This window comes from Oreochromis aureus, linkage group 3 (assembly GCF_013358895.1).
Source record: "Oreochromis aureus strain Israel breed Guangdong linkage group 3, ZZ_aureus, whole genome shotgun sequence".
Taxonomy (NCBI): domain Eukaryota; kingdom Metazoa; phylum Chordata; class Actinopteri; order Cichliformes; family Cichlidae; genus Oreochromis; species Oreochromis aureus.
Window position 1 is genome coordinate 119,204,533 of NC_052944.1, and position 288,358 is coordinate 119,492,890.

General features: G+C 42.0%; 5 protein-coding genes, 5 long non-coding RNA genes and 1 pseudogene across 11 annotated transcripts; 7 read left to right on the plus strand and 4 right to left on the minus strand.

Annotated features, from left to right (window-relative positions):
• Nucleotides 1–17,970: 17,970 nt before the first annotated feature.
• On the minus strand, nt 17,971–19,010 carry LOC120437968. Its single transcript, XR_005611544.1, has 3 exons — nt 18,933–19,010; nt 18,782–18,843; nt 17,971–18,707 (listed from the first exon to the last, which is right to left on the minus strand). It is a non-coding gene; the product is annotated as an uncharacterized LOC120437968 (long non-coding RNA).
• A 1,579-nt stretch (nt 19,011–20,589) lies between these two features.
• LOC120437969 lies at nt 20,590–22,178 on the minus strand. The gene is made up of 3 exons (XR_005611545.1): nt 22,058–22,178; nt 21,176–21,256; nt 20,590–20,773 (listed from the first exon to the last, which is right to left on the minus strand). It is a non-coding gene; the product is annotated as an uncharacterized LOC120437969 (long non-coding RNA).
• Nucleotides 22,179–36,127: 13,949 nt separating this feature from the next.
• LOC120437970 (protein asteroid homolog 1-like) lies at nt 36,128–39,764 on the plus strand. Its single transcript, XM_039608465.1, has 4 exons — nt 36,128–37,351; nt 37,453–37,657; nt 37,900–38,062; nt 38,143–39,764. The coding sequence occupies exons 1-4, from the start codon at nt 36,146–36,148 to the stop codon at nt 38,279–38,281; spliced, it is 1,713 nt and encodes a 570-aa protein (XP_039464399.1). The 5' UTR covers nt 36,128–36,145; the 3' UTR covers nt 38,282–39,764.
• Nucleotides 39,765–76,440: 36,676 nt separating this feature from the next.
• Nucleotides 76,441–77,926, minus strand: LOC120439083. Its single transcript, XM_039609766.1, has 3 exons — nt 77,897–77,926; nt 77,421–77,491; nt 76,441–77,293 (listed from the first exon to the last, which is right to left on the minus strand). The coding sequence occupies exons 2-3, from the start codon at nt 77,441–77,443 to the stop codon at nt 76,447–76,449; spliced, it is 870 nt and encodes a 289-aa protein (XP_039465700.1). The 5' UTR covers nt 77,444–77,491; nt 77,897–77,926; the 3' UTR covers nt 76,441–76,446.
• A 23,901-nt stretch (nt 77,927–101,827) lies between these two features.
• LOC120435165 (protein NLRC3-like) lies at nt 101,828–239,207 on the plus strand. The gene is made up of 8 exons (XM_039604196.1): nt 101,828–101,901; nt 106,736–106,814; nt 106,976–107,159; nt 107,311–109,114; nt 115,369–115,542; nt 215,629–215,802; nt 238,480–238,526; nt 238,675–239,207. Exons 1-8 carry the CDS (start codon nt 101,828–101,830, stop codon nt 239,205–239,207), a joined length of 3,069 nt encoding a protein of 1,022 aa, XP_039460130.1.
• Nucleotides 138,198–166,087, plus strand: LOC120437973. 2 transcript variants are annotated; one of them, XR_005611547.1, is made up of 4 exons: nt 138,198–138,259; nt 141,893–142,066; nt 144,651–144,824; nt 166,030–166,087. It is a non-coding gene; the product is annotated as an uncharacterized LOC120437973 (long non-coding RNA). The 2 variants fall into 2 exon arrangements; XR_005611546.1 differs by lacking the exon at nt 166,030–166,087 and having other exon boundaries at nt 144,651–145,063.
• On the plus strand, nt 174,578–175,924 carry LOC120437972 (annotated as a pseudogene).
• Nucleotides 176,799–178,127, minus strand: LOC116329943. Its single transcript, XM_039608467.1, has 2 exons — nt 177,959–178,127; nt 176,799–177,605 (listed from the first exon to the last, which is right to left on the minus strand). Exons 1-2 carry the CDS (start codon nt 178,100–178,102, stop codon nt 177,075–177,077), a joined length of 675 nt encoding a protein of 224 aa, XP_039464401.1. The 5' UTR covers nt 178,103–178,127; the 3' UTR covers nt 176,799–177,074.
• LOC120437975 lies at nt 179,765–182,204 on the plus strand. The gene is made up of 3 exons (XR_005611549.1): nt 179,765–180,302; nt 180,985–181,192; nt 181,299–182,204. It is a non-coding gene; the product is annotated as an uncharacterized LOC120437975 (long non-coding RNA).
• LOC120437971 lies at nt 188,786–191,331 on the plus strand. The gene is made up of 2 exons (XM_039608466.1): nt 188,786–190,219; nt 190,372–191,331. The coding sequence occupies exons 1-2, from the start codon at nt 190,096–190,098 to the stop codon at nt 191,199–191,201; spliced, it is 954 nt and encodes a 317-aa protein (XP_039464400.1). The 5' UTR covers nt 188,786–190,095; the 3' UTR covers nt 191,202–191,331.
• LOC120437974 lies at nt 198,690–201,197 on the plus strand. Its single transcript, XR_005611548.1, has 3 exons — nt 198,690–198,752; nt 198,837–198,977; nt 199,706–201,197. It is a non-coding gene; the product is annotated as an uncharacterized LOC120437974 (long non-coding RNA).
• Nucleotides 239,208–288,358: the final 49,151 nt, after the last annotated feature.

Below are 288,358 nucleotides of genomic sequence, written 5' to 3' on the forward strand. Positions count from 1 at the left end.
GAACCTGTCAGAGGGGCTGAAGGATCAGAGCTCATGTTCTTATTGGCTGGGTCTGGATTGTACTTTGATGAAAGTTACAGACAAAAATGTGTCAGAAATGCTGGAGTGAAACATTAAAACTACCATATATTTACTGAGTGACTGATGATCATTTAATTCACTATTTTGCAGTGTAACTCATCCCGCAGTTTTGAGACAAACTTCATATATGTTATCTCATTTTGTGCATTTGGATCAGGAATGGTGTGCTATGACTTTTGGTGTTTATTACTTCTATAGTTTTTTTTAATATTCATATTTTAATACAAGTTTTTGCCCATTGAAATGAATGGGAAGGTTTTGGAAGGTTTCATTTGTGGTGTGTTGGCTCCATCTTTTGGTCCCATTGAAACAAATTTCAAACTTAATTTGTGGTGTGTTGGCTCCCTCTAGTGGTATGCCGGTAGTGGTACGGCCTGTCTACCCTTATTTGGATTACTGTAATGACGACAATATCAACAGTGTGCACAGCATCGCTGCTTTCAGGAACTATTGGAAGTTTTAAGGTTGCGCGAACCACTGAATACTTGCGGTAAGCGAAAGGGTGTATGCTTGGTGGACAACTCCATATCCCACAATTCATAGCACGCCTCTATAGAGTCAAACAATGGCAGCCACCTCTTCGTTTTTATATTCCTCTTATTAGTGTTTCTAGGTCACAAAATAAACTTTTAAGTTATTTTCAGGCGAGAATGTAGTTGTGTAAACTTCAAATATCTGCTCGTTTTATCAAGACATCCCATATTGGACTTGTTTTTCATTTATATGGGCTGATTATTCATTTATTCATTTTAGTAACGGTATAAACAGTGAAAGGTGGTGGATCTGCCAGATGCTGGTCGATGTGGAAAAATAACTCAGTTGTTTGGTGGTGGCTAACACGGAGCTCAAACCGGTGGATCAGGGAAACCAAAGGCAGGAGAAGCAGACCCAAGGCGGCCGCCGGTCGGAGCGTCAGGTTAACTGAATTTCAGGTAAGAAGTTATGAACTGCACTCTGTCTGGGTTAGATATAAACTGAGTTTAGGTGTAGTTTATTTTCTTTGTGCTGACTTTTTACAATAAGTTACAATAACTCGTACTGTGCGCAAGCTGGCACGACAGAGTTTCTATACAGCTGTGTGCAGTTACTGATGTTGAACTTTATTTTATTCATAAGGGTTAGTTTGTAGAGTTGCCAACCGTTCCGTACAAACGGAATCATCCCGCATTCAGAGGAAATATTACGCGTTTCGTATTGAGCTGAAAAGAAACACAGTTTGTCCCGGACTTCAGCTAGAATGGAAAAAGACACAAAGCTGGATTTATTCTGTCGTTACGCTGCACAGCGGAGTCTTCCCCTGTCATTCTCTCGCCTGTTGCAACTTCAATCATGAAACTGATGAATGATCGGCTTTTCTCTCTTGTTTGTTTATCGCGCTAAACAACAGCAGCATGTTTAAGCTTGATCAGCTGTTGTTAGAATTCATTTGATTTTAATTTCTAGTATCAGCTGATGTGTGCTGTAGCCACAGCTGTAAACGCGGCTGTTTGAAACCAGGAGATGTCCTTACTGAATCATCAGAGCTGAACAGGTGATGGAGAAACAGGTGACATGAATGAGTTGAAGGGAAGTTATGAACTGTTTCTGAGAGACAAATAACACCAGGATCCTTTCCTGTGTAGCTGACAGCTGGTAACTGTGCAGGGGCAGATCTGGCAAAGCTTTTGCCAGGGGGCCAGGTAGGGCATTAACAGGGAAAGGGGGGCACAAAGATATACTTTTCTTTCTTACTGTCATATAAAAAAATTTAGCTTTTGTTAAATAGTTATCTGAATCTTACAACCAAAGTTTGTATAATAATACACAAGATTGGCTGTAGACTAGGGCTGGGCGATATGACCCAAAATTCATATCTCGATATTTTTTTAAAGCCATAAAGTAAGAACAAAAAGAGAGTTCTTAGTCAAAGCTGTGTCCCAGATGTCACACAGGCACTTTTATTAACATACAGCATAGATGTACGTGAAGAAATTACTCAAAAATAAATTATGAGCATTTATTAAATAATAATGCTCCATAAATAAACTAAAACAATGTTGTTTTTGTGCATAACAAAAAACTCACAATTGTGCAGTCAAAATGTAAACTAACAGACGCTGAGCATAATAACAAAGACAGATTTCACAGCTGCTCTGTTCCCAACTTCTACTGGGTGACTGACAGCCTGGAGTTTGAAATCCTCTTTGTAACCGTGTCTCTGAACAGGTGCCATTTGCGGTCCTTATACACACACACACAGTACGGTAATATTACGTTGAAGCAGAGCACGTATCACTCCGCGAGGCTCCTCGGTAGCCGTAATGCTCCGACAATCCATCAAGCGGTGCGACTCCGTAGCTTACCAAAGTCGTACTAAAACATTTTTTGACAGGTTGCTGAGCGTCATGTACCACATAAAATCGGTTCGCGATCATCATCAAGCACAACCCGAATTCATACATAAGGCTCGCTGTCAACTTTTGAGAGAATGAAAGGATTTTAGGCTGTGCAGCCCGTCTGGGCTGCATGGCGTTAGCGTGGTTAGCTCGTTAGCGCGGTTAGCTTGTTAACAGGTTAACGCCGTCCAGCCCCACAGACGGGGCGATGCGTAGTAACTCGTTAACGGAGATTTGCCGTGTCCATCTTGTCGCTGCCTGCAGGTGAAACGATGGGGGAGGAGGGGGAGTTGTGTTCAGTGAAGGAGAGAGGCGAGGTCGAGTAACGTTGCGTAGAGACAAAAGTGGACGAAAGAGAGGCAAACTTGCGGCTCCACAAGTATAATTATAACGTAACATAGACTATATCGATATAAAGGATATTGTCACATCTTATATCTCGTATAAAAATATATTGATATTTTTAAAAGACTCGATATATCGCCCAGCCCTACTGTAGACGATTGTTAATCATTCAGAACAGTGTGTAAAAATAACAAAAAACAAAAAGTGAATGCAAATGTGCATAAATATTTATTTTACGTGTTTGATGTGTGTGGCGGGGCATGGTCTGCAGGGCTGCTGCAGGGGAGGTGGACCCACCTGAGCGGCATCTGCAATCACGCCTCTCGGGCGTAAAGTCTGTGCTCTCTCGGCTGTTTTTTTGGTGTGTCGGGCTGTGAGTTGAAAAGCTATGAAGTCACCTCATCTTTACACAAAACTGTAAGCTGTCATTTGTGAGGCGCGAGCGGTGTTTGTTTTTACCGTAGTTCATGGTGGAGAATTGCTGCTCTGCAGAGTTTTGCTCCCTGTAGCCATATGAATGGCAAACTACACTGATTAGCAGCGGCATAGGCACACTTAAAATTTCTTCTGAAATTTTCGCTTTCTAGTTGATTATAAGATTTTAAGCGATCATTTTTAGCAATGAGTTCATATTTACTTACAGAGCTTTATTGGAGGCTTTGACCACTGGCAGCAGCCTCAGAAGAGCCTCCTCTGAAGCAGAGTATTTTTTCAGGTCAAACACATCCAGATCTTTTTCCGATGACAGTAAGATGAAGACCAGAGCTGACCACTGAGCAGGAGACAGATTAGTGTAGGAGAGACGTCCTGATCTCATGTACCATTGGATCTGCTCCACCAGAGAAAGATCATTCAGTTCATTCAGACAGTGGAACAGATTGATGCTTTTCTCTGCAGACAGATTCTCACTCAGCTTCTTCTTGATGTACTGGACTGTTTCCTTATTGGTCTGTGAGCTACTTCCGGTCTGTGTCAGCAGACCTCGTAGGAGAGTCTGATTGGTCTGCAGTGAAAGACCCAGGAGGAACCGGAGGAACAAGTCCAGGTGTCCATTTGGACTCTGTAAGGCCTTGTTCACAGCACTCTGGCAGAAGTGTGTCTCTGCTGATTCTCTTTTTTCAGACTTCTGGGAGGTTTTTTGTTCTTCCAGCAGATTGAGTCCAGAGTTGATGAAGGTCAGATGGACATGAAGAGCAGCCAGAAACTCCTGAACACTCAGATGGACGAAGCAGAACACCTTGTCCTGGTACAGTCCTCTCTCCTCTTTAAAGATCTGTGTGAACACTCCTGAGTACACTGAGGCTGCTCTGATATCGATGCCACACTCTGTCAGGTCTGATTCATAGAAGATCAGGTTTCCTTTCTGCAGCTGATCAAAAGCCAGTTTTCCCAGAGACTCAATCATCTTCCTGCTCTCTGGACTCCAGTGTGGATCTGTCTCAGCTCCTCCATCATACTTGACCTTCTTCACTTTGGCCTGAACCACCAGGAAGTGGATGTACATCTCAGTCAGGGTCTGGGGCAGCTGTCCTCCCTCTCTGGTTTCCAGCACATCCTCCAGAACTGTAGCAGTGATCCAGCAGAAGACTGGGATGTGGCACATGATGTGGAGGCTTCGTGATGTCTTGATGTGGGAGATGACCCTGCTGGCCTGCTCCTCATCTCTGAATCTCTTCCTGAAGTACTCCTCCTTCTGTGGGTCAGTGAACCCTCTGACCTCTGTCACCATGCCAACACAGACAGGAGGGATCTGATTGGCTGCTGCAGGTCGTGTGGTTATCCAGAGGCGAGCAGAGGGAAGCAGTTTGCCCCTGATGAGGTTTATCAGCAGCACATCCACTGAGGTGGACTTTCTAGGGTCAGTTAGGATTGTAGTTTTGTGGAAGTCCAGAGGAAGTCGACACTCATCCAGACCATCAAAGATGAACACAACCTGGAAGTCTTCAAAGCTGCAGATTCCTGCTTCTTTGGTTTCAGTAAAGAAGTGATGAACAAGTTCCACCAAGCTGAACTTTTCCTCTTTCAGCACATTCAGCTCTCTGAAAGTGAATGGAAATATGAACTGGATGTCCTGGTTGGCTTTGTCTTCAGCCCAGTCCAGGGTGTACTTCTGTGTTAAGACTGTTTTCCCAATGCCAGCCACTCCCTTTGTCAGCACTGTTCTGATTGGTTTATTTCTTCCAGGTGAGGCTTTAAAGATGTCTTCTTGTCTGATTGTTGTGTCTGGTTTCCTGGATGCTGTTTCAATCTGTCTGACCTCATGTTCATCATTGACCTCTGCAGTCCCTCCCTCTGTGATGTAGAGCTCTGTGTAGATCTGATTCAGAAGGGTTGGGTTTCCTGCTTTAGCGATCCCCTCAAACACACACTCAAACTCATTCTTCAAGACAGACTTGAGTTTAAGTTGACACATTTGAAGAGTTTCTGAATTAAAAACAGAGATGATTAGACTACTATGGTCTATACATTGCCAACAACTTATATATCCATTTATTTGCATCTTAATAACTTTTGTTTAAATCTCATTAGATGTTTGTGTAGCATATGAGTTATACTTTTGAATTTCACCAAACCTGCTCTGTTTAATTAAATGTTGTTTCATTAAATGTTGGATTTTTGACAATAATAACAGTGACACCACGAAATCAAGCATGGGGATGGTACTGGCTGTGAAGCATTGCACCTTCAAATACAACCATGTATAGAGGAGTGTTGTTGTTATGGATATTGTTATAGTTAGGGAAGAGTATCCCCAGTTCTTTGTTTATGTATATACCTGTGTCTGTTGTTTTATAGAATGGTTGTATTGAACCATCATTACCATCTGTTGCACAGGTACTAAAGATATTTAATTTAACTTATTTTTTCCGATAAAAAAACCACTGTAAAATTCAAGACTTTGTGTATGTGTATGTGTATATGTATATGACGACCACCCCCCCTCCCTCCCTCAACAGCACTTTTAAATGTATGTCAGCATGACTGGAGATAAGTCACTGGCATGTTGCTCTCAGGTAATGAAAATTTATTAAGACCTTAAGCTGCAATTTGGAGCATAGCTGACTTGCTGCATTTTCGGCTGTTGTTAACGGACTTGTTGGGCATAAGTAGAGGGCGGAGTTTGCTAATTTAAGGGTTTTTTTTAATGTGTTTTAGCCTGAAGATGCAGCTGTAACATTAGCATGCCAAGTTAGCCTGGCTGCTAGTGGCAGGTGAAAGGAATCGCTGTGGTATTCAATTAGAGCGATTAGAACATACTGAAGGTATTACAGGTACTGCACTGCAGTGGTTTGTATCATATCTATCTAATAGACTCCAATTTGTACATGTAAATGGAGAGTCCTTTTCACACACTAAGGTCAATTATGGTGTTCCACAGGGTTCAGTGCTAGGACCAATTCTATTTACATTATACATGCTTCCCTTAGGCAGCATCATTAGAAGACATAGCATAAATTTTCACTGCTATGCAGATGACACCCAGCTCTATCTATCCATGAAGCCAGGTATCACAGACCAATTAGTTAAACTGCAGGAATGTCTTAAAGACATAAAGACCTGGATGGCCGCCAACTTTCTGCTTCTTAATTCAGATAAAACTGAGGTTATTGTACTCGGCCCTGAAAATCTTAGAAATATGGTATCTAACCAGATTCTTGCTCTGGATGGCATTACCTTGGCCTCCAGTAATGCTGTGAGGAACCTTGGAGTCATTTTTGACCAGGACATGTCCTTCAATGCACATATTAAACAAATATGTAAGACTACATTCTTCCATTTATTTAACATCTCTAAAATTAGAAATATCCTGTCTCAGAGTGACGCTGAAAAACTAGTTCATGCATTTATTACTTCCAGGCTGGACTACTGTAATTCTTTATTATCAGGATGTCCTAAAAACTCGCTGAAAAGCCTTCAGCTGATCCAAAATGCTGCAGCAAGAGTACTGACAGGGACTAGAAAGAGAGAACATATTTCTCCTGTTTTGGCTTCCTTCATTGGCTTCCTGTTAAATCCAGAATTGAATTCAAAATCCTGCTCCTCACATACAAGGTCTTAAATAATCAGGCCCCATCTTATCTTAATGACCTTGTAGTACCATATCACCCTATTAGAGCACTTCGCTCTCACACTGCAGGCTTACTTGTTGTTCCTAGAGTATTTAAAAGTAGAATGGGAGGCAGAGCCTTCAGTTTTCAGGCCCCTCTTCTGTGGAACCAGCTTCCAGTTTGGATTCAGGAGACAGACACTATCTCTACTTTCAAGATTAGGCTTAAAACTTTCCTTTTGCTAAAGCATATAGTTAGGGCTGGACCAGGTGACCCTGAATCCTCCCTTAGTTATGCTGCAATAGACGTAGGCTGCCGGGATTCCCATGATGCATTGAGTTTTCCTTTCCAGTCACCTTTCTCACTCACTATGTGTTAATAGACCTCTCTGCATCGAATCATATCTGTTATTAATGTCTGTCTCTCTTCCACAGCATGTCTTTCATCCTGTTTTCCTTCTTTCACCCCAACCGGTCGCAGCAGATGGCCCCGCCCTCCCTGAGCCTGGTTCTGCGGAGGTTTCTTCCTGTTAAAGGGAGTTTTTCCTTCCCACTGTTGCCAAAGTGCTTCCTCATAGGGGGTCATATGATTGTTGGGTTTTTCTCTGTATTTATTATTGTGCGATCTACTGTACAATATAAAGCGCCTTGAGGCGACTTTTGTTGTGATTTGGTGCTATATAAATAAAATTGAATTGAATTGAATTGAAAATTGAATTGAATTAAATTGAGACTTTAGTCATACTGCAGAGCTACAGAGAAACCAGAGCTCTGATTAGTCACATCAGGCTTAATTGTAACGGCCCCATATTCATTTCCTGAGACCAATTAATGAATTCTTACCTTTTGATGAAAGTGATGAAGCTGCATGGGCAGAAGGACTTCCTGTTGGAGGAAAGTTCACCTTAAGTAATAAATTGGTCTTCAAAAAAATGTAACTATGACATTTGTACTCAATCATTTGACAAGGAAAGACGAAATACAAAGTCAGATTAAAACACTTAAATACATTTATAAAATAAGTAATGACAACATCACATCCAAGATGTAACGCACTGCGAATGGATGCCCTGGTACTTCAGTGCGTTACATCTGTCTTGTTTTTGTGCATAATTTGTGTGTCTGGACACTCTGGATATTCTTCAGAGAAGAGCTTCTTAACTACAGGATTAAAACACCTTTGGTTTTCTTCCAGTATTTGTCGCATCTGCAATGGATTTACTACAGATTTTTGGCTGCTTCTAACAGCTTGGATGGGTTTAGGGACACTGTCACCTCCTATATCCACTTCTGCAAGGACAGCATTGTGCCATCACGCACCAGGGTGAGTTATAACAATGGCAAACCCTGGTTTACTCCTAAACTCAAACAGCTGTCGCTAGAAAAGAGAAAGGCGTTCAGATGCAGAGTCAGGGACTGCTACAGAGAGGCCAAGTATAGCTTCAGTAAAGACGTGGGCACTGCTAAACATCAGCACTCTGAGAAGATGCAGCAGCAGATCTCAGAGAACAACTCGGCCTCTGTATGGAAAAGTTTTAGGAATATCACCAACTACAAGCCTAAGACCCTCCAGTCCACTGACGACTTGCTCTTGGTCAACACCCTTAACGACCATCAAGCAGCCTTCACACCTCCAACGGCCCCAACAATAGAGACACTTTGGACACTCATTCCCCCAGCCTTCAGACGTCCACCACGTCATTCAGCAGCATCTGGACTCCCCTGGAAACCTACGCCAGGATCATGTCTGTGGACTTCAGCTCTGCCTTCAACAATATCCTCCCAGACCATCTCCAAGGCGAACTTTCCCAGATGAATGTGCCTGATCCCATCTGTTGGTGAATCACTGACTTCCTGACAGACAGGAAGCAGCATGTGAGGCTGGGGAAGAATGTCTCGGACTCCCGGACCATCAGTACCGGCTCCCCGCAGGGCTGTGTTCTTTCTCCCCTGCTCTTCTCCCTGTACACCAGCTGCTGTACCCTCCACCCACCAGTCTGTCAAGCTAATTGAGTTTGCTGATGACACCACCGTTATCGGACTCATCTAGGAGGGGTATGAGCCTGCCTACAGGATGGAGACTGAACGTCTGATGTCCTGGTGCAGCCACAACAAACCTGGTGCTGAACGCCCAGAAGACAGTGGAGATTATTGTGGACTTCAGGAAGCACACAGACCCCCCCACCCCCCCATAATGCTGACTGACACCCTCATCACCACTGTGGACTCATTCCGCCTCCTGGGTACCACCATCACCAGGATCTCAAGTGGGAGCCCACCATCACCTCTAGGGATAGGAGTTGAGAACCGGTTCCCACTGTTTCAATTCCTTGGAATTGTTTGCCATTTTTGCAAACCATCCCCTTATCGATTCCAGTCGCCTCGAATGACATCACCTCATTGCGTAGCATCTTTTACCCAGTAGGAAACATGGCGCCTAAGCGGCACAAATGCTCAAAAGTTTGGTTACACTTTATGAGAAAGGATGACAACAGGGCAACGTGCAATACTTGCAAAGTAGATATTTCATTTAAGGGGGGACACACCTCGAATATGCAAAAGTATTTGCTCACAAAACATGGGATGGCCTTAAATGAATGTCGTGTTTTTGATCCGCTCCGGACTAGCGAAGCTCAACCCAGCAGCAGCGGTAGGGTTTGCATGTCTTCTCCCGTTAATACTGTAGGTAACTAATCAACTAACATTGCATATTATGTTAGCAGGATTTGTCTTATTACAAAACCTGCTATTACTGTGAATTGCATTTAGGTGACCATGACGAGAGACAGACAGAGTCTGGCTGGCTCAGATGCTGGCAGTTCTCGCTGCAGTCTACAGTTAGCTTCTCCTTTAACAGAGGCAGGGAAAAGTAAAATGACACAGGCCAGGATAGACGAATGTCACCGAGCAGTGACTAAGTTTGTGGTAAAAGGCTTGCACCCATTTGCCACAGCAGATGCCCCCGAGTTTCGGTAAGTGAATGTGTTTAATTGTAGGCTAAGTCAGGGAATGTCAAAGTTGCATGTTCTCCTCTTACCAGATGTTTCATCCGTTTCCATTGCTATATCTTTTAGAGAAATGATAAAGACTCTGATCCCTAAGTACAAAGCCCCAAACAGAGACAGTTTAACCAACCACTTGATCCCTGCTTGGTATGCAGTCAAAATGGCAAATCTGATTTCTCAGTTGAAACATGTGTTGAATGCAGCCATCACTGCAGATGGATGGACAAGTTTTAGTCAAGATCATTACCTCACAGTAACGCTGCATTATGTCAGGAATGGCCAGACTCAAGAAAAAGTCCTCAAAACCAAAGTATGGTATCAAAGACAGGGTTGTGGCAGCCACTGTTGATAATGCGGCCAACATGGATGTAGCTGTCAAAAAGCTACAAATTCTCAAGTTTCCATGCTTTGCATACATCCTGAACCTTGGAGCTCAGAAGCTCTACAACTGTCCTGCCATTTCCATCTGGGCGGCAAGAATTCGCTCTGTGATTGTATGGATGAAGAGGTCCCACATGGTGAAAGTGGTCCTGAAGGAGAAGCAAGAGTTGCTCAGTAAGCATAGTAAATAGCTTTTTTTTAAGATTGTGTATATTATAACCATTAGATCATGATCAAATTAAATTTATAAACTAAGATAAGGAATATTACATTAGCATTTAAGTTGTGAACACGTTACCCCTCAGAGCTGCCCAAGCATATGCTGCTCCTAGATGTAAAGACCAGATGGAACTCTCTGTATCTGATGATGGAGAGATTCTGCGAGCAGTTTCCTGCCATCCAGGCTGCAGCCATCAATCCACGGATAAAAAAAGTCCATGGAAAAGGAAAGGTCAGTAGTATTGAAAAATAATGATAAAATGGCTTAACTTGGACTCAGGTTTTATTTTTGTTTGTTTTATGCAACATATCTGTTGTATTTTTGCTTTGTTGATATTGCAGACTGGCTAAAATGAGCAATGATGACTTAAGAAAAGCAAAGGAGTTTGTGGTACTCATGCGGAAGCACTACACCTCCACGCTAGCAGTCTCCAGTGACAAAAGTCCGACCTGTGGTGAGATTTTGCCCATCCTGCAAAAGCTACAGCAACACTACACCTTACAAGAAGATAACTCTGCCTTCACAAGGAGCATAAAGGAGAACATTTGGAAAGATCTTTCCAAACGATACCAGGTACAATTGATGATTTATTTATCCTAAATAAAATGACAGTTATAAATACTTAAGGCTAGTCATGATGTGACTTTTTCCTCCCTCTTAAAAATTTAAGGACGCTGATATCAAGAACTTCCTGGAGGAGCCCACCATCTTGGACCCCCGATTTAAATCCAAAGTGGATAAGGATGAAGTCCTGCACAGGATCAGGGAAGCAGCAATTGCAGCAAAGACAGAGGCAGGAGCAGATGAGGTATTTCAATATGACGGTGTCTTTCACTGTAGCACATTTCCATTGTGAGAGTGAGACCTTTCATCTATGGATCTGTGGTACTTAGTTTGATTTGTTTGTTTATTTGTCACTTTCTACTGGAGCACCTGGAGCAAGGAGACACACAGTGAGAGTTGTTCGAAGATGACGATGAAGAAGACTATGTAAGTTTAGTTCATTGTGATGATAATTTAAATGTCATGGATTGTTGTTTTTTGCTTAATTTTTTATAATTTCCATTTAATTTCAGGTGCCATCAGTAAAGCAAAAAGAAAAAAAAAAAAGAAAAAACAGCCTTGGGGGAACTCTTTGAAGAGGAGGACAACAAGCTGCAGTCATTCCAACAACGGTTGCCCGTTCTTCCCCTGGCCCAGAGAGTGGATCAGGAGATCCAGCTGTATAGAAGCCTAAACCCCATCCCCTGCAAGGATAACGCCACCCTATGGTGGTGGAGCAAGAGAGAGACTCTGCCCCTGCTGGTAGCACTGGCTGAAAGGTTTCTGTGTGTGAAGGCATCCTCCACCCCGTCTGAGAGGGTGTTCTCCACAGCTCGAGAGACCATAAGTCCAGAAAGATCACATATCCTTCCTGAAAAAGCAGATTTTTAATTCTCCATAGTTGATGGATGCAGAATTGCACAGTGCACAGTTCCATTGCACTTGAGTTGATTGTATTTTTTGCTGGCTGATAGAGTTTTATTTTTGAGTGCCCAGCTCATATATACTTTTAAAAAGGAGAGTGTAAATGTTACTGGACATTCTTGTGTAATTGCCACTGAATAATTTATGTTATACTTTGTTATTGCTACAGAAGAATATTTATTTTATTATTATTTTACATTTACAACTTTTTTTTTCTGGGGACCTCGTGGCACCCCATCGAGGAGCCGTAGGCTGTGGATCTCTTAAGATCTCACTGTTGGGTTTGTAAGGTCATGCTACTCCTACATTTCTGTCTTGTTCAAAGAGAAGATAAAGTCGATTAATCGATAAAGAATCGAATCATTAAACAAAATCGAAAATGGAATCGGAATCATGAAAATCTTATCAATTCCCATCCCTAATCACCTCCGTCATAAAGAAGGCCCAGCAGAGGATGTACTTCCTGAGGCAGCTGAAGAAATTCAGCCTGCCAGCACGGACGATGATGCAATTCTACAGTGCAATCACCTCCTCCATCACCGTGTGGTACGCTGGAGCCACTATCAGGGACAAACAGAGACCGCAGCGTGTTGTGCGCTCTGCTGAGAAGGTGATTGGCTGCAGACTCCCATCTCTGCAGGACCTGTACACCTCCAGGACACTGGGGCGTGCAGCTCGGATCACAGCTGACCCTTCTCACACTGGACACAGTCTGTTTGACCTGCTCCCCTCAGGCAGGAGGTTCCAGTCCATTCGCACCAGAACCTCTCGCCATAAGAACAGCTTCTTCCCCTCTGCTGTTGGACTCATGAACAATAACCATATGACTTTTCGCACCACTAACACATGACCCTACGCTGTGTTCTCTGCATCCGTTCCAATTTTGCACTGACCATCACCTGGGCACATGTATATATCAATCTGCTCAGCACTTTTTATTTTTATGTTTATTTAAGCGTTGTCTGACAGTATGTTTTGCACTAAGTGCTGCAGCAATTTCCTAATGTTGTAAACCTGCTCAACATTTGGCAATAAAACCCTTTCTGATTCTGATTGTGTCAGCAGTGTTTGATGTTTTTTTTCTCTTACTGACCTCCTGTCAGCCTCCCTAAAATTGACCTCGCCACCTCCATCACATGGTCTGAATACACCTGCACCATCACTTGTACTGTTTTCAGTCTGTCTGCGTTCTCCAGCTGGCACTTATAGATTTTAGGGAAGTCAGCTCCAGGTTCATACTGCAGGTAAAAGTGGAAAAGCTTCAGCTCCTCTTCTCCCAATTTCTTCAACATTTCCAGCAGCTGCACAGGTGAAGGCTTCTCCTTCTTTGATCTGTTAAACATGAAATCATGTGAACAGTCAGTCTCATCACATCTACTTTTTACTAATTTAATATATTTCACAGCAGATTACATGTTTGATTATTTAAGATTTACTTAGGATTGATTTTTTTTTTCTGGATGGATTTTTCTGTGATGTGAATAACATCACAAACTGCATGATAAAGAATCAATAATGAGACCTGATGTCTGTGAAGGTTCTCATGAGACCTGATACAATAAGAACTGACCCCAAAACACCAAAGGTTCAATAAAAGAGAATTGTGCAGAACTAAGTGTAAGATGTAACTTTAACTCTAACACTGCTGTTAAAATGTAAATGAAATAAAAACTGATTGAACTGATCAAAGTGTCAACAGAATACAAAGAGAGCTTACAGACTTTAGAAAACTGTTTAAAATCAGCTGAGTGAATAAAAATGTAATATGAATTCAAATAAAGAAAATAAAAGCATACGACTCAAGAAAAAAATGAAGACTCAAATTAGGTCTGTGAATGTTCTCAGTCATCCAGGTCATCGTAGTTTAAGGAGCTTGGAAAGAAAAGCGTCTGGACTTTAAGTTGCTTGAAGACGTTTCACCTCTCATCCAAGAAGCTTCTTCAGTTCAAGGGTCAAATGGTGGAGAGTCCCAGATTTAAACCCAGTGGGAGTTTCCCACTGAGAGGGACAATAGACCCCCTAATGATCCTCTACCTAATCACATGAGCCAAGGGTCTTGATGCATTCTCAATCATCCAGGAAAGTAAATCTCCAAAAGTTGAATCTGTTCATCTGGACGTAGCGTTTTGTGGGAGAAACGTTTCGTCACTCATCCAAGTGACTTCTTCAGTCTCAGCTGACTGCAGGTTTCCCCAAACCTTATAAACAGTACATTTGCATAATGACTGAAACCAGCCCACTGAAGGAACAATGGGCTGTGAGGTCAGTTCCTTAATCATAATTATGCAAATTCCCATGACCATTGATCAAAAATCACCGACCAAAACCCACTGATCAAAGAACACTGATCAATGGCCATGAGTACCATTCACAGAGAGTTGGGGAATGGCTGCAATCACAGCATTGTAAGATGGTGACAAATGTACCCTTAGGCCCCCTCCTCGATTCAGTTCTTTGATCAGTGGGTTTTGGTCAGTGATTTTTGAAATGTGTGTGAAACAGAGTTGAGTTGACATTAAACACGATGGAAGATTTATTCACAAACACCGAGTCACAACAACATTTAGACACATATTACCTCTCTGCAGGAGAACCACCGCCCTTTAACTTGTCACTCTGTAAGGACACAGAGTTGGGTGGAGGTCCAGGTTGGCTCCTGTGAATAATTCATTCATTCATTCATTTATTTATTCATTTCAGGCACAACAAAAATACCTATATTGAACATAAAGTGCACAAAACAATTTTAGAAACCAGGAAACAAGCAGCAAAATCATTTACAGCAGACACCAAACTGACATCAGTTCATGTTACTAACAGCTCACCTCTCTGCAGCAGAGACTTTAAAATCAATGAGGCGACCTGCAGACGCATCACCCTGTAAGGACACAGAGCTGGGTGGAGGTCCAGGTGGGTTCCTGTAAATGATGGAGCAGTCATGTGAGTGCTGAGCTGTGACATGGAGAAGAGTCATGGACAGTTAGAGATGGTCATCTCACCTCTGAGCTTTGGTCTGGCTCTCATGTTCCCCACACAGAGTGCTTTTAGAGGGAGGGACTCCCTCCTCTCTGTCCTCACACTGATCCATGCTGCTCAATTCACATCAGCTCACACACACTTTCTACCTTCACCTGCAGAGGAAACACAAATCATTCATGTGCACATCAACTGAAATCCTCCTTTCCATCATGTGTGCTGTCCAAATATCAGCTGCTTCTTTCCTGCTTCATCTCAGTGTCAGCTGAGAGAATGACAAACCCACTATGTGTCAACATTTGATGGATGATGACACAGAAATGTGAAATGATGTTGACCTAAATCTTTCCTAATGATAATGAGAAGCTTTGATGAGTTGTGACTGTCTGAGGTGTTACTAGGATGTAGAAACACTGGGGCTCAGCCCTGAAATCTTTGCTATTTTCACTTGACCACAGCAGCTGTTTAAAGTTATTGAGTGTGTTTGACAGTAAAGTGAATGTAAATGTGAGACACTGTGTGCTCACAGCTAAAGGCTGCAGTCAGCTGTGTTAGAGCGTCTTTCACACAATGATCCTTTAATAAACACTCAGAGCTCCATGTTGATGAAGCAGTCATGTGTGAGCTTGTGTGCTGACATGTTGACAGTTTGACTTCAGCTTTTACAGGCTTCCTGTTTCATATTACACTTCCTCCTCACAGTCGGCCTGATTTCACAGCTGTAACTAAATTTCCTGAAGAAAATCCACAAACAGCTGAAAGTGAAGCATCACTTCCTGTATGAGGAGCCAACAGTCTTTTTACATGTCATGTCTAAGTTACAGCTGGAATAAATCATATATCAAATAAAACATCTGTTTCCACGTCACCTAAAGCAGCCTCACTCACTCAGAGCTCAGGGCGCGGTCAGCCTCGTTGGTCCAGCTGTGAGCCGTTACCGTGAACTATGGAGCGGCATGTTTGTGCTGAACTAAGCTGCACACAGCTGATGTTAGCCAGGAAAAGATTACACACTGACTTTAATGGAGAGACCGGAAATACAAACACACAGTTTGCTGTGTGAAGAAATCAAACATGAGCTGAACAAACAGTAAAGTTTGTCTTTAGGAACTTTACTGTTTGTTCAGCTCATGTTTAAAGGAGGAAACAAAGCAAACTTACAGTTTCTTCACATACACCAACAAGCTCCACTCCACAGCTGGACACTAAACACAGACACACAGGTGAGCTGCTTCCTGGAAGGAGGCGGGACTCCACCTGAAACTCAGCACAGGTGGGAGGGGCTCAGCTGTGTGTGCTGATGTGTTAACTTTAAAAATATGCCGTCTGACTGCTCAGACTGAGTCAGAGTAAAGTTCACATGCTGACGTGTGGAGACATGAAACCTTGTTGTAGCTGCAGGTGTGAACACACTGATCCCAGATCAGCTCTGCTGAGGGATGCAGTCCTCAGAGGGCTGAAAGTGTTCTCCAACACACCCAGCTGAGGACGGAGGTGGATGGGTGAACTCACTAGAACTCTCAGTGGGTGCTGACAGCTGAGACTGTTCAGTTGAGTTCCCCGGTGAAGCTGCTGGTGCTGGCGTCTTGACCTCTAGGGGTCCAGAGTTGGCTGGTGGCTGACACCCAGCCTCTGGGGAGGCCCTGGAGGGAGTAACTGTCTCTGAGAAGGCGAGCTTTGGAGAACCAGCAGAGGGGCGATCGTGGCTCAAGAGTTGGGAGTTTGCCTTGTAATTGGAAGGTTGCCGGTTCGAGCCCTGGCTCGGACAGTCTCGGTCGTTGTGTCCTTGGGCAAGACACTTCACCTGTTGCCTACTGGTGGTGGTCAGAGGGCCCGGTGGCGCCAGTGTCCGGCAGCCTCGCCTCTGTCAGTGCGCCCCAGGGTGGCTGTGGCTACAACGTAGCTTGCCATCACCAGTGTGTGAATGGGTGCGTGAATGGGTGAATGACTGGATATGTAAAGCGCTTTGGGGTCCTTAGGGACTAGAAAAGCGCTATATAAATACAGGCCATTTTGCTGTATTTGTAACCTGAACATTTCTGCTGCAAAGCTTCAAATGTTCAGCATGTTTCTCTGTTTCCAGTCTATAGATCCAGTCACACTTTCTACCTTCACCTGTGCGGTAAAGACTGAGAGCAGAGCTGAAACCAACCGTCCAATCAGTGAGCAGCATCAACACCTGAGCTTCATTCAGACTCTGTTATTGAAGATGTTGTTGGTACAAAGTTCATCTGCTGCTCACATGAATCCTGTGATGAAAGATTTCACTGAATGTTTCTTCAAAGCTCATTTCAACCTGTTGAAGTCATGAAAGTGCAGACTGAGAGTGGATCACATGATGTTTAAGGTGTGTCATGTGACATGTTCAGCATTGTCACACGTGTCTAGATTGTCCCTGATATCATAGCTGCTCAAACACTGATGATTATATTTGAAGAATTATTACTGATGGCAGCAAAGTTTGAATGGAGCTCTCTGTCTGTGCTGATTTGTCGCCCTCTGGAGGTCAAAGCACAAACTGCATGATGTCACTGTAACCACCACAATGACAGGAAGTGTTTTTAAATGATGAAATATGTCAGTGATGCTGATAGTGTGTTCATCACAGACGCTCAGGCTTCATGTTGACATGAATCAAAGTGAAAGCAGAGAGACTGGAGTGAATCAGGTGTTGTAGAAGATGGAGAAACAGGTTGGAGAGAGGATGCTGCTCCTTCTTTGAGATCAAACATGTCGTGTTGCTCACGTGCTGTCAGCGTGACGCACAGAAACCATGGAAACAACGTGTGAGTGAAATCAGTCCAAAGTAACAGAGTGAAGAGCAGCAGACGAAGCACAGAGGACACAAAAAGGAAGGAAAGAAGGAAACAAGGTCCATCTGTGTCCTTTCAAACAAGCATCAACATCCAGGACTGAAACATGTGTGGCAGCACGAGGTGGAAATAAAGTAAATACTCTTCAGTTTTAAAAAGACAACGCCACCCTGGGAATTTCACCCAGAGAATACTGGAAGTAACACTGAATCACCAAAAAGGCATTTAGGTTCGCTACATTCAGTACAGAGACGAGGTTCAATGATAAACAAATTGACAATTTATTAATAATTATTTAAAACACCATATAAAAGCAAAATCATAAATATTCATGTACAAATATGCTTAAAAAGGTATTCAGAGCTGAGGCTTACCAATGGAGGGGCAGGGATGCCACACACAAACTAAAAAAAAAGAACACACCAAGACACAAGTGCAACACACTATCACACACTCACACTAATAAACTAAACAAGGCAGGTGTGTACACTCAAAGGATCCCACCACCAAGGCACCCTGGTCTCCTCCACGTCGGCGCTCTGCATCTGAATAAAAGAAACAAAGAAAATTTTAATATATCACAACAAACTAATGTGTAGTGCTGGGGGATAACCCAACTGCAGGACCACACTGGTCATCTACAGCTAGAAAAAGGGCCTCCCGCCAGTGGCGTAACAAAAATCCAAACTACAAATCAAACAACAGGAAAACAACATACAATCTGGATAAAACTCTAAAATCTGGAGCAAACGGAATCGCCGTATTGCTCCAACTTGCCGTCTGCACGACTACAAGTTAACGGTCAATCAATATGCACGCCAGCTGACTCCCATAACCGGCATGCATATGGCCGCTGTCCACGCCGACGTCCACTGTAAAAGCTGGCAGCAGCAGGGAAAGAAATCTCGCAACGGGAACAGACGGTAAAAGCACAGCAAAGCAAAGCAGCAGTACTTCAGTTCGCGTAGCTTGGCGTAAAACTAAGGCCCACGCTTCCTGCAAAGTATAATAAATAATTACTATAAAAGAACAATAGAAAGCAGAGAGCGTAACAAAAGTTGATTACGTACCAAGTAAGCCGTGTCATAAAACATGAGCAGAATGGCTCAGAGGAGGCTTCTACAGCTACGACCTACAAACAATAGCCGTTTAACACCAAGTAAGGTAATATACACACACACACACACACACACACACACACTACAATGAGTAAACACCTACCAGCCGCGATGGAGGCTTCAGAAGCGTAACCCGCAAATAATCTCGGCAACACCAAAGGGAAGTCAGGTGACCAAAAAGGAGATCACAGGTAAGCGATCCAGGGACGCTCAAATGCCCACTATTTATACTAGCGCCCCCTAATGCGCCAGGCTGAAAGTGGGTTGGACCGAGGGATAACATTCATCCTGCCACACATGAATCCACATATTTATACACATATTTATTTAATGAGAATAAAGCAAGAATATTTATAATCCATCAGCAATAATCAGGCCTGGGATCCTCCTGGTTACAAACAGGGTCCAGGACTGGGACACTCAGGTGGATCCTGCAGGGTCTGGTTCAGGAAAAGGTGGAGACCAACAGAAACAGTTTTAGTAGAAAGGTATGATTTCATTTATTTAAGAGATCAGAGCGTTATTCTGATTATTAAGCTTCAGTCAAATATACTAATGTGCACGGCTGCCATGATGCATCACATGGGACCATCACACTACCACCACCATATGTGATTGTTGCTATGAGGCTCCTTTTCATTGATGCTGTGTTAGTTTCAGATGTAACAGGACTCGTCAGAAAGCTTTTGTCTCATCAGTCCACAGAGTCTTTCCTAAACGGGATCATCAACATGTTGTTGGACAGTGTGAGACCATCCTTTGTGTTCTTCTTGGTCTGCAGTGGTTTTCTCCTTGGACTCCTCCATGGATTCTCTTTCTTATTGTTCAATGATGACCTTAACTGAGGCCTGCAGGTCTTTCATGTTGTTCTGGGCTCTTTGTGAGCTCCTGGATGTTGATGTGCTCTTGGAGTCATGTTGGTGCCACTGGCTCCTGGGAAGGTTCCCCACTGTCCCACACTTTCAGCATTTGTGTCTAATGGCTCTCAGTGTGGTTCAACAGAGTCCCAAAGCCTTAGAAATGGCTTTGGACCCTGTGCAGACTGACAGCTGTGACTCTGTCAGCTGATTGTGTAGATGGTGGCATCATGTGTTGCTGTTTGACATCTTTCAGCCTGTTCACTTTCTCACACGGGTTCTGTAGAAGTTGATGAGTCTGTTGATCCAAAAGGTCTTCTAGTAATCAGGCTGAGTGTGTTTGTCAAACTCAGCTTTAGAAACAAATGTGCTTCATCACAGTTCATTCATGATTGAAGCAGAGGGGCAGTTATTTTTGCACACAGCTCAGGTAGGTTGGGATCACCTTTGTGCCTTAATCAATGACATCATCATTTATTTACTTGTGTTATCTTTGTCTAACAGGAACATTTGTGTGATAAAAACAGTAAGAAATGACTGAGTGAAAAGACTTTTTCACACCACTGTGTGTGATCGTTGCCCCTGGGAGAGTTCACTTATCTGCAATGAGAGGTGTGATCAACACGAGTGCACGAGTGTCACATGACTCACAGCTGTGCATGCAGTGGCAAAAGGCTGAGTGGCAAAAGGCTGAGTGTGTGCCATCAGTCTGTACTCAGTCCTCACTCTGAGCCTCTTCCTGCTGCTTCATGAGAGCAGAGCTGAACTTCCTGCTGTGGGAGAGACGAGGAGGATCCTGGTGCAAGAAGCACAAATGATGCAGTTTGTTTCCTGTTTACACTCAAACTGACTAAAACCAGATTTATGAAAGTGTCATTTCTCTGAGTCCCACTGATTGAAACATCAGCTTGTATGAACTGTTCAGTCTGATGGATCCTCTGAAGTGTGTCAGTGAGCTGTTGGAGTAAAGCTTAGTCAGACTTGGACCTGGTTGGTAGTCGTCATAGATCTGGACCACGGCTGGCTTCAGGTCGTCCACTGGGAGCTCCTGGATGATCTCTGTGGTTGATGGTGTGTCCTTTGATAACTGGACGAGACAGAAACAATCGCAGACACAGTTTGTACCAAAGATCATCATCTGGTGTCCCACTGTGGACGTCTCTGACCTCCTCTAAGGACACAGAACAGGATCTTCCTCTGGTTCAACACGACTCACCAGGAGGCCACGTTTGAGCTGTGAGGAGATGACATCATCACAGTGGTCACATGACGTGTTGGTAGAGTCTGTCTAGTTACTCACACTGTGGGGAACATCCAGGACCACCATGTTTGTAGTTTTCTCCTTCCCACTGTAGCTGTGTTTGAACAGTGTGTGCACACATGCTCTTCATCACCCACAGTGACTCCACGCTGGTACAGACTCTCCTCTAACCTGTCACATACTTACAGGGATGTATTTCCACAGTCAGTCTGGCTCTGGCAGATCCACCTGTGGGCTCCACCTCTGTGTGGACTTTCACACTGAGAGTGGGGACATCAGCAGGTGTTGGGATGTTGTAGGTGCACAAATCTGGGAAACAACCAGAACCAATCACAGCTCAGTGCAGCCTGCTGTCACTTTTCTACACTGTGACACTTTTATATTTATATCTCTATATTTATCTCTTTATCTTGATATTTATCATCAATATCTGTGTTTCTCATTTTCTATCAGTGCTTGATGTTTGTTGTGTGTTTGCTGCTCCGACAGCTCAGTTTCCCTCTGGGATGAAGAAAGTTTCTCTGATTCTCATGTAGACACAAAGTGACTTTATTGATTTTTAATTTAGTGTCAAACAGAATTGTACTGTGTGCAGTTCTTACTGTCAGCTCTAATGTTGTCTATGAAAACACATTGATTACATGTGAAAATGCTTCTTTAGTGTTTTATAAGTACAAAGAAACAAAGAAAGCCTGTTTGACACCAACCAGGACCTGGTCACATGATGCTGTCACTGAGCTGCACTGAAGCACATGCAGCTTCACCTCCAGCCTGGATTTTCCTGACACGTCCTGCAGCGCCTCCTCCTGGTGGAGCAGTTTGTTGCCCTGATCAAATGTCAGCTGACTGCTGGAGCCTGAACTGTCCCTGTGCTCCAACCTTCAGGACTGAACACCAGAGTGGAGCAGAGAGCCTGAAGAGCCTCCACTGTGTCCTACAGGATGGATTCATGTTGACATGAAGTTCAAACTGCCTGTGTCACTTCAACACACTCTCACAAAGAGTTTCTAACCTTCACTTCCTGGTTAAATAAAGGTTAAACAGGTTAAATATGTTTAACAGAGATGATCTCAGAGAAACAAAGTAGAGAAATCACAGGTAGAAACTTACAGACTGCAGCTGAGCTGTTATTTACAGGCTGTTACGTGTAGTTGGTGCACAGAAGGCTGTTCTGTTAAAACAACACATTTTTAGACCAAAGTCAATTTCATCTTGTAAATAAAGAATAAAAACATCCTGCCTGCTAAAACAAGTCTGCATATCTGAGAGAAAAGCAACAACATGAAAGCTTCAGGATTATTTCTTCTGATTTGGTCCAAGACTGTAGATGAACTCAAAGATGAGCTTCATGCTGTTCGGGTGGTGTCATACCTGGGTGGAGGAGAAGCCTCCGTAATAGTTCTGCTGCCCAGTCAGCCACCTGATAATACCAGAGGCACATCCCAGATCCTCAGCAGTCGGGGAGGCGCTGAGTTTGGCCAACAGCACATAAGAACTGATCTCCACTGACAGGGAGGCTGATGTTTCTGCTGCTGTCTGAGACCAGCAGAGGAAACCTCCTACAAACACAATAACAGTCACAGTGATGCTAATAAAGCCTGAATGATGTCCTGCTAAAGGACGACTCACCTTCCCTCACTGCAACTGTGTTTAAGTGCTGCAGAAGGTGAGCGCGGGTCTCCACGTCTCCTGCAGGTGAACACAGAGGCCAGCAGAGCTGTAGCTGCTGCTCAGCTCACTGAGAGACTCCTGAGACAAGCCAGGCTCTGGATCATCACAGGATCCTTTAAAAGATCACAACAAACAACTTTAATGGACAAACAGAAATATTTCTACTACATAACTTTGCACTTTTGCTGTAACAAAACAAATTTCCCACCTGTGGGACTAATAAAGTAAATAAATAAATAATAAATAAATCAGGAAATAAAGGTCATCTTATTTTATCTTTATCCACAAAGCTCTGAGTGTCACAGAGTGGGCCTGTGCTCAGGTCACTCTGCCCCATTGAATTCTACTTACACAGTTTTACAAGTGTGAGTAAAGTTATATATACAAGTTCGTGGCTGATAAGTTCTTGTAGTGACCCCTGACCCCGTGGTTCTTATTGGTTAATAGTAGCTTAGAGCATCTGCACCAATCATAAAGCACCAAGTTTGGAGCTCGTGGGTCTCTGCAAGTAAGTCCCTGTAATGTTGGCCAAGGCTGATATACTAGAAACATCATTACCAGCAGATGAAGCTGCCCTTAAAGCAGGATCTCACTTTAAACCTGACAAAAGAATTTGCTATTAGCATACTATGGTTATATGTCTCTCTCTGATATGATGTGATGATATGAAGTGCTATTAGTAAATCATCTTCATTCTGAATCAGAAGTTTAATGAATATGTTGAATGAGAATAATTGACATGATTTAAATGTGTAGATGTTGTGTGTGTAGACTCAGCTTTTGAGATTAGTGTGTGTGTGGCTGCAGGAATGTTGGAAGATAAGAAATGTGCCAGAACTCCATCCTGATAAAAGACAGGATATTAAGAGTTAACAATAGAGTCATAATTCATATGTGATTGTGCTGATAGTTAATCCTGCTTAACTGACTGAAACTGTTTAGAATACAATCAGGTAGAAGTTTAACCAAAGCAACGAATAAGAAAATCTGATAATAACTCTGTAGGCCCCACACTGAGAGTCTGTGTGGAAAGGATGGAGGAGCCACTAATCTAACATTAACATGGAAATCAAATCAATTATACTGAATATATTTGTTTCTGGGAAGAAAGTTTTCCTGTGTATTTGAATCAAAAAGACATTATGTGGATGTTGAGGTGAAAATGAGCTGATGGTGAATCTAATTGAAGATGAACTGCATGGGTTGATGCTTCATAAAGTGAAGTATATTCATATGCACCCAAATGTTCATAATGGAATTTTCTATGTTAAGAAGAAAAGAAGAAAATGAAATGAAGCGATTTTGAAGCTAAAAGTCAGACACAGAGACGATGAACGTTTATGGTTAGTTGCTCGAGTTCTTGCGATGAGCAGAGACGTCATCTGAAGACTCGTCCCGTGAGTCCACAGTTTGACAGAAATTCATAGAAATTCTATCAGGATAAGATAGAAGATCTTTATTGTCAGTGTTACCAGAACAATGAGTAGTTTGGCATCTCTCCATTGGCAGCTTGTATCTGTTTACATTCAGATTCTCAGGATAATAGAAGAAGATAAATAAAGATAAGAACAAGTTTCAGAGGTACCTACACAGGGAATGTGTGTAATGCACAATAAATGAAGTATCTAAACAAAAGGATCTGCACAAGTTCTATACAGAAACAGATCTATAGATATATCTGCAGGTACAGTGTAAAGAGGAGGATCAGTTCAGTATAAGGTACTCTGTGATTGGTGGGATTGCACATTGAGTAAGCGTAGGAATGCTGGTTGCTGCTGTAAAAGAATACAGTTCTATAAATAGAGGCAGGAATTCTACTGTAATGAATACTGGTTAGAAATAAATCTAGTGCAAGTGTCCATGAGTGTTAACAGCACAGTTAACCTTCAGTCAGGGTGGAGGTAGAAACTTCTACTGAGTCTGTTTGTCTTTGTTGGACCTGTAGAGTTTACCAGAGGGAAGGTGGGAAAGTGAGTGTCCAGGGTGGAGGGGTCCTTGATGATGATGCTTCCTGCTGAAGGCTGCCAGTATAGATGTCTCTGAGGGGGGTTAGTGAAGTGCCGATTGGCCGCTCTGCTGCCCTCACCACGCGCTGCAGTTTCCTCTTGTCCTCCACAGTGCAGCAGTTGAAGCAGAGGGTGCAGCACGAGGTCAGAAGGCTCTCGATGGTGGAGCAGTAGAAATTAATTAGCAGGCTTTGGGGCTTGACATTGCTTCCTGAGGAAGTGCAGCCTTTTTCCCTACCTGGTGGGAGATGTTTGTGGACCAGGTAAGGTCGGCCGAGATGTGGACTCCGAGGAACTTGAAGCTCTCCACCCTTTCTACCTCCTCCATCAATGTAGAGGGTGGAGTGCTCAGATGGCTTTGTTCTGCTGAAGTCGATTATCATGTCCTTGGTCTTGGCTGTGTTCAGATGCAGGTTGTTGTCGTCACACCATTGCTTCAGATGCTGAACCTCCTCTCTGTAGCTGAATCATCGTTGTTGTCCATCAGTCCTATGATGGTGGTGTCATCAGCACATTTATAATGGTGTTACTGGTGTGGACTGGAGAACAGTCATGGGTGAAAGTGAGTATAAGAGGGGACTGAGGACACATGTTCAGAGTAGAGATGGCACGATACCACTTTTTTATGTCCGATACCGATACCGATATCATAAATTTGGATATCTGCCGATACCGATATGAATCCAATATAGTGTGTTTTTTTAATCAATAAAACTGTTTTTTTAATATCTTGCTGCATTTTGTATAAGTTCATACTCAAGTTTAAATAAACAACAACACTAAAGCTATTCTGTTATACCTGTATGTAAAAAATACACTGCGCCCAAAATATTTCATAGTTCAGCAACACTGATCAATCTAATAAACTTAAACCTACTCCATCCTCCCTATTCTGGTATTTTAAAGAGTACTTAGCAGAAATATTAAGCAACCTAACTAATAGGGTTGCAAATTCCCAGCAAAAGAAAATAGGGAACCACCCCCCACCCTCCACCTCATGATGCTTAATCAATGTAATCAACTTTAATTTGATGCAGTGTGAAAAAAAAATGCACAGAAATAAATTATTTTTCAAGAATAATTAAATAGATTCAACATCTTTCTTCAACAGAATTGCAGACTGCACAGATGGTACCTTCCCAAAGGAAAAGTACTATAGCTTACTGGGGTATATTAGACTTAACAGTTACTATATACAGTAATGGACTTCTATACATTTTACATCAGATTAAAACTTTGGGTGTAAGATTCAGATAATTATTTATTAAAAGCTAGATATTTTAAATGAGAATAAGAAAGAAAAGTATGTCTTTGTGCCCCCTTTTCCCTGTTCATGCCCTATTGGCCCCCCTGGCTAAACTTTGCTAGATCCGCCCCTGCACAGTTACCAGCCGTCAGCTGCATAGAAAAGGATCCTGGTGTAGAAAGAAATATTAAATAAATTCTAACAACAGCTTATCAAGGTTAAACGTGCTGCTGTTGTTCAGCCGCTGGTTTCCTCTTTCTGGTGCAAAGTGGGCCAAAAACAAAGAAGAGAGACGGACTCACGACAAAAAAGCCGATCAGCTGATCGTTAAGCAGTTTCACGATTGAAGTAGCGGCAGGAGAGGGAGGGAGAGAGAGAGGCAGTCGCTATATTGGTTGTTAAGCTTAATGCGGGAATGCTTTACAAACATTCAGAGATGAACTTGCACACTTGCTTTACTTCTCTCTGGGATAACTTCCTCGGAGATTAAATGCTGGTTTGGTAGCAGGCTACAAATACACACAGCCCCTCTATCACATGATGCATACTGCTGCAACGTGCTACGGTTATGAGCCGAGTTACGCCGTGTCGCAAGTTTTGTGAGCTGCTTTTTTGATATTTAATGGATCGGATTACATTTTTTATTTCTCGCAGATATCCGATCCAGTAATTTAGGTCAGTATCGGACCGATACCGATACGTAATATCGGATCGGTCCATCTCTAGTTCAGAGTGAGGGTGGAGGAGGTGTGGCTCCCATTCTGACGTTCTGGGGTGTGTTGCTCAGGAAGTCCAGTATCCAGCTGCACAGTGAGCTGCTGGGTCCTAAGTTGCTGAGTTTATGAACCAGTTTGTGGGCTTGAACTGTGTTGAAGGTAAAGTCCACAAACAGCATTCTCACGTACGTGTTTCCTACTGTCCAGATGTGTGAGGGTTGTGTGAACAGCTGTAATTATGGCGTCCTCTGTCCACCTGTTTGCCTTCTACAGACTGTAGCAGTGAGAGGTTGAAGATGGTGGTGAAAACCTCTGCTAGTTGGTCTGCACATGCTTTAAGCACTCCACCGGCTGCACCGTCAGCACCAGCTGCTTTCCTCACATAGACTCTGTCAGTGTGGCTCTGACCTGATGCTGCTCCAGCTGGATGGGGGCGTCGTCCCTCTCTGTAACGCAGGATAGGTGTTGGTGTCACTGTTTTGTTGGTCAAAGCGGGCAAAGAACTGCTTCATGGTGTCAGGTGATGTGCGGGGAGTTTGTTTGTGTGCGATTGTCCTTGTAGCCAGTGAGTGTCTTGATCCCCTGCCACATGTTTCTGGAGTGGTTTGTGTTAAAGTGTTCCTCGATGCGCTGTTTGAATCTGCGTTTGGATTCTTTGATGCCTTTAGATCAGACGCCTCTTTGTAGGTTTGTTGGTCTCCTGATCTGAAGGTGCTGCTCTCAGTAGAGCTGCACCTCACTGTTGAGCCATGGCTTCTGCTTTGGGAACACTTTGTCTTTGTTGTTGTTACACTCTCAGTGCAGATGTATGAGAGTACAGCAGATGTGGCCCTCCAAGTCTGTTCCTTCTGTGAATACACTCCAGACCATATTGTCCAAACAGTCCTGCAGGGTTGTGGTGGATCCACAGTCTAGTGTAGACTGTGTTACTTCTGGGTCTTAGAGACAAGGTTTGGATTTCTGAGGATGTTTCTGGGGGATCTAGTTTTGGTTAAATTATAGTTCTGCATTCTTCATCATCATTTCACTTATTTCTTGGTGTTCACATCTCATTTATTTCCCTTTCCTTATACAACTGTTAGTTCATGCTGGTTTAAATGAGTCCTAAACTTCATTGTATGTGACATTAAACATCTTAAATGTAACTTTCTGTAGCAAAGAAAGCTGCAGGAGCCCAGGTTTCATCTTCACACACGTCAGGAGCAGCTGCTCCATCACAAACACCACAGAAGAACAACAACACTGGATCAGATTTAATGCAACCGGCTGTTTTTATCTGGATTTATTTGACAGGGACAGAGTTCATGTTCATGGACATCAGGATAAAAACAGAAGATGGAAACCTGCCAGATTTGAGCTGCTCATGTGTCGTCCCTGGGCAGGTCACATGACTCTATCCAACACACAAAGACACACAGACACACAAGAAAAGCCAGAGAAACAAAGACAAATCCAAACAATCCATCATACTGAGTTAATGTTAACCCCATTCTGCTTTGTTGGAGCCTTCAAAGTGTCACATGTGGACTGTTCCTTTATTACTACCACTGAAGGCCACGCCCCTCTGGTCATGTGATCATGTGGTTTGTAGGAACGCTCCTCTTCCTCAGAGGATCCAGCTGGGCTTCCTCTCCTCCACCTGTTACAGTGAGGGAACGTCCTCCATGATGGAGGAGCTGCTGGAAAGTCTCCTCCAGAGTGAGACCTCTGTCACAGTTCAGAGGATCTACGGAGGATCAGGTGGAGGATCTACCTCCTCCACCTGACACTCTGAGAGAACAGCAAACACAGCATGAGGTGTACAGACAGCAGCAGGTTTCAGAGGTGTAGAGAAAGCTGAAGCCGATCAGAGGACGGAGGCCATGTCCACACTGATACGTTTTCCTTCTAAAAGCTTCTTTTTCTCTCCGTTTTGGCCTCCACACTGAGACGGCGTTTTTGGTCAAGGAAAACTGAGCTTTTTGAAAACAATGATGCATTTTAGTCATATGATGCAGTCATGTGACCAATTAAACTAAGTGAGTGGACGGCATTATACAGCAGTTCTTTTGCTTGCTCTCAGTTTTGACAGCCCTGTTAAAGATTAATATCAGTTTCTACATGCTGCAGAGCTCCAGATAAAACTTTTCCTCCACATTTGGCAGCAAAGCTTCAAAGAGCCGGAAAGTAAATAAACAGCACATGGAAATGACTTTCTGTGTGAGGCTTCAGTGTTAGTGGAGCCGCTAAAAGTGGTGGATCTAAATCTGCACCTCAAAGTGCGTTCACATACAAGTAGAAGGGGAGTGAGTGTACCTGCTGTGGAGACTCAGGTCGTTTGGAGTGGAGGGCCCACTCCTGAAGACCTTCTATGACTCTGTGGTGGCCTCAGCCATCTTCTATGGTGTGGTCTGCTGGGGCAGCAGCATCTCTGCTGGGGACAGGAAGAGACTGAACAGGCTGATCCGAAGGGCCAGCTCTGTTCTAGGATGCCCTCTGGACCCAGTGGAGGTGGTGAGTGACAGGAGAATGGTGGCTAAGCTGTCATCACTGTTGGACAACATCTCCCACCCCATGCAGGAGACTCTGACAGCACTGAGCAGCTCCTTCAGTGGGAGACTGCGGCACCCACGGTGTGGGACGGAGAGATTTTGCAGGTCTTTCCTCCCCACTGCTGTCATACTCCACAACAAAGACTTTAACTGATCAAACACACACATCCACACATGTGCAATAAGACTGCTAGAAGTGCAATTCTTTTTTTTTTCTGACAAAGTTGTACTTTTGTATTTTCTTACTCAGTTGTATATAGCATTTGTATTCTATTGTATATAGTATTTTATTTTATTTTATTCTATTCCAGTGTCTTCTAATTTCTGCTACATAACTTTGCACTTTTGCTGTAACGAAACAAATTTCCCACCTGTGGGACTAATAAAGGTCATCTTATCTTATCTTATCTTATCTTATCTTATCTTATCTTATCAATCAACCTGACATAATGATCTCCAGCCTTGTGCTCGTCAACATTCTCACCTGAGTTAACAAGACGTTTACTGAAATGGTCTCAGCAGGTCCTTTAATGACAGCAATGAAATGCAGTGGAAAGGTTTTTTGGGGGATTAAGTTAATTTTCATGGCAAAGAAGGACTATGCAATTCATCTGATCACTTTTCATAACATTCTGGAGTGTATGCAACTTGCTATTATAAAAACCTAAGCAGCAATTTCCAATATTTATGTAATTCTCAAAACTTTTGGGCACGACTGTATACATTGAACATTGCTTTGAAATCATTAAGGAAAACACGTGCACAGACATCTTGAAACCAGTTCACTATAATAGCACGTTTGACAGTTTCTCCCCTCTGTGACCTCCCTATCTTTCTTTCAGGGGTCGACCACTGAGTGACATATCAAAATAAACAATCTCATGCAGTTCAAACTTCATCACTGTTAGTTGGCAGTACTTCCAAAATAATGGGGGAGTCGTCCTCCCAATCCTAAAGGCAGATAATCGGCAGCCCATGTCTTTGTGTCATGATGATCACTTTGGTTGCTGCTCTCACACTCTGAGGGTTTTGTGTTTACGTTGTACTCAATCAGTGGATTTGAGTTTGAGTTTTCTTCTTTTATTGTTTGAAACCTTTTTGTCCTTCCTTCATTGTTAGTTGGTCAGACTTTGGTCTTTGGATTTTTTTTGTTCAAACCTGAACTGAGCTGGAGCTGCTTCCTGTTGTTTTCTTGTCGCCTTATAAAATCCCGAATGTCGACTTCTTAAGAAAAATTAAAGGGAAGATCAACATCCCATCTGTTAAATCTAATTGTTGAATGTTGCCATTGTGTTTCTTAAATTTATAAAGTCTTAGTTCAAACTATAGGATCAAGACATTCCTTTGTCCCCCTCTCCAGCCTCTCAAGGTTCTACGGAGAGGGTTTTATCACAATCACATCCCTTGTGAAGGTTTGTTTGATGATTGGTAAGCTTCCTGCCCTTTTTATGGTTTCACTGTGTGTGAGTATAGTGAACCAATACAGGAATTGAGCCATGTATTGGGTGTGGGGGAGATTACCCCCTTTATGACCAAGGATGTTGTTAGAAACAGTTGTGATCAGGAGGTCACACAAACGCACCCCCATGCCACACACACACTCTAACATACACACACATACACACATTCTTGCACACATGCTTACATGTGCACACACACACACACACACAGTGCCTTGTCTTTGTTACCAAGGGTGGTTTTACGAGCGGAGGTGCTTGTGAAACAGTGAAAACTTGTAATTGTTTTTTCCAATAAAAGGCAGCGAGCGGAGTCGGGGTCATTTGTGGTAGGATTCGAAGTGCGTTCCTGAGACACCGACTGGGGCCATTCCTTGTGTTTTTCCTTCACGGGAATAAGCTGATTACTGATCAGTGTCAGATGGACCAGTGGTTTCATACAAATTGATTGAAAGTGTTTATCCCAGTAAAAATGCTTGATGAAATGTTACTGACTGATAACCAGTGGCATCAGTCTGGGAGTTTTCACTGTTTCTGGAGTCCAGATGTGAGCTGTGTGGACGACAGCTTTGTGCTTTCACAGTCAGGCTGACGTGTGTTTGTAGAACCACTGAAATCCTGGAAGGATTCAACATTACCAGGCTGTTTGTGTCCAGCTTCACTGTGTTCATGTTCATGTGAGTGTCACTGTGAAGTAGTTTAATAAACAGACATGGTTGTTTTCTCTCTCTGTCTGACTCACACCTGAACAAAGAGGCTCTGCAGCATCGTCCTGTCACAGCTGTCTTGCAGCTAAACCGCTCCTATCAGTTTGACTCCAAACAGAAATATTAACTTAACACATCGCAACTAACTTTACTGTCATATATTTTGAAAGGACGAAAGAAGAAACAGTAACACGTTGCTGTGTGTGACTTGAGAGACAGTTTTCTTTCAGTAAATAAAAAGAAATTGTTGTATGAAGAAATCAATCAAACATCAGCTGTTCACCAAACTGTTTGACTCCTGGACAGGCAGCAGCACAGGTGGAGGGGCTCAGCAGGAACAGTCGAGTTCATTTGACTGGACACTGGAACATTTCTTTGCTGTCTTCCTCCTTCATTTACATTCAATTTGTATTTGATTTCCCTGTGTGTGTCTCTGTGTTCAGATGTGACTGACTTCTTCTTTTTGACTGTCCTGTTGAATGTTCATCTCCACTACAGACCTGTTTGTCACACACGAAATCGTCTTTACTGATTTGACCTTTAGACCCTTAGAGAATTTTTTGCTGCTCACACATAAAAACAGGAAAGTTTGAACAACATTACAAGTTTTCAACCTTTGAATTACACAAAATTTTATAATTACTTTATTTAACTACAGTAATTTCATCAATGATTTATGGAAACAAGAAAGATTTGATCCTTTGCTGAACACAAACCTAATCAGTCCATTGATTTCATAGATGTTGATGTACAGATGTTGTAATAACACGTCTTTATATTGTTTTTATTCAAAGTTTCTTTCATACTGGTCAGACTGGTTTAGAGTAAAGTTCCCTTTTTAACATGAAACCTTGTTGTAGCTCCAGAGTGAACACACTGATCCCAGATCAGCTCTGACACTGTAACACTGTTTGCTTTATTTGCGGTATAAATCTTTATACTGCTAACATTCTCAGTGAGTTTCTGTTTCCAGTCTAGAGATCCAGTCACATTTCACCTGTGCAGTAAAGACTGAGAGCAGAGCTGAAACCAACCATCCAATCATTGAGCAGCATCAACACCTGAGCTTCATTCAAATGTGGTGACAGGGTGGGGTTGTTTGTTCAGCTGCAGGAACTTGACTGTTACAGCTGTGATCATTTAAATGTGAATTTCCTATTTCACAGGAACATGCTAGGACTGAGAATCTGTGTGATAAAGGAGAGTAGGCAGGGCAGTGGTGTGAAAACAGAGCAGCTCAAACTCTGTGGAACAGAAATAAAGCCTCACAGAGCGGTCTGTGTATTGTTGGTGTTTCTGTTAGTTATGATCAGATGAAACTTCATGAGGCTTTGAAGCTTCATTGAACCTCATTAGTTCACAGAGTTTCATTTCTTGAGGAGTCATTTTCACAGAAGCCTCCCTGCTGGTTCAAAACAGGCACAGTTAATACAGGTAGTAGTTTTCGTACAGGCCAAGGGTGCTGACACCCTGACCCCCATCTCCTTTTATGGTAGTGCCCGTTTGCCCTTTGTCTGCTCCTCACCGTCAGTAACTCTTGCTGCTGTCCTGGGGGTGGGGTTGATTGTCCTCCTGCCCTGTACCTCAGTTCTTTGTTCCCATAACAGGCCTTTTTTCTATTTTGTATTCTTACACTCATTAACCGCAATATTATAATGTTGCAAGCAATCACAAACTATATTCTCTTTAACACTGACCTATATCAAGGAATCTATTCTCAACAGGAGTCATTTTCACAGAAGCCTCCCTGCTGGTTCAAAACAGGCACAGTTAATACAGGTAGTAGTTTTCATACAGGCCTTCTTTAGATGTCAGTATCAGATTTTACAGACACTGGTGCAGCTTTTTGGGCCTCAGCTTTCTAATTCTCGTTTTCCTCCTGATATTTTGTCTCCATCTTCAGCTTAAACCTAAAAGAGAGGAAACAGTAGAATTTTAATTTCATTTTAAACATTTTTAACAAATTTTAAAAATGTAATAATGTCATACTTTGCCACCAAACACATCTTTCTTATTGCGAGAGCCTATGTTGGGTCGCCCCAAAAGGTTGATTCTGTTCATCTGGAAGTTTTCAGTGGGAGAAACGTTTCATCATCATCCAGGTGACTTCTTCAGTCTCAGCTGACTGCAGGTTTCTAACTTTATAAACAGGACATTTGCGCAATGACTGAAAATAGCACCACTGAAGAACAATGGCCTGGGAGGTCAGTTCCTTGATCATCAATATGCAAATTGTCATGACCATTGATCAAATGATCTCACTTCCTCCTTCACTCCTGCTTCCTTCCATCCACGGCATTTGACTCTGTGAACATTTTGATTTGACAGATCAGATGAAAAGTGAAACACATTAAAAGCTCTTTAATTCTGCTCATTTTGCTGTGAAACAAATGGTCAGGATATTGATAAATGTATTTTTATGGTTCTGGCCTTTAATGCTGATGTGATAATAATATGAATCAGCACCTCACTGAACAAACATGTCATCTACACATATATCAGCGATACATCAGAGTCGACTCGTACTGATCCAGATGAGTTTTTTTTTTTATCCTTTTCATTTTCTTTGGTCAGATACTGTGGGATAGCTAGTCAAAGGAGTTTGCGAAGAAAAGCGTCTGGACTTCTTTAAGTTGCTTGAAGACGTTTCACCTCTCATCTAAGAAGCTTCTTCAGTTCTAAGGTCAAATGGTGGAGAGTCCCAGATTTAAACCCAGTGGGAGTATCCCCCCAAAGAGGGACAAAGGACCCCCTGTCCCCCGTCTTCAAGCAACTTAAAGAAGTCCAGACCCTTTCTTCCCAAACTCCTTTGACTACGATGACCTGGATGACTGAGAACCTTCACAGACATGTGGGATAGCTAGTTACAAAGGTGTGCCAAGGTGTGGCGAATAAGTTAATGATTCTAAAACGTTTCCAGACTCTTGGAACTATGAATCATGTTCTAAATAAAATGTTTTGTCTTTGTTCATCAGACAGAGAAACATGTTACGTTGGACAGATGCTCCTGCTGTGTGAGGAAATGTGCTGCATGTATCAGTAACTGAACAACAAAATGTCACAGATGAACTGATTGTGCAGGTGTGTGCTGTGGAAATAGTCTTGTTTTCATTTCTATCAGAGATGTACTGTAAAAGAAACCAGAAGAAAAACACAGGACAGGTCACTGGTCTGTCACTTCCTAGTTATTACTGTCATGGTTGGCTGTGTGGCAGGCAGGCAGGAGTGGTGGACCCAAAATGCAGGACTCTTTGGAAATGAGACTTAAACTGAAAACGCAGCTTTATTGCTCGACAAAACTTCTACATGAAAAAAAAACTCACAAAAGCAAACAAAACTCTAAACTGAGGTGCTGGCGGACTGGAAATCATGAACACACAGCAAGTTGAGGGTACGACACAACAGGGAGCACAGGAAAACACAGGGCTATATACACAGGGGAGTAATCAGGGAATGGGCAACAGGAGGGAGACACAGCTGGGAGAAATTAGGCTAACGAGACAGGGGGGAGGTAAAACTGAACACACTGACATGAGACATGAACTTTCAAAGTAAAACAGGAAATCAGAAACAAGTCTCAAAAACGCAAACTTGACACCGAGAGAACGACAGAAAGAAATTGGCACATAAAACAGAGGCAGTGACCTAAACCAAAGGCCAGAACCCCAACTAATGTAAAATGCACTAAACCAAGAATACCCCTTAATACAAAATCAAACCAGCACAACTCCAAAAACCCAAACAAATCATATATTTAGAAAAACAAAACAGAAACAGAAAAAGCTGGCTCAAAATTGACCCAGAACTGTGACAATTACTGGAGTTGTGAAAAAAGAGATTAAAAGATATTTAAGGCAGGGAGGGGTAATTCACAAATTAACACTTCCATGTCAGAGAGCATTAACTTCTTTAAAAGAATATTTTTTGTCATTTATTGCTTTTACTTTGGCTGTAAAATCTGAATTCAAAATGTTTTCAACACTTATTCAAAGCAAAAATTCAATCAGAAAGAATCTAAACCTTCAGCAAAAGTAAAAAATAAAAAAAATCTTCTGATGGTTACTGGGTTGTGTTGTGTGAAATGGAAAATGCACTGATGCTTATATTCCCTCGAGATGAATAAAGTATTATCAATCAATCAATCAATCAATCAATCAATCAATCAATCAATCAATCTTACCTTGCTTCCTTGAAATCTCTTCAGGTAACAATAGCACACTGTTCCAAGGAAAAGCAGCTCCTGTGAGAGTTGTGCAGTCTCTTACATTACTGATGTGACCATAGCATTTATCAGCTGAAGAGCCAGTGGATTTACATCAGGCTGCATGCTTATTTGCATTATGGGTCAATATTTAGTAAGATTTATTTTTTTGGTTTACTTTGTTTGTTCTTTGTGCTACTTTGTCCATTCCAAAAAAGTTTCATGTGTGTTTGTTTTGTCCTGTTGAAACAGCCGGTTGTGTCATCTGCTCATTTAATCTTTCTCCAAAAGACATCTTGCTAGTCCATGAGGAGGAGTTAAGACTTTCAGTCAAGCTTCAAGATTTCGATTTTTTAGCAGTTGCTTCTTTCTTAGTCATGAGACTTTGTGATGGACACAAAGTACCTTTGCTTTATTAACAGCTGGAAAGTTAATGAAACACGTTTGATTTTGCTCCACAGAGTGAAATGAAACAGAAAACCACAACATGAAGATTAAAGAAATGAAACCAAAAGAGTAAGAAAGGTATGTTAGATTAGTCAGAATAGGTGTGACCCATTGTGTTGGTGTGGGTGTGCACTCTAGTAGGTGTATAAATATCTGCAGACACAGAGGCATTAGCACAATAACCACCGCTTATCTTCATCCACACTTTAAGGAATCATGGAGGTTTCAACATTAAAGAAAATGATAGATGATTTGTGTCTCCACGAAGACGTTCACGTAGGAAAAACAAGTCTCATCATTGATGGTAATGCTCTGTACTATTTTTTGTATTATACATCCGATCCAAAGCTGGACCAGTGCTGTGGAGGAGATTATCCCGGATTCAAACATAAGGTCTGTAACTTCTTTAAGACTCTGCAGGACTGTGAAGTCAATCCGTACGTCATCCTGGATGGAGGCTCACACACCGAGAAGCATGAAAAAAATGTGTCTCGTCTGAAATATAAACTGAAAAAAGCAAAGACAATAGCAGAGACTGAGCCTGATGGCACTTTACCAGAAGGATATAATGTGTTACCCCCTTTGGTCAAAGATGTCTTCATAGAAATCTTAAGAGAAAAAGGAATAGAGTTTAAAGTGTGTTTAGGAGAGGCAGACCCTGAGGTTGTTTCCGAGGCAAATCAGAAACAATGTGCTGTGCTGTCCATTGACAAAGATTTTTACATCTTTGATGTGCACAAAGGTTTCCTTAATCTCCACAATTTTGAGTGGAAAAAAGAAGAGGATGGAAAGATTCCTGCTAAGATCTACACACGTTCAAAGTTTTGTCAGCATTTTAAATTGGACCCTGCTCTCATGTCAGTCTTTGCTTCAATAGCAGGAAATGATTATTCAAGATTAGAAGACAATGGTGCTTTTGCAAAGGAATCATCTTCACCTGGTGAGTACAGCATTAAAAGACTGGATGGTATGCTCGGCTTTTTAAGTAAAGTGAACCTGGATGGCTTGGACGACTCACAGAAGAGAGAACGTGCTCTGAGTGAAGCTTTAAATCATGTTGGTAAAAAAGAGAACCAAACATTCAAACAAGCCATTAAAAAATATGTTAAACCAGAAAAAACAAGTTCTAAGTTGCCACCATGGGTGTGTGAAAAAGTTGAGCGTGGAGAACTCACCAGTTTCACCACAAGTGTTGTGGATCAGAAGACAATTCTGCTGACCCCACTTGTGGAGGACTTTTCACAGCGTAGTAGTTACAAAGCTGCTTACCGCATCAGACAGTACTTCTATGGACTGTTAACAGGAGGTGAGATGTGCACTGAATATGACAGGGATGGAGAAGAGATCAAAGACTACCGTGTCCCATCAATACTTCCCAGCAGTGATGAACAGAAACAACTGAAACTACAGCGTCTGCATAAGGTACTGAGGTTAATCATTGAATATGTGTTTAATTACTCTGACAGGTAGGCATGTTTCTGTGGTACATGTGAACATCTTGTCTGTGGTACCTCTCTGTGCAGGCTCCTGAGGGTTTGCGTCGCAGGGTGTTTGAACAAGCTCTGCAGGTTCAGACTTCAGACTTAGAAAACATCCCCGACCAGCTGAAGCTGCCAGTCTGTGTAACTGTTTTCTGGTTTAAGAAGCTACAACACTATTCAAAACCTGAAACTGTAAACTGCCTCCACGCTCTCCTGCTGTGGTTTGTGTGTGAGCCCGATGGTCCAGGTTAGTCTCACTCGGTAACATTTTGGATATCTACAATGAAATGCATAGCTACAGATCACTTTATTGGGAAAAAGCAGTCAGCTGATGGGGTGTAGTTAAAGTTCCTGTAATCAGAGTTCCTCTAAACAGATTTTGTTTGACAGCAGCAGAACTCATGCTTCCACATCAGCCTGAAATAGAAGAGAAACTGCTGCTGGTCTCTGGTTCTGTGGCACCGAAACTTTGTCTTATTTTGTCTGTAGAGGACGAGTTTGAGAAGAAGATGAAAGCTTTAAAGGATGAAGGTGTGAGTATCTGGCAGCCACGTGTGGCTCATGCTTTCAGCCAATGGCAGTGCTGCATGAGGCAGAGCCTCCACCTGAACCAGCTGCTGTGTTCCCCTCTATCAGAACCTCAGTGTGTCCGGTAAACACCACACTAATGATGTGCTCCATAGATGTTTAACACACTTCATCAACTTTAACTGTGATTTTGTGCTCTGTCAGACTTTACTGTGGACCCCTCCTTCATCGGCTGGCAGATGAAGACACAATTAAACAACTACAGAAAACACTGAGAGGAGAAAAGAAGGAATTATCTAAAAATTTAAAGACCATTCTTAATCCAACAACTGCAGAAGACTGAGGAAGAGGAGAACTCGGATGAAGATTCCAAAATCAATCTAGACAACACTACACACATTGTGGAAACAACTCTGGTTATTGTTGACTGCACTCAGAAATGTGCAGCTAGAGACTCCAGAAACCATGATCAAATGCATTCCAGGAGCAACAGCACCTGACATTGAGGCTAATCTGAAACTGTTGGCTAAATGTAGATTTGGAAAGATTGTAATTCACATTGGCAGTAATGATACCCAGTTACAGCAATTGGAGGTCACTAAAATTAGTGTTGCATGAGTTTTTAACTTTGCCAGAACAATGTCAGATACTAGCATTCTCTGGTCCCCTCCCCAATGAGACTATGCTGTTAAACCACTGTGTGTCTGAGTGGTGTTCATAAAACAGTGTGGAATTCTTAGATAACTTGCAAACCTTCAGGGAAAACCCTGGTCTTATTGAGGAAGATGGCATACATCCCACTTTGCATGGTGCAGCTCTCTTTTCTAGATGTCTGGATGAATTTATTCAGAATTAAAACCAGAAAACAGAGTTAGGGTCTTACACGCACCTCTGAACAGTTCCTCGTCCTGTCACCCACCCCCAAAACCCCGTCCTCACCGAGGCTGTGACTCCGTAACACCAAAAACCAAAACAGCTAAATGTGGTTTACTGAATTTATTATTTTTACAGTAGAAGTTAAGAACACAAAGAAATGCATTGACACAGTTTCAAGACATCGATGGCTTCCTTTCCTCCTCCCTCCTTTTGCTGAACTGAACCGAATCAAATTTAGCAGGATGAATCTGAAGAAAGCAGGAACATGGATTGCTGTCCGGTGTTTAATGAGCACCTGAGAGAGGAAAGAAGAATTTTTCAGGGAAATTAGATGGTATTTAATTTGGTTGTTGTGGTAACTGTTAAAACAACTTTATTAGTTAGTTTTATTTTTATTTTTTGGTCTTCAGTGTGACCATGTAGAGGTCCACAAATCTGGAATAATATTCAAAGCTCTTTAAAGATGCTAACATCTTTCTCTGTCTTCAAACGGACTCTAACACAACATTTGCACCTAACATATGTATGATTTTGAATGCTGTATAGCAAGGAAAACTTGTAATCGAGGTCCGATTATTTCTATGTGCCACTGTCTTCATATATAGTATTTTTTATGTTAGAATTTCTAGTATATCTTTAGGGTGTTTAGTGATTTAGGTTAGTACAATAATGTACGTTGGCTATGTATAATCTGATGATTGGGCCAAATGACTATTACAATCAAATAACTTCACAAATAAACTGAAACTGTTTCTCTGTGATTTGAATTTAGTGTTCAGCTTTTTGGACATCTTTTGGAGCACGTTTTAAAATGTTTTTGAATAAAGTTACACAGATCAGCAATCTCTAATCAGACAGTTTGTTCTTGTTCCTGTCACGGTGTGTGAAGTTTGTGAGAGAAAGACTTAAAATGCAGACATAGGCTGTGATGCAAGTGAGCTTTATTTCAATAGGTGAAAACAAAGAAAAGCAAGGGTGACAGAGACAGAACTAAGAAATAACCTGAACTGGGAAAACAAGTAAAGAAACCTTACACCATAACATGCAGAAGAAAAAACCTGAGATGATAACCAGAGGAACGCAGACAGACTGACGCCGAACACAAGAGAGCACACTGAATATACACAAAATGAGGAAACAGCACACAGGAGAAAGACACGGCTGAACACAATAAACATGACGAGACAGGTAGGAAGGACAAACACCGATGTCAGACACAGACTTTCAAAGTAAACTGTATTGGAAATTTCTTTAGGTTATGTATTAATCACATCACTTTAGTAATAGTAGTAACACTCTCTGTACTTAGTATAAAAGCTCACTCTTGACATCAGTTGTATGCATGTGGATCACAAGTGGGGCCCAAGTTTTATTGCACCTTCACAAGCACCTTCCTCTTGAGGGCTCTGGACATACTGTTGCAGATGAGATGACAGTTGGTCGGAACTGTTCCTAGATTGAAGAGTTAAGAATCTGCTAATAATTGATCTGCTGTGGAATGTCCTTTCTTTGGGAGGTATAAAAGGGTTCAGGGTAATGTCTTTCCCTCAGAAAACTGTTTGGTGTTTGACCTGACAATTTCTCCAGTGCTGTGTTTTGTTGTTTTTTTTATTTCCTTTATTATAATAAACCTCACTTCAAAGACACACTCACCTAGTGGTTGCAGTTTTATTTGAAATTTTCCATAACAATTTGGCTTCAACGAATAGGATTCCTCGGGTGAGTTTCGCTGCAGGCACACACTACAGAAGTTTGTATTTGAACAAGCCTGTATATTTTTGATGGCTTTATTGTTCTCTGTTCAAAGACAATAAATGTGGAAAATGTCTCATGTAGTATCAGCTTCCATAAACCTACGCATACGGATAAGTATTAAAGGTTTGACTCTCATCATCCACAGGAGCACAAACTGGGTGTCATCAGGACGCTACAACACAGAGCGAACACCATCCCCACTGACACAACAGCCAGTGAAGCAGAAGAACAAGAACAAGAAGGCCCTGAGTAAATGTGGTTATCCCAGCTGGACTTTTGTCAAAGCTGGGAAGACACCTAAAGAAAGCTCCAGCCGATCCAGGAGAGAAGGACAACAGCTGCCTAAGCAAAAACCTGTAGTGATCCCATATGTGTCAGGAGTATCAGAACAGTTGAGACGCATTTTTTCTAAATACTGGGTCTCTGTGGCTTTTAAACCCCAAAACACGCTGCGCCAAAAACTGGTCCACCCCAAGGATCGGGTCCCCCGACTGTGTTTAGACTGTTCTTCCCATTCTATGCAAGGCCACCTGGGTTGGCTGGAAGACTGTTTACTTAGCCTGCAGGGCGAAGGACACTGTCTCAGCTGAACTCTGGACACATACACACACACACGCACACAGACATATACACATGCAGATGTACACTCATCCCCCCTCCAAACGCCTTCGACGCTTATTCCCTTCCGATGCTGACGGTGGATCAAGGAGACCAGCGCATAGGCTGCAGGCCCGGATGTACTGTCTACATTGGATGTCTCTCACCCTTTACCCGCCCCTGTTGCTTGTCATGTGTTTCTTTGGTGTATTAAGAGTTTTTTCATGTGCTATGTGCAGAGGTGTTTTTTTCTGTTCTCAAACTGATCTCCCTGTTGGAGCTCAGTCTGGGGGGAGTTATTTTTTACTCCTTATCTTTCCTCATGTGGTGCATTTTCCATTGTTATACCCCTCTGACCTGTCTTCCCCATTTGATGTTTGTGTAATGTATGTATGGTCGGAAGGGTAAGACGGCGCTGGCACGGCTGGCAGCCTTAACCCAATTTCCCTCGGGATGAATAAAGTATGATCAATCAATCAAACAGAGTAACATAGCGTACGCTGTTAAGTGCCAGGAGGATTGCCAGGATTTATACATCGGGGAAACCAAACAACCTCTAGCGAAGTGGATGGCACAACACAGAAGAGCAACCTCATCAGGCCAGGACTCTGCAGTCTATTTACACCTACAGGCCAGTGGACACACTTTCAACGATGAGGATGTACACATCCTGGACAGGGAAGAACGCTGGTTTGAGCGCGGAGTCAAGGAGGCCATTTACGTGAAAAGGGAAAGACCATCTCTGAATCGAGGAGGGGGCCTAAGGGTACATCTTTCGCCATCTTACAATGCTGTGATTGCAGCCATCCCCCAACTCTCTGTGAATGGTACTCATGGACATTGATCAGTGTTCTTTGATCAGTGGGTTTTGGTCAGTGGTTGTTGATCAATGGTCATGAGAATTTGCATAATTATGATGTGCAATATAAAATAATGGGGGCTACATGAGCCTGCTGTGTTGGACTGGTGCTCATGGCCAGAGTTAAGTTACATCACGTGTAGCAGAGATTTGTTGCATTTCCGCTGATAATGCTTGATTCACCCAGTTCAATCTTTATATCAACGTTCTCCTTTGTAACTGGTCTGTAAGGTACGCCTGTCTATGTGTTGTGTTCTGCAACACAGAAATAAAGGTCTGAGCTGTGTGTGTCGCGTGCCTGCCAGGACACCTCTCTGGCCATGCTGAAAGGAGCTGTGCCTGCAGGTTTATTAATGCCACAATAATACAATAAATCAAATACAACTTTATGTTGTGAAATATTAACTTAAGCTCTCAAAAAAACAACAAAAAGCACAAAATAAATAATATATCTGTCATGGTCCTGGGCCATGTTGGCCCAGTATTCTTAGTTTTCAGGTGTTTTGGGTTTTGTTCTTTATTTATGCCTTGGTTTCTAGGTTGTTCTGTTAAGATGTTTCTTATTTGTTTACCCCCCGTGTGCCCCTCTATGTATCGGTGAGCCCTCGTGTTTCATTCCATGTTTCCCCAGCCCACTATGCCTGTGCTCTCCCCGTGCTCTCTCTCCTCCTGTCTGCACCTCTGCATACTTCCTGTTTTACTTTGATAGTCTCCCGTCAATGTTGTTTACTCCTGCCATGTCTCGTTATGATTATCTGTGTCAGCTGTGTTCCCCGTGTGCTCCCACTTCCCTCGTTAACCCTCTGTGTATTTATGTGCATGTCTCCCTCAGTTCAGTGTCGCGTCGTCAATGTCTCCTCCCCGAACCTGTGTGCCTTTCTGTGTTCCCTCGGTCATCTGTTAGCATTCCCAGTTTAGTTCTGTTTCTTTGTAAGGCCTGCAATAAAGCAGTGATTTTGAGTTCAGTTCCTGTCTCCGTGAGTTTTGCGTTTGGGTCCTCATCTGCCTCCACACAGCTAGTTCATGACAATATCAATGATAAATCAGTAAAAACAACTAATAAGAACAATAAACTAAATAATTTAAAAACCCACGACCCAACATTTTGGTGCTTATAATTCAAATCTTATATCAAAATACAATTACATTAATAAATGCCATCCAACAGGCAATAAAAAACTGATAATAAAAGCAATCAATGAAAAACTGCATCCCCCAAACATAAAAACATCTCCATACCTGCAACACAGAAATGAAGGTCTGAGATGTGTGTGTCATGCGCCTGCCAGTACTCCTCTCCCGATGAAGGAAAAAAAGAGTGCACGCTGTTAAAAAAACTGCAGCAAATCCGTTCACCTGACGCTTGCGACCAGGCTAACTTAGCATGCTAACATTACAGCTGCGTTCTCAGCTAAAACTCATTAAAAACTTAAACTGGCGAACTCCGCCCTCCACAAAACTTACACCGAACGAGTCTCTTAATTACATGCAGAAGTTTCACTCATCAGTTTCACCTATCATTGGTACATGGTACGACAAAGGATCCCAGGCAGCAGAGCGTCCACGTTGTCGAAAACCAGCTGTAAAATCTGAACTGGCTGATGAACGTAACTCCAAAAGTATTTCTCTGTCATACCGAGTATATGATAGCGCTATGCACACAGAAATAGTGAGTAGTACAAAATAAATAATAAAATTTTGGCTGAGATGACTCGGAGCTCTCGTCGGTGCGGCCATCTCATGGTGCAACCGGAACTCGTCCTGTGCAGGGTTCTAATGATGGAGGAGGGATGGAGCAGTGGGTCTGGGGTGTGCGTTAGGGTTAAGTCTCTCTCTAGGTCTGCTTCCTGACTGAAGAGCTGGCAGCTGCTGATTGGTTCCTACCATCAAGTGGCCTCTTTAAAAACCCTCTCCAGCAGTTGTTCCCTATTCTTGGCCTCCAAACCCTCAGTGCCAAATTTTCACGTATGTCTTTAGAGAACCGTTAATTTTTGTATATAGCATTGTAGATATTCTTTTCCACTTGTAAATAAGTGCTGAAGAAGAAGGGGTTCTCTTCTTCTCCCCCTAAATTAGGGAGTTAGGGGTAGAGCTTGTCTTTTGTTTGGTTTTTGTTTCATGCAGTGTTTAGGTAGCACCTTTCTTTTTGGAATAGCTTGTTTGGCCTTTGTTCACCCTGGAGTTAATGCTTTGAGTCATTGATAGCAATAAAACCACCTTGAACAGTGAATTGACTATAGGGTATGGCTTTGGCCACTGGGCCCTTTAGTTGCACTCCTGTACTCCTAGAACAGAATGTAACAAGGGTCTTGGTATCTGGTCACATTACTATAATATTCTGAAATCTTTTGAGAAACATCATTCTCATCATTCATTCATTTAACATCACTTAAACTGTCAAGGGTTAGTCGTTTACCAAACAAAGTTCAGAGTATGGTAGTGGGTAATGGAAATGTTTGTGTCCTTACAGAGGACATTTCATTAAAAGTCGTTAAACACACACACACACACACACACACAGTTGTGCTTTTGTTATCCTTTCAATCCTTTTTATTGCAATTAAAGGCCAAACAGTCAAGAGAAAATGAAACAATGTTTAAAAGTGACTTAATGTCTTCTGATATGATTGTGACATTTTTTATGCAGAAGTTTCACTCATCAGTTGCACCTATCCTTGGAACATGTGTAGACATTAATGTTGGGAACGGACTTCAAAGCAAAGGCATCAGCTTCCCTCATGCATCTTTTGAAATATGAGTATCCTGCAGTAAAGAAAACAGCAAAGTGAAAACTCATACTGTATCTCTCATATTTGAATCCAAAGAAACACTATCATCAAAAGTAATCTGAAATAACAACATAATAGTAATTTGGCCTCAAATAAGGAGAATATTTACAAAATGGACAAAGGTTAATGTTAATGTTTGATGTGAAGTGTAAAAGTGTATGTGTGTGTGCGCGCGCGTGAGAGAGAGAGAGAGTGTGTGAGTGAGTGAGTGAGTGAGTGAGTGAGAGAGCGACCATACTTACTGGGAGCCGTAAAGATGACATAGGCACAGACCTCATCAGGTCTCTGGCAGGTCTCCACTTGGTTGGTGCACCTGCCACCAGCTGTTATTGGAACACAGCGGTTACACTGCAGAGCCTCTGAAAGAAGACAAAGGCAGAGATACATATGACCATTCATATTTAATATTAGTGAACACTGATGACAAATCTACTGAATTAAAAACAGGAGAGAAATATGTCAAAGTCCAGTTCTTAAATGTTACTGCCCTTAACAGAAGATTGGTGGCACTGGCTGGTGATCATTCTAAAGTTACTCCTTATATGTCCATCCATTCTCTTCTGCTTATTCAATTTAGGGTCGTTGCAGGTTCCTTTTTACCTGTTCCCAACAAATAATCTTTTGTGCTTTTTGTAATGAGGTTGTTGGCTTTGTTTCAGAAACAGAATGACTTTACTTACCTACAATCCACTAAAACAGTTTGTTGTATCAGGGACATCAGCCATTTCACTGTCATAGCTTTAGTTTTCCAATCTGACCAAAACTGCAAAGGTTGGTTTAACTCGCATCAAAATGCTTCATATGTCAGTCACATTTTAGCAGTTTTTGTTACAACTCAGTTCAGTTCAGTTAAATTTTATTTTATTCCTATAGCGCAATATCACAACAGTTGCCTCAAGGGACTTTATATTGTAAGGTAAATATACTACTCATCTGACTTTGAATTGATTGATTGATTGATAATACTTTATTTATCCTGAGGGAAATTGTTTTAAAGGCTTCCAGACAATCCGGTGCCATCATGAGCACCCCTTCTGACTATACATAGAACACACAAACATAATATTGGGAAGACAGGTCAGAGTGGTACAACAAAAACAAAACAATGGAAATACACAATACATGTGGAAAGAGGAGGAGAAAAAAGAACTCCTCCAAGACAGAGCTCCTACGGGAGAGCAGTTTGAGAACAGAAAAAAAAACCCTCAGCAAATTAAGCACATAAATCTTCATGTCTTACAACATAAAATCACATGACTTGAATAGGGAGGGGGGGCAGGCAGGACTTCACCCATGTAGACAGTAGCCCGGTCCTGCTGCCAGTCTTCCGGCATGGCGCTGGAAAGATATGTCTGCCTACTTCAGGTGGGAGTATGCATTCGGAGGCGTGGGGAGCGGGGCGAGTGTGTGTCTGTGTCAGTGTACATAAGAGATTTGCGTGTGTGTTTATCCTGTGTTCAACTTGAGAGAGAGTATCCTTTCACCCGGTTAAGCAAAAGTCAACAGTCCTCCAGCTGACACAGGTGACCTTTAAGGGTAGGCGTAAATAGTCAAAACACAGTCTTGTGATCCAGGAGAATTGTTGTTCTGGCCAGTCTTGGCCTTGGGTGGCCGCATAAAGGAGATGGATTTTTGGGTTCTCCCGAGCCCAGGCTTCTCGTCGAGAATAGGGCGTCAATTTCGTTAAGGGTCCAGTTGATCAAATCCATAATTCTTTAGGCTTTAGAGAACAAGACTGAGAGACTATCCGAGGGTTAGAGTAAGAGGAGACTAGACAAGCACATAGAGGCCAAGCAGGAAAGGCAAGGGAGGGAGAGGGAAAAAAGATGCGTCTGCCTGCACCAAGAGAAAGAGTAATTGAACAGAACAAAAGCAATCTGTAAATCTAACTTACCACTGCTGATGAAGCTCATGAGGAGGATGACAGCAAGTGCAAAGGTTTTCATTTTCTTCTCTTGTAGGAGAGTTGGTCTCTGCAAATACTGCTTGGATTAGAATATACTCACTCATATCATCAAATTCTGTTGAGTGTGACTCAAAAACAAGGGTCTTAGAAAACATTTGCTTTTTTTCCTTTCCTTAAACACAGAAATCCTTCATTTCTTATTGTGTCTTATTTTTTTGTCCCATTTCTGTCTAGGCTTCTCTGTCTGTGTCGTCAATCCAGTACTTTCCCTGTCCTCCTGCTGCTAATGCTGGCAAACCCTCACTACGAACAACCCAAATGTCTCAGTGATCACACATTTGCACGAAAGAATGGTTAAAAAGGACATTTGGATTTTGAAAATGAAGATTTACCTGATGAGGTTTACTTTAGCAAAAGTACAGCGTCACTAGCCTGAGTGCTTCACTCAGGAATTTGTAATGTGGTGAGTCAAGACGTTAAACAAACACTGGATATTTCATTTTAATGAAAGCCAACTACAGAAGATTATGATATCTTGTTAATGAGCTACCACTTTGCAAAGAAACAAAGCAAACACACAATTCCATTCCAAGCAAAATTTCCCATTACTGTCAACATATATGTTCTGGGATTACATTTGTTTGAATTCCCCACATTTGATATAATAAATATTCAGTTTCCTTTGATCATTAGTGTTCTGTTTTAGAATGATTGAAAAAAAAGGACCAAGACTATCAGTAAATATCTTACCAAGACTTGTAACATCAACATTTTTTTTTGTCAGTGTTCTTTGCAGCACTTTAAAGATCTTTCCATGTCAGCATGTCAGATGGTGGAAATGTGCAAGAAAATGTCCCTAGTGTTATGAACAAAATGGAATCTACTTTACAGAGTTTGCAATTAAGAACTATTTTACTTGTGAGCTGTTACCTTGTGCTTAGATCCTCAGCTCCCAATCTGTGTCCTGTGTCTTGGAAGAAAGTGTTGGCTTTACTGTGTGTGCTTTCTTTTATAACCATTTGGGCATCAACCAAAGGAGGCTGTGTATTGTCTAACAGGCTGTGTTGCAAGAGAGGAATTCACAAGGAATGTATCTCACTGATCAACTTTCAGCAGATCATTTGCTTCTCTTTCTTTCAGCTGACACTTACAGTGTTACTTCCTTGTTTCGGTGGGGACTTCATGTCACTGAGGCTTGTGCAAAATTGTCGCTTCAGACATACACGATGATATCGTCCATGCATTCTCCACGTGTTTTGTTCATGTCCGAGGTAGGCTTGGTTGTCATTGGGGGGGGGGGGGTCTAGCCTAGGGACCCTTACACACGCCCCTCTCTCTCTCTCTCTCTCTCTCTCTCTCTCTCTCTCTCTCTCTCTCTCTCTATATATATATATATATATATATATACACACACACATACATATATTTTCACAATAAATCTCGCACTGCATGCTGGGAGTTTGATGGTGGTGAGCTTGGTTGGTCTGAGTGAGTTTTTCTTTAGATGTTTTTTTTTCAGTTTTTATCGCTGTGTTTATTGTATGATTGTTTCATAGCTGTTTGTGATTGTGTAAATTGTTTTTCGTTTTGACAAAAGCATCTTTGAAGCATGGAGTCAGGGTGGTGCGGCAGCCGAGCACCACTGTTGAGCAGGTGTTTTTTTCACTGTAGGAGTGCAGGTGGGACATGGAAACATTTCATACGCTTCACGTATGAATAAAGCGGTTGTCATATTCTTGAAAGAGCAGGCGTTTGTCAATCAGCTTATAGAGAGCGGCCTGTATTTAAATGATGAATTCATGTATGTTTCACCCCTCGCTGTGCCCTCCACCCAGATCACTGTGTCGGAGGTGCCTCCATTTATTCCCAATGCGGCTTTGGAGCAAGAACTGAAGCGCTTTGGGAAATTTGCAAGTGGCTTCCGGACAGTGAGTCTGGGCTGTAAGGATGCTAAGTTAAAGCATGTTCAGTCCCTTCGGAGGCAAGTTCATGTTTTTAGACTCCCCCACACAGACACTGGATGTCTCCTTCCATGTCAAACATGAAGAAGGATTCTACATGGTGTTTCCAGGAATATGAAATGTTTTGAGTGTGGAGATGTGGGTCATAAGAAAATAATGTGACCTCACAGACGGCTTGCAGCGGGACCCGCTGTGAATGAAAGTGGGGCGGGGGTTAGTGGGCAGCAGGCGCTAAACGGGGATGCGCTTCTGACGCAGGGTGAGGCCACTGTTGCCCCGGCTGAGGCTGTGCCCCTAGTGCGGGGCCAAGCCGCTGTTGACCCGGCTGGAGCTGCGCCTCCAGTACGAGGTGAAGTCAGTGTTTCTCCCGCGGACGCTTCAGCTTTGGTGTGGAGTGAGGTAAGTGGTTGCATGACTACAACTAAGTCGAAAGAGAGGGTGGAGGCTGAACCTACGGTCAGTACAGCACAGAATGGTGATGAAATGAGGAGGTCAGAGTTGGATGTAGCGTGTGTTGTTGCCCCGGGGGAAAGAGGGGTGGAGGAGCAGCAGAGGAGGACGCCTGCTGGTTGTTATGGCTCGACATGAATGACATGGAGTGTGATTCTGACTCTGATAATGTTTCTGTAGCAGACAGTGTCTCTCAAAATGCAGATTTGTATTCTTTGGAGGAAATCGTTGCTTTTCTGGATGACACCTTTGGTAAAAAAGTGAATGTTGGGGAGTATTTTCCTGATGTTAAGAAATTCATTCGGTCAGCTTCGACTCTTCAGAAAGTTGTGGGATTGGACTTACTGTATGGTAAAAAGCGTTATCGCCTTAAGAAACATGTTACTGGTCTGAGGAAACAGTTGAAGCATCTGAATCGATAGAGAAAATGAAGTTTTCACAATAAAACGTCATGATCATACAACACTGCTGGGTTTTTCTGTTTGCTTTCTTGATGGCTTCCTCTTATGTGCAGGGGTTGAGGGTGGCCTCCTTGAATGTGAATGGGTGCAGGGATGCAAATAAAAGAGCCTTATTAGCAGAAGTAATCAAGCAGAAGAGACTAGATATAGTTTTTCTCCAAGAAATGGTAAAGAAATACATACTGACAACACAAATGAAATAGACTGGGGTCTGTGGTGGGGAGGGCAGCAGTTTCGTAGCCACGGGACAAATTTTAGTGCAGGAGTTGCTATTTTATTTTCTCCTTCTCTAAATGCAAATATTACTTTCAGCATTGAGATGGTAAAGGGCAGAGCCCTTATGGTGAAGGCTGAAATTGAAGGTTTTATTTTTACTTTTCTTAATGTCTATGCACCCACCTTAGGGTCTGAGCATGAGATTTTGTTTAAAACAATGAAAGAAAAATTAAGTGGTGCTGCTCAAGGGGACTGTATTGTGTTGGGTGGGGACTGGAATTGTTGTCTTGACTTTACTTTGGATAGGACTGGGGCGGAGCCGCATCTTCAGTCATCTCCTGCTTTATCAGATGTTCTACAAAAAATTAACTTGGTTGATGCGTGGAGGATGAAGCATCCTTCAGCCTGGGTGAAAGTAACTGATGGCAGAGTTAGTGCAGCGAGATTAGGAGGTTTTATGTGTCTGTTTCGTTTACTGCTCGAATTATTAACTGTCAGTGTTTTCCTTTTGTTTTTACAGATCATCACTTAGTTTTAATGGAGCTGTTTCTATCTACCACAAGCAAATCCAAATCTTTATGGTGGTGTAATATAAAATTATTGCATGATCGGATTTTCTGTGAAAATTTTAGTTTTTTGGGGGGATTACTGGAGATCAAGGAAGGGTGATTTTAATTCCCTTACTCAATGGTGGGAGGTAGGAAAGACCCAAATTCGGATGTTTTGTTAGCAATATGGTTTTAGTTTGACAGCCAATATCAAGAGAACTGTGCCGGAGTTAGAAGAAGAGATAACACATATGGAGAATGTCTCTGGTTCACAGTTAGATCAGCAGAATAATGACTGTTTAAATTCTAAAAGACAAGAGCTAAATTATTTTCTACATGAGAGAGCTAAAGGGGCTTTGGTTCGAGCACGCTTCACCAGGCTCCAGGACATGGATGCTCCAACGACATTTTTCTTTAATTTGGGGAAATCTGTGGTCCAGAGAAAGCAAATGGCGTTTCTTCTGCTTTCGGATGGAAAGGTGACCACAGATCCAGCTGAGATGATAAAGACATGCAGTGGCCTTTTACTTGTTTAGTGCGGATGGCTGTGATGTGGACTCTGCTTCAGAACTTCTCCAGGGGCTTCCTCAGCTGAGTCCAGGGGATCGGGACGTCTTAAACAGGGATATAACCTTGGATGAGCTGTCTGCGCAGGTCCTCAGATGGCTTCAGGCAAAGCTCCAGGAATAGATGTTTTACTGTCAGACTTTTTTAAGCACTTCTGGAGTCATCTGGGTCAGGACCTACTGGATGTGTTTAAGGAACGTTTTAAAGAAGGGCTACTTCCAGCTTCCTGCAGGCATGCAGTTATTTCTCTCATACCAAAAAAGGGAGATTTAACCCTTCTTAAAAACTGGAGACCAGTGGCCCTATGTGCAGACTACAAGATTCTTTCCAAGGTTTTATCAAACAGACTGAAAATGGTCATTGAACTGTTGATTGGTTGTAGATCAATCTTACTGTATTCCAGATAGGTCTATGATTGATAACTTATTTTTAATGAGAGATGTATTTGATATTTGTAAAGTGTACAATGCTAAAGTTGGCATCATATCTATTGATCAGGAGAAGGCTTTTGACTGTGTGGACCATGCTTTTCTTTTTTCCACCTTGAAGACCTTTGGTGTTGGGCAGGGGTTTCTGACTTGGGTGAAGCTGTTGTGTTAAATCTGGGACTCTCGGCCATTTGACCTTAGAACTGAAGAACCTTCTCAGATGAGAGGTGAAACGTCTTCAAGCAACTCAAGGAAGTCCAGACGCTTTTCTTTCCAAGCTCCTTAGACTACTTGGAGAAAGACGTTTCTTCAACATGCAAAATTTAGGATCATCCAACCATGCCTGCTGCTTCTCTGGACGATTATGTTAGCTGAACAGAAATTAATTGTGCAAGAAAACACACCTGTGTGCGTAGGTTTAATGCACATTTGGGAGAACTAGAACAAAATTAATGCATAAAGCATCTACGACCCTGCTTATGGTTTCCACAAAGCATAAAAATAAACCAAAAACACTGACGCAAAAGCTTAAGCAAGCAGATGGCTCACACAAGATTTAGTTTCAAACAAAGGGTCAAAAGGAGATCAAAAAGTACACTTTAACCTTAAAACCTTGTTTGGTCAATTATGTTTGTTCAGTTGAGAGCTAATAGAGAGACAACAGAAAATGAACCACATGGACATTTATTTACAACAAACTGGAAAAAACACTTTGGGAAAGACAGGAGATACTAAGCTCCACTCAGTGTGCAGAGATCACTGCCACCCTTATAATTGCTGATTATTGCTATAAGGCCAGAACAGAGGAACGAAGTATTTGAAAACAAAGAAGGAGGTCCGCTCCTACAAGCTGAGAAAGCGCAAAAACTTAATTTAATTCTACTCAATTCAGTTTTATTTATACAGCGCTCAGTCACAACAACAGTCACCTCAAGGGACTTTATATCCAAAGGTAAACCCTACAATTATACGTAAACGAAAAAACCCAACAATCATATGACCCCTATGAGCGAGCACTTTGGTGACAGTGGGAAGGAAAACTCATTTTTAACAGGGAAGAAACCTCAATTGGTAATTGGTATGGGGAGTTTGTGCTGATGGTGGTGAAGTTCTGGGAGCAAATCTTACAGCCTACGTGGAGCAGATAAGGAACCTGGAGGACTGGTGCCAGGAGAACAACCTTCCTTCTAAATGTCAGCAAGACTAAGCAGCTGATTGTGCACATGCACAAAATCATAAAAAACAACGAAGTACTGATATCTCTGGACATCTACCTGAGCAAACCCATCTAAATTAACAAACATATTTTTGGTTGTTGAAGAGAACTACTCTGTAGCTGAATGAATGTGTGCTCTTACAGCAGCTGATGGTGGACATACTGACGTCAGACTTGCACTAAACCATTGCTCAGTTTCCAAACACGAAAAGCCAAGAGTGTAACACACTTTAAAAACAGATATGGAGTCAACTTTAAGGAGAAACAGGAATACAACAAATATAGTCTATGCACTGTAATTTACAACAAGCATTTTAACTGAATATACAGTTCACACCGTTAATGACTTGGTTATTAAAAATATAATATCTAACTGGGACAAGCAACAAATCCTGCCAGTAAATGAACCGCACCCTAGTACAGAGGGAGAATCTATGAACAAGCAACCCTGCTGAGCTTGCATTTCAGGAAGGAGATGCATTTCAAGGAACCAGGAAGAAAACTATTAGGAGGTGGGTAAAGTAAACGCCAAAGGTGGTTCAGGCCAACAGGTGGATGGGTTACACCTGATTCCAAGAAACAGATACTGATTTATCTTGAGGCTAATAAAGCTACAGCTGCCAAATCCAACACACCCCTCAACTTGTGGAATGTGTGCCATGGCGTGCTTTTGTTATGTTCACATCGTAGCCATCCTTATCTGTTTCCTGAAAGCAGTGTTGCTGAACAGAAGAAGAGCCTTAATGACAAACACTATCTGTCTGGCAAAACAGTCGTACTTATAAGAGATTTGAACGGCTGCATGGGCCCGTTATAGCCATCTCACTTTCCCCTCCTCTCATTAAACTGTCGTGAAGAAACCAATAGTTCCTGGAAACTGTACTTGGAGAAATGGTAAATTCTGTAAATTTCCTTACTGTAATTTAATGGTCGGGCATTGCACAGCAATAATGCAATTTCACCACATGTTGTACTGTGTATGGTTGTGTGTGTGACAAATAAAATTTGAATTCGAGGAAAGTTGATTTTTGCAGTAAAACCACCCTAACCCTTTTCTATTGCACTATAAAGGACTATCTCTGATCATAATTAGGTTTGCTGTATAGCTTTTGTTTTAAAATTGTTTATTATAAAGAGGTTTATGATACAGGTGGTATTTTTTAAGTAAAAGGCCGTAACCTGGTTTGTTACGGTCACCATATTTCATACAGAGAAGTTCTGGCACTCCAAAACTGTACTACGTTATAATGTAAATTGAACGAAACCTACAAAGAGAATTACTGTGAATAGGTGTACAACAAAGACACATTCTTAGACAATGCAATAGGCCGTCCAATTAATTAGGTTGGTTTTGAATGTAACATTGAAATGTGTACTGAGCTGAACTGAGGATTGCAAATGTGGAAATGGCTGACTAGATTTGACTTTCCGTAAACATTCATTAAAAGACACTGGACTTTGTCTGATGTTTGTGATTAAAGTGTTTGTTTGCTTGTTATATAATCATGTTCAGGTGCAATTTATTTCATTGGTCGATTAAAGAAGACATGAGGCAGAAAATGTAAAGAATAAACAAAATAAAAACAATTCCAACTAAATGAACAGTAATGTAGGAGGCCAAAACTCAAAAACCTGGGTCCAAGATCCAGGATCACGACAAATGACTGAAATTGTTAGACAGCGGGTCACGCAGGCGGTTGAGCAGAGTTTCTCTGATACACCGGCTACATTGTCATCCCCTATGTAGCCGATGTATCAGAGAAACTCAGGAGAGTTTTCTCCAAGCACGACATCCCAGTGTACTTCAGACCCAGCAACACACTCAGACAGAAACTGGTTCACCCGAAAGACAAAACTCCAAAACACAGACTTAACAATGTGGTGTATGCTGTACAGTGCAGCGAGGAATGCCAAGACCTCTACATTGGAGAGACCAAACAGCCACTTCACAAGCGCATGGCACAACATAGAAGAGCCACCTCCACAGGACAAGACTCAGCAGTCCATCTGCATCTAAAGGATAAAGGTCACTCTTTCGAGGATGCCAATGTTCACATTTTGGACAGAGAGGACAGATGGTTTGAAAGAGGAGTGAAAGAAGCCATCTATGTCCACTGTGAGCGACCATCTTTGAACAGAGGCGGTGGTTTACGACACCAACTGTCTGCCATCTATAATCCAGTTTTGAGATCCCTTCCCAGACGCCTTAACGCCCACTCACATCCTGGGCCATCCGACCTCAGGAAATCACATGATAGGGTGGGGCCAGGTTTCACAATGAGCTCACCCGAAACCCTGGCTGATTAGGTCCCACACCCGCTTTCACACCTTGGCTCATGTGATTAGGTAGAGGATCATCAGTGGGATCATCATTTGTCCCTCTTTGGGGGGATACTCCCACTGGGTTTAAATCTGGGACTCTCGGCCATTTGACCTTAGAACTGAAGAACCTTCTCAGATGAGAGGTGAAACGTCTTCAAGCAACTCAAGGAAGTCCAGACGCTTTTCTTTCCAAGCTCCTTAGACTACTTGGAGAAAGACGTTTCTTCAACATGCAAAATTTAGGATCATCCAACCATGCCTGCTGCTTCTCTGGACGATTATGTTAGCTGAACAGAAATTAATTGTGCAAGAAAACACACCTGTGTGCGTAGGTTTAATGCACATTTGGGAGAACTAGAACAAAATTAATGCATAAAGCATCTACGACCCTGCTTATGGTTTCCACAAAGCATAAAAATAAACCAAAAACACTGACTTAAAAGCTTAAGCAAGCAGATGGCTCACACAAGATTTAGTTTCAAACAAAGGGTCAAAAGGAGATCAAAAAGTACACTTTAACCTTAAAACCTTGTTTGGTCAATTATGTTTGTTCAGTTGAGAGCTAATAGAGACAACAGAAAATGAACCACATGGACATTTATTTACAACAAACTGGAAAAAACACTTTGGGAAAGACAGGAGATACTAAGCTCCACTCAGTGTGCAGAGATCACTGCCACCCTTATAATTGCTGATTATTGCTATAAGGCCAGAACAGAGGAACGAAGTATTTGAAAACAAAGAAGGAGGTCCGCTCCTACAAGCTGAGAAAGCGCAAAAACTTAATTTAATTCTACTCAATTCAGTTTTATTTATACAGCGCTCAGTCACAACAACAGTCACCTCAAGGGACTTTATATCCAAAGGTAAACCCTACAATTATACGTAAACCGAAAAAACCCAACAATCATATGACCCCCTATGAGCGAGCACTTTGGTGACAGTGGGAAGGAAAAACTCATTTTTTAACAGGGAAGAAACCTCAATTGGTAATTGGTATGGGGAGTTTGTGCTGATGGTGGTGAAGTTCTGGGAGCAAATCTTACAGCCTACGTGGAGCAGATAAGGAACCTGGAGGACTGGTGCCAGGAGAACAACCTTCCTTCTAAATGTCAGCAAGACTAAGCAGCTGATTGTGCACATGCACAAAATCATAAAAAACAACGAAGTACTGATATCTCTGGACATCTACCTGAGCAAACCCATCTAAATTAACAAACATATTTTTGGTTGTTGAAGAGAACTACTCTGTAGCTGAATGAATGTGTGCTCTTACAGCAGCTGATGGTGGACATACTGACGTCAGACTTGCACTAAACCATTGCTCAGTTTCCAAACACGAAAAGCCAAGAGTGTAACACACTTTAAAAACAGATATGGAGTCAACTTTGGGAGAAACAGGAATACAACAAATATAGTCTATGCACTGTAATTTACAACAAGCATTTTAACTGAATATACAGTTCACACCGTTAATGACTTGGTTATTAAAAATATAATATCTAACTGGGACAAGCAACAAATCCTGCCAGTAAATGAACCGCACCCTAGTACAGGGGTACAGTACAGAGGGAGAATCTATGAACAAGCAACCCTGCTGAGCTTGCATTTCAGGAAGGAGATGCATTTCAAGGAACCAGGAAGAAAACTATTAGGAGGTGGGTAAAGTAAACGCCAAAGGTGGTTCAGGCCAACAGGTGGATGGGTTACACCTGATTCCAAGAAACAGATACTGATTTATCTTGAGGCTAATAAAGCTACAGCTGCCAAATCCAACACACCCCTCAACTTGTGGAATGTGTGCCATGGCGTGCTTTTGTTATGTTCACATCGTAGCCATCCTTATCTGTTTCCTGAAAGCAGTGTTGCTGAACAGAAGAAGAGCCTTAATGACAAACACTATCTGTCTGGCAAAACAGTCGTACTTATAAGAGATTTGAACGGCTGCACGGCCCATTATAGCCATCTCACTTTCCCCTTCTCTTATTAAACTGTCGTGAAGAAACCAATAGTTCCTGGAAACTGTACTTGGAGAAATGGTAAATTTTGTAAATTTCCTTACTGTAATTTAATGGTCGGGCATTGCACAGCAATAAGAATTTCACCACATGTTGTACTGTGTATGGTTGTGTGTGTGACAAATAAAATTTGAATTCGAGGAAAGTTGATTTTTGCAGTAAAACCACCCTAACCCTTTTCTATTGCACTATAAAGGACTATCTCTGATCATAATTAGGTTTGCTGTATAGCTTTTGTTTTTAAAATTGTTTATTATAAAGAGGTTTATGATACAGGTGGTATTTTTTAAGTAAAAGGCCGTAACCTGGTTTGTTACGGTCACCATATTTCATACAGAGAAGTTCTGGCACTCCAAAACTGTACTACGTTATAATGTAAATTGAACGAAACCTACAAAGAGAATTACTGTGAATAGGTGTACAACAAAGACACATTCTTAGACAATGCAATAGGCCGTCCAATTAATTAGGTTGGTTTTGAATGTAACATTGAAATGTGTACTGAGCTGAACTGAGGATTGCAAATGTGGAAATGGCTGACTAGATTTGACTTTCCGTAAACATTCATTAAAAGACACTGGACTTTGTCTGATGTTTGTGATTAAAGTGGACTTTCTCTCAGTGGTGATGGATGATGTTGCAGAAGGTTAGAACAAAGTTTGAGATTTCATTAACCTGAAAAAATAAAAATCACTCAACTATATTGTAGAAGCCTCGTGGTGTGATATGAGTCAGTGAACACTCCAGATGTTGTTTCACTGAAGAGTTAATCCATCCAAGCACAACGGCGTATACTGAACTACACAGCACAGGTATGGTGGCTCATGATAGACACAATGGTGCACAATGATCCTTTAACCACTTGATCTACATATATGAGTAATTGTCCTGAGTGTGTGCGTTAGTGTTGGACTGTGAGCTGTGTGCTGTTCCTGTTCTTCACTCTTTCCAGCAGCTTCTGTCCTGTAAAGGTTTGTCAGCTGCAGTGAATCTACAACAACAGCAGGAGATGTTTCTGGAGTCTAAACGCTCACAGATCCGACTTTGGTACTGACCTCAAACAACATGTTGTCATGGTGATAGCCTACACATCCATTGGCTAACAGTCAGTGTAGTAGTGTGTGCGCAGAGTAAGAAGATGCTGCAGACAGATGTTCCCACACACATAACAGTAAAACATCAGCCTGTGTGGACAGATGGATGCTTGAAGCCTCCAAACGTTTACATGGAAAAGCTTCAAATGTCTGTTTGTGTCAACAGTTCAGTGAGCAGAAGATGAACTGATCTCCAGAAGGCAGAAAGTGTTCTTCATCTACAAATGTGAAACTTTTCCTACAGAATCTGCAGCAACTATATACATTTGTGTAGCTGCTGATCAGTCCTACATCACTGAGTGAATCTGAGCTCAGTCCTTCACACAGAGCAGCTTCAGCTCTGGGTATTGGTGGATTTTCAGTTCAGGCACTTGTCTGTGAAGGTTCTTAGCCATCCAGGTCATCGTAGTCTAAGGATCATCAGGGGGTCCTTTTGTCCCTCTTTGTGGGGGATACTCCCACTGGGTTTAAATCTGGGACTCTCCACCATTAGACCTGTTAGGGTTCAATGTTGAGAGAGGAATCCATAAATAACCACAGATCCAGGCGTGTGCAATTTAGACGGCATTTTAATGAACACATGTGTGAGTTCAACAACCCAATCAGTGTTGAACTGTCTTTACCATATTCAGACAACTGTTTTATAGGGTTAAGATAGTACAGCCCCCTTTTCTGTTGCTAGGCAGATTTAAACAAAGCATACGTCACTCCAAAACCACAATGACTTTTAACATAGAACATCATCTTCGTGTCGACGGCTGATGCTTCCTGTCAGCCCGCCTTCGCTGTCGCTCCATGAGCGCCTCCTTATCTCCCCGAACATCAGGTGGACTTCCTGTAACAGACTACCACGTACGCCTCGACTTTGCAGTTATAAACTCTTACCTAAATGAGTCTATCTGTGTGTGTGTGCACGTGCAGGGGCACGTGCATGCTGTGTACTGCGTACGTGTCATGACCTCTCACTATTTGTGTCTGTATGTATATGTCTCGCCCTTAAATGCTCTCACATCTCACCCGTTACACTTCTGACCTTTCACCAGAACAGAGGCTCCCCCTTACATATAATAACCTAACTGGAACTATATATGTAATCTACTGAATAAACACCCTACTCTTTGGCTTGCGCTCGCTCTGCTTTCGGTTTCACTTCTGCAGAAGCCTGCAACTTCAAACACATGTAACTTCCTGTCCCTGCAGTCTACACAGAAACCCTTTAAGATTATCGAAGCATTAGAAAAGCATTTAAAATTATATATTCAACTCAACAGTTCGAAGTGGTTATAACTGGACTTGTAATAAAGACTGATATAATACCAATATATTTGAACATCTGAATGCATCTGTGAAAGCAACATCACTATTAACATGAAATGGTAATGATGATTAGAAAAATAGCAGCAAATAATAGCAGGAAAATATTTCTATTCTCGATAGACCTTAGAACTGAAGAAACTTCTCAGATGAGACGTGAAATGTCTTCAAGCAACCTAACGAAATCCAGACGCTTTTCTTTCCAAGCTCCTTAGAGTTCAGGCTCTTCTACCATGTTTCTGCTGGATTAGGATCCAGAGTTTGAGTTTGTTTGGTGTTTTTAAAACATATTATTATTATTATTATCATTATTATTATTATTATTATTCGGCCGTCCTTTGGAAGAACAATGTGTTTGCTTTGTGTCACAGTCTGACTTTGTCCTGAGACTCAGTGACGCTACAAAAGGAGCAGCAGTAGGAGGATTTAGAGCTGAGCTAATAACACAAAATAAAATATGAGGTCTGTGACAGTGACAGCGTTGGGTCTTTAACTGACCAAACGAGATTAAAGAGTCTATAACATTTACAAAGTCAGCAGTGTATTTAAGCAGCAAACATGGATATTAAAATCCCTGTGAATTTAAACACTGTCATATCCTGGCACAATTCCTTCCAAGAATTCAGAGGATAAAACTTTAGTTGTATTTTCATGGTCGGTACACCATCACACACAGCACCAAAGTGAACAGCTGGATTTCAAACAAGGCAGTTCAAAGCTGGTGTAAACATCAGCTGTTAGCTGCTGACAGTTGAAACAGTTCCTGTGAAAGCTGGACACTGAGATGCAGAGCCACAGGTACGATCCAGGTGAACAGACTCCTGGGATCACCAGGAAATGAACAACCTGTGGTCCTGGACAAGTTTGTTGAGAAGAACCTGGGATTAGTCATTGGTGATGCAGCAATGCAGTTATTAAATTTTACCAACTGTTTCCCTCATCCGCTGAGGCATTTCTTTCTGGAGGGAAGTCAGAGGTGGAGGAACATTGGTACGATCTCTAGCAAAGGTGGGATATTGGATGATTCCTGACATCTTACGTTCAGTCAGAACTTCTCCTCAACAGTACTTTAGATATTTAGGAGTGATTGGAAGTCATAAACCAGAAGATTAAAAGAAACAAAGTGACCGTGAACAGAACAGGTAACAGCTGACAGCAGCCACACACACAGGCGCCATCTTGACACAACCCTATAACAGGCAGCCCGGAGCTGAGCCGGCATGAACACCACCATGGTTTAGTGTTGTCCTGATGGAGTCTCATTAACAGCAGCCAGTATGATCCAGGCTTTAGCTGCTGGGTCTCTGTGTGACCTTTCAGACTGTTTAACAGATCAGACACAAAGAGAATCAGAGCAGCTCTTTAAAGACAAACATGAACCCACTCAGGTCACACTTTCCCCACAGATATGAGCATCACTGTCCTCAAACAGCAAATGACCAAGTCTAACATCTGAGGATGTTTCAGGTCAGATTTATCCAGGAAACACAAACATGTAAAGGAGTCATCACAGCTCTCTGACCTCGTTGGTCCAGGTTCAGCACTGAAGGCTGGAGGTCCACCTTTGGACCGGTCACTCCTCACAGACGGACAGCTGGACCCTGCAGACTGTGACCTCTGACCTCTGCAGACACAAACATGATTGAAGCAGCTGTGATCACACAGTCTGCAGATGATGCAGCTGTTTCCTGTCAGTAACATCCTCTTAGATTAGAGTTCAGCTTTTTACAGGAAAACTGGACAAAACTGATTTTTGTTACAAATTCATTTTCATTTCCTCTCAGCTCACAAACACAGTCAGAAAATCAACAAAAATGACTTAAAAACAAATGTGAGATTTATATTACAGTTTATTCAACACTAATTAGCAGTCTTTACCTTTAAGCTCTCTTATTCCTGTCCTTTCTTATCTTTCTCCATCTCTGAGGGAGGTCAGATCTCTTTCTTTTTGTGTGTTAGTTTGTCAGATGATGGTTTTTGAGCTAATAGAATTGCTGCATTTGAAATGACCTGGCACTTTAAAAATGTTTTTCCCTTAATTCTCCTCTACAGTAGGCTAGCTAGATGCTGAAGTACCATGACTGCAACTTATGGACACCTGTTCCACTTTTAACCTGCAACTTTAGCATACGTCTTCTCAAATTCAAATTCAAATTCAAATTTTTATTTGTCACATACACAGTACGATATGCAGTGAAATGCTTACACAACTGCTCGTGACCTAAGAAAAAAGAAAAGGCTATGAATAAGATAGGAAATAAATATGAAAATTAAAAAGGGTAAATTTAACTAGGAAGGAATAAAATAAAATAAAATAAGATATAAAAATTAAAGTTAAAAATAAAATAACTGTACAACACAAATTAGAATGAAGGGTAAATTTAACTGGGAAAGAATAAGATAAAATATATATCAATTAAAGTTGAAAATAAAATAACTGTACAACAAAATACACAATACACAGTATAGAAATATATAAGAATGTATGAAGAAATACAAATATATATACAATAACAGCAGCTGTACAAGTATTAAATGGAAATGAAGAAATATAATGTCCAGTGTTGTGCAATCCACATTGTAAGTGTCTTGTGGAGTGCAAATATGCTTAAAGTGATTTAGTGATGAAGTGATTAGATGACCACACATCTAATCAAATTAGTGTAAACAAAGTCCAAACTGTGCAGTGTGTGTGTGTAAGAACCATATGTGTGGGTCAGTACTATGTGGTGGTGTGATGATTGAGAGACCGTATCGCCTGCGGGAAGAAACTCCTCCTCAGTCTCTCTGTGTTGGTCTTCAGGGAGCGGAAACGCTTTCCTGACCTCAACAGAGAGAACAGTCCGTTGTTGGGATGGCTGAGGTCCTTCACGATCTTCCTGGCCTTGGTCCAGCACCGCCTGCTGTAGATTGAGTGCAGGTCAGGGAGCTCGGAGCGGATGGTGCGCTCAGCTGATCGCACAACCCTCTGTAGAGCTCATCTGTCCTGCATGGTGCTGTTCCCGAACCAGGTTAAGATGTTTCCCGTCAGGATGCTCTCTATGGTGCACGAGTAAAAGTTCCTGAGCACCTTGAAGGGGAGTTGGAAGTCTCTCAAGCGTCTGAGGTGGTAGAGACGCTGTTGGGCCTTTTTCACCACGGTGTTGATGTGACGGGACCATGACAGGTCCTGCGTGATGTGAACTCCGAGGTATTTGAAGCTGTCCACTCTCTCCACTGGGCACTCGTTGATGACAGGGGTCTGGTAGTTCCTCTCCTGCTTAGTGCTGAAGTCCACTATCAACTCCTTTGTCTTACTGACATTTAGAAGGAGGTTGTTCCTCTGGCAGCAGTTCTCCAGATTCCTAATCTCCTTCAGGTAGGCCGTCTCGTTGTTGTCAGAGATCAGGCCCACCACGACGGTGTCATCAGCAAACTTGATGATGGTGGTGGAGCTGGTAGTGGCCACACAGTCATATGTGTACAAAGAGTACAGCAGGGGGCTCAGAACACACCCCTGGGGGGCACCAGTGCTGAGAGTGGTGGAGGCTGAGACATGTCCGCCCATCCTTACTGCCTGTGGTCTGCCAGTTAGGAAGTTGGAGATCCACTGACACATAGATGAGCTGAGTCCCAGGTGCTCCAGCTTGGTGGTGAGTGTGGAGGGAATTATGGTGTTAAATGCAGAGCTGTAGTCGATGAAGAGCATTTTAACATAATTCCCCCTTCTAGTGTCCAAGTGAGTGAGTGATGTGTGGAGGAGATGAGAGATGGCATCGTCTGTGGAACGATTTGGACGGTAAGCGAACTGTAGTGGGTCCAGTGTGTCTGGTAGTGAAGAAATGATGAAGTCTCTGACCAGGCGTTCAAAGAACTTCATCACTACTGAGGTGAGGGCTACAGGGTGATAGTCATTGAGAGAAGCAGGGTGGGGTTTCTTCGGGACAGGAACAATGATGGACTCCTTGAAGCATGTGGGGATCACCGACTGAGAAGAGATGTTGAATATCTCAGTGAACACAGGTGCTAGCTGGTATGCGCAGTCTCTGAGGATACGACCTGGGATGCCGTCTGGTCCTGCTGCTTTCCTGGTGTTCACTCTCTTGAAGGCTCTCCTCACGTCATGCTCGGAGATGACGAGCACGTTTCCGGTGTTGGCAGTATCTTCCTGTCTGCAGCTGTTAGTGGCGCTAGCAATAGCATCGTTGGAGTCCTTAGCTGCAGCCTCGAAGCGAGCATAGAAAGTGTTCAGCTCGTCTGCCAGAGTCACGTCCGTGTTCGTCATACCGGTTGTTGGTGCTTTATAATCCGTTATTGTCTTTAGTCCCCGCCACAGGCTCCTAGAGTCACTCTGTTGGAGTTGTGACTCTAGTTTCCTCCCGCCTTCTGCTTCGCCTCTTTCACCGCCTTCCGCACGTCATATGACGCGGCTTTGTATGGGTCCATGTCCCCCGTCGCGAGTCCCGTGTTGTAGGCAGCGGTGCGGGATCTCAGAGCATCGCGGATGGTTTTATCCACCCACGGCTTCTGGTTGGGAAACGTTGTGATAGTCTTTGTCTCCACGGTATCATCCGCTAGTTTCCCGATGAATCCCACCACCGCTTCTGTAAACACGTTGACGTCATCATCGGAGCTGTTTCTGAACATGTCTCAGTCTGCGTCGTCGAGTGCGTCCTGTAACGCGGCCACCAATTGGTCCGTCCAGCGCGCGACTTTCCTCTGAACCGGAACTTCCTGTTTCAGTCTTTGTTTGTATTTTGGCATGAGGAAGATGGCAGCGTGATTGGATTTGCCAAACGGAGGGTGAGATTGTGCCTTGTAGCCGTCCTTGACCGTAGTGTAGCAGTGGTCCAGTGTCCTTTCACCCCTGGTGGGGCAGGTGATATGTTGATGAAAGTTCGGCGCTGCGCGTTTGAGGTTGGCACTATTAAAGTCCCCCGTCACAATAAGCGCGGTGTCCCGGTGTTGTGTCTGGCGCTGGGTGAGAGCCTCATGCACCTCGCATAAGGCGGTGTCCGTGTCCGCTTGTGGTGGAATATAAATGGCACTTATAATGACCGATGTAAACTCTCGAGGTAGATAAAAAGGACGACACATGATGGACAGTAGTTCCAGATTTGGTGTGCAGGAGCGTGTGAGAGGAACAATGTTCACTCCGTTACACCAATTGTTGTTCACCATTAAACACATGCCGCCTCCCCTTGACTTCCCCGAGTCCCGTGTCCTGTCCATGCGGTGAACCGAGAAGAACTCGGCCGGCTGGATGGCGTGGTCCGGCACCGCTGGGTTCAGCCATGTCTCGGTGAAGCAGAGGAGATTGCAGTCCCGAATGTCTCTCTGGAACTTTATCTTGGCCCTGAGGTCATCAAGCTTGTTCTCCAGTGACTGGACGTTGGCGAGCAGGATGCTAGGCAGAGGTATGCGGTGTGCACGAGCTGTCAGCCTGTTCCTGACGCCGGCTCGTTTCCCTCGAGGCCGCCGCTTCGCGTCGCGTCCTTTGTTCTTCCTCAAGATCTCACTCGGCCAGCTCGGATCCGGAGTTAAAAATTTCGAATTGTGAGTACATTGTATACCAATAGAAACAAGAGTGTCACTGTCATACCTAATGTGCCCAATGGTGATGATTTTGCCGATTTAAGAACGCTGAAAACTAACTTAAAAAACAAAAACAAAGAAAAGTTGGTCGGAGCAGTCGTGACGGCAGCCGACCTCACTGGCGCCATCTTTCCATCTCTTTTTATGTGACATCTTCTGGTGATAGATAAAGGAACAGAAGCCTTTCATGTGTTTCTATTGAGGCTTAGATGTTTGAAGGCTTGTAGTGATGTGAAATAAGAACACCCCAAAATGTGTTAAACCGTGCAGCAGCCCATGTCGCCCGTATCAAAAACCGCCACTGTAAAAAAGCAAGGAAACTGAACCATGATTAACACTAAATCAAAGAATATTAATGAACCCAGAAAACACATAAACACTGGGCCACAGGACCGTAATAGTTATTTCTGGCAAAATGAAAGTTGCTGGTCCTCATGCTGCCAGCGCAGTATTAAAGAGGAGCTCATAATTTAGACGTGTGATGTTATGATGTGTGTTCACTCTCCTGTATGCATGCAGTAATAAATAGCTTGACCACGGCTCTTTCTGTGTTGCAGACTTTATTTTATCAGAAAATACAACAACATCATGATATAGACTTGTAGTTTGCACCGATGAGTTTTCTAAATTCTATCACACACATATATGCGAAAAGTGAGTGCGAGAAACTGATGGAGCTCATAGAATCTATTGCACTTCTGCACTGTGTTCAGCATAATATTAATTAGGCATTAATTAGAAGAACTGTGTTGTTGATTTGTCTGTTATTCTACTGAAAAGGTCAAACTAGTATATATCGACTCATTACATGTAAAGTATTTCAAGCCTTTACTTTTTATATTTTTGATGATGGTGCCCAGGGTACCAAAAGAGCCTAGGACCGCCCCTGCCTGTGTACGCTCCATGTCTTGTGTCTCTACAGGATTTTGTTACGTTGTGCGTTCTCCCTGTCTTGTTGTATCTGATTAGTTCCAGCTGTTGTTTAACTGAATTTCCCAGAGGAACCAACTTGAAGGATTAATAATGTTCCCTCTCTCTGTTTCCCCTCTTAAGTCTCGTTACAAACACTACAGCTAACAAGTGGATTTTCCTGTTTTAGCTCAGCCAGCAAACAAAGCAGAACCACTTCCTGCTGCAGAGACAGAGTGAAAGTTTTTAAATAAACTCATTGCTGCAGCAAAGAGCAGCACAACAGTGAGACAGATTTTTAGCTTCAGTATTTTTATTCCCCACTAAGTCATTGCTTCTGTCACTAATTAGCTAACATGAACTAATCTGTCTATCAGCAACCAACCAACTCAAAGAGTTCATGTTACTAACAGCTCACCTCTCTGCAGCAGACACAGGCTGGACTTTAAAATGAATGGGGAAATCTTTAGACCAGTCACTCTGTAAGGAAGCACAACTGGGTTCAGGTTCAGGTCCAGCAGGTCTCCCATTGATCCTGTTAGAGAAAAAAAATTGTGTTTTTCATTTGCAGAAGCTGATGAAGACTTAGATCACCTTCATCATCACAAAGAGAAACATGTTTGCAGGCTGAACATGAGCAGAAGGAAACTCCAAACTACTGTTTTACAGTGTGAGAACAGAGCACCACCCAGAGGTCATTTACACTGTGCAGGACTATTGATGGTCCCACTGTGAGCAGCAGGAGTTTAAATGTTGGACATGTTTTATAGAATAAAGGAATTCCTCATTAAGTGACTTCCTTTGAGATGCAGTTTAGATACAGACAGAGGCTGGATTTTAAAATCAACGATGGCACCTTTGGACGCGTCACTCTGTAAGGACACAGAGCTGGGTGGAGGTCCAGGCTGGTTCCTGTGAATAATGATGGAGCAGTGATGTGAGTGCTGAGCTGTGACATGGAGAAGAGTCATGGACAGTTAGAGATGGTCATCTCACCTCTGAGCTTTGGTCTGGCTCTCATGTTCCCCACACAGAGTGCTTTTAGAGGGAGGGACTCCCTCCTCTCTGTCCTCACACTGATCCATGCTGCTCAATTCAGCTCACACACACTTTCTACCTGCAGAGGAAACACAAATCATTCATGTGCACATCAGCTGAGAGCTGCAGAGGTCGTGTCTGATGTGTTGGACTAACATCCATCTGAGACACAGCTTTCATCAGTTCAGCCTCCAAATCCTCCATTAATGTAGTCCTACAAAGCAGCAGGTCCAACATGGCTGCAGAGAGCAGCTTTATGTCAGTAACAATGTCCAGGACCGCTGACTGCTTAAGTTGGGCACACTGTGTGAGTTTTGGACCATTTTGAGACCATTTTTCACTCGTGTGACTGTTTTGGGGATCGGGCTGAGTTTTGCTGTAATCATGTGTCGTGCATCGTGTAGCACACACGGGGTAACGAGAAGCTATTAACACCTCACGACCAGCTCTTGATCAGCAATCACAAGAAAATCAAATCTGTTTGAAATCCTGGTCGCCCCTCGTGAAGGTATCGCACTGTTGAAGCAGTGAAGACGATTTAACGCGACCTCTCACACTGCGCTCAAGGAAACACAGAAATGGAAGTGAAACAGACGGAGCAGCATCACAAGCGATGGAGTCACCACTTGTAGAACTTTGGCTCATCCGAGCCTTTTGTGTGACCTCACAAATGATCACAAACACAACATCCGTGAAAAGAGTTGGATGGACATCGCTGCTCAGTTGCAGCTGCCTGGTAAGTCCATGTTCCTCATAAGCAGTTAAGCAAAGTTGATGGTGGTTGTGTGTGAGTGAAAGACAGAGAGACAGATTCTGTGTTATAAGCTTCATGTTATGGACGCACAGTGTGAGCACTCAGGTATCAGCAGAGCATCGAGCCGTATAGTGTGAGACCTGCATCGTGACCTATGACCTTCTAACCCCTGCGATTCGGTTGTTTGAGCACGAGCTGAATAACGCGACTGAAACACTCCCACAGCGTGTGCCCAGCTTTACAGAGAGTTCATACTCTAACTGCTAGCAGCATTTAGTTACTCATATTTAATCCTTATTATCTGCTCCTCTCACCTCTGTTTACCCCTGACAACAAGAACATTTAACCAACAGTTTATTAGCTTTGGTGAAATCATGAACAGGCATCAGTGCGGTCACCTATACTGTGCTTTCAAGATTCTTTACTTGTCACATGCACAGTTATACAAGTACAACACGCAGTGAAATGTATCCTGACGTGACTGTGCACACAGAGACAGAACATTATATACATGAAGTGAATATATACAGGAGGACATTATGTGCAGTTAGTAGCATTTAGCTTTAGTGCTGAAGCAGCAGGACCAGTTCATCTGGAAAAAACAGGCGTTCATTGGCTCTGAAAACAATGCTTCAGATTCCTGGGCATCAACATCAGCAGGATCTGAGCTGCTCACCATGTTGGTGTGAAAAGCAGCAGGACACCAGCTCTTCGTGCAGCGCCTGAGAAGATTCACTATGAACCCAGAATACTAACAAATACTGCACCATTGAGAGTATTCTGCCTGCTGCATCACCACCTGGTACGGCAGCTGTGATGCTCTGGACTGCAAAGTTCTGCAGAGGGTGGTGAGGTCAGCACAGCATCAGCAGGACTGAACTGGCAGCCATGCAGGATCTACAGACAGCGCTGCATGAGGAAGACACAGCGGATCCTCTCTGATCCCAGACACAGACTTTTCACACTCCTGCCGTCCGGCAGACGCTTCAGGAGCATCCAGACCCGCACGACCAGACACCGGGACAGTTTTTACCCACAAGCCATCAGGCTTATGAACTGCTGACATTCTGCACACACCACTACAATTACAGGACTCTGCACACTGTCACGTCAACAAATGCCACTTGCACAAGTTTAGCACAAACTGTAAAAACCAACTTGTCTTAAATTCCCTAAATATTTAATACTTTTGTCTTTTTTCATCATCATCATTATTATTATTATTATTATTATTAGTGCTATTCTGTGTTATTTTCTTCATAATATAACTGCACACTCTCTATAGGCTGATGTAAAGCTGAGGAGCCAAAGAGTTTCATTCTAGATAAATGTAGCTGCTCTGTTTATCTGTTCATCACAATAAAAGCTGAAACTTGAAGCTTTGCTGAGCACCAAAGTCTTTGGACTGTCACTGATATCAGTGCTGTTATTCAACTTATTCACTGTTTTACAGGAAAATGTATTGAAGATGTTAAAGAGCTAAAGCCTGACGTCACAGATGAAGCAAACAATCAGTCCAGACTGAGTTCTTCATCGTTGGTACCATTGCTTTGTTTTTAGGCAGCAGCAGTGAAACCTGAAGAAAATAAAGTGTAAATGTTGATGAAGTTTAAACTTTGCCAGCACGTCTCCTCTGCTGCAAACGATGCAGAGAGATGTTAGTGAAGTTTAGACCTTTGACCCACAGGAAGGTTTATAAAGACACAATGATCAGGTTAGTGAAGGTGAGCATAATAAACTGAGCTGATCAGGAACTGTTCAGGTTTTTGTCAAACATGTAATCAGACTGATTTGTGTTTGTGTTGGATTGAAACATTTGTGAGTCCTCAGAGGTCACAGTGTGACACACTTGCTTCCTGTTTGTGTTCAACGCGTCACACAGACCTGCAGCTGCCTTACAAATAAGCTCTACTGTGTTCAGGATGATGTCAGCAGGTTACAGCAGAATCCGTCAGTCTGTAACTGTTGGAGGATCAACATCAGAGTCTGAGATTAATGACATGAAAGTGCTGACAGGTGATCTGCCAGCAGGTGTAACAGGTGAACCTGTGAGCTTCAGATTTCTGTGTTTTCATCACTCGAGTCTGTTTAAAAGCTGAAACTCTGATTCATTGCTGCAGTAAAACTCTGAGTATTAAAGTAAAGACGAGCTGCTTGAAGAACAGCTGGAGCTCATATTAATATTATACTGTGTACACAGTATGATATTAATATGAGCTGTGCTTCTTATTAACATGAAGCACAGCTGATATTAATGAGCGTGCAGCCTCTACATGTACACATATGTGATCTTATTTGTTCAGTGTGAACGAACACAGATACTGGATGCTTTCTTTCCTCCATCCTGCTCACTGAGCAGTGATGATGCATATTTGGAATAAGTGCACATCTAAAGGGCACAAACAGTGAAGCTGTGAACTCTCTGCAGTCACTCCATCATCTAAAGACACTCTGGATGTGACACAGAGAGGAAACTCAGCTTTTCTTCCTGCTCTTTCTCTCGCTTCACTTTCCTGTTAAACTTTGGAAGCACAAATCAAAGACAGTCAGAGGAACTCAGCCAGACCAGCTGCTGCTCCATCTACAGGTGGAAAGCACCACCCACGTGTCTGCAGGAGAACCAGAGTCACAAAGTAACAGAGTGAAGAGCAGCAGATGAAGCACAGAGGACACAAAAAGGAAGGAAAGAAGGAAACAAGGTCCATCTGTGTCCTTTCAAACAAGCATCAAGGTTTCATATCTAATGAATATAAAGCTGGAAACACACAGTTCATACAGAAGTGATTTTATCACAATATCAGGAAATCATTCAGTCTTCATGGATCCACATTGATGACATGCACAGTTACATCCTGGTGTCACTGGTGTGTCGGGTTCCTGGTGTTCGCCCAGTGTTTGCACTTGTTTCATGTTTATTCACCTGTTCACATTTCCTGTTTCCATGTTTGCTTCCTGTGTGTTATTAGTTCAGTTCTGTTCAGCTGTGTGTCCCTAACCATCATCATCATCAGAGTATTTAAACCCTCAGTGTCTCTCTGCTCAGCGTCATTGTTGATGTTAATGTGCTCGACTCTGTACGTGTGTTCGCTTCAGTCGTTTCAGCTCAGCCAGTCATCCTGTGTTCCTGATAATGAACAGCAGCCTTCACCTACCTGTGAGTCCTTTCCTCACCCACACAGCAACCACTGACATGATGGGACCACCTGCTGTGGGAACTGGTCCCAGTCGGGCTTGCAAAGCGGCAGCTCTGCTTGGAAGTGTTTCCAGAAGCTGGAGTCCAACAGGAGCTGATTCAAAGCTGCACAGAGTCCATTTACATGCAGCCTAAGTTATGTTTGTTTTGTTGCCATATGTCCCCACATCACATGCAGACAATCATAAAGTTACTCAAAATACAAGGATTTTACATTTGCACCATTTCATTCTTGTGATAGTTAAACTGAGTTATTAGGATAAAATCCTTTTCAAAACAGCCAAATAAACCTGCCATAAAAACAGGCATGTATCTGACTGTGTCAGCAGTGGCGTGTCTAGAAAATTTTTGTTGAGGGGGCCAGGTAGGGGCACAGATTTGGAGACGGGTGGCAGATAATGTTAAAAAAAAAATTCTACCAACCGTTAACCATAATTCAATAACCCTGTAAACCTAATAACTGAATTAGCTCTTAACTCTTATTAGAATGAGATTTTAACCACTACGGTGCAAAGTTTTTAGATACTGCGTTAATAAAGTACAAGAGATACAATCAGTGCTCTGTCAGTGTTTACTCAGCATTCAAGGACAGCAATATTTGCATAGTATTTTTACTGACATATAGAGCACATGTGTTTTGGGCAAAAACATTTTTGAATATTAAAATATGAACATTTTTAACATACAACTGTCAAATTAGCCAATGCAAAACTTTATCTGCCTATTAAAAAAAGAAGATAATCTTATTGCAAACTGGTGTTTGATTTTGAAACAGGAAAAAAGTGGGGAAACAACTGAAAAGACTAACATTTGAATAAAACCTGAAAGCAAGTAAATACTTTCTATGCTGCCTTATGATAAACTTTGGTAATATTGATGTATAAAGAACAACACTGGCTGATGATGAAATACAGTCAGCTGGCATGGTGACACTGCCAGTATTAACCTGCAGGGCTGGACTGGGACAAAAAATGGGCATTTTTACTAGAGACCGGGCCACCAGGTATTAAAGCCATAAAGCCTTTGAATGAAAAACGCTGTTGTGACAGTGATGTACACTGTCTTTTGGTATATGTATGATTTCTATACATTTTACATCAGATAAAAACTTTGTTCACAGGATTCAGATAATTATATAATAAAAGCGAGATATTTTAAATGAGAATAAGAAAGAAAAGTATTTCTTTGTGTCCCCCTTTCCCTGTTAATGCCCTACCTGGCCCCCTGGCAAAACTTTGCTAGACCCACCCCTGCACAGTTACCAGCTGTCAGCTACATAGAAAAGGATCCTGGTGTTATTTGTCTCTCAGAAACAGTTCATAACTTCCCTTCAACTCATTCATGTCACCTAAAAGGTAAACCTGTTTCTCCATCACCTGTTCAGCTCTGATGATTCAGTAAGGACATCTCCTGGTTTCATCTTCATGTTTTCCTCTCACCAGATAACCAAACCGACATCATGACCAGCAGCTTTACAGCTGTGGCTCCAGCAAACATCAGCTGACACTAGAAATTAATATTAAATACATTCTAACAACAGCTGATCAAGCTTAAACCTGCTGTTGTTTAGCGCAACATCCGCTGGTTTCCTCTTTCTGGCGCAAAGTGGGCGATAAACAAAAAGAGAGAAAAGCCGATCTGCTGATCATTGATCAGCTTCATGATTGAAGTAGGAACAGGAGAGGGAGGGGAGAGAATGAGAGAAGAAGAGGCAGCTGTGCAGCGTAAAGACACGGAATAACTCCAGCTTTGTGTCTTTTTTCATTATAGCTAAAGTTCGGGACAAACTGCGTCTCTTCTCAGCTCAATACCAAACGCGTAATATTTTCTCTGAATGAGGGACCATTCCATATTTTAAGGAGCCGTTGGCAACTCTACTAACTAACCTTATGAATAACATAAAGTTCACTATCAGTAACATCATAGCACCCACCCAGCTGTATAGAAACTCCTTCATGCTGGCTAGTACGCAGTAGAGTTATTGTAACTGACTGTAAAAAAATGAATCAGCACAATGAAAATAAACTCCACCTAAACTTGGTTTATATCTGACCCAGACAGACTGCAGGTCATAACTTCTTACCTGAAGTTCAGTTCACCTGACACTCGGACTGGCGGCCGCCTCGGGTCTCTCCTCCTCCTGCCTCCCCTTCTCTCATCCACCTGCTGGCCGCTGTGGAAGCTCCGCCATAGCGACCACCAAAAAACTGAGTTATTTTTACACATCGGCCAGCATCTGGCCAATCCACCACCTCTCATTGTTCATTACAAAGAAAATAAATAAATAAGTCATCAGCCCACCGGGCAAATGCCCGGTATGCTCGATGGCCAGTCCAGCTATGTTAACCTGTTAATCTTTCGCAGAAAAACTGTTTTCTGCTTCATGCTTGGCTCTCCTACCTTTGCTAACATGACGCTCATAGCGCAGAAGCCGATGCTGCATTCACTTACACTCGGGTATCTGAGCTTCACTGTGAAAACATAATCGTACATTTGATATTTCATTGAATTTTATTCTTTTAGCTTCGGGGTGGCACCTGGGGTGGCCAGTCTGGTTGGGGGGGTGGCCTGTGCCCCCCCAGGCCACCCCGCTGGACACGCCACAGTGTGTCAGCGAAGTTATTAGTTACAACTCACCCAGCTTTTTCATTGGCTGTCCTCTTACATGTGACCTTGGCTACATTTTTGCTGAGTCATAGTTTTCTGTCAGATTTTTCCACCCTGAGGTCAGAGGTCAGCTCTGTCTCACACTCAGTACAAACCAGCAGCATCACTCAGTCTGCAAGTGTCACATTAGTCGACTGGTAGTGATGGTTGTGCCGATGCAGTGGATTTACCACATGTGAACTTACTGCAGGATTTTGACACAGATGTGCATTCAGATCAAACTGAGCCTGTCTTGGATCAGCACAACCACCACGAGCAGCCCTCTAACATCACACCTCAGCCTGTGGAATATTCACCAGCATCTCCACACAGAGCTACATGAATTCATATGGACTGGAATACATACAAAAACAGTTTTACTGCAATAACAGCTCCATAAGGTAACTCCCATTCCCAGCAACACACCCACTGTGTTTAAGGTGGACTGGATGAAGAGCTGTCAATAAGAACAAACAGATGAAGGTGAACGGATGCTCAGACATGTGAGATAACGGCTCTGTACTTGTGCTGGTAGATGTCTGGGTCTGGGCTGATGTGGTTCTGATGTACAGGTCGTCCATAGACAGCCGTGCAGCACCGCGTACCTCATCACTCCAATCCTGAATTTAATCTACAAGGAAACCAAGATGTCTCCAAGCAGCATCACAGCTTTCAAAGAAGACAAAAAGCATTATTTCCTGATAATGTCTGATGTGCTTGTACAAGATGTAAAGACTGGTAGTTTGAGGAAATCCTTTCAAAAACATATTTGCTTGCACAGAGCAGTGAGCCTTAATTACAAAAGTAACGTGTTCAGCAGCAGCAGCTCAGAGCTGGAAGTACAAGTGTGGCAACATGTGGCCAGAGTGGTGACAGAGTTGAACACTAACCTCTGTTATGGTGGATAAATAATGCAGCTGCATTATTAAGGCTCCTCATGGCTGCACAATACATCAGCAAAGGACAATAATCCCAACTAGGAGTAGAGCCGAACCCGAATATGGTATTTGGAAAGGCACAAATAACATGGTTTTTACGAATACTTATTTTGAACAAATACTTTAAAAAATATTTGTATTCGGGAACAAGAAAAACTTTATATCAAAAAATTGAGTTTCGTTATGAGACCTCAGTGCATGACTGGATGGGTGAGTGACACAAGCTGCTGCACACAGCAACAGAGAGGCCCTCTGGAGGTCAAAACACAAACTGCATGATGTCACTGTAACCACCACAGAGACAGGAAGTGTTTTTAAATGATGAAACACTGACATGATGCTAACGGCTGTCGTTAGGCTCACTGATAGCAGTGCTGATGTGTTCATGTCAAACACTGGCTCAGGTCAGACTCCTTCATACTTCTCCAGTGTGAAGCCGCCCTCAGATCCACAGGAGCTCTGACCTTTGACCTCCTGACCCCAACCATTTTAGTCTCTTTGCATCTTTAAATGCAAATCCATCCAAACTGTAGCCGAGCAAAAGAATCTGGAAGCTGTTCTATGAATGATGTTCATACCAGAGTTTGTGTTTCCAGCTCAGACGTGTTAAACGCTGCTGCTGTGCTACATTTGTCATTTCCTGCTTTCACTACCATCCATGTCAAAGTGCTGAAGTCATCTTATCACTTTAATGCAGTAAAACAGGAGCTGTAAGTCTGACATTTATTTACTGTCATCACAAACACACACAGGTGGATTAGCATCCAGACAGAGGGCTGAAAAGCTGAAAATCAGCATTTGATTATTATTATTATACATCCTGTTTGTTTGGATGCACTTTTCTACCTGTCAGTGCTGAAGCAGACGTCACTGATCACATGACTCTGAGGGATGTTTCCAGCACCTCGCTGAATCTGAGCCATGAAGGTTTAAGGCAGCTCTGAAAGCAAAGCAGGTCTGAGCCTGTGTTAGCAAGCTGTACCTAATAAAGTGTCAGAAAGTGACTCAGTCAGTAATGATAAGAGCCAGCAGGGGGCAGCACAGAGAGGCGAGATGCTGTAAGAGAAGCAGGCTGACATCAGACTGGTCATATTCCATCGTCTATACCTGAAATAATAAACAGCCACACAGCCAGAGGTTCAGCTCTCTGTTTTGCTGCAGGGTCCCTTTGTTCTTCACATATCTGTGTCGAGCCGAGTGTAAATCCTGAGGCTGAGCAGCCTTTGTACACACACACTTCTAAGCAGGGCAAAGCTATGAGCACAAACAAGAAGTGAGGAAAAATCCAGGCAGCCTGTGTCTGTCCAACCAGTCAGAGAGCTCTTTTAAATCACCATTTTAAAAAACATTTTAAAAACCAGTTTTTTAACATGGAATTCAAAAATGAATTTACAAATGCCAAATTTATTCTACAATTGATTTTTTAATCACAGAATTCTTCATTTTGATGCGCATGGCTCTTGTGGTCCTCCATAAATTTCATATATACAATATGTTTTTTAATGAGCAGCTTCAGGTTTTCATCCTGTTCTTCTTCACTTAGACAACATCATCTTCACATTTTAATGCTTTACAATAACAAAAGATCATAAATAATTACAGAGTCTGCATGAAAATATAGATGTACAACTTGTAGACTTGTGTTACTTCTATGTTTGGAACGTGACACAGTTCAGAGTCTGAGTTAGAAAGTTGTGGCTCATAACTTATTGTTCCACCCAAGTACGGATCTAAAAGCCCGACATAAAGCAATAAAAGATCAAAATATTACATAATACATAATGTACATAAATAATCTATATACTTCATGTCAATGATCTGTGTGTGTGCTGGTTGAAGGTCTGACATCAGTATCACGTCACCTGTGAGCAGCGAGCAGAGAACAGGTGAGTCTATTTATATTAATAACCTCCACAGATGTTAGCAGATATGATCAGATTATGAGCTGGAACTAAATGATGATTCAAGTCCATTCATCATAAATCTGAGCCTCAAATATATAAACAATACTTTTATCATTTCATCTTCATCTTTACACTAAAATGTCCACAAACATGTCTAACACGAGCAGCATTTATCATCATCTGAAAGCTTCAGGTGAACATTTCATCCTACTGTTGTCGATGGTGCAGGCGTACTGCTCCTGAAGATACTTCCTATCAAATTTCTGTCCAGTAGACTGATCACCGAGACAGCCATCGAAGTGAAGAGTGGCTTTAAACCTGGAGGAGAGGAGCACCAGGGACAGAGCCAAGGTCACCACAGAGAACGGGACGCTTTCATATTCCCGTCCTGGAAAGATGAACGGGATGACGATGCGGTTCCTTCCTGGTGGTCCATGTTTAGCTGAGAGAGACTCAAAGCTTTTCCACCTTCCATCATCATCTCGAAGAGGGTAAACCATGATGTTTGGGACCATCTGTGCTCCAGCTTTCTTCAGTGAGTTCCAGTGATCTGGCAGGTTCACAGGTCGATGTTTGTCATCAGGAATGGTACAGCTTTCTTTATCGTTGCAGTAAAAAACTCTGTGCTGAGGCCTCAGTTTTCCTGTAGCGATACCGTACGGTAAACCAGATGTGACGCAGTTCCAGGGAGAATACAGCAGCACGTCAGTGATGGTGGGCAGGGGCAGGTAACAGCTGGCTGGGATCATGAAGTCTCTGATTGATCCATGAGCCATAAAGGTGATGTGAACATCATCACTGTGGTTCTTCTTCTCCTCCTCATCAATGTGTTTCTTCAGGAAGTCAAACATGTCTGTGAGTTTGCTGAAGGCGTCAGATTCTGAGTTTTTTCTCAGCCACTGCAGGACGACTTCATCTGTGCAGCTTCTCATTGCCAGCTTTGTCAGTCTTTGCCTTTCATCACAGCTCCTCAGGCTGTCTGCTCTGTAGTGTTTAAATACAGCTAACCTCTGAAACAATTTGCTGAAACAGGAATTATAGAAAAAACATTTTAAGCACGGCAAACATTTAATCTGTCCACCAATTGATCCTGAAACAAAACACAGAGAAAATCTTCTCGTTTCATTTCACTCCTGGTTTCCAGACTTACTCCAGTTCCTCGTTTCTGTCCATCTCCTCAGGGAAGTTTGACTGTCTTTAACGTTGTCCTTCAGGTGCTTCCTGTGGTCAATAATCGACAGCATGTGGGTCAGATCTCAGGTACATGAATACAGACTCTTGGGTTATCTTCGGTATTTTGAAAAGCTTGCAGTAAAAATGATCAGAGTTCAGTTAAAAATTATTTCGTTGCTGGGAAACAAACACTCTTTGCACACCTGTGTCCTCAAACTGAAAGAAGAAGAACGTTCCTGCATCATAGACGTCGTTTATTTGTCTGATTTAAACCTGAATAAAATCCTAAAAACAGCTAGCCTCTGTTTGTATTCATGCTTCATGCTTGGTTGGTTAAAAACTGTTGATGACATTTATACCATAACGTATGAATGTTCAGTTATGGACCAGCCTGCTCATCATGTGGACAAACGAACAAAAGAACATTTCAGAAAGACAAAAACGTCCGCTTACCTGCTCCAAAACGTCCACTCTGACCCTGTGAAGCCTGTAGAATAGAATAGACTAGAATAGGACAGGATAGACCTTTAGTCGTGGCACGCCAACATGCTGCAGGTCTCTGATTGGCTGACTAAACAAGCTGTATGGTATGAAAGTACCTGGACAGACACCAAATGAAAGTAAAACTTGAGCGGGGATTCCCCAAATGTGAAAACAAAAGTAAAAATATGACTCAGAGTTTCAGTAAAAAGAGCCCAGCGGGAGCTGCAGTCACATTCATGAACATGAAGTCGGGCCTCTACACCAACGTGACCGTATGGATGACATCTGCCCATCACTGGTGGATTTAATAGCCCTTCCCACAGCCACAGGTGTCAGTGGCTCCAACTTCGGGGCCCACACCTTTGTGATTAACCCACAGCTGTTTGCTTCATCTTATTTCTGTTTCATGTGGTTCTTTGTTTTCTGCTTTGGCTGTGAGAAGCAGATTTTTTGTGAAAACATTATATACAGATGCTGCTATAAGTTTGTTTACAACAACCACAGCTCTCTCCCACAGCGTGTCTGTGTCCTGTCTTCCTCACCCAAACGCCAGCTGGTTGTGGCAGATGGCCCCGCCCCTCCCTGAGTCTTCCTGTTAAAAGGGAGTTTTTCCTTCAAACTGTCTCCAAAGGTCTTGCTCATAGGGGGTCATATGATTGTTGGGTTTTTCTCTGTATGTATTATTATTATTGTAGGGTCTACCTTACAGTATAAAGCACCTGTTGTGATTTGATGCTGCTGTGGATCCCCTCTAGTGTAGTCAAGTCTCTGTGTTTAACCCGAGTCTCTGAGTCTGTGTCTTTGTGTGTGCGTATGTTTTTCCTGTTTTACTTTGAAGGTCCACACGGAGATGCAGTGAGACATGGAGAGACACCCAGAGAACCAGCAACTAACAGAGGCAGACACAAGGTTTAAATACACAGAAGGAGGGCACAGCCGGGAGTAATCAGACATGACGAGACAGGGAAACGTAAAGTGAACACGTCTCTAGGTTTTAGGTTTGTTTTCTATGCTTAGTTTTCCCAGTTTAGGTTTTACTCAATTCTGCTTTTCACCACTCTCGCCTTTGTTGTTTGAGCACGCTCCTTCAATAAAGCTCCCTCACTTCAGTAATGTCTGCATCCTGGGTCCTTTAATAATTTACACACTGCTTGGCACGCAATCTGTGACAGGAACAGCTGTAAATGATTTGCAGGTCTGTGTGTCTGCTTCATGAGTCAAAAACCTTTGTGTGTCTCGGTTCATAGCACCTCTGTGAGCAGCCACAGCTCAGGTTGATGTTCGAGTCAAGTCAGCACACAGAGTTCATGACCTTTTACCACCACCAGATATCACTGGAGCTAAAACCTGAGTCAGTTCTCTAACCTGGAACAGCAGGCAGAGCCACTTTCTTATCTGAGCACATTTTCATTTATGTCACGTGTCTGTGAGACTTTGGAGCATAAAACAGATTTAAATCACCTGATTTACTGAAAGAAAGAAGTTTTCATGTGGTGATGTGTTCTTACATAATGCTTCTTTACTGATATGTAAGCATCAGATATGCAAATAAAACCTGGGAGGTTTTATTTAAAACTCAATTTATGCCTGGACTGGCTGTAATCTTCCTTTAGGAAACAAGCTTAGTTTAGTACTATTTTATACCTTGTATAGCAGATTTCTGCAATCACCATCAATAAAGACTTTAAGGAGATGGTAGTGATGTCAGAGCTGTACGTATTGACCTGATCAATATGGAAGTTCATGTTTCTTTGATTTGATCAGTTTTTAAAAGCGTTTTTTTCTCTGTTGTCAGCTTTGCTATCTCTATTCACAGCTTACCCATAGACCAACAGAACGTCCAAGCCATCGCGCAGTGGCTGCAACCCACCAGCCTTAAACAAATGCTTAGGTTTGGATCATTTCTATTGGCATTTCTGGGAGCAAAAGATTCTTTTCTCATCTGGACCATCTGAACTTAATACATCACATTTTCAGTGAAATCTGATCCTGATTCACATCAGAAAGAAGAAGTTTAAATACATTAAAAAGTGGTTTCTAACATTTATTACAGATCTAACTGATAACTGACTGATAGAAACAGAAGGATATTCAGAATTGTACTCTGACAACACTTTCAGATGTGTGAATAACATATGGATTAAATGCAAATTCTAATACGTCACTTAAAATTGAACAAAATCAGACCGTCTTTATATTTGAAATATATAATATATATGGATACTATTATTATGAATACTAATAATAGTAAATGATGGTGATAACCATATTAAGTGTGTGTCTCAGCTGGAAGTCATTCTCCTCTCGTGGTTTTCTGTATCACACAGACCACAACAACACAAAGCATCACCTGCAGACCGCTGAGCAGGTGACTCTGTAGAAGGTGGAGTAAACCCCAAAGGGCTCTCTGTAGATCAGAATAGTTTTTCTGCTGACAAACACTGAAAAAAGTAAGAATATACTGTTACGGGTCCGAAATTGAGGACGAGAGTAAAACAATGATGGTCCAAAAGAGGTCGATCAAACAATTGATTTTAATGAATACACGCAGCGTGGGGAGACGTACACTGGAAACCATCAGTTGTAAATCCCCACCCAAAAATACACTTCAGATTGCTTTTATAACATCAGGGTATTATGACGCCCCCTCATGCGTTTACAAGCACATAATTTGCATCTTAAGACCATTATTTGCCTCTTCTACAGACAATGATCTATTCTAAGAGATAAATGCAGACACAGAAGTTCCCCTTTCTGGCATCCATCCAAAAATGGTGATGATCTCAGGCCTTTGAGGTCCCCATGGACTTGTCCTCCTCTTTGCGTCACCTGTTGCTAGGCAAACTCAAATGCAACAAGAAGCTGAATACATTCAGGCCTTTGCTCAGCTACTATTTTACTGTAACAATATACTCAGCATATAAGCTTTTAAGATTATAGATTTAACTCAACGATTTAAGTGGTTGTAACTGCACCTGTAATAAACATGTTAATATTTGATTATGATAACCCCTGTAATACAAATTATAACATAATGCCAGCAACTTCAATAAATGCTTGGATGAAATGATAATTAATGCAATGATAAAGATGATGGTTATGTAAAATAATCCCTGTAATTCCACAATTCCCTCTCACTACAGGTCCACTGCCTTCGCTCTGACCCTCTCTTGCCATCCCCTGACTCAGCAAATCAGACAATAACCTCCTGTCATCTACGTGGTCCAGTAATAAAACGCCAGCTCCCACTTCAAGACACTTCATGCTTAAGTGGTCTCTGCTCCTTTCCTGGGTCCCTCTCTAGTGGAAATCTAGTGGAATGGACCCTCGTCATCAATCACTAAGTAAACTGAATTGGCGCAGGTCTCAAATAAGAAGTAGAAGACACTTGGGCCTTCGCTCAGGCCTGCTACTAGATTTATGTGTATTGTAAGCATGCATGCAATTAACCTGCTATGTTCTCATCTTCCCTCAACATGTATCACCTGGACACTCTCACCAGTGAAGCTTAAAACCCTCTTGGATAGAACATCAACTCTAAACAAGCACAGATATGCAATGTGTATAAAATGAACTAAACCTGTGAATAGAATGAATGTGATGACAAACATATTCAATGCAATATGAACCCGGTAAACAATATTACTGATAAACAATGCTGTAAAACATGTTCTTACTGCAATCATAATAATGCAGATTATATAGTAGGAATAAAAGAATTTCTGAATCCCCACAAAACATACCAATACTCTCCTGCATCGTCCAGTGAGGCATTAGAGATTACCAGGATGTCACTGGAGCAAGTGATTCTGCTTTGATCATATTAACCCTGATTCTTTTGTCCCCATGATAGAACAGAGAAAACCCGACTCATAGTGGTCAAAACATTTTATATTCCTTTTTATTCAATCATCTTCCAGAAGAGAGATACCCCTACACAGCCCAAACGACAGTTGCAGGATCTCTGCCCAATAATACACAAGCAGTTATTTTATATCATCAGGGTATTATTTATGACGCCCCCTCATGCGTCAAAGCAGATTCAATACATGCAAGTTACAAAACCACAAATGTTCTGTCAGCAACTTGTGACACAGTCAGAAAAGAACATTCTCTGAGTCTCCACAGCAGGTGCTTCCTGACGTGCACACTATACAGAGGAAACAAAGACATGTTAGAAGTATACTTCCTGACTTATTCTAAGTCATCTGTTACCAAGCAAACTCAAACGCAGCAGGTTGCTGAATACACTCAGGCCTTTGCTCAGCTACTATTTTACTGTAAGATTAACCTTCTAAACTCCACGTCACTTACACTCTGCTTAGTTTCACTTTCTGGGTGCAAAAGCATGCTCTGCAGAAGCCTGCAGTTTCCTGTCAAGACTCTTGGCACAGACTGTACTCAGAGTTGGGCCTTTCTTATATAACCCAATATAATCAGCATATAAGCATTTAAGATTATAAATTTAAACTCAACAGTTTAAAGTGGTTATAACTTCACCTGTAATAAAGGCTAATTGGGTGCCGATATGTTTAAACGTCTGAATGCAATATCAATGTTGTAGATTATATTATTAATGGTAATGATGATGGTTATGAACAGTAGCAGTAAAATGAGTCAAAGGAAGCCCATCTTCTCCCAAACCGGTGGCTGTCCATGACTGAAGGGACACAGCAGCACAGCTGTCTCTCCCTCTGAGTGATAGACGGACTTTGTTTTTTTGGTCAAATCAATAAAGTGAGTGCTCACACACTGCTGATGTTTCATCACCAGGCAGATGTAAAATGTTTGTGACGTGTTGAATACATGCAGAAGTGATGTGTTTTTCACCTCCAAGAAACTTTCTTCTAAATTGTTCAACTGTCTGCCATCTATAATCCAGTGTTGAGATCCCTTTCCAGACGCCTTAATGCGCACTCACATCCTGGGCCATCTGACCTCAGGAAATCACATGATAGGGTGGGGCCAGGTTTCATAATGAGCTCACCCAAAACTCTGGCTGATTGGGGCCCACACCCGCCTTCACACCTTGGCTCATGTGATTAGGTAGAGGATCATCAGGGGGTCCTTTGTCCCTCTTTGGGGGGAAACTCCCACTGGGTTTAAATCTGGGACTCTCCACACTGACCCTTAGAATTGAAGAAGCTTCTCGGATGAGAGGTGAAAGGTCTTCAAGCAACTTAAAGAAGTCCAGACGCTTTTCTTTCCAAGCTCCTTAGACTATAATGTCTGTCATTAAAATCCTCACACAGACTTAAAAAGGCGACATTAAGATTCAAATAAATGAATGAAGCTTCAGCTGAGAGCTTCATGCAGTCATCATCAGCAGTTCATAGCAGTCACAGCTCTTTATTACGCAGCTTTGCTGGAATTAAAGTGACTGAAGTGTCAGAGTTTGTGTGAGAAGCTGCTTTATGGACAGCTGTAGACACGCCTTTATTATTTCTTCATAAATCAAACACACAGGTTTGTCTGTAGATGATTTAAAGTGTGTCGTTGTGCAGTTAAAGCTGTTTGTGTGACGCCCTGACTTGAAACAGCCAATCAGATCCATCAGAGAGAGAGCAGGAAGTGTTGTGTTTGTGACAGAACAAGGAAACAGTGATAATGATGAACATAAACATCCTCTGATGATGTGTTTGTGTTTCCTGTGTTGCAAAAAGCAGTTCCACCCCGGTTCGTATATTCGTCAGGCTTCCAGAAAAAACACCGGGACTCAGTAGTCAATTAACAATATTTTATTAATACACACTTATTGATTATAGCTTCTAGAAGGGAGATGTACAGAACCCCGGACTTCCTCTGCAGATCTCAACTCCTTTGTCTGTTCCATGCAGTTTTGTATAAGTGACCCCCCTTCTAACCCCTCTACGAGGTGCCATAAAACTAATCACAATGTTTACATGTTTGTGTGTGTGTGCGAGCACGCGAATGCCTACATGTGCGCGCTCCCATGTACCTACGTGAGTGTTCGTGAGTGACTATATGCGCATACCAGTGTGTATGTGTGTGCACGTGAGTGAGTGTGCATGTAGGTGTGTGTCTCAATGTAGTGACTTCCCGGATGTCATAAAAACCCATCTCCGTTCCAGACCACCGTTATCAAGTCACAAATGTTGAAACCCCCACCTAAGTATACCCTGAGGAATTTCCACTTAACTCCTTTTGTCTTAGTTTCACAACTCAAGTGGGGGAGGGCATCCTAAAATCTACTTCTAAATTCATGACACAATCAGGCCTTTATTACATTGAGGGCAGTGTCAGTGTCTTTACAATAATTCTACATTCTAACTTAACACATTTCTAAACTTCTAAAATAGGCTAAACATTCCTACATATGTAAACTCTAAAATAAGCTAAACATTTCTACATATGTAAACTCTAAAATAAGCTAAACATTTCTACACCTGTTACAGTAACGCTTGTTCATCTGTTGCTATCCTACACTTTCCTATAAATAAAGGAGAAAAAGTCCATTTAGTTTCATTTCCTAAAGCTCAGAGTTACACTTCACATTCCTGCAGTCACACCAAAAAGCTTCACTTTGGTCCAACATGAAACACTGAGAGCCTGCAGAACATCTGGAACATCTGCACGTTGACCCAAACTGTTATAGCCAGATTTCTACATATTTCAGACATGAAGCAAAACTTTATTTTGATTTCTTACGTGTTCATGGATGGATGGACGTGTTTAAATTGCTGCAACGTCCCACGTCTTCTATTTAAAAATAAACTGTGAACGACACGTAATCATCTGTAAAACCATTGCTGTAATGAATGAAAGTGCAGACTGAGAGTGGATCACATGATGTTTAAGGTGTGTCATGTGACATGTTCAGTATTGTCACACATGTCTAGATTGTCCCTGATATCATAACTGCTCAAACACTGATGATTATATTTGAAGAATTCTTACTGATGGCAGCAAAGTTTGAATGGAGCTCTCTGTCTGTGCTGATTTGTCGCCCTCTGGAGGTCAAAACACAAACTGCATGATGTCACTGTAACCACCACAGTGACAGGAAGTGTTTTTAAATGATGAAATATGTCAGTGATGCTGATAGTGTGTTCATCACAGACGCTCAGGCTTCATGTTGACATGAATCAAAGTGAAAGCAGAGAAACTGGAATGAATCAGGTGTTGTAGAAGATGGAGAAACAGGTTGGAGAGAGGATGCTGCTCCTTCTTTGAGATCAAACATGTCGTGTTGTTCACGTGCTGTCAGCGTGACGCAAAGAAACCATGGAAACAAAGTGTGAGTGAAATCAGTCCAAAGTAACAGAGTGAAGAGCAGCAGATGAAGCACAGAGGACACAAAAAGGAAGGAAAGAAGGAAACAAGGTCCATCTGTGTCCTTTCAAACAAACAAGCATCAACGTCCAGGACTGAAACATGAATCCACACATTTATACACATATTTATTTAATGAGAATAAAACAAGAATATTTATAATCCATCACCAATAATCAGGCCTGGGATCCTCCTGGTTACAAACAGGGTCCAGGACTGGGACACTCAGGTGGATCCTGCAGGGTCTGGTTCAGGAAAAGGTGGAGACCAACAGAAACAGTTTTAGTAGAAAGGTATGATTTCATTTATTTAAGAGATCAGAGCATTATTCTGATTATTAAGCTTAAGTCAAATATACTAATGCGCACGGCGCCGTGACACTTAATGATCTGTTATTGTACATTTGTCACATGTGTGTATTTGTTGTTGTTGCTGCCATGATGCATCATGTGGGACCATCACACTACCACCACCATATGTGACTGTTGCTATGAGGCTCCTTTTCATTGATGCTGTGTTAGTTTCAGATGTAACAGGACTCAAAGCTGTCAGAAAGCTTTTGTCTCATCAGTCCACAGAGTCTTTCCCAAACGGGATCATCAACATGTTGTTGGACAGTGTGAGACCATCCTTTGTGTTCTTCTTGGTCTGCAGTGGTTTTCTCCTTGGACTCCTCCATGGATTCTCTTTCTTATTGTTCAATGATGACCTTAACTGAGGCCTGCAGCTCTTTCATGTTGTTCTGGGCTCTTTGTGAGCTCCTGGATGTCGATGTGCTCTTGGAGTCATGTTGGTGCCACTGGCTCCTGGGAAGGTTCCCACTGTTCCCCACTTTCAGCATTTGTGTCTAATGGCTCTCACCGTGGTTCAACAGAGTCCCAAAGCCTTAGAAATGGCTTTGAACCCTGTGCAGACTGACAGCTGTGACTCTGTCAGCTGATTGTGTAGATGGTGGCATTATGTGTTGCTGTTTGACATCTTTCAGCCTCTTTCTCACACGGGTTCTGTAGAAGTTGATGAGTCTGTTGATCCAACAGGTCTTCTAGTAATCAGGCTGAGTGTGTTTGTCAAACTCAGCTTTAGAAACAAATGTGCTTCATCACAGTTCATTCATGATTGAAGCAGAGGGGCAGTTATTTTTGCACACAGCTCAGGTAGGTTGGGATCACCTTTGTGCCTTAATCAATGACATCATCATTTATTTACTTGTGTTATCTTTGTCTAACAGGAACATTTGTGTGATAAAAACAGGAAGAAATGACTGAGTGAAAAGACTTTTTCACACCACTGTGTGTGATCGTTGCCCCTGGGAGAGTTCACTTATCTGCAATGAGAGGTGTGATCAACACGAGTGTACGAGTGTCACATGACTCACAGCTGTGCATGCAGTGGCAATAGGCTGAGTGTGTCCATCAGTCTGTACTCAGTCCTCACTCTGAGCCTCACATCTTCCTGCTGCTTCATGAGAGCAGAGCTGAACTTCCTGCTGTGGGAGAGACGAGGAGGATCCTGGTGCAAGAAGCACAAATAATGCAGTTTGTTTCCTTTTACACTCAAAGTGACTAAAACCAGATTTATGAAAGTGTCATTTCTCTGAGTCTCACTGATGGAAACATCAGCTTGTATGAACTGTTCAGTCTGATGGATCCTCTGAAGTGTGTCAGTGAGCTGTTGGGGTAAAGCTTAGTTAGACTTGGACCTGGTTGGTAGTCGTCATAGATCTGGACCACGGCTGGCTTCAGGTCGTCCACTGGGAGCTCCTGGATGATCTCTGTGGTTGATGGTCCTTTGATAACTGGACGAGACAGAAACAATCGCAGACACAGTTTGTACCAAAGATCATCATCTGGTGTCCCCACTGTGGACGTCTCTGACCTCCTCTAAGGACACCAGAACAGGATCTTCCTTTGGTTCAACACGACTCAGCAGGAGGCCACGTTTGAGCTGTGAGGAGATGACATCATCACAGTGATCACATGACGTGTTGGTAGGGTCTAATTCCTCACACTGTGGAGAAACTCCAGGACCACCATGTTTGTAGTTTTCTCCTTCCCACTGTAGCTGTGTTTGAACAGTGTGTGCACACATGCTCTTCATCACCCACAGTGACTCCACGCTGGTACAGACTCTCCTCTAACCTGTCACATACTTACAGGGATGGATTTCCACAGTCAGTCTGGCTCTGGCAGATTCACATGTGGACTCCACCTCTGTGTGCTCGAAAAGCTCCTGGCCCAGACGGTGTATCTCCTGCCACCCTCAGACACTGTGCAAACGAGCTGGCCCCAGTGTTTTCTGGCATTTTCAATTCCTCACTGCAGGCATGTCATGTGCCTGCCTGCTTCAAGTCCTCTACCATAATCCCTGTCCCTAAGAAACGTAGGATCACTGGACTAAATGACTACAGACCTGCGCCTGGTTCTCTCCTACCTCAAGACCCTCACGGCCCCCCTCCTGGACCCCCTGCAGTTTGCTTACAGAGCCAACAGGTCTGTAGACGACGCTATCAACATGGCTCTACACTTCATCCTGCAGCATCTGGACTCCCCAGGAACCTACGCCAGGATGCTGTTTGTGGACTTCAGCTCTGCCTTCAACACCATCCTTCCAGACCATCTCCAAGGCAAGCTTTCCCAGATGAATGTGCCCGATCCCATCTGCCGGTGGATCACTGACTTCCTGACGGACAGGAAGCAGCATGTGAGGCTGGGAAAGAATGTCAGCACCGGCTCCCCTCAGGGCTGTGTTCTTTCTCCTCTGCTCTTCTCCCTGTACACCAACTGCTGTGCCTCCACCCACCAGTCTGTCAAGCTAATAAAGTTTGCAGATGACACCACCGTTATTGGACTCATCTCGGACGGGGATGAGTCTGCCTACAGGAGGGAGGTTGAACGTCTGGTGTCCTGGTGCAGCCACAACAACCTGGTGCTGAATGCCCAGAAGACAGTGGAGATTATTGTGGACTTCAGGAAGCACACAGCCCTACTCCCCCCCATCATCATCCTGACTGACACCCTCATCACCTCTGTGGACTCATTCCGCTTCCTGGGTACCACCATCACCCAGGACCTGAAGTGGGAGCCCACCATCACCTCCGTCATAAAGAAAGCCCAGCAGAGGATGTACTTCCTGAGGCAGCTGAAGAAATTCAACCTGCCAACACGGACGATGATGCAATTCTACACCGCAATCATCGAGTCCATCCTCACGTCCTCCATCACCGTGTGGTACGCTGGAGCCACTATCATCAGGATCCTTTAAACGATCACAACAAAGAACTTTAATGGACAAACACAAATCTTCTTTCATTAAACCCAGTGTGAGAACAAAAGGAGGCGGAGTTCCTGATTCAGTGACTCGAACAACAAAGACAAAACTCCAAAACACAAACTTAACAATGTGGTGTTTGCTGTATAGCGAGGAATGCCCAGACCTCTACTTCGGAGACACCAAACAGCCACTTCACAAGCGCACAACATAGAAGAGCCACCTCCACAGGACAAGACTCAGCATCCATCTGCATCTAAAGGTCAAAGGTCACTCTTTGAGGATGCTAATGTCCACATGTTGAACAGAGAGGACAGATGGTTTGAAAGAGGAGTGAAAGAAGCCATTTACGTCCACTGTGAGCGACCATCTTTGAACAGAGGCGGTGGTTTACGACACCAACTGTCTGCCATCTATAATCCAGTTTTGAGATCCTTCCCAGACGCCTTAATGCCCACTCACATCCTGGGCCATCTGACCTCAGGAAATCACATGATGGGGTGGGGTCAGGTTTCACAATGAGCTCACCCAAAACCCTGGCTGATTGTGACCCACACCCGCTTTTTTTTTTTTAAGTATTTGTTCGAAATAAGTATTCGTAAAAAACATGATATTTGTGCCTTTCCTAATACTGTATTCGGGTTGGGCTCTACTCCAAGTTGGGATTCTTGTCCTTTGCTGATGCATGTATTGTGCAGCCATGAATAGAATAGAATAGCCTTTATTGTCATTGTACAGGGTACAACGAAATTGGAGTGCCACTCCCTTGGTGCAAAATGCAATAATAAATATAATAAAAAATAGTAAGATATAAAAGGTACAATAAAACAAACATAAGTACTCAAACAAAAGTAAGTATGATATTTACAGGATAGCAGCATTAATATAATGACAGTATGACAGTATGAATAGCAGCATAATATAATGACAGTGACAGTATGGTATGGCTAAGCAGGTTCAATTGTTTTTGTGCTTATTTGCAATGGTGATAGCTCTGGGAAAGAAGCTATCCCTGAATCTGTTTGTTCTGGTTTTATGTGACCTGTACCGTCTGCCTGACGGTAATAGTTCAAACAGTTGATTGCTGGGGTGAGAATGGTCCTTGATGAGGAGCCTTATTAATCCAGCTGCATTATTTGTCGACCATAACAGAGGTTAGTGTTCATCTCTGTCACCACTCTGGCCACTTGTTGCCACACTTGTACTTCCAGCTCTGAGCTGCTGCTGCTGAACACGTTACTTTGTAATTATGTCTCCAAGCAGCATCACAGCTTTCAAAGAAGAAAAAAACAATATTTCCTGATAATGTGTGATGTGCTTGTACAAGATGTAAAGACTGGTAGTTTGAGGAAATGCTTTCAAAAACATATTTGCTTACACAGAGCAGTGAGCCTTCTTGGTTTCCTTGTAGATTACAAACAGGATTGGAGTGATGAGGTACGCGGTGCTGCACGGCTGTCTATGGGACGACCTGTACATCAGAACCACATCAGCCCAGACCCAGACATCTACCAGCACCAGTACAGAGCCGTTATCTCACATGTTTGAGCATTCGTTCATCTTCATCTGTTTGTTCTTATTGACAACTCTTCATCCAGTCCACCTTAAACACAGTGGGTGTGTTGCTGGGAATGGAAGTTATCTTATGGAGCTGTTACTGCAGTAAAACTGTTTTGTGTGTGTATTTCAGTCCATATGAATTCATGTAGCTCTGTGTGGAGATCCTTGTGTACATATTGAAACCTGTCTGTGTTCTCACTCAGCCAGGCTTTTCAATCGGCTGTTTTTGTTTTTAATACATGACCTTTGCTACAGTTCATCCAAAGGTGCAAATGATGTGTGACAGCCAATGAAAAAGCTGGGTGAGTTGTAACTAATAACTTAGCTGACACAGTCAGATACATGCCTCTTTTTATGGCAGGTTTATTTGGCTGTTTTGAAAAGCATTTTATCCTAATAACTCAGTTTAACTATCACAAGAATGAAATGGTGCAAATGTAAAATCCTTGAGGCTCATTTTGAGTAACTTTCTGATTGGCTGCATGTGATGTGGGGACATTTGGCCAATATAACAACACAAACATAACTGAGGCTGCATGTAAATGGGCTCTGTGCAGCTTTGAATCAGCTCCTGTTGGCCTCCAGCTTCTGGAAACACTTCCAAGCAGAGCTGCTGCTTTGCAAGCCCGACTGGGACCAGTTCCCAAAGCAGGTGGTCCCATCATGTCAGTGGTTGCCGTGTGGGTGAGGAAAGGACTCACAGGTAGGTGAAGGCTGGTGTTCATTATCAGGAACACAGGATGACTGGCTGAGCTGAAACGACTGAAGCGAACACACGTACAGAGTCGAGCACATTAACATCAACAATGACGCTGAGCAGAGAGAAACTGAGGGTTTAAATACTCTGGCTGATGATGATGATGATTAGGGACACACAGCTGAACAGAACTAATAACACACAGGAAGCAAACATGACAACAGGAAATGTGAACAGGTGAATAAACATGAAACAAGTGCAAACACTGGGCGAACACCAGGAACCCGACACACCAGTGACACCAGGATGTAACTGTGCATGTCATCAATGTGGATCCATGAAGACTGAATGATGTCCTGATATATATTGTGATCAAATCACTTCTGTATGAACTGTGTGTTTCCATCTGGTTCTAGGTCAAAGCTTTATATTCTGTGCTTCATCTGCTGCTCTTCACTCTGTTACTTTGTGACTCTGGTTCTCCTACAGACACATGGGTGGGGCTGTCCACCTGTAGATGGAGCAGCAGCTGGTCTGGCTGAGTTCCTCTGACTGTCTTTGGTTTGTGCTTCCAGAGTTTAACAGGAAAGTGAAGCGAGAGAAAGAGCAGGAAGAAAAGCTGAGTTTCCTCTCTGTGTCACATCCACAGTGTCTTTAGATGATGGAGTGACTGCAGAGAGTTCACAGCTTCACTGTTTGTGCCCTTTAGATGTGCACTTATTCCAAATATGCATCATCACTGCTCAGTGAGCCAGGATGGAGGAAAGAAAGCATTCAGTATCTGTGCTCGTTCACACTGAACAAATAAGACTGGATCACATATTTGTACATGTAGAGGCTGCACTCTCATTAATATGAATTAATAAGAAGCACAGCTCATATTAATATTATACTGTGTACACAGTATAATATTAATATGAGCTCCAGCTGTTCTTCAAGCAGCTCGTCTTTACTTTAATACTCAGATTTTCCCTGCAGCAATGAATCAGAGTTTCAGCTTTTAAACAGACTCGAGTGATGAAAACACAGAAATCTGAAGCTCACAGGTTCACCTGTTCACACCTGCTGGCAGATCACCTGTCAGCACTTTCATGTCATTAATCTCTGACTCTGATGTTGTGTTCCAAAGTTTAACAGGAAAGTGAAGCAAAAAAATTTTTGCAGGTGCAAGTGTTGCACTTTGCATTTTGAGGAGAAATTTATTTTGAGCGTAGAAAAGCTAAATTTGAGTGAACAAAATTCATTGCTGCGTGCAAAAAATGTATTTGAGTATTTGCTATTATCAGGTTTTTACATTTGCATTTGCTCGCAATGTGTTGCTTGCGCTCTCAGTTGTTGTTACAATTTATTTAATGAGTTTGAAAGTGGTGAAAGTCATTTGCATATTTGAGGAGCAGATTATATTAGGTTGTGGGCTTTATTTTGGTATCGAGTGGCTTTTTGCATTAATAATGAAAACAATCTTTCATTCTTTCATGTTTGTGATTTCAGGATGGTGATGACAGTGTCCCTGTGAAGCTGAACCAGTCTGCTTATGGACCACAGCTGCACACCACATCATTCAAAGACTGAGGTAGGAAGAAGCCATATGTTTGTACCAATCAGTAGCAATGTGATATTAACAAAATATTTAGAAGTGTAGGCTTTGAAATATTAATAGATGCTCTGTTACTGTAGGTGACAAAACATAGCGTATATTTTTTTAATCATGACTCTGGTTTTACATGGCCTATCATCACAAATTAAAAATTGGTATATAATTTGAAGTCAACACTTTTGACACAAAAATGGAGATTAAGGGTTGTCTTGGGTTGTTGTTATATCATCTTAAATTGGTCATGTGAGGAAGAATAGCCGTGCTAAACCAATCAGCAGCACTTGTGCAACTGCCATCACAGGTGAATCTGGTTCTGGTAAATCCACCTTGGTTAATGCCATCAGAGGGATGTCTGTTAATGAGAGGGGAGCTGCTCCTACTGGTCTTACAGAAACAGCCTTAGAGGGTACACCGTACCCCCTTCCAAACTATGCCAAAGTTAAACTGTGTGATCTTCCTGGGATCAGCACCACCAAGTTTCCAGCTAAGAAGTATTTGAAGCTTGATGGATTTGTTCATGCGTTTGGTGTCAAATATCCTTGGGCAAGATACTAACCCCATGTTTGCCTACTGGTGGTGGTCAGAATCTGGCAGCCTCGCCTCTGTCAGTGCGCCCCAGCTGTGGCTACAATGTAGCTTGCCGTCACCTGTGTGTGAATAACTGAATGTAGTGTGAAGCGCTTTGGGGTCCTTAGGGACTGAGTAAAGTACTATACAAATGCAGGCCATTTACCATACACTGACCTATGTGCTGTCATCATTTCACTACTGGCTGCAATAACTAAAAGCTCCTCTTGAAGGTGAAGACCCAACTGGCTGCACAGCTAGATTTTTGGTAGCAAAGGAAGCATCCAAATTTATTGCAATTATTGGAATCCCAGTAGTAATGGGAGTCTCGTTCACCACAACCTAGAAAATTCTGAATTTGATCCTAACAGAGCTCGCTGATGATGTTCAGAGTGTGTTTTAAAAGGCTCTGGGTCTGAATGCATCATGTGAATTTAAAAAGTAAAACATGAATGAAATTCAAGAGTACAAATGAAATTAGTTTAAATCATTTAATATAAACATACTGAAATCATGTTGCAGCTGCACGTTTAAGCCATTATCCTACTATAGCTGATAACTGTATCAGAGACCTCAGCAGGTCTCATTTCCTCTCATCATCACATCAATACAGAACAAATGTGGTGTTATTATTCAGATAAAAACTGCATAGAAAAGCTACTGACCCCCGCCCCCATTGTTTGTCTGATTTATTGATGTCAGCACTTTTCATAGATCAGGGCCCTGTTTCAGAAAGCCGGTTTAGAAAACTCAGAGTTAAAAATGATACTCAGGGTTGAGTAACCCCGAACTGTCCAACTCGGAATATTCGGTTTCAGAAAGGCTGATAACAATTAGTTCAATCAACGCGGAGTTGCTTTAACCCCAAGTTAAGTGCGCGCATAAAGCCCCAATTAGTGGAGCACAGATTAAGCGAGTCACCATGGAGACGGAGGGAAAGAAGGCGCGGTCAATGTATTTTACAGCGCTTGAGGCCGAAATTCTGATGGCAGCATATAACATGCAAACTTTGCGGGAAAAAAGTAACACAGCCTCAGCTGCAAAAGAAATGGAGCATGCATGGCAATACATAGCCGACAGAGTCAATGCGTGAGTGTTAATTTAAATTATAGCCAACAGAAAAAAAGCGGAGGGCCGAAAAACAGGTGGGGGTCCTCCACCACCACCACTCACAGAGGCTGAGCAGTTGGCCTATACTATACTCCATTACTATAATGAAATAATTTGTTAGTTTGAAATGCTACAGGGAACTATGTACCTGTACATTAATGCTGTGGAAAGACTTCCTGTTCACATAGTCTCCTTCATTTACTGAAGGAGTAAAGTAAGTAAGTAAAGTAAGTAAGTAAAGTAAGAAGTAAACCTGCTAGAGGGCAGGTTAGCTTCACGGAGTGTGTCGTCATAGTAACTCACTCAGAATTAATCTAAACTCGCTTTGTGAAACCGAAAACCCAGAGTTTTCATTAACTCAGGGTTTACTTACTCAGAGTTTGAACTAAACCGGCTTTCTGAAACAGGGCCCAGGTGATGTGATACTTACTCCTGAAACATTGTCATCTGAACTTTTTTTGTTTGATTTAATACTTCGTGATTAAACTCTTTTTTCATATTGTAGCTTACAACATATGAAATACTTTTAATGCAGAAAAAGGAAAAGAAAAAAACAACAGCGTTACTTTTAATGCGGTTATTCCCATCGCTGCTTGCATGTGAGGAGCAGGATTTTGAATTCATCTCTGGATTTACCAGAGAGCCAATGAAAACCTTAAACAAAACTGGAACAATACCAAACAAGACCTAAACTGGGAGTTACAAGGGAAAACAGAGCACAGGAAAAACCACACAGCTACGAGGGACGAAACAACAGGCAGAGAAAAACACACGAGGGAAGCAGAAACACAGCTGAGAAAGATCAAACAAAACGAGACGGGGAGGAAGCAAAGCTGGAAACACTAACATAGGACGCGATATTGTTAAAGTAAAACAGGAAACATTTCTTTGTTCTTTTTGGATGAAAAAGGTGAAGCTTGCAGGACTAAATATGTGTGTATGCTGTACCGACAGAGAAAAGAAGAGGACAGATCCGAAGTCCACAGCTGCAGGTACTCCTGGAAAACTGACAGAGCCTCTATAGTGAGAGGGAAACATGGAAGCCAGTGATGGTGAGACGAAGCCTCAGGATGAACTGAAGCTTTCCATCCAACTGGCCGACTCATGGTTCGAAGCATTGTGACGATTCATTTGCTCTACTGCGCCATCAAGTGGACGATTCTAGTGAAACAGGCTCTGTGATTATAATGATGTGATGTGTAAACCTCTAAACTGAATAAATAAATTGTTTTCATGGTTATTTATCCAGAATATTGTCTCAGCATGTCTGATACAAACGATACAGTGAAAACTATCAGGACAGAGTTTTGGTAAGTGTGTAATCGTGCTTTTGTACATCTGGATAATGACACAAACTAGTGTGTGGCGCTTCACTTTTTAATAAACCAAAAGACAGAAATCAGAATATAGTGGTGTTGTTTATTTATATTATGGTAATTATTATTTGTGATATTTATTACTGTGTGTAAACCTTATTAGGAGAGATGAGATCAAAATGTTGCCAGACAGGGGAAAACCTTCCTTGCTGGTTCCATCCAAGAAGAAATGCTCAAGTAACTATGTAACACGTACGTAATCCACTTCAGTATTGAACAGCAGAAATTTCTTTTCGGAAATCATAAAAAACAGCGGCCGACAGCGCTGTACACAACGGTAGACTTGTGCGTAGTAAGCAAGCGAATAATGCAGAAAACAGAGATTTGACATGGGAAACTGTTCTTTAAGTGCACTGAGAGAGAGAGCGCTGTGCAGGAAGTGTGATTTTATCGTGGTGGAAGCGAAACAGCAAAAGTAGGAGAGAATTCATGACAGTGTTTATGTGACCCCGACGGCGTGTCCGTGTACGTGTCGTCGGGTGAGAAAGCCGAAATCTCATTGATTCTGATGCGTCGGCAGGTCCGATCTTTGTGTTTACGTCTTTGTGCAGAATCCACAGTGTTGGGAAGGTTACTCTTAAAATGTATTCCACTACAGATTACAGATTACATGCCCCATAATGTATTTTGTAATATATTCTATTACGTTACTCGGTGAGAGTAAGGTATTCTTAATACATCAGATGAAGGTAAAGTGTTACAGTAAAAGTTTAGTACATCACACTCGACCATGATCACTTTCATCATGGATGTTTGACTGTCAGCAGAGAACTCTGAGGATGTTTGGATGAATGTGGAGCTGAAACAAAGTGTTGACAGATGTTTGTGTTTCAAACAGGAAAATGAGCAGAAATAAATCATCTCTGAACAAACAGCTGCCTGTCAGTATTATTATGGTCTGTGCAGACAAACATGTGCTGTCCATTCACTCAAATCAATTCAGATTAGTTTGAGTTTTCTACATTCAACAGAAAATGTGCTGCGTTCACTGACTCCATCCTCTCTGACTGTTACTGACACAGTTTACTGCAGTGAATGACTGGATGTGTAAAGTGCTTTGGGGTCCTTAGGGACTAGTAAAGCGCTTTACAAATACAGACCATTTACCTTTAACTCCTGCGGAGGGGGCGTGACAAAAGCAGAGTGAAACGGAGTGCTGTGATTGGTCAGAATGTTTGTGGCTGTGGACCCTCTGTCCCACAAGCCCCTCCCTGTTTTTTCTCTTCCCGAAGTTTTTCTCTCCTGAACTTTGACGCTGATCGTCTCCATGTGAAGCTCCGTGTTAAGGTAACGTTAGCAGTGTGTAATGTTTCCTGGCTAACATCAGCTGTGTGCAGCTTAGTTCAGCACAAATCTGCCGCTCCATAGTTCTGATAGTTTTTCTGATTCACGGTAACGGACTCACAACTGGACCAAGAGGCTGACCCGCCCTGAGCTCTGAGTGAGGCCGCTGTACGTGACGTGGAAACAGATGTTTCTGCCGAAAAAGGAAACATGCTGTGAATATTTGTTCTGTCGTTTGTTTCTCTGCTCGCTCTGCTGTCACTTTGATTTTAAGAGAAAACAAAGGTTTCCGTTAGTCTCTGTGTTTCAGGCTCTGTGCTCTGAGTGTTTGTGTAGGAATCTGGACTCTCCTGAAAGAAGTAAAGCTCTTTGTGATCATGTATCTGGGTTGAGGTCACACCAGAAACACGCATTTCTCCGCAGCGTCATTACGTCACGGAGTTATTCAGGAGAACAGACAGAAACTCCCACCAGTGTGTCCAACTTAAGCGAGTTTTCACACCCCTTAGGGGGCTTTTTTTTTTCTTCTAAAAAGCAACTAGCGATAAATCTGACGACTTTTTCTGGTGTTATTGACGACTTTATAACGTGAAACAAATCAGACACAGACTGACTAGATGCAGGAGACAGACAGGAAGAGACAGGGACACAAAGACACACAAATGAAGATAAGACTGACTCAACATGGGACATGTACACAGGCAGGGGCGGTCTTAGCCTGTTTGGTGCCCTGGGCAAACCCCCCATATATACATTAGTTACATTAGAGATTTTGAAACTGGGCTTTTCATAAGGAAGACAGGATAAAGAAGAGAGACGGAGATTAATGGCAATTCATCAGAGAGGTCTATTAACACATAGTGAGTGAGAAGGTGACTGGAAAGGGAAAACTCAATGCATCATGGGAATCCCCGGCAGCCTACGTCTATTGCAGCATAACTAAGGGAGGATTCAGGGTCACCTGGTCCAGCCCTAACTATATGCTTTAGCAAAAAGGAAAGTTTGAAGCCTAATCTTGAAAGTAGAGATAGTGTCTGTCTCCCGAATCCAAACTGGAAGCTGGTTCCACAGAAGAGGGGCCTGAAAACTGAAGGCTCTCCCTCCCATTCTACTTTTAAATACTCTAGGAACATCAAATAGGCCTGCAGAGCGAGAGCGAAGTGCTCTAATAGGGTGATATGGTACCACAAGGTCATTAAGATAAGATGGGGCCTAAAAACTGAAGACTTTTCAGGAAGTTTTTAGGACATCCTGATAATAATGAATTACATTAGTCCAGCCTGTAAGTATAAATGCATGAAGTAGTTTTTCAGCGTCACTCTGTTTACATTTCTTTTCTCTTTTTTCTAAACTGAGCACCTGCTGACCTTTTACCTTTTCTTATCCATCTTCCATTGGTGTTAATTTGCCCAAGAATCGCCACATCACAACCTAACAGACCCACACTTTAGTGCATTTAGTGCACAGATTCAGTTTGTATAGGGTTTTTTTTCTGGGATTTCACACAACCCAGGAACAATCATGAATACATAATGGGCTTGGATTGACATCATTTTGAATAAAATGTGCTCTATTTGGAAGCACCTTCCCCCTCCCCGTTCGACCGGTTTTTGTGAGACTTCAGCAGCAGAATCCGCACTGAGGGCCCTCGCTCACGTTTCTCGTATAGAATTTAGAAAACACATTGATGCAAATGACTAGTCTATATCATGATGTCTTCAGTTTTTGTGTTTGTTAGTTTGTTTTTATTCAGTTTTATTTTGCAAGCTGGTTATTAGGCTACGTTCACACTGCAGGCGAAAGCGCATCAAGTCCGATTTTTTTGACCCTATGCGACCCGTATCCGATCATGGTGTGACAGTGTGAACAGCACAAATCCGATATTTTCAAATCCGATCTGGGTCACTTTCATATGTGGTACTGAATCCGATACATATCTGATGTTTTAGAAAGCGACTGCTGTGTGAATGGTCGTGTTGCATTAAGTCTTTTACGTCACTGACACACACTGACACGCTTCCTGGCCATCCAGTGAAACTGTTGGGAAGACAACGTTGGAGAAACATGAACATTTTATTTGTACTGTATAATCTGCAGATTCTGACAGAAATCTGCAGCTATCCTTTGAAGCACCGCTCCTCTAAAACAGCAATAAGGATCATTATTAGGTCATCTACATTATTATGTAAATAACAAAATAACTTAAAGCAAAAATTGGGAAACGTAAAGTCCGAAGTCTTTATATTAAGGGCCATCAGTCAAACAATATTGTTTGCTCTGTGTCTAAACAGAGCGTTGTGTGTGAGGTCTTCTTTTAGCGTTCACACTGGAGAGCGTTTGCCGTCTGTGTGAACGTAGCCTAAGATGCTCCAGCCACCCAGAGAATCACCTGCTGCCCCTCTTCTCCATGTGCAGCAAGCAGCAGTGCGCATTTTGCAAACAGACAGCGCCTTTACTCCTGACAAATGGGCGATAGAAAACCGATCATTGCCCATGCCATCCTAAAAATGTGCTGGCATGACGTCGGGGCAGCATGAGTACGAGCAACTTTCTTTTTGCCAGAAAGTAACTGTTATAGTCCTGTGACCCAGTGTTGATGTGTTTTCTGGGTTCATTAACATTCTTTGATTTAGTGTTAATCATGATTCAGTTTCCCCTGTGTACAGTGGCGGTTTTTGAAAAGGTCAAAGGTCATCAGGCTCTCAGTTTAGAAAAAAGAGAAAAGAAGAGGAGTAACAAGTAAAAGATTAATGTAAGCAGATGTGACTTCAGATGATGGCAGTTATTATGTATCCTGAAACAGGACAACATTCATTAGTAGGAAAACTGCTGTTTACCTTTGTGAGCCACTTGGCTGTGATAGTAAACAGCAGACACTGATGTGGCTTATTGAAATTTTTGGACTGTGTTCAGCATAATATTAATTAGCCATTAATTGGAAGAGCCTTATTGTTTATTTGTCTCCTATTCTACTTAAAAGGTCAAACTAATATATGATATCGACTCATTACATGTAAAGCAAGATATTTAAGCCTTTATTTTTTATATGGGTGCGAGCCACCTTTTTTTTGCCAATGCCCATGACTCCGCCCCCACCACGATGCCGCCCTGAGCAGCGGCCCATGTCACCTGTATCAAAAACTACCACTGTACACAGGAGAGGCAAGGAAACACAACCAGTATTAACACTAAATCAAAGAATATTAATGAACCCAGAGAACACATAAACACTGGGTCAGAGACCATAACAGGTACTTTCTGTTTAACACATTTTTGGGGCGTTCTTATTTCACATCACTACGAGCCGTCAAACATCTCAGCCTCAATAGAAACACATGAAAGGCTTCTGCTCCTTCATTTATCACCAGGAGATGTCAGATAAAAACAGACGACGTATGCCAAAGCCGTGGGTTAAAAGTGGAACAGGGATTTATTTTGCCAGGTAATTTCAAATGCAGCATTTTTATCAGCTCAAAAACATCAACTGACAAACTAACAGACAAAAAAGAAAGAGAGCTGACCTCCCTCAGAGACGGAGAAAGATCAGGAAGGACAGGGATAAGAAAGCTTACATTTAAAGGTAAAGACTGCTTATTAGTGTTGGATAAACTGGAAATGTAAATCTCACATTTGTTTTTAAATCAGATATTGGGTCTGTACATGTGACATTATGTTTTTTTCATATTGTGAAACATGCTGCAAAAAACTGAGTCAGACTAACTGTGTTTGATTCAAGCTGAAAACAATCAGAATTAAAAGTTTGTGTTCACATCTACTGATATTTAACCTCCTAAGACCCGAACTCTTCCACGACATGCATTTTTAATTTCTCTTTGATATTTGGGCTGATTGGGGCCCAATGAATGTAAAAACAAAGAATTACCAGATTTTTGTTTTTAAGAAAAATAAGAGCCACATATGAGGATATTCGTTTAAAATTTTGATAGAACAGTAGCAGTATCATGTCCTTGTAAATGGATATCAGGCCCATGTAGAGCAAAATTGAGTATTTTGGTCTAAATAACCCAAAAAGTGATGTCCAAATATGTGGACGGCAGGTCCTAGGAGGTTAATTATTATATTAATGTAGCACGAGGTTCAGTGAGCTTTGAACAAAAACAGGCGGTAGAAACGAGTTACTTTTACTTTCTTACTTTGAGCACAAACAGCACAAATCTGCCGCTCCATAGTTCACGGTAACAGACTCACAGCTGGACTAATGAGGCCGACTGCGCCCTGAGTGAGGCCGCTGTACATGAAACAGATGTTTCTGCCACAAACAGAAATATGCTGTGAATATTTGGTTTGTAAGGACGTTTCTGTATCTGTCGCTCTGCTGTCGCTTTGATTTGAAAAGAGAAAACAAGTTTCCCGTTAGTCTCGGTGTTTGAGGCTCTGTCCCAGATGTTTGCTCAGTAGCCTCGGATCGAAAGTTAAAGTTACACACTCAGCACGTTGCATGAAAACGACATGAAATTCAGAATTTTACAGATCTGAACTGATCGTGTAACCTAGAAACACATAAACACGTTTTTATGGAAAAGTCCTCGTCAGAAATTGGACTGTGAAAAAAACTGAAATGAAGCGATGATGAGCTGCTCCTGATGTTCCTGAAGGAGAAAGAAAGAAAGAGAGATTCTGGTTCTCAGAGCAGCAGCAGGGAGAGTATCAGGGTTACATCCAGGAGTTGAAGCTTTGGCTCTTGTTTCAGGATGTCAGTGAGGAGTTTAGTTTAGTTTAGTTTAGTCTGAACTCTTGTTAGTAGAGTTTGGATCACATCTGAAGAGGCAGAGGAATCCTTACAGACCCCTGAGTTAGCCGGAGTAGCTCCAGCTGTGTCTGAGGTAAAACAGCATTTTGTACTATTTCCATGTTGTTGTATATTTAATACAGGTGTTTGATTTGAGCTATGAGTGCACTGGTTGCCAAATGCCGTGATCTGATTGGTCAGATCAGAAAAATCTAGCTTGTTTTTTAAAAAAGAATTAAAACAAAACAAACCTTTGAGAGCATTTTGTGTGCTTTTTTTGGAGAGAAAGTTTCCTCAAAAGTTTGATGACTGCATGTGCTGTTATAAACCAAAATTTAAACGTGTGCAGTTGTAACAGTGTTTATATGGTATTATTCTACTTGTCACAAATGTCAGTGCGATGGGGAAACAGCGCCCCCTCTTGGTGAGGCTGGCTGCAGTAATCACTGCCAGCCTGCTGAAGCCGTACGAGAGGTGAGCTGTGTTGTTTCACACATCATATAGTTAAGTAGAGACACATAAAACTTGTTTGATCAGCTGAAGGACACAGAGGGTAATAAGTGGTAATAAGCTTAGTGGGCACGTGCCTGACACCAGTCCACAGAGTGGAGAGTTTATTTGAGCCGGCCTGTTACAGCAGGGGGAAGCAGAAGGTGGTTACACAGTGATGTGTCTTTAACTTTGGAGACAAGACTCAGTTTAATTTGCTGATAATTTTATCTTTCAAAAACATTCTTGTGTCCACAAATGTCTAAAACTATGCAACAAGAAAATGATCTGAGTAAGGACAGCATGGGAATGATGATCAGGTCTGTGGATCCGAGTTTCACACAGTCACAGAAACAAAGTTCTCCAATTCAGCAAAGAAGAGTTTGAGCTGCATGTGAATGAGTCTCTCTGACAGCTGATTGGTGCTGATTACAGCTGTCAGCTGATGTGTTAGTTTCACTCAGGATTAAACAACTTCGATTCAAACTGAGGAGATAAAACAGTCCAAATGTGGATTAACCATGCGATTCATGCGTCTCCAGAATAGAGATTGACAGATCACGTGACTTTTGCGCATTGCATGCCGGGAACTCGAGGCAAAACAATCCAAGTACTGCATCAAATGCCATTATTTGCAGCACCGCAAAACGTTCATTCTCCCGTTCCAATACCTTCTTGGTTTTTCTTTGCTGCACAAAAAGGAATGTACAACACGAAGGAGAACAATGCCGGTCCGTACAAAGACAGACTCGACGAAAAGGCAAAGAAAAGATACGAGGAAAAAATCAAAGGAGTGAAAGGGTCAGACCCTTACGAGCACACAGAGTGGACAAAAGACGTTAGTGTGCTGCCCAACTTTCACCACGCTCAGATTTATAATTATATGGTTCTTGGAGTGAGTGTTTTTAGTAACTTCAGGTCACTGCAACAAGCCCAGGTACAGTTTACCGACAGATGGGTACAGGACCTTGAAATGCACCGTGTAGAATGAAAGACCATCGTACGTATCAGAAGTTTACCAGTCTCACAAATCGTCCTCATAAATACACAATCGTTAACCGTTTATTAATATAACCTTTAAGCTCAACGGTAATTAATTAGTAGTGGAAATAATTTCTGGTACGCATTACAGAAATGTAGCAGTGACAATAATATTGTATGTTGTAATCGTACTGGACAATTAGTGATACAAAAAAACTGGTGCTTGGAGCAGACTAACATGTGAGCTGGAGTGTTCTGGACGTTATATTTGGTCTTCGAATGGCTGCAATCCAGGCCATCCGTCGGCTTTTTGTTACTTCGGAAACATGGCTTAAACAATTTCTCTTCAACGACGTAATCCGATAAAAAAAAACGATCTCTTTACCCGTCGGCTTCCCGTGGCTGTCATGCGACCGGCTATTGCAGTTAATAATACAACAGCTTCTTGCCATTTTTTGGGTTTCTTTTTATCGCTGTGTAACTGAGTTCAATTGAAAGCCTGCGTGCGCTAGTACCTCTTGCCTCAAGTTCCCAGAATTCTTTGCGGTTTTACCCCTGAATGACGTCACATTTTCAATCTCTATTAAAGTCAGAGCCTGTAGGAGTTTTAACTTCATCCTTGTTTCCTCAGACTGTTTGAATTCAGCGTGTCAGAGAAGCAGAAACATGGAGGTGTGTTCATGACAGCGTCTGATTCCTGATGTCAGAGAAACTTTAGATTATTCAGCAGAGCTGATGTGGAGCTGAGATCTGCATCAACATGAAGGTTACATGTTAAACTAGGACAGTCACAGATATCATGTGATCCTAAAGTGTCTGAGTGGCCATAAAAGAGCTTTAATTCATCCTGAGGTCGGAGTTTGCAGTGAGCTGACTGTATCACAATCATTGCTTTTCCTAATGTTCTGTCAATTTCTGCTTTTTGTGCTTTGTTATTGGAATGTCTCAAATTTCAGAGTCAGCAGGTGGAATCAGGTTTCTGTGATCTCTTGTGACATGACAATTCTCATGAGAATTTGCATAATGAAAATTAAGGAATGACCTTCCTGCCCATTGTTCCTTCAGTGGGCTGGTTTCAGTCATTATGCAAATGTACTGTTTATAAGATTGAAACCTGCAGTCAGCTGAGACTGAAGAAGTCACTTGGATTAGTGACAAAATGTTTCTCCCACAAAACGCTACGTCCAGATGAACAGAATCAACTTTTGGAGATTATAATCAGTGTTGATTCTGGTTGATTTTCTGTGTTTGTGAGCTGAGAGGAAATGAAAATGAATTTGTAACAAAAATCAGTTTTGTCCAGTTTTCCTGTAAAAAGCTGAACTCTAATCTAAGAGGATGTTACTGACAGGAAACAGCTGCATTATCTGCAGTCTGTGTGATCACAGCTGCTTCAATCATGTTTGTGTCTGCAGAGGTCAGAGGTCACAGTCTGCAGGGTCCAGCTGTCCATCTGTGAGGAGTGACCGGTCCAAAGATCACCCTCCATTCTTCAGTGGTGAACCTGGACCAACGAGGTCAGAGAGCTGTGATGACTCCTTTACATGTTTGTGTTTCCTGGATAAATCTGACCTGAAACATCCTCAGATTGTTACAAAGATTCATTAAAAAGAAAACAATGAAAGAGAAAAGATCCAAATGTTAGACTTGGTCATTTGCTGTTTGAGGACAGTGATGCTCATATCTGTGGGGAAAGTGTGACCTGAGTGGGTTCATGTTTGTCTTTAAAGAGCTGATCTGCAGTGATGGGAATAATGGCGTTACAAGTAACGCCGTTACTAACGGCGTTACTTTTTTCAGAAACGAGTAATCTAACTAATTACTATTCCTATCGTTACAACAGCGTTACAGTTACTAACAAGGAAACGCGGTCCGTTACTATTTTTCAACAAACAGACGGTTGAAGCTGTGTTCAGCTTACTGCATCTTCTGGGCTCTACAACTTTAAGTAGCTGCGCGCTCCCGCGGACGCTAATCACGATCACTGTCTAGCACAACACCCGGAGCTCAGGGGGCAAAACAATCGCATGAGTGCTGCTGTTTGACTGAGGAAGAATAAAGTAGTCGTGGTAAGTCAATCACATGACCACTTAAAGACAAAGCAACAAGGTGATATATACCAGTTTATAAATTGTGTCGATAGGCCACGTAAAACCAGAGTCATGATAAACAATATATACGCAGAGTTTTTTCCTCAATAGTTTCGCCACGTTAGCGCTAGCAAGCACTCTCTGCTTATGAGCAAAAAAACCAAAACACAAAACGGGAAGTTTTAGGAGTGACGGCGAGAGAGAGAGAGAGAGCAGGAAAAGAGGGAGAGCGAGTTCTGAGATGTGAAATTTGTGACGTTTAGCGTGTTTGGAGTGTGTAGTTAATGTGTTGTCTTGTGTAGTTAGTGTGTAGTGTTGTGGATAGTTTTGTGTTGTGCGTCAGAACAATGAGGCGACTGCTGTCTCCAGGTAGAAACAGGAGTGATACACCTGCTGCTGTCAGACCTGCAGGTATCAGGCTGTGATGTTCTCCTTTATAGTGAACAGAAATATTTGGAGTGGCACAAATAATTTGTGGCATCTGATTGAAGAACAGCTGATTGTTCTGTAAATAGTTTGAAATGGTTATTTTAAAAAAAAGGGTAAAAGGTAAATGGCTGCAAATAACTTTGTTGTTTGCAAAACTTGTGCATAGGATTTTAAAATTGACAATTAATATGTTTTTTGTCTGATTTTAGATCAATTCTGGTTATACAGTATGACAAAATGAGAACATAACTGTAAATTCAGGCACGTGAGGTTGCGCTAAAAAGAATGATACCAAACAAGGCAAAGTAAATAGTTTTTAAAGGTAAAATGTGGAGAGAAAATCAAGAGTAGAAAAAAAATGACCAATTATACTCTGGACCACAGAGGGTTAAACGTTCTTTGTTTTTTTTAAAGTAACGCAATAGTTACTTTTCCAAGTAATTAATTACCTTTAGAATATTGTAACTGAGTTACTAACTCAGTTACTTTTTTGAAGAAGTAACTAGTAACTATAATTGAATTACTATTTCAAATTAACTTGCCCAACACTGCTGATCTGATTCTCTTTGTGTCTGATCTGTTAAACAGTCTGAGAGGTCACACAGAGACCCAGCAGCTAAAGCCTGGATCATACTGGCTGCTGTTACTCCATCAGGACAACACTGAACCACAGTGGTGTGGATGTAGTGGATAAATCCCACCATACTGATGCTCAGAGTTAATCACAGGGAACAAAACCAGATGTTACCTTCAGATTGTGACCTTTGGAGTGGACGATGCAGATTTCAATAGAGAATAAATGTTGTTGTTTTTCAGCTGTGAAAAAGAATCTAATTTTCTGAACTTAAGAATTTATGATGCTGGAAAAAAACATGGTGACAATAACACAACATTTCACTGTATTCATAGAACGAATGTAAAACTTTCACACATTCATTAAATATGCAAAATGTCTACAGAAACATCAGAGGGTCAGATGTGAAGCACTCAGTGATTTTGATCAAATGACTCATCAGTTATTGATCTGTACTACACTGATCTACCACGTTAGTAAAGCTGGTGTTCTGGTGGTGGAGAGACCTCGGATCATGTTCTGGTTTTGGAGCAGTGATCTGCTGATGGTTCAGTTTAATGAGCTTCTTCAAAATCTTCCCTGACATCACCACTGAAAGGACGTCCATGAACTTACTAAAAATGGCCCATATTTTCAGAATCTGAGAGTTTAAAACTTGACAGACTTGATTCAGATGAAGTTATTTGAGCAGAAACTCCTGGATCTTTATCCTGTGTTGATCTAATCCTTCATGGTTCCTCCACAGAGTGGACCAGCAGAGCTCAGAGGTTCCCAGTGGTCAGTCTGCCCAGCAGCATCTAACACAGCTGGACTCCATATTTATGGTCTGTACATGTACAACAACTACTGTTACATCTATTCTGTTCACAGTCATCTCCATGCTGCTCTTTGTAGACCAGTGGATTGTCAGTGTGTCCAACATGGATCTGATGTTTGGCTCCATGATTTCAGTCTGATCGGCTCATTCATAAATATCCTGTTCCAGCTGCTGGAGGACAACATCATCACTTTTGTGAAGAACGAGCTGAAGAAGATCCAGAAGGTTCTGAGTCCAGATTACCCAGAATGCTTAGAGAGTCAGAGGAGCAGCAGAGAGGCATTTGTGAAGATCACAGTGGACTTCCTGAGGAGAATGAAGCAGGAGGAGCTGGCTGACCGTCTGCAGAGCAGTAAGAGGATTTATCTAAAGATTCAAGCTGCTGGATAAATGAATGTTTTTTCTAATGTCTTATGAGATGGAGCATGTTTTAAAGATTCATTTTGGAATTGAGTGTTTGTTTCCACTTTCAAATGATGTTCTACATATTTCTTCTCTTTCAGAGCACATTGCTGCCATTTGTCAGCATAACTTTAAATCCTCCCTGAAGAAGAAGTTCCAGTGTGTGTTTGAGGGCATCGCTAAAGCAGGAAGCCCAAGCCTTCTGAATCAGATCTACACAGAGCTCTACATCACAGAGGGAGGGACTGCAGAGGTCAATGATGAACATGAGGTCAGACAGATTGAAACAGCATCCAGGAAACCAGACAGACCAGAAACAAGAATCAGACAAGAAGACATCTTTAAAGCCTCACCTGGAAGAGATGAACCAATCAGAACAGTGCTGACAAAGGGAGTGGCTGGCATTGGGAAAACAGTCTTAACACAGAAATACACCCTGGACTGGGCTGAAGACAAAGCCAACCAGGACATCCAGTTCATATTTCCATTCACTTTCAGAGAGCTGAATGTGCTGAAAGAGGAAAAGTTCAGCTTGGTGGAACTTGTTCATCACTTCTTTACTGAAACCAAAGAAGCAGGAATCTGCAGCTTTGAAGACTTCCAGGTTGTGTTCATCTTTGATGGTCTGGATGAGTGTCGACTTCCTCTGGACTTCCACAACACTACAATCCTAACTGACCCTAGAAAGTCCACCTCAGTGGATGTGCTGCTGATAAACCTCATCAGGGGGAAACTGCTTCCCTCTGCTCGCCTCTGGATAACCACACGACCTGCAGCAGCCAATCAGATCCCTCCTGACTGTGTCGGCATGGTGACAGAGGTCAGAGGGTTCACTGATCCACAGAAGAAGAAGTACTTCAGGAAGAGATTCAGAGATGAGGAGCAGGCCAGCAGGATCATCTCCCACATCAAGACATCACGAAGCCTCCACATCATGTGCCACATCCCAGTCTTCTGCTGGATCACTGCTACAGTTCTGGAGGATGTGCTGGAAACCAGAGAGGGAGGACAGCTGCCCAAGACCCTGACTGAGATGTACATCCACTTCCTGGTGGTTCAGGCCAAAGTGAAGAAGGTCAAGTATGATGGAGGAGCTGAGACAGATCCACACTGGAGTCCAGAGAGCAGGAAGATGATGGAGTCTCTGGGAAAACTGGCTTTTGATCAGCTGCAGAAAGGAAACCTGATCTTCTATGAATCAGACCTGACAGAGTGTGGCATCGATATCAGAGCAGCCTCAGTGTACTCAGGAGTGTTCACACAGATCTTTAAAGAGGAGAGAGGACTGTACCAGGACAAGTTGTTCTGCTTCATCCATCTGAGTGTTCAGGAGTTTCTGGCTGCTCTTCATGTCCACCTGACCTTCATTAACTCTGGACGCAATCTGCTGGAACAACAGCAAACTACCTGCATGTGGTCTAAATTATTTAAAAAGAAAAAGAGTTTAAAATCTCTCCACCAGAGTGCTGTGGACAAGGCCTTACAGAGTCCAAATGGACACCTAGACTTGTTCCTCCGCTTCCTCCTGGGTCTTTCACTGCAGACCAATCAGACACTCCTACGAGGTCTGCTGACACAGACAGGAAGTAGCCCACAGACCAATCAGGAAACAGTCCAGTACATCAAGGAGAAGCTCAGTGAGAATCTGTCTGCAGAGAAAAGCATCAATCTGTTCCACTGTCTGAATGAACTGAATGATCGTTCTCTAGTGGAGGAGATCCAACAGTCCCTGAGATCAGGACGTCTCTCCACAGATAAACTGTCTCCTGCTCAGTGGTCAGCTCTGGTCTTCATCTTACTGTCATCAGAAAAAGATCTGGATGTGTTTGACCTAAAGAAATACTCTGCTTCAGAGGAGGCTCTTCTGAGGCTGCTGCCAGTGGTCAAAGCCTCCAACAAAGCTCTGTGAGTACATTTGTACTCATGTCTTTACTTTAACATCCAACTGTGTCAGTAATTTATTTCACCAGTCGTTCTGTCTTTGTATGAATTTGTGTCCTAAAGTTTTGGGATTTCTCCAATCCAACTGTAACCTCTTTGATGCCTCCAGAACTCGGTGTACTCGAGACGCTGAATTCACCATAAACTCTGATCATCACTGCTGCTGTTATGTTATCAGTCTGTGTTTAAAAACTTAGGCTGCATGTGCCTGATGTTGTGATACTTTATATTCACATGCATGCTCCTAGATACATTTCTACTGCAGGTCTATTTTTAGTCACAAACATTGGTGAAACACTTGCTTTTACATGCATGGTGGGTCCTGCATTAAAGAAAGCATTTGAATTACTCAGTGGCAGCCAGAGAAACATCCTTAGTTACACTTTAAACTAAACTCTGCTTCGGTTTGTTGTTTCTTTGTTGTTGTTGGCCTGCTCTCTCCTCTCACTCCAATCTGGTTGCAGCCGATGTTTGTCCCTCCCTGAACCTGCTTTTCTTCCAGTTTTTCTGTCACACTGTTGTGAAGATGTAGTTACAGACTTTGGTGCAGCACCTCAGTTCATCTTCAGTCTGAAACCAGCTGTTTTAGCTATATCCCCTCAAGCACACCTTCCCTGGTCATCTCTGCTGTGGTTGCTATTGTTAAATGCGGATTCAAATATTGAGGGAGAGCACAAAAACAACCACTGGTCCAGGAGAGTCGGTCAAACAATGATTTCTAATGAACACACGCGTGGGGAGATTAACACTGAACACAGACAGCATAGAACTCCGCCCAATAATAAACAAGCAGTTGTTTTTATAACATCAGGGTATTGTTTATGACGCCCCCTCATGCGTCAAAGCAGATACCATACATGCATAAGTTTCAAAACCACAAATCTTCTGTTGACGACTTTTGACACCATTAAGAAGGACATCTTCTTCATCCCGAGGCCAGGTCCTTCCAGATAATCTTCTAACTCTCGCTTATCCCCTAGAACAAACTGTCCTTTCTGCAAACATAATCTTACAGTTACAAGGTTTTGCAAACTTATTATTTGAATATTTGAACTTTTACCTAAACATGAGTCTTACTACTGTTTGTGTGTGCGAGTGTGTCACGACCTCAGCATCCACTCGGCCTCACCCCGCCCGTTGACGCTTCTGACCTTTTGCCAGACAGAAGCTCTCTGTGTAGTAATCTTAACTAAGAACATATGTAATCTATTGAATAAATGCTTTGCCAAAATGCCACTACTCAAAGCTTAATAGAAAGGATATAAACGAATATAAGAAATACTAATGGATAACCTGATATATGTGTTTTGTAAGCGTCTGACTGAGCTCCCCTCTTTAGCAAGCACAAAAATGCAGGGTGTGTATATAAAAGGGTTATCACTGCACCTGTAATAAAAATGTTAATGTGAGGTCAGCATGTTCAATAACCATCTTAATGCAATATCATTGCTGTAGATTATATTATTAATGTAATGTTAATGCTGCAGAATATATTGTAGCTGCAAAATAAACTCTTTAATCCCACACTATAAAATTTAATCTTGATTAAAAGAAAGAAAAAACTCAAGTCAGACTTGATGGCATTTATTGGCAGCATGGTGCCTGTTTGTCAGTCTTTGATGATAAACTGCACCACAGTCTAAAGCAAACCTTCTGACTTTATTGACTTTATGCATGTACAGTTAAGCCCATAATTATTCATACCCCTGCCGAATTTTGACTTAAAGTTACTTTTGTACAACAAGCAAGTTCTTTTTTGAGCAGAAATGACACAGGTGTCTCCCCAAAGATAATAAGACGATGTACAAGAGGCATCATTGTGGAAAAAAATATTTCTCAGGTTTTATTTATATTTTAGCAAAAAGTATCATGTCCAGAATTATTCATACCCTTCTCAATAATCAATAGAAAAAAGCCTTTATTGGCTATTACAGCAATCAAACGCTTCCTATAATTGCAGACCAGCTTTTTGCATGTCTCCACAGGCATTTTTGCCCATTCATCTTTAGCAATGAGCTCCAAATCTTTCAGGTTGGAGGGTCTTCTTGCCATCACCCTGATCTTTAGCTCCCTCCACAGATTCTCAATTGGATTCAAGTCAGGACTCTGGCTGGCTAGCCACTGCAAAACGTTAATGTTGTTGTCTGCTAACCATTTCTTCACCACGTTTGCTGTATGTTTTGGGTCATTGTCGTGCTAAACTGTCCACTGGTTCCCAAGGCCAAGTTTTTCTGCAGACTGCCTGATGTTGTTGTTGAGAATCTTCATGTATTGCTCTTTTTCATGGTGCTGTTTACTGTGATTAGGTTCCCTGGTCCATTGGCTGAAAAACACCCCAAAGCATTAGGTTCTCACCACCATGTTTGACAGTGGGGATGGTGTTCTGTGGGTTGAAGGCTTCTCCATTTTTTATGCCAAATGATCACAATGATGCCAACATCATTGTGACCAAATAATTCAATTTTTGTTTCATCTGACCATAACACTGAAGACCAGAAACCTTCTTCTTTGTCCAGATGAGCATTTGCAAAGGCCAAATGAGCTTTGGCATGCCTTAGAAGTGCCTGGAGAAGTGGCGTTTTCCTTGGTCTGCATCCATGGAACCCAACAGTGTCCGTTGGACTGTCTGCCTTGAGACATTGCCACCAGCAGAGCCCAGATTCACCAGAATGGCCTTGGTGGTGATCCTTGGATTCTTTTTCACCTCTCTCACTATCCCCTGGCCAGCACAGGTTTCACTTTTGGCTTCCGACAATGTCCTCTGAGATCTTCCACAGTGCGGAACATCTTGTATTTTTTAATAATACTTTGCACTGTAGCCACTGGAACTTGAAAACATTTGGATATGGCCTTGTAGCCCATTCCTCACTTGTGAGCAGCCACAATGCACAGCCGCAGGTCCTCACTGAGTTCCTTTGTCTTAGCCATGAATGTCCACAGACCACCTGCAGAGAGCTGCTGTTTTTCACCTGTTGAGTTGATCAAAACAGCTATTCCCAATTAATCAGGGTAATTAGGATGCTTTAGAACAGCTTTGACTATTTGGAATGGTATGGAACTTTGGATTTTCCCAGAGACTGTGGCAGTTTGTGAAGGGTATGAATAATTCTGGACATGATACTTTTTGCTCAAATGTAAATAAAAGCTGAGAAATATTTTTTTTCCACAATGATGCGTCTTGTACATCATCTTATTATCTTTTGTGAGACGCCTGTGTCATTTCCAGTCAAAAAATAACTTGCTAGTTGAATAAAAGTAACTTTAAGTCAAAATTTGCCAGGGGTATGAATAATTATGGGCTTAACTGTATATGTTCTTCCTTTTCACCTTGGACACACAACAGCTCTGTTTGTAGAACACAATTCAGATCAGCCAACATATCCTAATCTAGATGATTTTTAAGGTGGTATCTGGGACGGAAACTTAAAAATCAGGTTGGATGGCCTGTACTGTATATCGTTGCACCATATTGATAGCCATGCAGGGTGGCTCACTCCTTGGGCAAGAAGACCGAGGAGTGAGCCACCCTTGGTCAAAGCTTGATCATTCAAGCTCACTGTTTTCCCCTTGTTGGTTGATGAAAAGTTTTTTTTTTTTTTTTTTTTTTTACCTGACTTATAGTCATCATTGTCCTAAAAACTTGCTGAAAAGCCTTCAGCTAATCCAAAATGCTGCAGCAAGAGTCCTGACAGGGACTAGAAAGAGAGAGCAGATTTCTCCTGTTTTGGCTTCCCTTCATTGGCTTCCTGTTAAATCCAGAATTGAATTCAAAATCCTGCTCCTCACATACAAGGTCTTAAATAATCAGGCCCCGTCTTATCTTAATGACCTTGTAGTACCATATCACCCTATTAGAGCACTTCGCTCTCACACTGCAGGCCTACTTGTTGTTCCTAGAGTATTTAAAAGTAGAATGGAAGGAGAGCCTTCAGTTTTCAGGCCCTCTTCTGTGGAACCAGCTTCCAGTTTGGATTCAGGAGACAGACACTATCTCTACTTTCAAGATTAGGCTTCAAACTTTCCTTTTGCTAAAGCATATAGTTAGGGCTGGACCAGGTGACCCTGAATCCTCCCTTAGTTATGCTGCAATAGACGTAGGCTGCCGGGGATTCCCATGATGCATTGAGTTTTCCTTTCCAGTCACCTTTCTCACTCACTATGTGTTAATAGACCCTCTGCATCGAATCATATCTGTTATTAATCTCTGTCTCTCTTCCACAGCATGTCTTTATCCTGTTTTCCTTCTTTCACCGCAACCGGTTGCAGCAGATGGCCCCGCCCTCCCTGAGCCTGGTTCTGCGGAGGTTTCTTCCTGTTAAAGGGAGTTTTTCCTTCCCACTGTCGCCAAAGTGCTTGCTCATAGGGGTCATATGATTGTTGGGTTTTTCTCTGTATTTATTATTGTGCGATCTACTGTACAATATAAAGCGCCTTGAGGCGACTTTTGTTGTGATTTGGCGCTATATAAATAAAATTGAATTGAATTGAATTGTCTTCAAATTAACTCACACACTGCTGTAGCTTACCTGGCTGAGCAGGTGACCCATGTACTGAAAGTTAGAGTCGTGACTCCAGGGCCTGGTTTGAGTCTGCCCAAGACCATTTCCTGTGTGTTATTCTCCTCACTGCTCCCTCCCTTCCTGTCGTCTCTGTCCTATACAGTGAAGACAAAAGGCCTCAAGTTGTGAAAACATTTCCCCTTCATCATCTTCCAAATCATCTCTCTCATCTAAAATCACCAGTATTCTCTCAGTAGAGAATCTTTTCACAATCTTGAATGATAAGGATCCAAGTGGGTAAAGTTATTTACTTGTTGTGTTCCTATTTGCAGCTGGAATAGAGTGTTAAAAACTCTTGGCTGCCAAAATTACATCCAGTTTAGAAGAAAAACATTGAGTGAAGTGTTTGTTTCATCATCCTTCACAACTTGTCCACCAGGTGTCACAAACTGCAGCAGAACAGTACAAAGCATGTCATACTGAATAGCTGCAACGACCAGAGTTTTACCTGCCTTTGGTATTTCTTGACAGCATGAGCGTAATATTTACTGAACAGAGTCGTCTTCTGTAATCTTTTCAGATTCAGATTCAGAACCCAGTATTTATTTTTAAGGGGCAATTAGGATACTGACCTTGCCAACCGTACATACAATACACAAACATCACATTGGGGGGACAGGTCAGGCTAGGTAGCTGGCCGGTCAGCCGCTAGAGCAGCGACCCGGAACCGAACAGCAGAAAATGCACAACATCAAGAAAGATGAGGAGAAAAAAGAACTCCCCCAGACTGAGCTCCAACAGGGAGATCAGTTTGAGAACAGAAAAAAAATGACCTTAGCGCAGAGCACATGAAAACTCTTAATACGCCATAGAAACACATGACAAGCAACAGGGATGGGTAAAAGGTGAGAGACAGCCGGGGTAGACAGCGCATTCGGGCCTGCAGCATTTGCGCTGGTCCCCTCGACCCACCGTCTGCACCGGGAGGGGATAAGCATGCTTAGGATGTCTAAACACCGATCAGGGTGAGATTTGTTATGTTCAGCTTCAGCCTTGAAACCACAGCTGGCGCCGTTATGTTAGCCGCATGAAGTGATGGTGGTTTTCTTTGGTGCCAACAACTGCATGTCAATTTCACAGCTGATTTAACAGTCAGTCACTCGTCTCTCAATCTCCCGTTGGAGAGCCACGAGCTTCTCCGAGAAGTTATCAGTTTTGCGCTCAAAGAGCAAAGTCTGAGAACTCACGACCGCCATGAGCTTCTTCAAGATCTTATCCGTGCTGCGTTCAATGAGCCCATTTTGAGAAGTCACGACCCGTCCCATTGTCTCAGTCACAGCGGGCAGCCTTGTAGGGTTTTGAACAGCTGATTCTGCTTTCTTTAATCTTCAATAAGCCAGGGCCAAGCCAGCTCAGATCAGCAAGAACCCTTTGCTGCTGTGAATGTCCGTGCTGCTATATTTCAGTATCAGGCTCTAAATGTACAAATGGATCTGAGAAGATTTCCAATCATGTTTCTACTAGATTTACAGTTTGTTTTCATGTCTTCTGACTCACAAGGTGAAGCAGGTGGAGCTTACAAGGAGTAAGTGCTGATATAGAAGAAGAGTTGTGTTTTAATGAAGCTATTTAGTTAACCAATAATTGTATTGCATGCTGGCATTAAAAAATGTTTCATTTGACTGATTTAATTAATTTGATTGTTTTTTTTTCTTCCAGACTGAGTGGCTGTAACCTCTCAGAGAGAAGCTGTGATGCTCTGTCCTCAGTCCTCAACTCCCAGTCCTCTAGTCTGAAAGAGCTGGACCTGAGTAACAATGACCTGCAGGATTCAGGAGTGAAGTTTCTGTCTGCTGTACTGCAGAGTCCACATTGTACACTGGAAACTCTCAGGTCAGGATCCAAACATCCGCACTGCTGATCATTAAATGATATTATTGTATAGACAACCAAGCTTTATAGAATTGGCAGGTGACCTTTTCTTTATCTTTGGATTGCTTAGGAGATTCTTAATTAGTGTCTGAAGATTTTTTACAGTCACATATTTTGTTTTAATGGTGAAACAGAATTATTGTTCAGTTCAATGAGCAGGTAGCGGTGAGATTCATAATAATGAGGTATATTTGTATTAAAGATGACTAAACTTGAACAGTAGCTGTGTGAGTTACTTTGTTTACTCATGTGTGCTGATGTTGTGGGTCATTTAAAGCTGAAGTAAACTTGTAATGAGTTTAATAGAGTTTCTGAAGTAAGTGTACTTGGAGATATTTATGTGTTTACTAAAGTCCAGGAGCAGGAGGCTGTGTGTAGCATAGAGGAACCCAGACCTCAGCTTTGTCTCCTGGTTTCTGTTGCTGCTCTTACAGTTTCCCCTCATCGTTCCCTTCAACAGTCTCCTCACTGTAACAAATCAAAGTGTTATTGTATAGATTCACGTCTGAATGTTGCCATGTGGTATTAAAACTAAAAGCGATGTTTTATACACACACGTGGTTCAGTCACACAGTAACTGATGGTAAATAATGTTTGTGTTGAGCACATCGTACAGGTCAACTACTCCACACAGATCTCAGGTTTACATGCTGGAACAGTTTGTGATCATGAAGGATAAACCTCACTTCCTCTTTCATACAGATGTGACATGAACAATAACACATTCATGAAATCCTTTTAGGAACACAAACACTATTGTAGCTGGAGAATATATTTGAATGTAGGATAATGTAGGGGATCATAAACAACAGTAATAACTATTGATAAAACTGTTGATTGATGAAGTCATTTTCTTCTTCCTCCATTTCTACCTTATTACCATCAGATTAAAAGCTGCACAGAGACAGGCACTGGACATGTTTAGCCTAGCTTAGTACAAGGACTGGACATGGGGGAAACAGCTCTCATCTCTGGATCAAAACATGAAAACAAATCTGAAGTAAAGTTTTGTTGAAGTGAACTGTGGTGGTGCCCAATGTTCCTTCTAAGCTGCGCGCGTGTGCAATTGCGCACTGCTGGCACAGTCTCTGCGCACAGAAAATATGTGTTGCGCACAAAAATAAAATCAAATCTCAATTGAAATTAAAATTAATACTTTAACAATTCTGTTTTGCAGTGTTAGTCAGTGACTGGCTGCTCCAGTATGGGATTAGAACGATGCCACTTTATCCCATTGTCCAGCCAGTGATGCGATTCACATTTGTATATAATAATAATGGATTGGATTTATATAGCGCTTTTCAAGGCACCCAAAGCGCTTTACAATGCCATTATTCATTCACGCCCACATTCATACACTGGTGGAGGCAAGCTACGGTTGTAGCCACAGCTGCCCTGGGGCAGATTGACAGAAGCGAGGCTACCATATCGCGGCATTGGCCCCTCTGGCCAACACCAGTAGGCGGTAGAGTAAAGTGTCTTGCCCAAGGACACAACGACCAGGACAGAGAGGCCGGGGATCGAACCGGCGACCTTCCGGTGTACACGCAGCTAATCAACGTGGTTCACAGGCCATGACAACGTCCTTAAGTGCCGACACCGGTGTTTTAGCTGGCAAACCGGCCTGGCTGATGTGGAGTGAAGCCACGTTAATGACAACGTGTACAACCATTGGAGATGTGAGCAGGACAGACGGAACAATTGATAAAGTGTGGACTTTATACCAGTTTTTAAATTGTGTTGATAGGCCACGTAAAACCAGAGTTATGATAAAAATATCTGCAATGTTTGGTTTTCTTCCTGAATACTATTGTTGTTTGTATTTACTGTGGGAAGAAACGGTAAAAACGGCGTTTTACAAGGAAACGCCTGTGCAAAAACAAAACCAAAAAACCCCACCTTTTCCTACTGGTGGAAAAATGTACCATGTCGATCAATCAAAAAATGATATGCCGATATGGCATTTAGTTGTTTAGGAAGGGGAAAGTTTTAGGAGTGACGGTGGTGTTTTGAGATGTGAGAGATTTACCACATTTAGCGCAAATCTACAGGTGTTACAGGAGTGATACATCTGCTGCTGTCAGGCCTGCAGGTATCAGGCTGTTGTTCTCCTTTATCTCATAGTGGACAGAAATTATTTTTTTGGAGTGGCACAAATAATTTATGTGGCATCAGATTTGATGCAGAACAGCTGATTTTTCTGTAAATAGTTTGAAATGTTTATTTTAAAAAAACCCCGCCTTGGCAGCATTTTTAGGTAAACAGCTGCAACAAACTTTGTTGTTTGCAAAACTCAGTAACTTTTTTGAAGAAGTAACTATATAATTAATTGCCCAACATTGGTCATTATATACTTTATTTTGCAGACAGAGAGTTACAGAGTCTCTCCCAGACCACAGACTCATAATACAGATCAGAGCTTTATTTTTTTTTAAAAAAAGAAAGAAAGTTGTGTTTTCAAAATTAGAGTTCAATTTATTTTTACTTCCAATAGTGTTAACATACTACACAGGTCATGAACAAGATTGTTTTAATTTTCATTGTAAGTGGAATAAAGCAGTTAATTAAAAGTAGTCTAACATAAATGTAAATGCTGTAATTTGATTATTTTAATAAACCATGTAACTTGGATGGATTGGATGCTGGTGTGACCACAGTGCACACGTCTGATGTTGCTCACAGAGGTCCAAGGGATTGCTCAGGAGGTTTCCGCGTTTGCTCAGACACATGAAAAATTAGAGGGAACATTGGCGGTGACTGACAGGGAAAAGGGGGATGATAAGACTTACTGTAAATATAATTATGTATGTATTGAATAAGGAACAACTAAAATGTTCCAGCTGAAAAAATGAAATCAGTTTCAGTTTATGAGCTCTGTTTGTTTTCTTTACAGTTCCAACCTTTTATATTGAAATGAGCTGCTCATTCCTGTTTAGATGACCTGCATAAAACAATACAGAGCACATTGGGCTGAAAGGAAGCATCACAGTACAGCGTCACTGAAGATTTAAAGTCTCTGATATGAGATGAGAAATGAAGCAGCCAGAGCTTTTTCATGAGTGGAAATCCACTGTGGCTGTAAGCTGCTGCTACAGCCTCCAGATTAGCCAGCAGCTCATCCTGCTCAACATTTTCTCACCAACTTTAATGGAAGTGTGATGTTTTCAGCTGGAGTGATGGTCAGGATGGCCTCCCTCTCCTCTTCTTCTCCTCTTCCTCTTTCATTTGTAAAGCCACTACACACTGCTCCCCGGGCACCCAATGGCTGCCCACTCCTTCACTGAGTGAAGGGTTAAATGCAGAGAGGAATTTCCCCACGGAGATCAATAAAGTACATTATTATTATTATTATTATTATTATTATTATTATTATTATATGTGCACATGTTTTTACTATGTTTTGCTTGAAAAGCTAAAATATAAGAAGATCAAATGGTGCTCTTTATTATTGTGTTGGTTTAGTTTCCTGTCTCTTGGATGGAGCCCAGCTGTGCGTGGCCCCTGGGCCTGTGGTCAGAGTGTGTGTTGGATGATCCGGCCCAGGATGAGGCCAAACTGACATGGGATTAAATGTCTGTCACATATTTGAGCCTAATTTAGAACATCATCCATAAATATTAAGTAATAACGGGACTCTCCTACAGCAAGACCAAAATTGCCTTTAAAACATCAGGTTATCCTGCTGATCAAAGTCCAACACTGAGTTTATAAAAACATGTTTGTCAATAATTTGTTTTCGTTTCTGAGGAAAATGATGCAATAACTTGCTGCTAATACACAACATTTCATCATATTTCCTCATAACCCTCTTTTGTCTGACCATTTGATCCCATTTGAATTTGCAATAAAGGATCCACAGAGTTTGGTGACAATAATGACAGTAGATGTTTGTGTGAAAGTGCTGGAAGCAAATGAGTGTGTGATGTTCTTTCAGTGTTGCACTTTGTAGACGCTCCCTGAGCACTGGTCTCACAGCCAGCTACACATAGAGACCAGTGTTGTTAGTCCAGGTCAGAAGATGACTTGTTGGAATGAAAATGAGCTTGTAGTTTGTCGGCTTTAATCATGTGACTGGAAAAAGGTGTTGGACTTCAAATATGTCCGTTTCTTTCACACTTCACCTTTAAAAGTGAAGCCATGTGGTTCCTGGAAGGAAAAAAACAAAACTTTTTCTAGTCTTTGTCCTGTTTTTATGATAAATGTACGACTTTAATGTGAAAAGTTCAGAGTTTTTTCTCTTGCTGTGTTTGTTTGAAGCTGCTTCCTGTTGGCTTCAGCTGTTTGGAGTTTCCATTTTCTAAACTTCTACATTCTGAACCTTCTTCAGCTCTGAACAGATGATGAAACACTGAATGATTTCAAGCTCACACTTTGTCTAATAAACTTACATCCTTCATTCTTTATACAGATTGTGGAGCTGTAGTTTGTCAAAAAACAGCTGTGATTATCTGGGAGCAGCGCTGAAGTCCAATCCCTCCCATCTGAGAGAGCTGGACCTGAGCTACAACAAGCTGCATGATCATGGAGTGAAGCATCTGCGTGGTTTCCTGGAGAGTCCAGGATGTGGACTTGAAACTCTGAGGTCAGTCAGCATGTTTTAGTTGTGCTGAGATGAATATGATGTGAACTGTGTGCTGACACTGTGGATCAGTAGGCCCACAGACCTTTAGAATAAAATAGAATAGAATTGAATAGAATACAATAGCTTTTTATTGTCACTGTTACAAGAACAAGGCAGTTTGGGATTTCTCCATGAGTGTGAAGTACACAATAGCATAAGTATTTACACAATAAAACATTTACATTTACACAAGAAAGATATGTACAAGTTATACATACACCTGCAAACATACACACACATACATTACATACATATATTCATCTGTACATACCTACACACACATATTTCCACATGCATGCTTACATCTATATACATACACATACATGCCATCTAACTAGCAGGTGCATTGAGAGGTGCAGTGTGATGAGTGATATTGCACATTGAGTGTGCAACCTATTAGAGGTGTTTGCACTAACATAGGTTAATACTCAGATTTACACCTTTATTGCTTAATAAAGGGTTAAAAAGTGAATGTACACAGTGAGGTTGGGGGTGAGTTAGGCACTTCCAGCACTGTAGATGAGTTCCAGCTTAGAGTTCATGGAAATAATCCAGAGAGCAGGGTTCGTTGATGAATTTCACATCTTCTTAAAGTTATAATCCACAGGCAAAACCTTGAAACTGTCGCTCTGATATCTTGTCAACCAATTAGCTCTTTACATGGCATTCATCTTTAGCCCCACCTTATTATCTCTCTCTCTCTCTCTCTCTCTCTCTCTCTTTCACATCTGAATAATCTTAACTTCACATTTCAGTGAGTTCAGATTTCATTAGCATGGTCACTTTAGTATAATCCATTTTAATCCAAACACCTTTCTCTTTAAACTCTGTTTGTCAGTCCCAGTATATTCAGTATAATCCTCTGTTTCACTAAGTCACACACATACAGATATCAGAATGTGTGCTCTCATTCACTCACACTCACTCTCATATGGCTGAAGTCTGTTTGAACACAGCTGGCCTGAGTTAGGCCTGTCTCTAACATCATTGTTTTATTACTTTATTCTGATTCATCGTTTTAGACAAACTCAAACATCTTCATATTTACTGGTTATGTTCTCATCATTAATTAACAGTCGGTGCGTTCACATATGAATCATAATTCAGTGTTTAACATATTATCACAGATGGACTCCACAGGAGATCTCCTTTATGAAGAAAGTGTGAAAACTTTGTCCAACAGTGGGAAACATTTCAGAGAACATCTCTGAAGTAGAAGCTAAACATAATAATAGAAGAGAAGCAAAATAATGATCCAAATCCTGCTCTCAGCCATCGTTTAAACATCACTATCAGACAGTAAAGGCTTCCAAAGACTGCTCACCTCTCACACTTAGGGTACGTTCACTCTGCAGGTCTTAATCCTTAATTCCGATTTTTTTGCCTGGTTGTTCACACCAAGAGTGTGTCCGCAGGAGCACTGCAGGTTTCAGTGTGAGTGCAGTGAGATGATGATTCAGATGTTTGATTCATCATCTGCATGTTGATTTAAGGTGAATCAATATTATTCATGTGACAGCTGCTGCCACATTAACCCTACGAATAAAATGTGACAGCAAACGCGCTCTTGTGTGAAGGGTTCATGGCCCTCAAGGCAGAAGATGTCACACAACGCGCTCTGTTTACGGAAGTAAAAATGGCGGCTCCAGAGCTAGTAGGTGTTGTTGCAGCAGTCTATCAATTTCTGCATAAAAACATGATGATAATCCACAGGCAGTGGCTGCTGGTGCTGATAACTGGTGTCTGTCTTTTGTCAGTGACGTAAAAGACGGATTTAATGCGACATGACCATTCAAACTGCAGTCGCTTTCTAACACATCAGATATGTATCGGATTCAGTACCACATATGAAAGTGACCCAGGTAGGATTTGAAAATGTTGGATTTGTGCTGTTCAAACTGTCATACCATGATCGCATATTGGTCGCATAGGGTCAAAGAAGTCGGATTTGATGCGCTTTCCTGCAGTTTGAACGTAGCCTTAGTTAAAGATGCTGGTGCTGTCCACAGATCAGCTGATCCGGTGGATCTCCATGATCAGCTTTGTTTCTTGGAGATAAAGGCTGAGCCCTTTAGAGCTTCAGTTTATCTACTGATCAGAAGATCTTCATCAGTGACGCAATCATTAAAATACTCTTGTTAGAAATGTATGACTTTAATGTGAAACATTCAGAGTTTTTTCTCTTGTTGTGTTTGTTTGAAGCTGCTTCCTGTTGGCTTCAGCTATTTAGAGTTTCCATTTTCTAAACTTCTACATTCTGAACCTTCTTCAGCTCTGAACAGATGATGAAACACTGAATGATTTCAAGCACTTTGTCTAATAAACTTACATCTTTCATTCTTTATACAGATTGTGGGGCTGTAGTTTGTCACCGATCAGCTTTCTCTGTCTGGCACCGGCGCTGAAGTCCAATCCCTCCCATCTGAGAGAGCTGGACCTCAGCTACAACGAGCTGTATGATCATGGAATGAAGATGCTGTGTGTTTCTCTGCAGAGTCCAGGATGTGGACTTGAAACTGTGAGGTCAGTCAGCATGTTTTAGTTGTGCTGAGATGAATATGATGTGAAAGTTGTAAACTGCAGACATCAGGCTGATATTATACTGATCCACACTGAGGATCTTCATGGTAAAGTCTGTTTTCTTCTTCTCTGGTTTAGTCCATTGACTGCAGCAGAACAATGTTCACATTTCAAACAGTGATGCTCAACGTATGGCCCGCGGCCCACACGTGGCTACCGACCTTTCCTAATTCAGAGAGAGGGGACCCTGATTAACCCTGATCTTACTTCCGGCGCCCCCCGTGTGCGGCAGCCTGTTACAGCAGCTCTGCTCATTCTGAGTTTCTTTCTTTCTTATCTTTTTTCTCCAAGTAATTTTTTATAACTAACGTATTAGTAATTAGACTCTGCAACCATGTTTTACCGTTTTGCACTAGTTCTGGTCTTTTTTCTTAGTTTTTTTCTATTTTTTTCACCTGTGTGTGGGGACGCAGAGCAGGGATCCTTTGTTTACAGTAAGGATCAGCTGTTAGCACTGCGTCCCGCAGCGGTACTGCCGGCGGACAGACTCGACATTCCCAGAGAGCTGAGGAAGAAAAGACGGGGGTGTCGTGCTGGGAAGGAGCGCCGTCGCCGAGAAGGAGACGTTATCGACCATCTCTTCCTTCTGTAATTATTGGAAACGTAAGATCTTTGCCCAATAAGATGGATGAGCTCACGTCGCTAACCTGGTTACAGAGAGAGTACCGGCAATGTAGCATCATGGTGCTAACGGAGTCGTGGCTAACATCGCTAACTCCGGACACGAGTGTGACACTACCGGGATTCCAGATGCTGCGAGCGGACAGGACGAGAGAGAGCGGTAAGAGGAAAGGAGAGGGACTGGCAGTGTTTGTGAATGACAGATGGTGTAACCCTGGGCACATCACTGTGAAAGAACAACTCTGCAGCAGAGACATTGAGCTGTTAGCCGTTAGCATGCGTCCGTACTACCTGCCCCGGGAATTCTCGCATGTTATCACGATAACAGCGTATGTCCCCCCCTCGGCCAACGCGGATGCAGCCTGTGACACTCTCCACTCAGTGGTCAGCAGACTGCAAACACAATCTCCGAGAGCCCTCCTCATAATATCAGGGGACTTTAATCATGCCTCACTGGACTCCACACTGCCCACCTTCACCCAGTATGTGACCTGCCCAACCAGAGACAATAAAACACTGGTTTTACTGTATGCCAATGCTGAAGAGGCATACAGTTCATCACCTCTCCCTCCCCTGGGCAGATCTGATCATAACCTGGTGCACCTTGTCCCTGTGTATGAGCCCTTAGTGCGCAGGGAGCCACCAGCCACCTGCACAGTGCAGAGATGGTCGGAGGAGAGCGAGGAGGCTCTTAAGGATTGTTTGGAGTCGACTGTGTGGGAGGTGATCTGTGACGACCACGGAGAGGACATCGACAGCCTTACTACATGCATTACTGACTATATTAATTTATGTATGGATAACACCATACCTACCAGGACTGTGCGGTGTTTCTCCAATAACAAACCTTGGATTACCCCAGAAATTAAAGCCGTCCTCAAGCAGAAGAGGAGGGCCTTCAAATCCAAAGACAAAGAGGAGTTGAAAAGGGTGCAGAGAGAGCTGAGGGGACTGATAAGGAATGGGAAGGACAGCTACAGGCAGAAGATGGAGAACCAGCTTCAGCAAAACAACGTTGGTGAAGTCTGGAGAGGCCTCAGAACCATCTCAGGCCACAAACATCAGAACTCTCTGCCTGGGAGGGATGTGAGGTGGGCAAATGAACTGAATCATTTCTTCAACAGATTTGATTCAGCCATGAGGCAGTCTCCAACATCGGCTGCAGACTTACCCACCCCCACTGCTGCTGTTCCACCTCTGACACCTCAGACACTTCACACCTCCTCTATTCACCCTGCTCACTCCTTCCCACCCCCAACAACAGCATCCAATACACACTCAACACAAGGCTCCAGCCTGTCTCTCTCAACCACCCAGGTTAGGAGGGAACTGAAGAGGAGTAAAGCCAAGAAAGCAGCGGGTCCAGATGGCATCAGCTCGAGGGTCGTCAGGTCCTGCGCGGACCAACTGTGTGGTGTGATGGAGCACCTCTTCAACCTGAGCCTGAGGCTGGGAAGAGTCCCACAGCTCTGGAAAACCTCCTGTGTTGTTCCAGTGCCAAAGACTTCACGTCCCAAGGACCTCAACAGCTACAGGCCGGTGGCTCTGACATCCCACCTGATGAAGACCCTGGAGCGGCTGGTCCTGGCTCAGCTTCGGCGCCTTGTGAGCTCATCACTGGACCCACTTCAGTTTGCCTACCAGCCTGGCATTGGAGCGGATGATGCCGTCATTCACCTCCTACATCGCTCCCTCGCTCACCTGGAGACCGCTGGAAGCACTGTGAGAATCATGTTCTTTGATTTCTCCAGTGCCTTCAACACTATTCTTCCCTTGGTTCTGAAGGACAAGCTGGAGAACTCAGGAGTGGACCATCACCTCACTACCTGGATTTTGGACTACCTCACCGACCGACCACAGTATGTGAGGACTCAGGGCTGTGTGTCGGACAGGGTCGTCTGCAGTACGGGGGCCCCACAGGGAACGGTTCTGGCTCCATTCCTCTTCACCATCTACACTGCAGACTTCTCCCACAACTCCACCCAGTGCTTCCTGCAGAAGTTCTCTGATGACTCTGCAATAGTCGACCTCATCATTGATGGGGACGACAGGGAGTACAGAGGACTGACTCAGGACTTTGTGGACTTGGCCAGCTGAACTACCTCCAGATCAATGCCAGTAAAACCAAGGAGCTGGTGGTAGACTTCCGCAGGCACAAACATCCTCCACTGCAACCACTGAACATCCAAGGTATGGACATCGAGGCTGTGGACAGCTACAGGTACCTTGGTGTTCATCTGAACAACAAACTGGACTGGACTCATAACTCAGACGCCCTCTACAGGAAAGGGCAGAGCAGGCTGTACCTGCTGCGGAGACTCAGGTCGTTTGGAGCGGAGGGCCCACTCCTGAAGACCTTTTATGACTCTGTGGTGGCCTCAGCCATCTTTTATGGTGTGGTCTACTGGGGCGGCAGCATCTCTGCTGGGGACAGGAAGAGACTGAACAGGCTGATCCGTAGGGCCAGCTCTGTTCTAGGATGCCCTCTGGACCCAGTGAAGGTGGTGAGTGACAGGAGAATGGTGGCTAAGCTGTCATCCCCGTTGGACAACATCTCCCACCCCATGCATGAGACTCTGACAGCACTGAGCAGCTCCTTCAGTGGGAGACTGCAGCACCCACGGTGTGGGACGGAGAGATTTCACAGGTCTTTCCTCCCCACTGCTGTCAGACTCCACAACAAAGACTTTAACTGATCAAACACACACATGTGCAATAACACGAAATGCAATACTCGTTTTCTGAAAAAGTTTTATTTTTTACTCGGTTGTATAAAGCATTTGCATTCTATTTTTATCCTATGTATATTTTATTCTATTTATTCTACTGTATATAGTATTTTATTCTATTCTATTCTTTACAGTTGTGTACAGTATTCTTTTTTCTATTCTATTCTATTCTATTCTATTCTTATTGTATTCTAATTTTGTTATATAACTTTTGCTCTGTCCACTTCCTGCTGTGACAAAACAAATTTCCCACGTGTGGGACTAATAAAGGTTATCTTATCTTATCTTATCTTAACTGTGTACAGTTCTTCCTCACAGTTCTAACGGTGTGTTCACACCGAACGCGATAGACCTGACCAAAGCGTCTGGTTTACATGTAAAGTCAATGGAGAATCGCGATTGCGAGTCCCACGAAAATTGAGAAGCAGATTTGCGTCGCGAAAACGCGTCAAACGCGCGTTTGGTGATGTAGCTCTGACCTAGGTCAAGGGGGCAGATCCAGCCAAAGCCCTTCATACTTCATTCAATATGGAGGAAAGGCTAATCAACGCCGTAGCAAACCGGAGCTGTACGACACAAGCTGCTTTCTGTACCGAGACAGGAATGCAAAGGACCGAGCTTGGAGGAAGATATGTGAAGAGATCGGGCAACCTGGTAAGTTCATTCATTTCTCTTTTTAAATTTTTGACTTTCCCGGAGAAGCTGCACAAGTAGTAATAAGATGGCACTAGTCCAAGACAACCGGTTTGACCGGTTTTGTGCTTGTGCGCATGCAAGTTCATGTGTGGAAACACACAGGGCGTCAGAGGGGTTATATGAGTTCATGTGTTTTTAACTGGGTTTTAATTTAAACAAACCACAGGGTTTTTAATTAAACTATTTTTATCACTTTGGTATGTCTCAACATTCAATTATGCAGACATAAGCATCCTTAAGAGCAATTCTTTGTTTTGCGGGCGGAGTGGAAGGCGTTTTGCTTCGCAGTGCACCTTAACAAAGCGGAGGTGCTTTTTATTTACATCTAGTCAAAAGTGTTACTAATTGTGTTTTAATCACACTAATTTTATGATTCTGACAATGTCTCAACAGACAGCGATGCAAACATTTGATTTTAAAAACAGCACAAATGCGAATTTCTTCTGAATGGGTAATTTCAGCCTTCATGACAGTTCACAAGCGTTTCATTTAATAAAACCACTAGTTTTAATTTAACTAGTTTTTACGCATCTACTGGGTAGATTGATGTAGGTTGGGTAGGTTGATGCGATCATTTTATTTAAAAATTGGGAAAGGTGGTTCGACAAAGTATTGACTCAGGGGGCTGAATAATTACGCACACCCCACTTTGCAGTTATTTATTTGTAAAAAATGTTTGGAATCATGTATGATTTTCGTTCCACTTCTCACGTGTACACCACTTTGTGTTGGTCTTTCACGTGGAATTCCAATAAAATTGATTCATGTTTGTGGCTGTAATGTGACAAAATGTGGAAAAGTTCCAAGTGGAAAAGCGAATACTTTTGCAAGCCACTGTATACTCATGCTAGCAGCCACTATATGACCAGCTTCTTAAGATAAGAGACATAAACTTTGTTAACGGTATACCCAAATCTCTTGCTGATGACAACCTTCTGCCTACAGACAAGAACAATTTGTTAATTATAGACGATGTAATGAATGATGCCGCTAACAATTTAGAAGTACAAAATGTGTTCACAAAGTATCTATGTATGTACAAAGTATCTATCCTATGTGCATCATAGAAATTTGAGTTGTGTATATATCTAGTTCAGAATTTGTTTATTCAAGGAAAATCCAGTAGAACCATTTCCTTGAACACTAACTACCTAATATTGTTTAAAAATCTGAGAGATAAATATCAGGTTATGCTTTTAGGTAGGCAAATGTTTCCTGGTAATACTAAATGTTTTATAGAATCGTTTAATGATGCCACATCCACAACATATGGGTATCTTTTAATAGACTATAAAGCTAAGACCCCGGACCAGTTAAGACTCAGAACAAATTTACTATCAGACCCTCCGGTTGTTTACATTCCAAAACAAAAATCAGCAAAGAGGTGAAAGGATGTCATCGCGCATGCAGAGGAATCTGTCTCTGTTGGAGATGATATACAGGGCTCCTCCTACTCTACGCAGAGTTATTATTAGTAATTCAAACTTAGATTTTATCAATGCATTGTGTGAGATAGTCTTTAACGTATTGCATGGTAACATTCCACTGACCAATCAGAAGTACAAACAGCTAAAAAAGAAAAAAACAATAATCAGACTGATTGCTAACAAAAAGATCAAAACTTTGAAAAAGAGAAAGACAACCAATCTGGAGGGTTTTTACTACCGTTATTAGGGGCTGCAATCCCTTTCATAACCAGTCTGATAGCAAACAGGTGAAAATGGAACATGTGCAAAATATGTTTTTGGTATTCCAACACCAGTTGGACTTAATAAAGCAACAGCAGCAGCAGCAGCAGCACACCAGCAGCATCAGACAACAGGCTCAGAATGAGTTGGACAAGGAGATGTTACAAGATTCTGACATAGATGTGCATGAGAAAGCTAAAAAGTACAGCGATATTCTCCATAGATACCTTACGCTTGTGAGACAAGGTGCCCTTGAAAAGAACGTATTGTCTTTATCACTACCTGAACAATTTAACAGGGATGTGCAGCCCCAGTCGGCGGACACATCGCCTGTTCATGGTGATGCAGGGGTGAGGGATCTTGTTGCGGAGAATGTTTTAACACACATACCTAAAAGGAGTATGAGGAATGCAGAACTTATTCTATCAGCGGTGACCCTTTCGCCAGACTTGATCTCTTACAACGACAAAGGCGAAATTGTTGTTGATTAACACACCATCCCTAGTTCACACATTTATGATCTAATTAAAGCCGTCACAACCACACACACACCTTCTGAGGGTTTGAGACCTATCGGCTGGACAGAGTTTTTAAACGCTGTCTCAGATTTAAACCTACTGTTATCAGCCATATCTAACACGGGCATACGTAAGACCGTCGCCATGTATAAAACCAGTCACACCCTGGCTGAAGACCCTGGTTTTTTAAAACACACACCAAAAAAGAACACCAGTGGCGAACCGCTGCGACATAGTACACTAAAAAAAATAAAGAATAAAAAAACAAATTAGAGGGGGGTCCTGTAGAGTGGTTTGATTTTTGAATTCAGACTTTTTTTTATTGCAGCTGAAATTGTTTTCGGCTAAAAATATTTGCTGTTTGGTGTTTTTCTTCTGTAATTTCTTTTTCACTTATTGTTGCTAAATTGTTTTGTTTTCTTTTCTTTTCTTTTATTACTTTTAAATATTTTATGTCTTTTATTACTGGTTAATGTTTGATTTTTGTATTTCTGTTTAAACAAAGTATGTTGTGAATACATATATATATATATATATATATATACACACACACACACACACACACACACACATATATATATATATATATCTATATATATATATATATAGATATATATAATTTGAATTCTCCGAAGCCTCTCACATTATAAGCCCTTTCTCGAATTTCAAATATAGATTGTAAATTTACAGGTAGAAGTTTATTAAAGGCTTTGTATAAGATTATGGATGTATTCTAATTAACCAGATCTTGGAATTTAAGTAACTTTGCCTGAAGAAAGAGTTTGTGAGTATGATCTAGATAACCAACCTTGTGAATAATGCGTAGCGCTCGTTTCTGTACTGTGACTAATGGATTAGTTGTGTTTTTATATGTGTTTCCCTACACTTCCACACAATATGTAAGATATGGAAGAACCAGGGTACAGTACAGAGTACGAAGTGCATCTTTATCGAGGTATGGTTTCACTTTGTTCAAAACTGAGAGGTTTCTGGAAATTTTGGTTTTTATGTGTCTGACATGGGGTTTCCATGAAATTTTGTTATCAATTACGACTCCCAAAAATTTGTTTTCACTCACATTATCAATTGGTACACCTTCAATGATAATTGGTAATTCTATATTATATTTTAAATTGCCAAAAAACATTGCTTTAGTTTTATTTATGTTTAATGATAATTTATTTATATCCATCCATTTTTTAATTAAGTTTAGCTCCCTGTTTACGGTCATTACAAGATCAGTATAATCATCGCTACTGAAAAATATGTTTGTATCATCTGCGAACAGTATGAGTTTAAGTACTTGAGAAACATCAAAAATATCATTTATGTAAACATTGAAAAGTTTTGGTCCCAACACTGACCCTTGGGGAACACCACATGTAATACCAAGTTTCTCTGAATGGTAATGCCCTATGCTAACATATTGTTCCCGACCCGTTAGGTAACTTTTTAACCAGTTACCAGCTTTCCCTCGAATACCATATCTTTCCAATTTATCCAATAAAATTGAGTGATTGATTGTGTCGAAGGCCTTTTTGAGATCAACAAAAATACCAACTGCATATTTATTTTTATCCATTGCATTAGTAATTTCTTCTACTACCTCAATTGTCACCATTGAAGTGGTTCTTTGCGTTCTGAAACCATACTGACCAACATTTATTATTTGATGTTTTTCAAGGAATTTTTCTAATCTTGAATTAAAAAGTTTTTCTAAAATTTTAGAGAATTGTGGCAGTAGAGAAATAGGCCTATAACTGGTAAAACTGTCTTTGTCATTGCTTTTGTATAGTGGTATTACTTTCGCAATTTTCATTTTTTTTGGATAACAACCAGACTGAAATGATAAATTACAGACATATGTTAAGGGACTAGCAATATTCAGAATAACCTGTTTAACTACAAACATATTTATATCATGATAATCCATTGAAGACTTACTTTTACATTTTAATGTGATATTTATTACTTCTTGCTCATCTGTAGCTGAGAGGAACAGTGAAAAGGGATTTGATTTTATATTACTGATTTTTTCATCTTTTTGACATGGTATGTCCGCTGCTAGTTCAGGGCCAACATTTATAAAAAAATTATTGAATCCATCAACAATATTACTCATGTTGTGATTTTCACCATTTGCATCAATGAAATATTCAGGATATGATGTTCCAGAAAATCCTTGTTTAATTAAGTTATTTAACACATCCCAAGTTCCTTTTATATTGTTTTTATTTTCATATAATCTTCTTCTATAATAAAGTTGTTTACTCGTTCTTATAATATCAGTCAATTTATTTCTATATGCTTTATATCTTTGTTCCACTTCTTTTGTTTTCACTTTGATGAACTGTTTATACAGATTGTTTTTCTTTTTGCAAGCATTGATAATTCCTTTTGTGAGCCAAGGACTTTTTATCTGTTTTTTCTTTGTCCTGTGTTCGTTTACAGGACAATGTTTATTGTACAGCATAGTGAATATTTCTAGGAAATTTTCATAAGCCTTGTCCACATCTGACTCTTCATACACCGAACTCCAAGTTTGTTGCGCTAAATCGAAATTGAAGGCATGATTTGCTTCTTCATTTATTGTCTCGCTGTGTATATATGTATATGTGTATATATATATATATGTGTGTGTGTGTGTGTGTGTGTGTGTTTATATATATAAAAAAACACCCACCTCGCCCCTGCGGGCGGTTTATCCTTCAAGCTCGGGTCCTCTACCAGAGGCCTGTAAGCTTGAGGGTCCTGCGCAGTATCTTAGCTGTTCCCAGGACTGCGCTCTTCTGGACACAGATCTCCGATGTTGTTCCCGGGACCTTCACCCTCCACATCCTCTCGAGCTCTTCCCTGAGCCCTTGGTATATCTCCTCCAGCTTCTCGTGTTCCTTCTTCCTGATATTGCTGTCATTCGGAACCGCTACGTCGATCACTACAGCCATCTTCTTCTGTTTGTCTACCACCACTATGTCCGGTTGGTTAGCCACCACCATTTTGTCCGTCTGTATCTGGAAGTCCCACAGGATCTTAGCTCGGTCATTCTCCATCACCCTTGGGGGCATCTCCCATTTTGACCTCGGGTCAAAGATGTTCCTGTACACTATGCCAGCCACTTGGTTATGGCGTTCCATGTATGCCCTGCCTGCTAGCATTTTGCACCCTGCTGTTATGTGCTGGATTGTCTCTGGGGCATCCTTACACAGCCTGCACCTGGGGTCTTGCCTGGTGTGATAGACCCCAGCCTCTATGGATCTTGTACTCAGAGCTTGTTCCTGTGCTGCCATTATTAGTGCCACTGTGCTGTCTTTCAGTCCAGCTTTGTCCAGCCACTGGTAGGATTTCTGGATATCAGCCACGTCCTCTATCTGCCGGTGGTACATACCGTGCAGGGGCCTGTCCTTCCATGATGGTTCCTCGCCTTCCTCCTCTTTCTTGGGTTTCTGCTGCCTGAGGTATTCACTGAGCACGCTGTCAGTTGGGGCCATCTTCGTGATGTATTCGCGGATGTTTCTTGTCTCATTCTGGACTGTGGTGCTGACACTCACCAGTCCCCAGCCCCCTTCCTTCCGCTTAGCGTACAGCCTCAGGGTGCTGGACTTTGGGTGAAACCCTCCATGCATGGTCAGGAGCTTTCTTGTCTTTATGTCAGTGGCTGCTATCTCCTCCTTTGGCCAGCCTATTGCCCCAGCAGGGTACCTGATCACGGGCAGGGCGTAGGTATTGATGGCCCGGATCTTGTCCTTACAGTTCAGCTGACTCCTCAGGACTTGCCTGACCCTCTGAAGGTACTTGGTAATTGCAGCTTTCCTAGCGGCCTCTTCATGGTTCCCATTCGCTTGCGGGATCCCCAGGTACTTGTAGCTGTCCTCTATGTCTGCAATGTTGCCTTCTGGTAGTTCAATTCCCTCAGTTCTGACTATCTTCAGTTCAGTTCAGTTCAGTTCAGTTCATTTTTATTTCAAACATTTCAAACGTGTCTTCGCAATCATTATAAAATATCATTTCATTATTTGTTTGAAAAGGAGTAGGCAGAAGTATTTACTTATTTGTCCCTACCCCCTCAAGTTTTACCTCTCATTCATTTAATTTTCTTTTAGTCTTAAATTAAACAATCAACATATGAAACAAAAGTAAAAAAAAAAGCAAAACAAAATAAAACGTAAAAAAATCAAAAACAAGAAATAAGCAAGCCCCACCACAGTATAGTTTCTTTCATATGAAAAATACAGAATGAGTATATTTGCAGATACACAAGTTATGGAAAAACAAACAAACAAAAAAACAAACAAACAAAAAAACCAAAGAGAACCACAACACCATTACCAGCAACATTACCATCCTGGGTTAACCCTGTTTTCTTCATTCTTATAGTTATTTATCTTCCCTCGCTTTGTTACCATCCGACTACACTTCTCCAGTCCGAATGACATCCAATGTCATTGCTGTATAGCCTGGTAGTGTGTATCAGTGAATCGATGTCTCGTTCACTCTTGGCATACAGCTTGATGTCATCCATGTACAGGAGGTGGCTGACAACCGCTCCGTTCCGTAGTCGGTATCCGTAGCCAGTCTTGTTAATGATCTCACTGAGGGGGTTCAGGCCTATGCAGAACAGCAGTGGGGACAGAGCATCTCCTTGTTAGGTCCCGCACTTGATGGTGACTTGTGCTATGGGCTTAGAGATGGCCTCTAGTGTTGTACGCCACATCCCCATTGAGATCCTGATGAAGGCTCTTAGGGTCCTGTTGATCTTGTACAATTCTAGGCATTCCAGTATCCAGCTGTGGGGCATTGAGTCATAGGCCTTCTTGTAATCAATCCAGGCTGTGCACAGGTTGGTCAGTGTATATATATATATATATATATATATACAGTGGGGCAAAAAAGTATTTAGTCAGCCACCGATTGTGCAAGTTCCCCCACTTAAAATGATGACAGAGGTCAGTAATTTGCACCAGAGGTACACGTCAACTGTGAGAGACAGAATGTGAAAAAAAAATCCATGAATACACATGGTAGGATTTGTAAAGAATTTATTAAGTAAATCAGGGTGGCAAATAAGTATTTGGTCAATAACAAAATTCAACTCAATACTTTGTAACATAACCTTTGTTGGCAATAACAGAGGTCAAACGTTTACTATAGGTCTTTACCAGGTTTGCACACACGGTAGCTGGTATTTTTGGCCCATTCCTCCATGCAGATCTTCTCGAGAGCAGTGATGTTTTGGGGCTGTCGCCGAGCAACACGGACTTTCAACTCCCGCCACAGATTTTCTATGGGGTTGAGGTCTGGAGACTGGCTAGGCCACTCCAGGACTTTCAAATGCTTCTTACGGAGCCACTCTTTTGTTGCCCGGGTGGTGTGTTTTGGATCATTGTCATGTTGGAAGACCCAGCCGCGTTTCATCTTCAAAGTTCTCACTGATGGAAGGAGGTTTTGGCTCAAAATCTCACGATACATGGCCCCATTCATTCTGTCCTTAACACGGATCAGTCGTCCTGTCCCCTTGGCAGAAAAAAACAGCCCCATAGCATGATGTTTCCACCCCATGCTTCACAGTAGGTATGGTGTTCTTGGGATGCAACTCAGTATTCTTCGTCCTCCAAACACGACGAGTTGAGTTTATACCAAAAAGTTCTACTTTGGTTTCATCTGACCACATGACATTCTCCCAATCCTCTGCTGGGTTGGTTTTTACAATAGCCATAGCAGGGAGTCTTTGAAGCCGCCCTGTGGTTAGGTGATCATAGGGTAACACACCTAGGAAATGTGTTTTTATTGATAACGCTGCCGATCACGGCTGATAGTTCTATAGTGTTCATGACCGTTTTTGTCTCAATAGTTGTCCAAGAGCACCTGTCTCATGTTAGATATTTCAATGACTGAATCAAATACAGAATAGCACAAGAGGTTCACTGTACGGGGTAGTGGATTTCTGAAACGGGTTTCCAATCTCATGTTCCCAGTTTTAATTAACGACACATTCCCTGAATGTCCTTCGTCAGCTGAAATGGATTACGCTGGTAGGAGCCAATGTATGCTTCGTTGTCTATGAATGCAATGATGACAAATTTAGGTATCCTGCCCATAAATAAATTGTCATTTGTTGATATTCGTGCCCCAGCTTGTATGGAGAAAGTCTTTAAAGATACTCTGTCTATAGCATATTTTGCGTTTGCATGGTCCAATGCCTTGCTGTGTGCAAGTCTGACGCTCGGTGATACACTAACTTTCTTGACAAAGAGACTGGCTGAGACAATTTTAATTCTGTACGCATTGGCATCCGCTGTCATGAGAGCAAATTCGTCTTTAGAGCGCATTCAGCTACAGGTCGATTCCATTAAGTAAGTTTTTCTTGAAAAAACAGGTATCTTATTACCTGGGTAAACATGTGCTGAAGCATTCGAGAAGAGGCTTACATAGAAGCCTGCATTGTTGTTCTTTTTATTCATGCTTTCTCAGTCTCTGCACAGTGCTGAATGAATGTGTGTAGAGCTGCGTCATCTGAGTTAATCTGTCATGGTCCTGGGTCGGTGACCCAGTGTTTTTAGTTTCTTGTGTCTGAGTTTTTGTATTATGATCTTAGTTCCATTTGTTCCCCCAGCTTATTCTTTAGTCCAGTGTCTTAGGTTGGCTTTCTTGTATTCTCTTTAGTTCTGAGTATTTAGTAGTTGCCCTCTGTGTCTCTTTGTTGTTGTTCTCTGTGTTTCTTAGTTGCTCTGTCTCCCCTAGTGTACTTCGTGTCTGTGCTACTTCCTGTTTTACTTTGAAGGTTCATGTCTCTTGTGAGTGTATTCTACTTTGCTCCCTCGTCTCATCAGTTCTGATTTCTCCCAGCTGTGCTCCCCTTCTGTGTCTCATTCCCCTCGTTACTTCCCTGTGTATTTTAGCCCTGTGTTTCCCTGTGTCAGTGTCGCGTTCTCCCTCATGCTGTGTGGATCTCCCTGTGTCTCTCTGTGAGTTTAGTTTGTGATTTTCCAGTTTAGTTTAGGTTACTTTTGTATGCTTTTCCCAAACAGCAAATAAAGCTGTGGTTTTGAGTTCATCCCTTGTGTCTACGAGTTTGCGTTTGGGTCCTCTCCCTGCCTGCCACACAGCCGAAACATGACATAATCACGCCTCTACGATGTCTTTTTCTGGAATCCATGAATTAAAGCTGGCGGCCCATCCTAGCCATTTCACTAGCACCTGCTTTTTCCGACCCACTTTTTTTCTAGCCAATATGTTTTCAATTTTAAATGTTTTATTTTCATCAACAACCACACGTTGTATCTCAGGCTCATAAAATGTCCCTTTCAATACCTCTCCTGCTATATCTGTCTGTACACTGGGGGCTATCTCCCTATACGCTCCTTGACTGTGAAAATCTCATCGGTGTAAGTCTGCTCGTATGCTTTTCGAAACACTCCTCTCAGTTTTGATATTCGTACAGTCTCACCAATATTAAATTTAAAATGCAGTTCCCTCTGAGGTCTCGTTTTGTACAGCGCATTAAAGACTGACTTCTCATTATCCTTATTCACCTCTGCTGGAGCCATTTGGATAGACCTGTGATAGGCATTGTTATATGCTTGTGTGAGATCTGGTATGACATGTACATATCTCCGGGAGTTGGCTGATGTTAAGTACTTCCACATTCTACCCTTGAAGCTACGATTGAATCTCTCAACAATATGGCATTTAACCTCGCTTGCTGTTGAGAAATGCTTGATATTATATCGCTTCATTAGCTGTTTAAAGGTTGTATTATAAAACTCTTTGCCTTCATCTGTTTGCCTGCGCCCCGCCCACACAGACACAGCTCCTCTCTAGAGCTAAACACTGTGACAGTGAAGCAGGTGAAGAGTAATAAATAAAGACTTTAACAGCAAACAAAGGATTTCATAAGCTGATGTAGAAACATGTAGAATGATGGTGGCAGCTACAGAAACAGGTCGTTAAAGCCTGTCTCCTTTGCATATTCCATACTTGATACTGAGAGTTTCCAGAAGAGAAAACATCAAACATGCCTCCAAACAGGTGACGAGTCAGACTGACATCGTTTCTACAGAGACCAGTGTGAGCTCTCAGCAGATTACTTCAATATGAAGGACAAACAGTGAAGCAGGAATGACTAAACCCACTAACAGTCTGATATCCCCGTGTTCCTGTTGTTCTACAGCACAGGTGTCGAAATCCAGGCCTCGAGTGCCGGTGGCCTACAGGTTTTAGATGTGTCCTTGATCTAACACAGCTGATTTAAATGGCTAAATTACCTCATCAACATGTCTTTAAGTTCTCCAGAGGCCTGGTAATGAACTAATCATTTGATTCAGGTGTGTTGACCCAAGGTGAGATCTAAAACCTGCAGGACACTGGCCCTCGAGGCCTGGAGTTCGACACCCCTGTTCTACAGCATCATCAGTGCTGCTCCACCACCATCACTGCAGCTTCTGTCACGTCATGTGACGCTCTTTGACTCAGACTGGAGAAATGCTAAATAGCTAACATGAAAAACAGTCAAAGCTTCATACAAATTGTGTGTTCTCAGTATGAGATGAGTTTGGTAGTACTGTGTGTGCACAGATGGACTCCACAAGAGATGTCCTTTATGAAGAAACTGTGAAAGTTTGTCTAACCGTGGGAAACATTTCAGAGAAGGCTTCTAAAGACTGCCCACCTCTCAGACTTAGTTAAAGATGCTGGTGCTGTCCACAGATCAGCTGATCCGGTGGGTCTCCATGATCAGCTTTGTTTCTTGGAGATAAAGGCTGAGCCCTTTAGAGCTTCAGTTTATCTACTGATCAGAAGATCGTCATCAGTGACGCAATCATTAAAATACTCTTGTTAGAAATGTACAACTTTAATGTGAAACATTCAGAGTTTTTTCTCTTGTTGTGTTTGTTTGAAGCTGCTTCCTGTTGGCTTCAGCTTTTTGGAGTTTCCATTTTCTAAACTTCTACATTCTGAACCTTCTTCAGCTCTGAACAGATTATGAAACACTGAGTGATTTCAAGCTCACACTTTGTCTGATAAACCTACATTTTTTCATTCTTTATACAGATTGATGGAATGTGGTTTGTCAGAGGTCAGCTGTGATTATCTGGTAACAGCTCTGAAGTCCAACCCCTACCATCTAAGAGAGCTGGACCTGAGTAACAACAACAAGCTGCAGGATTCAGGAGTGAAGCATCTGTGTGGTTTCCTGAAAAGTCCAGGATGTGGACTTGAAACTCTGAGGTCAGTCAGCATGTTTTAGTTGTGCTGAGATGAGTATGGTGTGAAAGTTGTGTTGACACTAAACTGCAGACATCAGGCTGATATTATACTGATCCACACTGAGGATCTTCATGGTAAAGTCTGTTTTCTTCTTCTGACTGCAGCAGAACAATGTTCACATTTCAAATCTTCAAAGAAGAAGAAGAATCCTCCATAGGATAATTCACTGTGAAACTCTCCAACTCTTCATTCCACCTTGAAGTCTGTGTGACACTGAAATCCAAACCAAAATGTGCATTTGCTTTACAGACAGCAGTCCAACACAAACATACACACATCATCCAAAACACAGTCCAACATCCAAATCTCCTCCACTGCCAGCATGAATGCTGGATAAGAGAAGGAGGAACACTCTGACATTCAGGGTTAGAATGAGTTTCATTAAGCAGACTGTGAAGATCAAAGCTGCATTAGAAGCTTACATGAATGAATGAGTGGACAGAGATCATCTGAAGCACTTAAGCTTCAATTACTATCGTCCATTTGCTTTAACACCCATAATTGCCAAATGTTATGAACAGCTCATCATGTCACACATTAAAGCTGCCATCCCTGCAGACCTTGATCCACACCAGTTTGCATACACGGCAAACAGATAAGATAAGATAAGATAAGATGGCCTTTATTAGTCCCACAGGTGGGAAATTTGTTTTGTTACAGCAAAAGTGCAAAGTTATGTAGCAGAAATTAGAAAACACTGGAATGCAATAAAATACAATAAAATAAAATAAAATACTATATACAATAGAATAAAATAGAATAGAATAATATATACAATAGAATAAAATAGAAATACAAATACTATATACAACTGAGTAGGAAAATACAAAAACACAACTTCGTCAGAAGAAGAATTGCACGTATAGCAGTCTTATTGCAGGTCGACAGAGGGGACGCCATAATAACAGCTCTTCACACAGCCCTCACACACCTTGACAGTAGTAACACCTATGTGAGAATGCTGTTTCTGGACTTCAGCTCTGCCTTCAATACAGTTCAACCCCACAAACTGGTTAATAAACTAAGCAACTTAGGGCAGGGCTCTAGAGTGAAGCATCTGTGTGGTTTCCTGGAGAGTCCAATGTGACCAAATGCGACCAAATATTTTCGGGTAACAAAAAAAAATAATCTCTGCAACTCTCCATGTGGTCAACAACAGACACACATTATGCCCCTATCGTGGACTAAACCAATCAGAGATAGTCAGGGCCGGGACCTCTCTGATTGGCCGTGGTCCAGTTGAAAGTGCAGGTGGAAGAGAGAGGTGAGTAGCTTGAATAAGGCGATATCAATTCATTAACAGATTCCACACAAAGACGTAAACACAGAGCGGACCCGGCACATCAGAATCGGCTTTGTCTTTCTCAGCTTTCTCACCCCACGGCCCGAACACGGACACGCTGTCGGAGCTTAGTGATTCTGATGCGTCGGGTCCGCTCTGTGTTTACGTCTTTTTTGCGCTAGATTCAGAGCTCCAGGTTTTGTCTCTCTCCAACCAAAATTCGCCGAGCCAGCAGCAAAAGAAGCAGCAAACTGCGCTTCATATTTGATCAATGTCGTCATGAAAAAGCAGCAGTGTATCCAGAAAACACATTATATGCTGCAATAAATGCACTGCCCAAGTGTCCCCTCTCCCCACTGCCTTTCAGCAGCAGGCAGCAGCAAACAGGTCGTCAGAGGAGCCAAGATGATGATTAACATTTAACATTTTCTACAATATTGACAAAGCACTTTAAGCACAAGTTTGTTAGTTAATAATTTAGAAATGAATATTGTCTGTACGGACTTACCCCCAACGAAAGTGCACATGTAAAACTGCGGTGTTAAGCGATGCGGTTGAAAAATTAGAGTGCGCCTAACTTTTGTGCCGGTAGGCCTAAATTTTTAAAGGTAGGCGCACCGGTGTGCCCATGTCAAAAAGTTAGTCTAGAGCCCTGTAGGACTCAGCAGCTCACTGTGCAGCTGAAAACTGGACTTCCTGAGCAACACACCCCAGAACGTCAGAATGGGAGCCACACCTCCTCCACCCTCACTCTGAACGTGTGTCCTCAGTCCCCTCTTATACTCACTTTTCACCCATGACTGTTCTCCAATCCACACCAGTAACACCATTATAAATGTGCTGATGACAGCACCATCATAGGACTGATGGACAACAACGATGATTCAGCTACAGAGAGGAGGTTCAGCATCTGAAGCAATGGTGTGACGACAACAACCTGCATCTGAACACAGCCAAGACCAAGGACATGATAATCGACTTCAGCAGAACAAAGCCATCTGAGCACTCCACCCTCTACATTGATGGAGAAGGTAGAAAGGGTGGAGAGCTTCAAGTTCCTCGGAGTCCACATCTCGGCCGACCTTACCTGGTCCACAAACATCTCCCACCAGGTAGGGAAAGCACAACAAAGGCTGTACTTCCTCAGGAAACTACGTCAGGCCCAACTACCCCAAAGACTGCTAGTAAACTTCTACCGCTCCATCATCGAGAGCCTTCTGACTTACTGCTGCACACTCTGGTTCAGTGGCTGCACCGCGGAGGACAAGAGGAAACTGCAGCGGGTGGTGAGGGCAGCAGAGCGGGCAATCGGCACTTCACTAACCCCCTCAGAGACATCTATACTGGCAGCCTTCAGCAGGAAGCCAGCATCATCATCAAAGACCCCTCACACCCTGGACACATACTTTTTCCCCCCTTCCCTCTGGTAAACGCTACAGGGCCATCAGGTCAAAGACAAACAGACTCAACAGAAGTTTTTACCCACAGGCTGTCAAACATGCCCTACCTCCACCCTGATTGGAGAATAACTGCACTGCCAACACTCATGGACATTACACCTTATTTATAAATCATATTTCTGTTCCTACTTCATTGCAACCAACACCCCTACCTCTTTAAACTGTATTTATTATAACCTTATATAGTATAGTTCCAACAGCACCCCCCCCCCCCCCCCACCCAATGTGCAATATCACCCCCCCATACACACTCAACGTTCACTGATCACACTGCACCTCTCAATGCACCTGCTAGTTAAATAGTTCCTGTTTTCAAAGTAATCCCCATTTTTCCCAGAAAGAAATGTCAGTAGAAATAGATGATCTAAGTGAGAACATGAGCCTCTAAAAAGTCCCAGTGGGTGCAGTCAAAGCAGTCCCTCAGTTCCAGTATAGAGTCTTTGGTCCAGCCTTGAACAACTGTGTGCCCAGTTTGAGCTCTCTTCAGTGCTGTGATCTGACAGACCCAGAGGGGCCATCACATCACATGTAGAAGCTCCCCTAATGGAGCCACAACACATGTCCAATACTTTGTCTTGTTGGACCAACTGGAAGAAATGATTCAAGGACTTAGTCACAGAACAGAGATTCAAATCTCCAAAATCAAACTGGCTGCATCAGGACATATAGTCTGAAAACTCTGAACAGTTTCCTGTTTGAAGGTGCTTCCTGTTGGCTTCAGCTGTTAGGAGTTTCCATTTTCTAAACTTCTACATTCTGAACCTTCTTCAGCTCTGAACAGATGATGAAACACTGAATCATTTCAAGCTCACACTTTGTCTAAAAAACTTACATCTTTCATTCTTTATACAGATTGAGGAAATGTGGTTTGTCATCAAAAAGCTGTGATTATCTGGGAGCAGCGCTGAAGTCCAATCCCTCCCATCTGAGAGAGTTGGACCTGAGTAACAACAACCTGCAGGACTCAGGAGTACAGCATCTGTGTGGTTTCCTGGAGAGTCCAGGATGTGGACTTGAAACTCTGAGGTCAGTCAGCATGTTTTAGTTGTGCTGAGATGAATATGATGTGAAAGTTGTGCTGACACTAAACTGCAGACATCAGGCTAATATTTTACTGATCCACACTGAGGATCTTCATGGTAAAGTCTTCAAAGAAGAAGAAGAATCCTCTACTGGATAATTCACTGTGAAACTCTCCAACTCTTCATTCCACCTTAAAGTCTGTGTGACACTGAAATCCAAACCAAAATGTGTGTTTGCTTTACAGACAGCAGTCCAACACAAACATACACACATCATCCAAAACACAGTCCAACATCCAAATCTCCTCCACTGCAGCATGAATGATGGGAAAGAGAAAGAGGAACACTCTGACATTCAGGGTTAGAATGAGTTTCATGAAGCAGACTGTGAAGATCAAAGCTGCATTAGAAGCTTACATGAATGAATGAGTGGGCAGAAGTGGATAGAGATCATCTGAAGCACTTCAAAGGCTTTAAATCAGCACATTTCTCTTTATTCTTCATCAACTCTGTTAGTTTCTTTCAGGTTTCTGTGGAATGAAGCTAACAGCAGGCTAATAAGATGCTGACTAATAGGTTTCTATTAAAGGTTGTATTTGTATATTAAAAAGTGCTTTGGCTCAGCAGGGATCAGTGTACAGTTAGAATACAGCTGCCGGATGGGATAAGCATGTCATAGCTATCTACCAAACTGCTAACTGGGGAAATTCAGGCCATCTATGGATCATTTTTGATAACTGTTTATTCAGCTTAGGCTCACAGGGCTGCAGCCTGTGCCCTAGCTGTCATAGGGCAAGAGGCGTGGTCCACCTGCACAGGTGAGCAGTCCATCACAGGGCCAACAGAGAAGCACTCTCTCACATCCACACCTGCAGCCAATTTAGAAGCACCATTGAACCTAAGCAGCATTTTATTGGACTGTGGGAGAACATCCAACCTCCACAGAAAGGCCAACAAGCTTCAACCTACAACCTTCTTGCTTTAAGGCACTAGTGCGAACCACTTTTCCCCATTTGAGCCCAAATCCTGCATTTTCCTGTTTCTGACTCCAGGCCAGTTCCACTAATACTTTCTCATCAGACACTGCCACCTAGTGGAGGAAGTCTTAGTTCCATTTGAAGCTTCAGACTACAGTTAGTTCCTTTACAAAGAGGTGGAGGTGGTGGGGCCACAGCACCATCATCACTGAGGGCCATAGGAAGGTTAACCTTTGTTTCCATATGCTGGGAACTTCCTGTTGTTCCAAGGAGGACTGGAAAATGTGTGAAAGCCTCCCAGTCAGTTCCTCACAGCACACTTAAATCATTTCCCTCCCACAGCATCAGGACCAGGGCTTTTTCTCTCTTTGGTCCCACTAAGAGATTTCCACACAAACACCTCATCAGTGGGACTCTCAGAGCTACCAGCCCTTTGCTACAATCACAAAGCTCTTCTTTAAAATCAATGACATCAAAGCTGTAATCAAATGAGTCCAAGTCTTCTGCTGATTCAGCATCACAGTCATCTTTTGTCCTTGTTCTGCATCCCCACCATGGACTTCATTACTTTCCAAGTCAGCCTTGAGTGTCCTTTATTCAGCTCATCTTCTGCTTGGACCTGATTTTAGCTTATTGGGGAAAATACTTCCTGTTTTGCTTCCTCCCACAGCATCAGGACCAGGGCTTTTTCTCTCTTTGGTCCCACTAAGAGATTTCCACACAAACACCTCATCAGTGGGACTCTCAGAGCTACCAGCCCTTTGCTACAATCACAAAGCTCTTCTTTAAAATCAATGACATCAAAGCTGTAATCAAATGAGTCCAAGTCTTCTGCTGATTCAGCATCACAGTCATCTTTTGTCCTTGTTCTGCATCCCCACCATGGACTTCATTACTTTCCAAGTCAGCCTTGAGTGTCCTTTATTCAGCTCATCTTCTGCTTGGACCTGATTTTAGCTTATTGGGGAAAATACTTCCTGTTTTCGAAGTAATCCCAATTTTTCCCAGAAAGAAATTTAAGTAGAAATAGATGATCTGAGTAAGAACATCTTGTGAGGCTCCTGACAGTAGTCAAATCCTCTAACAAGGCTCTGTAATTAAATATGTGATCATACCTTTACTTTTTAAATGTTTATTCTAGTTAACACAAATCCAGTGTGAACTAAAATAAAAAACACTAAAGTAAACAAAAGAAGTCATGACTGCTGATGTCTGAAAAATGTATAAAACTATTAAGTGATTGTCAATAGTCACTTTGTTCAATACTGAATACACTGCAGCAGAAATTGACCACATTTCTGAAATATTTCTGGGTGTAACTGTTACAGTGTCATCTTGACCTGGCCTGTGGTTGTTATCATGTAATCATCAGTTCTTCTAAACACTGAAAACTTAAAAAATGACACATTTTGTTAATACCACAAGCACACTGAACAATTCATTGTACTTTTATTGCTGTTCTCTCTTCAACTCTTCTCCTCTGATTCTCTCCACATGTTGCTCTGCATAAGTGCTCAGTTTCCTGACAAAAACAAAATTAAATATTCTCATTACACTTCAACATAAGTGTTTTGTTTTTTTTTTATAATTGTTCATCTGTTATTTTTTTAGACTGAGCCACTGTGACCTGTCAGAGATAAACTGTGAAGCCATTTTCTCAGGTCTCAGCTCTCAGTCCTCTAATCTGAGAGTTCTGGATCTGAGTAACAATAACCTGAAGGATTCAGGTGTGAAGATTCTGTCTGAAGGACTGAAGAGTCCACACTGTACACTGGAAACTCTCAGGTGAGATCAAACATTGTTTTTTTCTTCAACTGACAGATTTAGCAAATTAATAGTAAGGCAGTTCTCTAATAAGAAGAGATGTGGAGGTCTTCTGAATTGCAATACACTCTTAAGTTCAATTAAATTCAAATCACAACAAAAGTCGCCTCAAGGCGCTTTATATTGTACAGTAGATAGCACAATAATAAATACAGAGGAAAAACCCAACAATTATGTCATATGACCCACTATGAGCAAGCACTTTGGCGACAGTGGGAAGGAAAAACTCCCTTTTTATCTGCTGCGACCGGTTGGGGTGAAAGAAGGAAAACAGGATGAAAGACATGCTGAGGAAGAGAGACAGAGATTACAGTTTTTCTCGATTGCTTAAACACTATAACCAGGCCTCTAAACTAAAATTTCAAAACCATAAACGCTATTGGTCAAAAAGTTCACCCATTTCCCTGAACTATAAACACTATTCCCTGCTTTGACACATGACTCAAATTTGGTGAACTGGTACTGCAAAACTCTACACACAAATCCCTACATTTTACAGTGCTTACACCATGTAGTCATGTAGAAAGCACTAGCATGCAATAATGTTAACTTAGGTCAGCATAGCTTGAGCCCAATTAGCACACAATTAACCAGGTGGAAACACTAGGAGTCAAAATTTAGCATACACCAATCAGAACCTGCGATGGATAGATAAAAGGGCCAAAGTCAGCTCATTCAGGTTTGAAACAATGGATCCAAAGAGATGCAAAGGAAGAGGACGTGGTGGAGAAAGAGGACGTGGTGAAGGAGGAGGGACGTGGTGGAGAAAGAGGACGTGGTGAAAGAGGAGGACGTGGTGGAGAAAGAGGACGTGGTGAAGGAGGAGGACGTGGTGGAAGAGGAGGAGGAGGTGAAAGAGTAGGACGTGGTGGAGAAAGAGGACGTGGTGAAAGAGGAGGACGTGGTGGAGAAAGAGGACGTGGTGAAGGAGGAGGACGTGGTGGAAGAGGAGGAGGAGGTGAAAGAGGAGGACGTGGTGGAGAAAGAGGACGTGGTGAAGGAGGAGGACGTGGTGGAAGAGGAGGAGGAGGTGGTGAAGGAGGTGGAGGTGGAGAACGACGGCGACAAGGAAGGGGAAGAGCAAGGGCACGAAGACAGTCAGTCTCGGATGAAATTCGAGCCACTTTAGTTGACCATGTCCTTGTCCATGGGATGACTATGAGGGAGGCTGGGCAACGAGTACAACCAAATTTGAGTCGCTTCACTGTTGCCTCCATCATCAGAACCTTCAGGGAGGAAAACAGGTAGGTGTACTTGCAGTAAGACTGCTTTGTACAGTAACGTTTAAGTTACTGAATTTATGTGTCTTGAGTTTCAGTATGTTTCCATTATTTTCCTGTAAAATGAATGTGTGACAGTTACAGTAATGAGTGCTTCTATTTTTGTAGGACACAGAGGCGACCACCTGGTGGAGGCAGGTTAAGGCTTTTGTTGGAGGAGCAAGAGAGGGAACTTGTAAACATGGTAATTGCAAATAATGTAATCCGCCTGCAAGAGATTCAAAGGAGAGTGATTGAGGATGATCATCTTTTCGAGGCATAAATGCCATCAGCCTCTCCACAATTGACCGCATCCTCCGAAAGAATCAATTCCGGATGAAACAGGCATACCGAGTCCCTTTCGAAGCGAAACTCTGACAGAGTGAAAAACCAACGTGTGGAATATGTTCAGGTATGAGTTTTGATACTGTATAGGGTATTGTGTACCATCACAGCATGGCAGTTTATGCTGCCATTTCAGCATTCTTGAACTTTGGTTCAGGGTACCGATTGACTCTACTGTGTTATGTGTTTTGCAGAGAATCTTTGAGATTGAAGGACGGCCTGTTCCCCATGAAATGATCTTTGTGGATGAGGCAGGTTTTAACCTGACCAAAAGAAGGAAAAGGGGAGGAACATAATTGGCCATCGGGCTATTGTAAATGTCCCTGGTCAGCGTGGGGGAATGTCACTATGTGTGCAGCCATCAGCCAACGAGGGGTACTCCACCGCCATGCCGTACTAGGACCCTATAACACTATGCTTCTCCTGCTTTTTCTTGATGGTTTAAGACAACATATGTTCCAGCTGGACTACAGGGAACCAGCACAGCCAGAGCAGCCTCACTACGTTGTTGTGTGGGATAACGTCAGCTTCCATCGCGCTGCTCTGGTTCGTGACTGGTTTACCAATAACAAGGTTTTCTAATATCTTTCTGCCTGCATACTCCCCTTTCTAAACCCGATAGAGGAGTTATTTTCGGCATGGCGGTGGAAAGTGTATGACCGAGAACCTTATGTCCGTGTTCACCTCCTTCAGGCCATGGAAGAGGCCTGCCTAGACATATCAGTAGATGCATGCCAGGGGTGGATCAGGCATGCAAGAGGATTTTACCCCGCTACCTGGCTGGGGCCAATATAGCCTGTGATGTGGATGAGATTCTCTGGCCTGACCCAGACCAAAGACAAGATGCTGTGGTGGGATAATGTTTCTGGTGTGTGTTGTACTGTATAGTACATGAATGACAATGTGCCACTGTACATACATTGGTTGCGTCTTTTGTGTTTATCATGTGACAAGGGTTTTGAAGGGGAGAACCATAAGCAACCTAATTGTTTTGGAACTATTGTTTTGAATTAATTGTACCAGTGTGCAAAACTCTGTTGTAGTGTGTGTGTTTTTGAGGGCTTGTGTTTGATGTCTGGGGGCAAAGTTCGGTTTTTCAGCAGGAGTGAATAGTTTTGGGTGTAGAGCTTCATTTTGACCTGGGAATAGGATGTTTGGGGAATTGAGTGAGATGTTATGGATTTGTGTTTACTGTTGTGCGGATATGAGGCGTAGTTTCAAGAAATGTGTTTTAGCAATCGAGAAAAACTGTAATAACAGATATGATTCGATGCAGAGAGGTCTATTAACACATAGTGAGTGAGAAGGTGACTGGAAAGGAAAAACTCAATGCATCATGGGAATCCCCAGCAGCCTACGTCTATTGCAGCGTAACTAAGGGAGGATTCAGGGTCACCTGGTCCAGCCCTAACTATATGCTTTAGCAAAAAGGAAAGTTTGAAGCCTGATCTTGAAAGTAGAGATAGTGTCTGTCTCCCGAATCCAAACTGGAAGCTGGTTCCACAGAAGAGGGGCCTGAAAACTGAAGGCTCTCCCTCCCATTCTACTTTTAAATACTCTAGGGACAACAAGTAGGCCTGCAGAGCGAAAGCGAAGTGCTCTAATAGGGTGATATGGTACTACAAGGTCATTAAGATAAGATGGGGCCTGATTATTTAAGACCTTGTAAGTGAGGAGCAGGATTTTGAATTCAATTCTGGATTTAACAGAAAGCCAATGAAGGGAAGCCAAAACAGGAGAAATATGCTCTCTCTTCCTAGTCCCTGTCAGTACTCTTGCTGCAGCATTTTGGATTAGCTCAAGACTTTTCTTCAATTGGAGAAAAAGAGTCTAACTTAACATCAATGGTACTAAAGGTAGCTGTAGATAATATTACATCTGTGGGATGATTATTGGTAATTTTTTCTCTAATGATAAAAATGTTATTTGTGAAGAAGTTCATGAAGTCATATCAGTGACGAATAGTAAGATGTTCTGGCTTTGCGGAGGACTTTCTTATAAAGCCGCAAACTATTTCTCCAGGCTAAATGATGATCCTCTAAATTTGTGACACGCCATTTCCTCTCCAGCTTACGAGTTATCTGCTTTAGGCTACGCGTTTGAGAATTATACCACGGAGTCAGGCACTTCGGATTTGAGGCCTTAGTTTTCACTGGAGCTACAGTATCCAGAGTCGTAGGTAGTGAGGAGGTAAAATTATTAACAAGATAATCGACCTCTGTTGGAGTAGCGTTCAGATAGCTACCCTGCTCTATGTTGGTACAGGGCATTGAAGATGATAACAGTGGATGGATTATATTCTTAAACTTAGTTACAGCACTTTCAGAAAGACATCTACTTTGATAAAGTCTACTCTCCACTGCTGTGTAATCAATTATTGTAAATGTAAATGTTATCAGGAGATGATCAGACAGCAGAGGGTTTTCAGGAAACACTGTTAAATGTTCAGTTTCTATGCCATATGTTAAAACAAGATCTAGAGTGTGATTAAAGTGGTGGGTGGGTTCTTTTACATTTTGAGAGAATCCAATTGAGTCTAATAACAGATTAAATGCAATGTTGAGGCTGTCATTTTTAGCATCTACATGGATGTTAAAATCACCCACAATAATTATTTTATCTGAGCTGAGCACTAAATCAGATAAAAAGTCTGAGAAATCAGAAAGAAACTCTGTGTAAGGCCCAGTTGGACGATAGATGATAACAAGTAAGACTGGTTTCTGAGTTTTACAGCTGGGTTGGACAAGGCTAAGCATCAGGCTTTCAAATGAATTAAAAATCTGTCTTGGTCTTTCGTTAATTAATAGGCTGGTGTGAAAAATTGCTGCCACACCTCCCCCTCGGCCTGTGCTTCAAGGTTTCTGGTAGTTAGAATGACTCGGGGGTGTTGATTCATTTAAACTAACATAATCATCCTGCTGCAACCAGGTTTCTGTAAGGCAGAATAAATCGATTTGTTGGTCAATTATTAAGTCATGTACTAATAGAGACTTGGAGGAGAGAGACCTAATATTTAATAATCCACATTTCACTGTTTTACTCTTTGGTTCAGATGTGGATTCTGTATTGTTCTTTCTTTTTGATTTTTTATGTTTAAGTTTTTTATTGCTGGTTTTTGGTTTGTTTTTTGTCTGTTTGGGAGCTGACACAGTCTCAATGGAGATGGGTTTTTTTTTTTGGGGGTAGCAGGAGGAGAGAAGCTGCAGAGGCGTGTAAGACTGCAACTCTGCTTCCTGGTCCCAACTCTGGATAGTCATATTTTGGGGGGTTTAATAAATTGGTCCATATTTCTAGAAATGAGAGCTGCTCCATCCAAAGTGGGATGGATGCCGTCTCTCCTAACAAGACCAGGTTTCCTCCAGAAGGTTTGCCAATTATCTATGAAGCCCACATCGTTTCTGGGACACCACTCAGACAGCCCAGACAGCCAAGTTGAAAAGTTCTAAAAGGGGAAGTAGTTCCTGGGGAGCTACTTGCTCTTTTGTTATTGTCTAAGTAGAAACGTGATGGTGAAAATAGTGATGAGTTTGCAGAGGTGACTCCAAAGCAGACTTCTCACAGATTCTGAGACTGCAAGTTACATCACTGTCCAACCAAAATTCACTGAACCAGCGGCAAATGAAAGTCCAAAACAACGCTTAACGTTTGAAATACAGGTGAACATGGGGGTCCGCACTTTGTGTTTACATCTTTTTTGTGGAATCGGTTCACTTGCTGTTTTAGCTGTTTGGTGGTTGTTGAGATGGTTTTGTGAACTTTTAGCTGAGATTCTGAGATTTCTATAGATACCACACATGTCTATATTTAAATAAGAGATTTGGTGATACATCCCATTAAACCAGATGTTCACCCTCACGCCTGGTACTAGAGACATTAGGGTTCAACAGGTTAAATGTTTATTGCTTAATTATTTTGTATAGTGTGAATGGCCATAAGGAGGTTTTTAACACCAAGAAAAGTTGTAAAACTTAAGAAAATACAGTTAACCCTCTGGGGTCGCTGGACTCCAGAGGGTTAAAATCACATGACCAATTAACACAACACAGCTACAAGATGCAGCGACTCAGAGTTTCCATTTCAACTAGGGTCGAAAGTGCGGACTTCAAACTATATACCAGTTTTTGAATTGTGTCGATTCGAGTTATGATTAAAAAATACACGCCATGTTTGTTTCTGAACAAAACAGTGGTGTTTACAGCGGGAAGAACGGTAAAAACTGCGTTTTCTACAGACAGCGCTAGCAAACACTCTCCGCTTGCGAGTGAAAAAAGGAAAAGAAAAAATACCCCTTCCCTATTGGTGTTAGAGTTTACCATGCCAGCCAATCAAAAAATGATATGGCAACATGTGACATTTGGTTGTTTAGGGAGAAGGGGAAGTTTTAAGGAGTGACACCCACGAGAGTTAGTTAGTTTGTTGTGTAGTTATTGTTTTGTATTGTGTGTCAGTTATACTGCTGAATTTCATATTTGATCTAAAAAAGCCGTCAAAGGCAGATTCCAGTGTAAACGCTGTCCCCACATAGAAAACTGGACTCATGCACCTCCTGTTGCACAAATAATTTTTGTGCCTTTTTATCTGATGCAGCACACCTGATTGTTCTGTAAATAGATTTAAATGGTTATATAAAAAACGCCTGAGCCCTTGGCTGCATTTTTAGGTAAATAGTACCATATAACTTTGTTGTTTGCAAAACTCGTGCATAACTTTTAGAAATGTACAATTTCTATTTGCATTTCAAGTCATGAAAATGATTCGTTAAACATGTTTGTGCGTTTTACAGTAAAAAATATAACTTTTTTCTACTCGGATTTTGAATTTTTTGTCTGAATTTAGATCAACTGGGCTAATATTGTCACGGACCCAGCTCCAGGGATTTGGGGTCCGTGAGCAGTGTGGACCTTTAGTATTATTATTATTATTATTATTGTTGTTATTGTATTGGATGTATGTTTTCTGCACTGTGCTCTTGTGTTCCATGCTGGTGGGTGTATGTGTGCGGGTGGGGCTGGAGGACGAAGGACAGCCACCTGCAGGCCTGATGGGTGTGGCCCTGCCAGCTGCCGGTCACGCCCAGGTTCTCACACACCTGCTTCTGATCAGGCTCGTCGGGGGAGCTACATAACAGAGCGATGGGGCTTCCTCCGGCGCAGGATCGTTGAGTTAGACTTCATGTCAGTGTTTAAAGAGCTGTTTAGTGTATGCCTGCTGGAGTTGGTGCCATAACGGCTGCATCTGTTGTTTTTTCCTCAGGAGGAGAGCGGAACACAGGACTGCAGGACGCACGCAGGGGTGCGTGTAGGCACAGGGGCAGAGAGCACAGGATATCAGCACTTAGGGAAGACACGCCACGGGAGTCAAGGGAGCACTCTGGAGAATTATTGTGTGGTGTACATTTACCCCACTGTAAATAAATGCACTGCTCATTCCACTAAGTCCAGCGTTTGGGTCTATCTCCATCATTCCCCACGGTCTGCCTGCCAGACCGTGACAGAACGATCCTGCCATCATGGGCCCAGCGGACTCAAGGACCGTTTCACAGGAGGGGTTGCTCGCCCAGCTCTGGAATTACTGTCGGAGCATTATCCAGGCGGCAGATCCACATCAGAGACACATACAGGTCGTATTTTTGATACTTTCCTGTCTTCAACCACCTTTTCTGTGGGCTTTTGGACATTAAGAAATTAATTTCTATTATAACCATGCTGAGGGCAAGTTCCAGCTTTGAGCTTTTCGGTTTGGGCTGTCCGGGCGAGGAGGATGTGGCGACCTCCCTGGGAGCCCTTGCTGCCTGTTTCTTTTCTCATAGGCAGATAGCTTCCCCACCGTCGTTTGCGACTCACCTATTGGACCCTCCATTGCGGGGGAAACAGCTCACACGCCCTCTGCACCTCACCACATCTCCACTCACCTCCGCGGCATCTGCTGAGTCGGCAGACAAAGGACCAGCTGCTCCAAACCACACAGCTGCTCTCCTGCCCGGCCGACTGGTGGAATCTCAGCCTTTCGCGCCCGGCCCGGCATCGTCAAAGAAGCGACGCGCGCGCCCGGCGCTCTTCTCCGCAGCCGGAGTTCCGGACTTCTCAACAGTCGGCTGTGGTGAGTCATTTGGACAATTTTTCTTTACACACCCCATCTGTCAACTCTGCCTCGGACTGTGTGAATGCTAATGTTGTAACCCAGCTGTTAGCACAGCCCATAGCTGCTGCCCAGCACGAAACTCAGTCTGCTGCCCAGCACGAAACTCAGTCTGCTGCCCAGCACGAAACTCAGTCTGCTGCCCAGCACGAAACTCAGTCTGCTGCCCAGCACGAAACTCAGTCTGCTGCCCAGCACGAAACTCAGTCTGCTGCCCAGCACGAAACTCAGTCTGCTGCCCAGCACGAAACTCAGTCTGCTGCCCAGCACGAAACTCAGTCTGCTGCCCAGCACGAAACTCTGTCTTTAGTCCAGTCAGCCTTTCATCCTCGTCCTCAGTTGGAGGTCGATATGTCTGCTGGACCTACTCTGCCACTATTTCACCAGTCTGTTGTTCCTGCATCGCTGTCCAGTCTACCACGAGTAGCTGCCACACCATCATCGCCTCCGCCCTCTGCAGCTACTTCTCCACCAGCGTCCCATCAGATTGCAGCGACCGCAGCACTCTCGGCTTCACCTTCCACATCACCCGCTCGACCATCGTCTTCACCACCTGCAGCTACCGCATCGCCATCTTCACCTCCGGTTCATCCATCTATAGCCGCTCCGCGGCCGAGAAGCTCGCGCTGCCCGAGCAGGAGCTCAGCGGCGGGAGGAGAGCCAGCGTCGCAGCCGGAGGAGGAGCTCGGCGAGCGGAGGAGCTCAGCGAGCCGGAGGAGCCCGCCTCGCCGACTATGGAGCTCAGCGAGCCGGGCGGAGCTCAGCGGCGGGAGGAGCCCGTCGCAGCCGGAGGAGCAGCTCAGCGGCGGGAGGAGCGCAGCGTCGCGGCGGAGGAGCAGCTCAGCGGCGGGAGGAGCCAGCGTCGCGGCGGAGGAGCAGCTCAGCGAGCAGGAGCAGCCAGCGTCGCAGCCGGAGGAGCAGCTCAGCGAGTGGGAGGAGCCAGCGTCGCAGCGGAGGAGCAGCTCAGCGGCGGGAGGAGCCAGCGTGCCGCCAGCTGTGGAGCTCAGCAAGCCGGAGGAGCAGTTTAGCGAACCGCAGCAGGAGCTCGGCGAGCGGAGGAGGAGCTCGGCGAGGCGGAGGAGCTCAGCGGCGGGAGGAGCCAGCGTCGCCAGCTGTGGAGCTCAGCAAGCCGGAGGAGCAGTTTAGCGAACCGCAGCAGGAGCTCGGCGAGCGGAGGAGGAGCTCGGCGAGCGGAGGAGCTCAGCGGCGGGAGGAGCCCGCGTCGCCAGCTGTGGAGCTCAGCAAGCCGGAGGAGCAGTTTAGCGAACCGCAGCAGGAGCTCGGCGAGCCGGAGGAGCTCAGCGAGCGGGAGGAGCCCGCGTCGCCAGCTGTGGAGCTCAGCAAGCCGGAGGAGCAGTTTAGCGAACCACAGCAGGAGCTCGACGAGCCGGAGGAGGAGCTCGGCGAGCCGGAGGAGCCCGCCTCGCCGACTGTGGAGCTCAGCGAGCCGGCGGAGCTCAGCGAGCGGGGGGAGCCCGCGTCGCAGCCGGAGGAGGAGCTCGGCGAGCCGGAGGAGCCCGCCTCGCCGACTCTGGAGATCAGCGAGCCGGAGGAGCCCAGCGAGCGGAGGGAGCCCACACCACCTGAGGAGGAGCTCTGTGAGCCAGAGCCGGAATTCGGCGAGCGAGAGGAGTGCCCGCCATCGAGAGAGGGGCTCGGCAGGCCGGAGGAGCGCGCACAGCCTTCGGAGGTCGGCGGGCGGGAGGAATCCGATCAGCCTACGCGGGGGGTCAGTGTGCAGGGTCCACGTCCAGCGCGCCCTCCACGCCCTCCACGTCCAGCGCGCCCTCCACGTCCGGCGCGCCCTCCACACCATCCACGTCCAGCGCGTCCACGTCAGCGACCAGCGCGTCATCGGCCAGGTGCCACACCTCGCTGTTGCTCACTGGAGCAGCGCTGCCGCCACCGGACCCGTGGCAGGCCGCCGGAGCTGCAACGCCACCACCATAGCACCCGTGGCAGACCGCCTGACGTGTTCAGCTGCTATTACGGGACCCGAGGTAGGCCACCTGAACTCTGGTGTTATAGTTACTGGCCGCCTGAACTGTTCGGCTCCCGCCACGGTAACTGGGGGGGTTATTCGACTACTTTGTGCCTCCGCTGGAGTCGCGGTTGAGCCTCTGGGACTTTTGTGATTGACAGTTTGGTCGTTTGGGGTTGGTTCCGGCCCTCCGTCCTGTTACCCCCCCGCCGCCCGCCCTGGGTTGGTTTTCCTGGTTTTTTTTTTTTTTGTTGGTTTTGTTTTGGGGTCGTCGGGAGTCGACCCTTAGAGGGGGGGTACTGTCACGGACCCAGCTCCAGGGATTTGGGGTCCGTGAGCAGTGTGGACCTTTAGTATTATTATTATTATTATTATTGTTGTTATTGTATTGGATGTATGTTTTCTGCACTGTGCTCTTGTGTTCCATGCTGGTGGGTGTATGTGTGCGGGTGGGGCTGGAGGACGAAGGACAGCCACCTGCAGGCCTGATGGGTGTGGCCCTGCCAGCTGCCGGTCACGCCCAGGTTCTCACACACCTGCTTCTGATCAGGCTCGTCGGGGGAGCTACATAACAGAGCGATGGGGCTTCCTCCGGCGCAGGATCGTTGAGTTAGACTTCATGTCAGTGTTTAAAGAGCTGTTTAGTGTATGCCTGCTGGAGTTGGTGCCATAACGGCTGCATCTGTTGTTTTTCCTCAGGAGGAGAGGCGGAACACAGGACTGCAGGACTTGCAGGGGTGTGCGTAGGCACAGGGCAGAGAGCACAGGATATCAGCACTTAGGGAAGACACGTCACGGGAGTCAAGGGAGCACTCTGGAGAATTATTGTGTGGTGTACATTTACCCCCACTGTAAATAAATGCACTGCTCATTCCACTAAGTCCAGCGTTTGGGTCCTATCTCCATCATTCCCCACGGTCTGCCTGCCAGACCGTGACAAATATAGTATACCAAAGTGAAAAAAAAACTAAAATTTCAGATATTTGAGGTTGTGCTGTAAATAATGATACCAAACAAGGCAAGAAAAACATATTTTAAAGGTGAAATATAGAGGTAAAATCAAAAGTAGTCAAAAACGGCCAATTATACCCTGGATTCAGAGGGTTAAAAGTCCAAAACTTCTACTTCCGGTTGCTTGTGGTAAGTCGCGGATCAAATGAGTTAAGAGTTATAAATTTTAATTATAAATGGATTCATGGCTTCAGACTCATTCAGACACCGCGCCGTGACTCTGTGCTACATGCACACATTTCTGGGCCTCTGCCATTCAATCACACTTTGTATATAGCTTATTTTATGTCATATTCAGTACTGAATTGTACTTTTGGTCTTTTTAAAGGCAGCTGTTTTTATTCAGTGTTTTCACAAAAGCCCTATTTAATGCCATTAGGAAGAGCACATGTGAGGTTTAAGTTCTGGACAAGTTTGAAACCGTTTGTCCTCCACAATGGAAAATGGGTGAAAATAAAAATGGGTATCACTTTAGACAGCTCCTAATTTTATCAGTTCTACTCTCAGCTTCTCATATATATATCCTATATAAATTTTGCACTCAGCTTTGTGGTCTCCAATATCGCGGAAATGCAGCCAGATGCTGGTCATTTTGTGTTTTCACTCTTTCCTAACACGTTCCATAGACTACACTTGCTATCTGTGGAGCATCTTCTTTCGAATAATGGTACAATCCCAGTCTGTCTCTTAAAGTGTTTGGCCACATGGTTTGCTCATCAGAAAAACATCTCGGCTGTGCTCACACTGATTATCAGGAAGCCTGAAAAATCATCAATAATTGACATATGAAATTATCTCAAGTGGCTGGATTTGGCCCACAAGCCATATGTTTGACACCCCTGGTTTACACAATTTAGTATTCAATCTGCTAGTGAGTTAGCTCCCTGCTAACTAGCAAACCAGCTAACTGCAGCCACAAGCTGCGACTGCGTCTTTCTAACAAGAGCGTCAGAAACTCAGACTAGTTTTCTTTGTGGATGATAAAGTATTCTCACACTGACCCTTCATGCTGATGCTGCCATCCACCCACTGCTCCTGGATTCCTCATCATCATCTCCATCAGCCCTCACAATACTCCACCTTCATCAGCTTCATGTTCAGGAGCCTGGATGGACAGTAATTCTTTCCATGGGTTATGGTGGGACATTGAGAGCTGAAGTCAAACAGCAGTGAGAAATGAAAGACTGATTCATTTCTATTTAGTCTTGTGATGTGCAGCTTTGTTCAGAGCATTAAGGCCCAGCAAAGATTACTGAGGTCATAGAGCCACTGATGAAACCTGTGTGCTTATAGAAACTGAAACCAGATGAGCAGATGAACCAGAATAGAAGGACATTAAAATGAAGTGTCAGCTACACAAAGGCAAAGCTATTCAGTTGTTGGTGTGAGTTATTTAAATGGAGGATGGAGTCAGACTTTAAGCTGCTGGACTCAGTCACTACATCCTGTTCTCCTCATAGAACCTGGATACACAGACTCACCTGTGACAGTGACACACAGTGACACACAGTGTGGGCTACACACTTAAGCTTAGAGCTTTTTATTGTCATTGTGCAGTTTCTTGAACAGCAAAATTGGGTAGCTGGACCACAAAGGTGCTAAAGTAAGAAAAAGAGAAACCAATATACATCGAAGGTGGAAAAAAAATAGAATAAAATAAAATAAAAAGCAGTGTATATATATACATGTGTGAGTGGATACACTATATACATGGTGTATGTGTAGGAACAATGAAACAGACTGGGACCAAAATAACTGCACTTGAGCCAAAAATATTGCACAGAACATGGAAAGACTGAGATATTGCACATAGATGATCAACAGCAGTGTCAGGGTGGATGTGTTGGGGAAGTCTTTACACACTCTTAATTCCATTAATAGTTCTGACAGCCCACGGGAAGAAGCTGTTCTTTAGTCTGTTGGTTTTGCACCTGATGGATCTGAGCCTTTTTCCAGAGGGCAGGATGTTGAAGAGGTGGTGGTTAGGATGGAGGTGGTCCTTTATAATTGCCCTGGCTCTGGAGAGACATCTTGAGCTGGCAATTAAGTCCAGGGAGGGGAGTGGACAGCCGATCACCTTCTCTGCAGTTCTGATGATCCTCTGTAGTCTCTTCTTGTCAGCTGTTGTGCAACCAGCGTACCACACAGGGATGGCGTGCACAAGCACACTCTCGATAGTGGCACGGTAGAAGGACACTAGGAGTTCAGTCTGCAGCCTGTTCCATCTCAGAACCCTCAAGAAATGGAGGCGCTGCTGGGCTTTCTTTACTAGGGCTGATGTGTTTGTGGACCAGGATAGGTCCTCGGATATGTGGGTGCCGAGGAACTTAAAGGAGGACACCCTCTCCACATAGTCACCTTTTATGGAGAGGGGGGGAGGATCAGTCCTTGTTTTGCGGAAGTCCATGATCACTTCCTTGGTTTTCTTGGTGTTTAGGGTGAGGTTATTGTAGTTACACCATTCTGACAGTCGCTGGACCTCATCCCTGTATGCGGTGTCATCATCGTTGGTGATGAGCCCCATCAGAGTGGTGTCGTCTGCAAATTTGATGATGGTAAATGGTAAATGGCCTGTATTTATATAGCGCCTTTCTGGTCCCTAAGAACCCCAAAGCGCTTTACATATCCAGTCATCCACCCATTCACACACACATTCACACACTGGTGATGGTAAGCTACGTTGTAGCCACAGCCACCCTGGGGCGCACTGACAGAGGCGAGGCTGCCGAACACTGGCGCCAGTGGGCCCTCTGACCACCACCAGTAGGCAACGGGTGAAGTGTGTTGCCCAAGGACACAACGACCGAGACTATTCAAGCCGGGGCTCGAACCGGCAACCTTCCGATTACAAGGCGAACGCCCAACTCTTGAGCCATGATAATGTTGCAGGGGTGCGTAGGGGTGCAGTCACTGGTGTAGATGGTGTATAATAGTGGACTCAGCACACATCCCTGTGGTGAGCCAGTGCTGAGCGACAGGGTGGATGATTGCAGGTTGCCAACCTTGACTGATTGTGAACGGTCTGTGAGGAAGTTTTTGATCCATGCACATGTGGAGGGGGGAAAGTCCAAGTTTACCAGCTTGTCTATAAGAATCTCTGGGATGATAGTATTGAAGGCCGAGCTGTAATCAACAAAGAGCATCCTTACTGATGTCCCAGGATTCTCCAGGTGATGCAGAGCAGAGTGGAGAGCAGTGGAAATTGCATCCTCTGTGGACCTATTTGCCCTGTAGGCAAACTGGTGGGGTCGAAGCTGGGTGGGAGGCAGTCCTTTATGTGCTTTAGGACCAGCTTCTCAAAGCACTTTGCAACCACTGGATACAGTGCAATGGGTCTGTAGTCACTGAGGCTACTGATGGTGGTGGACTTGGGGACTGGGACTATTGTTGATGATTTCAGGCAGTGAGGGACAGTGGCATGTGTCAGGGGGGGTTGAATAGTCTGGTCAACACAGGAGCCAGCTGGTCAGCACAGGCTTTGAGCACTCTACCAGGTATTCCGTCGGGACCAGCAGCTTTCCTCTGATTCACTGCTCTGAACACATTGCGGACCTGATGTTGTTGGAGGCTAAATGTGTGGGGGCTGTGCTCAGAGGGCGCTGTAGGCAGGGTGGTGTGCATGGTGGGGGTGACTGCAGTTTTCTCGAAGCGGGCAAAAAATTGGTTAAGTTCCTCCACTAACGAGATGTCCATGTTATCTATATTTGTCCCTTTGGCTTTGTAATTGGTGATGTGTTTGAGGCCCTCCCATACCTTCCTGGAGTTGTTATCAGAGAGATGATCTGATAGCTTGTTTGAGTAGTCCAGTTTTGCTGCTCTGATGCCTTTTTTTAGATCTGCTCTTGCTCTGCTCTACATGTTCTGGTCCCCAGATTTGTATGCAGAGTTGCGTGCCTTTAACAGTGCCTGAACCTTGCTTGTCATCCAGGGTTTACGGTTGGGGTAGACGCGGACCCGCTTTTATGTGGTGACAGTGTCCATGCAGTGTTTGATGTAACCCAGCACTGCGGTTGTGTGAGTCTCTAGGTTATCCTGTTCAAAGACACTCCACTCTGTGAGAGCAAAACAGTCCTGCAATTGAGCGAGAGCTTCCTCAGAAATGGTGTTAATGGTTCTGATGGTGGGCTTTGTCCTTTTCCTGAGTGGTGTGTATGCCGGGACAAGAAGTAGAGAGAGGTGGTCGGACATGCTCAGGTGGGGGAGGGGAACAGATCTGTAGGCTTGCTTAATATTTGAGTAAACATGATCCAAGGTGTTATTTCCTCTCGTAGGGCATTTCACATGTTGTACAAATTTAGGCAGCACAGTTCTTAACCATGCTCTGTTGAAATCCCCTGCAATAATGTGTACTCCCTCTGGGTATGTCCGTTGCTGTTCGGAGATAATGTAGTGCAGGTATGCAAGGGCTGAGCTAACATTAGCGTCTGGTGGAATGTAGACTGCTGTTATTAGCACTGCAGTCAGTTCTCTGGGCAAGTAGAAAGGTCTGCACATGACAGACATTGCCTCTATGTCCGGGGAGCAGACTGTGGTGATGATCCTAGTGTTTGTGCACCAGTTGTTATGTGTGTAAATGCACAAACCTCCTCCTCTGCTTTTCCCCGCTGTAGCCTTTCTGTCGCTGCGGTGCATTGTGCGGCCTGCTAGCTGCACGGAGGCGTCGGGAATTCCCTCTTGTAGCCATGTCTCCGTGACGACCAGGACACAGCAGTCGTGGACGATTGGCTGTGCGGCGAGAAGTAGATTCAGTTCGTCTATTTTGTTGACGACTGACCGTGACACACATTAGAAAGTGGATCAGTCACACTTGTGCAATCATTTGTTGTGCTGGAAAACCATGAACACTTTGAATCACCATTAATGGCTTTGTTACAGCAACATGCAATCATGAGTTCAAAAGTAGTGTATTGTGTACTTATTTTAATAGTACTGCAGTATGAGAAGTGCAACAGTGTGCAGAAACAAATCAGGTGCTTTCTAACAGCAATATTTCCTTTAACACAGTAGCAGTTCAAATATTTCTGTCAGTCTGAGCTGAAACATGAATCTAATCAAATCAAATATCAAATCAAAGTTCTTTGCCTCTGCCAGGACGTCAACATTTGATCTAGTGTTTTTACAAAGTTCCCCTCATAGTCCAGAGCCACCAACATACCTTTGATCAACAGCAAGTTAACATTTATAAATGTGTGTTTTTAGAACAGGAACCAGCAGAACTATTTTTCTGTTATCAGGCAGCAGCACAAACGCTCATCAGCTCATTTACTGTGCAGGACTTTGACTGTGTGAAGTGTGTGTTTGTGCTGGATTTCCTTTGGAGAATCTCAGTCAGAAACAAGACAAAGAAAAACTCTTTCAGTCGTCCAGGTTGAGTTGACAACATGAACTGCATTTATCTTCCTCTGACTTGACATGTTCTTCCTCCTCTGCACCGAGCCAGCTGCTAAGACTCACAAGCTCATTGACATTTTCTGATGATAAAGAAACTCTCTTCTTCTGTACAATATGAGCAGCAGAGAACAAGCTCTCACAGGTACAGATGTTGCAGCTGTGGCCAAGTACATGTGCTGCATGTTTGGAGCAGCACTCTAATGGACAGGCCTCTGTACTGATGGTGGGCTCTGCTCTGTATCCACCACACTGTTCTCAGCTGAGTCTTCCTCCTGTTCACACTCTGATGAAGCACCAATAGGGCCAACTTTTTCTCTGGTGGCTCAGATGTTGTTGCTTCCACAGGTTTCCCTCCAACAACCCTCTGTTCCTTCAGTAAGGTCAGTAAGATCTGGGTAAACACTTGAGCTCCTTGAATCAGGCTCCAGTGCAGCAGCAGCTTTCACATATACAATGTTGCCATTTTGTTTGCGTGTCTCCAGGTCTGTTCTGAATGCAGACTTGAATTTGACCACGTAGGCGGGGTAGGTAGTTCAGTCACAGACCTGCAACAGAAACAAGAATCAAAGATTCAAATGAGAATGTCGAGCATTCCTTTACTTCATGCTGTATTTACACACACATACAGAGGCTGTTTGTCTCTCACACATAGACCGGACAGTGAGAAATAAATCATGATAAATATACCTGCAGGGTTCCAGCTGTGCACTCTGTCCGTGTCAGCTGTGGTTGCCATAGCAACCTAGGTGTTGTGTGTGTGTGGAGGATGTCCCTGAGTGGCTGCTTTGAAGATCAGCTTCAAACTTCCCTTTTTGATAAAGCTTATAGTTCAAGCTGGATCAGGTGACCCTGAACCATCCCTTAGTAATGCTGCTATAGGCTCAGGCTGTTGGTGGACTTCCCATGATGCTCTGCTTTCTTCTCCTCTCTTTTCACTCCTGATGCTTTTATATGTCACTACTGCATGTCCTTAACTTTTGTCTTCTCTCTCCTTAGTTTGTGTTTTAAGATAAGATAAGATACCAAGAACTTTATTTATCCCAAAGGAAATTCTTTTGTCATACACATACTCAGTGCAGCAAGAGAGACAGAGGTACGAGTAATAAGATATACAATATTTACAATAGAATTCAAGTATACAGTAATATACAGTAGGATAGTGCAAAATATATTTTTGAATATAACTATTAGGGCTGGTATCGTCACTGATTTCTAGAATCGATTCAATTCCGATTCACAAGGTCCCGAATTGATTCGATGCCTGTTAGTACTCCTGTCTGTTTTCTTACCTGGTTCTTCCTGACCTTGTACTTTCTCCTCATGGTCTCCTCTTTCCTCTCTCCCGCTTTGAACTGACAATCACACACAAATACATTGTATTCAATTAGATTAAAAAAATATTATTAAGATCACTAATAAAAAAAAAAGTCCGCTCTCAGTGTACTTTCAACCAAAGGGCAAATAACCAAAGCACATGTACATCTAATAAAAGATATAAATATTGAAACACTGATCCAACATTATCCTTTATTGATCGGATCATTTGATCTTACACTTTTACCTGAACGTGGCTCAGGACAGTGGTAAAAACAGCAGGCTACGGATAATGTTATGTTTTAGATTTTAAATAGGCTATATAAATTTCAATGGGAGCAACAGGACGGTCAAATATCGCTGAATTTACTACAGAGTAGGGCGGATTGTAGGGTAGCAAACATAGTTGGGAAACACAATTCAACACAGCAGGTTACTGGGTGTAATGTTTTTCAGCTAAAAACAAACATGGTCTGACTCCTACCTAACTATATAAAGAGTAGGGCTGAGTATCGTCACTGATTTCTAGAATCGATTCGATTCTGATTCAATTTAATTCGATTCGATTCGATTTGAATCTGGGAAATTTTGACAGTCAGAAATATTATAATTCAGATCAGTACATTTACATATTTTTGTATCTATAAAAAGGAAGCTGACACACGCAAGACTTTATCAAAGGTGTGAGGTCACAGCAGATGCCTTTGTGTCAAAGTAGCTGAAGATAAAACACAGAAAAACATGAAGGTGATTTTCCTGGCCTGGATTTTATAAAAATATTCTGCAGTACATCAAAAACGAAAGAAAACCATTAATCAACATATGAACGTTACCTCTGACGTTACAGCGGCTTTATTACAGACACAGCTAAGCGTTCTGCATTTTGTATAATTTTGAAAAGTTTAAATTTGTTCAGTATTGAACGGCAGAAATTAGGTTTTCTTTTTGGAAGAATGTAAAAGGGAAAAAAAAACAGCCGACAGCGCTGTAAACAACAGCAGACTTGTGCGTAACTAGCAAGCGAATAATGAAGAAAACAGATTTTTAGACGGGAAACTGTTCTTGAAGGAGAGGGGGGGGGAGGGGGGGAGAGCTGTGCATGAAGTGTGATTTTATCCTGGTGGAAGCAAAACAGGAAAGGTCAGAGGGAATTCATGACGATGTTTATGTGAAGCCTAGTTTGGATCTTCTTTTGCTGCTGGTTCGGTCAATATTGTTTTGGAGAAAGATCAAACTAACAGCTTCAGAATCAGCGCATAAAGGGCGTGAACACAAAGCGCGGAGCCGCCAGATCAGGATCAGCGAGCTGTCGGCTTTCAGCCCCGACCGTGTCCGTGCCGTCGGGTAAGAAAGACGACATCTCACTGATTCTGATAAGTCGGCGGGTCTGCGCTGTGTGTTTAAGTCTTTGAGCAGAATCCGTGTACCTGCTCTCATTTACTGTCTGAGCTGTTTGGTGGTTGTTTAAATTTTGTGAGATTTCACCAGAGACTCTGGCATTTCGGGCAAAATAAATTTAAATTAATTAATTAAAAAATCGATTCAGGATTTTAATGAATCGATTTTACGTTATCCAAGCCAGAATCGATTTTAATCGATAAATCGATTATAAAAACCCACCCCTAATAACTATATAACGGAATATAACTATATCCTGAAAAATAAATAGCTTAGCTATCAGTGCACGTGATTCTAAAAGTGACATACTATTGTGCAAATAGACACAAGAGTAGGAGCAGCATATGATGGGGAGATGAAACAAACATTCAACGAGAAACTGTTGGGTGGTATTGCACGGTCTGAATGGGAACAGAATAGCTTTGTTATTAATCCTCAGAAAATCACCTACAGAGTGAGGAGGAATTGTACAGTCTTATTGCCAGAGCACAACAACAACAAAAAGGCGCTCTCTCACCCAGGAAACACACAGTCGCAGAGAGAGCGCGTCACCCTGTAACCATGGCAACCGTAACGCTGCCACCTGGAACAACAGGACATAGCTGTCAAACAAAATCCAAACAGTCCTGACCCGCCACAATATGAAACAGGAAAATACCGCCGTGTAATCCATTTATTTCAGCAAAGTAACTGTATTCTAAATACCACCTTTTTAAACGGTAACTGTAACAGAATACAGTAACTCATATTTTGTATTTTAAATACGTAACGGCGGTAGATGTATTCCGTTACTCCCCAACACTGCCTGTAACACAGCCTGTGAGATTGTCTATATTCCTGATGAGACTCACAAAGAATATCCCAGTCCGTTACCTCAAAGCATCCTGCAGAGTCTCTTCCGACTCCCTTCTCCATGTTGTAGCTGTTTTTGTGACTGCAGGTTGTCTCAGGAAAGGCAGGTTTGTAAAGGAGCTGGAGGTGGACAAGGTTGTGATCTGCCCTGCCCAGGGGAGGGAGAGGGATGGAGGTGTATGCCTCAGTAGCATTGACATAAAACAGGTCCAATGTTTTATTGTCTCTGGTTTTGCAGTCCATATACTGCTTGAATGTGAGTAGAACAGTGGAGAGGTTTGCGTGGTTGAAATCACCCGTTACAGCCACAAACGCAGAGGGGCTTCGATTCAGGAGATCCGTTGTCGCAGAGCTGATGACATCATAAGCCTGCGCCGCATTAGCGGCAGGGGCGATGTAAACAATGATGATAATGGGGAGAGAAAACTCTTGCCGTAAATAATACGGTCGAAGACCGACTGCTAACAGTTCAATGTGTTTGTTACATACAGCCATCTTCACCATAACGTGACTGGGGGAACACCAGCAGTTGTTAACATAAAGAGCGACTCCTCCTCCCCTCTTCTTCTCACTGCTGCTGGGTCCCTGTCCACTCTCACACACATAAATCCGTTTAGATCCTCCGCCTGATCCGGGATGTTTTTATGCAGCAATGTCTCCGTGAAACACATAACACTGCATTCTCGGAAAACTTTCTCTGTCCTTGTTAGCGTCACGATCTCCTCCATCTTATTAACCAGCGATCTAACATTACCAGTCACTACTGACAGGAGAGCAGGACGGAATCTTTTCCTCCTCAGTCTTCGTTTTCCCAGCTCTGCAGCCGCAGTAGTTCCTTTTGATCACCGCAGTGATCTCGTGCTGTCTGAGTCCCAGCAGCTGGTCTCGGCTATAGACAAAGGGGCAGCGTGGCGTCGCGGTCATCGCAGTAGTTTTGCAGGGAATTTCGCTTCCAAACACGGATAAAAATATCTCAATTACACCAAAAAGTATAAACTGAAAGACTAAGTAGAAAAAAAAGAAATAAATAAGAGCAAAAAAAAGAAAGAGGAGAGTAATTTTCAACTGTAGAGAGCATGTTACGCAGGCTGCCATCCGAGATGGCGCCGTAAGTTAAGTGTTCTTTGTTCTTGTCTCTCTGACCTCATCTCTTCTCTTTCCCCTCACCCTGCAACCAGTCATGGTAGATGCTCCTCCTGGAGCCTGTTTTCTGGGAGGATCTTTGTGTCAAAGGGAGTTCTTCTTCCCACCATCACCAAGTGCTGCTCACAGTGAATTGTCTAATGTTTGGGGCTTTCTCTCTAATATTGGAGGCTGTTACCTTACACTGTTAAACAGCTTGAGATGATTGTTGTTGTCTGTTGGGTATTGTCACTGATAAATAAAGTTACATTGAATGGATGTAAATGGATAGATGTTATTGTAACAAAGAGAAAATGATTGTTGACAGAAGGATTGTTGTTTTGTGTGTCTGCAGTCTGTCAGGCTGTCTGATCACAGAGGAAGGCTGTACTTCTCTGGCCTCAGCTCTGAGCTCCAACCCCTCCCATCTGAGAGAGCTGGACCTGAGCTACAATCATCCAGGAGACTCAGGAATGAAGCTGCTGTCGGCTGGACTTGAGGATCCAGGCTGGAGACTGGACACTCTCAGGTATGGAGAGAATGTCTGATAGAGGAGGAAGAGCTGGAAAACACAGTCCTTCACTCACTTCCCAATTGTTTCCTGCAAATGAGACATGAACAGTCACACATGCAGGAATATTTTCGGGGACAGACACACTAGTCTAGCTGGATAGTACATGCATATTTATGTAGGCGTCTCCAAGGAGTCTGTTTGCAGGAACATCTAGGACACAGGTGTACCTGAGATAGTGGCCACTGTGTACCTAATAAAGTGTCAGCCATGTGTATGTTTCCCATGCTGTATGTCACAGTGACAATGACAGTCAGTGACACTGACAGAAGGATGAAACAAGGCTGTGAATCATTTCAGTCTGTGTGTGTGACAAAGAGGCAGACAGGAGCAGCGAACATTTGGAAATGGAAGCCTAAATACTGGAAACTCTGCATTCACAGCTAAATTCACAATAAATTTGTTGTGCACATTTTTCTGTTATTGTTCTCAAACAACAGAATGAGAATGAACTATTCATTTGAACAGGGCCCATAAACAGCATTAGCTTAGCAGCATTAGCTTATCAGAGTTTCCATCATGGTCACAGAAATCCTTAGCAGAGCAAAGTGGCCTACTTAGCAATAGCTGCTCAAGTTGTAGAAAGCAAGGGAAAACGGTATTAGCATTAGCTGCTAATGGCAGCCTATGATTGTTGGGTTTTTCTCTGTATTTATTATTGTGCTATCTACTGTACAATATAAAGCGCCTTGAGGCGACTTTTGTTGTGATTTGGTGCTATATAAATAAAATTGAATTGAATTGAATTGAATTTAGCATAAACTCTTCATATCGTTATAACGCAAGGGAGAAGAGTCACTCATGGCGCCTATTTAGCATTAACATCTCACATCATTATAACACAAGAGAAAAGGGTATTAGCGTTAGCTTATTCACCTCAAATTAGCTTTAGCCGCTAAAAGCAGCCTACTTAGCATTAACTCCTCACATTGTTGTTACCCAAGAGAAAAGAGTATTAGTATTAGCTACTATCAATGTTAATAAGTAAGAGAAAACATTAGTTTGCTAATATCGTAATAATAATTTTAAAAAAAAGATATTTATTTTTCATTTCCGGAAATAGAGAACTGCAGAGACGAAGACGTACCCCAATTAAGAAAGGCTAGCCAGGCAAAATACATAGGGTGCAACAATACTCGTATCGGTGTTGAACCATTCGATACAGTGCTTTCGGTTCGGTACGCATATGTATCGAACAATACAAATTTTTTAATTTATTTTACCAAATGTTCTTCTGACGGTGCTGTCTGTGTTGAGCGCTCAGTGGATCTGCGTTCGACTACTCCGCCTAGGATGCACTGTCGAGTGCAGATCCACTGAGCGCAGCGCAAGCTAGCGAGACAGAAGCTAAGCTCATTGCAACATGGCAACTGCCTCAACGCTACACGAAATTGAGCCTCCCCCACCCTCATTCAGATCTGGCGTTTGGAACTATCTTGGTTTTCATGTGAAGTATGACCCTGAAGGTAAGCGCGTCATGGACAAAAGTATGTCGGATGTGCCACGCAATGCTCAATTACATTGGTGGGAACTAGTGCGTTAGAGCAGTTAGCTCGTTAATGTGTTGACACCGTCCAGCCCCAAGCACAGGGCGATCCGCGGTAACTCGTTAACGGAGATTTGTGGCATTATGGCGTTAAAGTCATTTTAACGAGATTAACGCTGACAGCTCTAGTGGGAACACAATGAATATGGCTGCACGTTTACGCCGACATCATCCTAGTGCAAAGACAAGTGGAAGCAGACAAAAACAACAAGCATGCATGCTACAAACTTTACCCGAGTCATTTAGACAGCTATTAGCACATGATTCTCCTTATGGGGACCTGATATGTTTAATATGCTGCTGAGAATATACCCCAGAAAGGGCGTATAGTAGAGCTTTTATTTTGGAAAGAGCCATTTCTCTGTAATAAACTCTCTTTTCCAAAGATGAGTGATTTCTCGATCAGATAGATGTATTTTTTTATTACTTTGTTGTTTTAGCAACATTAAATTTAAAAACTACACTTTTGAGTTCAAATATATATTTATAATTTTAATAAATGACAAATTAAAAAGGCATGAAAATTTTTTTGTGTCGAAAAAATATCGAACCATGACACCAAAGTATCGATCCGGATGTACTGTCTACATCGGATGTCTCTCACCCTTTACCCACCCCTGTTGCTTGTCATGTGTTTCTTTGGTGTATTAAGCGTTTTTTTCATGTGCTATGTGCAGAGGTGTTTTTTTCTGTCCTCAAACTGATCTCCCTGTTGGAGCTCAGTCTGGGGGGAGTTATTTTTTTCTCCTTATCTTTCCTCATGTTGTACATTTTCCATTGTTATACCCCTCTGACCTGTCTTCCCCATGTGATGTTTGTGTAATGTGTAGCATCCCCGGTTGAAAAGATGGTCTCTCAAACTGATGGTTCACAATCCTTTTATTAAATAGCCGTGCATGTGAACACACCGTAAGAGCTACAACATACAGAATAAAAGACTATTAGTAAATCAAACAGTGTGTTACCTTTAACCTTTTGACTTATTTATTAATCACAAATTAATTCTTTTTACCTTACATAACAAATAACACTAAAACTTGTAAATTATTGCATATAACAGTGAAATCGCTGCATCGCTGCCTAAACATGAGGTACGTTAGCACCCTCTAGTGGGTGAAAACTTAGGCTTTATACTTAGTAACGGTCAGCAGCTATATGCTCGTAAAACAACAAAGTACAAATCCACAGGACAAATTTTGTTACAAACCTTGTTCCCTCATCAACCAGGTGCTAGGAACTGCTTACAACTCAGGATTGCACCTTGATAGCCGTTCTTTTTCCCATTTCCGTCCATTAACCATAGAGAACACCTTTTCTCTGTGCATTAAAACCCGCGCTTCTGCTATATGGTTTACGCCACTTGATTTACGGCACGTTGTCGCTCTGTGACTTTCAAAATAAAAGCATCCGCTCCAACAATATAATAGTCACTCATAACTTTACAAAACACTTTACAAAAGATTAATACGGTCATTTACATAATGTATGTATGGTCAGAAGGGTAAGATGGCGCTGGCAAAGGTCGGCAGCCTTAACCCATTTCCTTTGGGGTTAACCTTCAGGATCAATAAAGTTTTATTGAATTGAATTGAATATTAGGCTGCTGTTAGCTAGCAGTGGGGGCTGTTGGGGTGTGGGGGGGACCTCTTTCTGTGACTGACTAGAGGATTCAAACCAATTAGATGACAATATTCACATGACTCCCACTCCTTGAAGTGTATTTGTGAAAATGTTGGACTGTTCCTTTATCAGTGTCTAACAGTATGTTTATGAGAGCCATGTAATGTCGAGAGAAAGAGCGAATTTTGATACATGAGAGATTTGTAATGTTTAGCGTGTTTGGAGGCTACAGTTAGCGTGTAGTTGGTGTGTAGTGTAGTGGTTGTGTTGTGTGTCAGTTCTACTAGTGAACGTCACAGTTGCTGCCTTAAAGCCACCAAAGGCAGATTGCAGTGTAAACACTGTCTCCATATGGAAAACAGGAGTGATCCACCTCCTGCTGTCAGACCTGCAGGTTATCCCTGTGCTGTTCTCCTCTGTCTTGTAGTGGACACAAACTATTTTTGCAGTGGCACAAATCATTTGTGTGGCTTCTTATTTGATGCAGAACACGTGATTGTTCTGTAAATCGTTTGAAATCCTTATATAAAAACCGCCTGAGGCCTGGGCTGCATTTTTAGGGAAGTAGTTGTTGTTTGCAAAACTTGTGCATAATTTTTTAAAATGTACAAAATGATTGGTTAAACATGTTTGTGGTTTTTACAGTAAAACTCAGACTTTTTTCTCCTGTGATATTTCCTCCAATGACTGGAGATGTGGTGTTGATGAATGTGTCAGAACTAATCCAAAGATATAACCCTGTGCAGTCTGGAGAAATGGCATCATCCAGTCTGTCCTGTTTCCATCAATCACTGTCTGCTTGGCCTCAGTCATGAAGCATGACGGGGCCAGAAAATAAGGTCTTTAGAGAGGCTCATCTGTGCTGTCTTTCCTCCATCCAGGACCTGTAAAGGTCCAGAATGAGGGACAAACACATCTCTGCAGACCTTTCACATCATGGAGAGAAACTGTTCACATTTCTTCCTTCAGGCAGACGATACAGAGTGTTGTTAACAAAAAAACAGACACCACAGACAAGTCATTCCCCCGGGCTTTCACTTTGATGAACACTGTGAATGTTCATGTGTATGAGAGCCATGTAATGTCCATGTGTGCATGCTGACTGCTCTGACCCCTCCTCCTTTCAGGGTGGAGCCTGCTGGAGTCCGATGGTTGAGACCAGGTCTGAGGAAGTGTAAGTGTGTTTTTAATGGGATTCATGAAAACAAAGCAGCACACATTCAACCATCTTCATCATGTCAGGAGTCATCATCAAAGTGTCAATCAATGAACAGATGATGGATCAATAACTGCAGCTGGATTGTGTTTGTTCTCTCCATCAGATTCCTGTCAACTCACAATCGACACAAACACAGTTCACACAAACCTCCAACTGTCTGACAACAACAGGAAGGTGACACATGTGTGGGAGGTTCAGTCATATCCTGATCATCCAGACAGATTTGATGTTGAACAGCTACTGTGTAGAAATGGTCTGACTGGTCGCTGTTACTGGGAGGTCGAGTGGAGAGGAGAAGTTCGTATATCCGTGAGTTACAGAAGCATCATAAGGAAAGGAGGCAGAGACTGTTTGTTTGGACACAATGATCAGTCCTGGAGTCTGTACTGTTATAGCGTTTCTACTTGTACCAGCTGCTCTAATGCAGTTGCTGTCCTCCACAATAACAGAAAAACATCCATCTCCTACGAAGAAGAAGACAGAGGAGGATTCTCCTCCCCAGGCTCTGGCAGAGCAGCAGTGTATGTGGACTATCCTGCTGGCACTCTGTCCTTCTACAAAGTCTTCTTTGACACTCTGATCCACCTCCACACCTTCCACACCACATTCACTCAAACTCTTTATCCTGGGTTTTGGGTGGGTCCTGGTGCCTCAGTGTCCCTGTGCTGAGTGTAAAGAGTGTCTCCTGTTAGAGAAACACTCTGACTGTTGAACAGATAGTTCAGTCTGTACATGTCTGTCTCTTTCACTCACAAACACGTTTTCACATTCATGGATTCAATCAGTTGATGTTTGAAACTCTTCTAAATGATTCCTTGTAAACTTCTTGTTTCAGCCATATGAGCTGAAAATATTGTCTCAATAGTTGTAAATGCAGTTCTAAGCAGAATCTGATTGTATTGAGGGATCATAATGCATGTGGCTGATCTAATAAACAGCAGACGCTGCATTGATAGTTGTATATCATATTATTTCACTTCAAATAGAGGTGATCCAGTAATGCTGCACTAAGGAATTAGACCAACTATTCACTTTAGCTAAAGTTATTAAGTTAGCTGAAGAGTTGGGATGCTGTGTAAGACATAAATAAAGCTAAAACACAAAGGTTTGGACATTCATTTGCATGTTTCCCTACTGTAGGGGTCTCTGCCAGTATGCGGGGCTCTGAAAGGGTACAAGATGACAACTTTGTCAAAGCTGAACCAGGGCAAACTTCACTAAATGAGCCTTTTTAGCTAACAGCTACAGTAAGAATAAAAGTTAGAGTTAAGGTTAGCTTTGCAGTTTGCTGTCTCCAGTATCAGTAAAATGCCGTGAAATTTCTGTTTCTGCTCACTTTCCTGAAGCACTCGCTTTTAGGAAAAAGAGAACCCCAGAAACAAACTTTAGGGCCAAAGGTCACATATTTGTTTAGTGGTTTATAGTTCAAATTCTACACCTTTTATTCATGTACATTCTAAGAGCCTTATTGTTGTTACAATAAAGCAAATACAGATGTATAGAGAAAAAAAATACTAACTATGCTAAAAAACAAACCCCCTGTTAGGTTTATATAGTGGATTGTCATTTATGCTTAGAAATATCTACTCATATGTGCTTAGAAGTATATAATTATTTGTAGATTGAAAGAATGTCTCATCCCAGGAGGTCTGTAACAACTCTGTGCAGCATGAAGAGGGGGGTGCGTTCACTCCTCCTCAGAGTGTTCTGGCATAGATCACACTCCTCTTGGGATCATGAGCAAGGCTGTATCTTCTCTTGCTGATATATGGTATAGCAAACACGCGTATATCTGTTTGAGTCTAAGAGCCTTTGTTCATGTGAACTGCTGGACTCCCTGGCGCCAGTAGGGTGGGGAGACTTCACGGGGTCACATCATGACCCCACACACACACGAACACACACGCACGCACGCACGCACACACACACACACACACACACAACGTACAGGCAAGGTACTCTTTGTGTGTATGTAGACGTCATATGTTAATGAACCTATGCATATTCATGTAACCCCAATAAAAGAGCAGTGTACGGGGGAGCGGACGAGAGCAACTGGGGTCAAGTGAAGGAACGGCGTATGTCCGGTTCTCTCCCGTGCACGAGAAACATAAAGAACTTTGCCTACTCGTGTCTTGCTTTGCTGTGTAATTACATTGCCTTCAACGTTCCAGCGAATGGGTTTAAGCTACAAACCTATCACCCCCCTTGTTAGGTTTAATGTATGTGTTGTAGGTTGCCATTTAGAAAGCTAGAATGCTTCTGTTTGCTATCTAAGTAACTTACGTATATGACTACATGCACGACATTGATAAGGGGAACAAGCAGCCTTGAGAAGAACAGATTCTACCGACAACAATCTGGGGGAGCTGCACTCCCATCATATAACCACACATTGTATAACCATGCTTGCACAACACAATCACGCTTTGTAACCAGTTGTAGTAATTTCTCATAGGTAATACAGCAACAAGCTTTATGAATATTCATGTGTGTAACCAATAAAAACAACCTGCAGGGGGAGAGCAAGTTGAAGTGGGTTGGAGAGAACTGCTTCCCTCTCGCGAGTGAAAACTTGAGCTCTGTGTGACCTCGTTCCTGAGTGAGCTTCTGTTTATCAGCAGTATCAGGGGTCCTCACCCAGCAGGTTTTCTCCCACTCGAAGCACCACACTCGTTGTTCCACTGACTGAAGTGTGGAGTCATCCTTGAGACTCTTGAGAACCTAGAAAAATCTCTAACTTCAGGTTTTCTTGCAAAAATCATGTTTTTACTGTAATTAAGCGTACATTGTTCCCTTTCAAACTGAAAACCAGATCCAATAATGATTTCTTACATTCATTTTATATTTCTAAGAGTGAGACTGAAGAGAAATACAAATAGAAAATGCCAGGAATTGAGGGGGAGGGGAGGGTGGGTTTGGGTTTAACATAAGCATCAAGGAAAGAACAAAACAGGTTGGTGCACATTTTATAAATCTGACAATAATTTTCATGTTGCAGTTATTTGCTACAGCCCGATGTCCCCAGCAGGTCCCTGAGGTCATGTGATCACACTCTTAGAAAGGATGTGTTAAAAACATGACACAAAAAATGTGTTGTTACACTATTAACACATTTTGTGTGAATTTTAACATAACATGTGTAAGAAAATGTGTAAACATTGAAAAAATGTGTAAAAAGCTTAGCACACTTGATGTGTTGCACAGTTTAACACATTTTGTGTGTTATTTTCGGAATCTAACAACAGGACCTAAAATAGAGATTGAAAATGTGACGTCATTGAGGGGTAAAACCGCAAAGGATTGTGGGAACCCAAGGCAAGAGGTACTAGCGCACGCAGGCTTTCAATTGAAATAAGTTACACAGCGATAAAAAGAAACAAAAAATGCCAAGAACCTGTTGTATTATTAACTGCACAAGCCGGGAGAACGACAGCCGCGTGAAGTCGACGGGAAATGCGTTTGGTTTTTATCGGATTCCGGCGTGGAAGAGAAATTCTCCAAGCCATGTCTCCGAAGTCACGAAGAGGCGACGGATGGCCTGGATTGCCGCTATCAGAAGACCTAATATAACGTTCGAAAACACTCCACCTCACATGTTAGTCTGCTCCAAGCATTTCCACAACGGTAAGTGTTTTGTGGTATTTAATACGTCTTATATGGCGCTGAACAGAAATCATCACGCTATGCTCCTTTGTTTATTGTGGCTCTGTGTAATGTTTGCTGTATTTTGTAGGCAAACCAGCCTACGAAATGCTGGAATGCGATCCAGACTGGGCACCCTCTCTCAAACTGGGCCACACAGAAGTTAAAGCTTCTACCACTGCTAGATTTGATCGGTTAAAACAGAGATCGAAATCAAAACAGCCACGAAAAGGCCCGCGTTCCTCTGGGGGGCAGAGACAGCTCATGCAGGTGAAATCCATCCAGGTAAAATTGTCAATGTACATAAATAAATACCACTTTTTCCACATTAAGCACTGTCTTATTTTTGCACTTTCAATGATCTTGTCTTTGTCTGTGTGCATGTATGTCTTTCAGCACCAGTCACTACGGAAACTACAGCTGAGAGCCAACCACAGCAGATAAATCCAAAGCACCAGGATGAAGATCTGCAGGAGTGTAAAATGTGTTCTCAAAGGTTACAAGAAATAGCACACCTTCAAGAAGAAAACCTAGTGTTAAAAAAAAGAACTGTCCAAAAAGAAATTAGACATGGAATTCTTGAAAGGCGAGAACTCTAAAGTTAAATTCTACACAGGGCTGCCTTCTTTTGCTTTACTAATGGGGTGCTACAACAAATCAGCCCGAGCTTGCCAGACACTGACAGGAAAATTTCCCAGTTTCAGATGCTCTTGCTAACTCTCATGCGTTTAAGACTCAACCTTCCGATTGCACATATTGCACACCTCTTTGATATTAGCCGGACAACCACTTCCACTGTGTTTAACATTACTGTAAATGTGTTGTACGCTCACCTGAGTCCATTGGTGCACTGGCCTGGAAGACATTGCATACAGGCCAGTATGCCACACCAGTATGTAGAGATGTTTGGTGACCGGGTGACAGTTATTATTGACTGTTTTGAACTGTTCATAGAGAGGGCACAAAATTTACGTGCCATGGCGGAGACATATTCAACATACAAAAGTAGACACACAATGAAATATCTCATTGGGATCACACCACAGGGGACCATCTCTTTCATTTCTAAAGGATGGGGAGGGCGTACAAGTGATAAAGCGAATAGCGGAAACTTCTGGCTTTTACAGAAGCTTTCACCCGGGGACATAGTGCTCATGAGACCGGGTTTTGATATCAGGGAAAGTGTTGCCTTAATGGGTGCCACTTTAAAAATTCCAGCATTTACACGGGTCGCAGTCAGCTACAAGCAAAAGATGTGGAGGACACACGAAAACTGGCACATGTCAGGATCCATGTTGAACGTGTTATAGGCTGTCTACGGTCCAAGTACACTATCCTAAACGACACCATCCGTCTAGGTTTTGTGGTGCCATGCGAAGGTGAGAACATGACTTTGCTGGATAAGATAGTTGCTGTATCATGTGCGCTCACAAACATGTGCCCAAGTGTTGTTGTAAAGCAAGCAAGTGATGAATAACTGTTTTCCAATTTGGTCTTGTTTTGTTGTGCAGCTATGTTTTTAACAAAATGAAATAATAATGCACAACGGTATATTATTTTGCCTTTGTCCTGTAAGCTTCGATAGTAACATGTAAAACTTGTCAGTTATAAATAAAGACAGTCCTGATGAATGACTTGTGCAACACTTACTTTATTTGTATTGGTTCTGACACTGTATATTAGTACAGTCTGAAAAGAAAGATTGCGTATGGACATAAAGAGATAATAATTTACAGCACAGCTGTAGAGTGCAGTGGTGTGAGACACATTTATTGCAATTTTAACACGTTATAATAATTCACTGTGCGTAACAGAACAACAGATAACAAACCATAAAGTGCAGAGTACAGGAAGATGTGTCCACCTTAATGTGACACTAAACATGAAATCACAAGAAAGTCCTTCAATATAAGAGTTGTCTCAGAATGTGTGTAACTGAAATACTTTGATTAGTTTTCTATGCAAGCTTTTGTCTTTCTTTTTTTTTTTTTGTCACGGTGACATCCATGTAATGTGGCCCTTGTGAAACACTGGTTTCTGGATCACTGTAGTGATTGGCCAAGAGCTCAGGCATCACAACTTTGTAGAAAAAATCCTGAGCGACAGGCAACATTTTAGTCCACAAGTCTATATCTGGCATCACACGTGTAACAACACAAGCTTTTGTTGTCCACACAACAATGTCACAAAAGTGTGACTTTGTAACATAGATCTGTGTTTGTACCTGCTTGTAGTAAATGTGTGTCTTTTTCAACTCAACCCTTCCATCTTTTAACCCCAAACAAAACCTGTCATCTTCACAGGCCTGCAGGAGGTTGTTGTTGCGGTGTTTATATGGGCACTTAATTTCCACACATCCTTCACCACAACATTCACATTTTACGAGCGCATCAGGGTGGCACCTAATTCTGGGAATGCGGGGTTGATTATGAAACCACACTTATCAACTTTAAGTTCTCTATGCTGCACCTTTCCTGTGAGGTGTACCACTCGCGTGCTGTGTTTTCATTGTCTCTTCCCACTTGAATTGTTGCGGTTCTTGGTTGGAGAGCTGATGTGACAGTTTTTGTGGGTAGCACACTTTCTTTACAGTTGACAACGCAGGACTGGCAGTGGAGGTGGACACAACCGCATGTATGTTTGACGCAGTGATTCTTCCTGCTCGTGCTGTGTGCCAAAGGTCACATTTGTGCTGCTCCCTGGTTTTCTCCTCCAGTGCCTCTGCCTCAGCCTTTGAGACAACGACACAGTGCTTCAGACGTTCACAGTGCTGCAGAAGGACAGATAGCTGACAGCCCTTCAACTGTGGGTCAAAGATGCGTAGCAGTGATTTGGGAGGACACGAGGCTGGACAGGGTCAGCATATAGGTGGCAGAAGTCCTCCATAACAGCGCATAGGCCTGACCGGTTTTCATGCATGAGATCTGTGAGAGACTTTAAATCGGCCAGTGTGCGCACTTGTAGTGAGCTGCCACCAGTGCGAGTCCGGATTTTGGGTTTAGGAGAACAGTCACTTTGTCCAGCACTACATGATTGGTCGAGTGCCCTTTTTCTTGCTGCACTGGTGGTGTAGTCAATTGTGTGGCCTGGTACTCCTTGCACTCTCTTGATGTTGGAGGGCATAATCCAGTAAGCTTTGACATCTGTCGGCGTGATATTACCTCGTAGACGCACAGTAGTGTCAACTTTGTAAAGGAGAGCCGCTACATGCACACACTTCTCTGCCACACCAGCCATGCATGTGCAATGTGCACTTTCAACGTCCCCATTAGATTGCAGAATAACCCAGGGCTGAAGAGGCTTTTGGCTGAGGCGCATGGAGTGATTTACCTGAAACAGTCAATGCAGAAAAACATGTTTGTGAGGACAGAATGTACAGTAAATGTGTAGCTTTGCATAAATGGTAAATTGTCCTGGCAGAATATTGCGTATCGCTTCTGTTATTACCATGGTACATAGACAACAACATATACTTTTATTCACAGGATATATGACAGATTTTTGTCTCAGTGATTGCCCAGTACGATTACAGCATACAATATTATTATCACTGCTACATTTCTGTAATGCATACCATATATTCTTTGCACTACTAATTAATTACCGTGAGCTAAAAGGTCCTATTTATAAACGGTTCACGAATGTGTATTTATGAAGACGATTTGTGAGACAGGTAAACTTACCGTTGTGCGTACGATGGTCTTGTGCTCAACACGGTGCATTTCCAGGTCCTGTACCCATCCGTCCGTGAACTGCACCTGGGCCTGTTGCAGTGACCTGAAGTTACTAAAAACTTCATGAGTGTATGCACTCACTCCAAGAACCATGTAATTATAAATCTGAGCGTGGTTAAAGTTGGGCAGCACGCTGATGTCTTTTGTCCAGTCTGTGTGCTCGTAAGGGTCTAACCCTTTCACTCCTTTGATTTTTTCCAAGTACCTTTTCTTTGCCTTTTCCTCGAGTCTGTCTTTGTACGGACCGGCATTGTTCTCCTTCGTTTTGTACATTATTTTTTGGTGAGAAAAGAAAAAGCAAGACGGTATTGGAACGTGAGAAAAAACGTTTTGCGGTGCTGCAAATGCTTGCATTTGATGCGGTAATTTAAATGTCCTGCCTTCACCTCCCGGCATGCAATGCGCGAAAGTCACGTGGTCTGTCAATCTCTATTAGCAGCACGGTAATTTGATGCTAGCCCTGTGTTTAGTGAAATAAATTATAGATGAACAATGTATTATAACTATATTAACTGAATAAATAAAATGTTTAGTTATTGTTTGTTTTCCATAATTATTTCCTCATTACGTTCAACAAACAAAACATTTTATAATGTAATGTGGACCAAGGTGTGTATGGTGTACTAAAATTCTGAAAGAGGATTCTTTTTTTTTTTTCAATATGTATGGCATACCAATTAATGGCCATGGCTATACTATAAGCATAAGTATCCACACAGAACAGGCTTAATTTTGACCGTAACATGTGAACGAGGGCAATACAATTGAAGCAAAAGTAGAAAATGAAATGAGTAAGAACACACATGCTGAAAATGGAAACAAACAACATGACATACCAGCGGCGGGAAGGGGGCGCTATCTTTTCGTGCCACTGAGACAAAGGAGACAAAGATGGAGGTTACGTCGCCTAGTATGTTGTCAGACCTTACAGTAAGTATAATTTACCAGTTTATCTTAATGTACTGAAAATATGTCGGGTTTCTGGAAGAATGTGAAACTTTGAATTTATATAAAATATAGGAGTTATATAGGAGTTTTGAGTTTAAGTTAATTACTGCTTAACTATACCTAGCTAACCTTAATGTAACAGTCTTGCTAACATATCCTACTCTTAATTTTAGTATTAGTTCTTGGCTTTAGTGCCATACTTCATTAGAGTAAATGTGTTTTGGTAGTATTTTTATGTATTACTTTATTCACGTATTTATCTATTTACTTTATTTATGTATTAGAGTATTCAGAAATTGCTCTTAGAACCAGTGTTGTAGTTGAGCTAGCGGCTCCAACAGGCATTCTGGTGTCTATGAGCAACGCCAGAGTCAGCACCTAACCGTAGCAGTGTTGTGTAAAATGACAATATTGTTGCTAGCTCTGAATAAAGCAAATGTAGTTATCACCGAGACCATCCGTTTGCTAGCACAGAATAGGAATAAAGACTGAGTAACTTTAACATGAAATATACCTCATATTGACAGAGATAATTATTTTTTAAGCAGTTAAAGCAGTTTTTGCATCTAGTATGATTAACTAAAGTATGAGCGCATTCTTTTTTAAGGCTTATTGCTGGAAACATGCTCTGATATAGTTTATTTTTTATGCAGAACATCTGAGGAAGTAATAGTCAGTGTTATTTAAAAAAAAAAAACAACAGCAACTTGACCATGCAAATTATCTTACTTATTCAGCCATGTGTTTCTTTTTTTCAGCACGCATATGACAACTTAGAATCTGTCAAAGTCCTTGTAACCACTTTTATAGATGAGAAGTAAATTTTTGTAAATTTCTGTAAGTAAATTTAGCATTTTAATAATGTAAATTCCACTACATACTGTAAATTGCACTTGTTCCCACTTACTGTGTATCTTTTAACCTTTATCTCATTATTTATTAGAGCTTTTTTTTTCTCAGTTAAAATTGCTCAGCTGTTACCCATATACATGTGTCCTTTCTACCTCAGGAGCATTATTATGAGCCAGTCTCCCATTGTGGATTCCTAAACTGCGCAACCTTAGACGGAATCTCGACCAGGGGCAGAGACGTTATAAGAAGCGAAAAGTGACAGATGACTGTGGTGAAGACAAGAAGCTCAGGCAAGAGGATGGGAATACCAGCAGCACAGATGAGTGTGTCACTCTGATCAAAAGATTGCGGCCCTCAGCTGAGAACCTTCCAACTATCATGTCAGGCATGGAGGAAACATACACCAGTCGCAGAGCCTGGATTAGCAAGGACTCCCCCACTGCCGCTGAAATATTCAGAGAGTACCCACAGTTTTTTGGACATGCCAAGTCTGGTAAGTTACTTGGTTTCCTGGTAATGGTTTATGTACTCCTTCTTCACTCAGTTGTGTTTTGCATACAAAGTATGCAACAGGAGTGGATACATTTGGAGCTATGTTTATGAGCTCCTAGTCAATATTTTGAAAGTTTTATAATTTCAGAGTTGGATCATTATTCACTGGGCTTTTATTACAATGAGCATCACTTTTCACATGATCCAAAATCTTACTCGTACCACCAAATGACTATAATAGTAGGGACATCAAATGACAATGTAGAAGTACTGCTCATGGAAGTGAAAAACCTACAAAAAAATCACCTATATCTGTATGAAACTCTGCTTTCAGCAGCACTATTTTCAACACAAAAAGCTCTACAGGACAAACCGCAGACAGACAAAATAAGAAATTGGCTGCTGGAACATCAGCTAAAAAGTCCTAATTTTTTTCAAAGGGTCAGATGGGACCTAAATCATAGCTAAAATTAAGGAATAATGGACTTGTATTCAAATACCACTCCAAGTAAATTGTTATGTTTCAATGTGTAGGCAAGCTTGATGTAGAAGTGAGTAACAGAAATGTGTTACTGTAAAGTTTGATTTTAGCCATACAGCTACCAAATGGGCAGAATGTACTTTTGATTTCATGTATTTAATGCTTTGTTTTAAACTTAAACACTGTTTTTTCTCTCCATAAGGTGGACTTGGAGTTTGGCAAGCTTACAGGAGGAAAGACGGATCTCTTTTTACGAAAATGGGAAGCCAGTATCATTCCGAAGCTCAAATCAGTAGCTGCCCTGGAAACAAGAATCCCCCCGCCGTGTGTTAACACACCTGCTCCCACCAGTTAGTGCCAGTCGTTGCAGCCTTAAATCAGCTATAACCCACTTGGTTGATTTTGCACTGGTATGTATTCAGTAAAGTTCACATGGTATTTACCTGAGGAAAGCATTTGTCTACACCTCACTGAATACTTCTCTAAAAATCTATCTTTATCTTCCCCATCTCCAAGCCTGGAACAAGTATTGCATCGTTTTGCAGTGATCCTGAAGCATCATCCACAACACACCAACCCCAGCTGATATGCATCGGTGATCTAAAGAGTGCAACCAGGCAGTACATCATTGTTGCTAAGAATGACAGAGTAACCATTTCTCCGAATGAAGCCCAGACGTGTGTTGTGGATAAGCTTTTCAAACTGTACTGGGTATGTAACTTGTCCTATCCAGCACCGCTTGTCTTCACCTTCTTTGAGTTTGTCTATGACCTGCCGCTGTCCACCCAAAGGAAAACCAAAGTACTGGAGCTGATTGCACAGATTAAAGCATGCAAGTAAAATGTTCACCTGTCCAAAATGTAGAGAGTCTCTGTTCACAAAGGTGAGAAACCTCATTTGGCATCTTTGTCAAATACACTGCTTATCTGGACTCTGACCATTTTTATGCCTATGCAGTGGAAAGGTCAGACAATATGAACTGATTGGCTGAAATTTTTGATTTTCGGCCTTTATATATAGTGACAAGCTTTGATGCTAATAAGCTGTATTTAAACCCAAGGTACAAAATTGTATAACCTGGATGCTATATTTGCCAAAATGTATGTTTTTCTGTTTGCATGCAACTGCACATTTGTTGAATGTTGACAATTTGTTGAAGATGACAACTGTTACCTTTAAAATTTTTTAATTCAATTTAATTATTGTCTGGACATGAAAAAAAAAAAAATATATATATATGATATTTTGCCCTTTTTTCAATTTTTTTGACATTTTAATGATCTGGAGAGATAGAAAGTTAGTCACATATGAATTTTGTTTGATTTTGTCAAGTAAAAATTCTGACAGCTGTTGTTTATTCAGTTTGTAATGATTTATAATATGCTAAATAAAAAATGGAATTCAATAAATGTATAATATATACCCATCTTTTTTTCTCCTTTTTTTCAAAAATTGAAATGTACACATTTTAACACATCTTTGTGTCAAAATAACACATCCTTGTGTTTACGTTTTTTAACACAGAAGATGTGTTAAAGGAGCAGACACATTAATTGTGTTAAAACTGACACATCATGTGTTGTCCCTGAGCTGATGCAGCACATGTGTTAAAATTTAACACATCATGTGTCAATTTTAACACATCCCTTCTAAGAGTGCAGGGCTTACTTGCTGTAAAACAGACTAAGATGAGGACTAAGGCTGACAGAGCTTTTGCCACGGTGGCCCCGACACTGTGGACTCTCTCCCTCATACATTAAGAACGGTGGACTCAGTCGTTGTTTTTATAAACAACTCAAAACTCACCTTTTTAAACTGTTTTTGGTTAAATTTCTGCCTGTTGTATATTGTCTGTTTTACCCTTTTATTATTTGTTATCTTATGTGCAGCACTTTGTGATTCTGTCTAGAAAGGTGCTACATAAATACAATTTTATTTATTATTTATTTGTTTGTTGTTTTTTGTTGCACACATTAAAACAAGTCTTTGCACATAGTAGTAAATGATGCCCAAGGAGTCTTCTCACATCTGCGACAAGTTTTTATGACTCCACTTACATTAGAAAAATAATGTGATGGATAAAAGGGAAACAAGAGAAGAAGACAGGCATATAAATAAATAGGTAAATACATGTGTTTGCCTAAAGTGTGGTTAAAATCTGGTGTTCATTACAGCCTCTTTGCTCTTTATTGAACACCATATCCAAAGTTCTTAAATATAACCAAGATCGTAGGACATGTGGAACTGAAATTCAAATATTGTTTCATCTGAACTCTATTCAGTGTTAGAAGTAAGCTTTTCCAAAGTCGCGCATTTCACTAGCTCAGTTTTACAACTGTCCAAAATGGCTTTCAGTAACTCACAAAGCTCTGTTCAGATTCTTTTCATGACCTTGTTAAGCCTCCTCCAGATTAAATAGACGTAGAGCTCAGGTAATAGACCAGACTGACAGCCTACACTCCATATGGATCAACCAGTCAGAGCTTTTTGTCCTCCTGCAGCCACCATAGCTGGGATTATGCAGTATACACTAATCAGTTGATCTGTGCTGTTTTCTATAACTAACATAGTGGCAACATAAAACTAATAATGCAAAGTAAAGGAAAAGTAAACCTTTTATTTATGATAAGTTTTCATTTTTTGCTTTAAAAAAAATCCAAATAGTTATTTATTTATTGATATCTGTCGTTGTTAAACCACCAAAAATATTAATTTTCAATCCACTTTTTCATATGATCTGTTTTCCCATGTGTGCATTTTACAAGTATTTTTAACCCTTAATGTTTATGGTGTTTATGATCACTGGGTTGTTTATAAACGCAGTGATCAGCAGTTTGTGGTGATGCCAGGCAGAAATAGAAATATTTCTACATGAACAGGGTCCTGCATAGATGACTGACATATTGAGATAATTTTAAATGGTAGGCCTGTTTAAAATTTAAACTATTCACTAACAACATAAATGTATCTGTGGGGAGTTTAGTGTGGTCAGAGATGACAGCAACAACAAGTAATTTCCTCATAGACATTTATCTAATTTTACATTTTTATGAAACCAGAGAACTGCCACCTGCTGACGTTTTGATTAAACGTAGGACCCATAATGGATGAACAATTTGTAACTGCAAAAGTTAGACAAAGCTATTTTTTCCAAGCTAGATTGTATTTTATTTCATAAATACAGCTCTGAAGAAAAATACAGTGCCTCACATCACAAGTGCAGCAAACTGAACTAAATAAATATTATTTACAGGAATGTAAATCTCTTTCATTACATCTTTAAAAACATTGAATATACAAAGACTTCTTTATGTGTTTGAACATTTGTACAAAACTCTTTTCCATGTCACACATCACAAGTACTCTTGCTGTTTGTTCAGTCCAGTTGTTAACAACAAAGCAGAGATGCCTCCTGCTGCAATATTTGAAGCTGTTTTGAAGTAGCGTCATTATTGAAATCACTGTCATCAGCTACAAGGATTGTCTTGGCTGCATATGCATATCATATACATAATAAACAGTATAATATTATTTCTAAAACTCATTAGACCAGAGAAAATGAAAATGTTAATGTGAAGGAACAAAAAAAATATTATATATTGATAGTTAAATAGAACTATATGTTAAACATAAATGTTAACCATAAAACCATAAATTTTTTCCATAAGAAAAAATGATAATGTAAATTAAAAAATTATATTCAATTCTTAAAACATTACAGAGAACTGAATACATTATTTGGACATGTTGTAGAAACAACGAAAGATGATGTGGCAAACAAATTTACAAGCAACAAATTAGTAAGCTACTAAAACCAATGTGGGAAAAGAAAGAAAAAAGGTGAATGTTTAATCCTGGGATATAGAAAGTGTCCAAAGCAGTTTATAAAATCAGTTTTAAAACTATTTAGACAGACACTCCAGCAGCCTGTCAATGCAGCCATTCCACATAAAAAAGAATCAAGTCCACATCAGCCCACCTGTCGGTGCTGTCAGTCACACTGATCATCTGCTCTTTCATCAGCTGAGCACAGACATGTCAGCAGCTTGTCAATGCGTCCTTTTCGCATGAAAAGAAACAGAATCAGATCCACAAAAGGACTGAGCAAAGAAAATATGATTAAGATGTAACGAGAGATGATTGTGGGAACGATTAATAGAAAGTAGTAAAAGAATAACAGAATTAAAATTCTTAGACTTTGATGTTTCTCCTCAGTGGGCACTGAGGCGGCAGCAGGCAGGGCTCTGAAGGTCCGAGCTAAGCAGAAGATGAACAGGGGGCCAGGGAGGGCGGCGTAAATAATTAAACGTTCTAATTCACTCTATGGCAAGAGGGACACTGATTATACAAAAAGCCCAGACCAGAACACAGACCAGCACAGAACTCCTCGTTTCTTTGAGGCAGTCCAACAGTGGATATGCAATGTATAAACACCTGCAACAGAAGAAAGACACAAATTTGTATCATCACAGTGCAAAATAATATGATTCTGACTGTAAGGATGTTTCACAGTACAATATAATGTTCAGAGACATGCAGGTACCTTTCCAGAGCAATGCACATCCTGAAGTACAGACTGGCCATCACACACAAGACATGAATAACAGCAGGTATGCTACTGCTTATTCTTAATATCCAAACAATCATTATGCAGATCTGGATTAGATTGGAGAGGAGGAGGTTTGTGTAATAGATGACAGGGACTGGACTCCTTCGCACCTGCAGGAAATATAAATTAATATTTAAAATAACAATAAATAAATGCAGGAATAAACATGACATGCTGTTTATGATGTTTTTATGCTCTCAGGTAGCACAAGGAGACTAATTTACAAAACAACAATCAACTGTTCTTTTAGGTTGTTGAAAACTTTTTAAAATCAAAGTGTCTCTTGACTTCCTTGCTTTTCAGACTTTTATCTGATGTCAAAACGTCTCCTTTTTAAAAGTTCTTAATGGTTGAAACTGCTGGTGCATGTAAAGCAACAGAGGACAAAATACTCAGTCGGGTCACTTCACAACACTACATATAATATAAGTGTCAATCATTTAGAAGTGGTATGAACTTAAATTACATTTCAGGAATGATTGACCCACTGCTAAAGGAATAAGAGGAACAGTTTGTTACTAGGATGGTATCTGTACTGCCAAGGTGCAGCTGATGGAGGTTCTTATGACTCGTTCACTAAAAGGAGAAAGTTTGTTTGGCTCCAAATCGGCTGATCAGAGTTTTTGTTTTATTAAATTAATTTAAAGTCAAATTATTTGAAAGTTGAATTATTAATATGCAAAACATAGAGTGCTACAAAAAATACATTTTAAAGTACAAAAACAAATATACTCATTAATTTAATAAAAGGTCCAGTCTCTGATAGTATGTATAATACTTATAAGCTTTAAACTTTTTAACTATTTGGATTGTGAGAAGAGATATTTTACTGTTATTTTATCATTGCATCAGAATCATATAATAAGCATTACATTAAAGCATTTATTGAAGCTATTGACATTATATTAAAGTTTGGCTGACAGTGATTGTTATAACCTCAGGTTAATCTTCTATTTACAGGTGTTGGTATAATCATACAATCTTTCATTGCAGGTGTAACCATCACCATCTTTATACATATTGCCGCTTGATGCTTATTATGGAGTTGTGCTCATGTCAGTAAGGGTTAAAAGCTACAGTCAGCGGGATGTCTGACTGATCTATTGAGGGAAGTGGCTCAGAGCGTAGAAGGCCGCACACGCTTACAAAACACATATACCATCATTATCCTTTATTCATTTGTATTCTTTTATTAAGCTTTGAATAGTGGCATTTGATTAGAACATTTATTCAACATATTACCTGTATGGTTTCAGTTAGGTCATTGCACACATGAAGAGTTGGCCTCTGTCCTTATAGACAGAGTGAAGGCTGCGGTCGAGGCACACATGCACACACACAGGCAGTAGTTAAACCCATGTATAGGGGAGAGTTCAAATATTTAGAAAACAGTTTGCAAGGCCTTGTAGCTGTTTGATTGTGCTTGCAGGAGAGACGGTTTGTTCCAGGGGATAAGTAGAGTGGAAGATTACTTTGAAGGATCTGGCCTCGGGAAGAAGAAGATGTTCTTTCAATATGTTAAAAGTTGTCAACATTGATTGTATTGTACCTACTTTACGCATGAGGGGGCGTGCTAATACCCCCTTCGAGGTGGTCGAACGGACAGGCGCGAGCCAGTGAGCTGAAGTGAGGGGGCAGACCGGTCACATCTAAAAGGTGAGGCACTACCTGTTGATTTATTCCAAAGTGTGCCAAATTGGACATTGACAAAATTAAAAGTCTGCTCACTGAAATTACTGGTAAATGCCTGTTTTGATTTTGGTGAAAAGCTCATGAGAAGTTGAAGTTGAAATAAGGATAAGTTTTAAGTGGGTTAGAGTCCCAAATATTGAGTAAAGTGAAAGTTTTAAGTGGGTTAGAGTCCCAAGTATTGAGTAAAGTGAATAAGGAAAAGGAAAACAGTGAAAGTGAGTTAGAGGCTCACGTAGATGTTAGGGAATTGGTTACTTTGTGGGTTAGAGGCCCCATCGGGCATAAGGTCGGACCTGTGTCAGTCATACACTTGTTTTGAGGTGTTGACTGTTGTTTAAAAATATTATAAATTCTTGAAGAATTGCTCAGAGGTAACGCTTGCCAAGGTCAAGGACGCTTAGACCTTGTCCTCAGTTGAGGGATAGTCAGTTGGTCACTGTGGAGCTTGGGGCACTCCAGAACAACTAGGAGTTAGAGTCTCCTTACCGTTTGAAACGGTAGTCTGCGCTTTTTTGGTCAGCAGAAGTTGGACTTCGGGCGTGTAACCTTAACTTAAAACTTCTGGAAAGCCTTGGTTGTGAAATGCCAAAAATAGAGCTTTAGGCAAAGTTTGGGTTGGTTGACGCTTTTAAATTCGGTTAGGGATTTTAGAAATCAGACAGAAACAGTTTGAGGCTGATACTGGTGAACTGAACGCAAAAAACCTGGGGTTTGTCCGTTAGAGGCGGTTATCGTAAATTTGTCGAAATTGTGTAGGTGTGAATAGGCCTGATAATCTGTGCAGTTGTAAATAAAAGACGTCTTTGTAACATAAACTGAGAGCCGGGTGTGAAAGGAGGCTCTGTGTGACGACAGCGCTGCTTAGCTATTTTTAGACTGTGTGTGGCTCCTGTGAGCCACACAGAGGGCTTGTACGTCCTGTTTAGCGTATTACTGAGTTTTATAATCATGATTGGCAAATATTGTTAAAAGCCTGTAAATAAGATGCTGGTTCTGTCCACCATAATAGCATGAATGAATTTTGATTTATTGTTGTGAATATATGATTAATGGCTGCAGGTGGCATATTTCTCTTGTGATGCAAAGCTGGATGTTTTAGAGTTTGAAAATGCTTTTGATTCGAGTAATGTATACGCGATGATATAAAGGGTTGAGTTTCTTTTTCTCTCAGCTTGAAAACACATAGATAGATATATTTGATAAATCAAGTTATCGTTTGGCTTTAGTATAATGTATAGTGTATTTAGAGTATGAGCTATCTTGATACAGAGAAAGTGGAGTTTGCCATCCTGGAGGATTGAATGATGCCCTGCCTCTGTGGTCAAGTTCAGACACAGGCTTTAAGCAGTCATGAGCCACTAATAAGCGTGACAGAGCAATAAGCTTAAACAAAGTACATTTGGTGAATAACTCTGATAGAAGAAAATCTATGAGCACGCAGTAAAGTGGACTTGTTAGGGGGAGTTTCACATAAGTCTGGTGAAAAGTTTAAATTGATTTGTACTTACAGACAGACTTTAAAGAAAATTTTATTTGTAATTGATAAAATCATAAAATGATTTGGTTCATGTTTGTGGTGTGAAGCATGATTTTATAAGATCTTTAAGTGGTTATTCTTTTAGTTCAATAATATAAGCATTTAGATTTAATTTACTTTACTCTTTGGTTCTATCATAATATATGGTGTGATTAAGCACGAATTTCACCACTATATGTGCTGTAGCAACTTCATTTTATGTAGATAAAAGGCATGTTTATCTCAGGGCCGTGCCGAATTGAAGTTTCACATATAGGGGATCTTCCTTACATGAATTGCATTCGTCACAGTGAGTACGAATAAAGGATTAATTACAGTGAATTATTTTCTTGAGGGTGTGTGTGTTTCTTGAGGTAATACTGGTTTTATACATTCATATTGAGGAGCGGATGATTGTGGCTGAGTGTGCGGATAGATAGCGTGAAGACGGCTTTGCAGCTGCTGGGTGTGAGTAGCTGGCTGTGTGTGACAGGAACTCTGCATTCCCATAAAAGGCAACTGCCAGACTGTGTGAAGTATGCACCCAGAGGGAGAGAGTAAAATCTAGGCAGATGAAGTGAATGGCTGTTTTCAGAAATGGAATACCAATTGAATGTTTTAGTGTGTTAATACAGGTGGATTTCTCTCAACCTGGAAACCTGAGTACAACGGAAAAACGATAGATTAACAGGATTAGGACAACAGACTGGCTCAAAATTTTACAGCCTTGACCTCTTACTTTGTCCCCACCCTGAGAAGAAGCTTAAAGGACATCTTCTCCTCCGGTTATCGGTTACCATCACTGGAAATTTTCAGGCTGCTTTGCCAGCCCGGAAAGCCGAGGCTGACCTGGACTCCTGCTCTCCCCTCTACCATCTTTGATGTGACCCTGACTAAATGCTGCAACAGCTGGACCCACAACAACAACCTGAAAATGTCAACAGGGCTGCAGGAAAGCGATCTCATGCAGCAGAGACGGAGAGCGTTAAATCCAAGGCTCGTTTCACTACACGGGGGAAATTTCCAGAGAGCTTCAGCTGACAGAGCTGTGACGAGACGCCCATTAAGCCCGGATGAAAGGTGAGGCCGAGCAACAGAATGCGGACCTTACCAACTCTGCATTAACACTGTGCAGGACAGTGATGGACCAACATGGCAACAAAAAAGGCGTGCCAGAGACTGGAAGCAATTTCAAGGAGCTCAGGTATCAGATGTTACCAAACGACGGCGTCGGGCCTGGATAGCAGCCGTGAGACGAGCTGATATCACGTTCTGTTCCATCTCCCGGTATCACTTGGTGTGCTCCAGACATTTTCATTCCGGTAAGCACTAAATATGTTCATATCACACTTTATAGCTGAATAATGTTATCGTTGGTGGTCTTGGAAGTTACAGAAAATGCGATCAAACATCGAATGGAGTGACTTTGCAGACATATGTGCTATGTGAAGATTCGCTAATTCTTTTGCACAACTGTAGGGAAGCCTCCCTACGAAATGGATCAAACAAATCCAGACTGGGTACCAACGCTACACATGGGGCACTCCGAAATCCGAACATCACAAGCAGACCGTCACAGGAGGCGAACAGAACGGGAACAAAAGAAAGCACTAGTAGGAGGTAAACAACAACCGCACACCCCACCACAATCTCTTTTAAAGTTGATCTTAGTGTCCGTCAATCAACACATACATTTGTGAGTATTCATACGGCCTTAATGTATAAACCACTTAAAAATTTCCTTGTGTATTTGCACTCTTTGTATTGGACAGGCTTTCACAATGGAGCAGCAAAGTGTGGAGGTGAAGCCTCAGCACAAGTTACCACAGAAGAGCAGCCAGAGATGGACACCACAGAAGAGCAACACCATAGCAACCCTGTGATTTTGGCTGAGGGCCAGATTTGTGACGGACATGTAGAAGCAGAGGTAACAGGTGCAGATGCAGAAAACGCTGATGTCAGAGATAGACAAATGGAAGATCAACGACCGACAATTGACTGTGAGCGCTGTGTACAGAGCAGAGCAGAAATAAACCGGCTGCTGGAGGAGAACAGAAAGCTTAAATCACTGTTAGACAAGACAGAGCTGAATGAAAACTTTTTAGAGGGTGACACGGAAAAAGTGAAATATTACACTGGTCTTACGTGTTTTGCTATTTTTATGTCTGTGCTAGACTATGTAAAAGCTTTCCTACCAGCATCAAAGAAACTGTCGCATTTCCAAATGCTCTTACTCACACTTATGCGACTTAGACTTGATCTTCCTGTCCAGCATCTTAGTTATCTATTCAATGTCTCCCACAAAACTCTTTCTTCTGTCTTTGCTGATACAATTGAAGTTTTGTATGGCCGCTTAGGAGTATTGGTACACTGGCCAGAGAGGCACTGTTTGCAAGCAACAATGCCTCCACAATTTATGGAAACTTTTGGAAATCGGGTAGCCATCATTGTTGACTGTTTTGAAATTCGTACAGAACGACCATCTAATTTAAAGGCTCGTGCTCAAACGTACTCGCACTACAAGGGTACACACACCATGAAATACCTGATCGGGATTACCCCCCAAGGTGCAGTTTCATTCACTTCTAAGTGCATCAGATAAACACATCACAGAGCAATGTGGTATACTTAACAAGCTGTTACCAGGGGATGTAGTTTTGGCAGATAGAGGCTTTGACATCAGAGATGCGGTGGGAATGATGTGTGCGGAGGTTAAGATCCCAGCATTTACAAGGGGCTTCTGCCAACTAGATGCCAAAGACATTGAAAATACACGAGCCATTGCACACCTAAGAATCCATGTCGAGCAAGTAATTGGCAGTTTGCGCAATAAGTTCAAAATGCTACACACCACCATGCCAATCCGTTCTCTTCTTCCATGTGAGGGTGAAGACATTACCTTTCTGGATAAAATTGTGCAGGTGTGTTGTGTTTTGGTTAACATGTGCCCCAGTGTGGTAGTGAAGCCAGACACACATGAGACTTGTTCTTGTTAATTAATGATTGTGAAAACTTTGAGTATGTCTCTGAAGAAATACTACTAGGAAAACCTTTTTTTTGTGTATTTGTATGAACACACTGACATTACATTATGTAACCATTTCTGTATCTGCATACTATAATTGACTGTTTATCATAGCTTTAAATTCAGTGTTTCACTAAAATAACATTATAATAAAAGCCAGATAACAACAAAGATCTGCATTTGATGCTTTATTATACACTTTGACAATTGTTACATGGTAAGTGCTGCAGTGTTGAAATCAAGGTATACAAATTTCAATGCACTTCTGACATAAAAACTACACACCAGAAAGAAAAACTTTGTGACCACTCAGGGCTGCATGTCGCTTAGAGAAATGTTTTTCTACTAGTTCTGGAAGGCACACCTTCTGAAAGAACTCCTGAGCTTTCTTTAAACGCGATTCCCAGAAGTGCATATCTGGGAAGATGCGTACAACTGCCATGTCCTTTTGTGTCCAAACCACGAGGTCACAGTGCTTTGCGTTGGACACAAACACCTGTGTTTGCACTTGTGAGTAAAAGTGGTGTGTCTTCTTCAAGTTAAGTCCATTTGCTGTCAACTCGAGGCAGACGTCTTTGTCATGTGCATCCAATGCTTGCTGAATGCTGTCAGATCTGTACTTAAATGGACATTTTATTTCCAGGGACCCCTTCCCACAACATTCACACGTGGTTAGTCCGTCAGGAGATGCTCCTACTTCAGGAAAAGCCGTGTTAACAAGAAAACCACACATGCGGACCTGCAGGTTTTTGTGACACGCTGACATTTTCTGGATGTAGGCGTTGCGAGCGTCTGGTTCATGCTCCAGTCCCCAAGTTGTTTGCACAGTATAGACAGAGTTAACAGGGTAGCAAACACGATTAACCAGAGTAATGGCGGGTTTTTCTACAGTGGTGGCAAACACAGCGTGCATCATTGAAGCCATGATTCTCCCAGCACGCCACACATACCATTCTGGACTCTTGTGTTGTAGTCTTGTGCGTACCTCTATAGCTGCTGCCTGTTCTTCTGTAACTTTTGCAGCGTTTTCGTACTTTACACAGTGCAGCTGTAGCTCGGAAAGGCCAAGGGACTCTGCTCCTGTGTTTTGCAAACACGCCAGAGACAGTGGTAATGTGGATGACTGTACAGAGTGTGATGTGTGGTATTTCTCCAATCCAGACAAACACACTGCTTTATTGTGTTTTTGAAGTGTGTCTAACAGTGGTGACAACTCCTCAAATGTAGAAGAAGGAATCTTTCTTTTTGAAGGACGGCTTCTTCTGCCTTTCACCACAGATGGTCCGTTTATATTTTCATCAAGAGTCTTTTTTTGTGCTGCTGAAGATGTAAAGTCAATGTTATGGCCAGCCGCTGGCAGTATATTGGTTGTGTTCCCCAGCAAAACCCAGTAGGCTGGTTCATCTGTGACAGTCTTTGTGCCACGGATCCTCACTGTTGCCTACACTTTAAACAGCAGTGCAGCGACATGGGTGCAGGTCTCTGCAACTCCGGCCATACAGGTGCAGTGTGCGGCTTCGACCTTCCCCGTGGTGCTTACAATTACCCATGGCCGTAATGCAGGCTCATTCAATCTTTGGGAGTGCAGTACCTGGAACATACAAGGACAAGGTTGATGTAAAGACAATAAATTAAATGAAATGAGACAGGGGGGACACAAATTTAAATCACGTTTTAATCAGTCTTTTAAATCACGTTTAAAAACATACATGTTTGAAATTTGTCCTGATTCGTAATTTGAGGAACAAGTTGAGAAACTGTGTGTGTATGCACAGGCCCCCACTATGTGTGTCTTCTCCTCCAGATTCCCCTGCAGCAAGCTGTGCTGGGCTCACAGGCCTCCATGCTGTAAACTTTATTATAAGTGGTGTGTTCTATTGTAAACAGATATGGAGTCATCTTAACTGTAGCTTAACTTTCTCACTTCCCCATACCTTCAACCCCCCAATTAACAACCTTCCAATGAACACCATGAATAACATGAATACAGTTAAACCTGCAATGAAAGATTATTATGCCATTAATATGTAATTAGGCTCCCCCTGAAATACAAACTATAATATAACATCAACAGATTCAATAAATGCTTTGATGAAATGATAATGATAAATGATGATAATGGTGATAATACTGGTTATGAATAAAACCTGAAAAATAGAAAAAACATCCTCCTTCTCACAAATTGTATTTAAGGTCAATTAGGGCAAACTGCGTCTGGATAGCATTGGATTATGTAACTATTTTATTATATTTTTATATTTATAATTTTATCATATTTTGATTTTATCTGTACTAGGATCTTATGGAAAGCACTTTGGTGTACTTCGGTCTTTCAAATGTGCTATATAAGTAAACTTTGATTTGATTTGGTTTGAAATTGGTGTTAAGTAATAATTTGCCTGATTATCAATGTGTTTGCTTGCATCTACTTTACAATTATGGGCACATAATAGGATAACGACATTCTAGCAGTTGAATGATACATGTATAACATTAATTATGGCAGGGGGTGGACAATGCACTCCAGCCGACTTACCTTGGTATGAATCACAACGTACTCGCAGTGTGGCGGCTTGAAAATAGCCAAGTCTTGCACCCAGCCGTTGGTAAATTGTATGTGCGCCTCCAGTGACTTGTAATTACGAAACTGGTTCGCTGTGTAGGCACTTACTCCACAAACAAGATAGGTGAAGATATCGGGGTAGGAGAGTGGCGGAAAGTCGTCTGCGTCTTTACTCCACTGCCGTATTTCATATGGGTCCAGATTTGCGATGCACTCTATTTTTTTCAAGTACCGCTGCTTTGCCTCTGGACGCAATCGGTCTCTATACCGTCCGTTTTCTTTGGAGCTGCTTTTAAGCATGATTCTTGTCGACGTCGTTCCAACACAGTGTCTCCTTTGATTCGTAGACCCCGAAAATGGCGCCGCGCTCCGCAGCGTGACGTCAACTCCAACGCCCTATTACAGGTATCGTCATTGTCAAGAGATTTATTATAAAACACTTCTTCAGTTGAGAATCAGAGAGGAGAAACACACTGCAGTTAGTTACTTGCAAACAAGGGCAGCCACAGAACTCGCACAGAAGTGCGGGCTCTGAGACTCGCGCCGTGCCACTGCCCTGTTCTTTATTTATACATCAGTGGGTGTTTGTTCTTTACATTGGAATGTGGATGTTTAGGTGTGTGTGTGTGTGTGTGTGTGTGTGTGTGTGTGTGTGTATGTTTCCATAAAATGACTTCCTAACCCTGCTGGCCTGGAAGTCCAGCAGTTCATCTAAACAAAATGCACTTAGAGTAAAACAGACATAGATACGTTTATCCTGCCATAAAACAATAAAACAAGGTATGACCTCTCCCATGCTCCCATGATGTGGGTGTGAAAACCAGAACACTCTGGAATCACACAAGCTTCCTAGGATGAGACATTCTTTCAGGATACTATCAACTACATACTTCTAAACACAAATCATTACATGCAGCATTCTACCATAAGTAAACCTATATAATTAAAAGGTAATACTGACATTATATTTAACATTCTATTAACAGTCATAGTCCCATACTAACATTTTCTATTACAGGTGCAGTGATAATCATTTTCATATACATGCATTGTATTTTTGTGCTTGCCAATGAGGGGGCTCGATCAACTAGTGGAGGGTCGGAAACTTTGTTCGGCGCGAGGACCGAACAATCTATTGTGTTAAGGATCTTGAGCTATAGAAAGAACACGCTTACAAAACACATATACCATGTTATTCATCATTATCCTTTATTCATTTATATTCTTTTATTAAGCTTTGAGTAGTGGCATTTGATTAGAACATTTATTCAACATATTACCTGTATGGTTTCAGTTAGGTTATTGCACACATGAAGAGTTGGCCTCTGTCCTTATAGACAGAGTGAAGGCTGAGGTCGAGGCACACACGCACACACACAAGCAGTAGCTAAACTCATGTGTAGGGGAGAGTTCAAATATTTAGAAAACAGTTTGCAAGGCTTTGTAGCTGTTTGATTATGCTTGCAGGAGAGATGGTTTGTTCCAGGGGATAAGCAGAGTGGAAGATTACTGGGAAGGATCTGGCCTCGGGAAGAAGAAGATGTTCTTTCAATATGTTAAAAGTTGTCAACATTGATTGTATTGTACCTACTTTACGCATGAGGGGGCGTTCTAATACCCTGATGTTCATAAAAACTATTGTTGTGTGGTTTTCGGTGAGAGATCGGTGCTGTATGCAGTATTCATCTCCCACACATGTGCATTAAAATAATCGTTTTGACTTGACCCGGCCGGACCAGTGTTGTTATTTTGGTTTTCCTCTTGTATCCATCCCCAATATTTCGAACCCGTAACAAACATATATTTGGGTCCAGAGATGGAGCAGCGCTCTCTCTGAGTCTTTGAGGCTGTTTTCTGTTTGAGTCTGGTTTCAGTTCAGTATAATTTAGCAGCTGTGACATCAGAGATTGTAGGGGAGGAACAACCACACCCACAGGTGAATTTCCCACCCAGAAACAAGAGCGTGAACATCACCTCTGTCTGCGCTGTGTTGGTCACAAGCTTTGTTCTGGGCTTTTAAGTGGAGGGCTGGAGCTTGTAAGTAATGAAGCTCAGAGCTGTGTTTGCACATGCTCAGTGTGACAGGATGTTGGCTGCTGTGAAAGCTGAATGCTCTGTGGTTAGAAGTGATCTCACACATTAGGATGACTGTGCTAGCTCTCTGTCAGAGTACCAGGGCCTCGCTTTGACCACATGACTCTCAGTACACAGCATGATGTGTGCGCTGTAAACAGGAAGCAGAGTAGCAGGACTGAGGTAAACCTCTGAGGGGTCAAACTGAGACTGAGCTCCAGATGTTTCCACATGTTTCTGCTCTGCGTGTGTTTGATGATTATTTCAGGTATAGATGATGGAATATGACCAGTCTGATGTCAGCCTGCTTCTCTGACAGCACCTCACCTCTCTGTGCTGCCCCCTGCTGGCTCTGATCATTACTGACTGAATCCTGCTGCTGTGCTGCATTTGTCATTTCCTGCTTTCTCTAACATCCATGTCAAATCGCTGAAGTCATCTGATCACTTTAATGCAATAAAACAGGAGCTCTAAGTCTGACATTTATTTACTGTCATCACAAACACACCCAGACAAAGGATGAAAAGCTGAAAATCAGCATTTGATTATTATTATTATTATTATTATATATCCATTTAACACGTCTGAGCTGGAAACAGAAACTCTGGTATGAACATCATTCATCGAACAGCTTCCAACTTCTTTTGCTCGGCTACAGTTTGGATGGATTTGGATTGGATGGATGCACATACAAAAGACAGAGAAGCTCCAATATCAAAGATGTTTTTATTTAAATAGAAACACTGAGAAACACTACTGACATGGCGCCGCGATCCCACAATGCACTGCGGCGTGACATCAACTCCAAAGCCCTATATGCGCTGCTTGACGTCGGGGCAGCACCCCCACCACGATGCCGCCCCGGGCAACCGCCCGTGTCGCCCGTATCAAAAACCGCTACTGACTCACATACACGGTTTCATGTCTCCACACGTCAGCATGTGAACTTTACTCTGACTCAGTCTGAGCAGTCAGACGGCATATTTTTAAAGTTAACACATCAACACACACAGAGCTGAGCCCCTCCCACCTGTGCTGAGTTTCAGGTGGAGTCCCGCCTCCTTCCAGGAAGCAGCTCACCTGTGTGTCCGTGTTTAGTGTCCAGGTGTGGAGTGGAGCTTGTTGTTGGTGTGTGAAGAAACTGTAAGTTTGCTTTGTTTCCTCCTTTAACAGTTTGTCTTTAGGAACTTTACTGTTTGTTCAGCTCATGTTTGGTTTCTTCACACAACAAACTGTGTGTGTTTGTATTCCCGGTCTCTCCATTAATGTTTTCCGACCAGTAAGTCCGCCATTTTCTGTCAGTGTCTGTGACGGGGAGCCATGAATGAGAGCAGCAGAGTTAGGTTGTCAGCAGCTGAACTCAGAGTCGTTGTTACTTCCTGATGACTGAAGGCAGCGTTTCCTGCCTCCATCAGTCTGCGGAGGAGGCAGAGATCACCCGCTGCTCTCCCCTCGCTGACACACTGAATGTGGCCTTGGCTCGGCCGGAGAGCCGCTTAGAGACTCAGAGATCCGAATCAATATATTCACAGACTCACAGAGAGGTCCCAGGTGGTTTAATAATAAAAATAAAAAAATAATAATACAATATTATAAATTTATCAATTTAGATGCAGATTAAACACATAAAAGTCTAATTAAACAAACAAAAAAGTCACAAGTAGTCAGTTTCCACCCACAGAGAGTCATGTGACTCAGACCGTTTCCTCCAGCATACCGTTGGATGCTAACAGCAGTAGCTGCTAACCAGTGTAGAAACACAGACCTGTAACGTCATAGTGAGAGCCTGAGGACCATTTGGTTTTAGAGGACAGTTTCTGCTCCCACACTCATTACTATCCAAAAAAGAGACACTTGGCCCAGTCATGAAGAACTTTAATAATACTGTTTGCTTAAAGAAAACTTTGACATCAGATAATGCCTTCTCGGTGCAGTTAATGAAATGTTAACTAGGCCTTTACAAGTAAACAAGTGCAAAACAGTCCAATAACAGTAGTGTGTAGTTTGAGCCAGGATTAATTGACCATCACACTTCACTGCGCAGAGTATGTTGTGAACTGTTCGGCTTGTGAACTTTTATTTTCTTTGATTTAAAACAGTAGTGAGGAGTAGACATTTAGACTTCTAAGCTGACACTGAGATGAACCAGGAAAGAAGCAGCTCTAAGGAGCTTGGATAGAAAAGCTGGACTTCTTTAAGTTGCTTGAAGACGTTTCACTTCACTTTCACTTCCTTAGACTATGATGACCTGGATGACTGAGAACCTTCACAGACAGAAAGAAGCAGCTGATATTTGGACAGCACACATGATGGAAAGGAGGATTTCAGTTGATGTGCACATGAATGATTTGTGTTTCCTCTGCAGGTGAAGGTAGAAAGTGTGTGTGAGCTGAATTGAGCAGCATGGATCAGTGTGAGGACAGAGAGGAGGGAGTCCCTCCCTCTAAAAGCACTCTGTGTGGGGAACATGAGAGCCAGACCAAAGCTCAGAGGTGAGATGACCATCTCTAACTGTCCATGACTCTTCTCCATGTCACAGCTCAGCACTCACATCACTGCTCCATCATTATTCACAGCAAGAAACATGGGAGAAGGAAATGTAAACCTAAATCTGAACCAGGAACTGGATCTCCACCCAGCTGTGTGTCCTTTAAGAGTGAGGCGTCTAAAGATGGCTGGATTGATTTTAAAGACCAGCCTCTGTCTGCTGCAGAGAGGTGAGCTGTTAGTAACATAAACTCTATGGTTAAAATGAACTGTAACTGTAACTGTCAGTTTATCTGGTTTAAGACCCATTTGGACAGAATTGGCTGTTTTTAACTATTTATTTTAATTAGAGTTGTAAATTTAGACCTCACACATCTGGATCCTAAACTATGATAGAAACAGCTGCTGGCAGTGGGTAGTTTGACTTTAGCCTGGTGGATGAGCTAACAGAAACAAGCGTGCCAGCTGTGCTCTGTGAGGATGATACGCTGCTCTAGAAAGCAAACAAAGGTTTGTAGCTCCTCTTCAGAAAAGTGTTCAGAGAGCAGCTGCTTTATTAGACAAAGCCTCGTCGTGTGAGCGCAGATATGTGTAACAGCTAGGTTGAAGGAGAACTATCACAGTCACGTCTCCATCCCGCCTTTATTAATGAACTTCCTGTTGCTTGCAGATGACAGGAACACAAAGTGTTTGTGCCACGTGATGCTGCAGGATTTGTTAACATTTCCTTGATGGTAGCATCTCCTCGTCTAACTGCAAACACATGAACGCTCCTAATGGCAGCTATCACAGCCACAGAGGCAGACTGTGTCTCACTGTTGCATTCAGGGACATTTGTTTTCCTGTAAAAAGCTGAACTCTAATCTAAGAGGACTGTTACTGACAGGAAACAGCTGCATTATCTGCAGGCTGTGTGATCACAGCTGCTTCAATCACTTTGTCATGTTCGTGTCTGCAGAGGTCAGAGGTCACAGTCTGCAGGGTCCAGCTGTCCGTCTGTGAGGAGTGACCGGTCCAAACCTCAACCTCCACTCTTCAGTGCTGAACCTGGACCAACGAGGTCAGAGAGCTGTGATGACTCCTTTACATGTTTGTGTTTCCTGGATAAATCTGACCTGAAACATCCTCAGATTGTTACAAAGATTCAGGACATCAGGACAACACTGAACCACAGTATGGTGGATAAATCCCACCATACTGAGCTCAGAGTTAATCACAGGGAACAAAACCAGATGTTACCTTCAGATTGTGACCTTTGGAGTGGACGATGCAGATTTCAATAGAGAATAAATGTTGTTGTTTTTCAGCTGTGAAAAAAGAATCTAATTTTCTGAACTTAAGAATTTATGATGCTGGAAAAAACATGGTGACAAAAACACAACATTTCCACTGTATTCATAGAATGAATGTAAAACTGTCAGACATTCATTAAATATGCAAAATGTCTACAGAAGCATCAGAGGGTCAGATGTGAAGCTCTCAGTGATTTTGATCAAAGGACTCATCAGTTATTGATCTGTACTACACTGATCTACCACGTTAGTAAAGCTGGTGTTCTGGTGGTGGAGGGAGACCTCGGATCATGTTCTGGTTTTGGAGCAGTGATCTGCTGATGGTTCAGTTTGTTGAGCTTCTTCACGGATCAGTTGGCTGCGGTCGCGAGGTCTCAGAATCTACTCTGTGAGCAAAAGATTGACAAGACCACGGAATTGAAGGTAAACAACATCATGGAGAAACTGACGGCTATCCAACGGGAGATGGAGAGATCAGTGTCGGAGTGCTAAAACAAAAACAGTTCGAAATTCTCTTGAGCTGTTGGAAAGAAATCGCCATCTTAATGCGGCTACCCCTCCGGCGCCAGCTGCGGGCTCAAGGCTGGAGCCGATCAAAACAATCCCAGATAACGAGTGTGTTTAGACTGTTCCTTCCCATTCTATGCAAGGCCACCTGGGTTGGCTGGAAGACTGTTTACTTAGCCTGGGAGGGCGAAGGACACTGTCTCCGCTGAACTATGGACACGCACACACATACACTTACACTGATAAGCATACACTGATCCCCCTCCCTTTCCAAACGCCTTCGATGCTTGTTTCCTGCGGGGGAACACGGCGGGTCTATGTGCCGCGCTGGAATGATAGCGCTGTGCAGGGCGGCTGCTGTGTTCGCTTCGGATGACTCCTCACCCCCCACCCAACCCCGTGGCTTGTCATGTCCTTCATAATGTTGTGCTGTGGACATTCATGTGCTTTTTTGTGCAGAGGAGTTTTTTTGTTTCCTGTTCTCATGCTGTCCTACCATGGAAGCACAGCATGAGTAGGGGTCTCTTTTTTTCCTCTTGTACTTTCCCATTGTAATGTACATTTCAATGTTTTTCTCTAAATGCTACCTATCTCCGACCTGTATCCCCATGTAATGTCTGTGTTGTATGTGTAAGGTCGGGGGGGGTCCTATTTCACTGCAGGGCAATCTGCATGTGACGAATAAAGCTTTGATTGATTGATTGATTGATTGATTGATTGATTGATTGATTAAAAATGGCCCATATTTTCAGAATCTGAGAGTTTAAAACTTGACAGACTTGATTCAGATGAAGTTATTTGAGCAGAAACTCCTGGATCTTTATCCTGTGCTTGATCTAATCCTTCATGGTTCCTCCACAGAGTGGACCAGCAGAGCTCAGAGGTTCCCAGTGGTCACTCTGCCCAGCAGCATCAAACACAGCTGGACTCCATATTTATGGTCTGTACATGTACAACAACTACTGTTACATCTATTCTGTTCACAGTCATCTCCATGCTGCTCTTTGTAGACCAGTGGATTGTCAGTGTGTCCAACATGGATCTGATGTTTGGCTCCATGATTTCAGTCTGATTGGCTCATTCATAAATATTCTGTTCCAGCTGCTGGAGGACAACATCATCACTTTTGTGAAGAATGAGCTGAAGAAGATCCAGAGGGTTCTGAGTCCACATTACCCAGAATGCTTAGAGAGTCAGAGGAGCAGCAGCAGAGAGGCATTTGTGAAGATCACAGAGGACTTCCTGAGGAGAATGAAGCAGGAGGAGCTGGCTGACCGTCTGCAGAGCAGTAAGAGCATTTATCTAAAGATTTAAGTTGCTGGATAATGAGACATTTACTGATGTTTTATGAGATGGAGCAACATGTTTGAAAGATTGATTCTTTTGGAATAAAGTGTTTGTTTCCACTTTCAAAAGATATTCTACATATTTCTTCTCATTCAGAACTTCAAGCTGCAGTTTGTCCTCGTGAACTTAAGTCTGCACTGAAGAAGAAGTTCCAGTGTGTGTTTGAGGGCATCGCTAAAGCAGGAAACCCAACCCTTCTGAATCAGATCTACACAGAGCTCTACATCACAGAGGGAGGGACTGCAGAGGTCAATGATGAACATGAGGTCAGACAGATGGAAATGGCATCCAGGAAACCAAACAGACCAGAAACAACAATCAGACAAGAAGACATCTTTAAAGACACACCTGGAAGAGATGAACCAATCAGAACAGTGTTGACAAAGGGAGTGGCTGGCATTGGGAAAACAGTCTTAACACAGAAATACACCCTGGACTGGGCTGAAGACAAAGCCAACCAGGACATCCAGTTTATATTTCCATTCACTTTCAGAGAGCTGAATGTGCTGAAAGAGGAAAAGTTCAGCTTGGTGGGACTTGTTCATCACTTCTTTACTGAAACCAAAGAAGCAGGAATCTGCAGCTTTGAAGACTTCCAGGTTGTGTTCATCTTTGATGGTCTGGATGAGTGTCGACTTCCTCTGGACTTCCACAAAACTACAATCCTGACTGACCCTAGAAAGTCCACCTCAGTGGATGTGCTGCTGATAAAACCTCATCAGGGGAAACTGCTTCCCTCTGCTCGCCTCTGGATAACCACACGACCTGCAGCAGCCAATCAGATCCCTCCTGACTGTGTTGGCATGGTGACAGAGGTCAGAGGGTTCACTGACCCACAGAAGGAGGAGTACTTCAGGAAGAGATTCAGAGATGAGGAGCAGGCCAGCAGGATCATCTCCCACATCAAGACATCACGAAGCCTCCACATCATGTGCCACATCCCAGTCTTCTGCTGGATCACTGCTACAGTTCTGGAGGATGTGCTGGAAACCAGAGAGGGAGGACAGCTGCCCAAGACCCTGACTGAGATGTACATCCACTTCCTGGTGGTTCAGGCCAAAGTGAAGAAGGTCAAGTATGATGGAGGAGCTGAGACAGATCCACACTGGAGTCCAGAGAGCAGGAAGATGATTGAGTCTCTGGGAAAACTGGCTTTTGATCAGCTGCAGAAAGGAAACCTGATCTTCTATGAATCAGACCTGACAGAGTGTGGCATCGATATCAGAGCAGCCTCAGTGTACTCAGGAGTGTTCACACAGATCTTTAAAGAGGAGAGAGGACTGTACCAGGACAAGGTGTTCTGCTTCATCCATCTGAGTGTTCAGGAGTTTCTGGCTGCTCTTCATGTCCATCTGACCTTCATCAACTTTCGGGTCAATCTGCTGCAAGAGGAACAAACAACCTGCTGGTGGACAACAATAATTAACAAACCAAACCTAAAATCTCTCCATCAGAGTGCTGTGGACAAGGCCTTACAGAGTCCAAATGGACACCTGGATTTGTTCCTCCGCTTCCTCCTGGGTCTTTCACTGCAGACCAGTCAGACTCTTCTGCGAGGCCTGCTGACACAGACAGGAAGTAGCTCACAGACTATTCAGGAAACAGTCCAGTACATCAAGAAGAAGCTCAGTGAGAGTCTGTCTGCAGAGAAAAGCATCAATCTTTTCCACTGTCTTAATGAACTGGATGATCATTCTCTAGTGGAGGAGATCCAACAGTCCCTGAGATCAGGAAGTCTCTCCACAGATGAACTGTCTCCTGCTCAGTGGTCAGCTCTGGTCTTCATCTTACTGTCATCAGAAAAATATCTGGATGTGTTTGACCTGAAGAAATACTCTGCTTCAGAGGAGGCTCTTCTGAAGCTGCTGCCAGTGGTGAAAGCCTCCAGCAAAGCTCTGTAAGTGATTATATGTTGTACTAATTGAATTTAATAGTTGTCAGCACCTACATTCAGGAATAATAAGAAACAAGGAAAATTTACCTTTTCTTGTTCAATTTTTTTTTTTTTTGATTTTTTTTTTTTTTGGGCATTTGTCACGCTAAGATGTTTCGGCTCATAAAGCAAATTACAATATTGTAGAAAGACAATTCAAGCAAAAACAAGATGCAGTTTTTATATCATGATTTAGTGTGTTAGGCTGTAAAAGTCATCAAAACCTATCTGGTGCTAAGTGATAACGTAATTTCCTTTAGAACCTGGTGTTCTGCTAAAGAGTTAGAGAAAGGAAGAATATCATCCAAGTAAACAAAGACAAATTGTTTGAGGAAATGCCTTATAACTGGTTAATATTGCTGTGAACAAATCTCCAGAAACACACTCCAGAATGTGTGTTTGGAAATTGTAGAAGTCAGTTGGATGAGTAACAAGATCTTTCTCCCACTGAAAACTATTAAATTCCGTTCTTTTGAATTCTTTTGGCGACAGAGAAAGACTGGACTTAGAGTTGTCAAGTTCAAAAAATGATATTTATTTTTACATTTCCGGAAATGGGGACCCGCCACACGAACACACAAGCTCAGGTCTGAGAGTAGTAGATACGCATGTACAAGCTACATGCGTATCTATATCCCTGATATACGTCACACACACAGTTTACTTAGTTCCTTTTTTTCTGTCTGGTCTATTAATATGCCTGTGCACTAAAACTTCCTGTTCTCTGCAGAAGCATGCAGTTTCCTGTCAGTACTTTTGGCTCAGACTCTACTTAGAGTTGGCCCTTTTAGACTATATTAAAAACAAGTAACAATAAGCACTAAATAAGGACTAAATAATAACAATATATTAATTTTGTGACAAAACTCAACGTTCAGATGAGCCAAATCCTTTTGGGGGGATTTTTTTCTTTTTAACCGGATGATTAACCATGTATTAAGACAGTGATTCTTTTTTTTGTTTTGTTTTTGTCTGTTCTTTATTTTTAGACTGAGTGATTGTTTCCTCTCAGAGAGAAGCTGTGAAGCTCTGTCCTCAGTTCTCACCTCCCAGTCCTGTAGTCTGAGAGAGCTGGACCTGAGTACCAACAACCTCCAGGATTCAGGAATTACGTATCTGTGTGCTGCACTTCAAAGTCCACACTGTACACTGGAAACTTTCAGGTCAGATCAAAAGAAATTCCACTGTATGCATAAGAAAAAAATCATTATCAAATGAAATCATTTGCATTTACACATTTGATATTCGTCAACTGCGTTTGTTTGTTGTTGTTTTAGAGTATTTTTCATTATTTCTAGGTTAGAATAAGTAAAATCATGCAACAACATTTACAGCCACCTCTTACAGAATTTTGAATATTTCTATATTTTGTAACTTGTCACGGGTGGCACAGGAATGGACCAAAAAGCAGATGCAGGGAGTGAAGCGGACTGGCTTAACTTGAGATTCAAGATTCAAGATCCTTTTATTTGTCACATAAATAGTTATACAAGTATAACAAGCAGTAAAGTGTGACCTGATACACTCCTCGACTGTGCTAAATAGAGAGAGAAAAACATTATATACAGTAAGTAAGTAGATATATACAAAGAGGACATTATGTGTAATAAGTGAATGAATTATATAAATTCAATAGAATAAAACAATCTGGAAATTTACAGTTCAAAATTTTGGAATGTACATTGAGTGAGTGAAGTCAGAAGGATCAGTCATGATATATGTGAGTGTTGTCTCAGTTCATTATGGTTGATTTTGTGTGTGTGTGTGTGGGGGGAGGGGGGCTTTAACACATGGATGGCCTGAGGGTAGAAGCTCCTATTGAACCTCTCTGTTCTTGGCCAGATGGTGTGGAACCTTTTCCCTGAAACTGGAACAATTTTTTGCTGGGGTGGAACAGGCCCTTCAGTATCTGAGTTGCTGTGGTCCAGCATCTCTTGGTGTAAATGTCCTGTAGGGAGTGGAGAGCAATCCTGCAGCATTGTTCTGCTGTACCTATCACTCTCTGAAAAGCTTTTTTGTCCTTGACACAGCTGTTTCCATACCAGCACGTGATGTTCTGTGTTAGGATGCTCTCCACAGCACCTGTATAGAAAGTCCTGAGGATCTCTGGAGAGACCCTGAACTTCCTCAGTTGTCGGAGGTGGTACAGGCGCTGCCTAGCCTTTTTGGTCTGGACCTGAATGTGGGCAGACCATGTCAGATCTGAGGAGATGTGTACACCGAGGTACTTGAAGGACTGTAGTCTCTACTGGAGCTCGGTTGATGACAGTGGGCTTGTAGTCTCTGTGCTCTTCTTCTGAAGTCCACCACCAGCTCCTTGGTATTGCCGACATTCAGCTGGAGGTGGTTATCCTGGCACCACGATGCCAGATTCTTCACTTCATCCATATAGGCCGCCTCATCATTGTTGGAGATGGCGGCCAACACCACTGTGTGGTCAGCAAACTTCACAATGGTATTGGACCCATGAGTGGCCGCACAGTCTGAAGTGTAGAGGGAGTAGAGCAGTGGCGAGAGTTGAGCTGTGTTTATGGTGATCCTGTCAGAGATGCACCTACCCACCCTCACCACCTGAGTTCTGCCAGTGAGGAAGTCCAACACGCATGCACACAGATGGCTATTGAGTCCTAGATCCCTCAGCTTTCTGTACAGTCTGCCGGACACTATTCTGTTAAACGCTGAACTGTAATCAACAAACAGCAGTTGTACATAGTGTGATGGCCAGTGGGCTGGTCTTGTGTTCTTATTTTCTTGTTTTTCTTGTTGCCCGTCTCTTTTAGGTATGTGGTAGGTGAAGCTAACCCAATTACAGCACACCTGAGAAGGACAGTCCCTGTATATAAATGCACCTTGACTGAACCTTTGCTGTCTCTTTCTTCGTCTGGCACTCATTATGTTCATTTGGTCCTTCAGTTCTGGCTGTTGTATTATTTAACCTGTGTTAAAGTTTCTTCACCTTATTTCATTAAAAAATATCTTACAGCCTTTAAAAGCCTGGGTATTGTCTGCCACTTGCTTGCCATGTCCTTTGAGCCGGGTTTTGACACATAGTTACCCTGTTTCTTGTCCATGTGGCTAAGGGTGGTGTATAGGACTTGCACAATGGCATCTTCTGTGGATCTGTTGGGTCGGTAGGCAAACTGGAGCAGATCTGTGGTGTTTGGGATTTAGGAGGAGATTATGTTTTTCAACAGCCTCTCAAACACCTTCATAACCACCAAAGTCAGTGCAACTGACCAGTAGTCATTGGCAGGCATGGCATTGGCAGGCAAGAGGGCTTGTTGTTCTTGGGCACATGGATGATGATCTTGAAGCATGTGGGGACCACAAACTTAGCCAGGGACTCGTTGAAAATGGAAGTGAACATACCTGCTAGCTGGTCAGCCCAGCACTCCAGCAAACGGCCGCTGATGCCATCTGGTCCTGCCTCTTTCCTTGTGCTCACTCTCATCAGGGCCGCTTGGACATTGTGCTCTGCGATGCTGATTGCCGGTTCCTCTCTGACGACATCACCGTCCTCAGTTGTCAGGCAGTTGTTAGCATTAGCCGCTTGGCTAACCGCAAAGCGGGCATAGAACTCGTTCACCTCGTTGGCGAGAGTAGACTAGGCGTTGATCGTCACCGTGTCCCTGGCTTTATAATCTGTGATTGCGCATAGTCTGTGCTATATGCTCCGTGTGTCACACTGGGTGAATCGAGACTCCACACTCTCCCGATACAGGCGTTTGGCATCCGTCAGCACGCGCTGATCCATGACAAATGCTGCGACCAGGTGGCAGGGTTCTGAGTAGTCAAACAGCGCAGAGCTGCCTCTAACTCCTGATTTAGCCGTTCGGTCTGCCCGTTGGTTTGTGGGTGATAGCCAGAGGTAAGACATGATTTGGCTCCTAGACAGAACAGAAAGCTTTCCATGTTTGAGAAATTAACTATAATCCTCAGTCTGACAAGGTCTCAGTGGTGATGCCATGGAGCCTGAAAACATGATCTATTAGTATATTAGGTGTCTCTGCATCTGAATGAAGCTTCTGCAGGGTGACAAAGTGAGCTGTCTTGGAAAATCTGTCCACAGTAGTCAGAATTACAGTCTTGTGGTTTGATGGCAGGAGACCTGCGACAAAATCGCACATTCCTCGGCTTTGATGTATTGCCAGTTTTTGAGGGGTTGTTGAAGGACACATTACACATAAACCTGGTGTTCTGCTAGAGAGTTGGAGAAAATAAGAATATCATCCAATTAAACAAAGACAAATTGGTTGAGAATATCAACTCAGTGCATCATTGACAAGGGCTTGGAAAATGGCTGGGGTGTTGGTGAGGCCGAATGGCATGAAAAGGTATTCAAAATTTCCTTAGTGGGTTGTTAAAATCCGTTTTCCACTCGTCACCCTCCCTAATACTGATCAAGTGGCAAGCATTGCAGAGATCCAATAGCGCCCTGGAGTGACTCAAATACAGAATTTATCAAAGGCAGGAGATATTTGTTCTTTATGGTGATGTCATTGAGACCCCAATAATCTATGCAGGGCCTCAATGACTTGTCCTTCTTAGCCACAAAACAGAAACCTGCTCCAACAGAAAAAGCGAAGGGTCAGTGATGTCTGCTGCCAAAGACTCCTGAATATACTTCCCCATGGCCTCCATCTCTGGCCAGGAAAGATTGTATAGCCAGCTAGATGGAAGAGCGATGCAAGAGAGTGTTAGGATGCCTGGGTCATTGACCCCGGGTTTTAAGTTTATTATATTATTTATCATTTCTATTCTTTGGTTTCTTTGTTAGAGTTCTGTCTTATGGTTTATGTCTCTGTGTAATCCTTAGTTGCTGTCTCCCCTGTCTGCTATATCCCCGTGTCCGGTCAGTGTCTGTGTCTGCCCTGGTCCCACGTCTCTGTTCCCTCTGTTGTAGTGCCTGCCTGTGAGTCTGTGTCTGTAAGTTCAGTCTGTGTTATGTTTCCTGTTTTACTTTGAAAGTCCTTGTCTCATGTAAATGCATCTGGTTTTGCTTCCTTTGTCTCGTTAGACCTGATTTGCCCCAGCTGTGTTTCCCTCCTGTTACCCATTCCCTGATTGCTCCCTCTATGTATTTTAGCCCTGTGTTTCAGTTTGTCGGTGTCGCAATCTACCCTCATCTTGCTGGGTGTTCTGTCTGCGTAAGTTTATTTTGTATTCCTAGTTTTGTTACCCTTTTGAGTTTTGCATTAAATCTGAGTTTGAGTTCACGTTTTGCCTCTGAGTGTCTGCACTTTGGGTCCTCCTACTACCACTCCTGCCTGCACACAGCCTTCACATGACAGAGAGGAGGTCAATGGTGCAATTGTGGGGTCAGTGTGATGGCTGGGAAAGAGGTTTGTCCTTGCTAAAAATGTTTTGGAGGTCATGGTACCCTTTCAGAACCAGCAAGAGTTCAGGAGAAATCACGTCTGAAGGTGCAGTAGTGGTGGGAGCAGAAGGCAGACCAGAGCAAAAACACAAAGAATGACAGGTTAAACTCTAGTTGATTACCTTGCAAGTATTCCAGTCCAGATGTGAGTTGTGTTTCTCCAACCAGGGAAATCCAAGGTTAAGTGGCACTTTATTTTGTAAGGTAGACGTTACAATAATACATACAGAGAAAAGCCCAACAATCGTATGGCCCACTATGAGCAAGCACTTTGGTGACAGTGGGAAGGAAAAACTCCCTATTAACAGGAAAAAACAACTTGCGCAGAACTAGGCTCAGGGAAGGGCAGCCATCTCCAGTGACCAGTTGGGGAGAGAGAAGGAAGACAGGATGAAAGACATTCTGTGGAAGAGAGCCAGAAATCAATAGCAAGTATGGTTCAGTGCAGAGTAGGGATGGGTATCGTTTAGGTTTTATCCGATACCGGTGCCAAACCGGTACTTTTGAAACGGTGCCGGTGCTTAAACAGTTCTCGAACCGATGCTTAAAGAATGGAGAACACAAACTTTGTCCAAAAATCTCTTATGTTTTTTTTTTTAAGAAGTCTCTTTTTTTGTGCAAAATGATAACCAAGTTAGTCTTTTCTGTTGATATAACATACCTCCTCTGGTTGGAACCGGTGCATTTCTCGGCTTTTAAAAAAAATGCTATGCATCGCCAGGTGTTTCATCAGATTCGAGGTGTTACCTCGTTTGTACAGTATCACCTTAAAGCACTTGTTGCAGGCTGCTGAGGTTGCATCTTTTGCCATGAAGTACAGCAAGGCTTTTGACCGCTTCGCCTTGGGCATTTTAAATCTGTAGCTCAGCTCTAAAAGAACTTACGTACCTGGCCCCGCCTACTATCCTCAGAAACGTAAAATGATTGGCTAAAATCTAAAGAATCTCAAGAGAGATTCTCTTTCTCTCATCTCAAGAAAAAAAAGCACAGAAATAAAGCACCGAAATGTGCGCTGCTTTTTGGTCTGGTTACTACCGTTTATGTCAGAACCGGTGCCATGATGGCACCGGATACCGGTACCCATCCCTAGTACAGAGAGGTCTATTAACCCTTTAAAACCAGTCAGTGCGGGCATGTCCCGTTTTGCGTAACTATTTTTAAATCTCTCTAGAACTGGAACCAGGTAAGGTAGCGCAATCAATTTTTCTTTTTTTTGCATATGAATCTAGAGGAGTTGTACTTAAATGTTATGCCATTGGCTTGTCCTAGGTCATGGTTTCCTTTGTTAGATCCCAGTTACCCCTGTACAGGTGGTCTGGACCGACTCTCCATCCTTTGGGTCAGAGTCCCTTAATCCCTACGGGTATTACCCTGATAGGTGAAGTTGAGACTAGTTTAAACTAAGTGCCCGCTCTGCACTACCTCTGACTCTATGCTCTCATTAACAGCCTTAATGAAACATATTTGTCAGCCACAATTATTAATGGTAGCTCTGCTCTAATGATTTATGGCACTTGCTATTGTGCTGAGTAAAATTTAGTGACCTGGACAGTAGGTCCCAAGGACGTGTTATAATGAGTTACTAGAATAACCTATAAGAACCCTAAATCTGATGCTATGAGTTAACACACATAAAGTCTTACCCACTTACTGTTTTAAGGAAGTAATAGAATGAATCTCCACAATTCTGACTTTAAATGCAGATAGATAATTTTTATTAAAGCAAGATTTCAGCAGGGTTTAGCAAACGGCTTAATTTTTAATTCAGTCAAATCAAATCAAAACAATCAATTTATCACACTATAAATCCTAACTATTCTGTTGCTAAATGACTACAACCATTGTTGAGGTGGAAGGAAGGAAGATCATCGTGCGTGCCGATAGAATCCAGCTCCCTGCTGTGTTGGAAGAAGTCCAAACGAAAGATAAAGTGTAGCCCAGTACAAGGCTCCCCGACTTCACCTTCTTGACTCCAATCCTAACTCAGCATACGATGAGTACGCAGTTCAAAATTTATAATCCAATCAGTTGCTCGACAGTGAAGGGCTATGACTTCTCCTCTGCCATTCCTTGCTCGAAGTTTTCTCACTGCGGATCTTCAGTCTCTTCACATCCAACTCATCGACTCGGGACTAGAGAAAAAAGCCCCTCTCTGCTTCTGCCTCTCATTTTTATACACCTCTACGGACCTATCTAGACATGTCTAGGCATCTACCGGCGGAAACACCATCTACGGACATGTCATGTTCCTCCTTAGGCCCACCCTTTGCTCTTTGACGCACTGGCATAACTTGCAGTTTTAGTGCATTTCCTTTCTTTCACCCAACAATGCTGCAGCTCAACTAATAACTCTTAAGTTTCGTACAACCAAAAATCACTTCTCCTTTTTCTCATGTCTTAAGGACGTTTAATTCACGCACACCCATTATGATTTATTATTAATCTTTTAGCAATGCAATGCATACATAACTCTTTTTATTTGATTCTGTGCTTTAACAGACACAACAATTTTCCTTATTTCCATCCCCGTCCTCACTCCACTTGTGACGAACATGCTGGAGATTCTCACACTCTTCTGACACCTTCCACATAAAGCTTTGCAAAAAATAGCATAAAAGCCACTTGCAGCAACAAAAACATAATATTCCAGAAACACGCTTTGCCAATTTGATCAGCTGTTTGCAACACTTCCTAGGTTGGGATAGACGTCAGTGCAAACTATCGTATGTCCGCCATTACCTGGCCAAAACCGGAAGTGGTTTTTTACCTTCAGGGCCTTGTAAACCTATGCTGGCATTTTTAAAAGTCATGTTTGACTTTATGCTTTTCTGTATACTTTCTGGGATGCTTAGAACTCAAATTGCTGGAAATAGTTTATTTTGATGCACATGCTTTTGTTTGGGGTTTATTTGCAAGTATCCATTGTAATATTTATTTTCGTGTTTTCTTCAGTATATAAAAATTGGAGTATCTCAAAAATGAAATTTTGAAGACACTCAAAATAAATTTCCTGTGGTTGGAAACTATTTTGTGCAACTTTTATGTATTTACAGTTTTGAGGAATAAACCTCTTAAATTTCTCTAACTAGAAATATATATGTAATATAGAGATAAGCTCTGGGGGACTTGGTTCTATGGTAGGTCTTAAAGGGTTAACACATAGTGAGTGAGGAAGGTGACTGAAGAAGAAATACTCAATGCATCATGGGAATCCCCTGGCAGCCTACATCTATTGAAAATAACTAAGGGAGGATTCAGTGTCACCTGATCCAGCCTGTTAAGGAATATATATATTTTCTTAGTGCTTATTTTCTGATTATTTTGTTTATGTATTTTAATAACAGGCCAGCTTTGACTCACAAACAAATTGCTCAGCCAGATTGGAACCGTGCAGAACAGGAAGTCTTGTGCAGAGCTGCAGAGGCAGTATATTGAGAACAGGAAACAGATGCAGACAGAAAAAGCAGAACTAGGGCAGAGGGTAGCACACGTAATCACTCCACCAGCAAGACACACACACGCATCAAGTAAGGGCAAAGTGTAGCGCAAAAGTTGTTTTGATCGAAACTGTGGATGACGTGAGTACCAAAATAACACAGGAGGGACCTGATTATAATATAGGCTATAGGCTTCAAATACTTCAGATCTGCCGATGCTTAGCAGTGTGCACATCCACTTTCTGGAAAGTAATGATTGAATAAAATGGTTGTAAATATTTTGACCACTCTGAGTCTGCGTCTTCTCTGTCCAGTAGAACAATAAAAAGAACTGGGTTCAATAGGCCCTAACTATGTGATTTAGCAAAAAGGAAAGTTTGAAGCCTAATCTTAAAAATAAGAGATAGTGTCTGTCTCCTGAATCCAAACTTGAAGCTGGTTCTATAGAAGAGGGGCCTGAAAACTGAAGGCTGTGCCTCCCATTCTACTTTTAAATACTCAACAAGTAAACCTGCAGTGTGAGAGCGAAGTGCTCTAATGGGGTGAAATGGTACTATAAGATAAGATTGGGACTGATTATTTAAGACGTTGTATGTGAGGATCAGGATTTTGAATTCAATTCTAGATTTAACAGGAAGCCAATGAAGGGAAGCCAATATAGGAGAAATATGCTCTCCCTTTCTAGTTCCTGTCAGTACTCTTGCTGCAGCATTTTGGATTAATTGAAGGCTTTTCTGGGAGTTTTTAGGACAGCCTGATAATAATGAATTACAGTAGCCCAGTCTAGAGGTAATAAATGCATGAACTATTTTTTTAGCGTCACTCTGAGACAGGATATTTTTTAATTTTAGAGATGTTGGGCAAATGGAAGAAAGCAGTCCTACATATTTGTTTAATATGTGCATTGAAGGACATATCCTGGTAAAAAAAAAAAAAAAAAAAAAATGACTCCGCAGTTCATCACAGTGTTACAGGGGGCCAAGTTAATGCAATTAAGAGTAAGAATCTGGTCAGATTTTTAAGATTTTCAGAGCCGAGTACAATAAACTCAGTTTTATCTGAATTTAGAAGCAGAAAATTAGAGGTCCTCCAGCTCTTTATGTCCTTAAGACATTCCTGCAGTTTAACTAATTGGTGTGTGTTATCTGGCTTTATGGATAGATAAAATTGGGTGTCATCTGCATAGCAGTGAACATGAATGCTATGCCTTCTGATGATACTGCCTAATACTGCATATATAATGTAAACAAAATTGGTCCTAGCAATGAACCCTGTGGAACTCCATAATTAACCTTAGTGTTTGAACAGGATATGAACAAATTTGAATCTATTAGATAGATATGATATAAACAACTGTTGCACAGTACCTGTAATACCTGCAGCATTCTCGAATCACTCTAATAGGATATTATGGTTTACAGTATGCACTGAGGTTTAGCAGGACAAGCACAGAGATGAAGGCCTGTGGTACATAGCCGATTTTTGAAGATCGGTTGATCTTATTTAAGATTGAAGCCTTAATTAATGGCAGGACTCCTTTGAGCAGTCCAGTAGAAATGGGGTCTAAAAGACACATTGATTGTTTGGAGGAAGTAATTACTCAAGTTAACTCAGAAAGATCAATTGGAGAAAAAGACTAAACGAATATCAATGGTACTAAAAGTAGCTGTAGATAATGCTACGTCTGTGAGATGACTGTGAGTCCTTTTTTCTCTAATAGTTAAAATTTTATTTGTGAAGAAGAATTCATTACAAGTTAACACTAAAGGAATAGTTGGCTCAACAGAGCTTTGACTTTTTGTCAGCCTGGCTACTGTGCTGAAGAGAAACCTAGGGTTGTTCTTATTTTCTTCAATCTGTGATGAATAGTAAGATGTTCTAGCTTTACATAGGGCTTTTTTTTTTAAAATAAAGCAGCAAACTATTTCTCCAGGCTAAATGATGATCTTTTAGATTCAATGCAACAGTGAATTTATTTACAAATGACTAGTCAAAGTGCACAGCAAGAATCTCCCCGAGAGATGGGTCTGAATAGAGAGAAAGAGAGAGAGTGGAGTTAGCAATATGCGCTGCCTGTGATGGGGAGCGATTGTACGGTCTGAAAAATGAAGGATGAAGCTGGCTAGCTTCTGCACAGATGAGTAGCTCTGCAGGGTTGGGGGCCGAGGAACGTCTGGGGTGTCACTGATCCAAGAAGCGTGAGCGTGACTTCCAAGCAAGCAGGTGAGAGTAACCCGCTGATTGTGCAGGTGAGTAGCAGCCCAGGTCGTTGTGAGTGAAGCAGCAATTTGGACGATCAGGTAAGCATGGAGTGAGCGTAGGACACAGATGACCTGGCATCGTGATGGTCCTTAAAACTGCTGAATTTGATCGCCAATGATGAGTTGCAGTTGAAGAGGGCAGGACCAAGCTTGGAGGTCTCCACCCATTGAGAGATCGCTACTTTGGCAGGGAGAATAGCAGATCCCTGATCACCGACACTTATAAAAAGCCATTTTTGTTGTTGCTGTTTCATTTTTAGATTAAGTGGATGTTTTCTGTCAAAGAGAAGCTGTGAAGCACTGACCTCAGTTCTCAGCTCCCAGTCCTCTACTCTGAGAGAACTGGACTTGAGTAACAACAACTTACAGGAAACAGGAGTGGAGCTTCTGTCTGATGCACTGCAGAGTCCAAATTCTACACTGGAATCTCTGAGGTCAGATCAAAAGATATTTTATTTTTCATCAAATTACATAATCAATCTTTTAAAAGTGTAGTTACTAGAGGTCAGCCTCACCAATTTTTTTGTTGTATCTTACTGTTTGTTATTGTTTCCAAGTCACAGTAAAGTGCCATGTTTCTCATATGTTTAAAATAGGTGATAGCAGTGATATCCAGTAACACAGCATTGAATGTTGATAAATCTATTAATTTCTCATTAGAGTATCAATATACTTTAATTCTTAATTCTTAATAAGTCTTTTTGTCTTTGTGTTCTTTATTTTTTAGACTGCGTGTCTGTAACCTTTCAGAGAGAAGCTGTGAAGTTCTGTCCTCAGTTTTCAACTCCCAGTCCTCAACTCTGAGAGAGTTGGACCTGAGTGACAATGACCTGGAGGATTCAGGAGTGAAACTTCTGTCTGCTGCATTGGAAAGTCCACATTGTACACTAGAGAGTCTCAGGTCAGGATTCAGAAATTTCTATGCTGTATTATTTAGAATCTGTATTAGATTACTGATTAAATAGGTAAAGCTTATAGAAAGTCTTGTATTTTTTTTAACCTTTTGATTGGATTATCAGACTCTGAATTACTCCCCAGAAGCTGATTCTGCTCATCTGGTCATAGCGTTTTCAGTGGGAGAAACATTTTGTCACTCATCCAAGTGACTTCTTAAGTGTCAGCACACTGCAGGTTTTCCACACCTTATAAACAGTACCTTTGTGCAATAATTTAAATTGAATGAGCTCACTGAATGAACAATCGGTTGTGAGGCTAGTTCCTTGTTCATTAATATGCAAATTGTCATGACCAAAGGCCATTATTGATGTGTAGTCGGGGCTGAACAACTAAAGGCTCTGAGATCCATGGTAGCCAGGTGAGCAGGTGGAACAGACAGAAGGAAAGCTGAAAAAGAGCAGAGTGTACAAGGAGGTGAGTACGTATGGAAGAGATCAGAGAAATATGGAGGAGTGAAGTTATCAAGCTCTTTAAAAGTAAGAAGCAGGATCTTGAAATTTATACAGGGGTGAATTGGAAGCCAATGGAGCTGTTTAAGAACAGGTCTTGGATATGATATGATCAGCTGTACTTTGAACTAACTGCAATTTATGGAGAGATTTATGAGGTAGACCATAAAGAAGTCAATTACAGTAATCTAAACGAGATATGACAAAAGCATCAGCAAGAATGGTGGTACTGTTTGGAGTGAGTGAAGGATGAAGGAGGTTAATATTATAAAGGTGAAAATAGGAAGACCGAGTGATATTATTTATATGTGCTGTGAGGGAAAAAGTGCTATCGAGGATGACACCAAGACTCTTAACCTGAGGGGAGGGTATGACAACAGAGTTATCAGTGGATAATGAAAACCTTTTGGTTGGAACTTTAGTCAGTTTTGATTTGGTGCCTATTAAAATAAATTCTGTTTTATTGCCATTAAGTTTAAGAAAGCTGTGATTAAACCAGACCTTGATTTCACTTAAACAGTCAGGAATGGATGCGGGTGGGAGAGTAGCTGTGGGTTTGAAGATAAGTAGAGCTGGCGGTCGTCTGCATAGCAGTTAAACTGGATTTTATATTTCTTGAAAACAGAACCTTGGGGTACACCAGAGTTAACTGGAGTAGATATTGATCTGTGAGTAAGTAATTAAACAAACTGTGAATGGCTAGAGTGATACGATGTAAACCAGGCAAGTGCTGTAACACTGATGCGAATAGATGCTAATTTATGAAGAAGGATGTGGTGAGAGATAGTATCAAAAGCTGCTGTGAGGTCAAGAAGAATGAGGCTGGTGATGAGTTCAATAGTGATTTTTACTAGAGCTGTTTTTGTACTATGAAGTACAACACACACACGCACACGCACACGCACACACACACACACACACATTTAACAGTATTGCATATAACATACTGTAGCCAAATCCTGCTCAAATGGAATGTCCTCTCTAATATTGTAGGGTCTGCTGCTTCACAACAACTTTTTACATCAGTTGTCGCTTTATAATGCTAACTTGAATTAAATGGATGAAATTTATGAAGGTTGTTGTAATCTGGAGAAAAAGGCTAAATAAAGAAAATAATTTAGTCTTCAGTGAAGTATAATAATAATGACAGATAGTTGTTTTGTGTGTCTGCAGTTTGTCACGCTGTCTTATCACAGAGGAAGGCTGTACTTCTCTGGCCTCAGCTTTGAGCTACAACCGGTCCCGTCTGAGAAAGCTGGACCTAAGCTACAATGATCCAGGAGACTCAGGAATGAAGCTGCTGTTGGCTGGACTGAAGGATCCACGCTGGAGACTGGACACTCTCAGGTATGGAGAGAAAGTCTCTCACTTCCTGTTGGTTTTATGCAGATGTGACATGAACAATCACATATGGAGTAAGATATTCAAGGGCAGAAACACTGACCAAGCTGAGTAATAAATATATATTACTCTAAGAGTTCTCAAAGAAGACGTTTCCAGGAAATCTTCCTATTTGTCAGTTGATTGCAAATTTGCATGTTGTTGTGTCTTGATTGTGTCTAATGGATTTCTGAATTTTGGCCATCAGTTTTTTGGATCATGAACATTAGTCAAATTGTTGGAACCTTTGGTATGAGCCTGTCTGGATTACTACCCTGATATAGGATAATGGACTAGAATAACAAAGTTGAAGAGGTAATTGCAGGCTAGCCAACAAGCTATCGGGTGTTAAGGGTCCGAAATTGAGGACGAGAGTAAAACAATCATGGTCCAGAAAAGGTCAATCAAACAATTGATTTTTAATGAATACACGCAGCGTGGAGAGGTGCAAACTGCAAAACAGTTGTACATCTCTGCCCAAAATACACTCTAGATTGCTTTTATAACATCGGGGTATTATGACGCCCCCTCATGCGTTTACAAGCACATTATTTGCATGTTCAGAACATTATTTGCCTCTTCTACAGACACTGATCAATCTTAAGAGATAACTGCAGAGACAGGAGTTCCCCTTTCTGGCATCCATCCAAATATGGTGGTGAGGTCCCCATGGACTTGTCTTCCTCTCTGCGTCACCTGTTGCTAGGCAGACTCAAATGCAACAAGAAGCTGAATACATTCAGGCCTTCACTCAGCCACTATTTTACTGTAACAAAATACTCAGCATATAAGCTTTTAAGATTATAGATTTAACTCAACGATTTAAAGTGGTTATAACTGCACCTATAATAAACATGTTAATATTTGATTATGATAACCCCTGTAATACAAATTATAACATAATGCCAGCAACTTCAATAAACACTTTGATGAAATGATAATTACTACAATGTTAAGGATGGTGGTTATATACAGTTCAGCAGTAAACTAATTTCTTTAAATATTACAATCCCCTCTCTTGACCTCTTGCCCACAAGAGGTCACTATACTATGTCTTGTGTCACCGCTCGACCCACTCTGTCACCTCTACATCCATTAATGGCACCATGGGCGCCAAAACCACCATTCCCAGGTCCACTACCTTCGCTCTGACCCTCTCTTGCCGTCCCCTGACTCAGCAAATCAGACAATAACCTCATGTCATCTAAGTGGTCCAGTAATAAAACGCCAGCTCCCACTTAAAAACACTTCATGCTTAAGTGGTCTCTGCTCCTTTCCTGGGTCCCTCTCTAGTGGAAATCTAGTGGAATGGACCCTCGTCATCAATCACTAAGTAAACTAAATTGGCGCAGGTCTCAAATAAGAAGTAGAAGACACTTGGGCCCTCACTCAGGCCTGCTACTAGATTTATGTGTATTGTAAGCATGCATGCAATTAACCTGCTATGTTCTCATCTTCCCGCAACATGTATCACCTGGACACTCTCACCAGTGAAGCTTAAAACCCTCTTGGATAGAACATCAACTCTAAACGAGTACAGATATGCAATGTGTATAAAATGAACTAAACCTGTGAATAGAATGAATGTGATGACAAACATATTCAATGCAATATGAACCCTGTAAACAATATTACTGATAAACAATGCTGTAAAACATGTTCTTAATGCAATCATAATAATGCAGATTATATAATAGGAATAAAAGAATTTCTGAATCCCCACATTCCCTCAGTGCCCACTGTAAAGTGTAAAAGATACAATTAGCTTTCTCCTGGTAAAAGGTCCTACATTATTTTCTCAACCTTTGGAAACCTCCTCTATCGAGTTAACCCATTTCATTTTTTCAAACTTAGGCCTGATTTCTTCGCCCCCTTTAACGGGTAGCGCCTATCCGGTCTGAACACTGTGTTTGGGCAATTTACGAATTGTTGCAGGATTTCTATGTTATGTAAATTTCCTCTCATCCCTTTTATGCTTCCATTATAACCTGTGTCTAACAAGCTTTTGACCTTTTTTGTAATATAAACAACTAGGTGTATTTGTGCTCTGTTTTTCTCCTTTCTCTGGTTGGTTCCGTTCGGTCTGGGGCTTCCAGGATTCTCGCCCCCCTAAGTCGCTGTGGTCCTGAAATCTTCTCCTGTAAAAGATAGAAAACAAAAACCTCTCTCTGCTCCACCTCACTAATCTATTGTGTTCATCCAATGTTCCTTTAATTATTCAAACTTGGTTCACAATATCATGTTCTGGGCTTTATCCTTTTTATTAACTTTACTTAATCTCAATACTCTTTATGTGTGTGAGCAACGCTTTTAGTTCTATTAAACACACCCAGGGTAAAATATACACCATCCCCATGTCAGCCTAACTCTCCGCTAGAAAGCACGCTTCAGAATTTCTATCAGGATTTACACCTCTTTTTGCTTCAAGCATATACCTAACATGCAAAAATTACTGTTAATGCCAGTTACACAAGTTTCCATTATTTACAACATTTTGTTTCACCCGTCTCAGCCTCACATGTTTCCTGTTCACTTATTACATGTATTCATCTTTAACACCTTTTACCTCATTAGTTGCTAAGCAGAAACAAAACACCATGTGTTCCACCTTTGCCCTATAAAATAAATCTATGTCATATTTGTGTCTGTAAGCATGTTTTGCATTCATTCATTACACTCCACGCCATCCCTGCAAGTTAAGAGCTATACAGTTAAAAGCTACAGGCCTTTGGCCTCGCCTATTTTAAATCAAGCAGGGGAGTTTCATTTTACTTTAAAAATAACTCTATTTAAAAATAACAATTTCTGCCTCAATTTTACCATATCTAAATTATCAAAAACCCCAAAAGTCATATAATGATCCTAGAACCCATTTCAAATTACCTCTTAAATTCCCCCTTTATATTTGGACACACCAGATGTGTCCAAATAAATAAAAACTCAAAAACTCAAAATGCATCACCCGGGCTTAAGAAATTAAAGGAAAAAGGTTAGTCATATCATCTCTCAGAACAGCTCAGCAATCCTCCTCTCCGTGGATCTGCTCCGCCCTGAAAACCTGTGCTTAAGGAATAAAATCAATTTAATCATCATGTCAAATCTTCTCAAAGTCCTTGCTCCATGCAAAAGTCTGGATCCTTGGAATTTCCTGGAAACAAAACCTATACTTTATATTTCATACTCAACTCTCCCCCTTTATGATCCAATCTGTGTTACAACAAAGAAAACTTAAAACAGAACAGTTATCAATCATGTGTTTCTTCAGTTAATGGTAACATGAGTTATATCAAACAATGTTTCCCTTTTAGCATTTAACATTTTATAATGTAATAACATAATCCAACCCCAGTAAATAAAACAAAAATTCCCTCCAAGCAAACATCAGCATCCCCAGAATTAAGTCTTCCACTTGTCCTGCTTGTCAACATTTTATTCATCCCCACCTTGGTCCAGTCACACACTCACTCACATGCATTCACACATGATATTTTTTGCTGATCTGCAGCCTTCTGCGCACGTCATCAGATGCTCCACATCAGCAAAATGAGCTCAATCATTTGTTTTATTTCGTTTTTCCTTTTTAGGAAAATAGTTCTCTATACTTTTGACTGGATTGACTCGCTGCAATCCTTACTTGGTAATTTGTCCGCGCCGTCAGTTCACTCTCTTCCAGGCCTGCTTAGAGCAAAAATGAGAAAAAAGAGAGCTGATTGTTAGCTCATCAAAGTACAAAACAAAATCACCTGACAGGTTTTTTCTAAGTGCACTGTTATAAAACTATGGGCCCTTTTAGACATGTCCATGTTTATCAAAACTCCCTCTATTAAAATGAAAACAACAGCCCCAAAAATCTTAAACCATCTTAAATTTCACCCATTCAACGCACTGAAAACCTTGTCAAAACTGCACCGTTTTACACACAACCATGTCCCCTTAGACACTTCACCATACTTAGATTCAGCCTAAAACCTTACAACGATGTGTCAACACTAATTTATACACCTCCTAATCAAATTTGCACCTCTGAACAATCTACCCCTCCTTTAAGGCCTCAATCACACACACACAGCAAGCTCCTCTGTCCACATTCACACAAGCTCTCAAACTTTTTCCATACTCAGCCATATCTCAACAATTTAACTTGGCAAAAGAAATACATGTTTAAACTTTATCACATTATTGAATTATTTTCATTTTCTTTCTATACTAATCACTTATTTTGATCACTCAGTGCAAGAGCACTCCTAAGTCACCCTTATAAACACTTTTCTTTTGTTTTTTCCATCTATTTTAAATCTTTCCATCAATTTTATTAACCATTCACACCATTCTCTCACTCATACAAGCAGCAAGCAGATCTTCATTGCATATGCTTATGTTCTTAGCCAGATTTTAAATCAATATCTCTATGCATTAAGCTTTGATTAGACAAGCTTCATGAGCTTGTCTTTGTACGGTTAATACATTTTCTGTTTGTGTGTGGTATTTTGCATCTATGGCTTCGCAGTCTGTCAGACACCTTTCCAATTCTCCAGTTAAGCAGTCAGTTTTCTTTCCCCGAATTACTAACCCAAATTTTTGATCTCCCACCTTAAATAAAAGCACTCCTGGTCTTCAGCCAGGTGTTAGGGCTTGCTGTTCAGGTTCATGGACACATCATTCTGTGAACAATCCAACCAGAAACTTGCCTTAACATATCCAGTGATGTCAACCTATAATTTTCTTCCCGACTGCTGGATCTGGAGAGTTCGTCCAAGTCTGCTTTACTCCTGAAAATAACAAAACTAAGACATTTTCATTATTATCACCAGTGGTTAAATAACCCATTTCTCTATCTCTGGTCAGAAATACCAATTTTGCCAGGCATGTAAGCGTGTTCTTCCCTGCATTTTATGTTAATTGGGTGTAAACTGCTTCTTGATTAAATTAATTAATTGAGTTCTTCGTTGCCTTGCGATGTATTCATGTTAATGTACACTACGTGTAAGCTGTTTCTTCATTGCATCCTATATATTCATCTTTAATTTATGCATTTCACCACTGAGCTTTAGATTCAAACTATCTCACTTCTGATTCATTTCAAAATAATCTCACATGTAACAATTTGTATGTGTGTTTTCTATTCATTAAGGTAATGACAATTATTTTCGTTCATTATTCTTACCTTTTCTAATGTTTACCTCTTTGTTATGCTGTGGTGGACATCCCTAAACAATTCATGAGTTCAGGCTTCAATTTTTAATCCAATTATATCCTATATTCTCGCAGTCAAACTCGTCCAGCTTCATCTCTCACTGGTCCCTCTCTGCACAATGTCCTGTTCGGGCTCCAAAGCTCCAACAAACACAGTCTCCACTCAGCTGTTGTCTTCTTCTCTGTTTCTTTACAGTCTTTTCTTCCTTCAGTCTTATTTTCATTTGTTCTGTTTTCTTCTCCATTCATCCTTTCAGTCTTCTCTTCCAAGATTACTTCAAGCATGGCAAGTATGACACTCAATGTCCAGTGCTCTTCCACAGTTCTTTATCCCACTGTTCAACTGTCCAGCCTGTATTTTCACAGTACATGTTGCAGTACTCTTACATGCTGCTGCTGGTCGTCAGTCGTCATCAGTGTTACTGGATCAGTGGCACTGTCGTTTGCCTGCTGTATTCAAGTCCACGCTGTTCTGCCGGTCTTCATCAGGCGATTGACTGTCCTTTCCGTGTCTTCTCGGGGTGAAGGACAAAGTGAGAGGTCAAGCTGCACAATTTCGAGCCAAAGACTGGCTTATTTTCTCCCAATCCTATTAATCTGCTCTTCTGCTGCTGAACTCAAGGTTCCAAAGTTGAGAGACGCCCACCTGTATTGACACACTAAACCATATAATTAGTATTATATTCATTTTTTTTTTCTTGAAACCTCGATTTGCTTCATCTTCTTAGAATTTAACTCTGTCCATTTCTCTGGGTGCTCCCCTGACATCATCAGTCACACACACACCTTCCTCTCACACACACAGCAGCACAGTATTTCCTGTTTCTTTTTCCTGTTTCTACAAATTAATCAAACACTTGTTTTTTCATATTTACAGTCTACAAACCCTCTTTTAGTTTTACTAAGTCTTGGTCTAAAAACAATACACCCTCTTCTCACACACACACTTTTAAATATACTAAGTTTTTGCATTTGTCAGTTCTTGTCACATCATTCACACAATACTTTCATAATCATCTCACACACACTGCCTTTTCTCTCAAACTTCTCCCTTTTTCACTCACTCAGACAAATCATGCAGAGACATTCAAATCAAATACTGACAGCATTCACATGGTTAAAATCACTCAAAATACGCTTTCATACGAGTATCTTGGACATGCCTTCCATAATCAGAAAGAGCAAGTCAAAAAGAAAAAAGGAAAAACTGAAACCTCTCATCGTCTCACACACAGCTTCTCACCACACACACATAACTGAAAAATAAAACACACCAGCCTTTATGGCTCAAAATATATACATCTATCAAAATTCAGTCACTTACTATACATGCACTACAGCAACTCAAAACTTTATTTATAACCCTCTAATAAACATAAATGGCGTCTTAAACACACGCATTCAACACTGTTTGCAGCAGTACTTGTGAAACCAACTGTGGTTTAAGCAGTTCACAGCTTCTTAATTTGCATTTTATTGCCTTCTAGGACATTCTAGTCTCTAATTCCTCTGTTTACATGTTATCTCCCGTTTGACACACACAAACACCACCAACACACACTCCCCCTAAAAACCCACAAAAAACTATCCCTAAAAACACACACAAAAACCCTTAAGAAGCTTCATTCATTTATTTATTATTATTTTAAACCCTTAAGATGTTGTACTGTGTTTCCTCTGTGCCCGCTGCAACCTATATTAACATAAAGCCAAAATGTAAACAAATCTGTCAAATCTAACTACTTATATGTCATCGGACTAAAGGAAAAACCACTTACAATCTTCTAAAGTTCTCCTTTGCCCAACAAACATCAAACGACTTACACCTATATTTATCACTCAAAGTCAACAATGCATTAGGAACCCCTAATGTAACTGTGTATATTATCTCAAACTGAAACGAAACCCATCTAAAAATCCTAAAACATCTTACTTGAACACACCAAAAGAGACATCACTTACAGACATCTCTATTACTGAAATTATTTCAAAGTCAATTTCAGTTTTCAGACCCCAAATAACGGTCCTAAGTATCAACATTTTATGTATCCTATCTCAAAACCCAGCAAACAGTCATACAGTCATGGCAAGAAATAAAACTTTACTTACAATATTGTAATAAACAAAACAGGCGTTCAGCAATGTGTAACCGTCTCTATCTAAACTTCCTAAAACTCTAGAGACCTTGCAGCTGCCTTATTTGCATTTTCACACACACACACACAGTCTAAAAATAATACCAGCCTGACTCACAGACTCCGACAAGTCTCTTAATATATTTACACAAACGTCTTTATAATTACAACTGCAGTATTATCAGGCCTATTAAAACCTAGACAATTTAGACAATTTTAAGTTAACCCTCCAAGGGACAAACTCCAAGTTTTTTATTGTCAATTACCCAGTATCAGGTCCAACCTGTCTCTGGTCTAATCTCTAAACTCCCTAACACAATTTAAAAGCGTCCAACGCCCAAGCTCCAAGCTTTACTACCCAAAAAAGTGCAAACACCGTTCCAAACGGTTAAGTGGTCCAACCACTAGCTATTTTGGACCGTCCCCAGTTGTCCACGATTGCCAATCGAACTATCCCGTCCAACGGAAAATCCTGAGCGTCCCCAAGAAATGTGGAGCGTCACCTCCGAACAATGCACTTCTTAACAGTCCAACTGCCGTTCTACAGAAATTTGTAATACTTTGAAACAACAATCAACACCTCAGAAGAAGTGTATGACCGACGCAGGTCCAACCTTATAACCAATTGGGAGTGTAACCCCCAAAACGCCCAATTACCTATTATTCTAAATTCTCTTTAGCAGTCCAACTGCTTTTCCTTTAATCAGTACTGTTACTTAATATTCCATTATCATTACTTCAACCGGTAAACCTCATGAAAACTTCACCAAAATCAAAACAGACATTTATCAGTAATTTCAGTGATTGGACTTTAATTTCTCATGTCCAATCTGGCACATTTTGGAAATAATTCAACAGGTAGTGCCTTACCTTTGAATAAGCCGGCTTATGTCCACTCACTTCGACCACTGACTCGTGTCTGCTCGTTCGATCACCTCGGACCCTCTCGGTCTCAATCTCCAAGTATCTCTCTCCCCCTCAACCACCGGCCAATGCACCAAATGTTAAGGGTCCGAAATTGAGGACGAGAGTAAAACAATGATAGTCCAGAAAAGGCCGTTCAAACAATTGATTTTAATGAATACACGCAGCGTGGGGAGATGTAAACTGGAAACCATCAGTTGTAAATCCCCAACCAAAAATACACTTCAGATTGCTTTTATAACATCAGGGTATTATGACGCCCCCTCATGCGTCTACAAGCACATAATTTGCATGTACAGAACATTATTTGGCTCTTCTACAGACACTGATCAATCTTAAGAGATAACTGCAGAGACAGGAGTTCCCCTTTCTGGCATCCATCCAAATATGGTGGTGAGGTCCCCATGGACTTGTCTCCTCTCTCTCGTCACCTGTTGCTAGGCAGACTCAAATGCAACAAGAAGCTGAATACATTCAGGCCTTCACTCAGCCACTATTTTACTGTAACAAAATACTCAGCATATAAGCTTTTAAGATTATAGATTTAACTCAACGATTTAAAGTGGTTATAACTGCACCTATAATAAACATGTTAATATTTGATTATGATAACCCCTGTAATACAAATTATAACATAATGCCAGCAACTTCAATAAATGTTTTGATGAATGATAATTAATACAATGTTAAGGATGGTGGTTATATACAGTTCAGCAGTAAACTAATTTCTTTAAATATTACACGGGCTAACAGGGCTAACAGCTGACAAGCTGCCAGCTAACAAGCAAACAGCTGACCGAGGGAATAGCTGACTGAACCTGCTTACTGGTGGAATCGGATACATGGGGTCTAAGAGAATTTCGAACGCTAGGATAAACTATGTTATCATCGTATGTTATCATCGTTGGGCTCCATAGTAAACCGCAGTCATATGCTTGGGCGGTGACCGCTGACAGCAATGAGGAACCTGGGGAGCTGGACGTTAGCTCCACAGAACAGCAAGTGGTTGCTTTCCTGCAGTGCACAGGGATTAACTTGGACTGTAACCACGTCGAAGCATGCCACCATCTTCCCAGGAGAAACAACAACAAATCCACTATTATACTGAGGTTTTTTAATCGAAAACACAAGAACACACTACTGAAACATAGAAGAAAATGTAAAGGATTTAACGTCTTTATCAACGAATATAAACAAACACAATACTGAAATAGCCAAAAAAGTGCAATACCTTCAGAAGCTATGAAAATATTACTTTTTTTTAAGTACTTGGATGACAAACTGAACAATATTCATTAAACTAAATGGCTGACCAGGGAATACACTGAAATGTGGAACAGATCCAAGCAACAACTTCTTCTCATCTATCAATAACAACTGCTTCTACTATACAAATCAGATCATCATCAGATCTCAGATCTTAATCTTAATTAGTCTTTACCAGTTTTCAAAGCCGTTTTAGTGTCATTGCCTTATTGGAAAGTGGATCAATATGGAAAAAGAGACTTTGAACTGAAGGGTTATGAATTCACATATATAACTTGGTGAAATGAAGGTGGAGGAGGAGTTCCCTTGTATGTAGACAAAGCCTCGAAATTTAATGTGGCAGGTAAGATGACGATGGTGATTGATAATGTATTGGAATGTATAACAGTTGAAATTTTAAAGAAAAAAGTTAAAATGTAATCATTAGCTGTATATATAGAGCTCCAGGTAGTAGTATTGAGACATTTAACCCTTTAAGACCGGTCAGGTCTCCCTGTTGGAGCTCAGTCTGGGGGGAGTTATTTTTTCTCCTTATCTTTCCACATGTTGTGCTTTTCCATGTTATACCCCTCTGACCTGTCTTCCCCATGTGATATTTGTGTAATGTATGTATGGTCAGATGGGTAAGACGGCGCTGGCACGGCTGGCAGCCTTAACCCAATTTCCCTCGGGATGAATAAATAAGGATCAATCAATCAATCAATCAATCAATTTAAGGAGCTTTGTAACTTCAAAGCTGTGATGGTGCGTACTACCAGAAAAGGCTTTTGTGTTTCTGTGCATGGAGTGAAGCTGTGGAACAGTTTGAATATGGAGTTGAAGCCAAACGTAAAGCACTTAAAAACATATGATAAATGATGAAATTCAGTTAATTTCTCTTTTTAGGAAATTTTATAATGTCATTTATATATTATATCAGAAAACTGTTGATTATTATTACTACAGATTATATCATTAAGGAAGCTGACTAGATATTGACAGATAGCTTGTGGTAAAGGTTTGGGATTAAATAAGTGTGTACATCTTCCAACTCCATTTTGATATGTAACTGAATCAGAATAGTTTAAGCAATATTGAAATGTTAGCTGTATTTTGTATTGCATTTTTCGCTTCTTTTCTTTGCTAAATGTGGTTTCCATGTTAATAGATTAACAAACAAACAAACAAAAGTAATGATAACTGCATTTGCTCACCATTTACGCACCACTTATATCTTTAAGTTTAATAGATCAGTCACTTTAAAATAAGGCTAAGATATGAGAAACAAGTGGAGGATGTAAAAAGTAATAAATGAGAAAAGTGAACAAACTGAAGGAGAATTTTAAAACTAATCCCAATGATAGGTGAAAGATGCAGAGACATGTGAGGAAGTGACAGACAAAAGTAGCCTTTAGCAGCCAAATGACAAAACTCCAAAATCAATAGACAAAAGTCATGCTGATCACAAGCACAATTAAATTGCTTGTGCATAATTAAACAACCTGCACTTGAAGACCTCAGCAATGCAGCATATTTTCACATTGTCTAGTTCCTCTCTGTCTCAAATCTTGCTCTCACAAGTTAGCTGATTCTTGACTATTTGGAGGACGGAGGTAAAAGAAGAGGGTTCCTTATATGATTGGTCAGTTTGATGGACAGTTCAAGTAACTGAGTTAAACTAATTTAGTCCATCAGCAGGCCAGTTCTTTTTTAGACTATTTCTGTTTACAATTTGGAAAACCAAGCTGCTGAATTAAAATCAGGAGCTAATGTTTTCTGTGTAACAATTGAAACACTAACAACTGTGACTGGATTATTCTAATTCTGAAGTAATCTTTAAACAGATGTATTCAACGGCAAGTCCTGAAGTTTTAGTGGTTAATGTAGGAGATCTCTAAGAGTAACTTCTACTGGAACAAGTTGTATATATCTCAGTATGTTGGTTGTTTTCAGATTAATGTTTTGGGTTATGGATTACATCCCAAAAGGTTAATTCTGTTCATCTGGATATAGAGTTTTCAGTGGGAGAAATGTTTCATCACTCATCCAAGGCACTTCTTCAGTCTCAGCTAAGTGCAGCTTTCTCCAACCTTTGTAGGCTTTGTTATCCTACCCTGGAAAACCACCAAGTCATTGGTTCAGGTATGTGAATGACATGTGGGTGAAAATCAAATCACAGGACGTACAACAATCCACGGACCACTTTAACTCGGTGGACCAACACATCAAATTCACCAGAGAGGATATGAAAAGTGTCTGATGTGCACTGGAAACCTACTCATATGAATCAGTATTTCAGGTTTGACTCTCATCATCCACTGGAGCATAAACTGGGTGTCATCAGGACGCTACAACATAGAGCAAACACCATCCCCACAGACACAGCGACCAGGGAAGCAGAAGAACATCACATCAAGAAGGTCCTGAGTAAATGTGGTAAAGTCCAAGACTTTTGTAAATGTAAAAGAAATCTCCAGCTGATCCAGGAGAGAAGGACAATTAAGCGAAAACCCTTAGTGATCCCGTACATGTCAGGAGTATTGAAACAGTTAAGAAGCATTTTTTTTCTAAACACAACGTCTCGGTGGCTTTTAAACCTCAAAACACACTGTGCCAAAAATTGGTCCACCCCAAGGATCGGGTCCCCCAACCCAATCAGAGTAATATAGTGTACAATGTTAATTGCCAAGAGGATTGCCATGATCTATACATCAGGGAAACCAAACAACCTCTGGCGAAGCGGATGGCACAACACAGAAGAGCTTACTCGTCAGGCCAGGACTCTGTCCACTGGCCTGTAGGTCTAAATAGACTGCACTCTTTCAATGATGAGGATGTACACATCCTGGACAGGGAGGAACGCTGGTTTGAGCGCAAAGTCAAGGAGGCCATTTACGTGAAAAGGGAAAGACCATCTCTGAATCAAGGAGGGGGCCTAAGGGTACATCTGTCACCATCTTACAATCCAGAAATGGGCAGGGGTACCGGTCCAGACTTATTTAGGCTGTCGGTCTGCATCCCTACCACCATTTATTCAGAGCTCTGAAGTCTGAATGGCCATGAGTACCATTCACAGAGAGTTGGGGAATGGCTGCAATCACAGGAAGATTCTGACAAAGGAAGCAGCCAGCGCTGATAACCAGCTGGAACTAGACTTGATTGTTTCAGTTTCTGTTCACATCTCTCTCCTTGGGTTTTTAACACAAGGCTCAGAGCTATTTTGTCACCCAGCCCTTTCTGTTGGGATGTAATGAGTTTGCTTACCTCAACCTCCATAGTTTGGCACTCCTTCTCTGCTGATTTTAATGCTCCAGGGGAAGCCAGGCAAATAGCTTTCTTAAGCTGTTCAAGCTGATCCTTCAGAGGTTTGTAACCCCTTTTTCCACTAGATGTCGCACTCGAGCTGTCAGCCATTCTCTGAAACACTGACTTACCTCCTCAAGTGACGTTTCTCGACTCCTCCTCTTGGGTCACCCTGAGACGCTTCCCTTTCAGTTTCAGAATCAGTCTCACCGCTCTTGCAGTCACTGCCTCCTCTTCCCCTGCTCAGTGACACACACACAGTTAACCCAGCACTTCAGAAGCTGTCCGCGGTCCCGATGCTCACATTCAGTCACAATCGTTCGCACCCAAATATAAATAAGTGAAACCAGCAGCCCTCATCCCTAACCCGCTCAAACCTCAAGATACTTACCTCTAACTAACCCTTTAAACGGCGCTGCGTATCCTTCATGCACGTTTCAGCCACACACCACGCTTTTAGGAGAGAGAGGTAAACGTCAAACCCGCTCTCCCAGAACCTCGAGCACTGATTAACCCCATTATGGTTCAACAGTGGACAACAACAGTGGACAAACAACACTCCGCTCAATCTCCTCAATTCAAAATACACAATCAACCGTCTCGAAATTACTTGTCACTACAAAACACCCTAAAAATAACTCAACCTATCCCGCGATAGTAAATAGAAAACCAATAATTCACACTATGCCATGTCAAAAGTGGCCCCGTTTTGTACGGCGTTCCAGAGAGAGAACAGAAAATGGGCTGCCTCTGAAGGCTCCCAATCCTGGGCGCTTTCGTTCTCACCGAGTTCGACCAAGCCCTGAAATAAAAGAAAACAACGGGCCAAAAAGGTGTCTAATTCGGACTCCTCTACTTCTACACACACTGAGAAATCATAAAGTGTCTCCTCTGTCTCCCCGTGACAAACACAATTCACCTCCAAAAGATCCCCTACATGGGAAACTTCAATCCGGCAGGACGCTGAAATAAGCATACTTTGCATCTGGCCTGAATTTTATCACCCTTGTCAAATAAAACTTTTCTTTACAGTCTGTGTTTAACTCCAAATGAAGTTCAACTTTTAACAGGGCTTGTGGTGAACTGCCCCTAACAAGTCCACTTTATTGCATGCTCATTGACTTACTCCTATCAAAGCTATTTAACAAGTTCATTTTTATACATACTTATTAATTTGTCACGCTTATCAGTGGCTCATAGTTGCTTAAAGCCTATGTCTGAACTTGACCACAGAGGCAGAGCATCATTCAATCCTCAGGGATGACAACCCCACTTTCTCTGCATCAAGACAGCTCATATCTTTTAACAGTCTCTACTGATAGTCTCATATCATCTGTTCTAATCAATAAGCATACAGTATAATTACACTATAGACTACAGCTCAAAACTCTGAGGTGAATTAGAAATGTCTTGCTTTCTTAAGAGGCTCAAATTTGCAATCAGATGGAATCACAGCAATCAATTAAAAAATGAGTAATCATACAACCTCAGCAAAAGCTCAAAAAAATAAGTTAATTCATCAGAAATAGACAGGAAAAGAAACTCAAACTTCTATAACAGTACTTCTGCATGATGTGAATTGAAAGCACTTTCAAACTTTAAAACATCCTCTCTTGCGTCACGCCTTTATTTCTTATTCAAAACCTTCAAAACCACCTTAAATCCTCTGACCAAAACGCTGGCCTTAGACACAAACAGTTTCTATATTTTACTTCCAAACGCAGTCACCAATCATATATTCACAACCATCAATCAAAACTCTATTTACAGTCTTATTATGAGCAAAACCAGCATCTTAATCACAGAGATTTAACAACATTTGCAAACAATAGTTCTAAAGCTCGATAACACGCTAAACCGAAAGCAACAATCCTCTCATGCGCTCCACAGCAGCTGCCTCATTTGCATGTACACACACTGTCTAAAAATAGCCTGCAGCGCTGCAGCGCGCTGTCAGAGTGGCAGACTGGCTACACACAAAAATCTTCTTACATTATATTACATAGATGTCTGATAATTACAACCACCAATATCAGGCCTGACATTTTAACATCTACACAATTTCGACAAATTTACTATAACCCTTAAAACGGACAGACCCCAGGTTTTTTGCGATCAATTCACCAGTATCAGACTCTAACTGTTTCTGGTCTAATCTCTAACATCCCTAAGTTAATGTAAAAGTCTCCAAGACCCGAGGACGCACCTCTGCTACCCAAAAAAGCACAAACGACCGTTCCAAACGGTAAAGAGACTCAAACTCTTAGCTTATTCCAGGCTGCCCTGTAATCTGCAGTTAAGCCAAACTGTACTATTCCTATTCGCCGATAGGTCAATGTCATGCGTCCATAGACAAGGAGGGAGCGTAACCTCTGGGCTCTGCGCTTCTTAGCTGCCGCACTGCCGTTCTTAAAAATGTATGATACTTTTAAACAACAATCAACACCTCAGAAAAAGTGTATGACCGGAGCAGGTACAACCTTTTAGCCAATCGGGACTCAAACCCACAAAATGACCAATTCCCTATTTCCTACGTGAGCCTCGAACTCACTTTCACTGTTTTCCTTTTCCTTTCTTTATTCGCTTTACTCAGTACTTCGGACTCGAACCCACTTACAAACTTCCATTATCATTATTTCAACTGACAAACCTCATGAGAATTTCACCAAAATCAAAACAGACATTTACCAGTAATTTCAGTGAGTAGACTTTTACAGTTTTTTCTGATTGCTTAAGCACATTTTTTGTAACTATTGGCTATTTTTGCAAAACTCTACACACAAATAAGAAAACCTGTCACCCAATTATCAAAACATTGTAGTTCTCTTGCAAAAGCGAACACAGCTAGATTAACTCTTCACACCTTCGTAAAAATGGTGTTTTCGTATCAAACAGTACACACAAGCCATCATCTACTAAGCACACAATGCGCCAACTACACACTGATGGTATGAATACAAAACACATCTGACTTTTGCTTTCTCTGTGCACAAGGTAGGCCATGTCAGATTGAGCTCATACTTTTGTCATAGATCCATAAGCATAGAGGGATCCAAACTTCTGGTACTGGTGTTTATTCACACACATCAAAACAAACACAAGTGTTTATTTCCAAGTATAGGACTATTTGCAATCACCATATTGACTATATGGGTTTCTTGGTCGGCAGTGAACATGCTTCCTCTGCCCCAGCATCTGGTCGTCTAGCAATTCTGTAAAGTAACAATTTCAGTATTTTTACATCTATGGTATTTTTGTGTTTCTCATTAGCATATGGCAGTGCTACAAGTCTTAGTGCAAAGTGACTGTACTAACCGATTCTGATTTCAAAATGTCCTTATGATGCTTGCTACAGTGTAGCAGCTCGAGTTAGGCTGAACCCGTTGGCCAGCTTCCCTCAGGGTCACTCCATGGTTGATTACATGGTCCACTATTGTAGCTCTGATGTCATCAGCAATTCTATTTCTTATTCTTCTTACCCTTCCTCTCCCCCCTCCTCGTCCTCCTTCCCCCCCTCCTCATCCTCCTCTTGCTCCTCCTTGTCCTTGTTGTCCTCTTCGTCCTACTTCTTCACCTCCACGTCCTGTTCCTCGGCCTCCTCTACTTCTCACTCTTCCTGCTCCCTCCACTGTACTCCACACACAGAGCTTACCTGTATTATAGTGCTTAGGCTGATTGCAAAGTGAACTAATTATCTAAAAAAGTTTTCACATGTGAAAGTGTGCCAGACAGTTGGCAAAATAGTGTAAATAATTGGCCATAAATGTGTATAGTTTTGCTAGGAGTGTGTTGAAAATTTGGTAATTGAGTGTAAGCAGTGAATTGTGCCTACAGTTTTGCAAAGTGTGTGTTACAAAATGGCAAACTGAGTGCAAAGCAGTGTTTGTGCTTTTAGTTTTGCAAACTCAGTGAGTGGTTTTGCTATAAGTATTAATAGTTTTAGAAATTGTGCTATAAGAATCACAGTTAGGGTTTAAGCATTCAGAAAAAACTGTAATTTTCACTGTCCAATTTGGCACACTTTGGAGATAATTCAACAGGTAGTGCCCTACCTTTTTTGATGCGCCGGCATACGCCCACTCACTTCGACCACTGACGCGTGCCTGCCCGTCTGACCACCTCGGACCCCGGATTTCTCCGTCCAGGCCTCCAACTCACTCCCTCCTCAAATAAGCGGACGAGCCCCCAAAATGTTACGGATTCAAAATATTCGAGGAGGGATACAGTAGGAAATCCAAATAACAACACTGGTCCGGCCAGGTTAAGTCAAACGATGATTTTAATGAACACACGTGTGGGAGATGTAGACTGCAAAACATCAGCTGTAGATCTCTCCAACAATACACAAAACAGTTATTTTATATCATCAGGGAAATTTATAACGCCCCTTCATGCGTTAAGCAGATACAATACATACGTCAAATCAAAAACACAATGACTTTTAACACAGTTTGAAAAGAACATCGCCTCGTCTCCATCCCAGGTGTCTTCCTGGCGCTCGTGCTGCCCGTGCTTATCTTCTGGAACATCAGGCACAGTTCTGCAACAAACTGTTCTTTTGCAGGCACCATTTTGCAGTCACAAGCAAAATATGATTAAACTTTCACCTATAAATGAGTCTATCTATTGTGTGTGTGTGTGTGTGGGTGTGTGTGTATGTGTCAACCTGAGATGCACTCATTTTCACCTCTCACGTCTCCAGCTAAGACTTGCAACCTTTCCACCAGACAGAAGGCCAGCACGTACACAACTGAAACACATTAGCATATGGCAGTGCTACAAGTCTTAGTGCAAAGTGCAAAGTGACTGTACTAACCGTATATATATATATATATATATATATATATGTGTGTGTGTGTGTGTGTGTGTGTGTGTGTGTGTGCGTGCGTGTGTAATATATTGAATAAATGTTTTAATCAAATGATACTACTTAAAACTTAATAAAAGAATATAAACAAATAAAAGATAATAAAGAATAACCTGATATAAGTGTTTTGTAAGCGTGTATGCAATTCCTTCCACAGCTCTCGTCAACCTTACAATAGATTGGCCAGACATATCGCTGGCCAAAGCTCTTGACCTTCAATTAATGGACTGAGCCACAACTCTTTTATAGGCACAGAATGCAATGTGTATAAAATGATTATAGTCGTTCCCATAACAAGAGTTCAAAGATTGCCAGTATGTTTGCTCATCTCAATATAGTCTGAAAGCTATAAGCTGTATTTGTTAATACAATATGGATGCTGCAGGTTATATAATGACAAAGGCATTTTATTCCATCGCACAAATCACAAACATACAAACATCACATGGAAAGAACTGGGTAAAGGAGATTATCTGGAGCACATGTCAGTAGAAGCATGGTTAGGTAGGGAGTACGGGTGGAGCCGAACCTGAATGCGGTACTTGGAAAGGCACAAATAAAGTGTTTTTTACGAATACTTATTTCAAACAAATAATTTTAAAAATATTTGTATTCGAGAACAAGAAAAACTTTATATCAAAAAGCTCATAAGTTTCCTTATGAGACCACAGTGCATGCCCGGATGAGTAAGTGACATGTAAAAGGTGACTGACACAGGCTGCTCCACACAGCAACAGAGATGGCTCGGCTGAGCGATAAAATAGATTTTTTTGTACCTTAACTGGATTCCGTAAGCAGTTTATAACTTTCGCGAAGATCTGGAGATTCATCAATTACGCTGCATTATTGAAGTCTGAAGTCGGGTGCTCTCATGTTTGCTCTGTTTACGTAGCTCTGTTTGCCCGGTAATTTAGACAACAGGCTGTTGACAGAGTAACTTTAAAGTTTTGTTTTAAAAGGTTAAAACAATGCTTGTGTAGTTGTGTCGAATTGTATGCACTTGTGGGAGTTATATGGTACATTTAAGTTACTCTGTCTTTTGCAGACAGAAAGATATAGGCTATAGCCTAGTTAACCTTAGCATAGCTTCCCGTTGTCCGGTCACTCAATAACTTAGCTGAAACTCCCCACATGGATTTGTTCAACCAAATGGAAAAGAGTGTTGCTGCTGCTGAGCCACCTCTTGGTCCTCCACCAGCCAAAAAAAACTTGATCAAGTTCTGTGTGGAAGCATTTTACAGTCAGTGCGACATCTGTCAACATCTGTTATGCATAATCACATGCTGTTGGGTCTGTGTTTCCACAAGCCCCGCTGGTTTTAGAGACTTATTCGTCATGAAGAAGAAAAGACAGTCAGCGATCGATTGATTTACTTGCAAGGGAGGCGTCGTTGGTGTCTACCACGAAAATGACCCCAAATCCGGCCTCCTCCCGCTGCCTTTTATTGAGAAACAGTTCACACAAAACACATCACAGCAAAGCAACGGCCACATGGTTCTAAGACAAGGCATTGTATGAATATGTGTGAACTTCTGTATGTATGTAAGAATGTGTGTGTGTGTGTGTGTGTGTGTGTGTGTGTGTGTGTGTGTGTGTGTGTGTGTGTGTGTGTGTGTGTGTGTGTGACCTCCTGCTGGGCAGGAAGCTTACATCAGACTTTCACAAGGCTGTGTCTGTAATAAAAGACTACAGCCCCTCACCCAGAGCCTCGAGAATCTGGGGGGAACCACAGAAGAATCCTTTCATCACAGAGTTAAAACAATGTAGAGATGGTAAGCATAGAAATGACAACATTTAACAATTTACTCTAACACATGCACTTAAAGCATCTTATTCCTGGTACTGTCTGCTAACCCCCCCACCAGCACCAATTCATCATCACAGCCATGTTCTGCCCCTGCAAGTCAGTTTTGCTGTCTGTTCAGCGTTCACCAACAAGGACGGGTGGTGGAGGGGTTCATAATGTTCACAATGGTATTTTATTAGTTGTTGGTTTAACCATGGATGAGGTAATGGCTGTTATGTTATTTTCTTTTCAATGGCGTTCCTTGGTACATGTTAATTGCTGGATTTATGGAAAACCATCAACTAATATTGCATGTCCATAATTATTATAATCGATATAATTAAAGAATACTTACACTATAACATTAATTAAAAGTGTAATGCATAAATTTGATTTTTACGCCTATTTTGAATTTTACTGGAATACAAATACAAATACAGATAACGACTGCTTTGCACATCTCTAGTAGGGAGACTGTCACTTTAAAAAAAAAGTTAAATCCTTGAATACAAGTTCACTGTTTGGAAACATGAAATGCCTCTAGAGTAAGAAAATAATGTTGTGTGGAAACTTCAGATAGTTCCTGAAGTGCTTATTGGAGTGCTTGTGAACATAGAGAGACAGAGCTGTGTTTTTAGGTAGTCAATGTGTTTTTACTAGTCAATAAATATATTGATGTACAATAGCTTTTATACCAATGTGTAAATAGTGAAATCTTTCTATATATAAATTAAATATTCAAGGATCACTCTTTCCTGCCTTATTGACATATTTAACTTTGTATTACCACAGTCAGACATGGTGCTGTTGTTGACTTGATTATTTTTAGCATTGTATGCTAACTAACAGCAGTCACAGTTAACCTTCCAGTGGCGTTCAGTCGTGTTTTGTGTAACAGAGTCAGAAATTTCTCTGTGTGCATGTGGTGAAATCTGCTGTTAAATCAGAACATGAAAAGGTTTCAGGTGGCATTAAAACACTCGAAAACAACACTGCATTTACTCAGAGGTCGAAAGTCATTTACGGTAACCACACTGACACCAAGAGGAGAAAAAAAGCTGCCCGCAAAAGGCAGGGAGGTGTCCTTTTCAGCTAAACAGAAGAGAAATATAAAGATAATGAAGGTCACAGTTTGAATCAGTCATATTTCATTTAATACAGTGGTGTATTGACAGAAACAGGATCAGTCCAAATCATCAGCGGTTTGAACAATGTATGGATTGAAATGTATCTGTGAAAATGTTGGACTGTTCCTTTATCAGTGTGTAACAGTGTGTGTATGAGAGCCATGTAATGTCCATGTGTGCATGCTGACTGCTCTGACCCCTCCTCCTTTCAGGGTGGAGCCTGCTGGAGTCCGATGGTTGAGACCAGTTCTGAGGAAGTGTAAGTGTGTTTTTAATGGGATTCATGAAAACAAAGCAGCACACATTCAACCATCTTCATCATGTCAGGAGTCATCATCAAAGTGTCAATCAATGAACAGATGATGGATCAATAACTGCAGCTGGATTGTGTTTGTTCTCTCCATCAGATTCCTGTCAACTCACAATCGACACAAACACAGTGAACACAAAGCTCCAACTCTCTGACAACAACAGGAAGGTGACACGTGTGAAAGAGGTTCAGTCATATCCTGATCATCCAGACAGATTTGATGTTTATCATCAGCTGCTGTGTAGAAATGGTCTGACTGGTCGCTGTTACTGGGAGGTCGAGTGGAGAGGAGAAGTTTTTATATCAGTGAGTTACAGAAGAATCAGAAGGAAAGGAGAGAATTATGACTGTTTGTTTGGACGAAATGATCACTCCTGGAGTCTTTATGGTAATGATGATGGTCCTGTTTGTGTTTATCACAATAACATCCCAAAATCCATCTCCTCCTCCTCCTCTTCCTCTGTCTCTAACAGAGCAGCAGTGTATGTGGACTGTCCTGCTGGCACTCTGTCCTTCTACAGAGTCTCCTCTGACACTCTGATCCACCTCCACACCTTCAACACCACATTCACTCAAACTCTTTATCCTGGATTCAATGTCTTGGCTGGTTCCTCAGTGTCCCTGTGCTGAGTGTAAAGAGTGTCTCCTGTTAGAGAAACACTCTGACTGTTGAACAGATAGTTCAGTCTGTACATGTCTGTCTCTTTCACTCACAAACACGTTTTCACATTCATGGATTCAATCAGTTGATGTTTGAAACTCTTCTAAATGATTCCTTGTAAACTTCTTCCTCTTCAGTCCGTTAAAGATGGAAGCTCCCATTATTCCAGGATCAACATGTTGTTTTTCTGTCTTTTTCCACTCAAAGCTTCACAGTGAATATCAGTATGTTGTGTTTCTCTGAAGCTCAGTTCATAACCAGCTCCTCTGCATTTTCAACAAGTCTGAGCCAGGGTTTTAATAGTTTTGCAATTTTCATTAGTTTTTATTTTTATTTCGTTTTGACTTCAGATTTTCAATTTTATATTAGTTTTAATTAGTTTTTACCAATTGTTTGCTAGTTTAGTTTAGTTTTTATTTTTTTGAAAATCCTTAGTTTCAGTTTAGTTTTGATTAGTTTCAGTTATAGTTTTAGTTGTGTTTGCAATAAAGTCTAACAAAATCCCAGTTTCATCATATCAGTCATTCTCTTCTGCTTATCCTTGGGTATGTTGTTATTCCAGCTACCATACCCTGCACCCTGGACAGGTCGCCTGTCTGTCGCAGGGCTAACACGCAGAGACAGACAACTCACATTCCCACCTATGGGTTCTTTAAATAAATAAATAAAGGCAGATGAACAACCGTTGATACCAGGCAACTATAAAATGTATATCTTGGCCCCAATGAGACTATTAACTCTTGCAGCACCGGCTGTTAAGGCAATTGACTCACACAGTTATGTAGATATCCCAGTCCTGTTGTCTCGGGATGCATCACGCTGCCTTGCCTGGTGTTAGCTTCTGTTTCTGGGGATGAGGGTTGGGCGTGCTCCCTTACCTTCTCCAGGTAAGCTAGGTTAGCCTTCTTGTGTGAGCTTTTCGAGTGCACTTTAAGGTTTGTGGGATTTTTTTCCCTTTAGAAATGTCCCTCATAATTTGTCTCGTTCCACTACAAGACACTTGCTTTATCCAAAACACAGTCATATTCAAAGTAATCCCAAATTGGACTCGTGGACGGAGCGGCAACACAGACGACCCGACTGAGGTACTTGCCACCTGCAGGCATAATAAGGCACAGCAAGAACATAACCTGGAAAATACACTTCATTCTCACCCTAGACTAACGTATGACACATACACATCAACGAAAACTAAACACATTTTCTCTATAAATTCAGTTAATTTTAGTTAGTTTTGTGAACGGTCATTTCAGTTTTAGTTAGTTTTCCTTTTATTGCAAAGTCTCGTTTTTATTTTTATTTCCGTTAACGAAAATGTTTTTTATTCGTTATTTCGTTAGTTTTCGTTAACGATAATAACCTTGGTCTGAGCTCATTAAAATGAATCCAAATGATTGATTTCTCTTTCTTAATGGGATGTTTCCAAACTCTCCACATGCTCTTACTGTTTCACTCATTGTTGGAAGCTCATCATTTGAAAATGTTTGAATATAATCTGAAAATATTGGATCAGTACTTTTGAATGCAGTTCTAGCCAGAATATGATTGTATCAAGGGATCATAATGCATGTGGCATATCTAATGAACAGCAAACACTTTAATCCTCATTTGAAACTAGTCTTATGTTTTTCCCATGTTGAACAAAAAATGGTTGTTGGTAACAGCTTGGTTATCAAACTCTTAGATACCTGTAAATATGTTTGTATAGCACTGCAAATGCTGTGTATCACTTTAGTTTGTATGAAACATGAAAACTATCACAAAGGGTCATGGTGAAAAATCTGCTGCAATTTGGTGACAGACATTAGATTTGCTTTGATGTCAAACTTTTAGAAGCTGTTTCATTGTTTTTCATGCAGCTCTAATTTAATAAAATGCTGCATCAAAAACAAAGAGGAATTTATGTAACATTTGTTTATGTCCACAAAGCAGAATGAGCTCTATTGCTGGTAATATGTGATGTACAAACAGAGGGAGCATTTCAGTAAGCCCTCCCTTGTTGGCAGCGATAGGCCAATAACAGGGCCTGGCAGGTTGCAACAGGGTACGTGGCCGGACGCAGGGCAGGAGGAGAGAGCCATGGAGTAGCCTGGTGGGAGGTGCAGCCACTCTGCTCCACCTCAGTCTGCATCTCTGCCTTCTCAGCCCTGAACCCATCTGATTGGCTGCTCTGCTCTCACTTCTCTCTGTTTTTGCTCTCATTGATTCTGCGCACTCTGGAGTCTGCTCAGCTTTTTAAGTGTGTCATTTTTAGGAGTAATACACTTCTTGTTGTCAGGCCTGTGATGTGTCTTGATGTCTGCTGGTGGACAATAACTATTTTTTGTAGTCGCACAAATCATTTGTGCGCGATCTTACTGTATATGTACCTGATTATTGTGGAAGCACTTTAAAGTGTTTGTACAGATAATACCTGAGTTTTCGTTTGCTTAATTTCATGTAAATAGATTGTATATAGATGTGGTGTTTGTAAAGATTTTGGACATGAAAATTTTATCAAAGTTCTAAAAATGATTCATTAAACATTGTTGTGGTTTCACAGTAAAAATCAGATTTTTCTACTGTAAATTCAGTTCAATTCTATTTTATTTATTTAGCACCAAATCACAACAACAGTCACCTCAAGGCACTTTATATTGTAGAATAGAGAATAGAATAAACCTTTAATTGTCCTACAACGGGAAATTTGGTTGTAACAGCAGCCTTAAAAAGACCCATATACAGACAAACAGTACACACAACACACAGACAACAGGACACAGAACAGAAACATACACAATTTTTCGTAATTGTGTATGTTACATCTAAGAAGTGTAAGTGGGCCATCCCAAGTGAGGAGTCTTTAAAGAAAGTGGAGTATCAGCAATGGAAGGACATCATTTTTAACAACTCTAAACAAAATAAAAAAGAGAAATCTGCAAAAGATCATCCTGGCCTCGCAGCTTTCCTACCTCTGCTGCTGAGCGAGACCAACTGTATCACAACCTCTCCCAATGCCGCACACAAGAGGGGAAGATCATCAAACCTAAATTAAAATTCTAAGTTAATGCTATTTTTGTCATTAATATAATTCAGTGTTTTATATTGCACCTTACCACTGAAGCAAGTGGCTAGTTTGTAGATTTTTGTTCACTGACAAAGGCAATAAAACTTTTTTTTCTGATTTTGATTCTGATCTGTATCTGTCACTCAGGAAAATGAAACGTGGTTAGTGGAAATCATTTGAGATGGATGTGAAGATCAAAAAATAGTGAGCCCAGGTGACATCTGCCATTCTCTTATTCTGATATTTGTAGGACAAGTAAGAAAGCTTTCCCTTCAAAAGTCAAGTCACAATAAGCAAACAAAAAGTGAGACTTAATAATGTGCATTTGTTGGTTGAGCACATCGGTCACATTATTTTCATTTACATCACTGGAAGGGCACCACAGATTCAGATACATTTGTAAGCTCACAACATACACCCACAATCTTGTCAAGATAGGTCACATCATTTTCTCTATGTCTGTGAAAGTTATGGGACGGTACTTTGCAAGATCTTGTACTTTTGACAGAGAACAATTACTCTTTTATATGTATCCTGAGAGAAGCTAGACATGTGGTTTTCTCCAAATCAACAGGATCCAACTGTTTCTTTCCACGAGTAAATGCTGGAATCTTTAATTCTGCTTGGTATCTCTGAATGGACTCTTTAACCAGAAAACTGTCTCTGGAGTGGCTGTGGCTCAGGTGGTAGAGCAGATCAGCTACTGATTCAAAGGTCGGTCGTTCGATCCTTGGCTTCCCCAGTCTGCATGTCAAGTATCCTTGGGCAAGATACTAACCCCAAAATTGCCCTCCGATGCGCTCATCAGAGTGTGAATGCAGGTTAGTTAGTTAGCTAGCACTTGTGTATAGAAGTGCTTGTACGAGTGCGGCGTTCGTGCAGCATTACAGATGCCCAAGGTTTTGTGGGTACACATTCATAGCACTGGTGCTGTCACTTGGTGTTTGCTCTCACTGCGGTAGAGTATCACTTCCCGTTCCTGCTCAAACACACTGGTGTTTTTGTGTTGCTTATGTGCTTAGCAATTTAATTAAAAACTTTTAGATACATTCTTTTTTCATAGTATAATCTTCACGTGCTTCATCCGAAGCACACTCTCTGTGTACTCACTACCTAATTTACGGACAATGGTTACTATATACAGAGAGTACCGTACAGTTATTAAATTAAATAAAAATAACTACAGATAAGAGGCAAACCAGGTTGTAGTGCGAATTGGTTAATTAACTTATTGCAGTTACAGCGCTGATGTAAACATCTATGTTTGTTGGGAGCAGTTCTGATTGTACAGTAGATCCTACAATAATAGATACAAAGAAAAACCCAACAATCATATGTACAGAGACAGAGATTAATAACAGGCACGGTTCAATGCAGAGAGGTCTATTAACACATAGTGAGTGAGAAAGGTGACTGGAAAGGAAAAACTCAATGCATCATGGGAATCCCCGGCAGCCTACGTCTATTGCAGCATAACTAAGGGAGGATTCAGGGTCACCTGGTCCAGCCCTAACTATATGCTTTAGCAAAAAGGAAAGTTTGAAGCCTAATCTTGAAAGTAGAGATAGTGTCTGTCTCCCGAATCCAAACTGGAAGCTGGTTCCACAGAAGAGGGGCCTGAAAACTGAAGGCTCTGCCTCCCATTCTACTTTTAAATACTCTAGGAACAGCAAGTAAGCCTGCAGAGCGAGAGCGAAGTGCTCTAATAGGGTGAAATGGTACTACAAGGTCATTAAGATAAGATGGGGCCTGATTATTTAAGACCTTGTATGTGAGGAGCAGAAATTTGAATTCAATTCTGGATTTAACAGGGAGCCAATGAAGGGAAGCCAGTACAGGAGAAATCTGCTCTCTCTTTCTAGTCCCTGTCAGGACTCTTGCTGCAGCATTTTGGATTAATTTAAGTCTTTTCAGCGAGTTTTTAGGACATCCTGATAATAAAGAATTACAGTAGTCCGGCCTGGAAGTAATAAATGCATGAACTAGTTTTTCAGCGTCACTAAGAGACAGGATATTTCTAACTTTAGAAATGTTGCAGAAATGGAAGAAAGCAGTCTTACATATTTGTTTAATATGTGCATTGGAGGATATATCCTGGTCAAAAATGACTCCAAGGTTCCTCACAGTGTTACTGGAGGCTGAGGTAATGCCATCCAGAGTAAGAATCTGGTTAGATACCATATTTCTAAGATTTTCAGGGCCGAGTACAATAACCTCAGTTTTACATGATTTAAGAAGCAGGAAGTTGGTGGTCATCCAGGTCTTTATGTCTTTAAGACATCCCTGCAGTTTAACTAATTGGTGTATGTTATCTGGCTTCATGGATAGATAGAGCTGTGTATCATCTGCATAGCAGTGAACATGGATGCTATACCTTCTGATGATACTACTAATAATACTATACTAATACCTAATACTGTATGTATAATGTAAACAGAATTGGTCCCAGCACTGAACCCTGTGGAACACCGCATTTGACCTTAGTGTATGAAGAGGACTCTCCATTACAAGAACAAATTGGAGTCTATTAGATAGATATGATACAAACCACTGCAGCGCAGTACCTGTAACCTGTACCTACAGCGAGCTCTAATAGGATATTATGGTCAACAGTATTGAACGCTGCACTGAGCCTATTCCTCTGCAGATGATCTGTTAGCTGTTTGACAACTACTCTTTCAAGAATTTTTGAAATGAAGGGAAGGTTGGAGATTGGCCTATAATTAGCTAAGACAGCTGGGTCTAGAGATGGCTTTTTAAGTAAAGGATTAACTACTGCCAGCTTGAAGGCCTGTGGTACATAGCCGATTATTAGCGATAATGTAATCATATTTAAGATTGAAGCATTAATTAATGGCAGCAGTTTTGTAGGAATGGGGTCTAAAAGACACATTGATGGTTTGAAGGAAGTAATTATTGAAGTTAACTCAGAAACGTCAATTGGAGAAAAAGAGTCTAAGTTAATATCAATGGTACTGAACGTAGCTGTAGATGTTTAATAATTCACATTTCACTCTTTTACTCTTTGGTTCAGATGTGGATACTGTATTGTTCCTTCTTTGTGATTTTTTATGTTTAAGTTGTTTATTGCTGGTTTTTAGTTCATTTTTTGTCTGTTTGGAAGATGACACAGTCTCTATGGAGATAGGGTTTTGTGTGTGTGTGTGTGTGTGGGGGGGGGTAGCAGGAGGAGAGAAGCTGCAGAGAGGCGTGTAAGACTGCAACTCTGCTTCCTGGTCCCAACTCTGGATAGTCATATATATTTTGGGGGGTTTAATAAATTGGTCCATATTTCTAGAAATGAGAGCTGCTCCATCCAAAGTGGGATGGATGCCGTCTCTCCTAACAAGACCAGGTTTCTTCCAAAAGGTTTGCAAATTGTCAATGAAGCCCACATTGTTTTTTTGGCACCACTCAGACAGCAATTTAAGGAGAACATGCGGCTAAACATGTCACTCCTGGTCTGATTAGGGAGGGGACCAGAGAAAACTACAAAGTCCGACATTGTTTTGGCAAAGTTACACACCGATTCAATATTGATTTTAGTGACCCCCTGTTAGGTTGAAATTGTTAAATGTTTCCATTATTGTACTTAAATTTGTAAATCTTGGTTTCAAACTGTATGATCAAAGACATTCTTCTGTTTCTGTTCCCCTCCCCAGCCTGTTGAATGATGAGGGGGGCTATAGTGTAACTGTAGGCACATCCTATGTGAGGGTTCTGCCTACTTATTTAGTGAGAATGTTTACTTCTTGCCATTTATGACCTCACATATCTTATGTATGGTGAGACCGCACATTCATACACACACACACACGCAGTGTTTTAACCTTTTGTGGCCATAGGGGATTTTTACAATGGGTTTTTGTGTAAACTGTGTGCCATATGTTATGTCATATGCCTTATGTTAAAACCAGCCTGTCTTTGGAAGACTCCAATGACAGGCTGGTCTTTGGAGTCTTCTGAGATCAAGGGCAGAAGGGCTGCTCTGAGATGTTCCCCTTGTTATAGCATGTGAAAACTGATCGATCGCTGCTCTGTCTTGCTTTCTTCACGGGAATAAGTCTAAACTAGTGGGGCCTGCGAAGCGCAGACCCGACACCTCCGATTGACGTAACCGGGTGTCATTACTGCCGAGATGAATTATGATTTTACCGAATTTACGTTCACCCTTAGCCAAAAGTTTTTAATTTCCCTCAATGTCGCCTGCTCTGGCCCCTGGAAGACAATTGACTATTGTTGCCGGTGTCTCTAGCTTCACATGTCTGAGAACAGAATCGCCAATTACCAGAGTTTGACCCTCGGCAGGTGTGTCGCCGAGTGGGGAAAAACTGTTAGACACATGAACGGGTTGGTGGTGTACCTGGGGCTTCGGTTTAAGACTATGCTTCCTTCTCACCGTCACCCAGCTGCCCTCTTTCCCCAGCTGCTTGGGGTCTGCCGGGGAACAGCTAGCGGGGCCTACGCTATCTTCGGCTGCACCAGCTACAGGGGCCTGGCTAGCTACGGGTGAATCAAGGGTGCAAAGCCTCTCCAGTTAAGTATTCCTGGCCTCCAAAGCTGCAAATATGCTACATTTGTTACAAGAGTCATTACTGCTAAAGGAGACCGAGGAGTAACTAAACATGTGATGTGCAAATCATGAACGAATCGTTCAGTACTCGAGAATCACTTTACTGACTCGTGAATCATGATTCACAAGCCCAACTGACTCATTCACTGACTCATCCCTGTTTCTGTTAGCAAACGAATTTCATTAGTAGAAATATATCTAGCTTATAATTAAAATTGTGGGGAAAAAACAACAGCCAGTTTCTTAACAGAAACATTTCTGCTCTGAACTGGAAGAAAAAAACCCTGAGTAGAAAGCTCACATAAAGACAATAGCTCCTCAGTTCACAGTAGCATCCCTCTGCTAACATGCTGTAACGTTGGACCTGTTAAGCATCGACAGGACACGGACGTAATGACAGCACTACTTTATTTTCGAATGTGATTACACTGTGTTTTTTTTTTTCACTGCGACACTGACACTCCCATTCTGCTGCCACGTCCGCTCTCTGCCCCTCCGACTGTCACTGTGAACATATAAAGAGACATAATCACACTCACATCCCACCACACCTGTTCACCCCGCCCCTGCGCTGCCCCAGGAGCTCACTGCGTCACCCCTCCTCTGCAGCCAGCCAGAGACCACACCCATGCCACACATGCTATCAGCACATTTTAGTTACTCACCTGCTCCTTTCCTGAGGACTGCGCCTAGTGCCTGGTGGCCGTAACAGGCAGTGGAGTAGCGGGAGGGCCCAAGGGAAGGATCGTGCACCTCCGCATCCCTTCAGGGACTGGAACACTTTTCCTCTCCCTAACCGGCCAGTGCCTCCCTTTGGTCCGAACTGCTACTATGGACCGCAGTCTCGGTCTTATGCAGCAGTCACACGGGGATTTGACAGGGGCTCTGCCCCTAGTTATGGGCAGTGGCAACCCAGAACAGCTGATTATGGGAGACAGCAACCAGCTCCCCCAGCATTTGGAAAACTTGTGCGAAAGATGCACATGATGATTAAAATGGTTCATCACCTACAAAATGTGGCCCCTAAGCCAGGGAAACCCCACCCTAGGATGATCTCCCAGATGGTTGAGATCTTGGGCTCAATGATCAAGCCCGCGTCCCCTACTTCCAAGACACTTGATCTTATACAGGGGAATGCAAAGAATTGGGGCTACACAACATTGCTTGTGCTTGAGGACCGCTACCTCACAAGTCTTGAGTCCCTGTTGGAAGACTTGGAGGGAGACTTAGTCCCAGATTGGAAAGATGCGTTTGAGGTGTCCAAACGGTGGGCCTGCCACAATTTGCCCCGCATATCCCAGGAGGTTCTGGATCATGCGGAAGCCTTGATCACTGCAAGAACAAACAAGGACAATGATCAACAAATACAACATGACAGGCGGGCTCCTACAGAGGGGTCCAGCGACAGAGATCGCACAACTCACAGATGTGACGCACAGCAACAGACATCCACATGATCGAACGGAGCACTTTGCAAATGTTGAATGCCCACCTTATCAGAAACCAGCCGTTTATCCCAGCACTAAGGAACTCAGCATTCCATACAGAGTCGAATAATGTGCACTGGACCAGGAAAATGGCTAGAGCCATGTTCCAGCATTGGATCGCTTATTTAAACTTGGAAGCCCCGTAAGCCTTCCAGAGGAGGGGCATAGTGGGGTTAGACCCCAGTTGGTTAACAATGTGATGGTGTTAGCTTACAATTTCAACCTCACTCGTTCACAGGCAAACCTACTGAACCGCGGGTTGACCTTCGTTCCCACGCTTGGTGTGAATAGAAAGCAAAAGGTGCAACTTCATTTGGATATTCAAAATTGAAGCCATTTACGAAGCCATTTACGTCTACTGTGAGCGACCATCTTTGATCAGAGGCGGTGGTTTACGACACCAACTGTCTGCCATCTATAATCCAGTTTTGAGATCCCTTCCCAGATGCCTTAACGCCCACTCACATCCTGGGCCATCTGACCTCAGGAAATCACATGATAGGGTGGGGCCAGATTTTACAATGAGCTCCCTCGAAACCCTGGCTGATTGGGACCCACCCCCACTTTCACACCTTGGGTCATGTGATTAGGTAGAGGATCATCAGGGGGTCCTTTGTCCCGTTTTGGGGGGAAACTCCCACTGGGTATAAATCTGGGACTCTCCACCATTGACCCTTAGAACTGAAGAAGCTTCTCGGATAAGAGGTGAAACGTCTTCAAGCAACTCAAGAAGTCCAGACGCTTTTCTTTCCAAGCTCCTTAGACTACGATGACCTGGATGACTGAGAACCTTCACAGACATATTCAAAATTATCACAGGCGGCTAAAATTGGCAGCATATTTTCGAAGGGGAAGAAATCGAGACCAACCTCGGTTCACACCAACATCATATTGGATACCACCCTTACACAAATTGCCCCTAGAAATTATTTTCTTACTCAAACAAGATCTAAAACAATTCAACATACATTTCAAATCACAACAAGAAAGACCAAATTTATCACAAGATGAACAACAAGCACTTTCCAAGGGAATTGTTATTTTAGTTTTTTTTTTAGTTATTTTAGACAGGGAGCAATACATATTTGAAGCAAATCGACAGTTGGAGGACAAAACATATTACAAAAGATTACAACAACCAGTTTATTTACAGACAGTCCCAAAGTATATGAAATTGTAGAGGATTTACATAAAAACAAATTCATCAATTGGAAACAAAAACAATATTTAAAAGGGGAACTAGAGCCCCGACCCACGAGGTTTTACATGCTCCCAAATATCCACAAGAATCCAGAACAATGGACAGTTGTATCCCAGGATACAACAATATCCCAGGATATCCCAGGATACCAGGATACCAACCGGTATCTAACCGGTTCAGGATACCTCCCGGGCGACCGATCGTCTCCGATTGTGGTAGTGAAACCTATCAAACGGCAGAATACATAGATTATTTTCTGAATCCTCTTTCGGTTAAACACCCATCATATGTGAAGGATACTTTCCTTTTCATTGGCATGATTAAAAATTTAGAAGTTCCACGAAATTCATTATTCTTCACGATCGACACTGACAGTCTTTACACTAATATTGACACAAAAGCCGGATTGACAGCGGTTAAAAACATATTTCAAAAGTATCCCCAAGAAGACAGACCGGATCGGCAATTATTAGCCCTATTGGAAATCAATTTAACCAGAAATGATTTTGAATTTAATAACCATTTTTTTTCTCCAAATCAAAGGAGCGGCAATGGGCAAAAAATTTGCCCTGGCCTACGCCAAGATTTTTATGGCGGAGAGGGAGGAAGCTGCTCTAGGAAAGTGTCCCAAAAAACCCTTCCTTTATGTAAGATATTTGGATGACATATTTGGAATCTCGACCCACTCACAGGAAGAATTTGCAGAATTCATCCGGATATTAGACACCCACGATCCCTCCATCAGACTCAAACACAAATTGGATCATCATTCCATTGATTTCCTAGACACCACCATCTACAAAGGGGCATTGTTTCCACAAGATCAATGTTTAGACATCAAAGTCTTTTTAAAATAAACGGACACAATCTAGCGAAACAGTAAAGACACTGTGAGTGAATACTTTGGCTATAAATTAGGTAGTGAGTACACAGAGAGTGTGCTTCGGATGAAGCACGTGAAGATTATACTATGAAAAAAGAATGTATCTAAAAGTTTTTAATTAAATTGCTAAGCACATAAGCAACACAAAAACACCAGTGTGTTTGAGCAGGAACGGGAAGTGATACTCTACCGCAGAGAGAGCAAACACCAAGTGACAGCACCAGTGCTATGAATGTGTACCCACAAAACCTTGGGCATCTGTAATGCTGCACTTAACGCCCTTTTCGTACAAGCACTTCTATACACAAGTGCTAGCTAACTAACTAACCTGCATTCACACTCTGATGAGCGCATCGGAGGGCAATTTTGGGGTTAGTATCTTGCCCAAGGATACTTGACATGCAGACTGGGGAAGCCAAGGATCGAACGACCGACCTTTGAATCAGTAGCTGATCTGCTCTACCACCTGAGCCACAGCCACTCCAGAGACAGTTTTCTGGTTAAAGAGTCCATTCAGAGATACCAAGCAGAATTAAAGATTCCAGCATTTACTCGTGGAAAGAAACAGTTGGATCCTGTTGATTTGGAGAAAACCACATGTCTAGCTTCTCTCAGGATACATATAAAAGAGTAATTGTTCTCTGTCAAAAGTACAAGATCTTGCAAAGTACCGTCCCATAACTTTCACAGACATAGAGAAAATGATGTGACCTATCTTGACAAGATTGTGGGTGTATGTTGTGAGCTTACAAATGTATCTGAATCTGTGGTGCCCTTCCAGTGATGTAAATGAAAATAATGTGACCGATGTACTCAACCAACAAATGCACATTATTAAGTCTCACTTTTTGTTTGCTTATTGTGACTTGACTTTTTGAAGGAAAGCTTTCTTACTTGTCCTACAAATATCAGAATAAGAGAATGGCAGATGTCACCTGGGCTCACTATTTTTGATCTTCACATCCATCTCAAATGATTTCCACTAACCACGTTTCATTTTCCTGAGTGACAGATACAGATCAGAATCAAAATCAGAAAAAAAAGTTTTATTGCCTTTGTCAGTGAACAAAAATCTACAAACTAGCCACTTGCTTCAGTGGTAAGGTGGCAATATAAAACACTGAATTATATTAATGACAAAAATAGCATTAACTTAGAATTTTAATTTAGGTTTGATGATCTTCCCTCTTGTGTGCGGCATTGGGAGAGGTTGTGATACAGTTGGTCTCGCTCAGCAGCAGAGGTAGGAAAGCTATGAGGCCAGGATGATCTTTGCAGATTTCTCTTTTTATTTTGTTTAGAGTTGTTAAAAATGATGTCCTTCCATTGCTGATACTCCACTTTCTTTAAAGACTCCTCACTTGGGATGGCCCACTTACACTTCTTAGATGTAAGAGCTATCTCTTCTTTTTTCCACTGATGCTGCCATGTGCTGAACAACACAGCTGACACATGTGAGCAGCTCTCACCAAGGCCAGCTGTGCAGTTACAGTGCAACACGTCTTTTCTCACTGCTACCCATGGCTTTAACTGCGGGTCATTAAGCCTTTGGGAATGTTGAACCTATAAATACAATTACAAATGTTAACAATCTTGGTTAAGTACATCAAAAACACAAAATAGCTACTGACAACCAGACACACTTTAGCGAAGCTAATGTAAACAAATGACAACACTAACAATGCTAACGTTACACCCCCTGGGATAATATGACACTTAGCTTTCAAGTGATGATGCAGAAGTGTTTTTGTTTGAAGATTCCACAGCTGAATGTTTGTTTCAAAGCCAGATTGAGTCCATTTGTAACCCTCCAGGTTTTTGTAAGCTTTTAAAGTGTCCCCCAAGTAGGACGATGGGAAGTTTACAAGGCAGTTATATATGTCCGGATAGCATAGATGTGGGACGCTGAAATACCTTTGAAAAGCACGCCAGGGTAATGGGGTTAGGGTTTGTGAAAGAGAACGCAATGAACCCTCCCCACCTCATCCGACGACTGGGTGGTTGGATAGAGGGTCACTGGAAATGCACGGGCCACCGCACGTCATGCGTAGCCCTCCATTCCCCTTCCTCATCTCAGTCCCCCTCCTTCTTTCCCTGGAAAGCGACTGTATAGCCCCCAGGAGACCCTGAGAGAGCCTCTTTGGTCACTCCCCATCATATGGGACCCTATATTTAGTGACTTACGTTTTGTTCTAGTATTGTAAAACATTTATCTTATCTGTTGTTTGTGATTGTCACTACAAGATGGCCGTGGATGGCCAGGATGGCCCCCAGGAGACCCTGAGACAGCAACCTAGGTTCATCCCCCTTGCATAAATGCCTATATTTAGTCTTGTATTTAGGGTATTTTAAGTGTTATACATATTAAATTGTCCATCTATTGTACTCCTATCCTCGTTATTACTCTAGAAGTTTTTTAGTCGTTTATTTCTTATTGTTTTGATTTTTTATTGTTTTTTATTGTTTTTTCATGTGTGAAATTATTATCTTTAAATTATTACTTTCTTTTTATTTATTTTTATTTTTGTTCTATTAACCTTCTATTGTGTCATTACTTTAACTTTATTTTTTGTTTTATTTTGTAAGGACACATCATCAGTAGTGGACCTCGGAATCATTGGGTGTTCGGGTTAGGATGGGGAAGATAATCCCTTCTCCTGGTTAGGGTTAGGGATGTGGGATTGAGTCCGGTGCCTGAAGGGTCCAGACGGTGCTCTCTCCATCCCTCTGCCTCTGCCGCTTGTCCCCTGCTGGACACGTGTACGGGAAGGCAGCCACACTCTCCCGTGACGCACCACCGTCCAGCCCTCCGAGTCCATCCGGGACCCCATGTTTGAATTTTGTGTCTTGTGTGTCTTTTGATGTCGCCTTTGATATCTTTATTTAATAATTGTTTTAATGTGCTATTTATTTCAGTTAGATATGTAAAATATGTTTATATGAATTTACAATCACAAACAAAGGTGAGAGAAAAAAGAAGAAAAAGCCTAAATCAAATTGGTGTTTTTTAAAAAAAAATAATAAATAATTTTAATTTTTAAGAAGTGAAAAAATCAATGAATTAATGTGCCCACTGCTGCGACGTTTCGACCCAAGATAGGTCTTCCTCAGGCTGGGGCACAATGAATTTCAAGCTGGGAATACACAGAGAGAGAGATGTTGTCTCTTCAACGGTCAGCTCACAAATGAGCTCCTCTCTACTGTGCAGCCTTTCATAGGCTTGGTTTTGTTTTCGTCAGTTTTTGAATTTCAGGTTTGTCAATGTGTTTTAGAATGTCTGTGATGATTTTTGACTAGAATGAATGTGTGTTGTTCAACCTTTGTAATAAAATTGTATGAACGGTATTTTTTTTTTTTGTATATTATATGAATTTTTAGAGAACTATTTTTAAATGATGTATATAAGATTTTTAAATTTGCATCTTTTTGTTTTTAATCCAATTGTGCTTTTATGATTTTTTTTTGGTTTGTAGAAATCTGTATTTATAATTTTAAATTTGGATTTGGATGTTTTTAGCCGAATTATGTGTTTATGCTTCTTGGGTTTGTGCATTTAATCAATATTGTATTTTTAAAGATTTTAATAAAGTTTGTGATTTTAATGACTGTTCTTGTGTTTGGAGTGTAAATTATGAAATGATTAAAAGGTTTTTGAATCAGAATGTCTTGTTTTAATGGTTTTAATAAAGTTTAACCCCCAGTATGTCCCATTTCCTTATTTTCTGTTTGTTGTACATAATTTGTAGTATGTAATAATACCTTGTTATTTATTGTTATGAGATAATTATTTACTTATTTATGTATTTAGACAAATTAATCCAGCCAAAAATGGTTAGGCTTAGGGTAAGATACTTGGGGTGGGGCTGATACATAATGACTGAGGTTAGGGTAAATAATTGGGGTGGGGCTAAACTCAAAGTGGTTAAGGTTAGGACAAAGTATTGGGGTGGGGTCAAATTAAGTCATAATGGTTAAGGTAAGGAATAAGGTTATGGTTAGGGATAAGGTTAGGTTAAGGGCTGGAATACAGGGCTGGAACGTCTCTTGCCACGGGATTGTCATTCAACTGGAATTCATCCATAACCCGGCACGTACCATAAGAACGTGGAAGGTCACCTTTTGCGTTCCTCAGGAACGTCGCGGGTTGGGACAAAATGTCGGGATGTTACGCCTTGGGAGTGAGAATGGTCTGTAAATGCTCAATCAACAATCTCTTTATTCCATACAACACTTTGAGCATTACAAACGCCTGGATGGGAGATGTGCACGGGAGGGTGTCTGGCAAAATCTCGAAGTGTCTGACCATTTCTCACATTCTTATAGCTTCGCCCCCCTTCAAAGTCATAAAACCTAAACATCCACATTCTTTCTCTCTCTCAGCGAGCCTAAGTTATGACCTTGGTTTCCTGTTCGGTATGTTCTGTTCTTCCTAATGAGAGAAATAAGGCCATGATTCTACACAAACAACATTTCTTATAAATCAGCAGTATAATGCATCATAAAAATGTAATATCCCATTCCTGTTTTTTTCTCAGAATAAACAATCAATTAACAATTATTACACTACTATTACAGTACTTGGGGATTTTCATAGCTCAGCATCCAACATCAAAATCCACTGGGGCAGTTCCCGCAGCACACAGACATCAACAACCTTTGTCTCTCAAAACTAGGTGCCTGCTGTTCCCTCTCTTTCTTCTTCCTCCCTATCTCATGTCCTTGCTGCCCACTTCTTCACACACTATCTTCTCTTTGCTTTGTGTGTGTGTGTGTGTGTGTGTGTGTGTGTGTGTGTGTGTGTACACATAGCATCTTGCAATACGGTGGATTATCTCAGGGACATCTTACCACAACCTACACCTGGGTTCTTGCTTGGTGTGGTAGACCCCAGCCTTTATTAGTCTTAAGGCTTGTTCCTTTGGTGTCATGATTAGTTCCTCTGTCCTGTCTTTTAGGCTACATTCACACTGCAGGCGAAAGCGCATAAAATCTGACTTTTTTTACCGTATGTGACCCATATCCGATCATGGTATGACAGTTTGAACATCACAAATCTGATATTTTCAAATCTGACTCAGGTCACTTTTGTATGTGGCACTGAATCCGATACATATCTGATGTTTTAGAAAGCGACTGCTGTTTGAATGGTCGTGTTGCATTAAATCTTTTAGGTCACTGACACAAGCCAATTATCAGTGCCGGAGAACACATACCTCTGCACGGAGGTAGCAGCCACTGCTCCAAACAAGGCCATTGTTAAAGCATTGGCGCTCTTTTTTCTCAGTGTACTTCTTTCTCTAATTAATTTGTCAAAATACTGTCGGTTACGATGTGCAGAAGTCGATAGACTCAACAACAACACCTGCTGTTGTTGCAAAGCTGCCATTTTTATTTCTGTAAACAGACTGCATTGTGTGTGACATTTTCTTTTGCGCATGCGGGCCGCTTTGAGGACTGTGAACCGTTCACACCAGAGCACGTTTGTTGTCACATTTGTAGTGTGAACAACCAGACCGAAAAAAAAAAAAATCAGATTTGATCAAAAAATCGGAATTGAGCATTAAGACCCGCAGTGTGAACGTAGCTTAAGTCAAGCCAGGCCTGTGGTCAACGACCCAAACTTGAAGGACAAAAACCACCAGCAGGGGCAACTGGGTAACTTTTATCTTATATTATTGAAAGGTCTTTGTATTCCTAGGTAAAATGGTAAATGGCCTGCATTTGTATGACGCTTTACTCAGTCCCTAAGGACCCCAAAGTGCTTTACACTACATTCAGTCATTCACACACACATTCACACACTGGTAAGCTACATTGTAGCCACAGCTGCCCTGGGGCGCACTGACAGAGGCGAGGCTGCCAGACACTGGCACCACCGGGCCCACTGACCACCGCCAGTAGGCAAACATGGGGTTAGTATCTTGCCCAAGGAAATTTGGCATGCAGCCAAGAGGCAGCCTGGGATCAAACCACCGACCTTCTGATTAGTGGCTGACCTGCTCCGCCACCTGAGCTACAGCCACCCCGCGTAAAGGAGAGAGGTGCAAGCAGGTCGTGTAAAATCTAGGAAAGTATGTTGCTGGTTGGTGAAAAGCTAGTGTGTTTTTCCAGAGTGAGGGATTCTGACAGTCACAGTGATTCTGAAGTAAACATTTGTCCTATTGTGAGAGTGGAAGCACTGCCGAAGAACAATGAAAAGACAAAAATAACTGTAAGTGAAGGAATATCAAACAGGACAGCAGTCAGGTGAAGAACAGCTGCCATGACACTCCTTAAATACACCAGCCTGATGAAGCTAAACACCACCAGCTGTTTGGGGAAAACTGTGAGCACCACAGCCATGCCAAGCCATCATCCTGTTCCTGAAGAAATGAAAAAGAGAAAAGCAACCCAAAGCCTAGTACAGATTCTAACAAATCAAGTCTTTATTTAGACTGAAAACAGTTTGATCGATCAAAGTGGGAACTAAGGGACAAGAAACAACACTCTGGAAAGCAAACAATAATTAAAATCCTCAAACACTAAAAGAACAAAACTTCATCTGAAATCTACGGATTAAAAATACAAAGTGTAAAGTGAACACAAACTCTCAGATTATGGCAGCAACAATCAAAGTGATCATCACAACACAACGACATGGAAACACTGAAAACTCCAAATGTATTTCTTAAATATGGACTTGGGTCACAGCCTCCATATTAAGATACTCAGGCTGAAGGATCAACAGACTAATCCACCAGGCAGGAAGTATCATTGGTCAGAATTTGGAGGGGCTGAATTCAGTGAGGGTCAGAGGTCACTGAACAAACTGCTCTCAATGATAGACAATCTGTCACACCTGCTCTACTCCTCAATCCTGAGGAAGCAGAGCTCTTTGTCCCTCAGACTGATTCAACTATAAAGCTTCATTAATTCTTTTTTTCTCTATAAAGCTGTAAAATAACTGTTCATTCTGTGGCAGGTGAACACACCTGTCAGCCACACAAACAGACTTTGTATTAAACCTTCATGCAGCTGTTTTGTAAATATTATTTAATAAGGCAATTTGCACTTCTCTCAGCTACAATGACGGTCTTACCTTTGCTCTGATTACTTTATTTTCTCTTTGTTTTGTCCCTGATGTATGTAAAAATCTATATTTCCATCTCACTGACTTTGCTTACAGGAACACAAAACGGAGCTTTTCAATTCTTTTTGTTTTTTTCCACATCACTTCATTCAAACCTCAATGTTGACTTCTTTGGTACATTCATTTTATCTATTCTATTGTTCTGTTGTCTCAAATGTCCAACATAATAAATCCCTGTGTGATGTGTGATAAGCTTTAACATCACTGTCACTGCTGTGGGCGGAGCTGAACTCTCAGAAGGAGACAAACGAGCGTAAAACTGCGAGTAGAAGAGAAACTGACTGAGACTGAATGAGATCCAAACATCTGGAGCTGATTTTACCTTCACCTGTTTAAACTGTAACACACCTGGATCCCTGTGATTTTATCATTACGGACCCTCACGTGTGATATGTGAGGAGTCCAGCACACACCTGCTTCCTGCTCTCTGCTGACATCGTGACCCTGAGCAGTCGTGTAACAGAAGGTCGAGCAGCTGCTTCCTGCTGCGTCTGAGATTTATTCAGGAGGAAGAGAAGATGTGTTTGTCTCTTCTTCTCTGGACCCAACCACAGTCCAGCTGCAGCCCTGATACGCTGCCTTCAGCTGCAGATACTGAGTGTGTGTGAAGCTGCTGTGTGCTGTGTGTTTGTTGAGCCTGTAGTTTCAGACTGTTGTTAGTGTAACTGTGCTGCTGCCTTAACTCGGCTACATTACAGGACGTGGCCACGATCCTATAGGTCCAATGAAAACTCTGCAACACTAAATGTTTTTAAAGTGTCAGCCTCCTCTAGAGCAGAGCTGTCCAACATAAGGCCCGGGGACCAGAATCGGCCAAAGACTTCAGCCCATTGGACAGCTTTGGAAAATATGAAGCAGGGCATCAGTTTCTGTAACTTTAAATATATGAAATAAGTCTCACAGCGCCCTGCGACAGACTGAAGAGCTGTCCAGGGGAAGCCCACCTCTCCCCCCGTGGTGACTGGGAGAGGCCGTCCTGTCCTGTAGAAACACTGAGACGTGCTGCTGACGCTGCTCCTTTATATTAACATGTCTCAGGAATCAACAGTGACTTAAACATCTTTGCACTGACACAAAGAGGAGCTTCACTCGTCCGGCCCACTGGCCATCAACATGTGTGTAAAATCAGTGTGACGCTGCGCTCTATAGGAAGAGGGCGACACTCCACACACAGAATCCAGAAACTAGAAAAGCTGAGGACAGCAACCCGAGAGGGGCGCGAGCAGAACCAAGGCGACAAAGACGAGAGCACGATCAGATATCTGCTGCACCGAGACGCTGAGCCAACAGCTGGATGTGAAGAACATGTGAGAAGATAGCGCGTCCCAGAGGCCGACGAGGGAACAAGATGTTCCCACAGGAGCTGAAACAAACACGTCTTAAACTTTATATCCTGTATATTTAACTTCAGCTGTGCTCTCAGACCGACCGTGGACCCAGCAGAACTGGGTTCAGATCTCTGGGCCACTTACATCACCTTCATGTCCCAGGTCCATGAGAGCTCTTCAACACCACCTGGTAAAGAACTCTATGGGACCAGTGACTGTAGTACAGAACCATCACTGTGTGGGGACACAAACCAGTATGTTTGATGGTGAGGACAGGACCCAGTAAACTATCTAAATACTGCAGATTTAATGAGGCTGTGCTAAATGATGAGGTCACTAAACAGGAAGTACACATGATGATGTCACAGTCTGGCTGTCTACCCTGTGGGAGGGGCCTAAAGTAGGCATGAGGGGGGCATTACAGCCATTTCCTCCAGACTGAGAAAACAAAGCTGAACCAGAGAAACTAGAGACAGAGCAGCAGCAGCCACACAGACAGGAGGCGTCTGCATCAGTGAAGGACTCTTTGACATCCACGTCAAAGCAAACACACACTGGGACAACACACAGGAAGATGATGGACGAGGTGGGAGGCGGAGCAAGTCTCCAGTCTCACCAATCACAATCCATCAGGACTGTTCATCAAATGAAACGCTCGCGTCGTAATGAGACGTCGACACGACCAAACGCTATCACAGACATGTCTCTGCTCGCTGTCAGAAGACGAGGACGATGAAACAGGAAGGATTGAACTCTTCTGTGACGCCAGCAGAGGCTGAAACACGTCCTGACCTTGAACATCACAGATCCCCACGGGCACACTCCCATCTGACACATCACATCCTGTAACAGGAGGAGAACGCCGGGGTCGTGCTCAGGAGACATGAAGTTCAGTTACAGCAAAGATCATAAAGCAGCATGTAAACAAAGTGCACAGGGTTCATTCATGTTTGCAGGGCGCCATCACTGCGCCTCCACAGCTGGAAGTGTGTGCGAGTGTTCAGTCACCCTGCAGGGATCTGTGATCACTCTCAGAGAAAACCAATCATAATACAGACACTTTTCTTTCTCCCTGCTGGAGGTTGGCTGGAGTTCTTTACTGTCCAACAGCTGAGCTGGACAGAAACACAGGTTTCCCTGACTGAAGGTCACCGTGCTCACCTGTGATCAGCGTGGGAGGAGTTTCAGGCCTTCAGACAGACGCTGCAGGTCAGTGCTGCACCGACGTTGTTGGTCCTGAGTCATGGGGACAGCAAATGACTTGTCAAAGCATCTGCAGGAGAAGAAAGCTGAACTTTATTAAGCAGCAAAAGGACATAAAAGCACTAGATGTGAGTAAAGAGCTGCTCCTCGGCCCCATCATCGTGTGCTTCCATGCTGCAGCTTCTACATCAGGTTCTAGTGGACAACCATGAACCTGAACTGAAACATCTGAAACTGTCCAGCAGCTCTCAGTCCTTAGACTCTCAGTCCTTGACTACCCGTCCGTCTAAGGACGGGTAGTCAGGAAGTGAGCGGCTGTGGACAGCCCCCTTTTTTTCTCCATAGAAACTTTATTGAACAAACAATGAGTATCCAACATAACAGATGGGCTGTGGACAGCCTCTTAGCCTTCAACTACTCCCTTACTCGAGTTTTTTTCCGGTCGCTAGCGCCACAGTGCGAAAACTTCAAAATGGACCCAGAAATGTCGCTCCGTTTTAATTTTAATTCTCAACGAGCTAGAAAAACCTTGAAATATTGCCAGCGTTGTGCCAAAAAAGTGTTCGCCTGCCAAAAACTGATTTCTAATGTTTCCGTGTGTAATATGTGTAATATCTTTATGTATGTTGACTTCGGTGAACATGGTTTACAAAGGGGTTTTATATGTCAACAAGATTGTTTGTGAACTGGATTAATAAAGCATATTGGTGCATAAATTGTCAAGGACACACTGCCACTTCTAAGCACTGAAGTGGAGAATACCTCTCGCTTTGCAGTATCTTTTGCAAGTTGAGCAAGTTCACGCCGGACTTTATTCACCGTGCCCAGTAACGTTGTTTTGCGCTGCAGCAGTCTGTGCGACAGTGACAGTGAAGTAAAGAAATTGTCAGTTGTGACATTTCTCCCATCATCCAAAAACGGCTCCATCAGTTTCATGACCACGTTCTCTGCCAGCCTCTCTCCCTTCTGACGACTGGGGTCCTTTCCAAAGTAAGGAGATGCACTGCAGACATATTTGGTGTCCAAATCCGTGGCCATCCAGAACTTGATCCCAAATTTGTCTGGCTTGGTTGCAATATACTGTGTGAATGGACAATGAACCTTGGTAGGGAACAGCTGTTCCCTACCAAGCATTTCTTGCAGCTGGCAACAACGGTCGTGCATTCAGTATAGCTGTGACTTCCGCATGAAATGTGGTCAAAATCTCATGAGTAAGTTGAAGCATTTCTACCAGGCATTTCTGAAAGTTGTAACACAGAGAATTGGCCTGGCTTGGATCTGAGCAACTCTGAGTGAGCAAATGCAAATGTGCCAGGCCTCAAGGATAATGGGTGGTTTGCACAACAAAAGCTGTAGGAGAAACAAGCTGACGACCTGTGAAAATCTCAGCAGGGGTGCTTAACAGCTAGGGAAGTTACGCAAATTTGCGCAGGATAGTAAACCTAGTGATAAAAGTCACTGCCAAAAACTGGTTGCAGCTTCTACCTTGTTACAGGAATGTTGCTGGTGGCTCAAAGTGACTTGATATCATTAATGAGGGAAACATTTGACATGTTTCACGTATTATAGACCAACACGTTATTCATAGCAGGTTAAATACCAGCAATCAGTTTAGGGCAAAAACCAGAAATCAGTTTTTGGCAGCCGATCATTTTTTGCCACAACATCGGTCATTCTCACACATGTACTGTATCATATAAAATATATAAGCTAAATATCTTTGAAACGTGTAGAATCTAATCTTTTGTTTGTTTGTTTTTTTACATAGCACTTTATCAAACTGTTGTCTGCTACAGAGTTACAAGTATTATACTAATAATATAGCATCCACCATCTCCTGCTTGCATATCTCTGTAAACATCTTAGTGGTGTGGCAGCCACGAGTGAGCCAGCCCTGCAAACCCTGTGGATGGAGGATGCAGTGGACAGTGGGAGGAAGCATCCTAAAGCTCTTTGCAGACCACCCTGTGTGATTCTCAACTTGCCAACCAGAAAAGACAAACCGCAGGTCTCAGTTGCAGCACCCCATCCATGTCTGATCTTGCTCGGGCAGATTCAGCAACACTGCCAGAAACTTCCTGTAATCTATTACAGTTGTTCAAGAAACGGTCCAGGAACAGGTCACTCAGGTTAATCCTGTGTGAACAACTGAAAATATTGTTTTTCCATCTTTACATACTCTGTATGTGAAATATTCTTCTTTAAATGTTATTTACTTTATTGCTATCAAATAAATATCCAAGTAATATTGTTCAAAGTTAGCGTTATGTTCATACATGTTAAAAATGCCTGTAAACAAGATTGAGTTCAGTGACAATTACTGTTTGTTTGAATCACTTTATTAATAACATAAAACCTTTAAACTAATGCAACACATATAACAATGTAACAAATATATTCAAATAAATAAATAAGTTTCTCAATACATAACTCATTTTGGAACTAATCTTTCTAGAAGTGAAAACAGTCTGTCCATCCTCTCCCTGCTCTCCTCTCCTCATACTCTCTTTGCTGCCTCATGTCCTCTCTGATGAGGTCTAGCAGCTCATCATGCCTGTCTCTTTTCCTCTTTCTCCCTGTCGTGGGTGGCTGAGCCGCTTCGTCATCGCTGTCGTTTTGGTCACCCACTGCTGTGCTTGGCCCTGGAGTGTCCTCAGGGAGAGAGGAAATTAGGACAGGAGGCTTAATGGAAGGCATCTGTCCTATCACCTCATCCATGAGGGCAAACCAGGGCCAAGTAGCAGCAGTGGGCTTCCCACTGACCCCCTCTCCTGAGCCTGGATACTTGCAATCCTAAAGGCAGAGGAAATAAAAATGACAGCAGGCAAATAAAAACGCCACAACAACTCTTAGTAATTGCACATTTATTAACTTGTGTTCTTAAGAATTATCTTCTTGATAACACACATACGTACTTTGTATTCTTTAAAGTTATCTCATGTCTTCTGGCCTCCAAGGGGGTGACTTTCCCCTGCAGGCCCATCTTCTCCAGAATTGTCCTGATCACACACAACAAATAAGAGAAGAAAGGACACCATGGCAACTATGTTAATCCCTAAGCCCAAAGGTTTTCACAGCAGAACACCAGAGGAACACCGTCTGGACATCACAGGTTCTGTACAGCAGCGGTCCGTGAGTCGTTTGGTACCGGGCCACGAGAGTTGAGGCTCTGGTGTGAAATTTATGGTTTTCAGGGTTTTTATTGTTAACGCGGTTTCCCTGGGTCTTTCCCTTGTTGTAGTTGTGTGTCTTATTTTGAAAGATATATTTACACGTCACCATAGCGACCAGAGAGCATTAAGGGGCAGAGAGGAGGATGTTACTCTCAATTTGGCACATTTTCAGGAGGACGCTGCTAATAAAGTTACACAATTACACAGTACATTCCTATTTATTATTATATTTACAAAATACCACAGTTTTTGTCTTGGTCGGATCATTTTATGTGGTTGTATTTATCCGCGATACCTTAAAGTCCGCTCCGTGTCTGACATAAACCGGTCTGTGGCGCAAAAACGGTTGGGGACCGCTGCTGTAGAGCATGAAGGTTAATAGGACCGCACTCATATGAATATGATGTGTAAATTGATTTATTCTTGTACATCCACGCCGTAGCGGCCCAATTCTTCACCCCAGTGAAGAGGTGATCGTTTTCTCCTCGTTTTAATAAATTAAGCCGTTTGGTCTTTGTTCCCCACAACATATCACCAACTCGAAAAAATCTAAATTAGCTGTATGTAAGCGGCAATACATGAAAAACCGCGGGACCCGTGATACAAGCTGGTTTACAGTTACTTAAATAAAAGAAACATGTCTATGGAGATGCCCAAAGCTTAACAACACGACCGCTATAACAATTTAACTTTTGTACAATCAGATTTTCATATACTTACATTTGAAACTGTTTTCCTCTCCCGCTTCGACCACCATCGTTATCAGAAACAAATCTCCTCTATGACCCGCAATGAATCCTGGGATATAGTAGGACACGAAGGATACATCAGACCCATCCTTAAAATTTGGGTAGAAGTAGGATGCATTTGTCGCCACATTTTCAGCACTCTTTGAATTCGGACACCCTTCGTCGCGTCGCCGTGACGTCATTGCCTCCAAATATGGCATTGAAGCGTCCTTCCTCTGAATTCGGACACAAATTCGCGGAAAAGTAGGATGAATTTGTCGCCGCATTTTGAGCACTCTTTGAATTCGGACAGCCCTCGTCGCGACGCTGTGACGTCATTGCATCCAAATATGGCATTTTAAGCATCCTTCCCCTGAATTCAGACACAGCCATGGACTCTGTCTGTGTCCACAGCCAAAGTGTGGAGACAAGATTGTTCATATTCCCACTAAAACAATAGAAATAATTTGAGCTCTTTGTAATGTCATCCTTTCGATGATGTGTGAATTTACTCCGTCACGTTCATCGTTTATGACTTTATTGTTTTTATGGTCGCTCAGCTCATTCTACTCATTCTATCCATAGGATATTCTATCCTATGAACAGTTATGATCCAGTTTAATTCAAAATCTCAGATGATTTCTGTCCTGACGCCTAACCCGAGCTTGGGCCGCATGTGTGTGTGTTCAGCGCAGCCAGGAGCAGGGCACACACTGCGGCTCCATGTCCAGCTTGTTGATGAGTCTCAGCAGCTCGTTAAAAGCTTTGTCCTGATCCGTGTTCACGATGATGGAGTTAAACAGGTGACCGCAGCCCTGCTCCATCTCATGCGCCTTCTCGATGATGTCACGCAACTCCTCGGGCTACACACACACACACACACACAGTAGTACTGAGACGCACATGCATAAACACAGCTGATGGGCAAAAGGAAATGGACGAGCACCTTGGGGTTTTTGTTTTCTTTAGCCAATAAGGCTCAAGGTTGTTCCTGGGAGGGCGGAGCTATGAAGATAATGTAAGGCTTCAAGTCTGAACTCCTCAGCACCTTCACAGCCTGGAAACACAAACACACAAACACATTGTAATTGTGTCACGTATAAAACAATAAAACAAGCAAACAGTGGAAAAAGCACTTCAGCACAGGTGTTACCAGGTGTGAACCTTCATGGCTTCCTGCAGGTGTCACCTCCACAGAGCTCCCTTTAGCTTCTGACAGCTGAAAGCTAAAACGTCTCCAGGGTCACCCCCTGATTCGTCTCCTCTTCAGAGGATGCAAATGTGACGCCATAGAGTCTCTGTGCAGGTGGAGTTGCTCGCTCAAAGTTGAGCTGCTTTCTGCTCTGTGAGTGTAACCCGGCCATAAATTATATATTGTTATAATTACACAAAATCTGATCTAGACCACAAATTTTATTTGCCACTTTTTACCACTTTTTTAGAACCTTCAAGCCTGTAGTTATATTCATTATCAGTTAGAGCCCCTCCTCATTTTTGTTCTTCTCCTTTGGTGCAACCGTATAAATACAATGCACCCCTTTGGCCTCTCCCCTTTTCTACAATTCCCCTGTGGGAGAGGTGTCGTGGTCCTGGGTCATTTTGACCCAGCGTTCTTAGTTTTCCTGTGGCTTTGTATTTTGTTCTTTATGTTTCTAGGATTGTTCGGTTTGGTTTCTCCCTGTGTCTGTGCTTATATTGTGGTATTTGTTCTGGTACCGTGTTCCCACTCCTTGTGTTTTGTGTTCTCCTCATGCCCCCGTGTATTCCTTCATGTCCTCTGCCTCCCCGCGCTGTCATGAGTAATTGTCCTCAGCTGTGTTCCCCGTGTGCTTCCACTTCCCTCATTACCTTCTGTGTATTTATGTCAGAGTATCCCTTTGTTCCGTGTCGCGTCGTCCCTCATGGTTGTGTGTGTCTCCTTGTGTCTCCCCTGTGCCTTAGCTTTCTCCCAGTATAGTTTTGTATGACTCTTTGTGTTCCTGTTAATAAAGACCTGCCTTTTGAGTTTATCCCCGCGTGTCTTGAGCCGTGCGTTTGGGTCCTCTCTTGCCTACACACAGCCACTACGTGACAAGAGGTGGGTGTTATTTCTTTCCAGACACTGTATAACACACATATAATGTATATTTATCCACCCTGATGCTTCTGATTGCGATTTTAGTTCAATTATTGTCATCTTTATGCCTGTTTTTGTTAGATGCTATAAATGTGTAGTGTGTGTGTGTCACAAATGTGTTTTAGGCGCCATAAATGCTAGCATGAATATATAATTCTTGCTAGCTTGGAAGTTGTGGTGGGTTGAACTAACCCTCTCCCCCACTGTTTGTATTTGGTTGTAGGAGCTGGAGCGGACAAGCTATTTACTTGGAGGTCTTTCTTTCTTTTACCTTTTATCGTCAGGTATGTCCGATTTCGTGTTGTTGATTTTTTTAATCTTATGTCAAATATGTTACTTGTAAATTCATGCTTTATGTTTAATGTAAAAACAAATGCAGCGCCCTTTTCTACAATTCCCCTGTGGGAGATGACCTGGAACGGGCAAGTTATTTACTTGGAGGTCTTCCTTTCTCAGAGAGAGAGTGCTACAGCATCACACTGAACAGGTCATATTCATACTTCAGTATCTGTTTATCAGGCTCAGCACCGCAGTGCTGAACAATGCTGTTCTCATCCTGCTCTCAATGCAAATGAGGTCCATTTGTGATGAGCTCAGCTTGTTTAACATGAATCAGTGGACGTGATGATGAGCTTTTATTTTCATGGAGAACCTCTGAAGCAGAGCTCAGCTGTTTGACACTCTTCCTGTGTCTGTATGCTGTCTGTGCCTTTATCTGAATCAGCAGGTAGAGTCAGTAACATAACCTCTGTCTGACTGGGTCAGCTGCTTATCTCAATATAATCAATGTTTAAAGTTCTCAGTGTTTCTGTGTTGCTTCGTATAGGATCTCCCAGCATCGTCACTGTGCTGTCCAATCATTGTGTGCTAGGTTACCCTTATAGTGCGATGTGTGTTTGCACAAAGAGAAGCATGTGTGTCAAATATAAGCACAGAACAGAAAAAGCTGCCAGTTTCTTCTATTTAGAGTCAAGTTAGTGTTTTGTGTCTTTGTTTGAGGCCTAATGTCAAGCAGAGGTGTGTGTAACTGGACTGCTCTGTTATATGTGTGAAATGTGTGCTTCAGCATCATCTTCATCACTGCTGATTCCTTTGTGTCATCATGTGTTGAGAAGAGAGAACAGTTATAACGGAGGAGCAACAGGAAGCCCTGAAATCTGCATCAACAAGGAAGTGTTGGCTCACCAGTGATCCCAGCAGAGCCACTGGTTTGGCTCCAGTTGTTATAGATTCAATGATGTTGTTCCTACAGACACATGTTAGCATCTTTATTGTAGTAAAGTCTTGTAATGTGAAGCTAGAAACAAGGCAGGAAACAGCTCCATGGTCTGATCTTAATGATGTTGTTTTTATTTCTGTCTTTCAGAACTGGATTGAAACTATCAAAGGTCTAAAAACAGCCTCAACCCTCCCAAAGACAAACTTTACACACGTCATCTTTCAGCTACAATCTTTGTTGCAGGGATCTTCTGCCAAACAAGGCTGAGAGAAGATTTCTTACAGCTGTCATGTTGATGCTGTTTCAATCTTTGGGCAAACACACTCATATATTAGGGCTGATATCAGGGCTGCACAAGTTCTTTGTGATCATGAATAATAGAAGTGTGCCTGTTGAAGATCATGTTTCTACATGATTATATGTCCTGTTATCGTTCTGTATTATATTCAGCTTTCAGCATCCTTTCCCAGCCCCTGTTACACCATCCATACAAAGCCAATCTGACTGTGAGCCAATGTGTTTGATAGTTTGTGTTGGATCAATAGATTTGACAGACTTGGTTCTCATCCAGAGGGAAACAGTCCAAATTCAGATCTAATGAAATGATGGAGGCTGTTTCCTACCACGGTGCTAATGTGTGACTAACAAGGCTCATGGTCTCCAGCAGACAAGCGCCTGGAATGAGGTGAGCTGAGTGTTGCTTTGGTGGGTCTGTGCCCACGTCATGCATCAGGATTCATATTGGCAATAGTTCATATCTCTGTTCTTTAGCCTTCATCACAAAGCTGTGAAGGAAAAACAAACATCTAACAGGATTTGATGGATGCAAAGTCCACTGAGCTCTTTGTCATTTACAAACTTGTCCAACCAACAAGAGCACAGATGAAAAACACAGTGACACTTAAAGGATTTTGCCATATATGAGCATAGATTACTTTCATATAGATTTTCAATGCAGGCTTTTGGTGAGCCGCTGGGTTCTGTCTAATAATCATCTCAGCATTTTACAATAGAATAGCTCTTTATTAGCTCTTCATTTATTGTTATTGGACATGAAACAAGGAAGCTGTGTTTCTCATTGGATGTTAGTTTCATGTTCATCAGGATCATTTTCTAAAGAGCTGATATTGAGACCATTTACTGCACTGGCTGCACATTCTGTCTACATTTCTCTGTATGTGCTGTGTTTGTCTTTCATATTTCTCCATATTGACACAAACAGTGAACAGCAGTAGATCTACTCTTCATCTGTTTTAGGCCCAGTGAAAGATCTGAAGCAGAAATGGTGTCATTAGGAGAAGAAGAACGGCGAGGAGGCAGCAGCTCTTAAAGATGAAACACAGCAACTTAGCCCTGAGCTCAGAGAGCTTCACATGAAAAAGCTCCTCAAGCAGATCATGTCAGAGGTTTGTCATCAACAGGAGGAACTGTTCATATCATAGAATGAAGGATGCTTGTCAGCTGGATGAAGAAGGTTATTTAATGGCAAACGTTCACATTGAAGTCAAATTGTTGTCGTGTTGAACAGATTCATGGACTGATTGTCTCCAGAATGTTAGAAGAGCTTCAATGAATCATTAGAAACAACTTACAGCTGCACAGTTGTGTCAAACACATCTTTTGTGTCATTTTGTGTTTCTACATGTGACACACGTCTAAAACATGCACACAATTTGAACACAAACAGGGATCATTTGTTCCCACAGCCAGATGCTGAGAGCCATTTCCTTGTAGTCCTGTGTCTATATATATGTAGCATTAGATGTTATTGGAATGATTGTCAGCTTTGATAGTTTCATGTATGTTTAGCTGGACGGCTGTTTGATCCTCCACATGTTTAAAGGTGTCCAGTCCTGAGACACTGGGGTGGAAACAGCTGTGATGTCATTGGACTGTCACAAAGACAGAAGTGCATGAAGTGAGCAGCCAAGGAGCCGCTGATGTTCTGGATTCAACAGCATTTGAAAGGTTGACACAGACACATTTGCACATAGAAAGCTGAATTTGTCATATGCCACAGTGAACTCACTGTTCAGTGTTTTCAGGAAGCTTCTTAACTGCCTCTGCTGCCAAACAAGCAGCTGATGTCCTTGAGAAGAAGCTGAAGAAGTCTTCAACAACAAATACAGGAAGTGGACTTTCAAATACTAGATTCACTTTAGACTCACACAAGAAATGACTCAACTAGCTGTGTTTGATTGACTCCTTTGACTCTATGAAAGCTCAGTGTGTGTCTGTACACAGACTGTTGTGTTGGACTATTATTCAGTTGTTTTCAAATGTCTGCATCTCAGTGTAGATGAGGCTGGGGGTCATGGGAGGCCACCATAGCAGTCTCTTCAACATCATGACATCATCATAAATGCTGCTGGACTGTCTGATGGGCTGACGGTGAAAAAGCCGTCGGGAAGGAAACAGAAGACATTTCAGAGGCTGCAGCAGATTTCTTTGATTTGGGGCCTTTTTCAGCTTTATGACAGAGCAGTGAAGATAAGTGACAGCAAAGCAGAGGGAGAGAGAAAGGGGCGTGGTCAGAATCAAAGCCAGGCCAGCTGCTCTCCACCTCGTGGCACATGGTCACCTGCTCATCCTAGTGAGCTCCACCAGCAGCCCTTTCACACAGTTTACACTGTCAAACACTGTGTGTGGACCTCAGCTAACAATAGGCTACATTTAAGTCTGGACTACATGCTTTTATATTGAGGCAGATTTTTACCTGTTTTTATTCCATCAGCAGCTCAACATCATGAGCAGCTTTGACATAAAGACATCAAACTCAAGCTGACTTTAAACTGGATCTACTTTTAATACAGGGGCTCAAAACAACTAACATCTTTATTATATATCAGGACAGAAAGTCATCTCAAATGGAAAACAGCTTTATTTGGAATAATCAGCACTATCAACTGGTTTGGGATCTGCACCAGTTTCATGTCTTTCCAGCTTCTCCAACAAAGTTCCTGTAAAATCAGCATCTTTATTGGTTTGATAGTGATTGATTATTCAGTCCCAATCTGCTGTCATCTAAAGAACAAAATGATGTTTCTATGAGTCAAAAAGCTCCAGATGTTGTTCACAAAGAAAACAAAGATTAGGAAGTTAAACACAAAGTGTTTGGAGCCAAAATGTTCCCAAGCTGCTCTTTTTGAAATGGCAGAGGTACAGTGGTGTCTAACAGCACACTGTGGAAGGCAAACATGTTATTGTTGGATGAAACTTCATGAATCCTTTGTAGATTTGAGCTTTTGGAGCCTTTCTTTTCTCTTCAGGTGTACAGAGGCTGAGGAGGCAGGTGAAGCAGGTGGAGCTGTTGTAATGCTGGCAGAGGGTGTGTCTTAGTAACTCTGTGAGGTAGAACTGGATCCAACATTGTGGGTGCACAGAGGAGTCTGTGGAAACATCCAGAACTGAGGCAGTGCTACAGATGTCTTCAAATAAAGTGGTGTATTATCCATGTTTTCTATGGATCACATCAATATCCTGATCTAACAAGCCCCCTTTTTGTGGATTTTAGAGCCTCTGACTTTTGCTGCTTCTGCGTCTCATTTCAAGCACAAGAGCAAGAAGTGGATGAAGAAATGGGGCGAGTGGGGTCAGTGTGGTGCATGTCAGCTGTGCTCATGCTTTCACAAAGAACATGTATATTCATTGGCAGCATTAAGGTCCATAAACTCTCCCAAATAATCATTAAATGTTTTCATGTGTTCATCTATGGAGGCTTTTGATTCTCCAGCATCAATGAGAGCATTAATGTCATTTCATTTTCTTGTCAGAACACCAAGCTTTGCTCTGCGTTTTTTAATTAAATTAAAAAGCTCTCTTTCTTGTTCCTCCATTTTAACCAGAAAATTCGTTTCACAAGGTCCAAAAGATAATTCTTTAATACAAATGTTTTATGTTGCAGCTCAGCATCTCGGTTGATCCAAACAAAGTTTCGCATTTACTCACGAACTTTGCGTCATTTTTTCAGTCCATTCTGCGAGGATCCAATCTTCCAAGTCCAATCTTGCAAGTTTTCCCAGCTTCCAAGTTGACATCCAAGCGAGTCAAAATGATTTTTGACTTAAATGTCATGCCTTTTACGTTCCAAACACCAAAAAGTCCAAGAAAAGGCCGTGGGTGGCAACGGAGGTTTGTTTTAGAACGCACTTCTGACTCCATTGTTTAAAAATCATATGCCGTTTATTTCGTGGAAAATTATAAACAAAAATAAACCAAATAACTTCTTAAAACTTAAAATGAAACGAAAGTTAACTTAATTTGCTTTAACAACCTCAAAAGTGGTCAAAAAAATCATTTTCTAACCCTCCCGTCTTCCCATGTGACATTTGGCAAACAAAAAACAAAACATCCTTACCACACCCATCCAGGGTGCTCTTAATCTCTTGATTAATGGGAGGGTCCATAAGCTAATAAACCAATCACTTTCCAAAAGCTTCTCCAATAAAATTACAAATTTACATAACAAAACTATATTCTATCAGTATACATCCTATTCAGTATATTCTTGCAACTTTAAAGAAAACTAAAATGAATACAAATTGCATTTTATAAACAATCAACAAAAATGGCCACAACAACATGTTATTCAAAGCAACTTTATCCAACAGGAAGAAGCATCAGGGGAACAGGAAACATTCAAACATGTTTACTGTAAGAACTGCACAAAGGAAGGAAACACAATCCTACACACGAGCACTTTAAAATGGACATTTAGCTTTTCAAACATCAGGGAGTGCTGCAATAACAACACTGTGCCCATTCTGATCAGACTGAAAGATTTATAGAGATTTATCCATGTGCTGGAAAAGGATTTGATATCAACATATATGCAGATTAGTAGGAGCATTTTCTTCATATTGATTTAGAGTTCAGTACTAGGAATATGTAGAATTAACATCTGTGTACATGACGAGTGATGAAAACTTTCAAAGGACGTCAGAATTGGTGTCTCTATCTGTGACTGTCCCAGAGGAACCTACCTGAGGGATTATTAAAGATCTGTCTATCTAGAAAGACTTGCATTGATTCACAGTGTACAATTCTTTCTAATCTATTAACATCTTCCTCCAAATCCTGTTTCTGCTGCATCAGAAGGGCTCAAACCTCCTGCTGTTGTCTGCTGGACCATCAATTCTACTTTATGATGATCTTCAAAGATAAGAACGTGAGTTTATTTGTGAACTCTGTGAAATGATGTTTAGTTTGAACCAATCCTGTGTCAGCTGCAGCCACATCATTGCCACGCATACAAATGGTTTCTTTGCAACACTATGGAGCTACCAGCCCAGTATATGTAGCCCACAGTAGATGGAGTTATCAAGCTGCACTGACAAACATCAGGACTCATGTGATCCCTACATGTGGACCTTTCACACATGGATCCAAGTGCAGATTCAACTCTGCATTACATTTGACTTCAGCTGTTACACACTTTCATTTTCTAGCTGTGTCACTTCCTGCTTTTTGGATCAGAGAGTTTATCCATGTCCACAAATGTTTGGCTGCATATTTGTATCATCTATATTTTCCAGTCTTCATACAGCCGATATTTCATGTGGACTCCAATCTGCCACCTGCCATCACGTTTTCAGGGTTCATTCAGTGTTGAAATGTAGGACAAACAGCAGCACATGTTCTCTAAATGTTTGCAGTCATTTTAAATGAAGCTGATACTACATGAGACATTTTGCACATTTATTGTCTTTGAACAGAGAATAATAAAGCCATCAAACATATACAGGCTGTGCAAATACAAACTTCTGTGGTGCATTTGATGACCTGCAGAGGAGAACAAGTCGGGCTTTTCAGCCCTAACACAACCTCTTTGTTCTCAATGCTACAAAACCTTCAAAGGCTGATATGCAAGTTTGCATGAATCACCAACACAGTTGTGTTTGTTTCTAGTATAGTTATAAATAAGCTGATCAAATATCTGCTGACTGATTAGATCCAGTATCTATTACAGATGAACTGGATATCACAGCATGTTGTTAATCCGTCATATCAAACTAAATGGCGTTACTTTTTTCAGTAACGAGTAATCTAACTAATTACTATTCCTATCGTTACAACGCTGTTACAGTTACTAACAAGAAAACGCGGTCCGTTACTATTTTTCAACAAACAGACGGTTGAAGCTGTGTTCAGTTTACCGCATCTTATATCAGCTGCAGGAAGTAGCTGTAAGTAATCTGGACGCTACAGCTTTAAGCAGCTGCGCGCTCCCGTGGACGCTAATCACGATCACTGTCTAGCACAACACCTGGAGCTAAGGGGGCAAAACAATCGCATGAGTGCTGCTGTTTGACTGAGGAAGAATAAAGTAGTCGTGGTAAGCCAATCACACGATCACTTAAAGACAAAGCAACAAGGTGATATATACCAGTTTATAAATTGTGTTGATAGGCCACGTAAAACCAGAGTCACGATAAACAAGATAAACGCGGCGTTTTTTCCTAGATAGTTTCGTCACGTTCGTCACGTTTCGACCTCTCTGCTTATGAGAGAAAAAACACATATAAAATAGAACAATAGAGCCCAGCTGAGCTCCGCCCAGGCAGACAGGTGAGAGACAGGAGAGAGAGACATATAACCATAGTATGCTAATAGCAAATTCTTTTGTCAGGTTTAAAGTGAGATCCTGCTTTAAGGGCAGCTTCATCTGCTGGTAATGACAGATGTTTCTAGTATATCAGGCTTGGCCAACATCACAGGGACTTACTTGCAGAGACCCACGAGCTCCAAACTTGGTGCTTTATGATTGGTGCAGATGCTCTAAGCTACTATTAACCAATAAGAACCACGGGGTCAGGGGTCACTACAAGAACTTATCAGCCACCAACTTGTATATATAACTTTACTCACACTTGTAAAACTCTGTAAGTAGAATTCAATGGGGCAGAGTGACCTGAGCACAGGCCCACTCTGTGACACTCAGAGCTTTGTGGATATCATCTGCAGGTGCAATATGTTAAAGTTAAAACAAAACACAATTGACTGTTTTATATTATATCTAATATATATTATGTAATTATTCTTATAATTACCAAAGGTTTTATGTAAGATTTATGTTTTGTAATTTAAATCTGACATCACAAAAGTATTTTGGAATTTGAATAATGTATTTTGTAACTGCAGTACACATAATACTAATTTTGAACAATTTTGTCCAGGTTCCTTGCCACCGGGGACTCCTTTAGGACCATCGCGTTCAGTTTCAGAGTCGGTGTGTCCACAGTGAGCCAGATCACCCCCCAGGTAGCGACGGTCATCTGGGACTGTCTAGTGGATGACTTCATGGCTGTGCCTTCACTTGGAGACTGGCGGTCCATCACAGAGGGATTCCAGGAGCGCTGGAACTTCCCTCTCTGCTGTGGAGCTCTGAATGGGGAGCACGTCCAGACAAAGGCCCCCCATATATCATATAGGAGACACACACATTGATATACACTAAATATTTATTTCATTTCTTTTTTTGTGGTGCCCATATTTATGCACCTGCTTGATTTTGTTTAAACAATTATTGCACACTTTTTGTAAATCCAGTAAACTTCTTTTCACTTCTCAAATATCACTGTGTGTGTCTCCTGTATGATATATTTAACTGACATTTGTTATTGTAACAACCAACGATTGAGACAGGAAAATAATGGCTATTAACAAGGTTGCCCAAACTTTTGCATCCCACTGTATTAGTATATTCTGTCATTAGTATAATATGAAATAAATTCTACATGTGTCAAGTCGTGTGCCAACATTTGCTGTGTAGTAGAACTGAGACATTAATCATTCTAAAAATTTATTTGAAATAATATTAAAATTCTCAAACAGAAAAACATTAAACATAAATATATAAAATATAAGTATTTACAGAGAGACAGGAATAAAAAGGACCCAGCTGCTCTCCAGAGCAGGAACAAGGCTGAGGAGGAAATGCTCCATTGGAGACTGGCGTGGCCTCTTCAGGGACACCAGGATGGCCAGCTCCACCGCCGATGGACCGTCCTGGGACCAGTCCCTCATCTGCCTCGGAGCTGTCCTCCTCTCTGGGCCTGTAAAGCAGCACAAAACACAAAGAAATGAGAAGGCTGCTACTAGATTTTAATCTCAACATTGAAAAAAAAAACAGGATATAATCAGATTGGTTGTAGATATTTAGTAAAGGTGATCACAAGGGAATCCCACCGAGTAAAAAGCTATCAGTACTTGCTGTACATCTGATGCTACAATTGCATACCTGTGGGTGCAGCAGCAGGAGCTCAGGGACTGGGGAGCAAGGAGAAGCAACAGGGGATGCTCCGCTGCAGAATCAGTTGGTTCTATCAAGACAATATTAAATGTTGTTAGGTCTAATTGTTGAATATTGCCATTGTGTTTCTTAAATTTGTACAGTCTTATTTCAAGCAGTATTATCAAAGCCATTCCTTTGATCCTGAGCACCTCTAACCACTTTGTGTTGGGGGAGGTTTTATTGTAGATACATCCTATCTGAAAGATCTGTTTCTTGTGTTGTAAGCTTCCTGCTTTTACGACCCTTTGGTCAGCAGGAGGTCACACACACACACATTCCTACTTACATATAAAAGTTCACACATATACATACAATGCCTTAGAACCATGTGGGTGTTGCTTTGCTGTGTTTTGTGTGAACTGTCTCTCAATAAAAGCCAGCGAGAGGAGGCCATCGTCGGGGTCATTTTCGTGCTGGACACAGATGAGGCCTCCCTTGCGCAAGTAATCGATCGATCGCTGACTGTCTTGTTTTCTTTCATGATGAATAAGTCTCTAGAATTAGCGGGTTTGTGGGAACAGACCCAACAAATATTAACAGGTTTTAAACAATAATCAGACAAAGTATATACAGTGGTCCCTCATTTATTGCAGCAGGGGTTCTCAGAATAATTAGCCCCTCGCCACGCACTTTATACATTTTTTTCCACACACACATGAACAGTAGTCACAGTTCTCACAAGTTGATTCTCAAAGTGCAAACCTTTGTAGGTTAAAACGTAAAAGTATTATTATGCCGCGTTTTGTCTTCATCTGCCTGCCACTTTCATGCGCCTTTTTCCCTCGCGGTGCAGGTGTCTATTTCCGAATGAAGGTCATAGTTATGGGTGTTTTTGTGCTATTTTTTCTATTGGACGTGATGGTTATCAAAACCAAACATGATAAATTTGGCAAGCGCAGGAGACACAGCACGGAGGAGATTTGTCAATCAGGCTGCAGAATGCAATGCTGTACTGTGCAATAAAAAATCAGTGAAAAAGTGAGGCAGTGACGGGTGAGCGGGACCACTGTGTGCTGTTTATTAATAAACCATATTCCTATATGACAACATGCATAAAAGCAGAACGGTATTTGTACATCAGTGGGAAAATAGCGGTGGCTTGCTAGCTTTTGTACGGCTTCCTCGGGTCAGTGAAAAATGTAAAAAGAGAAATGAATGAACTCACCAGGTTGCCCGATCTCTTCACATATCTTCCTCCAAGCTCGGTCCTTTATATTCCTGTCTCGGTACAGAAAGCACCTGGTGTCGTACAGCAGTCGTAAGAACAGCAGGTTGGATCCCACAACTGGATCTTCAGCAGAGCAGGTGGGTGTCTGTGACTAACAGGTAAACAGCTGAAAGTGAACTGAGAGAAAGTCTAAACAGTGAAGCAGCCAACATGATGAGGAGAGGTGCAGGTTGCATACTACTCAAGAACAGCCACTTCTAGAGAGAGGTAGGCAGACACACACAAACTTTTTTTATAGGAAAAAAAGCTAACATTAAACCATTGATTAATAATATTTGTAAAGTGGACTGACAGGATAACATAATACAGTCAGGTCCATAAATATTGGGACATTGACACAATTCTAACATTTTTGGCTCTATACACCACCACAATGGATTCCAAATGAAATGAACAAGATGTGCTTTAACTCCAGACTGTCAGCTTTTATTTGAGGGTATTTACATCCAAATCAGGTGAACAGTGTAGGAATTACGACAGTTTACATATGTGCCTCCCACTTCTTAAGGGACCAAAAGTAATGGGACAATTGGCTTCTCAGCTGTTCCATCGCCAGGTGTGTGTTATTCCCTCATTACCCCAATTACAATGAACAAATAAAAGGTCCAGAGTTCATGTCATGTGTGCTGTTTGCATTTGGAACCTGTTGCTGTCAGCTGCCAGGATGAGATCCAAAGAGCTGTCACTATCAGTGAAGCAAGCCATCATTAGGCTGAAAAAACAAAACAAACCCATCAGACAGAGAGCAAAAACATCAGGCGTGGCCAAAACAACTGTTTGGAACATTCTCAAAAAGAAGGAACGCACCGGTGAGCTCAGCAACGGCAAAAGACCCGGAAGGCCACGGAAAACAACTGTGGTGGATGCCTGAAGAATCCTTTCCCTGGTGAAGAAAACACCCTTCACAACAGTTGGCCAGATCAAGAACACTCTCCAGGAGGTAGGTGTATGTGTGTCAAAGTCAACAATCAAGAGAAGACTCCACCAGTGTGAATACAGAGGGTTCACCACAAGATGTAAACATTTGGTGAGCCCCAAAAACAGGAAGGCCAGATTAGAGTTTGCCAAATGACATCTAAAAAAGCCTTCACAGTTCTGGAACAACATCCTATGGACAGACGAGACCAAGATCAACTTGTACCAGAGTGATGGGAAGAGAAGAGTATGGAGAAGGAAAGGAAGTGCTCATGATCCTAAGCATACCACCTCATCAGTGAAGCATTGTGGTGGAAGTGTCATGGCGTGGGCATGTATGGCTGCCAGTGGAACTGGTTCTCTTGTATTTATAGATGATGTGACTGCTGACAAAAGCAGCACGATGAATTCTGAAGTGTTTCGGGCAATATTATCTTCTCATATTCAGCCAAATGCTTCAAAACTCATTGGACGGCGCTTCACAGTGCAGATGGACAACGACCCAAAGCATACTACAAAAGCAACCAAAGAGTTTTTAAAGGGAAAGAAGTGGACTGTTTTGCAATGGCCAAGTCAATCACCTGACCTGAATCCGATTGAGCATGCATTTCACTTGCTGAAGACAAAACTGAAGGGAAAATGCCCCAAGAACAAGCAGGAACTGAAGACTGTTGCAGTAGAGGCCTGGCAGAGCATCACCAGGGATGAAACCCAGCGTCTGGTGATGTCAATGTGTTCCAGACTTCAGGCTGTGATTGACTGCAAAGGATTTGCAACCAAGTATTAAAAAATGAATGTTTGATTTATGGTTCTTCTTCTGTCCCATTACTTTTGGTCCCTTAAGAAGTGGGAGGTACATTTGCAAACTAATGTAATTCCTACACCGTTCACCTGATTTGGATGTAAATACCCTCAAATAAAAGCTGACAGTCTGGAGCTAAAGCACGTCTTGTTCGTTTCATTTGGAATCCATTGTGGTGGTGTATAGAGCCAAAAATGTTAGAATTGTGTCAATGTCCCAATATTTATGGACCTGGCTGTAGATGGATGAGCTTAGCTTTGGTATTTAGTTTGTTACCAAACTAATGAACCTCCCCCTTTTGTGAGTGTGGACGCTTCCTCTCTTTGCTCTTTAAATGCTTTGCTTCGTTTATTGATTTTTATGCTGATTTTTTCCCTTTTTCCGTATGAGCTAACCTGCGATAGCTTCTGGACACTGGACACTTATAGATCATTAGGACTAAAGTGTTCTTAACAGAAACAGCAACATTTTTATAGTTACCTTATCTTCAGCGCTCCATGTGTCTGTGGCCTACACACAGCTGAAGCCTGATTATAGCTTCTGGGCACCGACCAGCCTCAATAGCCTGGAAAGGTGCTAACCGCTAGGCTAACTAGCAACAAGATGCCTTACCTCTCCACAGATGACTACCACAGCCTCCTGCAGAAGATTGTAGTACTGGAGACAAAAATTCATCGCTTAGAAGTAAACGTGAAGGTAAATGGACTGTGTGGAAATGAAACAATCTTGCCTTTGATTCAAAGCAATGGCGATGAGCAAGCTAGTACACAGCTAAGGAGCACAGATAACATGACCAAGAAAGTAGACTCTGTGTATTATAATAAATCCTCAAGCGATAATCCCCTCTTGGAATGTCTTGGTGCAAAACCAAGACATAAATCATGTCTCCTGGAAGGGGGGGACGTATCACAGGCAGGGCACAGCGAGCTGAAATCTCTGAAATCGACTGGCCTTCACTTCCTACGAGACAGAGAAGCTCTTCTACCCCTGTATACGGGAGGAAACATTGCTGGACAACCGTGAATAGGAAGGTTAACAACAAACCTCCAAAACAACTGAATGTCAAACTGCAGAACAGATTTGCTCCACTATCAAAGGAACCTGGATCTATATCGGACAACCATCCATCTAAAAGTAGCGAAGTAAGGTCTGAAAATCTGTTGAAAAGTAAAAGGCCACAGGGAAAGCTAAAGGCTAGGCCTGAAACTCTGACTGTAGGTGACTCTGCCGTAAAGGATGTACAAAGGATGTGCGGTAAGAACACTAAAGTCCTCTGCTTTCCTAAGGATATGGTCAACAACCTGAAGGAGAGAATTCTTCAAATTGCAGATGAATATCCAACTGTGAAAAACATTGTTCTGCATACAGGGTCAAACGATGTGTCCAAACAACAGTCGGAGGTTCTGAAATGGGACTTTACTGGATTATTAAATACTGTAAACTCTCTGAATGCAGCTGTATTCATCAGTGGACCTGTACCGCCCATCAGAGGAGGAGATGAGAGATTCAGCAGGTTGTTTGCACTGAATAAATGGCTTATATCAGCATGTACTGACCACTCAGTGCATTTTATCAACAATTTTAATATTTTTTGGGAACGCAGGCATCTGTTTAAAGCAAATGGATTTAATTTTAACAAGTCAGGGGTGAAACTGTTCACCTCCAACTTGTTTTATTCCATACGTCATCCATCTGTGCTTGGTGCCAAGGCTGAGATAAACGAGGAGTTATCTCATAAAGAGGAACAAACAGTACTCCGAGAACAGACAAAGCCCAGCAGAAACCTTTAGGAGGAGCTTCATCTGCCCCCACCCCGGAAGAGCTTCAGAAAGGAGAGACATCAGAGGCAAGAAGAGGGGTCCCTACTCGCCTCCAACTCTCTCAACAACACCAACGACCAGGACCAGGGACCACGACCTTCCCCAGTCCCCCAAACCCCTGACAGGCCATCACCCTCCTCCCCCTCCCTTTCTCCCTCCTCCCCACACCTGAAATTCACTGAGGAGATGATGGAACGGGTCAATGCTGGGTCTACCCCCCAGCCCAATCCCTTTTTGTCCCCCATAAACCCCCCACAAGAGCAGCCAAAGGTTGGCCATCGAGCCCCGCCCTCAACAGACCAATCGAAGTTACATTGCGCAGCCTCGCCCCTCTTAGTTCCTCCTTACCACCTTCATGCTCTGTCTCCGCAGTCTGATGTGTGATGTGTGGAGGGTCCGGGCTGCGAGGATTATGCCAGTGGTGACTTTTCCCAGGAGAAGCTGGGACCCTGTTTATTAGAAGGTTGTAAAATTTCTGTACTTTTAGGTGACAGAAGGAGACATGTGGCCTGGTCAAAACACAGAGAGCTGCACTCTAAAAGATCTTTAAATATAGTAAACATAGCTTGTGTGCCACAGACTGCTCCCAAACACGAGGGGGAAAATAATACCTCTAAAACACTTAAGTTGGCTTTATTAAACGTTAGATCTTTAGCTGGGAAAACATTTTTAATTAATGATTTAATCACTGAGCACAGCCTTGATTTTATGTTTTTAACTGAAACTTGGTTGGACCAAAGTAATAGTGGAGCTGTTCTCATCGAGACGACCCCTCCTAACTACAGTTTTATCAGTGAGGCCAGGGTAAGCAGGAGAGGAGGAGGGGTTGCTGTCTTATTTAATGAATCATTTCAATGTAAGCAGTTATCTCTTGGTAGTTTTCAGTCTTTTGAATATGTGGCTTTACAGCTGAAGGCCCCATCCAAAGTTGTGTTTCTTAATGTTTACAGGCCTCCCAAATACTGCACAGACTTTTTTAATGATCTCAGTGAACTGCTGTCTGTGATCTGTGTTGATTTTGACTGTGTAATTATTGTTGGGGATTTTAACATCCATGTGGACAACCCTCAGGACAAAGGGACTAAAGACCTGAGTAACACTCTGGGCAACTTTGGGCTGACTCAGCATGTAATAGAGGCCACACATAATAGAGGACACACTCTTGACCTACTGATCTCCAAGGGCCTGAGCATTTCAAAGGTTACTGTGTCTGATGTGGGCCTGTCTGATCATTACTGTGTTTTCTTTGAAAGTAAAATATCAGCCCACACACCGTCGGCTTTGGAGCCAAAGAAAAACGATTACAGGTCACCAGAGAACTTCAATCTATACAGCTAAAAACCACAAACCAGGTGAGAAATTTGGGTGTAGTGATGGATGCAGACCTAAACTTAGAAAAACACATTAAGACAATAACAAAATCAGCTTACTATCACCTCAAGAATATTTCAGGGATAAAAGATCTGATGTCTCGACAGGACCTGGAAAAACTAGTCCATGCATTCATCTTTAGTAGGCTTGATTACTGTAACAGCATCTTTACAGGTCTACCTAAAAAATCAGTCAGACAACTACAGCTCATTCAGAACTCTGCTGCTCGAGTCCTCACTAATACCAAAAACGTGGACCACATCAGTCCAGCTCTGAGGTCTTTACACTGGCTGCCTGTCCGTCAGAGGATAGACTTTAAAGTTCTGATACTGGTCTATAAAGCTCTGAATGGTTTAGGACCAAAATACATCAGTGACCTCCTGACCCAGTATGAACCTTCCAGATCCCTCAGGTCATCTGGATCCGTTTTTTATCAGTTCCCAGAGTCAGAACCAGACACGGAGAAGCTGCATTCAGCTTTTATGCTCCATATATCTGGAACAAACTCCCAGAAAGCCTCAGATCAACTGAAACACTCAGTTTATTTAAATCCAGGTTGAAGACTCACCTATTCTCAGCTGCTTTTGAATAAAACACCAAATAAACACTTTAAAGCTTAAATTTCAAAACTTACATTTTAACTACTGATTTTATCTACTGTTTTTTAAATCAATTTTACATCATGCTTTTTATTTGTTTTTGTTTTTTAATGTCTCTGTAAAGCACTTTGAATCACCTTGTTGTTGAATTGTGCTATATAAATAAACTTGCCTTGCCTTGCCTTATTTAGGAGAACCCCTCACTAATGATGGAGCAGTGACATGAAGTTTCCTTCAACATTTATTCAGCTCAGCTGGTTTGGAGCTATCAGGATGTGACAGCAGATATCCCTCTACATCTTTGTCTCTTACAAACATGATGTTTCCATCCAAGCACTCAGTAATGCTTCTTCCTTTTTCTTACAAGGGCAAAGTCGGCATCCATGCTCACAATCATTGTGCCATCAGTCTGAAACCAAACATCAACACTGGTTCATCCATTTCTGTCATTGATGGAACCAAACCAAACCAAGAATTATTAACTTGGTTGCTATCAGTGAGACGAACTCAACATGAGCCACATTTATTTCATGACGCTTTAACAAGAATGCTTTTGAAATTATTATATGAACTTATATAAATAGTTGTAACCTTTGGACATGCTGGGCATACTGTCCCATCATCAAACAGGTTACAAAGACCAGCTGAGGTTCTGCGTCTCAACTGGTGAAACAGAGAAACGGATTCTCCTCCCAGAGCTCTGTAGAGTGTGTTAACCTGTGGTATAAACAGTAGAAGTAAAAAGGTTTGATTGATCAAACACTGAGGTTCATTTACAAGTGAAATCCAAGCAACTCAGCAGGAGACCGTTTAAGACCATTTTCAAAAGCTCAGCATCTTGAACCATCTTATCAGCTTCATAAATATTTGTGTTTAATGTGTATTATTGATGGAAATCATCAGATAACACCTCACAGACTGATCACCAACCCACTCCAGTGGACATAAGAGTAGAAAATATGATCTAGTGTCAACATTTAAGGACTGTTCAGCCTGAAACATTTTTATATACAGAAATGTGTCAAATGCTGTTAAACTGTATGATCTGCTTTGTGTTACACTGAGGAACGACACGCTAGTGTCCTCAGTTGTTGATGAAATACTGAGATATGAACCTGCTCTTTTTGAAGCTTTATGACTAAAGAATTACCGTATCTTCACGACCATAAGGCGCACATAAAAGTCTTAGATTTTCTTCAAAAAAGTGCGGCGCGCCCTATAGTGCAGTGCGCCCTGTGTGTGTTGTAAGTGGACGTAATAGAGAACACCATGAGAACGCTAAAGGGGGAAGTGTGGGCGTTGATTGTATGTACAATTGCACATACCTGTATGAAAGAACAGGTATGTGCGTTATGCAGAACATCGTTGTTTTAACAACCCTGAAAATGGCAAAGAGACTTGATGACTCCAGCAGGAGTCATCATTAGGGCAAATGAAAAGGGCTGGATGGATGAGGAAATGATAAAAGAGTGGCTGAGGGAGGTGTATGTAAGGAGACCAGGTGGTTTTTTCCACGCATCACCATCGCTGTTGATCTGTGACTCTATGCGTGCCCATCTCACAGCCGATGTGAAAAAACAAGTGAAACAAATGAACTCTGAGCTTGCTGTCATTCCGGGAGGCCTGACAAAGGAACTCCAACCGCTGGACATCGGTGTGAACCAGCCATTCAAAGTAAGGCTGCGAGCGGCGTGGGAGCGATGGATGACCGATGGAGACCACAGTTTCACTAAGAGTGGAAGGCAGCGCCGGGCAAGTTACGCCACAATTTGCGAATGGATTGTAGATGCTTGGGCTAACATGTCTGCTGGCACTGTTGTTCGAAAGCTTTCGCAGAAAAGCGGCATCATTTCCGAGGAGCCGCACGGCACGGAAAGTGACTCTGACAGTGAAGAAAGTGAACCTGGAATGTTTGATGGAGATTTAGCGCAGCTGTTCGATTCAGAAACAGAGGATGAGGACTTCGATGGGTTTGATTGTTGACAATTACCGGTAATAAAAATGTGAGTACCAAACTCAGTTTTGCTCCCGCTTTATTTTTAAATACGCATACCTGTATGCTTGTGTGTGTTGTTGTTGTGAGGCCGACGTAGCAGAGGACACCATGAGAATGTTAAAGGGGGAAGTGTGGGCGCAGATTGTATATAAAACCCGCGACCTATAATCAGGTGCGCCTTATTTGTGTGTTAAATACAGTAATGGCACATATAACTGAGACTGCGCCTTTTGGTACGGTGCGTCTAATGGTCGTGAAAATACGTAAATGAATGAAGACAACAATTGTTTTTTGAATTAGCTAACAGAAACATGAATTTATGTCAATCCCTGATAGAGCAGCATAACAGAATGACTCATTTCTGATATCGTTAAGATGTCAGGTTGGAAAATGTTGACCTTAAAGTATTAAATGACCTCCAGAAAAGTCAGACAGTGTTTCCACCGTAAAGTGTTGCAAACTCCCTCAGCAGAGACCTGCACTCTAAAGAGAGATGGTGAAACAGCTCAAGGAGAGCTGCTGAAAAGGGCGTTTGAGGCTTGTCCGCTGTAGCCAAAGCCCAGATTTTAAGAGAGGACAAGCTTCGGGTTCACAAACACAAAAAGCAAATCTGCAGTTGCAGAGCTGACCTACCAAAAAGAGGCAAAGATAAGAAGTCGTTCAACATTTGTTTTTTATGAACCTCCTGAGACCCACTGCCCTCATATGGAGACATGGTGGTGATGGTAGCTTCATCTTTATCCTCCTCTTTCCAATATATCCACTAACCCTCTGTGCACATGTAGAAACTGTCTCAGTCTCTCAAACTTTCAAACCTGAGCTGTTCCTGCCATGGACTCATTTCTAATGCTTTCCATTTTGGCCAGTCCAAGCATTTAGCAATAAATAAATACAAAAACACCATTCAAAGAGAATTCTTACTGTTTCTACTTATCAGTTCCGACCAACCTGAAATATCTTGGACAAATGAACAACATATCCTAAACTTGACCTCAGGTCCCATGAGGTTAATGCAGTCATTACATGGGCATGTTTCATTTTAAAATGAGATCCGAATAGTTTGGCATTAAGTAATAAATCTGTAAGAACAAACCTGTGTTCACAAACATGTTTATCTCTCTTGTGTTTACTGCGTGGGTCTGTGATCCTCTGGTAAATGTAGCTGTACATGTTGTGTTTTCCTAATCCTAATGAAAAAAAACTTACTTTTTAATGTTTTTTTGTATAATTAGCAGCATACTGATCCCATGGATGATTAATATATCTTTTCTTGCCATGGGCTGAAACCACTGCAGTAACATTTGCCGCACAGCAAGAAGGTCCTGAGTTCAATTCCACCATCAGGCCGGGGTCTTTTTGTGTGGAGTTTGCATGTTCTCCCTGTGTTTGCATGGGTTACCTCCGGGTACTCCGGCTTCCCCCCACCGTCCAAAGACATGCAGTTTGTGGGGATAGGTTAATTGAAAAATCTAAATTGCCCATAGGTGTGAATGCGCAAGTGAATGTGAGCGCAATTGTTTGTCTGTGTCTCTGTGTGTTAGCCCTGCGACAGACTGGCGACCTGTCCAGGGTGTACCCTGCCTCTCGCCCTATGACAGCTGGGATAGGCTCCAGAGCCCCCCGTGACCCTGAAAAGGATAAGCGGAAGCGAATGGATGGATATAAGTTATTAAACTTACTGCTGTTGGTCACACAAACTATTTAAAGATACCTGCATGTAAGCCGTCAATTTTTTAATAGAAGTCTAAATGAGCTTTTTCATTTCTTTCTTGTTAAGCAGTAGTATTTATAAAATATAGTTTTAAAATAATATAATACTTATTTAAAATCATTGGTTTCTGCAAAGTGCTGATGTTACAAATGTTATTCAGTTTCTATCTGTATGAAACAAGGAAAAAAATGAACAATTCTGAGAAAATAAACAGCTTCTTTTCTTTTTTTGTACAACTATTTGCTGGGTTGGCCTTGAATATAAAAGCTTAGATTATTTAAGCTCACGTTGACTGAAAAACTGTAACATAAATATGTTTTTGCTGAACAGCAAGTTAAACCACCCTATTGTCTAAAAGTAAATTTCTAGAAATTCCTGATCATGATCAGCATCTTTATCCAGGCCTGTTGGCTTGTTCATAGTCTCAGTAAAGTTTGTTTGAAAACAAAACAAAGTGAAGTCATGCAGAAAGTGGAAAGTCCCCATGTGTGCTGTGTTGAAAGTGATATGTCTGATTAGATGGCAGCTTTCCAAAGTTTGGCAATAGTTTTCACTGTAAATGAAAGCCAAAAAAAATAAATTATTTTATTGGTATCACATTCAGGTTGTTTATCACAATGAAAAAATGAATACTTAGTGCTTTAATTGATAATGCACAAGTTGCAGACTTTAAAAAAATAAATTTATTTTAATAAACGTTGAAGTTGCTCAGAGAAAAACAGGAGATATTAGATACATTTAAATTCAATTCAATTCAATTTTATTTATATAGCGCCAAATCACAACAACAGTCGCCTCAAGGTGCTTTATATTGTACAGTATATCATATAATAATAGATACAGAGAAAAACCCACCAATCATATGACCCCCTATGAGCAAGCACTTTGGCGACAGTGGGAAAGACTGTTAAAACTCCCTTTTAACAGGAAGAAACCTCCGGCAGAACCAGGCTCAGGGAGGGGCGGGGCCATCTGCTGCGACCGGTTGGGGTGAGAGAAGGAAAACGGGATAAAGACATGCTGTGGAAGAGAGACAGAGATTAATAACAGATATGATTCGACGCAGAGAGGTCTATTAACACATAGTGAGTGAGAAAAGTGACTGGAAAGGAAAATCTCAATGCATCATGGGAATCCCCGGCACCCTACATCTATTGCAGCATAACTAAGGGAGGATTCAGGGTCACCTGGTCCAGCCCTAACTATATGCTTTAGCAAAAAGGAAAGTTTGAATCCTTTTAAATACTCTAGGAACAACAAGTAAGCCTGCAGTGCGAGAGCGAAGTGCTCTAATAGGGTGATATGGTACTACAAGGTCATTAAGATAAGATGGGGCCTGATTATTTAAGACCTTGTATGTGAGGAGCAGGATTTTGAATTCAATTCTGGATTTAACAGGAAGCCAATGAAGGGAAGCCAAAACAGGAGAAATCTGCTCTCTCTTCCTAGTCCCTGTCAGTACTCTTGCTGCAGCATTTTGGATCAGCTGAAGGCTTTTCAGGGAGTTTTTAGGACATCCTGATAATAATGAATTACAGTAGTCCAGCCTGGAAGTAATAAATGCATGAACTAGTTTTTCAGCGTCACTCTGAGACAGGATATTTCTAACTTTAGAGATGTTGCGCAAATGGAAGAAAACAGTCTTACATATTTGTTTAATAATTGACCTTAGTATGTGAAGAGGACTCTCCATTTACATGTACAAATTGGAGTCTATTAGATAGATATGATACAAACCACTGCAGCACAGTACCTGTAATACCTACAGCATGTTCTAATCACTCTAATAGGATATTATGGTCGACAGTATCGAACGCTGCACTAAGGTCTAGCAGGACAAGCACAGAGATGAGTCCACTGTCAGAGGCCATAAGAAGATCATTTGTAACCTTCACTAAAGCTGTTTCTGTGCTGTGATGAGCTCTGAAACCTGACTGAAACTCTTCAAATAAGCCATTCCTCTGCAGATGATCTGTTAGCTGTTTGACAACTACTCTTTCAAGAATTTTTGATATGAAAGGATTATAATGCTGGTACAAACACAGAGTGATAAAGATACTTGCTCTCATTTCTTATCTATGACCTCTTTATAAATCCTGCACCCTACAGTCTATTTACTAATGAAGTAAATATATTAGACATAAAATCACAGAAACATCTGAAATCATTCTGTGGAACAAACCGGCCTGGCTCCGGGCAGCAGCGGGTTTCAGCTTGAGGACATACACGTTCACGTACGGGTCATTCATGCTGCCTTCAGGTGCACCTCGGATTTCAGCAATCTGTACTCTCACAAATA

What these genes read in the sequence shown, in the direction of transcription:
- LOC120437970 (XM_039608465.1), top strand. Translation starts at nt 36,146, where the DNA reads ATGGAGGTTTCAACATTAAAGAAAATGATAGATGATTTGTGTCTCCAC. An exon ending in AACTACAGCGTCTGCATAAG is followed by an intron (nt 37,352 to 37,452) that starts GTACTGAGGTTA and finishes CTCTCTGTGCAG; the next exon opens with GCTCCTGAGGGTTTGCGTCG. An exon ending in TCAGAACCTCAGTGTGTCCG is followed by an intron (nt 38,063 to 38,142) that starts GTAAACACCACA and finishes GTGCTCTGTCAG; the next exon opens with ACTTTACTGTGGACCCCTCC.
- LOC120439083 (XM_039609766.1), bottom strand. Translation starts at nt 77,443, where the DNA reads ATGGACAGAAACGAGGAACTGGA. An exon ending in GACAGAAACGAGGAACTGGA is followed by an intron (nt 77,294 to 77,420) that starts GTAAGTCTGGAA and finishes TTCCTGTTTCAG; the next exon opens with CAAATTGTTTCAGAGGTTAG.
- LOC120435165 (XM_039604196.1), top strand. Translation starts at nt 101,828, where the DNA reads ATGGGGAAACAGCGCCCCCTCTTGGTGAGGCTGGCTGCAGTAATCACT. An exon ending in CTGCTGAAGCCGTACGAGAG is followed by an intron (nt 101,902 to 106,735) that starts GTGAGCTGTGTT and finishes GTTCCTCCACAG; the next exon opens with AGTGGACCAGCAGAGCTCAG. An exon ending in TGTACACTAGAGAGTCTCAG is followed by an intron (nt 215,803 to 238,479) that starts GTCAGGATTCAG and finishes TCCTCCTTTCAG; the next exon opens with GGTGGAGCCTGCTGGAGTCC.
- LOC116329943 (XM_039608467.1), bottom strand. Translation starts at nt 178,102, where the DNA reads ATGGTTCTTGGAGTGAGTGCATACACTCATGAAGTTTTTAGTAACTTC. An exon ending in AGACCATCGTACGCACAACG is followed by an intron (nt 177,606 to 177,958) that starts GTAAGTTTACCT and finishes TGACTGTTTCAG; the next exon opens with GTAAATCACTCCATGCGCCT.
- LOC120437971 (XM_039608466.1), top strand. Translation starts at nt 190,096, where the DNA reads ATGGATCAAACAAATCCAGACTGGGTACCAACGCTACACATGGGGCAC. An exon ending in AAAGAAAGCACTAGTAGGAG is followed by an intron (nt 190,220 to 190,371) that starts GTAAACAACAAC and finishes TGTATTGGACAG; the next exon opens with GCTTTCACAATGGAGCAGCA.